At 41.4% G+C, this 205,397-nt stretch overlaps 1 protein-coding gene, 2 long non-coding RNA genes and 4 pseudogenes across 12 annotated transcripts; 5 read left to right on the top strand and 2 right to left on the bottom strand.

Moving 5' to 3' along the window:
* Positions 1-720: 720 nt before the first annotated feature.
* On the bottom strand, positions 721-155,941 carry ASXL2 (ASXL transcriptional regulator 2). 9 transcript variants are annotated; one of them, XM_077959999.1, is made up of 13 exons: positions 155,644-155,941; positions 113,970-114,052; positions 73,245-73,353; positions 66,419-66,569; positions 39,116-39,216; positions 36,065-36,191; positions 34,912-35,055; positions 27,240-27,403; positions 23,749-23,845; positions 21,184-21,289; positions 16,764-17,481; positions 9,412-11,386; positions 721-845 (listed from the first exon to the last, which is right to left on the bottom strand). In XM_077959999.1, the coding sequence occupies exons 1-13, from the start codon at positions 155,698-155,700 to the stop codon at positions 739-741; spliced, it is 3,939 nt and encodes a 1,312-aa protein (XP_077816125.1). In that variant the 5' UTR covers positions 155,701-155,941; the 3' UTR covers positions 721-738. The 9 variants fall into 9 exon arrangements, with proteins under 9 accessions (XP_077816125.1, XP_077816126.1, XP_014967347.2 ...); XM_015111861.3 differs by lacking the exon at positions 721-845 and adding an exon at positions 112,897-112,899 and having other exon boundaries at positions 4,627-11,386; XM_077959992.1 differs by lacking the exon at positions 721-845 and adding an exon at positions 13,781-13,864 and having other exon boundaries at positions 7,453-11,386.
* On the top strand, positions 36,348-36,474 carry LOC114672062 (U2 spliceosomal RNA; annotated as a pseudogene).
* On the top strand, positions 51,680-53,400 carry LOC144333887 (uncharacterized). Its single transcript, XR_013403019.1, has 2 exons — positions 51,680-52,044; positions 53,271-53,400. It is a non-coding gene; the product is annotated as an uncharacterized LOC144333887 (long non-coding RNA).
* LOC144333885 (uncharacterized) lies at positions 74,644-99,227 on the top strand. Its single transcript, XR_013403017.1, has 2 exons — positions 74,644-76,561; positions 98,869-99,227. It is a non-coding gene; the product is annotated as an uncharacterized LOC144333885 (long non-coding RNA).
* On the bottom strand, positions 76,809-78,863 carry LOC106992875 (tropomyosin-like; annotated as a pseudogene). The gene has a single exon (XR_013403003.1). The product of XR_013403003.1 is annotated as a tropomyosin-like (transcript).
* Positions 90,575-91,189, top strand: LOC720283 (prostaglandin E synthase 3-like; annotated as a pseudogene).
* Positions 126,511-126,611, top strand: LOC114671974 (U6 spliceosomal RNA; annotated as a pseudogene).
* Positions 155,942-205,397: the final 49,456 nt, after the last annotated feature.

The following is a 205,397-nucleotide window of genomic DNA, read 5'->3' as shown; positions in this document are numbered from 1 at the left end:
ACAAGGTCCTTTGAGCAATTCCAGTCTTTTGTTCATTTTTTGTTTTTGAGTTCTTTATATATTATCAGATAAATGATTTGCAAATATATTCTCCCATTCTGTGGGTTGTTTTTTCACTGTTGATAACGTCCTTTGAAGCACAATTTAAAAACTGTTTATCTATTTTTCTTTTGCTGTACATGCTTTTGTCATAACATTCAAGAAACCATTGTCAAATCCAATTGTGAAACTGTCCATTTTCTTCTAAGACTTTTATAATTTTCCCCGAGTTAATTTTTGTATATTGTGTAAGGGTCCAACTTCATTCTTTTGCATGTGGATATCACATTTTCCCAACACCACTTGTTGAAGACTGTCCCTTCCCCATTGACTGAGCTTGGCACTTACGTTGAAAATCACTTGACCATGTATCTGAGCAGTCATTTCTGGCCTATTGTATTCCATTGGTTTACATGTCTGTCTTTATGCCAGGACCACACCTTTGTGATTACTTCAGCTTTGTAGTATGGGTTTCCTTTTTCATTTCTGAAAGATATACACTTCGTCTAGTTCATGTTGAATTCTTAAACCCCCTTTGTTTTCTGACAAGATTAGCACTCTCTGTAGTACCAACTTTAGTTAGGACCCAGGGACAGCTGTGCACAGAGGACTAGATAACAAGCAGGTAAGCCATTCCACATGGTGTCTGCTTTCTTTGGAAAAGAAAAGGCCCAGTCGCTAGAGTAAAACTGTATGCCTTTATTCAACATAGAATGAGTCAGTAAAATACGGTTTGTCCATGTGCAGAAACATTATACATTCAACTTTGAAGAAGGTATTTTTTATACGACCAAGGAAAGAACAGCCTAAAAGTGAGAGGAAAAAAAGACGATAGTGAGACGCTAAAAGGCAGAGTTTATTTGTCAAAGTGCTAAGGCCTATGCGCACAAAGATTTAAAGTGAGTAAGAATTACATAGGGTCATTTCTTCCATTCCGACATCTCTTGGTGCTGGTGAAGGGTGCGATGCAGTCATAGAATTAAGACAGGTTTAAAAAAAAAAAAAAAAAAGGTCAAAGCACTTACAGCTAAGTTTTTTTCCCCCCAAATTTCTAGAGTTTCATTTGATATGTTCTCTAGATCTTTCACAAATTCTAGAAATTTTGTGAATTCTCTGAGAACTTGCTCTTTAATCAGTACATTCTTAGAGAACAAATTAAGATGTTTGCCCCAACCTGGAATTTGTCTCCTTATCTAACAAAAAGGTAATCAATCCAAGACTCTGGAAGCATCTGATTAACTTAAAATGTGTGCAAAGTGATTATAGGTAGGTGAAGCTGGAGTCACTACTGAAGAAGTCTCCATACTGAAACATGCCTGAAAATCTAAAATGAAAAGAACTACTGACTTAGGGTCAAAGCCCAGCTCTATTAAATTTCCAAGCTCTAGGTATCTGAAGACATTAGATTCTGTTTTTTAAAAGAATGTAAAATTTTACGTATGATACTTTCCATAGGAAAGACATAAGCTGTGTGTAAAATAGTTCTAAAGTATCTTCAGATATTTTGGTAACAATGCATTGCTTTCTAATTGGGCTAATTTGAATCTTAAATATTTAAATATTTTGAGAATCCCTGATTAAACTTAATAAAAGTATTGACTCAAGTTGGTCTAATATAGTGTTTAGGAAGCCAAGTTCCATTTCACTTAACAGACAGAGGTGCACTAATCCTGATTAGTGGCAAAAGCCACCACAGTTCAACAGAAAACTATTGCTTATCCCACAGAATGTCTCAAATCAAACTACAGGTTACACTCATGGCAATTCAACATTACATTAAGTGAATCTAAAATCTTAAAAGGAAATCTCTCAAAAATGGAATAAGCTACTTAATTCAAAGTTTACTTAAATCCATTTAAAACCAAACTCCAGGTTATCTTTCTTCTCCCTAAGGCATCCTCTAGGTTTTACAATTAAGAAGAAAATCAGGATTTAAAAAAATTCCCTTTAGGCTCTTTTGGGTTGGAAGCAGCACGAAAAGCGAGGTGGAAGTTACTCTTCAGGAAAACCCACTATTTAGCCACAGCCCAGTTCCAAGTTGATCATTTCTGGCTCTTTTCCTGGTTTCGCTTTTCCTTCCTGTTACAAGATCTCCTTTCAGGGAATCCCTTTTTAGGTTAAGGCAGAAAGTTACATGGAAGTAAAGTCTATATGGTCTCTATGAAAAACAACAAAAACAACCCAATCTATTGTTAAAGGTTACCAAGTATTAGGAAAATGGAGGACGCTCATCCTCCTGGTTCCTGGACAGAGTTGAAACTACATTACATAGTGGAATACACCAAATTCTTCTTTGAAAAGTGCTAGAGTCCTGCTGAAGCCCTTTTTAATTCAAGTTGTGACTTAAGACAAAAAAGGAAAAGCCACTTCTACAACATTAGAAAAGGACATGAAAGTAATTTTATCCATTATGGAGAAAAACTGGGATGCAACAATTCCGAATGAAGAGATAGCTACTTATCATCTATAAGATGAAAATCGTGTTTTACGAAAAAGTCCCTTCAGCTTCTTTTAGGTTTGAATAGTGACAGGAAAGCTGCGTTATTTACCCAACTGTATTTGAAAGGGTTTAACAAAACACTAACTTACTGACCTAAATTAACTACTGACAGAGACTGCTGTTGGCCTGCTTCTAATTTAGATGTTAGAGATTTCTTAAAATTTCTATAGACAACTTTAGCTATTCCAACAATAGTTCTCAAAAAAAGTGCATTTTATTAAGATGGCTCATTTCCACACTTTTTTCATCTAGGGACCTTCTTTCTTCATGTATGTGCCACTGCTGTGTCCAGTGTCTCAAACACTTCCATTTCATAACTCATTTACATTTTCAACGTATCTTGGGAAAAAGGTAGCATTATTACTCCTTGAGCCTAGAACTAGAAACATGCTGTATAGTCACTACTTTAGGAAAACCTTTCTGCAATTTACATGACTTTTTGCTTACCTTTGCATAACCAGCACTTTAGTAGTGCTTAGCACACAGTAGGTGCTCTATAAATATTTGAATTAGTAAATAACATGACTTGTACATAAAAAGTTAGACTTCTAAAGACCAGTTGAGGTCAAGCAATCTCAGAAGCTATGAACACAGGTTTCTGACTCTGTGAAGTAAATAAAGGGTAGCTGGGGATCCAAGTTGAAGGTGTCTTGTCTTCTGGTATGTTGCTCTTTCTCCCTCAGGGGCAGACCAACTCTACTTGCAGGCACCCATGTCATCACCTGAATATAAATTTATCTTCCCATGAGATAGGAGACCCATCTAAATAATGATAAATATGTACCAGAAATGGGGAGTCAATCTTTGTAAATGGTCATTATGGATTAGTTTGTACACATTTAAATATTTTACCTTCATTCTTATTATATATGGAAATTATGAAGATGCTGATGTTCCCTGAGACTTAAGAAGTTTCCTTTAGAAATAGCACATTTTCAGCTAAGATCTAGACTGCTTTTCTCTTGGAAGGCTGAATTATCTATCTCCAACATCTTGGGACAACCCAGATATTTGACATTCCAGTATTTGAAAAATAAAAACTGTCTTTTAAAAAGCCAATGTAAAGAAAAAAGCCAATGTATCCTTACATTAACTTCCAAAATGTATTTTTTCTTTACAGTGAAAATAACCACAGCTGGGCAATTATGGGAACCAGCGAACTACAATAAAGTCAGTTTTATGGGTCATCAAGATACATTCTTGAAAATCTGACCTTAACAATTTTTCTTCTAGGTCATCAATGATTTGATATATTATTCACTTGTTTAAAAATAGGTTACTTTTCTTTATGAAGATGATGTAGGCACCATTTTGCTCCTATCATATCCCAAAATCAAGTATTTACTTTGCAGCCACAAAATGAATTCTCATGGATTAGACAGCAGTCTCGGTATGGGCTTACAGACAACCTCTCCTACCAAGTGGCTCAGACCTCATTTCCATAGCTACCCTTCCTGACACAGGGGAGTTCAAAATTCAAGTGTCAAATGCTCAAGGCACAGGTGTTTCTCTTCACACTATTCTCCTAGCTCTTTGACATCTCCAGATTAGACAGGCAGGAAGGACATGACTGGCTATGAAACTCACTTCTGAGAGAACTGGGAAACGGAAAAAAATTTTTTTCTATCATCTTCAAGAGACTATTTCTTCACACACCCCTAAGGCCTGGAAAGTGGTGGTGGCAGTAAATGTCTGCTAATGAATTAACCACTGTGGAGAAAGGAAAACTTATTTTTTTCCCCGAGAGATTTCCTTACCATTCTTTGATTTAGAAGCAAACAATGGGCACATTAATAAAGAGGCTGCACTGCATTTCTTCACTTTTCCAGTAATGTTAGGGGGTTAGGAGACAAAACAGATTAAGGGAGAAAACATGGAGACAGATAGATAAGGAAAATTTAATCAGTTTTACTTAAATTCCAAAAGAAATACACTACCCTGATTTATCATCAAGTTCCTCATTTTACTCTCTTCCATACAATCTGTGGGAACCATCCCATAGTAGTATAAGGTAGTAACAGAGGACCCTTACCCATGCCACTCTCAGATGTACGTCAAACCTCAAGATGCACCAAAAAACTCCAAGGTTTTTATTTTCGCTTTTAATGATCTTTTACTTAATAATAAAATGAAAAATAAGAATATAGGAATACATACAATCTATATACATATATTTATTGCAAATACTTAAAATTCTTATGTAAAATGATTTTCTATATTTGTGAAAAAATATGACTTTTTAAATGGTGTTGACACCAACTTCTCTGTACATACCCTCAATTCCAATGTTAACAATTCCTTTAAAAAGGCAAAAGACACAAAAGTTTAGCATTTACCAAACCAGTCTGTACAAACCTTATAGCCAGAAGGGAAAAAAATAGCTTGTGGTAAATAAGTCAATTTTCTTTTAAAATAAAAAATAAACCCCAAAACTATTCCCCTTATTGCATTTTTCTGAAATAATCTGAGTGTCTTTAGAGTAACTTCCTTTGAAATAATTTGTGCCTTAACAGAGAGGTCCTACATCAAACATACCATATATGAGAAATTCAAAGTCTTCCACTGTCACTTTTTACAGATATTAAAATATATATTACTTAAAATATATTACTGGAAAGCTATTTTTAAAATTGATCTTCAATAGTTGTATCAAATGTAAAGCATTAAAAAAAATAAAGTAACCAAGAATCTACGAAGCTATTGCTTCAACTTTAGGAAATGTTTTACCTACTGTTCTCTTTCAATAGGTGTGTAGGTATCGAAACATGGTAGGAAAGGCCCCTGCCTATCACCATGTTTCTCAAAGTCTCTTTGGACTATTCTATAAATTTAGCTGAAAACTACCCTTGGCCAAGTTACTTACGTAGCACACTGTTGTAATGAGATGGGGACACTTTTCCCTCCTCGCTATGATGTGAAACCTCTAGGTCAAAGAGAAAACACTCTGGCACTGCTCACTGATAGTGAGTTCTAGAAATAAAAAGCAGTGTAATGACCAGAGAAGCCCCCCCCAACTCCTCACCCCCATTACAGCAAATCACTTCACCAGAGAGTTATTTACGGCTCTCTAAGGTGGAGAAAGGCAATAATAAGCAACAGAATGTTAACTGTCAGGTCATTAATATGTATGACTTTGCACCTTCACCTGGAAGGCAATGAGGTCTTCCTTTGGCTATTTAAATCTGAGATAAGCTCTAAAACATGTACATCTGTATGCCTTCACAGCCCAGTAAGTATGCTCTCTCCACCCCAAGAAAAGTTTCCCATTTGCCAGCTCTTATTCTTAGAAATGTTACAAGAAATACCACAGAGAGCTTCAGTATCTTGAGCATAGGGGTTATGGAACAGAAGTAGGACAAACAACTCCAGGCTATTTGGCTTTACTTTCTGTTTAATAGGATGGAGAATTCTAATTCTTCAAAATTATTTAAGATTCAGGGAGACTTCTTTACTAAACAACTTAGAATCTTTATAAACAAGACTGAGGCTATATTATTAATGCTATCTCCTGGAGTGACCTGCAGTGGAGGACATCTGAAGGCTGGAGAGGGGTGCACGGGAGGCGTATGCATCAGGCATAATGCCTGACTAGTCACTGGAAATAATGCCAGGTCATACCCTAAGAATAAGCTCAGCATTTATTAAAACTTTTCAGATCGGGTTGAAAGGTAAAACGACTCAAAAACTAAGGTAAAGATTGCTTCAAAGGTGCTGCTGGAGTACCATACTAATAATTTAAAGGTTTTGTTTCTACTGGTTCATTTTCTAAAAGGCCAGATTGTAATGTGTGTTTTTTTTTTTTTTAATTTTTCTGTTCAGCTTTTAAGATGAATGGCTTTCCACTTGAAACTTCTGTGTTGAAACAAACTGATAAATAGATTGATATTCAAGTTACTACCCAACTAAGAGAATTTAACTGTTCTCTTGTCTGGTCAAGATTGAGGCAGTGTATCTAGTTGGCAATATCTGTTTTAGGAGTATTCCTAAATGCAAATATTTAGTTGAGTATTATTTGTTAAGATAATCTGGTGAACAGCAATGTTTAGGACCTATGTAGAAGAGCCGGGGTCAAGATGAAGAGGCACAATATGGTTTGCTCTCTAAACGGACTTAAAAATCCCTGATACCTTTCCTCCTTTCCTAGTTATAGTCTGTTCATCCTTAAGTTAAGGGAAGCACAGAGGAAAACCTTTCTGACAGGAAAGGGGTAAAGCAGAAAAATCACTTTCATCAATCCAAATTGGTAATTGACATTTAGCATGGAGTCAATTCCAAAACTCTCAACCTCTTCCAGCACGCTGACCAGCCCTCAGCCCTGGCACTAAGGAGGAGTGATGGGGTAGGGCAGGGAGAGTTATACTCAGCAACAGATCTCTTTAAACCCTTATTGGATTGCCCAAGGTACTGAACGTTTGGGAGAACCATTATTTCTGTTTTCTACCGGTTCTTGGCTTGAAGATATACTCCTTATCCCCAATCCTTGCAGCCTTCTTATCTCTTAGCTGTGTGTGTGTGCTGGAAGAAAGGGGGAAAGATGGACAGACATATTGTACTGACTGAAGCTGGAACACAGATATTAATCCTATACTGGCCTTGGGCCACAAAAAAGCCAGAAGTGAAAAGTGAAAAACAGTGAAGTGAGTTTCTTATGGGACGGAGCAGGGGCTGTGGGAAAGCATTAAAGAGTGTGTGATGTGGGGGTGGGGTGGGCAGGGGTAGGTAGTAGAATGGGGGCAAAACAGAGATTATTATTGCCTATTTTCTCCTAATCTGGAACGTGACTTAACAAGTTTAATCTGTTCTGCATTTCATAAATATCACATCCTAAATATGAAAGACAAATACAACTGTACTATGTTGCATTAACATTTGTACTTCATACATTCCCAATCAGGAGACTTGAAATCAATATGCAAATGGTGCAAACTGACACACCCCCATTTAATACAAAATTCTGTTAAACTGCAGGTTTAATGTTTCTTAACCATGACCTAAATATTATGTACTCACAAATTCTTCAGTCACTAGAGAAGGATTTAAAAAAAAAAAGGAAACAAGAAAGAAAAAGAAACTAAAACAACCAAAAAACCTTTAGGGCTCATTTTCCTTCTTTTCCAGTTGTTCCCTTAGCCATTCACTGAGGCCCCTTTGCATTAGAAATTTCTAGTGCTCAGACAGCAGTAATCCAAACAAGGCCTATATTTTCTAAAACAGGAAAAGTGTCATGTATTGTGTATGTGCGTAAAGTAAGATATAAGATGATTTCATCCTGTTCAGATGCCTGGGAGATCAAAGCAGGTTGAACAGAATGAACAAATGTGGCATTGGTGAGCTTTTCTACCTGCAACAACAGCTGACTATCAAGCACTAGGTTAATAGGTTGGGAGAGAAGAGGAAAAGAGAGGTGACCTTGTTCTACTGTCAAAATTGTTTTCCAAAGTTCTTCACGTTCAATTTAACAGTTTCTATGGTTTCACTCCCCTTGCTCAACAAGATGTAGCTCAAATCACCCAATCACTAACACTTTTCTGTTCATTTTATATTAGTAGTTCAAAATTGTTAGTTACCACGAATGACTAAGTGCGGGGATAGGGTATTTTTGCTGGAACTGTTGCACTGCACAGCCTGTTAACAACACACGGGGTCCCAGAGAGGCACTCCCTTCACGGACTACATTCACTGTCTCAGGGCAGGGGGTGGGATCAGGGAACAGCAGGGATCCACAAATTCCAAGCAGACTGCTTGGCAACAGTACTAGACCATGGAAGCCAAGAACCAAGTCAGGGCTTTCTGAGTCTGAAACACTACCTGTGAAATGAATTCCTTACCAAAAATTTCAATTTAAGATTCCACCTAAGGTAAAGGGACTGAGTAAAACCCTGAATCCAAGTCCTGCAAAGGCTGAATAATCTATGAACAAGCTGCGGCCAGACTGTCCAGACAAAATCAGTGTGAATGGCCATTTCTTTAGACCATTCCTTCACTTTCCTTTTCCTAGCTTCCTAGGAAATGTCAGAGGGAGACAGCTTCCTTTTACCATGCTGGCATTAAACTTTTCTCAGTCACAAGTAGTAGAACATAAATCTGAATTCAAAGTAACACATTATTACCTAAACACTTGGAAAAATGTTAAACAAAATGTGACATATTTACATGATTTTGTAAGTGCAAACTTGTCACAAATTCACAAAGTCTTGCTTGACTTAGACTTACTATACAAGGTGCTCTTCCTCTAAAATGTAAAAGATCTGTACTTTGTATTCCTGATTAAGTAACATTTGTCTCTGAAGACAACTGAAACCTACTTGTTTATTTCTGTGATTCCAAAAGGATGCAAAAAACCCAACTGGTCAACCCTTCCCTTCCCCCTCCTTTACAGTGTATCTCTTTCTAGTCTCATTACCGAACAACAAGGCAGGAGACGCACAGTTTGGAGGGGCCAATGCAATCATCATGGCAGAAAGCGCCACAGCCTTTGCACATGATCATGGCTTTCAAGCGGCAGTAACATTTCGAAGGCGTGCCCTCTATGCTGTTCTCCTCAGGGAAGGCCTGAACAGGAATGGTCTGGCCATGGTTGCTGGGATTCATAGCTTGGCTAGCAGGGATGGTAGTGACAGTCACTGAAAATGACATGACATCACCTACATTGCTAGATACCTGGCTACCTGGTATAGCAGAGTTATGGTCCATGTCAGATGAGGTGGAGACATTGATCATGCCTCTGTAGCTTGGCCCTATCTGGGTGGGGCTTCCATACAACTTCGGGGTTTGCAGGGGTGGAAGGAGTAGGGGCTGGTGGGTGGGGCTGTCTGCAGGCAGAGGAAGAACAGTAGAATTGAAAAGCTCGGGGCTGCTACGGATTGTCTTACCTCTCACTGCATGAGCCATCTGCTTCTGTGCTGCCTGAATTAAATCTCTGGCTAAGGTCTTTTCATCAAATGTCTGGCCTCTAGGGAACAGGTAATTCTCCTTACTTAAAGTGGTTTGCTCATTCACTGGTATCTCAGGCTTCACATTCTTGCTAGCTAAGCAATCACTGGTAGATACAGTTTCCCTGCTGTGGGGTGCTGAACTTGTGTCACCCTTGCCAGCACTCTGGGAAACCTGGGGCTCCTCTTTCACCATGACAGATTCCTGCTCATCACCAGTACTTTCCTCATCAGTGTCATCTTCTTTGCTGCTGCTACTCTCTCCTGTTGCATTTTTACAGTCTGTATATCCCATTTTCAAGGCTTCAGTGGGGCTGCTTAGACAAAAACGGTCTTCAGGGTTTACAGAATGGGTCCTCCTAAAGCTCTCTGAGCCCCGGCCGTAGGTAGAAATATTCAGTAAGTAGTGCCCTGCCATTGCAGGTTTGGATGTCCTTCTGCCAGCAAAACCCAGCATGAACCTCTGGCTTGTGGAGATGTCTTCCAGCTGGAAACCTGAGTGAGCGAAGTTGAACTGCGAGGGCGGCACAACTGAGAGAAGATTCTGCCTCCGAACCCTCTGAATGAGAGTCTGAAGGATCTGATCTTGGGTTGCTTTACTTAGTCCTTCTTGGTATTGGTGTGTGTCAGCGCTGGAGTCCCTCAGCTCCTTAGCTGAAAAGAGCTGAAGGGGCCTTGGAACCTGGGGGAGCTGCTTACTTTGCAAGGTTTTGCCCAGCTGCTGCTGTGTAGCTGGATGGGACTGTCTCTCATTAACTTCCTCTCTGGTGCTATTTTCTGTTGTGTTGGTACCTATGAGCACTCCCATCCCCCTTTCCTCTTGAGTAGTCAGTGGAACCATTTTCATTTCAACTTTGGTGAGAGGTTTAGGCAGAATTTGCTCCATGGGAACATCTTTGCCTTGAAGCAGCTGAGTCACTAAAGGATTATTAGCAGGAATACTAGAGGTTGGTCTTAAAGTGGGTCCATTCATGTTTAAAGAAGTTCCTGGGGTTTTAAGGCTAGAAGCTGCTGGCAAAGTGCTCGAGGGTGGAGCTGATCCAGCAGGTGCTGTAGTTGCACTGACCTGCGGTACAGGAAGCTTTTCTAAAGTGGCTGTGGTCAATAAAGATGTTAAAGGGGAGGGAGTTACAGCCACTGGCACACCAGCATCTGTCTTTGATGAGGCTGAAGGGTTAGGTATATTCTTACTAGGACCTGCTTTGAGCTCAACTGTGCCATCAGCTGCAAAATGAACAGGTGAGGCACCTGAGATTAGAGCAGGACCTGTTGGAGAAGGTGCTTTATCCTGTCTGCAACTACTGGGCCCTTGTGGATGGCTGAGAGAGGCCACTGTGGCTGTTGCCCTGGTGGGGTTCAGTTTTTCATTATTCAATTTCTCTATGTGGGCTGGTGATGGGACACTTGTGCATGCTCCACTGATGGCAGGTGTTGGAGGCACTGGGGGGGTTTGCTGTAGTTGTGCTCCAGAGACACTATGAGGCTGTGCCTGGCCTGGGGTGGTCTTGGTCTCAGACTGGGGCTGAGTCTCTGGACCACAGGGTAAAAGCTCTCTCGTACCTCCCCTGCTTCCAGTTCCTGCCAGTTCCAGTGTGCGGCCCTTTCCAGTTTCACTGACTCTGTCTGAGCCTGGACTGCCTCCTCTAGCAGTCTGCCCTTCACCACCCTCTCCTGGACCCTGTCCACCCCCTGGGCCAGGTCCTGGAATGGTCCCTCCAACTGAGGCGGCTGCAGCAGCTGCGGCGGCAGCGGCAGCTGCTGCCCTCTGTGCTTTGACCAGTTGAGCTTTTGCTTTGATGTCTGCAAGAGTTCTGGCTCCTGTTCTGTTAGGACTAGTGATGGAGACTGGAAAACGAGCCCTGGGAGAGACCTGCGATGGATGAAACGGCATGGGGGAGATTCTGGAGACCGGGATCTGAAAGAAGTAGAGGGGAAAAAACAACAGAGCTTAGTTTTCATTTCTAAGAATAACAAAACTTCATTAGCCCTCACATTTTAAAAACAGATGAACACTACAGTACCTGTGACAAACATGGGTGGTCTATGGCCGAGAGGCCAAACCTTGGAGAAAGTAACACTAGTTTGTCTCTAGAGTCCTTACATCTGCTTTTTCTATTGGTGCCAAAGACAACTGCTTCCACTCTCACCCCAAATCCCCACACCTCTTTTCCTATCTCAACTCCCTCCTAATGTCACTATCACAAGTGCTTATCATGATGCAAAGCTTTCTAGGGCATTTGCATTTTTAAAAAGTGTATTTATGTTTGAGAAAGGAGAGAAAAGCAAGTAAGCCAGCCACCCATACCACTACTGTCTTTTAGTTCTTAGCTTTACCACCAAGGTCCAGGGGGAAAATACTTGCTCTTTTCTGTTCTACATACACACACACACACACACACACACACACACACACACACACACACACGGGCTGGATTATCTCAAATTACACAGGCTTCTAGATAGCACTGGAAGGAAGACAATGTGTGATCCATAGGAGCCTCCACCATGCCCACACACATAAAGGAGTATGTACATAATGTTTACCAGCCATTCTCATCTCTGACTGGTATTATATTTACTTGTGCAACCTTTTAAAAATATATATGCTCTGGGTCCTATCCCAAAAATTACAAATTAGAGTCCCAGGACCTAGGAATTTTTTTTTTTTAATTAAAAGAATTTTTTTTTTTTTAGACAAGATCTTGCTCTGTCACCCAGGCTGGAGTGCAGTGGTGCGATCTCAGCTCACTGCAACCTCAGTCTCCTAGATTCAAGTGACTCTTGTGCCTCTGCCACCCGAGTAGCTGGGATTACAGGTGTGGGCCACACGCCTGGCTAACTTTTGTATTTTCAGTAGAGATGGGGTTTCACCATGTTGGTCAGGCTACCCTTGAATTCCTGACCTCATGTGATACACCTGCCTTGGCCTCCTAAAGTGCTCGGATTACAGGCATGAGCCACTGCACCTAGCCTGAAAAAGTCTGGCCTGTGGTAACTCCTGAGGGAGACTCCAGCTCAAACAAACAAACAAAAAAACGTGTTTCTAAAAAGCTACTTGTGAGATTCTGATGTCTATCAGGTTTGAAACCATTGATTTTCTTCTTCTTTTTTTTTTTGAGACAGAGTCTCACTCTGTCCCCCAGGCTGGAGTGCAGTGGCACAATCTCAGCTCACTGTAACCTCTGCCTCCCGGGTTCAAGTGATTCTTGTGGCTCACCCTCCCAAGTAGCTGGGATTACAGGTGCCCGCCACCATGTCCAGCTAATTTTTTTGTATTTTTAGTAGAGATGGGGTTTCACCATGTTGGCCAGGATGGTCTCGAACTCCTGACTTCAAATGATCCACGCACCTCGGCCTCCCAAAGTGCTGGGATTACAGGCATGAGCCACCATGCCTGGCAAAACCAATGATTTTCATACAATAAAATCATCATGTCTGAAACAAATCTGCCTTCTGTCCTGAATAATACTTTGAAAGCTATTAGAGTTACTAATAATGCATCAAGATGTGCACCGTTCTAGTAACTGGTTGAGTTTAAAGGAGCAAATAACTGTTAAGATGTTCTAAAGCATTTAATTAAAAAAAATTAACCCACTAAACCCTAAGAAAATGCATGCCATTTTTCTTAATGTTCTTAAATTAAGAACAATAAAGTCACTAAACATTTTTCACTATTAGCAATACTAATTTCTCAAAAGGTCAGTAATCCTCAAAAATTGATTCTCTATAATTCCTAAGTTAGAGCCATGGGACTTCATAACAGGTGTCACAGAGTATATGTCTTACATCAGGAAATCTACTTAACCTCTCTAAGAGCTAAATCTATTTCACATCCAATTCGAACAAGCCTAGATAGCATATTTACTCAGCATATAGTATTTTAGAGGCTGCCTACGGTAAGAAAGCAGCAGTTATTGTCCTTTATTTATATCATATGAAAGAAACTGCAGGGAAAAAATGAAAAAAAAAAAAAAGATAAAACTAAAAAAGTAAATACAAGAAAGGTGTTTAGGGGAACTTATATAGGGACAAACAACTTTACATAAGAACACTCTTGAGAGTAACACTATACCTAGCATAATACATGGTATCATAATAACACAATCATTAATAACATGTTGAAATCAAATAAGAACCATTAAAAGTGGTTAAAATGAAAGGTTTCAGTATCTAAAAATAAGTTTCAGTTACTTATGTAAATAGCCCTAATACCTGATTATGCAGAATAAATAATATCTTCTTTTTAAGTGCAAAACCACTCAAAGTTGTCCAGGCACTGATAACAATTTAATTTACTGAGAAGTCCTACCTTGGGAGAGCAGAGAGATTCAATCCTTTTCTTTTTAAGTGTACAGTCATCCCTTGGTATCCATGGGGGATTGGTTCTAGGACCCTGGAGGATATCAAAATCTGAGGATGCTCAAGTCCTTTATATAAAATGGCATAGTATTTGCAGATAACCTCCACATATCCTCCCATATATTTTAAGTCACCTCTAGATTACTTATAACACCTAACATAATGTAAATGTTATATAAATTGTTATACTGTATTTTTACATTTGTATTCTTTTCCAAATATTTTTGCTAGGTGGTTGGTTGATAATATAGAATTAACCTTGAGGATGTGGAACTTGCTGATACAGAGGGCTGACTGTATATGGAATGTAAAACATATAATGTGCATTGTGTGTATATAATTTTTATATACATATGTATGTATATAAAAGTTGTAACTAAGTTGTAACATTTACACTACATTGCAAATTTTGTTTTCTACTACTACCTTGTGAATTTTGTTTTCTACTTAAATTTCGTTTAAAAGGTTTTGTTCTGTTATAAATTACATTAAGCTTTGTCTAAGAAAGCAGTATTTGAGATACGGTCTAAGGGAAGAGAGTTACTAAAGACACTTCTGGAAAAGTCTTTTTTGAGGGAGATGAAGAGGGAGAAGAAAGGAAAAGAATGGAAAAAAGTAAAATTATATTAACTTGGTCACAGTGGATTAAAGTTTCTGTGTAATCCCTCTGCACTAGCAGAAAGCAGACAGAATATGATGTAACCCAGCCTGTCTACAGGTGAGGAAATAGAAATGATGGGTCTTAGCAACATTTATAGCAAAACCTAAACAGTTACTCAGCTCTCAGGTCTGGAGATAAGCTGTGAATGACATTAAAAAAAAGTTTCTAATATTTTTATAAAAAAGAATAGTAAAAGTGATTAAAACAAAAATCAGAATCTCTGGCAATGCATGTTAATGGAAGGAAAAAAAAAAAAAAAAGAAAAGAAAAAACCCCCATAGATTCTTAAATGCTAAAATCACCAATCTTAAAGAGCAATGAACTGGCCGGGCACGGTGGCTCACACCTACAACACTAGCACTTTGGAAGGCTGAGGCTGGTGGATCTTGAGGTCAGGAGTTCAAGACCAGCCTGGCCAACATGGTGAAACCCCTCTACAAATAATTATTTTAATTATTTGTAAACATACAAAAATTAGTTGGGGGTCGTGGCTTACGCCTATAATCCCAGCTACTTGGGAGGCTGAGAAAGGAGAATTCCTTGAATCCGGTAGGCGGAGGCTGCAGTGAGCCGAGCCTGCATCACTGCACTCCAGCCTGGGTGACAGAGCAAGACTTCATCTTGAGGGGGGGAAAAAAACAAGCAATGAATAAAAAAGTAATAAGAAGTACAGACGGTGGCCCATGCCTGTAATCCCAGCACTTTGGGAGGCAGAGGAGGACAGATGACTTGAGGTCAGGAGTTTTTGAGATAGGGTCTAAGGGACCACTGGTCAACATGGTGAAAACCCATCTCTACTAAAAAATAAAATTACAAAAATTAGCCAGGTGCATGCTTGTAATCCCAGCTACTCAGGAGGCTGCTGAGGCAGGAGAATCCCTTGAACCTGGGAGGCGGAGACTGCAGTGAGCCAAGATTGTGCCACTGCACTCCAGCCTGGACCACAGAACAAGACTCCATTTAAAAAGAAATAAAAAATAAAAATAAAAAAAAATACAATGAGAATGGGTCAAGTTCTAGTAAGTGAATCTTTCCAAGGAATACTTCCTGACAGGACTAATTTTGGTTCACCTAAGTTAAACTAAAAGGGGGGAAAAAGTACCTTTACTAGGCTTATTTTTCCTTTTACATCCTAATGAGTAATATCCAGTGCCTTGGCTCTTAAATTCCTTGGCAAGAAAAATAAACTATTTATTAAATGAATGAACTGCAAGCTGATATTAAGCAAAAGCCAAAGTATTAATAAACCTTTAAGATCAGAAGTAAAAATGTGTTTGGGTTTTAAAGGGCATTATATATTAAGATAGTCAAAGATACTGCCTAGAAGAATTTGGAAGATTTGACAGGCAGCAATATACGGCTAACTGGAAGTTAATCACATGCTAAGCAGTAGAGCTTATCAAGACTATTCCATCTTACTAGTGTCCCTCAAGTAACCAGTAGTGACAGAGGATAGCCACACATATTTCCTTTAATAGGAGGGAGCTAAACGTAGTTCCTGATTCACAGAACATAAAGTCAGTTATGGTAGCAAGAAAAGGGCCAAAGTAAACTAAAAAATCTTTGTACTCTTGGTACAGAGATAGGATCCTTTGATTACACCAATAGTCTCCTCATGCTTAGTCTCACATTTCTTATTTTGTCATATCAGACAATAATTTCTATGACGGTTATAAGATTTCCATAACTGTCTTAAACTCAATAATGGTGGTTATTGTTAATACTTCTGCTTATAAAGGGGCCACATTGTCTGGAGGCATGCATCACAGACTCCCTGTAAAGGAACTGAAGGAAGCCCAAGATTCTTCCACCCTGGGATTGTGATCAACTCTTCTCTGCAATATCTGTGCAAATCCTGGCCCAAAAAATCTAAGAGGTCCTGAGGAGACAGTAGGATAGCTGGCTGTCAATGTTCTACAGAGGCTGAGAATTATAACTAACTTTTTGGAAGTCCATTTAAATTCTATTTGGTCTAACTCTAAGATTCTGAGATCAGTTGCCTCTGAGCTCGAGTAGTGAGAATGGGGCTGGTTTACATTAGATGCCCAGGTACCTTCCTTATGCAAACACCAGTAAAGACCTGTATGTAGGACTGCAGTTCTAAATGCCCATCTGTCATTTTATTTGTGTAAGGCCATAGTTACATACTTACCAAATATATCCAACTGCTTCTGCATTAAGAACTACCACAAATTACTTGAAATTTAGTAGGTATGACCAAAAACATAGGGTTCACACCATCTCTCCTTTTCAATTCTCTCCATTCTCTTACCTTGAGAGGTGGTACTTTTCGCACCTGGACTCTGTCCCCTCTACTGAGAAAGGGCTGTGGTGAGACCTGAAATGGCTGCTGGTGCTGGCGATTCTCAGTGACACGTGGCCTCTTCTCCCAGCTCACAGGGGCCTCTTCTTGGGTAAGGGAAGACTTCCTCTTGAGGCTTTCTGGGTTCTGATCAACAAGAGTTGTTAGAGGTTCTTTCACAGTGGTCTCTTGTGGACCTGCTTCTGCTGTGGGCTTCGTTATTGGTTTTTCAACCCCAGGACTCTTGGGTTTGCTTGGCGATGTAACTAAAGATTCTTGGCTTTCACTTTTGTTATAATTACAAGCTGTGGTGAGATGATTCTTCCCAGATTCCTGTTCAGCAAAGGCGACTGGCTTCTGCTCCAAGACATCCTCATCCTGTGGGCACTTGATGGGAAGAATGCTGCTAAACTCATGTGTATTGAGAGCTGAGGAAAGCAGGGGCTCTGTAGATGTGGAGAAGCTCGGCTGCACTTCACCTTGGCTTTCACACTCTTCTCTTCTGCCTGGTGATGACATTTGCAACGCTTCTTCTTCACACTCTGACTGGGGGACTACTGGAACTATTCTGATAAGAGAGGCTTCTGACACAGGCATTGATTTTGGTTGTTCAGCTGGGGTTTTCTTTACTTTGGGATCGCTGGGAGAAGCTGTCAATTTCTTAGAATCTTCAAGGCTCAGGCCAGAACTAAAAAGGGGGGAAAAGAAATATTCTAGTTGAGAAATAGCCCATATTGTTGAAAGCATTCATTAATAGAGATAATGGGGCCGGGCGTGGTGGCTCACGCCTGTAATCCCAGCACTTTGGGAGGCCGAGGCAAGTGGATCACGAGGTCAGGAGATTGAGTCCCTCCTGGCTAATACGATGAAACCCCGTCTCTACTAAAAATTCAAAAAATCAGCCAGGCATGGTGGTGGGCACCTGTAGTCCCAGCTACTTGGGAGGCTGAGGCAGGAAAATGGCGTGAACCCGGGAGGCGGAGGTTGCAGTGAGCTGAGATCGTGCCACTGCACTCCAGCCTGGGCGACAGAGAGAGACTCTGTCTCCAAAAAAAAAAAAAAAAAAAAAAAAAAACGCTAGAGATAATGGAAGATGACAATGCCTAGGAAAACCCCGGAGACAGCAGGTATTCTTCATGTATTATCTTCACTATCATTAGTAGTGAAAGCTCTGGAGTCAGAGTGCCTGGATTCAAATTCTGGCTCTGATACCTACCATCCCTGTGATATTAAGTAGATGACCAGCCTTCTTTACTTCAGTTTCTTCAACTGTTCACTAGGTTTAATTACTTCATAGTGTTGCTATGATAATTAAGTTAATCCATATAAAGTACTTACCTAACACATAATGAAAGCTCAGTAATGGCAGTTATTATTATTACTTCTGCTTATAAAGGGGCCACATTGTCTGGAGGCATGCATCACAGACTACCTGTAAGGGAACTGAAGGAAGCCCAAGACTCTTCCACCCTGGGATTGTGATCAACTCTTCTCTGCAATATCTGTGCAAACCCTGGCCCAAAAAATCTAAGAGGACCCGAGGAGACAGCTGGCTGTCAATGTTCTATAGAGGCTGAGAATTATAGCTGAGTTTTTGGAAAGCCCATTTAAATCTCACTTGGTTTAGCTCTAAAATTCTGAGATCGAGTGTCTCTAAGATATTCTGAGGGTACAGTTCCAATGAGCTTCCCATAATGTGGCTTGGCTAAGAGCTGGGCTAATCTGTAAAGGTCATTAGTGACTCTTCTTAATGTTTTAGAATATTGTACAACATGTAAAATCAATGAGCCTTCTTTGGTGACTTTGAAGAGTGCTTCTGAGATGGGATGACTAGGGACAAAACTGGGCAATAATAAAAAACAGTCTTTCTATAAATGCTGACAGAAAGTAACAGTTGACAATAGAAAGACCCATGAACTGTTGTAATGCTCTATCTGCTTAAGGAGAGATGGGCCAGGCACAGTGACTCATGCCTATAATCCCAGCACTTTGGGAGGTGGGCAGATCGCTTGAACACCGGAGTTTCAGACCAGCCTGTGCAACAGGGCAAAACTCCACCTCTACAAAAAATACAGTAATTAGCTGGGTGTGGTGGCATGCACCTGTAGTCCCAGCTATCGGGAGGCTGAGGTGGAAGGACTGCCTAAGCCCAGGAGGTTAAGGCTACAGTAAACCATGATTGTACCACCGCACTCCAGCCTGGGGGACAGAGTGAAACCCTGTCTTTAAAAAAAAAAAAGAAAGAAAAAAAGAAAAAAAAAGGAGGGAATGAACAAATATTTGTAGAATTACTGCTACCTGCAATAACAGTCTAAATGTACAAAACATCACTTCTATAACTCAATGCTCATACCAAAAATGTAGAAAAATCAGCTTATAGAACTCTTTTTTGAGACAGGGTCTCGCTTCGTCACCCAGGCTGGAGTGCAGTGGTGTAATCTTGGCCACTGCAACCTCCGCCTCCCAGGTTTAAGCGATTCTTCCACCTGAGCCTGGGTCTACAGGAGCGCACCACTACACCCAGCTAATTTTTTGGTATTTTTTGTAGAGATGCATTTTGCCATGTTGCCCAAGTTGGTCTCGAATTCCTGGGCTCAAGTGATCCACCCACCTCGGCCTCCCAAAGCACTGGGATAGAGGTGTGAGCCACTGCACCCGGCCATAGTTTATGGAACTCTTAATCTCAATAGGAATATTTCCTAAATGACTGTGAAGGAGATGGATAACTACTACTTGGAGACAAGGAAAAGGAGCACTTAGTTTTCAAGCTGTGGTTACAGGTCTCCTTAAGAGCTGCCACTGGTGTGCAGAAGGAAGGGAGACTAACAAGTAGGAGTCCAGGTGTTCAATCTTATTTCAAACAAAACATCTCCCTTACCATCTATTTAAATGTCCTATTACAGTTTCATTGTTGGACCTTTTGTTGAGGGGAAAAAACTGATTTAGGCTACAGTCTCTTTTAAACATAATTTATATCTTTATTCAGCTATGTACATCTCCCAGAGTGCCTTTTACAGAGGACAGGTTGTTTAATTACAGGTTGATTCTAATAGTCCACATTAAAGAATTCCTAAGATTCCTTAGTGATTCTGGATAGCTACATTTTGGGATAATTAACTACTATAAAAAGTGGACAGAACCTCAGCATTCTGACCGGGAGTGGTGGCTCACACCTGTAATCCCAGCACTTTGGGAGGCTGAGGAGGGCAGATCACCTGAGGTCAGGAGTTCTAGACCGGCCTGGCCAACATGGTAAAACCCCAACTCCACTAAAAATACAAAATTTGCCAGGTGTGGTGGTACATGTCTGTAATCCCAGAGACTGGGGAGGCTGAGGCAGGAGAATTGCATGAACCCAGGAGGTGGAGGTTCCAGTGAGTCTGAGATTGCGCCACTGTACTCCAGCCTGGGTGACAAGAATGAAACTCTGTCTCAAAAAAAAAAACAAAAAACGAACTTCAGTATTCTTCTATCTTATAAAGTAACCAGAAGAAAAGCCAATCTTTTCAAAGAAAGGGACTCTTAATTCAAGGTTTTTTTGTTTTTAAATGTATTTTATTGTTTTTTTGAGACAGAATTTTGCTCTTTTTGCCCACCAGGCTGGAGTGCAATGGCGCAATCCTGGCTCATGGCAACCTCCGCCTCCCAGGTTCAAGTAATTCTCCAAGCCCAACTAATTTTGTATTTTTTTAGTAGAGACAGGGTTTCACCATGTTGGTCAGGCTGGTCTCAAACTCCAGCCCTCAGGTGATCAGCCCGCCTCGGCCTCCCAAAGTGCTGGGATTATAGGCGTGAGCCACTGTGCCCGGCTAAAAAAATTATTTTTAAAGAAGCCATTTCACCTACAATGACAGTTTTAAGGGTAAAGGATTATGAGTAATCTAATTCTGTGAATCTGTGATTCATAATAAGAAAAAACTTCTTCAGGCCAGGCGCGGTGGCTCAAGCCTGTAATCCCAGCACTTTGGGAGGCCGAGATGGGCGGATCATGAGCTCAAGAGATCGAGACCATCCTGGCTAACACAGTGAAACCCCGCCTCTACTAAAAAATACAAAAAACTAGCCGGGCGAGGTGGCGGGCGCCTGTAGTCCCAGCTACTCGGGAGGCTGAGGCAGGAGAATGGCGTAAACCCGGGAGGCGGAGCTTGCAGTGAGCTGAGATCCGGCCACTGCACTCCAGCCTGGGCGACAGAGCCAGACTCCGTCTCAAAAAAAAAAAAAAAAAAAAAGAAAAAACTTCTTCCTAAAGAAGAATCAGTGACACACAAAAAAAAAAAAAAAGGAGGAGGAAACTGGGGCCTAGAATTTCTGTGCGGGTAATGAGATAAAGCACTACATGACATATATACAGGAATTAACATTTGGTTTATAGAACCTGTCTTAATATTACCTCTGCCCATAGTAGCTTTCAAAGAATTGTTCTTTCCATGGCTCCACCTTTTTCTCCTTCTCAATCTCTTGTCGAATTCTCACCTGCATCTCAGGTGTAAACTCACCTGCAATGTACCCAAAAAAGGATATTCAATAGAAAAATGCTATTTGCAACATGTAACTATTTATAAATCATGAAAGACTCATGCAGGAATCAGAATACTATCACGTGAAAGTAACAGCAACTCCCCAAACCTCCTCACTGTAAAGGAGGACCTAAATGCCATTAGGTGAAATAAAAATATGTTTGCACACCACTCCATGTAGCTTTCAGTACTCAGTTGAGGCTGACAGAGCCTTTTCTCTGGGCTTCCCTGTGGTACCTTCCTCACGCTCCAAACATCACATTCCATACAGATTTATTTTATCTCTTACATAGAACTTCCAATTTATTTTCCACTAAAAGAAAAAGTGATGTGCTTTTAATAAACTATGCCACTGGGCATTTTTACTATTTTAAAGTTCAGTTTCTCCAAGGCAACTTAATTTTAGGCTTTTTATGTCTAACTGCATAAAGAAAAGCTATGGCCCTACTTAAAAGCATTCGAGATTCCAGTAAAAAGGTAGGGAGTTATTCTGGAGTTGTCGGTTTTCTAATTGTTCCAGAAATTGTACCAGGCTAATGCTCTAGCAAGAAGATACTCAACATGCCAAAGACCCAACTGCTCTGAATATGCCATTTATTTGCATATACTACCAACCACCTCAATCCTTCCCACTCCATCAGCAGAGAACAGTGAATGTGCTTGGTAGGCCATCTTCAAACTTGTGGCTCAGATAGGCTGCTCCCTTTTATACTCTAATACCCAGGACATCAAGGAATAAGAGGTAGAAATGGCAGAATTTGAAGTTTAAGACCTCCTGGGGGTGAGAAGAAGGAGAGGAAAAGTGTTAGAGGACCGTGGACATCACAGTCATGGGCAAAGGATTGGGAAAAGAGGGAATTTGGCTGTCAGAATCCAACCCAGAACTCCTGCTGTTGAGTCTACTGTGTATCTGAAAATGAGGAATAAAATGTACTGAACCCTGTTCACATATATACAGTGTTCCAAGTTGCTGTTCATAAAATATGATCACATGACTATAGGTACAGCAGTCACTTGTTTGCATGTTTAAAAAAAAAAAGTTAACACTGATAATAATAATCGCTGTATCACTGCTGACAGTGCCTACTTGCAAAAAAGTGGGGGCTGAGGAAGTAAATCCTTTACCAATTTATTGTTAGTTAAAGAAACGTACTGGTAGAAATGGTATGTTTTAATCTTTCCAAAAAAAAGGGGGGTCTCTGCCCAAAAAAAATCTGTAGGAAAGAGAAAGGTCCACAGTAATCAGAGCAAGAGATCCCTTCTACATAGAATTTCTTCTAAAAGAAGAGGATGGGAAAAGTCAACAATTTCAAAAAACAATCTAGATTATATATTAGCTCTTCATTTAACTTAATTGTTAGGGATCTGACAGAAAATAAACAATGAATAGCATTCCTAATGCGCTCCTTACAAATGTATATATTTTAAAGTCTCTCACACTTGTTTAAGGCTATTCTTTGGCATATGACTTTTCAAGTTCTATTATTTATTCCATGTATACTGAAAAACAGATATAATAAAAATAATTCAGCCAGTGGTTTTACTTATGTCTGCATATTAGAATCGTTTGGGAAAACTTTGAAACAAACCAACAAACAAAACCAATAAAGCTCTGACACTAACCCAGAGCAATAAAAACAAAATCATTGACAGTGGCGTCTGCACATCAGTATTTTAAAAAATACCACAGGTGTTTTTCAGCTGCAGAGGTGAAGAACTGCTAGTACTGAGAGATACTACATGCAGTGCCCACACACAATCAGTCATTAGAAGCATGGCACACATGGCAGACCAGTGATCACAGTCAGTAATTTTTGGTCATGATCCATACTTACTACAATGTTCTGACTGCCAATTAACTGTCCATTTCAAAAGGCTGAATTTTATATTATATGAAATATAAAATATGATATATATGAAATATGATATATATGATTATATGAAATATACAAAATATACCTTAATGAAGTGATCTTTTAAAAAACTCTCACTGATTGATTTTACTTTTAGTTTTATTGAAGCTAGGCAGTAATAAACAGGTTATCTCACTGCTTACCAAACTGGGATGCAGAGCACCATAAAGTGACTAATTCTACACTCTTATTAGGGAGCCTAATAAAATTTCAATTCCTAGGCATTAATGTAGAATTGCTGAATCAGAATCTTTAGGAGCAGGGCACAAAAATCTGTATTTTTTAATTTCTTGGAAGCTTTATATCATTAAATAAACGTGTTGCTGGACTCCATCTGGTGTTAACCCGATAACATAAGCACTAGATAAAAGTCTAACAACATGTTTCACACAGGATAGTTGATTCTATCCTATCGTAACATCTTGTTGTCCTTTACTTTCCAAAACTGCTTACATTACCTGATGAGGAAGAGAGGTGTTCTGGGTGCACACACCACCTGGGAGACACATTAGGTAGAGCACTTACCTTCTGAGAGTCTTTCCTTCCAGCCTTGGGCTGCTGAAGTGAAGAATTCATTGTTAAGGGCTGAGCCATTTAACTTCATTAAACCATCTGGACCAACCTGGGTCAAAGAATAAGCCAAAGAAAGCTTACAAAGAAAGTGAAAGGTATCATGGGGTATTTGACTTTCCTTTCATTTTAGAAAAGAATGTATATATATTTAATTTTATAGAAATATGAGTATCTCATACTATGTGCTTATTCAGGACAACTCTGTTATTTAATGTAATATCACTTTGTTCTAAAACATTGCTTTCCTATTTAGCTCTCCTCACTCCTCTCTCCATTCACACCCATTCCCTAATAATTAAAAATCTACTCACAGAACCACACATAAAGTGATGGAACAACTGGCTATCCAACCAGTAGAAAATAAAGCTGAATCCCAGATTCAAATAATGTAAAAAAAAAAAAAAAGGATGGACTAAAAATCTAAATGTAAATTTTAAGTCAAAAACAGTTTTTTGAAGAAAATTAAGAAAACGATTTGGACATCCTTGAGACTGAGGAACTCTTCTTAACCCAACTTTACTTTCCAAACCTATGTGGGTCGACATCATTTCCCCCGGCTCTACAGCAGAAATTGGTAAACTTTCTGTAAAGGGCTAGACAACAAATACTTCAACTGTGCAGGCCATATGGCTTGATTTCAGCTCCTCAACTCTGCCACTGTAGCACAAAAGTAGTTATGGACAATATGAAAACTAATAGGAGTGGCTTTAAGCCAATAAAACTTCATTAATCAGGCAGTCAGCTGGAAATTGCTTAGTGGGCTGTAGTTTGCTGACTGCTGATTCATACTCCAGAGAACTGGTACAAGGGTAATGGTGTTCCTATAAAAGCAGTTTATCCAGTCTCTACTTGAGTATTACAGTGATAAGCAAGTTACTCCACTACAAGATAATATATTCTGCAGTTTAATCCTCCAACTGTGAAAAAGTTATTTTAACCCCAAATCTGCTTTCTGTATAACAAAAGTTTACCTCTTCCATACCATGGGCCTTCAAATATATTGAAAGAGAAGTGTTTTGATCCAAACCTATGTTTTTCTCTGGTCTAAATATTTTTCTACTGCTCATTGCTGGATACTCCACACAGTGAAGTACAGCTTCAAACTTTTCATTCTTTAAACACTGTAAATTGCATCTGACAGTAGTTTGTATTTCACTTAATCGAAATTCCATATTCTCTACACATAGGGACAATGTTACTCAGATTACTGTGGGCTCCAACCGTGTTAACAAATGAAAAACTAGCCAAGTAACCTCCTATTAAGAATACCTGGGCTGGGCGCGGTGGCTCACGTCTGTAATCCCAGCACTCTGGGAGGCTGAGGCAGGCGGATCACAAGGTCAGGAGATCGAGACCATCCTGGCTAACACGGTGAAACCCCATCTCTACTAAAAATACAAAAAAAAAAACAAAAAACAAAAAAAAAACTAGCCAGGTGTGGCGGCACACGCCTGTAATCTCAGCCACTCGGGAGGCCAAGGCAGGAGAACTGCATGAACCCAGGAGGCAGAGGTTGCAGTGAGCCGAGATCGAGCCAATGCACTCCAGCCTGGGCGACAGAGTGAGACTCTGTCTCAAAAAAAAAAAAAAAAAAAAAAAAGAAAAAGAAAAAGATGAGAGCAATCTCCAAGAGGTTCTCTTAAAACTGCTGAAACTTCAGTCTCCTAACTTGTTCTAACCAAGAACTGGCATCCTCAAGCTATAATTTCTACAAGAGTTATGGTAGGGAGAGCAGTCACCAAGAAGAACCAGGTTCACTTCTTTGCCCCCACCTCTATAAGAATACCTCATTTATTTGGGCTCTCTGGACAACGGACTCTGAACTCCTTTGACATGTTCTGATTCATAACACTATGAAATTGTTATCAATGAAGTCTAGTAGGAAGATGATTTTCAGAATTAGAAAGATTTAGTTTTAACTCAATAAATAAGTCAATCAGCTAATAATGAATTCTGTCGTTTACTTATTCTGTTATCCTCTTACTATGAACAAGAGTATAACTAGTTCTTTTACTGTGTAAACTAAGGAAAACATCTCTCTCTCATCATTTTAATAAACATTCTTAAAAGTTGGAGGTTAGGGAGACCTATCACATTACTTAGAATACAGCTGAGATTTTTAAAAATCTCACAAGTGAAGAAAGCTTAAAAAATCGTAATTCTTCTATCTTCCTTTTCCAGAGGGAGGAAACAGAAGATCAGAAGAGGGAGTGACTTGGTACACTGTTTTCCCTGATGAAAGCCAAAGTCTCAGACCTTTACTTCATTCCTGACCAAGGTAAATCACTAAAGTTCTCTGGTCCCTGCCTTGACGCTTGCCAGACGTTTGGTATTTCTTTTTGCTACTTTTTTTTTTTTTTTTTTTTTTTTTTTTTTTTGAGACGGAGTCTCACGCTGTTGCCCAGGCTGGAGTGCAGTGGCGCGATCTCAGCTCACTGCAAGCTCCGCCTCCTGGGTTCACGCCATTCCCTGCCTCAGCCTCCTGAGTAGCTAGGACTACAGGCGCCCGCCACCGCGCCCAGCTAATTTTTTGTATTTTTAGTAGAGACGGGGTTTCACTGTGGTCTCGATCTCCTGACCTTGTGATCCGCCCGCCTCGGCCTCCCAAAGTGCTGGGATTACAGGCTTGAGCCACCGCGCCCGGCCTATTTTTTTTAAGTATAACTTGTATTGGGTTTTAAGTTCTCTATTATGGAAGTAATAAATGTTTCTCTTAGAAAAATGTAACAAAGGAATGCAAACTGTGAACATTCTCAAGTCCACCACTGTTCATACCATGTTGCATTGTCTTTCCAGCTGTATTTATTTATCCGGACCTATGTTTTTGGCTTATTCCTCACATTTCCCACTCCACTGAGGCACTGGCCCACGTCCTGTTGATACTGGACCAAGACAACTCTTCCTCCTGAAGTTTACGTTTGTTTTTTTTTTTCTTGAGATGGAGTTTCACTCTGTCACTCAGGCTGGTGTCCAGTGGCACCGTCTTGGCTCACTGCAATCTCCGCCTCCCAGGTTCAAGTGATTCCCCTGCCTCCACCTCCCAAGTAGCTGGGATTACAGGCACCTGCCACCACACCCGGCTAATTTTTGTATTTTTAGTAGAGACAGGGTTTTGCCATGTTGGCCAGGCTGGTCCTGAACTCCGGACCTCAGGTGATCCGCCCTCCTGGGCTGCCCAAAGTGCTGGGACTACAGGTGTGAGCCACCATGACCGGCCTCCTCCTGAACTTCATTCTATGGATGCCTAAATCCTAATACAGTCAAAATAATTCTGTAATCTTGAAATTCTGGCAGGAGAATTTTTCTTTTTTTCCTAAGCCTTAAAAAGCTCGCCTATTAAGAAACTTATGTAAAAATATTCTTACTTCTCAGTACCATTAATACCACTTTACAAGTATACATAAACAGCTATTTTTAAAATCTTAAGGAGTTCAATGACGCACCTGTCGATCTACCTCTGGGAGTAGTAGAAGCAGTCGCTGTTGGCAATCTCCAGGAAGGACTGAAAATGTGTGCTTGTTGATCAGTGCTCGCAGATTTGTATTAACCAGAATGGAGTCCGGTGTCTCAACGTCAATGTCGGCACATTTAGTTCTTTTCATTTGTCCTACAAAAACGGAAAAGGATTGTTTGGGCCTCCTTCACAAGTCCTGTTTCTATATAAACTGTAGCTTTCTGTGCAGTATAAAAAATCCACAATTGTAAGCATTTAAATATCACACTGTGAAGAAGGTAACGCTTAAGATCTTAGGATTTTCTTCTAAGACTAACAAAACAAGTTTTGTTCATTTATAGAGGATAAAAGAATACAGTGTATCTATCTTCTGTGCATAAATAGAACAAAGTCTGTAAAAATGAGTCTTCTACCATACTAAAACTGCATTTTATGTTTGACACTAGATTATTTCCCCCAAAAAACTGAGAAAGTTTATGATAAATGATAGGAAGAATGTCTAAGAAAGAAAATCCAAATCTACAAATCATACTGATATCCTTTGCCTCTTTTCATGACTTTTTTTTTCACTGATTTTAATTTGCATTGGCTAAAAATGTTATGATTTAATAGCTTAGCAGTTTTAGGAAATCTGTCCACAACCAGAAGGTTACAATCTTTCAAAAAACTGAGTACACAAAGGATTAAAATGTAAATAAAAATTTATATATATACACAAAAGACCAACTTGGAAAAAATATTTAGAAGCCATGACAAAAGGCTGCTATTCTTCATATGAAAATAGCAATTACAAATCAATAAGAAAAAGACAAATACCACCAAGAGAAAAATGAGCAAAGGAAATTAAAAGGTAATTCAGTCCACTAACCTTAAGTAGATGCTATTATTTTTTTAAAATGCAAATTAAACCAATGAACATAAAATATTATTTGTCTATGAAATGGCAAAATATTGCAATATGGTAATGGGAATATGCAGGCGAAAAAAGCAAAAAGCACTTTCAAATACTGCTGATGGGGCTGAATCAGCATAATCTTATAAAATAAAATCTAACAATATCTAGGAAAATGTTAATCTACATAATACTCTGGGACCTATACAATCATACACCCTCTGCCTCCTGGGGGAAGCACAAACAAAAGAAAGGATTTCCCTCAAATTAATCCCACTGGATTCCTACAAATAAAAATCTAGCATTACTACTTCAGAAGGATTACCCAAAAAATGAGAAGTTACGACACTACAAGGGAGAATCATTAGAAACTAGAAATAACAGATGGAGACCTAGAAGTACTGAAGCTATCAGATATATAGAATACAGAATTGCTATGTACAAAATGTTTAAGGAAATAAATAATGTAATTACAAAAATAAGGACAAAACAATTAGGAATACACAGACTTTAAAAAATGGGACATCTAGAAATGTAGAATAAAAATTGATGAAATTGATTAAACAGTAGTTTCACAATATTAAAGAGGGTCTACACTATATAGCCAAACAATTTACTCTCAATTTACCCAATTTATACCCTCAGAATATAAGAGAAGATAAAATATTTTTAGAGATTTAGCAAAAACATAAATGACAGAATGAGAAGGTCTAACAAATACCTGACTGAAGATCAAGAATGAGAAAATGAAGAGAATGGAAAAAAGGCAATATTCCAAGAACTGACAGTTGTACATTTACAGCAACTGACGAAAACCACAAACCTAAAGCTCTAGAAGTGGAACATATTCCAAAGAGGACAGAAAGAAATCCATGCAGAGACCCAGCATAGTAAAAGTGTTTATCAAAGACAAAGAGAATAGCTTGAAAGCATCCACGAGGATGGGAACAATCACATAAAAAGGAATGAAAGAGCAGTAGTAAACTTCTTAACACAATGGAATTTAGAATAAGGTAAATAATATCTGTAAAATGCTGAGAGAAAATAATCACTAACCTACAAATGCATGTCCACCAAACTACCCTTCGAAAATGAACATGAAAGAAGGATATTTATAAACCAAAACTGAAGGCATTCACTACTCAGAAACCTGATACAAATACAGTTCTTATTGTACTTCAGCAAAGAAAATCATTGCAGAATGGGTTGAAATACAATAGAGAAAGGTAAACATGTAGATAAATATATGTACACATTGTTTATATAAAATAATAGTATTCTAGTGTCTGATTTGTGAGGTTAAAAACAAAATACAAAAAAAAGACAATTAATATTTATTTAAGTCCAGATATAAAAGATAAGCGCTGAACTGTTGTATTTCCCCTGTTCTGGAGGAAAATCAAGATGGTTACTTTTAAGAATTAAAGACATATCACATTTAACTAAATATATTTAGAACTATGATATACCAATTTTTTAAAATGTGTGGTACCATTTAAGGAATCACTAACCACTAAGAGAAATCGAGTGCATACCAAACTCAGTAGAGAGAAAAAAAAGGCTACAAGAGAATCAATATGAATATACCAAAAAAAAAAAAAAATTAGTAAAGCCAAAAATCCTTTTCAGAAATTTAAAAGAAGAGTAAGAAAGAGACTGCGAGTGGTGGCCCATGCCTGTAATCCTAGCATTTTGGGAGGCCAAGGCAGGCGAATCACTTGAGGGCAGGAGCTCAAGACCAGCCTGGCCAACATGGTGAAACCCCATTTCTACTAAAAGTAAAAAATTAGCTGTGTGTGGGGGTGGGTGCCTGTAATCCCAGCTACTCAGGAGGCTGAGACAGGAGAATCACTTGAACCTGGGAGGCAGAGGTTGCAGTGACCTGAGATCGCGCCACTGCACTCCAGCCTCGGTGACAGAGCGCGACTCTTTCTCGAAAAAAAAAAAAAAAGAATAAGAAAGGAAACAAGAAACACAGCAATAGGATAAAAAACTAAGACTGTAGAAACAAGTCCAAATATTAACAAATACAGTAAATGTAAATAAATAAAACTCATCAAATGAGAGCTTGTCACTGGGTTGAAACCAAAACAAAGAAATTTCAGCCAGTTATAAGCTATTTAGAGAGAGATTATGTAAAGCACAAGGACACAGAAATGAAGTCACACACGAGGCAAAAACTAACCATGCATTTATTAACATCAAATGAAAGATTCTTTTAGTAAAAACACTTATTGATGATAAGGTAAATAAACATTCAATCCATCAGAAAGATTTTAAACATGAAAACATCCAACATAAAGTAATTTCAAAACATGTGAAATAAAAACTGAAAGAACAGGGAGAACTGGACAAACCCACCATTTGGATAGGAAATTTTAACACATCTCTCTCAATTATTAATAAATCAAGCAAACCAAAAGCAGCTATCACTCACTTAAAAAGCTGATTTCAGGCCAGGCGCAGTGGCTCATGCCTGTAATCCCAGCCCAGCACTTTGGGGGGCCGAGGTGGGTGGTATCATGAGGTCTGGAGTTCAAGACCAGCCTGATCAACACAGTGAAACCCTGTCTCTATTAAAAATACAAAAATTAGCCAGGACTGGTGACATGCGCCTATAATCCCAGCTACTCAGGAGGCTGAGGCAGGAGAATTGCTTGAACCTGGGAGGTGGAGGTTGCAGTGAGCCAAGATCATGCCAGCCTGGGTGACTGAGCAAGACTCCGTGTCAAAAAAAAAAAAAAAAAAAGCTGATTTCAGATTAACAAGCTTCCTCTAACAAACACAGAATTATGTGTTGAACGACTAGAGTATACCTACAAAATTCAGATTAGCTCAAAAAAAGGAGGTCTCAGTAAATTTTGAGTAACAGTAGTGCAGTAACAGCAACAACAGCAGCAGCAAACTTATATAGGGATTCCTAAGTGCCAGACACTGTTCTAAGCATTTACATATATTCACTCATTTATTTGTCATACAACCCTATGAAGTAGGTAACTATTACCACCCCATTTCACAGATGAAGAAAGTGAGACCCAGATATAACTTGCCCAAATCACATTATTAAGTTAGTGTAGGAATTTAAACCCAGGCAATTTGATTTTAAAGTCTTTTGTTCATCAGTATACCACATAGGCATAAGCATCACACAGTTCATGCATGATATCTGACCAGAGGCTTCATAACAAAAAGATAAACAAAAATCCCTATATATTTGGAAATTAACAACAACAAACCAAAAAAACTTCAAAATAACTCCTGGGCCAAAGAACAAATTACAATAAAATTTTAAATCTTTTCAAAGTGAATAATAAAAACAGTGTCTAAGAGGTAAATGTTATCCATAAATTCAAATAGTACCTAAAGATACAAAATAAAAACAAAGGTTTCTACATTTAAATCCAACCTTCCTGCCAGAAATGACATTTTAAATTGGATGACATGAAATCACAATGTACATGTTAATCATATTTGGTTTTTAATTTCACTAAATATCTTGAACATTTTTCAAATTATCACCTACAAATTAATCTTCTTTCTTTTAAAAAAGCTGCATCATATTCCAACATACACACCAGGGGTGTCCAATTTTCTGGCTTCCCTGGGCCACACTGGAAGAAGAATTGTCGTGGGCCACACATAAAATACGCTAACACTAACTAATGTGCTGTAACAAAAAGGTAAATAAATAAAAATCACCAAAAAAAAAAAAATATCATAATGTTTTAAGAAAGTTTATGAATTTGTGTTGAGCAGCATTCAAAGCCACCCTGGGCCACATGCAGCCTGTGGCAGGTTGGGCAAACTTGCTATACACCATGATTAATTTAAATGGAATACCACTGATGATAAAGGTAGGTGGCTATCAGTTTTTTGTTTAATATAAACAATGCTGCAATGCCTCTATAAACTTTTGAAAAGCAACAGCTTTGTTTGCTTTTCCCATATAATTAATAGAACTGGACTGTCAACCTTTCTTGAATAATTTTTACTATTTATGCATTCATTGTACCTGCACATCACAGTCAAACTTCAGTTAAAATGTTGACTTCTTAAAAGACTGGCAAGTAGTTGTGAATTATTTTCTACTACTGATTGAACTGTGTACCCTGAAGATACTTTTTTGTTTCAAAGTGGTCAGTTTAAGTTCTCTAATTTTAGTAAAGATGACTTACTCAAGTTTTTCCAATTAGGTTGCCGTAATCTATTATATTATACTTGAAATCTGAGGTATGTTTATTCTTCTGACTGAATCTGGGATGTAAAAATATATATTACCAATTTTACTGAAGTTAATAAAAATGATACCAATGTCAGCTAGAAAGTATTTTATATAAATTAGCTAATTTAGTTTTATCATTTATGTTTTACACAACTTCTTCCACGTGTTTTGAAAATAGTCATTGTGTGGCCAGGCGCGGCGGCTCACGCCTGAAATCCCAGCACTTTGGGAGGCCAAGGCTGGCAGATCACGAGGTCAGGAGATCGAGAGCATCCTGGCTAACACAGTGAAACTCCGTCTGTACTGAAAATACAAAAAAATTAGCCGAGCGTCGTGGCGGGTGCTACTTGGGAGACTGAGGCAGGAGAATGGCATGAACACAGGAGGCGGAGCTTGCAGTGAGCCAAGATTGCGCCACTGCGCTCTAGCCTGGGCAACAGAGTGAGACTCCATCTCAGAAAAAAGAAAATGGTCATTGTGGCTATGTTACAAAAATTTCCACACTATTTCCCTTAATGCTCATTTGCTTGAAAGAAGATGGACTTTTGCTTACTTCTCAGCCATCAGGTCAAACTTAAATAAACACAAATGGTGCTTTCTTTTTTTATGGTTAATTTTTCCTAGTTTTCCATGAAAGTTAAAAATTCCTGGTCCATAATTTCTCAATTTTATACCTCTACATTTCTTTTGCAATTTACTAAAATTTCAATTTTAACTGATTTTAAGTAGAATATGGGCTCCATGAGGAAGAAATACTGTTCTGTTCATCATCATAGCCCTAGGACTCTAAATCTGTGTTTGGCTTATTAGCATTCCTTCTATAGATATTTGTTTAATAAATATTTTTATTCTTAGCAGTGAAACTAAGGATCAAAGAGCACATTTGGTTTAAATATGTCATATACTAAATTAAGAAAATGTACAATCGCCTCTAGAATCAAACTAACGTTTTTTGATTTTTTTTTTTTTTTTTTTACAAAGCATTTGTCTGAAATATTGTTACTTCTGTTCTCACACTTAATACTTTAGATCAGTCTGGAATATGTAAATGAATACAGAATAAATTTCCCTCAGAATGTGTCAGCACTGCTATACTTTTAGCTTCCATGTTGCTGCTAAGGATGTCTGTACTCCCAATTCTTGAATCTTTCTATGTGAAGTATTTTTCTTCTTTCTGGAGGCTTTTTGTTACCTTTTCATGACCCTATATGTTTCAAGGATTTTTTTAAAAACGTGCCTTGGCATAGGTTTCTTTTCACTCATGTTTCTTAATCCCTATTACACACTTTTAATCTGGAATTCTGTGGCTTTTTACTCTAAATAATGTTCTTATATTATTTTTATCACATTCTGTTCTTCCTTTCTGATAGTCCTACTATGTGAGACATTGTACAAACTAGATTGTTGTTCCAAGTTTCTTACTTTTTCTCTCCTACTGAACCTCTTTTTCACTTTGACAGATTTTTCTAAGAAATTTCTTCAACTTAATGAAACATTATCAAGATGATCTCTGCTTAGCTGGGAATCTATATATTTGCCTGCAGGTTTTTTTCTAAGACTATTCAATGTCTTTAGGTACCAATCCACCAATCTCAAGCTGGACCATGATGAGAGGAAGAAGGAAGTAGTGGTGTTAGAAATATGTCTTGTTAGCATTTTGAAAGCGAAGGAGGAGAATCCCTATTCAATATTTACATTTTACTTGATTTTCCAGATTTCAGTACAGTGCCTCCTCATCTGCCCCCAGCTATGTTTGATATCCCTGAATTTGGAGTTTTTCTGGTTCAAATTTCACCTCAAAATAAACCTCCTGTCTCCTGCTGGGGTAAGACATCAAACTGCTTCTTACTAACTTTCAAACAAAATTTCCCCCTTCTCTTCTGTAATACGTCATATCCCCAATTCTTGAGCCTTCCTGGTGTTCTGCAGCCTTATGTGGCTGGTTTATCCCTGGCAACTGCTCTTCAGCTCAGTGAAAAATTCTATCCAGTTTTCATCTCTCAAAATTTGCTGACGTCTCTTGCCCAGCTGTGGTCTCCTTGTTTTCTTTGTCTGTATGGATTTGATCTTTTGTATTTCCATATTACCATTTCAATGGGATTTCAAAAGGAATAGAGAGAAGAAATCAGTCTGTCATATATATTTAGTTATAAGCCCTTCTTTCTTTCTTTACACAGAAATAAAAAATGAATAATGCTGGACAAAGCAAACTATTGGCAGAAAGGGAAATAAACCACAAAATGACTGATAATAGATCTTTCTCTCAAATACAGCTTGTTAAGAGGAAGACAGGAACAACATGAATACAGTCAAGAGCTCAAAGGTAAACAGGGGATAACAGAAGAAAGACATACGAAACCAATTCTGTTCCTGTTACTTTTCATTTCGTAACAGTAATTATGTTAGCAACAACAAAAGTTATGTCTAATCTTTGTTATGTAACTCAAATCTAAGTTGTAAGTACCTAAGTCAGGTAGCTGATGAATTTTAAACACGCAGCTGATAAATCATGGTAATGAAAACTGAAGTCTTTGTAAGCAAACTTACTGGTATGGAGTCTCTCAGATCTCTGGAATGACTTCTTCCCCAAGCCTAGCAAAGTATTTTCCACTTTAACTGAAGAAGAAAAGCTGGAGTTTGAGTTCTGAGGGCTGTTTGACTGTCCATCAGATTGCTTTCCCTCCCATGTTGCTAGGAGAAAAAAATACGTAAAGACTGGTAGCACTGAGATTATAGACAGAATCAATTAATCAATCATTCAACATTCACTAAATGAAGTTACGTATGAGGCAATGTGACCCTCCCTAATGTGTTTTGTTGAGAATTAAAGTCAAAGAGTAAAATAAAACTGTTTTTCCTCCCAGCATACTATTTGCTTCTAGTGGTAAATTTCCTTTCTCATAAAAATGCAGTTCTGTAAGATTCAGATTGAGTCTGGCAGGCCCATAGAATCAGCTTATGGTATCAAACTGAATTATGTAATACAATACAGAGTCTGTATGTAGAAAGTTTAGAGTAGAAACAAACACGCAACCACAACAAAAGATCCAAAGGCCTTACAGACATGTCCAAAATAAACTCAAAGGTTGTATGTATTCTTAGGAAAACCTGTTATTCTTACAGAAAACTGGCTAAGAGTTTAGTTTGCACCTCTTGGAAACATCAGATTTTAAGGTTGTTGATTAGAGGTTTCCAAACATTTATTAGATTAGACCATCTTGAAAGTCAGTCATTTATTTCCTTCTTACATGCAAATCCCAGTGCTAACGTTTTTTTGGAAACAGGGTCTTGCTCTGTCATCCAGGCTGCAGTGCAGTGGTGAGATCAGGGCTAATGGCAGTCTTGACCTCCCAGGCTCAACCAATCCTCCCACCTTAGCTTCCTGAGTAGCTGGGGCTACAGGTGTGCACCACTACATCCGGCTAATTTTGTTTGTTGTTGTTGAGACAGGGTCTCACTATTTTGCCCAGGCTGGTCTTGAACTCCTGGGCTCTGAGTTATTTTTTAATAACTGCATGATTATTTTGCATACAACTTCTCCCATTTATCCTTGAAAGATTTATATTGATGTTCTGGCAGTACAAGGATTGTGTAAGTAAATGTAATTTAAAAATAAATGATGTCATAAACAAATTAGGAAAACCAACACAAAAATACTGGGAAAAGAAACTTCCATTGAAAAACTGCCCAAACTGCTTACCAGGTTTGGCAGGTACAGAGTCACTGGCTGCTTTGACAGTCTTGAGAGAGAGATGCTGGTTGGAGGAGATGGATATGCTTGGCTTGCACTGCTGCTGCTGCTTCTTCTGCTGTTGCTGCTTTAGAGCCTATAAAGATAAAACAGACTATAAGAAACAAAACAAATCAGTTTTTTAGTAATAATATAAAGTAAATTACTTCTTTTTCAAATGGCAAGAAGCATGCTGATTGTTCCATTTCTTTGAAATCTATCAAAGCAAACAAAATCCTAAATTAAGCCAACTTTCGCTTCTTCGCCTTTTGGCTAAGATCAAATGTAGTATCTGTTCTTATCAGTTTAAATTAAGACAACTAAACACAAAGCCTAAATGATTCTTAGAGTTTGGATAGTTTTTGCCAGTATCATTCCTTTATATAAATGTGAAAAATAGTCATTAGCATTTTTTGGAACTTAAAAATCATTAGGTAAGCCAAAAACTTCCCAGTCTTGTAAGCAGAGACTGTATGTTTTCCATCATTTCTAGAAATGAAATTCTAAGCCTTATAAAAGAGCCCTGTCTGCATCAAACCTATGTAGAAATGTAAATATTTAGTTTATGCAGGCTTCAGAGGTACTATATATTTACAAAAGTTTGTAAATAACTACATCAGTTGTCTTGGGTGACAACAATGAGATCTGTCCCAATTATCAAATTTCAGCAATTTACAGCAATGCAATAAACAGAGGGGGAAGACTAGACAATACTGGTTCTAACAACAGTGTGGTTCCTTCTGTCTACTTCAGAATATTTTGATTTCTATGAGGTTCTTAATTTATAGAATATACTTGATAATACTATTTAAAATCAACAGAAAAAAACAAGAAATGCCTAAATTTTAATCACAAAAACATTATGAAGGCAACTTTTAACTTAAGGTTTTTTTAAAAAAAAAAAAAGATAAAGAAACCAAGAAAAGTAATTTCAGGGAAAAAACCTGAAGTTTGACTTTGCTAGGTTGCCAGTTTCAAGATCTTAACACCATCATGTGGAAAAGTCTGGAACAACTGGCTACTTCTGGATTCCTATTCTCTTTTCCCAATATAGTTTCCTCCTGCTTAACATTTCACACTTATCTCTGGCTATGCTATAGGCACAATGGCAACAAATCATCTCCTCACTCTAAGTTGTCAACGCAGAAAAACAACTGAGAGAGCTCTATGTCTCGCTTAGGCTCACCTACATTTATAATAGGTTAGGCAGAAGCACAAAGTACATAAAATGGCTGTATTGACTGACCATTGATATGGCTTATTCTCTCACTCTTTGCAATTAGATCAGAAGATGTTCACAGACTTGCTGCAGATGCAGTCACCAGTATTCATTCCTTGCTCCTCACAGGACCCATGTAATTTCAGATTAATGTAAAATTTAATAGAACCACTTGATTGCAACTATTTCTGTTGTGATCGTGCACATTTATTTATTTATTTATTTGTTTGTTTTTTGAGAACTATTTCTGCTGTGATCGTGTACATTTATTTATTTATTTATTTATTTATTTATTGAGACGGAGTCTCGCTCTGTCACCCAGGTTGGAGTGCAGTGGCCGGATCTCAGCTCACTGCGAGCTCTGCCTCCTGGGTTTACGTCATTCTCCTGCCTCAGCCTCCCGAGTAGCTGGGACTACAGGCACCCAACACCACGCCCAGCTAGTTTTTTGTATTTTTTAGTAGAGATGGGGTTTCACCGTGGTAGCCAGGATGGTCTTGATCTCCTGACCTCATGATCCACCCGTCTCGGCCTCCCAAAGTGCTGGGATTACAGGCTTGAGCCACCATGCCCGGCCCATTTTTTTTTTTTAATTATTTATTATTTAATTTTTTTTTTGAGATGGGGTCTTGCTCTATTGCCCAAGCTGGAGTGCAGTGGCACGATCTTGGCTCATTGTAACCTCCACACCCTGGGTTCAAATGATTCTCTCATCTCATCCTCCAAAGTAGCTGGGATTACAGGAGGTCTCTGAACCCCTGACCTCAGGTGATCCGCCTGCCTTGGCCTCCCAAAGTGCTAGGATTACAGGCATGAGTCACTGTACCCAACAAAGTTAAGTATAGTATAATGTTAAAAAATCCAGGCCAGGTGTGGTGGCTTACACCTGTAATCCCAGCACTTTGGGAGGTTGAGGCAGGTGAATCATTTGAGGTCAGGAGTTCAAGATCAGCCTGACCAACATGGTGAAACCCCGTCTCTACTAAAAACACAAAAATTAGCCAGGCAGTGTGATCAGCACCTGTAAGTAATCCCAGCTACTCGGGAGGCTGAGGTGGAGGCTGCAGTGGGCAACAAGAGAAACTCCGCCTCAAAAAAAGAAAAGAGAAAAAAAGAAAGTCTAGCTGTGCAATTCTGTGTTAGTAGATTAAAAGAGAAAAATCTATGTGATCATCTCAATAAATCCCAAAGAAAACAAACCTGAAAAATTCAACACCTATTCATGATTTAAAAACACAGGTACAAACAAACGAAAGATTCTGAGCAAACTATGAACAAATTAGACACTTCAAAAATGTGATAAAAAGAGTATCTACCGGCCAGGTGCGGTGGCACACGCCTGTAATCCCAGGACCTTGGGAGGCCAAGGTTGGTAGATCACAAGGTCAAGAGATCGAGACCATCCTGGCCAACATGGTGAAACCTTGTCTCTACTAAAAACACAAAAACTAGCTGGGCGTGGTGGCAGGCGCCTGCAGTCCCAGCTACTTGGGAGGCTGAGGCAGGAGAATTGCTTGAACCCGGGAAGCAGAGGTTGCAGTGAGCCGAGATCGTGCCACTGTACTCCAGCCTAGCAACAGAGCAAGACTCCATTTCAAAAAAAAAAGAGTATCTACCAAAAACTTGTAACATGTGTTACAAAGAGGTGCATAAATTACTAAAACCACATTGGGCTACTGCATGAAAGTTCCACTGACAAGGGCCCAATGTAAAAAATTTTCAAAAAATATCCAAAGACTGCCGAGGTGTGCGTTTTTAATATAGGAAATTCTACTTGATAAACACAGACTAGCAATGCTTACCTGCTTTAGTGCCTTCTTGCTGTGCTTCTGTGATGGAGAAATGACTTTACCTGCTGGAATGGTGGGTGATGGGCAGCCTGACTGTGGGGAGGACGATGATACTAGGAAAAAAAAAAGTGACAATAAAAGATTTTTGTTAACAGAGATATCAAGCACCATTCCTTCCCCAATCATATGCTGCTACCTGGAGTAAGAACTATGACCAAACACTTTTGGGAACGATGTACTTTTTGGAGTTTTACTGCAAACAGCCTCTCTTTTCAGTTTTTTTCCTCAGAAAGTTCTAGTGAAGGATGATAGGATTGGGAAGGTATGAGTGTTAGTATTCCTTACTTTCCATTTATTAATTTTTCAATAGAATTGACTGAAGAATGACTCATCAAATCAGATAAAACTTAGAAAAGATTCTAGGGCCTTTTAGACAGTATCTATGGTCTCACAGTAAATCTAATGACAACATGATATAGTGGAAGGGCCTTGGGCTGGCAGTTTAAAATAAAGACATTAAGGCCATTCGACCTCAAAACTCTACCCTAGTTTTAATCCTTACATTCCTTCATCCTTTAAATCAATAGTTACAGGTTTACCAATGTGAGAGGGCATGTTAAGATTTCTCTAATGGAAGCAATTTGAATTTGCATAGGATGTAACACTCTCTACTTCATCACTAGCTGTTTTATATAGTCTGGCAGAGCTCAGCCAGACCTGAGTGGGTCTTATGTGAATGAGAGTTCTTTCTTTAAGAATCTGTACCTCTTAAACAGCAAGTAGATATTTATGTTCTATAAAATTAAACAATATGTGAGTAGTGTTTATGATACAGAAATTGCTGATTTAGTACGCTTATTAAAAAAAAACACGCAACAAGAAATTATAATCACTACTGCTAGTGATGACTCTTGAAGAATGCATGTTTACTAAAGTCTTCCTCTATTCATAGTAGTTGGACTGAAAAGGCCCAAATAGCAAAATGATATCCCATAGTAAGGGCAATAAGCTTTAAGATGTCATAAAAGTACATACAAGGCGGTGCGCGGTGGCTCACGCCTGCAATCCCAGCACTTTGGGAGGCCAAAGCGGGCAGATGACCTGAGGTCAGAGTTTAAGAACAGCCTGACCAACATGGAGAAACCCCATCTCTACTAAAAATACAAAATTAGCCAGGTGTGGTGGCATATGCCTGTAATCCCAGCTACTCAGGAGGCTGAGGGAGAAGAATCGCTTGAACCTGGGAGGTGGAAGTTGTGGTGAGGAGATCGTGCCATTGCACTGCAGCCTGGGCAACAAGAGCAAAACTCCGTCTCAAAAAAAAAAAAAAAAAATTACATACATACTGATAGGTAGGCTAGCTACCAGTCATAAAAATGTAGAAGCATATTTCATTTGTGTATCCAAGTTTTGGACTATGGTATTTCAATTTACTTAGGCGTCCTAAGAAAGGAATGCACAGTAGATGCATTTAAAGAAGACAGCAGCAAACAATTAAGATTATGACTTGGCCGGGCGTGGTGGCTAACGCCTGTAATTCCAGTACTTTGGGAGGCTGAGGCAGGCGGATCAACTGAGGTCAGGAGTTCAAGACCAGCCCGACCAATATGGTAAAACTCCGTCTCTACTAAAAATACAAAAATTAGCCGAGTGTGGTGGCAACATGCCTGTAATCCCAGGCACTCGAAAGGCTGAGGCAGGAAAATCCCTTGAACCCTGGAGGCGGAGGTGGCAGTGAGCCGAGACCACACCATTGCACTCCAGCCTGGGTCACAGAGCGAGAGCCCATCTCAAAAAAAAAAAAAAAAAAAAAAAAAAAGATGCTGATTTATCGTCATACTTAGTTTAGTTCTGTATCCCAACCTTTATGAAAAAGTATATAATTTATATATGGAAAAGAGCTGATGTACAAAAAGCTTGATGTTTAAAAATGGAGTTGAATAATTCAAGACAGTTCAGCTGCAAAAAGAAATCATAGCCTCGGCCGGGCGCGGTGGCTCACACCTGTAATCCCAACACTTTGGGAGGATGAGGCTGGCGGATCACGAGGTCAGGAGATCGAGAGCATCCTGGCTAACATGGTGAAACCCTGTCTCTACTAAAAATACAAAAAAATTAGCCGGGCATGGTGGCAGGTGCTTGTAGTCCCAGCTACTCTGGCATGAACCTGGGAGGCAGAGCTTGCAGTGAGCCGAGATCGCGCCACTGCACTCCAGCCCAGGTGACAGAGCGAGACTCTGTCTTTAAAAAAAAAAAATCATAGCCTTAGTATACTTTGATACTGACCAATTTTTTAAAAATAGCTTTATTAAGCTAAAATTTATATACCAAGCAGCTGGGCATGGTGGCTCACACCTGTAATCCTAGAACTTTGGGAGGCTGAGGCAGGTGGAACACTTGAGGTCAGGAGTTTAAGACCAGCCTGGCCAACATGGTGAAACCCCTACTCTACTAAAATACAAAAATTAGCTGGGTGTGGTGGCACACACCTGTAGTCCCAGCTACTCAGGAGGCTGAGGCAGGAGAATCACTTGAACCCGGGAGGCGGAGATTGCAGTGAGCTGAGATCACGCCACTGTACTCTAGCCTGGGCAACAGGGTGAGACTCCATCACAAAAGGAAAATATATATATATATATATATAAAATTCATATACTATACATCTTGCCTAAAGTATAAAATTTGAAGCCTACTTGAGGGTGGAGGTGGGAGGAGGGTGAGGATCAAAAAATTACCTATCAGGTACTATGCTTATTTCCTGGGTGACAAAGTATTCTGTACACCAAGCCCCCATGACATATAATTTACCTGTATAAAAAACCTGCACATGTACCCCGAACCTAAAATAAAAGTAAAAAAATAAAATAAAATATTTAAACATATGCACACAGATCACAAGTGGGTAGCACAATGAGGTTTTTTTTATATTTAAATTTTTTTAAAAAGGATATTTTAAGCCCACAGCTATCTTTTTGTGATCCCAGCCGGTCACTATCCTCAAGGATGAGCACTACACTGACATCTAACAGCAGAGGTTACTTTTACCTCTTTTACACTTCATATAAATATTGTGCAGCAGAAACTCTTTTGTACATGTCTTTTTACATTCTGTGGGCTGTTTTGAATTTATATGTAGTTTTCCATGTTGCGAATCATTTATTAGCATTGAATTCTGTTGTGAAAATATCACACAATTATTCCACTGCTTATGTACATGCAAGTGTTTTTCATCTGGGAATATTAGGAATAGTACTAGTATATAAATTCTAGAAAATGCATTGGTGACATAAAAATTTTGGGGTATATAGGTAGTAGTGGACTTGTGTTTTATGTTTTACATCTCTTCAGTTTTAGGTCACACTGACAGTTTTTCAAAATGCTTGTACAAAATTTTGAAGCCACCAGCAGTGTATGACTTTTCTACATCCTTGCCAACACTTGGTATTTTCTGTCATTTTCATTTCAATCTCCTGGTTGCTGTGTTTATATCAGGCTTTTCTCAGATAGCTAAGAAAGTTGAACACGTGTTAACACTTTTTTAGTCACTGAATAACCTCTATTTTGAAGACTGTTATTTTGTTTATCTTCCCGTGGTTTTATTAATAGCTGTCTTTTTCTTGTTGACTTATGGTAGTTCTTTATATATGCTAGATAGACGTCCTTTTTTAGTCTTCTGATATGGTTTGGCTCTGTGTCCCCACCCAAATCTCATCTTTTTTTTTTTGCTTTTTGAGACGGAGTTTTGCTCTTGTCACCCAGACTGGAGTGCAATGGCACGATCTCAGCTCACTGCAACCTCTGCTTGCCAGGTTCAAGCGATTCTCCTGCCTCAGCCTCCCAAGTAGCTGGGATTACAGGTGCCTGCCACCATGCCCAGCTAATTTTTGTATTTTCAGTAGAGACGAGGTTTCACCATGTTGGCCAGGCTGGTCTCAAACTCTTGACTTCAGGTGATCCACCCACCTCAGCCTCCCAAAGTGCTGGGATTACAGGCACGAGCCACTTCGCTGGGCCCCAAATCTCATCTTGAATTGTAATCCCCACGTGTCAGCAGAGGGACCTGTAATCCCCCACGTGTTGAAGTAGGAAGCTGATTGGATCATGGGGGCAGCTTCCCGCAGGTTGTTCTCATGAGATCTGATGGTTTTTTAAAGGCAATTTTCCCTGCTCTTTCTCACTTCTCTCTCCTGCCACCGTGTGAAGTTCGCTGCTTCCCCTTCGCCTTCTGCCATGATTGTTAAGTTTCCTTAGGCCTCCCCGGCCATGTGGAACTGTGAGTCAGTTAAACCTTTTTCCTTTATAAATTACCCAGTCTCAGGTATTTATAGCAGTGTGAAAACAAACTAATACATGCTCTCTCGGTCTCTTTCTCCTCTTTCTGAGAAATACTTAAAATATATTTAAATAATCTCATTTGTTATTTCCCCAGTATATTAAATATCTTGTTTTATTTAAGGAATCATTCTCTATCTTAAGACCACAAAGATGTTATTTTCTGTTTTCTTTTAAAAGCATCAGGATTTAGGTTTAAACTTTGGTTTTGCAATCCATTCAGAATCAATTTGTTGTGTGACTAGTGATTGTATTTTCCCTGGTAAGCTAACAAAATTAAATTTATTCTGAAAATGTTGGGGGAAAAAACATAAAATTCAATGGCTTTCAGTATATTCACCAAGTTGTACAATCATCACCCCTCAAAAAACACCATACATGTTAACTGTTACTCATCTTTTACCCCATCTATGTTCGTGGTCCTAGGTAACCAGTAATCTACTTTCTGTCTTTATAAATTTGCCTCTTAGGGATATTTCATATAATGAAATCATATATTAGTGCTCGTTTATAAATGACTTTTTCAACGACGTGCTTACTTTTGAAGGCGCATCCATGTTTCAATGTGTATGGATACTTTATTCTTTATCGTAGAATAATATTCCATTGCATGCCTATGTCACGTTTTGTCTATTCATCAGCTGATGAACATCTGGATTGTTTCTACTTTTTGGCTATTATGAACAATGTTATGAAGAACATTTGTGTGCAGATGTTTTAAATATGTGCTTTTAGTCTCTCGGGTTCATTCCTAGGAGTGGAATTGCTGGGTCTTACAATAACTCTCTGTTTAACTTGAGGAACTGCCAAGCTGTTTTTCAAAATGGATGCACTATTTTTACAATTCCACCAGGAATTGTCTGTCTTTTTTACTTGGCCAATGTTTTTAAAGAAACAAAAGTAAAAGTTAAAACTATTAATTTTTTTTTTTTTTTTTGAGACGGAGTCTCGCTCTGTCGCCCAGGCTGAAGTGCAGTGGCCGGATCTCAGCTCACTGCAAGCTCCGCCTCCTGGGTTCACGCCATTCTCCTGCCTCAGCCTCCCGAGTAGCTGGGACTACAGGCGCCCGCCACCTCGCCCGGCTAGTTTTTTTTTGTATTTTTAGTAGAGACGGGGTTTCACCGTGTTAGCCAGGATGGTCTCGATCTCCTGACCTCGTGATCCACCCGTCTCGGCCTCCCAAAGTGCTGGGATTACAGGCTTGAGCCACCGCGCCCAGCCTATTAATATTTTCTTAATAACGTCTTGCAGAAATCTCAAGACTATATATTTCCTCGCCTACCCCAAATACTGCCTGATTACAAACAGAAAATAAAAAGCCAAAATAACTCCACTAGAAAATATAAGAATTCTACTTTGCAGCCCAGAAAAGTGACAATAAAGCTATCTGCAATTACCAGGACAAACTGCTTAGGATGTTTACCCTTAAGCCAAACACCTTTTTTTAACAAATTAAACCACAGCATTTAACTAAGCCAACCAAAATAAATCATGAAAATTACAGGACCCACCAGTATAAACATTTCCCAGAGTTGACTTAATGCTAAGTACTGGTCTATGAAACTTAAACAGTACTCTAACTTTTTTTATTATTTTATGTTATTTTTGAGACAGGGTCTCACTCTTGCCCAGGCTGGAGTGCAGGGACATGATCGCAGCCCACTGCAGCCTTGACCTTGCAGGCTCGAGTAATCTCCTACCTTCACCTCCTGAGTAGCTGGGACCACAGGTATATGTTATCACATCCAGGTAATTTTTTTTGAAGTTTTTTTTTTTAAGAGATGGGGTCTTGCTATGTTGTCCAAGCTTGTTCTAACTTTTAAAATATTAAAGATTCAGTATTACAATCAGCAAATAAGACTTAAATACAGGCCTGGCACAGTGGCTCACACCTATAATCCCAGCATTTTGCATGGCGGAGGTGGGAGGATCACTTGAGGCCAGGAGTTCAACATCAGCCTAGGCAACATAGTGAGACCCTGTCACTAGAAAAAAAAATTTTTTAATTAGCTGGGCATGGTGGCATAAACTTGTATTCCCAGCTACTTGGGACGCTGCAATCCAGCCTAGAGGGTGACAGTATGAGACCCTATCGTTTTTAAAAATAAAAAAACAAAAAAATAAAAACACTTAAAGATTTAAACTTATCTCTGTTGAGAAACTTATCTCTTACAATTCCTTTTAGTGACTATGCTATCTTCGAAGACATATAATTTTATTATTAGTAACAGCAGACAAGTATCTCCTATATGCTTAACACTGTACTAGGTTCATTTTAACAGGAGTTCATTGAACTCTCATAATTACTCTCTCTCTTAGGGTAGTTTTCTTTCTACCCCTACCTAAACTCCTCAAATTATACTTCTAGAAATAACTAAGAAAGACAGTTTGATTGGCATCCTTATGATATTTTTCTATGCAAATAAAAATACAAAAAGTTTCAAGGCTATATATTTATATACAAAAATAAATTTCAAAGATACATATTCATCTGCATATTACGATGGTATTATCTAAGTTTTACATATCAAGAAATTCAATTAGTTTGCCAAAAGATATATAGCCAGTAAGGAGCAGAGCCAAGATTTGAACTTCATTTTCAGAGTAATGAATAGGTAACCTATAGCTGGCTGATAATGGTGGCCACCAAAAAGATATGTCTACATTCTAAGCTCCAGAATCTGTGAATGTTACTTTATTTGGGAAAAGAGCCCTGGCAGGTGTAACTGAGTTAAGGATCTTCAGACAAGAAGATCATCCTGGATTATCCACCAAATGGATCCTAAAGCCAATGACAAGCCTCTTCATAAGAGATGCATAAGGGAAGACACAGGCAGAGACTGGAGTAATGTGTTCATAAGGCAAGGAAGTCAACAAGAAAAAGCCTAGAGAAAGCAAGGAGCAGATTCTCCCGCAAAGCCTCTGTAGGGAATGCAGACATGCCAACACCTTGCTTTCAGACTTCTGGCATTCAGAACTGAGAGAATAAATTTGTTTGCTTAAGCTGCCCACTTTGTGATAACCTGCAACTTCAGAAAACTCATACAACACCTAAAATCAACAAGTTCTCATAGATGTTTACATATGTGAAATATTTAAATCAAATGCAATTATCAAAGATAGGATACTATACACCAAACTACATGTAATGTTTTAAAAATATATATTTAGCACCCAAATTGAAACATTTTGACCTAGTGGGACCTCCTTCAAGTTGTAAACTGTCTTGGGGATATGGCTCCACCCATATTTGACAGCTTTTTTAATACCTGTCACAGAAAGTTGTCCCAGGCAAATCTTGCATAACTTTTGGCCCAGACCTGGATCAACTACTTCTTCAACAAACTCTGACATCTTTAAATTGGAAATGGCATTAAAAGACTATGGTGTGCACACCACACTAGGAGTGCTCACTGTCAACAGGTTACCACTAGTTCTAAACTTTTCAGTGGCTAGAACAAGAAGTCATCATTTAGAAAGAGAAAATGAAATTCATGCTTGGATACCAAATTTGAACTGAAGATTACAGAGCTTTAACTTAACTTTTCTGATTTGGTTTTTTTTTTTTTTTTTTTTTTTTTTTTTTTGAGATGGAGTCTCCTTCTGCTGCTCAGGCTGGAGTGCAGTGGTGCAATCTCGGCTCACTGCAACCTCTGCCTCCTGGGTTCAAGCGATTCTCCTGTCTCAGCCTCCCAAGTAGCTGGAATTACAGGCACCTGCCACCATACCCAGCTAATTTTTTTGTATTTTTAGTAGAGACACGGTTTCGCCATGTTGACCCGGCTGGTCTTGAACTCCAGACCTCAAGTAATCCACCCACTTCAGCCTCCCAAAGTGCTGAGATTACAGGCATGAGCCACCATGCCCAGGCTGATTTTGTATTTTTATCCTGTTTCTTCCCACCTAACAATCCTGGTTCCTAATACTACTACAATTATTAATTTGCTTAGTATTATAGATATAGTTTCAAAGAAACCATACAATATAATTATTGAAATTAAGACTACTGAATGAAGTTTAAGATTTGTCTCCTTCAACACCTGTGAAGAGGGGGAAAAAAAGGTTTATGTCTTGTCTCCCATACCTAAGCTACATCCCACAATAACTTATCTATCATTACACCACAAATTTGACATACTTGTTTGCTTTATTTCTTATTTCTAGGAAGTACATTAAAAATTTTAAATTACGTAACGTTACAAATCATATTACTTTCATACAAGTCTAGCTCTCTTCCTTAACTATACTACTCTACAGAAAATCATTTTAATAGGTCTTTGTTCGTCCTTTCATTTTTATTCATATTTTTCATTTTGTTAAAATACAGTATACATGTTTTAATACTTTTGTTTTTTTTCCTTTTTAAGACAGTTTCGTTCTTGTTGCCCAGGCTGGAGTGCAATGGCACAATCTTAGCTCGCTGCAATCTCTGCCTCCCAAGTTCAAGCAATTCTCATGCCTCAGCCTCCTAAGTAGCTGGGATTACAGGTGCCCACCACCACGCCCAGCTAATTTTTGTATTTTTAGTAGAGACAGGGTTTCACCATGTTGGCCAGGCTGGTCTGGAACTCCTGATCTCAGGTGATCCGCGCGAATCGGCCTCCCAAACTGCTGGGATTACAGGTGTAAGCCAAAATGCCTGGCCCGTTTTAATGATTTTACTTATTTCTTTAAACAAAAGATCATATACCACTGTCCAGTGTTTCAATTTTTTTTTTTTTTTTAAAGACAGGGTCTTACTCTGTTGCCCAGGCTGGAGCCACTTTGATTTGAGTGAAAAAACTCAGTGTATCCTGGAGGATATCCTAGAACAGAACACGGAACTCTTGTGCATTCCTTTTAATAGTTGCATAGAATTCCATTGAGTATAACAACCGTGATTTCTTCCACCAGATTTTGTTGATGGGTATTTTTTGGGTTGTTTCTGGTCTTTTGTTTTCATGACTACGTCTTAACCAGTGGTTCTAAAATATGGTACCCAGAACAACATCATTACTACCTAAAAATGTACTAGAAATGAAAATTATTGGTGCAAGCCCAGATTACTGAATCAGATACTCTGAAGTGAGGCCCAGGAATCTGCACCATACTTTCTCTAGGTGATTCTGATACAAGCTCGAGTTTGAGAATCATTGATCTTAATATCTGCCATTTTGTATTTCTGACAGTTTATCTCTAAGGTTGATTCTTAGAAGTGAGTTTGCTAGACTAAAAGATAAACACATACGCTTCAAGAAGCATCAGAGAAAAAAATTTCTTCATTCTCAGGTTCTAAAAGAAATTCACCCATGTTTGGCCGGGCATGGTGGCTCATGCCTGTAATCCCAGCACCTTGGGAGGCTGAGGCGGGTGGATCACGAAGTCAGGAGATCTAGATCATCCTGGCTAACACAGTGAAACCCCGTCCCCACCAAAAATACAAAACAGCCAGGCGAGGTGGTGGGCGCCTGTAGTCCCAGCTACTCGGGAGGCTGAGGCAGGAGAATGGCGTGAACCCGGGAGGAGGAGCTTGCAGTGAGCCGAGATTGTGCCACTACACTCCATTTCAAAAAAAAAAAAAAAAAAACAAATTCACCCATGCTTTCCTGTAGTACTTGGTTTCATATTTTACATTTATTATAACTTTAATTTCTTTGGAATTTATCCTGGAGAGTGAGAAATGAATGCAATTTCATCTTTTTGGGTATTGAGTTGTTTCAACATCTTTTTGCACATGTCTTAAAAAAGTAATGCTTGGCCAGGCACGGTGGCTCACGCCTGTAATCCCAACACTTTGGGAGGCCGAGGCAGGTGGAACACCTGAGGTCAGGAGTTTAAGACCAGCCTAGCCAACATGGTGAAACCCCTTCTCTACTAAAAACACAAAATTAACTGGGTGTGGTGGTGCATGCCTGTAATCCCAGCTACTTGGGAAGCTGAAGGAGGAGAATCGCTTGAACCCAGGAGGCAGAGGTTGCAGTAAGCCGTGATGGTGCCACTGCACTCCAGCCTGGGCAACAAGAGCAAAACTCTGTCTCAAAAAGAAAAAAAAAAAAAAAGAGATGCTCGGATTTTTTTTGTTGTTGACGTTGTTAGCGCAAATATATTCTTTCTTCATTATTATTTACGCACATAGTGGCTGATTGCTACATATTAATTTTATTTACTTCTATTTATTTACAATCCCAAATTCTCTTTTTTTAAGACAGACTCACTCTGTCACCCAGCCTTGAATTCCTGGGCTCAAGGTATCCCCGTCTCCTAAGTAGTACTACAGGTACACGCCTGTTTTTTTTTTTTTTGAGACAGAGTCATTGCTATGTCGCCTAGGCTGGAGTGCAGTGGCACTCACGCAGCCTCTGCCTCTTAGGTTCAAGCGATTCTTCTGCTTCAGCCTCCCAAACAGCTGGGACCACAGGCACGTGCCACCACGCCCAGCTAATTTTTTTATTTTTGGTAGAGATGGGGTTTCACCATATTGGCCAGGCTGTTCTTGAACTCCTGACTTCATGATCTGCCCTCCTCGGCCTCCCAAAGTGCTGGGATAACAGGTGTGAGCCACCGCGCCCAGTCTTTTTTTTTTTTTTAATTTTTTTTCATTTTTTGTAGAGACAGGGTCTTGCTGTTTGTCCAGGTTGGTCTCAAACTCCTGGCCTCAAGTGATCCTCCTGCCCCACCCTCCCAAAGTGCTGGAACTACAAGCATGGGCCACCAGTTCTCTTTTTAATCAGTATTTATCTCCACTGATTCTTTTGTGTTTGTCAGACACAAAATTATATCATCTGAAAAAAAGAAGTAGTTTTACCTAATCCTTTCTGATTCTTGTCGTCGGTTACTCAAACTGCTTTCTCTTGCTTACCTTTGTTGACATAAACAACTCTAGGCCAGGCGTGGTGGCTCAAGCCTGCAATCCCAGCACTTTAGGAGGCGGAGACGGGTGGATCATCTGAGGTCAGGAGTTCGAGACCAGCCTGGCCAACATGGTGAAGCCCTGTCTCTACTAAAAATACAAAAAATTAGCTGGTCGTGGTGGCATACACCTGTAATTTCAACTACTCAGGAGGCTGAGGCAGAAGAATTGCTTAAACCTGGGAGGTGGAGGTTGCAGCGAGCCGAGACTGCACCACTGCTCTTTAGCCTGGGCAACAGAGGAAGACTCCATCTCGGAAAAAACAAAAAACAAAAAACACCTCTACATAATGTTAAGTAAGAATGGAGATAGTGGACATCTTGTTCTTGACTCGTTCTGGCTAAAACAGAAGCCACTAGTGTTTCCCCCTTAAGACACTGGTTTCTTAACTAAGTTAAAACGTTAAAGAGGAATTCACTAATTCTCAATTTTATTGAGCATAAAATTTATTCAAAGACCTTTTCAGCAAGCATAGAAATAACTTATTTTTCACATTAGCTTTGTTAATGTAATTAATAATAATAGAATTCATAGTAGTGATCATACTCACAATCCAAAAACCTATTTATGATATTATCATTTAAATGTATAGTTGGATACTATACAGTAAACTTTTATTATGATTCTGCCTCAATATTCATAAGATAATGCTCAGTATTCATAAAATAACATAATCTTTGGAAAATTTGTTTTAAATAATAATCTAGATGTTTTTTATTCTAGCTCTGGAACAGTGTTTAAAATATTAAGATTATTATCTTTAAACATATGGTTGAATTATAACTGGGCATGGTGGTACACACCTGTAATCCCAGCCACTCGGGAGGCTGAGGCAGGAGAATCGCTTGAACCCAGGAGGCGGAGACTGCAGTGAGCCAAGATCACACCACTGCACTCCAGCCTGTGGGACAGAATGAGACTCCATCTCAAAATAAATAAATAAAAATTTAAAAATAAGCATATGACTGAATTCCCCTGAAGAACATGTGGGTATAGTGTTCTTTTGAAGGGGAGTTCTAATACAGGTCTACTTCTACAGAAATGTATTTACACTTTCTATCTCTACTGGGTTCAATTTTTGTGCAGTGTATTTTCCTAGAAAAGTATACCATTTCATCTACATTTTGAAGTACTGTGAAAAAGTCTGATGGTTTTTTAATTTTGTTTTGAAATTTCAACCTGAATTTATATACTCATGGTTTTTTCCTTTAAAAAAAAAGTACGTTAACAAAGCTTGTCTATTATATTGATTCATTTTAAAACCAACCTTTTCTACCATTTTTCTCTTCTAATTTAGTAATTTTCATTATTTATTTTTATTATACATTATTTTCTTCAGCTACCTATTGGTTTACTTTATTATTCTTTTTTTTCTAATTTTTAGAGTAGTTTGCTTATTTTAGTTTCTCCTTACTGACAGGAGGTATTCAGTATTATAAACTGCCTTCCAGACTGGACACAGTGGCTCATGCCTGTAATCCCAGCGCTTTGGGAGGTCAAGGTGGGCAGGATCACTTCAGTTCAAGACCAGCCTGGGCAATGTGGCAAAATCTTGCCTATATAAAAAAATAAACATGGCCGGGCGCGGTGGCTCACAACTGTAATCCCAGAACTTTGTGGGGCTGAGGCAGGCAGATCACGAGGTCAGGAGTTCAAGACCAGCCTGGCCAAAATGGTGAAACCCTGACTCTACTAAAAATACAAAAATTAGCCGGGCATGGTGGCTCATGCCTGTAATCCCAGCTACTCGGGAGGCTGAGGCAGGAAAATCGCTTGATACCAGAAGGTGGAGGTAGGAGTGAGCTGAGATTGCGCAACTGCACTCCAGCCTAGGTGAAAGAGCGAAACTCCACCTCTAAATAAATAAATAAAAAGTTAGCCAGGTGTGGTGGTGTGCTGTAGTCCCAGCTACTTGGGGGGCTGAGACAGGAGGATCACCTGAGCCTAGGAAGTTGAGGCTGCACTTGAGTTGTGATCACGCCACTACCTCCAGCCTGGGTGACAGAGTAAGACCGTGTCTCCCAACTTAAAAAAAAAAATCAAGAAAGTAGGTGGCACCAAACCCTTGTATATATAAGCCTCCTTCAGCTCTGGCTGCAAGTCTCACTTCAGGAAGATGATTAAAATGCTAACAGAAAGATTATGGCAGCAGAGATGATAACTATACAATATTTTAAAAGATTTCATGGGAATATAACGTATTGAATGCATAGTATAATGAAGAATGAACTTTACTCCCTATATTAATTCCCCAGACCTGTCATTTTAAAAAGTACATAACCTAGGTGACATAAAACAAGACACTTATTCTTTCACAGTTCTGGAGGCTGAAAATCCAAAACTGATGTGTCAGCAAGGATGGTTCCTTCTGTGAGAGAAGCTATTCCATCCCTTTCTCTTAGTTTCTGGTAACATCCAGCAATTTTTGGCATTCCTTGGCTTATAGTAGCATCATTTCAACCTCGTCTCCATCGTCACACGGCACTCTCTTCATGTCTCCATGTCTTCATATGACCCATCTTATAAAGACACCAGTCTTAGAGCACTAACGACCCACCCTACTACAGTATGACTTCATCTTAACTTACTAACTCTACAACAACTCTGTTTCCCAATAAGGACACATTCTGGGGTACCAGAGGTTATGATTTCAATATATCTTTTTGAAGGGGACACAATTTGAAGCATAACACTTGCTTTTATTTAGCCTATTTTCCAGAGCTATACAGATGGTGTGAACTTAACACTGTCATTCATTGAATATAAGCTATTATTATTATTGGTTAAAAATAAAACGATGGGGCCGGGCGCGGTGGCTCAAGCCTGTAATCCCAGCACTTTGGGAGGCCGAGACGGGCGGATCACGAGGTCAGGAGATTGAGACCATCCTGGCTAACACGGTGAAACCCCGTCCCCACCAAAAATACAAAAAACTAGCCGGGCGAGGTGGTGGGCGCCTGTAGTCCCAGCTACTCGGGAGGCTGAGGCAGGAGAATGGCGTAAACCCAGGAGGCGGAGCTTGCAGTGAGCTGAGATCCGGCCACTGCACTCCAGCCTGGGCGACAGAGCGAGACTCCGTCTTAAATAAATAAATAAATAAATAAATAAATAAATAAACAAATAAAACTATGTATAAACTAATAGATTTTTAAAATTAATTTTGCGGAGGCTGAGACGGGCAGATCCCGAGGTCAGGAGATCGAGACCATCCTGGCTAACAAGGCGAAACCCCGTCTCTACTAAAAAATACAAAAAAACTAGCTGGGCGAGGTGGCGGGCGCCTGTAATCGCAGCTACTCGGGAGGCTGAGGAAGGAGAATGGCCTGAACCCGGGAGGCGGAGCTTGCAGTGAGCTGAGATCCGGCCACTGCACTCCAGCCTGGGCCACAGAGCAAGACTCCATCTCAAAAAAAAAAAAAAAAAAATTTAATTTTGCAATGTTGTTACATCCCGTGTCAATGTTCAGAGAGGCAATCCACCACAGGCCCCGAGTGCAGTCATGTGTACATGCGAGCAATGCCAGCAGTGTTTTAAGTCCCAGAAACACTGTTTACCTGAGCCATCTTTCAGGGTTATGTTTGCAGCTGCAGAGCAACCATGAGATGAAGCAATGTCTTTTCCCAGGCAAAATATGCTTGCTTCTGCTAAAAGCAGTGAATCCCTCAAAGTAATGTTTCTTGGCTGAGATGTAAACCCACTGCACGAATAGGATACATCTGGGCCTGTATCTCATCACCTGAGTCTTGGGGTAAGGGAAAGGTGACACAAAAAGTATGCTGATAGTCATATTGCTTACTCTATCATAGGTAATATAGTACTTTTTCTATGACCCAGGATTCTTGTTTCTTCTGTTAAATCCTTGAGAGGCTAATTTGTTCACTTACAAATCAGGTAAAATCCTAGACACTTCAAAGACAGAGTCAATTTATAAAAACTGTATTTCTATATATCAGAAACACACAATTATAAAGTAAAAAAAGATAAAGCTATTCACAACAGAATAAAAAATGTCAAGGAATAAATCTATTAAGAAGTGTGCAAAGACCTGTAAGACAGAAAAATCCATAGCATTAACGAACAAAATTGAACTGCAAAAAATGCAGTAATATATTTTTTAAAAAGTCAATAGAACTAAAATTGATCTATAGATTCAATGCAATCCTAACCAAAATCATAGCAGGTTGATGAGAGGGGACATGTGGAAACTGACGAGCTGCTTCTAAAATTTACACGAGGATGAGATCAGTCAAAAAAGCCAAGAAAATATTAAAGAACAAAATGGAAAGAATTAAACTATTAGATATCAGGATTAATCATAAAGCTAAAGTAATTAAAACAGGGTGGTACTGTTACAAGGAAAGACAAAACACAACAGAGCAAAGCGAAGTCCAGAAACCAAACCATAACTATATGGTCAATTGACTTATGACATAGAGAACACTAAAATAAACTAAAGAAGTCTTCAAAAATGGGTGCTAGGTAATTAAAATATCCCTACAGGGTGAAAGGAACAAAATGATGATCCTCATCTCACATAATACAAAAAAATTCCACATGGTTTATAGATCTAAATGTAAAAGATAAAAGAATAAAGCTTTCATTAAAATGTGCACATGCACGTGCATATACATGAAGACAGTTTCCTCTCTGTGTGTACATAGTATTTTCATTGCATAAACATCCACCAGTACCCAAATTCATTTATCCTACCACTGATGAACATTTAGGTTATTTTTATTATTACAGTTAATTCTACTTTTAAAAAAAATTTCTTTTTGTACTCCTTTCTGTTGGGTATGTACTCCAGAGTAGAATTAGCTATACTATGGAGAGCCGAGCAGTTTTCCAAAGTAGCTGTACTAGTTGTACTAGTTTAAATTCTCACCACCAGTTTATAGGAATCCCTATACACTGACATGTTTCCCTATACATGATTTCACATGATCACTAACGGCTGGTACCATCAGTCTTTTTAATTTTGGACTTTGGTGGGTGTGTAATAGTATCGCATGTGGTTATAAGTTGACTTTCTGTGGTCGCTAATGGAATTTGACTCCTTTTCATTATTAACCATTTTGATATCATCTTTGTGCAGTGCTTGCTCTAGTCTTTGCCCATTTTTCTATGAATTTCTCTTTTTCTTAGTAACTTGTAGGAGTTCTTCATATATTCCTTTGTTGCATATATTTATTGCAAATAACTTCTCTGTGGCTTGCCTTTTCACTCTCTTAAAGTTATGTTTTGATGAATGCAACTTCTTAATGTACCCAGTATGTTTTTTTTTCTTTAGAAAATTGCCTAGCTCTATGATTAATCCTGATATCTAATAGTTTTAACTCTTTCCATTTTGTTCTTTAATATTTTCTTGGCTTTTCTGACTGATCTCATCTTCATGCAAATTTTAGAAGCAGCTTGTCAGTTTCCACATGTCCCCTCTCCCATCAATCTGCTATGATTTTGGTTAGGATTGCATTGAATCTATAGATCAATTTTAGTTCTACTGACTTTTTTTTTTTTAAATATATTACTGCATTTTGTGCAGTTCAATTTTGTTCATTAATGCTATGGATTTTTCTGAGCTTCCTTCTGGTCACACCCATTGCCCCAAAATAACCACTCTATATAGTTTTAAGAATCTGATGTATTTCTATGCACCAGAAGGTGAATGATTCTTACACACATGCAAATAATGTAATAGCAAAAAATTATTTAAGTACGACTTGATTATATAAGTTTAAAAATTTATCTGGACATTATTCTGTTCCAGACATGTCTTGCTTATGCTATTGGAAGTTGTCAGAGTGGTTATTTTGGGGTAATGGGTGTGACCAGAAGGGAGAGACACTAGGGCAATATTTTGCTTTTTTTTTGAAATGGAGTCTCACTCTGTCGCCCAGGCTGGAGTGCAGCGGCACGATCTCGGCTCACTGCAAGCTCCACCTGCCGGGTTCACACCATTCTCCTGCCTCAGCCTCTGGAGTAGCTGGGACTACAAGCATCCGCCACCACACCCAGCTAATTTTTTCTATTTTTAGTAGAGATGGGGTTTCACCATGTTAGCCAGGATGGTCTTGATCTCCTGATCTCGTGATTTGCCCGCCTTGGCCTCCCAAAGTACTGGGATTATAGGCATGAGCCACCGCACCCAGCAATATTTTGCTCCTTAATCTGGTTGATAGTTCATAGTACTGTTCTGTTTGTGAAAATCCAACAAGCTGTATACTTATGTGTACTTTAATGAATACAGGCTGATCATTCCAAATCAGAAAACATGAAATGCCCAAAATCAGAAAATTTTTGAGTGCCAACATGATGCTCAAAGGAAATGTTCATTGGAACATTCTGGATTTTGAACTTTCTTAATTTGGGATGCTCAACCCAAATAATGCAAATATTTCAAAATCTGAAAAAATCCAAACTCTAAAACACTTCTGGTTCCAAGCATTTCAGAGAAAAAGTACTTACTCCATATGTACTATAATCTAATTTAAAATTTTAAAAATAGGCAAAGTGACCCAAATTGACAGAAATCAGGACGGTGGTTACTTTTGAGAAAGGACCAGTAGTGATTTGGAGATGACAGCATGTTTTTGCAATGCTGATGAAGCATCGTAATAGTTAATTATTTACTAGGAAGATGGAGTTATTTTCTGTTCTGAATTTTTTTTAAAAAGGGACAAGATCATCTCATATAGTTTCTCCTTTAAAGATAAAATTTGGCATGCTCTCACCCTTTTTTCAAGTAAAGCTGAAAAATCATCTAAACTATTGCTGTTCAAATGTCCACAGACTGGTCTGTGATAAGCATGAAAGCAAGAACATTTAGGTACTTTCATAGAAATCTGACATTGCTGGGTCATTTTGAGTCCACAATGGACTAGAGGAAAAAAATTGGTCCTTGATGATGAATAATTTGAGAATAAACTAGTTAACTTATGACGTGGTGGTGATATGAGTAGGAGGGGTGTGAGAAACACATAAGCAAGATTTCCTAGGACTACATCTTAAAAAAACAACAAACAAACAAACCAAAAAAAGAACTATTAAAAATAAGACCTTGTTTAAAAAAACATAAAAAAAGAAAACAATTAAAGCTGCATTTTAACTATATCAAGACCCTGTTTATAATCTTTTCTCACAAAGTGGCACTTATAAAAAAAAAATCCCTCATACTTCTCTATTACCAGTTTCACTTCGAATGAAACTAATAAATGTCACCAATTAATGTCATCCCACACCAAGGAAGTATACTACCTACAACAAATGATTTTCCAAAGCAAAACAGAAATAAATTTTAGCTTATATACCAGTGATGAGAAATTGAGCTAACTTAAACACTAATGAGTAGAACAACATAAGAAGCTAGTTTATTAACTCAGAAACTTAATGAACAAAAGTGTGAAACCAACAACAAAAAAAAGGGTCAATAAACAGTCTTTTGTCATTTATTTATTTATGTATGTATTTATTTATTTATTTATTTTTGAGACACGGTCTCTGTCACTCAGACTGGAATGCACTGGCATCATCATAGCTCACTGTGGTCTCAAACTTCTGGACTTAAGTGATCCCCCGACCCTGGCCTCCCAAAGTGCTGGGACTACAGGTGTGCACCACCAAAACCGGCTGTTTTTTATTTAGAGCCAAGGTCTCACCATGTTGCCCAAGATGGTCTTGAACTCCCGGGCTCAAGTGATACTCCTGCCTTGGCCTCCCAAAGGAATGGGATTACAGGTGTGAGCCGCCTCCAGCCTATAAACAATCTTGATCTTCCTGGTGTCTGGCTATGAAAATGTGGAAGAGTCGTCAGTGTCTCCATTCTCTCTCTTCTCTGATCTATACCTTAATTTTCCTAAGAAACTTTGTGAGGCTGGGCGCGGTGGCCCACGTCTGTAATCCCAGCACTTTGGGAGGCTGAGGCAAGCAGATCACAAGGTCAGGAGTTCGAGATTAGCTTGGCCAACACGGCAAAACTTCGTCTCTACTAAAAATATAAAAATTAGCCAGGCATGGTGGCGGGCGCCTATAATCCCAGCACTCAGGAGGCTGAGGCAGGAAAATTGCTCGAACCCATGATGGCGAGGTTGCAGTGAGCTGAGATCGTGCCACTGCACTCCAGCCTGGGCAACAAGAGCAAGACTCCGTCTCAAAAAAAAAAAGAAAAAGAAAAAGAAAAAGAAACTTTGCGCATACCAATATCCGGTAAATAATAAGACTATCACTAAAGGTTAACCGTATGATCCAAATTTCTTTCCCTCCACAAATCCCCTCTCCCAGCCAAACGTATCTTCTTATGGCTTCCTGAGAACACTATACACATTCCCACCTTCTTGCCTTTATGTATGTTTTCTTTCAATAATACATCCTGCCTTCCCTAGTGCTTAAACTCTCTAGAGAAGAATAGTATCTTAGGACTTTTATAGCTAATACTTAGTAACCCAGGCAAAGTTAACTTAGTATCCCTTCTCTAATGCTGTCATAACATGATAAATATAAACACATGCGATTTATGAAGTTATATGCTAAGTATCTACTTATTTTTCTATCCCTCTAGATATGCTGAGACAACTTTAAGGGTGGGGTCGACACCTCATTCAAATTTGTTTCCCAAATACCTGGCAAATAATACAGACTGGAGAAGGCATGAGTGTAACAAGTAGTTTCTTTGCTTGTTTATTCATTCATTTTTTGAAAGAGGGTCTTGCTTTGTCACCTAGGCTGGAATGCAGTGGTCCCATTATAGCACACTGTAGCCTTGAACTCCTGGAATCAAGCAATCCTCCTGCCTCAGTCTACCAAGTAGCTGGGACTACAGGCACACACCACCACACTCAGGTAATTTTACTTTTTATTTTTCGTAGAGACAGGAGTCTCACTATGTTGCCCAGGCTGGTCTCAAACTCCTGGGCTCAAGTGATCCTCCCATCTTGGCCTCCCAAAGTGCTGGGATTATAGGTGTGAGCCACCATAGCCTGCCTAACAAGTAGTTTAAACAGAGATATTACTTTGGTTGTTACAAATAAACTAATGCCTTAAACAACACTTTTTAGGATTATAACTTTATCCTCCAATGTGGACTGCTAAACAGATTAAAACAATTCTTAACAACACATTTTTTTGTCTAATTAGAAACAAAAATGCTTGCTTCTATATAAACATATAGAAATAAAAGATTAACAAATTCTGATCAAAAGATCAAGTTACTATTATTTGATTTAAAAACAAAAATCATTACATAAAAGAAACCCAAAGAGTAATCTAGTAGATAATTTTTTTTTTCCTTGAGACAGCATCTCACTTTGTCACCAGGCTAGAGTGCAGTGGCATGATCTTGGCTCACTGCAGCCTCCAAGGCCTCCTGGGTTCAAGTGATTCTCTTGCCTCAGCCTCCCGAGTAGCTGGGAATACAGGCGTGCGCCACCATATCCGGCTAATTTTTGTATTTTTAGTAGAGATGGGGTTTCACCATGTTGACCAGGCTGGTCTTGAACTCAGGTGATCCGCCCTCCTCAGCCTCCCAAAGTACTGGGATTACAGGAGTGAGCCACTGCACCCAGCTGATAAATTTTTTTTTTAAAGCTTAATATCAAGTGTTTTCAGAAAAATATTTAAAACAAATTTTAGGCCGGGTGTGGTGGCTCACACCTGTAATCCCAGCACTTTGGGAAGCTGAGGTGGGTAGATTACTTGAGGCCAGGAGTTTGAGACCAGCCTGCCCAATATGGTGAAATCCCGGCTCAACTGGTGTGGTGGTGCGCGCCTGTAGTCCAAGCTACTGGGGAGGTTGTGGCAGGAGAATCGCTTAAACCTGGGAGGCGAGGTTGCAGTGATCAGAGATCATGCCACTGCACTCCAGTCTGGGCAACAGAGCAAGTTTCTGTCTCAAAAAATAAATAAAATAAATAAAATAAATACAACAAAACAAATTTTAGAACTTGAGGCTTATCAGTCAGTTTTACATAGTTCACTGCAGGCTTATCAGTCAGTTTTACATAGTTTACTGCAGTAGTTTCAGGTTGCTGGATATTTACATATTGCTCATTGAGTTTAAGTCAAAAGGTACTACTTTTCACACACATTATTACAGCATTGATAACTTTCCATTTCAACGGATGATTACAATGTCGAACAAGGTCAAAATGATACAGACTATTAATATTAGATGCATTTGAGTTAAAAGCTTTAGTAAATAATCTCTGACTTAAATTTTTATATTCTCCCAAAGACATTTAATGGGCCCCTATGAAGTATTAGGGAGGTATCAGAAACTGAAGGATTGATAACAAAATTGAAACTTAAGAACTATACATAGTTGAAGACTTGATTGCTGAAGGACTGATAACAATCGAAGTTTCCAAAATGATTTTGTCCTTTAGAAACAGTTATGTTTCTCTTGAGGGAGTTTTTATTCTAACAGGTTTTTCTTTAGAGGTAATAGATCCTTTTTAGTTCTAAGTCCTTTCCTCCAACACCAAGTGCATTCTACTCCATACTAGGCAGGCAGTGTTTCCTGATTATATTGAGTCCCCTGGCCTAAATGGGAAAGGCCACACCTGAACACTTTCCTTGCTTCTAACTATCCAAAGCCCTAACAGTGTAGCCATCTTTAACACAACACAGAGCTAAAACCTCCAAGTCAGCCACCACTAATACCCCCAGAGGAAAAGAGAACATCTCCTAAAGGTCTCTCTCCATCTAAGTCAACTTGCCAAAAAAAGTTTTGCCTCCAGTACACTTTTAAAAGGAGACATAATCATACCCATTCAGTAACTTAACACACATATAAATGTTAGAAGGTAGGTAGGTTTATGGTATTTTAAATAACTCCAGACACGATATATATCAAATTCCTGATTTAAAGTAGTTCTGAACAAGCAGTAAAATTAACATTAGTTCACACTAGAGGAAACAGTGATTCCTTACAGAGAAAAGGTATTCATGTAATTAATTTCATTAAGACATTTTTAAAAGCAGACCAAAGTCTAACAAAACTTTTTCTATCAGAAGATAAAAATAATAGTCCTACAGTTGCTTCATAATGCAATGTTTTGTTTTGGGGAAAAAGCAGAGACTTCACTTAGCTATGATCATAAAAAAGCAATATAAGTAGTTGATTCTAGTTATTCATTTTTCTGAAGTTATTATTCCACCTTACCTTGATTTGGAATTCCATAAAACTCTTCTCTGAACATAGTGTTTCCTGTCTGAAAACTAGGAACCAAAACTACTAACGTTTAAGTTCTCCCACTTTACATAGAAATCAATAAACTAGTTTTAATATTGGACTGAATTTCAAAGTTCTATTCTCTGTTCCTATTTGGCTGAAAGGTATACATATATCAAGAAAGTTTCTATCGATTTTCAACTAGAAGTATCAGTTTTGCTGTCAGAGCTCTTTATTTTTGTACATAAAAGGAAGTGGGTTTTGATACTATCTCAGTGTTCTTCCTGTCTTACAATGCATTTGAAATGAAGTGATGTCAGATTGAGAGTAAAGAGTAAGGCCCTAAATAAGAAAAAGTAATAGGCACAATTCGTTTGCTTTACCTTTATTGATAACTAAGATTTAGAACTGCTTTGCTGCATGCTCACTGCTGGCTACATGTCTGTCACTTTAATTTGCACTGGACTATAAGAACATCCATAAATACATAATATATACCTACAAATTATACGGTATCTACAACACATGTATGACCCATGAATGACAGATATATAGTCTATGAGAGACTAAATCATTTTTCATTATTGGTAGCTTGGCATTCATTTGTTGAGAATATCAGAGCTGCTTAAACATTAATCACATGTGACATCATGCGCACCTCTCACCCCACCTTCCAGATACCACATAACGCCCATTTTCCTCTAGGCTTTATTATAGACTACCTGCAACCAGAAAAGAGCTTTATAGAGCATCTCATCTTATTGTAAACTGAGGACAAAAAAACCAATATTATGATAATTTCTAGAAAAGGAATAAAAGAAAAGCAGCTCAAAAACAATTGGACCCAACATTCAATTTGGTATTACCTTACTGTTCATGTCTTCTATTATTATGCAGAGTGTGGAGCAAGGTTATGCTCTTCATATCTACCTATTCGGCTACTGACAATAGGGTTCTATGGTTATTTCTCGGATCTTCCTACATCTTAATACATTCACCTCAAACTCTGAGAGACAGTCATTAATAACTGTTAGTTCTGAGCAAAAGAAACAGAGATACAACAGCCACTATTCAAAGAGCAGCATATGTGGCTCTTGAAAAGCAAGCGCCCCAAGTATATTCCCATTTTATAAGACTTTCTTTAATATTGACTTCCCTGTCCCAATCCCATCCAGAAAACATGAATCTTGCTAATTGCTTCCCTTACCTGATGACCTGGCTCGGTTCCTAATCTTAGATCTACAATTCCAAACTTAAAAGGAAAAGCTTAAAATGGGGAGTATCAACACTTGTGAAAAGAAGAGAAAAAATTAAAATTAAAAAAAAATAAAATGAGGGGAATCAGGGGATAGACAGAGACAGCCCTTTCTACTTTCGGCTACACTTTTTCAAAAATAGGTGCTTAGTGGACCCCAAGGAAAGGAGGGCCCTAGGCTACACCTCCTTTCACTACTGACAGGGATTACTTTAAAACCACACATCAACACTACTAGTCAGAAGCACCCTCTTTGTCTTGCTTTCATTCCATTTATTCCTAACAATTGAGGTCTGGGTAGCTCTCTAAGTGGTTATCAACTTAAAGGTAAGATTCTCTGATTACAAAGTTCTCTAAAATTATGTACGTAGTAGCTACAGCAGAGAGAACAGATGAGGCCATCAATTATCTCAATTCTCTCCAGAAGTAGAAAAAACATTACCAGACGGATGGCAGTGAATCAGAACTATTTTTCTCATATAGGCATAGTAACCATTCTGAAGGGACTTAAATGAATGAGTCTAGTATTCCAACATAACCTGAGCTTCTAGTTCCAAAGACAACTCACCTATCATCACTCAAATCTAAAAGGATATTCAAGCTAGAAAAAATCTCGAATGCCTGTTTTGTTCTGGAACATAACTATGTCAGTCCTTGTAAAGGAATCATCATGAGTTGGTTTAAAATTTGCCTTGCCATTTACAGCCAATACAAATATTGGGATAAAAAAGGTTTGCCCTCTTTAAATAGACTCTGACAAGACGCTACAGAATAATTAGCAGTATTAGGTAATAGTTCATATCCTTGACTGGAAAATCCATTCCAGGGAAGCTGCAGCAACAGACATTATTCCTTAAAAAAAGATTTTTGGGTGAGCTACGAAGTAGACACCAAATGGAGTAAGAGCAAAGACCAGCAGACTAAATTCAGTGTTTGTTAGTAGAAATGAAAAGCATTCTTTTCCTAAGGAAGGTTGTTAGAGCATTAAGTGCTCAAAGTTTAGGCAAGTAAAATAAAAGCATCCTAAAAAGGCTATGAATGACTTAAGACCTTAAGAACAAATCCAGGTAAAACCTAGAATGTTGTCTGGTGTGGTAGCCACTATCCTCATGTGGCTATTTAAAGTTAAAATAAAATCAAAATTAAATTCCTAACAAGAATTCCACATGTAAACAAGAAAGGAAATCCAGATACAGGTCTCATACCCTTCACAAAAAATTAACTCAAAATGGATCCCAGTCCTAAATAAAAATGAAAATTTCTAAAACTCCTAGAACATAACATAACAGAAGAAAATCTAGGGGTTTTATGACTTTCAGATACAAGACCAAAGACACAGCTCACAAAAGAAAGAAATTGATACACTAGACTTCATTAAAAATTTCTGATCTGTCAAAGAAAATGCCAAGAAAATAAAAAGACAAGACGGGCCAGGGGCGGTGGGCTGGCCGGGCGTGGTGGCTCACACCTGTAATCCCAGCACTTTGGGAGGCCAAGGTGGGTGGATCACGAGGTCAGGAGTTCAAGACCAGCCTAGCCAAAATGGTGAAACCCCGTCTATACTAAAAATACAAAAATGAGCTGATGTGGTGGCAGGTGCCTGTAATCCCAGCTATTCGGGAGGCTGAGGCAGGAGAATCCTTTGAACCTGGGAGACGGAGGTTGCAGTGAGCCGAGATCGCGCCACTGCACTCCAGCCTGGGCGACAGTGTGAGACTATGTCTCCAAAAAAAAAAAAAAAAAGACAAGACACAGAAAATATTTGCAAAAGACATATGATAAAGGATTGTTACTCAAAATATACAAAGAACTCTTAAAGCTCAACAGTAACAAAACACACAACCTGATTTTAAAATAAGCCAAAGCCCTGATGAGACATCTCATCGAGGAAGATATGTAGATGGCAAACAAGCAAATGAAAAGGTGCTCCACAACACGTCATCAGGGAAATGCAAATTTAAACAACGAGATACTATTACACACCTATCAGAAAGGCCAAAATCCACAACAATAACCACACTAAACGCTGATGAGGACATGAAGCAACAGGAACTCTCATCCACTGCTGGTGCAAATGCAAAATGGTACAGTCACTTTGGTAGATGGTTTGGAAGTTTCTATAAAACTAAACATACTCTTAAACATATGATCCAGCAATCACACTCCTTGGTATTTACCCAAAGGTGCTAAAAACTTACGCACATACAAAATCTGCACATAGATGTTTAAAGCAGCTTTATTCATAATTGCCAAAACTTGGAAGCAACCAAGATATCCTTCAGTAGATGAATGGATAAACAAACTGTGGCACACCCAGACAATGGAAAGTGGAAAGAAATGACCCATTGCAAATGAATACCAGAACAGAAAACCAAATACTGCATGTTCTCACTTATAAGTGGGAGCTAAATGATGAGAATACATGACACACAGAAGGGAACAACACACACTGGGGCCTTTCAGAGGATGGTGTGGGAGAGGATGGAGAGGAAGAAGAGAATCAAGAAAAATAATTAGTGGGTACGAGGCTTAATTCTTGGGTGATGAAATCGTCTGCACAACAAACACCCATGGTACAAGTTTACCTAGGTTACAAACCTGCACTTGTACCCCTGAACTTAAAAGTTCAAACAAAAAAGAAATAAATAACTTATCAAGCCATGAAGACAAAGGAACCTTAAATGCATATTACTAAAGGAAAGCCAATCTGAAAAGGTTCCAACTATATGACATTTTGGGAAAGGTGAAACTATGGAAACAGTAAAAAGTCACTGGTTATCAGGCCAGGCACAGTAGCTCAAGCCTGTAATCCCAGCATTATGGGAAGCTGAGGAGGGTAGATCACCTGAGGTCAGGAGTACGAGACCAGCCTGACCAACATGGTGAAACCCCATCTCTACTAAAAATACAAAATTAGCTGGGCATGGTGGCAGGCTCCTGTAATCCCAGCTACTTAGGAGGCTGAGACAGGATAATCGCTTGAACCCAAGAGGCAGAGGCTGCAATGAGTTGAGATCATGCCATTGTACTCCAGCCAGGGCCACAAAAGTAGAATTCTGTCTCAAAAAAAAAGTCAGTGGTTGTCAGGGGTTAGGAGGCAGAGATGAAGAGCTAGAGCACAGATTTTAGGGCAATGAAACTATTCTGTTTGATACTATAATGGTGAATACCATTATCGTTATACATTTGTTCAAAGCCATAGGACGTACTCTCCCAAGAGTAAATTCTAATGTAAACTATGGACTCTGGGTGATGATATGCCAATGTAGGTTCATCAACTGTAACAAATATAGCACTCTGGTGGAGAATGTGGCTAGTGGGGAAGGCTGTGCATGTGGTGGGGGAGGGGTACATGGGAAATCACTGTACCTTCCTCTCAATTTTGTTGTGAACCTCAAACAGCTCTAAAAAAGAAAGCATTTTTATTAAACTCCTTGGTCATAATAACCATATTTCAAGTGTTCAATAGGCCCATGTAGCTAGTGGCTACTGTGTTGTGCTGGACAGTAAAGATATAAACATCTCCATCATTGCAGAAAACTCTCCTTGACAGGACTGTTATAGAGGGTAAGGGAAAGTAACGGACTGACCTGGGGTCTGGGAAAAGAGGAACTACTAACAAGGGCATTTGTCCTACAGCATTTAGTACTTTATTGAAGGATCAGGTGGATTTACCTTTCCTTTTCCACCTGCTTTTTTTTCCCTCCTTGTTGCTGCCACCATCACTGCTGCTGCTGCTGTTCTCAGAACTCTGGGAATCTGACTGACCATCACTGCTTTCTTCTGAACCTTCTGATAGCTCTTTGACCCCATCCGGCACATCTTTCTGAAAATGTAGGCATCCAATTAGGATTAATCATTACCATTTCAGCAAATAGATATTAAACTTCTGATATGCAATGTTGCAACTCAATTGCATTAATTTTTGTTACTATAGGATTCAGTAGCAGAACCAACAATATTTTCTGAATTCCTGTCATCTCTTTGAGGCAAATAAGCTAATGTTTCCAACTACATCCAAAGATAAAAATCATATAAAACATTCATATGCAGGCACAACACAGGCTTAAATCAGACAAAAATTGGGTAGATATGAGTTCAGGTAAATGATTAAATACGCTAGATTTTAAAAACTACATAATAATTTTATTGGCTGGACGTGGTGGTTCACGCCTGTAATGCTAACATTTTGGGTGGCTAAGGCAGGAAGGATGTTTGAGACCAGGAGTTCAAGACCAGCCTGGGCAACATGGTGAAACCCGTCTCTACAAAAAAAACGCAAAAAAAAAAAAAAAAAAAAAATTAGCTGGGCATGGTGGCACACTCCTGTAGTCCCAGCTACTTGGGAGGACTAAGCCCAGGAATTCGAGACCAACCTGGGCAACATGGTGAAACCCCATCTCTACAAAAAAAAATACAAAAATTAGGCAGGTATAGTGGCATGCACCTGTGGTCCCAGCTACTTGGGAGGCTGAGTTGGGAGGATCACCTAAACCCAGGGAGTTTGAGGCTGCAGTGAGCTGTGATCCCACTACTGCACTCCAACATGGGTGACACAGTGAGATCCTGTCTCAAAAAACTAAATAAAATAACTTCATTAAATATATGTATGTCCATGTGTATATGTAAGTACCATTAAGTACTCTGAATTCAATTACAGAATAAGAGTCTAGACATAAGGGACAGTGCATTATTTGAATCTAGTTGGTTCCTGAATACTGGTTAGTAAGTAGCAAGAATTAAATAAAAAAGAAATCTTTCTTTTTTTTTTTTAATGAAGTCCTTCCTGACAGAAAAAAAGAAATCATTTAACAAATCATATGAAACTCTTTGGTTTCTGCACCTAGAAAGAATGCTAATCAGAAAGGATAACTATGTCAGCTTAGTATGTGAGAGATATAACAAGATAGTTCCAAGACCAAAGACTAGAAAACAAGATTACCTGGCTTTACCCTCTCCTAATTGTACAGCCTCGGTTAAAATCTTAACTTTTCATGCTTCAGTTTCCCCATCTACAAGGTGGGGATAATAATACCTGCCTTAAAAGTTCATTCTTCAATTAGCTCAAGTTAAATGAGCTAATAAATGTAAAATGCTTAGAATCGTGCCCAACATAAGAGGTCAAAAAATATTAGGTCCTATGTGTTTACATAATATATAAAAATACACATGTATGGCTAAACACACTAGTGAGTGAGTGTGGTTTTTTGTTTTTTATTTTGGGAGATAGGGTCTCACCCTGTCACCCAGGCTGTAGTGCAGTAGTGCGATCACAGTTCACTGTAGCCTCGACCTCCTAGGCTCAAGCAATCTTCCCACCTCAGCCTCTGGAGTAGCTGGGACTACAGGTGTGTGCCACCATACCCAGCTAATTTTTTAAATTATTTATAAATCCGGGGTCCTACTATGTTCCCCAGGCTGGTCCTGGGCTTGAACTCCTGAGCTTAAGCAATCCTCTTGCCTTAGCCTCCCAAAGTGCTGGGATTATGGGCATGCGCCACTGCACCTAGCCTGTGAATGTTATTTCTAAGCTATAAAACTATCAGTGGTTCTTTTTTCCTCCAATAATTTATTTTCCCACATTGTTTTAATAATCAGATAAAAAATAATTCTGACAGACAAAAAATGTGACCCTCCTACACAAAACTGACACCCATATGACATTATAGCCAAGACTATAGATTTTGATCTAGTTAAGTTAGCTATTTTTCATTTATGTTCTAGTGCCATTTCTCTCTGAGCTGTCTCTTATGTTATACACACTTTCTTAATATACACACCCCATATTTTTCTATTCTTTCCTTCAAAATGCAGGACAGCTTTTATAGAGTTAGTTGTCAGCCAGACATCTTGACTTGTAGGTTCAACAAGTATCTGAAATATAAATATAATTATCTTCTTTTCTTAAAATTTGTGATCCGTACAGGATCAATTGCTCATGCCCCAAATTCTAGAATCATTTCAGCCCCTTTTACCCACTCCAAATGCTACATGTTTTATTTATTCCTCTAATGTCCCTTATCTCCATCTCTTTTACTAGTCTCTTAATTCAGGCTCTGAGTATTTCTTCCAAACAACCATAATCACTTTCTGACAAATCTTCCTGCTTCACTTTTAAATCTACCCTACTAGTTATCCTCTTAAACTTGGATTTGATTGTGCTTTTCTCCTGAAAAACTTGTGACATCTACCACCCCATAACCCATACACAAACTGCTCAGTCAGGTTTTCAAAGGCCTCCAGTGTTTGATCTCTACATAACGTTTACCACACTGGAATCTTTACCACTTAAGCCCACGCAGAGATTATGGTCTAATCACTCCAATTTACTCTACTTTCAAGTCCACTCTGAATCTTTCCAACTGTGCCCTTGCTTAAGCTATTCCCATGTCCTGGAAGGCCCTTATTACTTATCTGACAAAGTCCAGCTCAAATCTGAAAAGTTAACAACAACAAAAAACTTCCACTCCTTTATTCAAAATTAATTCTTATTTCTATATTATCACATTATTTTTAAAAACACAGAACATTTTGAGAGTATGCAATTATTTTAGGAACTATAATGTGAACTTCAAGAGATCAGGGGCCACAGCTTACCCCTCTTTACAGCCTCTATAGTGTCCAGCACAGAGGTAATATTGTGATATAGTCTGAAATATATATTTGGTTCCTGACTACACTTCCTGGCCTATATATTTGGTTCCTGACTACAGTTCCTGGCCTAGAGCTCTTTTTAGCTGTTACAATTTCCTAAGCAATAGTGCTACTAGTAGAATCTTCTGCTCTTATATTTGGTCTTGACCCCAGCTTCTGACACAGAGCTCCTAAGACCTCTGCAATTTCCTGAGTAAAAGGAGCATCTGACACAGCTCCTATGTCCCTTGGAATTTCCTGGGTGATAGAAGCATCTTTTCTTCCTCTTGGTGAGCTACTGCATAGTCTCAGGATGGGGGCTGGTTTCCAGGGTAACCAACTGTGTGACTAGAGGGTTGGAACTTTCACTCACTCCCCAATCTCAGGGAGGGAGGAGGCTGAAGGTGGAGCTGATCACCAATGGCCAATAATTTAATCAGTCATGTGTACTGAAGCTTTCATAAAAACCCAAAGGATTGGGTTCTAAGAGTTTTGAGATTTAGCTGATCACGGCCGGGTATGGTGGCTCATGCCTGCAATCCCAGCACTTTGGGAGGCCAAGACAGGCAGATCACCTGAGGTCAGGAGTTCGAGATCAGCCGGGCCAGCATGGCAAAACCCTGTCTCTACTAAAAATACAAAAAATTAGCTAGGCGAGGTAGCAGGCACCTATAATCCCAGCTACTCTGGAGGCTGAGGCAGGAGAATTGCTTGAACCCAGGAGACATAGCTTGCAGCGGGCTGAGACTGCACCACTGCAATCTAGCCTGGGCAACAGAGTGAGACTCCATCTCAAAATGAATGAATGAATGAATGATTTAGCTGATCACATGGAGGTTCCCGGAGGGTGGTAAGCCCGGGGAGGGCACACAAGCTCTGTGTACCTTCCTACAAACCTCACTAAGTATCTTATCCATCTGGCCATTCATCTGTATCTTTTGTAATATCCTTATAATAAATGGGTAAATGTAAGTAAAGCACTTTCCTGAGTTCAGTGGGTAATTCTAGCAAACTAATCAAACCCAAGGAGAGAACCTCAATTATATAACCAAACAGTCAGAAGTACTGGTCACAACCTGGGATTTGCAACAGTTGGCATTTGAAGGGGATGGGAGGGTACCGAGCCCTCAACCTGTGGAATCTGACACTGTCTCCAGACAGATAGATAGATAGCATTAGAATGGAGTTGAATTAGAGCAGTGGTCCCCAACCTTTCTGCATCAGGGACTGGAGTTGTGGAAGACAATTTTTTTTCACAGAAGGGTTAGGGAGTGGGGGTGAGGGATGGTTTCAGATGAAACTGTTCCACCTCAGATCATCAGGCATTAGATTCTCATACAGAGCGCACAACCTAGCTCCCTCACACGTGCAGTTCACAATAGGGTTTGCACTCCTATGAGAATCTAATGCCGCCACTGATCCGACAGGAGACAGAACTCAGGCAGTCATGCTTGCTTGCCCACCAATCACCGCCAGCTGTGCAGCTGGGTTTCTAATGGGCCACAGACTGGAACTCTAATTGTTAAAGGACATTCAGCTGATGTCTGCTGGAGAATTGCTTGGTATGTGAGGAGAAACATCCACACATCTGGTGTTAGAAGTATTGTACTTAATGGTGTATGAGAATAGGGAAAACACTTTAGTATTTTTTTCCCCAATCTCTACAATAGAATAGGAATTTAATAAATTTTTTAAACAGTATGGAAGGTCTAGAACAGCTAAAACCAAAAAGAAATACAGAAAGTTCCATGTGAGAATAAAGCCCTGTAACCCTACAAAGTTCAAAAGAGTATATAAAAAGGAGGCATGTAGGTAGGTAGGTATAAAGTTAGAGCTTTCTAATGTTAGGCTCCACACAACCATTGGACATAGTGATGACTACAGCTCAAAGCTAAAAAGGTAACACATATATACATGGACGCAGTCTCTGTCTACCAAACATTCATTCCCCTTCAGCTGATAAATTTCCTTTGGGGAAAACTCACTCTCCTCAATTCATCCGGCTTGAGCAAGCTTAATCTCAACCACATCTACAACTGGCCAATCACAAGACTACATACTTTTGACAAGCATGATAATTCAGCTATACTCATGTGGGCGAAGCCAAACCAATTAAGCCAAATCAGAATAAAGTCAGAGGCTCCTGCTTTAGTTCTTATCTCTTTTCAGATTTACAGCTTGCAGAGTGCAGGTTGGGGGTGAAGTTATATATGATGAGGAGAGACTGACTGAGAATGAAGCCAAAAGAAAGTGGAGACACCAAACCCTGATGATGTCAACTGAGCTTCTGGATCCAGCCTGGGTTTCCTTAGAATTTTCAGTTACATAAACTAATAAATTGTCTTACTCAAACTCATTTGAGTTCATTTTACAGTTTGTAAGTGAAAAGTTATTGATAAGTAAAGGTCCCTTCTCAGTGCAGGAATTTGAAATTAGCAAGCCTGAAGGCTGGGCACAGTGGCTCACAGCTGTAATCCCAGCACTTTGGGAGGCTGAGGCGGGTGGATCACCTGAGGTCAGGAGTTTGAGACCAACCTGACCAATATGGTGAAACCCCATCTCTACTGAAAATACAAAAATTAGCTGGGCGTGGTGGTGGGCACCTGTAATCCCAGCTTCTGGAGAGGCTGAGACAGGAGAATCACTTGAACCCAGGAGGCAGAGGTTGTAGTGAACTGAGACTGCGCCACTGCACTCCAGCATGGGCAACAGAGCGAGACTGTCAAAAAAAAAAGAAAGAAATTAGCAAGCTTGTTATGTTAGAAAGAATATGTGCTTGGGAATTCAGTCAGATCTGGGTTCCTATACTGGTTCTGATACAATATGGGCAACACTGGGCAAGAAAATCCAAAGTCTGAACTTTGACTTTCCCCATTATAAAAAAAGGAATAATAACCACAACTGTGAATTGTGGTAGAGAATGAACTGAGAATGTAATGTGAAGCATCTAGGCAGAATGCTCCAAAGAAACAATTATTATACAAATGTTGTGGGGGCTCTCCATTATACAAAAGGAATATTTATCATCTTTACTAGAATTTCAGGTATATAATAATCTATAGAAAAATATACATGTATTATTTTCCTAATTGTAATCATATTTCTTTTTCCTGTCTTTTTGTACTTATCTAACAAAACAAACAGCAATAAAAAATTATTAAATGGTATTCACCCCAACTGTGAATTGTGGTAGAGAATGAACTGAGAATGTAATGTGAAGCATCTAGGCAGAATGCTCCAAAGAAACAATTATTATACAAATGTTGTGGGGCCCCTTAAAAGGTCACTAGAAGTCATTTTATTTATTTATTTATTTATTTAATTTTATTTAATTTTATTCTTTGAGACAAAGTCTCACTCTATTGCCCAGGCTGGAGTGCAGTGGCGTGATCTTGGCTCACTGCAACCTCCGCCTCCTGGGTTCAAACAATTCTCTTGCCTCAGCCTCCCGAGTAGCTGGGACTACAGGCACACGCCGCTACGCCCTGGCTAATTTTTTATATTTTAGTAGAGATGGGGTTCACTGTGTTGCCCAGGCTGGTCACAAACTCCTGAGCTCAGGCAATCTGCCCACCTCGGCCTCCCAAAGTGTTGGGATTACAGGCATGAGCCACCACGCCTGGCCGGAAATCATTTTAATTTCATTCTTTCAAGATAAGATTATCATCAATAATAAAAAATAAAGTTACTTCTCTGATCTACCTATAGTTATAGTTTTTAAAAAATGTACTGGGTGCAGGTTTCAAAATATTACCTCTTTCTGAAAATAAGCTCTTCAATAACAGAATTCTGTCCCTATGAGTCAAATATTTATATGTGGTCACTTCCTGTTTTTTCTTTTTAAATGACTCCCCAACAAAATATTTACCTTCAAAGTATATACTCCCATTCTACCTGGAACCTTATAGAAGATGCCCTCTTCACCTCTGGAGTTTGTGTGAAGCATTGCATTCAGGCATGCAAGAGGAGAAGTCCCACTGCAAAACAAAGAGGAGATGTGATGAGGGACGCAACAATTAACTTCTGTCTCTGAATATCCTATGTAACACTTACTCAAGATAAAATTAATTAGTCAATACTCCTTTGACTTAAACATGTCTTATAAACTATAAAAAGTTTACCAATATAGAAAGGGGCTGCCATGGAGAAAATGGATGTAAAAATCATTCCCATGTATCTACAAAATAGTAACTCCTTAATGCTGATCCAGTATCTAACATTTAAGTCAAGAAAAATACAGAAGTATTACAAACATATTTTGTAAACATTCTATTTAGCACAAGCTTTACAAATGTCCAGTGGTAAAATGAGAAAAAAGAACACACACAAACACACACAGATTCAAACAAACAGTATTAATTCCCTTGCATACTGCTGCACCAGATTGAATCTTAGTTGTGAAACTAACACATTGCCATTGTCTCTTGTATTAAAACCTATCATGAGATCACTCAAAAAGGTATTAAGTACGCTTCTGAATATTTATTTTATATGTAGCAACTTAGTTAAATGTTTATTAATTCTATGTATCATCTTTACTAGAATTTCAGGTATATAATAATCTATAGAAAAATATACATGTATTATTTTCTTAATTGTAATCATATTTCATTTTCCTTTTTGTACTTATCTAACAAAACAAACAGCAATAAAAAATTATTAAATGGGTATTCATTTGTCCCTCTGCCTTTTTTTTTTTTTTTTTTTTTTTTTTTTGAGACAGGGTCTCACTCTGTTACCCAGGATGGAGGACAGTGGCATGAACGTGGCTCACTGCAGCCTCAACCTCTTGGGCACAAGCATCCTCCCACTTTGGCTTCCCAAAGTAAGTGGATTACAGGCGTGAGGCACCATGCCTGGCCTGTGCCTTTCTTAAGAGAACAGCACCCATATTTCACCACTGAGCCCAATGTTGGGTTTTTGTTTAAAATAATTAGTCACATATTAAGAAAGAGGAAAGAGAACTATAAATTAGATGCATGCTTTTTGACATACACCAAATGGAATCATATGCATTAAAGAGTTAGTATAGGCCAGGCGCAATGGCTCACGCCTGTAATCCCAACACTTTGGGAGGCTGAGGCGGGCGGACCACCTGAGGCCAGGAGTTCGAGACCAGCGTGGCCAACATGGCGAAACCCCATCTCTACTAAAAATACAAAAATTAGCCAGGGGTGGTGGTGCGTGTCTATAATCCCAACTATTTAGGAGGCTGAGGCAGGAGAATCACTTAAACCTGGGAGGCAGAGGTTGCAGTGAGGCAAGATCGCAACACCGCACTCCAGCTTGGGTGACAGGAGACTTGGGTCTCAAAAAAAAAAAAAAAGAGTTCAGTATAAAATATCAAATTATAAATTGACTAGCATAAAATTAAATAAAATGTTTATCTCTGATAATCAACCTTTAGTTTTTATATAACAGGAATTACAAAAAGACCAAGAAGTTGGCCCAGACAGCCTGGAGGACAGAGTGAGACTCCATCTAAAAAAAAAAAAACCAAAACAGTTGGATAATATTTAAATAAGAGTTTCGGAATAAGAGCAGTATTAAAATATAGAACACAAAAGTACAGTAATAGGAAAAATATTGTTAAAAATCAAGTATTAGCATAAGACTAAGAGCTGTAGTATTAGGTTGGTGCAAAACCACAATTAATTTTGCACCAATCAAATATTTTAAAATAGTGCTATAATACTAAAAGATAATGTTTCTACATCTAAGGAAAATAACAAAATCATTAGACAAAATATTATACTTCACATAAGAAAAAAATTAGGTAGCAAGCAAACACAGAGAAAGTTCATGTGGAAGCAATGAAATGGAAACAGTGGTCTAGAGTCTCTGGAGATGTGTGGCATCCTTAAATGGTTTTTAAAAATTTCTCATAATACCTGAAGTTTAAGGCAGTTTACCTTCCATTTCCAGCTCTTTTCCCTCTCAGTTATCTGTTGATGCTACTCAATAACCAAAAATAAGCCTACTAGAAGAGGCTGTTGGATTCTTAGTCTATCTAAAGAGTTTGCTGGGGAGAGCTGGGACATGAGTCCACTGTCTTTTGGTACTGTGAAAGTGTCCAGGATCGAAAACTACAGAGAAGGTTTTCATCCCCCCAAAACATTGGTGAACAATAACAAAGGAAAGAAAAGCCTTTTGTAGAAGAAACTGTTGAGCATTTCCAAGCTGATTTCCATAGTCAACGTTTATCTAACTTGGATTTCCATGTTAAAAATATATATAATGTAATTCCAATCAGGATCCCAAAGTTTGTATCAAATAAATATATAAAAATTGCCAAGAAATTTATAGGAAAAAAAAATGATGGGAGACTTACTTAAAATATATTAACATGTACTCTTAGCAACTATTATTGAAGCAGTATGTTTCTGAGAAAAAAATCATCAAATGAATACCCTCATAGACTGTTGGTGGAAGAAAAGAGAAAATGCAGAAACAGATCATAATTTAAAAGGTACCATTTATGTTTAGTAGAAAAAACATGGGGTCATGCCATAGTCCCCTGTAGTTTGACTACCTAGCATCTGTTCCCTCTTCTTTGGAGATGGTACCTAAAAATTTCCTGTGAAACAAAACTTTTCTCACTTTCAGTCATGTGGTTGAGAGGGACTTAATCCCATGCCCATCCCAAGGGTAAATCCAAATTGGTTTAAATTAATCAGCTTTTACACACACACACACACACACACACACACACACACACACACACACACACCCACTCTCCACCCCAAAGAACAGATATGATACATGACTTAGGGCCAAAAATCTACGGAGCTATTTACTTGGGTATGTGGGGGGAAAAAAACCAAACTTGTTCTCCAGGGAATCTTCAGAAAGGGATCCTTTCTCTTCCCTTGTGTGGTATCAGGAAGCAAGGCCTAAAACATTCACAGTCATTGCGTGAGCACAAAGGAAAAATCTGGAATTAGAATGGAACAACACACAAGACAGACTGAGGAGTGACACAGTACGAATCATAAGGAGAAATCCAACACCAAAAAGGGCAGAACTGAGAAAAGTCAGGAAGCAAATTTGTTTTTGTTTTTGAGACAGAGTCTCGCTCTATCCCCCAGGCTGGAGTGCAATGGTACAATCTCGGCTCACTGCAACCTTCGTTTCCGGGGTTCAAGAGATTCTCACGCTCAGCCTCCCATGTAGCTGGGATTACAGGTGCCTGCCACCACACGCTGGTAATTTTTGTATTTTTAGTAGACATGGGGTTTCACCATGTTGGCCAGGCTGGTCTCGAACTCCTGACCTCAGGTGATCTGCCCACCTCAGGTGATCTGCCTACCTCAGCCTCCCAGAGTGTTGGAATTACAGGTGTGAGCCACCACGCCTGGACAAAATTTTTAAAGTAGTATTACTTTTGCCTGTATCAAGCCTTTTTTGTTTTGTTTTTTGGAGGGACCGGTTATTTATTTCAAAAAGACACTTGTGCCAATATCTGGTATCAAAAGAGTTGCACTATTGATTTGTTTTTCTCCCAACTGGCCCCAAAGAGACCACATCAAAGGAGTGTATATTTTAAGCCAAAAAGCTGCAGGATGTACACCTAACAGACCTCATTGAAACCTTACCAGAAAATGGGGATTGGGTAGGGAAAGAAACTTTAAAAGATCAGCAAACTGCCAGCCCACACACTGTACAGGCTGTCACAGCCAGACAGGGTGGCCACGGTGCCACAAACACAAAGAAGCAAAGCTTCAAAATAATAAAAAACTTTAAAAGTTTTGTACATAACCTATTCAAGTTTTCTCCGATACAAACCACATCGAGACAGAACTTTTAGAGAGAGCAGCTTCAAACCCAGAAAAGGATAATGAGATGAGTTTCATAAGGCTAAATCCGTGGCAAAACATCATCTTTCAAGAAGGGAGGATAGCAATTAAGTGGTCACCTCAACATAAGGGGCACGTGATCCATTCTGCAGTCAGTTGAGAGTGGGTAGAGATGGGACAAAAATTTAGTTTCAGAGGCCTTACCAATTTAATTTTCACTTCTAATGAAAAAAAAAAAAAAAAACAAGGTTGTCCAAAGATATCTTAAAGCTGAAAACCTGAAACGCACATTTTTGTTTTGTTTTTGTTGTTGTTTGGCTAACTCCTCCTGGAATCACCTTTCTGGTTTGGCTGGTACTTTTTATAGAGCAATGAGGTTTCCCATAGTGGATTCTTTCTCTGGGCTCTGCTTGGCTCTCAGTAAGGCAGGACTATACCTTTTCCTTTTCTCTATGGAAAGAGCAATATGCATCAAGCTGAAAAATCAGTTTCCAAAAGTGAGAAAGGAATAGATTGCTGCTTCGGAGCTGTGGAATTATTTGGAATGTTTTACAAATGGTTGCCACAAAACAACAAAAAAGGTATTACAAAATGTGAACATCACAACATGCTTTTAAAGGCATTATGCATTGTGCTCACATTCCCTTAAATGTTGTTCCCAAAGGTGTGCAGTCTCTAGCCCAGCTGGAATCTCTGGGAAGAGGCAGAGACAGTTTAGCGAAAAAGACACAGGGGAGGTGGGGGCAGCAAAAGGAGAAAGCAGCCTTCCAGTTAAAGATCAGCCCTCAGTTAAAGGTCAGCTTCAGGCAGGCTGGCCTCAGGTGGAATCAGGGTCAGAGGGAGGAGCAGCAGCAGGGTGGGACTGGGGTGCTCTACATCTCATTCAGGTCAAGCAGAGTCTGGTCCAGCATCCTTTGTGTACAGAGTGCTCCTCTTTGGTGCCTTTTCAGTTTACCTTCCAAGTCATCAGTTGTCTTTTCCAGCTTGGCTACCGAACTCTCAGCAAACTCAGCACAGGTCTCTGCCTCCTTGAGTTTATCAGTAAGAATCTTGATCTCTTTCACATATTTGTCTTTTTGAGAGTACTCTTCTTCAGCAGCACTCAGACACTTGAGGTTCTGGTCCATCAGTCTGATCTGCTCATCCATCTCTCCGCAATGGGACTCTACCAACTCAGCTCGTTCCTCTGTGCATTCCAAGTCTCCTTCAATGATCACCAACTTACGAGCCACCTCTTCATACTTCCTACCTGCCTATTCTGCAATATGCTTAGCTTCTTTGAGTTGGATTTCCTGGAGTTCCATCTTTTAAGGTTCAGTTTTCAATAACCTTCATATCTCTCTCACTCTCATCAGTAGCTTTTTCTGCTTCTTCCAGCTTTTGCAGGGCAGTGGCCACGCGCTCCTAAGCACAGTCCAGCTCCTCTTCAACCAGCTGGATCCTATGGTTCAAGGAGGCCTCAGTCTGTTCCCGGGCCCACCTTTCTCCCTCAATTTCTCGCTGGAAGCGCTCAGCTCTCTCCTCTGCATCATCTGCCTGCTGCTGCAGAACCTGGATCTTGTGCTTCACCGCCTCAATAGTGGTGATCCCAGCCATGGTGCCCACCCAGCTACTGCTCACACTCTGGATCCTGCCTCCTCTGCTCAGCGTTGCACCTGTTTCTCACCATTGTATCAAGTCTTGCCTTGAGCCAGTACTACCTTTGGAATTTTGTTGAGATTTAAGTCACAAAAAGCTGAAAAAGTCCTAAATAAAACAGTTTAATAAAGTGCTAGAATATCTCATACATCTGGGGGGGTGAGGAGTGCACACAGTATATACAACAAAAACATATTCCAAATGAATTAAAAGCCAAAGGCAAAATATAAAAGATTAAAAGAAAACAGTATAATCCTCTAGGCACGGAGGCTCATGCCTATAATCCAAGCACTTTGGGAGGCTGAGGCAGGTGGATCACTTGAGCCCAGGAATTCAAGACCAGCCTGAGCAACCCGTCTCTACAAAAAAAAAAAAAAAAAATCAGCTGTGCATTGTGGCACACGCCTATAGTACCAGCTACTTTGGAGGCTGAGGCGGGAAGATCACCTGAGCCCAGGAAGTTGAGGCTGCAGTGAGCCATGATCACACCATTGTACTCTAGCCTGGGCAACAGAGTGAGACCATGGCTTTAAACACACGCACGCACGCACGCACGCACGCACACACACACACACACACACCCCCCAAAACAGTGTAACTTTGAAGACAGAGAAACCTTTCCACCAAAGAGAAAAACCCAAAAACCACAAAACAAAGAAATATATTGACTGTATAAAATAAAAATTTCTACTCAGGAAAAAAATAAAAGCGACAAAACTACAGAACATATATGAAGCTAGAATAATTAACTGCAAAACATATGGCGGACAAAAGATTAATAGTCCTAAGAAGATATTCTTTTAGGAAAACAAACAGCTCATTAGAAAAAAATGGAAAAAGGATGTGAAAAAATGATTCATAAACCATAAATGTAAATTACCAATAAAATGTATAATAAGAAGCTCAAACTTAATAGTGGTTATAAAAAGGCAAATTAAATCAAGATCCCATTGGTCAGATGGAAAGAAATAAAATGATTCAAGCCATAGTTAACAGTTTTATACCAATTGTCAATTTCCTGGTTTGATATAATATGTATTTATATTTATTTTATATTTATTTATATATTTTTTGAGATAGAGTCTCACTCTGTCGCCAAGGCTGGAGTACAGTGGTGCGATCTTGGCTCACTGTAACCTCCACCTCCCAGGTTCAAGCGATTCTCCTGCCTCAGCCTCTTGAGTAGCTGGGATTAGAGGCACACACCACTACATCCAGCTAATTTTTGAATTTTTAGTAGATGGGGTTTCACCATGTTGGCTAGGCTAGTCTTGAACTCCTCCTGACCTCAGATGATCCAGCCACCTCAGCCTCCCAAAGTGCTAGGATTACAGGTGTCAGCCACCGTGCCCGGCCTGGTATTGTACTATATTTACATAAGGTATTACCATTAAAGGAAACTGGGTGAAGTGTACATGGGACCCTATGTACTATTTTTGCAATTTTCTTGAGTCTATAATTATCTCAAAAAAAAAAAAAAAAAGAAAAAAAAAAGGCTGGGCGCAGTGGCTGACACCTGTAATCCCATAACTTTGGGAGGTCGAGGCAGGTGGATCACCTGAAGGTCAGGAGTTCAAGACGAGCCTGGCCAACATGGTGAAACCCCATTTCTACTACAAATATAAAAAATTAGTTGGGTATGGTGGCGGGCGCCTGTAATCCCAGCTACTCGGGAGGCTGAGGCAGAAGAATTATTTGAAACTGGGAGGTGGAAGTTGCAGTGAGCCGAGACCGCATCATTGCACTCCAGCCTGGGCAACAAGAGTGAAAGTCTGCAAACAACAACAACAGTAACAAAAAATGGACTGATAAAATCCATTGCTGACAAGGTTATGGGCACATAAGCACTCTTATAGACTGTTGGGAGGACAGAAAACTGCCGCCTTTTCCCACATTACTCAATTCTGCCTTAGGAAAGTAATATGGAAACATCCATTAAAACTAAAAATATTTGGGACCACTGATACCACAATCCCACTTGAATCTGTCCTACGAAACCAAGGCCAAAAGACTTAGGGACAAATGAGAAAGGATTTACTCCATCACTGAAAGCATCAAAGCACTGAAAAATGACCTCAAACTCCATTAAGAGAACGTTGACCATGATAATAAAGTAACCAACAGGATAGAAATCAACAACAGCCATGTTGGCAGCTAAAGGAGTGCTATGTTCCAGGAAGCATTTTGGTTAGTCCTCACAACAATCTATGAGGTGAGTAAAATTATTACACCATTTTTACAAATGAAGAAACTATAGGTTTTCAATAAGCTGTTCAAGATCATATTATCAGTAAATGGTGAAGCCAAGATTCCAGTAACAAGAAGGAAAAGAGAAACAGAACTAGAAAGAGATTACTTTATTTTTTTTTTTTATTTTTACTTTTTTGAGACAGAGTCTTGCCCTGTCGCCCAGGCTGGAGTGCTGTGGCGGGATCTCAGCTCACTGCAACCTCCGCCTCCCGGGTTCACACCATTCTCCTGCCTCAGCCTCCCGAGTAGCTGGGACTACAGGCGCCTGCCACCTCGCCCGGCTAGTTTTTTTTTTGTATTTTTTTAGTAGAGACGGGGTTTCACTGTGTTAGCCAGGATGGTCTCAATCTCCTGACCTCGTGATCCGCCCGTCTCGGCCTCCCAAAGTGCTGGGATTACAGGCTTGAGCCACTGCGCCCGGCAAGAGATTACTTTAAAAAGGAACATGTAACCAAGAAAAAAAAATTTTCAATAACCTACCTGGTAAATTAATGGTATTCTGTTCCAATATTAAGTATCTACTCTGTTTAGGGCAGTAAACTAGGATCGGTGGATCTACAGAGGGAAGCTTTCTTAGCTCAGAATCTAATAGAGAAGATAGGCAAGGGAGCAAACAGCCACACCACACTGTGACCAGTGCTATTAATATAAACACAGGTCCACAGTCCCTGATCTAAAACACTAAGGCCAAATGTTTCAGACATAAGAATTTTTTGGATTTTAAAAAGGTAACATGATATGTCATAAATGATATGACACTGCCATGGAGATTAGGGACAGCATCCCATAACCAAACACAATGAAACATATGAATACTCACACTAAGTGGGATAAACAAAGATTATATACTGTCTCATGTCAGTTCAAGAGAACTGTTGTTGTCAAGTGAGTCTGGTGCTAAATGTATGAGGAAACTTAGTTTTTCAACCATTGCGGATACTGTAATTATGGATAAGAGACTGCAAAAGTGTGTACATAAAGTGCTTTAAGTCAGAGAGAAAAAAAATCAATCTAGTCTAGGCTTAGTACTTAGAAAAATAACAACAACAAATAACAACAAAACAGTCATTAAAGTGAAACCTATAAAATGAAAGTAAATGTCACACACATCTGGTGAAAAGATGTGGTAAGAATAAGTACAAACTGTCATAATATTTTCCTTGGCAAATCTGGATATAATTTTCTTTGAAGGAAACAAAGTTTTGAAAAACCTACAAGACATATAGGACACAGTACCATTTAAAACAAAATTTAGACATGATCTCAGGAAAACACAAAAAGTCAAAGAATCCTGGCAGTTTATTTTTACGAATAATAAAGCAATTAGCAGAGAAGCAAAATAGGACACACTATCCATGATGGCTGGAATATATTTTCATGGGGAGGTAGAGCTCCAGAATTCTATAATTAAATAAATATGACTGAATGACCTGAAGAAATAAGACATAGTACTGAGCTCAATAGCAACTTAAAAGTTCAAGTAAATTCAACAGGGTAAGTACTAACACCTGAAGCAGTTATAGTAAGACCCACCTTAAAGATTATGTAACTATCACACAACAAGTCCGCTTCTAATTTTTCCTCTCCATGCTCAAGAAATCGGGGTTGAAAACGTAGGGGTTCTTTCAAGGAAAAGAACTGTGCTATAATTTTATGCAGTAAGCACTTAAGCAAATATACTAATATGTTTTGTACATAAGGCCCAAAGAACTAAAGTGACTTTGATCATAATGCCAATGGCCCTTTTTAGTTCTCTCTGTAATAAAAGCTAGCAGTAGCTAGTAGGGCTAAGAGAACAGAAGTCAATAATTACACTGCTTAGATGAAGCAAATATAGCAATTAATGAAAGCAGTCATCACTGCATGGTAAAAGAGCCAGATTTAATGATTCATACCAATCTGAATACAGACCTGACCGTAGCCTGCGCAAGTCATTTTAAACACCTTTAATTTACTCATCTGCAAAATAGAAGTAATACTGCCTACTGTGTAACTCGATTGTGCAGATCACAGATCATGTACATGTATATGTATGTGTCACAGAGTCAAGATTCAGTAAGTACAGCAGTTACTTTACAAACTTACTATCCTATCCTAGTTAGGCAGTGTTCCACTGTTCTCTATCTCAAGTGATAGTAATCTCACCCTTTCACACAACTGTTCTCCACTCTGAAGCCAGAGTAACCTTTTAAAAATAAATATGATCATACTACCTCCTGTCCAGCTTAAAATTCATCCATGATACCATTATGTTCTTAGGATAAAGTTCAAAATTATCAAAATAATCTGACCTTGACCATTCTGGTACACACCCTCTTTGTCAGCCTACTCTACCTTTCTTTTCATTTGGTAATTTAAAATTCTTCTGACTACTTGGCCCGACACTCTGCTTGCAATGATAACCCTCACCTCCTTTTCTCCTAACAACCTCCAATTCAACTTTTCGATTTTAGCCTTAATGTCTCTTGCTAAAAGAAGTCACTTCTATGTTCTATAGAATCCTATACTTCCCTGAAACACATACTTATAACTGCATATACTGCAAGGAAAAAAATCTGACTCAATTGTAAGCCAGCCAGACTCAGTGATGAGTGATTTTAATGTCTCTGAAAAGCAGAATCTTCTCTTCTACAATTGAACCCAGAATATCCAGCTCTAAGGCCTGTGAGCAGTCATCTTGCAATTATGATGGATGAGCCTACTGAGAATGGAACAAAATTGAAGGAAGCAGAGCTGAGATACTGATGAAACTGACTGGAGCGCTTGGATAAAGTTTTGCCTGTTTTTTTCACTTGCATTAAATGATGAGTTTCCTTCATTGTTTAAGCCAGTTTACACTGTGTTTCCTGTCATTTACAACCAGAAGTATCTTAACAGATACAAAGCACCTACATAAAAGCAATCAAATTTACAGAGATATGAAAGAGAAACAGAAGAACAATACAGGAGAATATTCACAGGTAAACCACTCTCTTCCGTAAATGAGAAAAGATTACCCTTATGAATCAATAATGTATATCACATGATAATGTAAGAGGCAAGATGCTATCCAAATCTGTACAGACTAACCCCAAGTACTCAGATACTCAGAAATATCTAAATTTTTCCTAAACCTTGGCTGGGTGCAGTGGCTCACACCTGTAATCCCAGCACTTTGAAAGACCAAGGTGGGCGGATCACAACCCAACAGGCAGAGGTTACAGTGAGCCACTGCACTCCAGCCTGTGCGACAAAGCGAGCCTCCATCTCAAAAAAAAAAAAAAAAAAAAGTTAGTATTTTCCTAAATCTTAAGCGTCGAGGATAAAGAAAGAATCAAACCAAGTTCCACGCATTAAAAGCCAAAGTAGCAGCTTGAATTAGTGTTTCTATTTCATCATTCACACGACCGTGTGACCTTGCAGTACATTAGAGTAAGTGAAATATATTTCCCTGCCACAATGATGTTGGTCTTCGCCACAAGGCTTGATTTGATCAATGAAATAAGAGACGTGACAGAAGCAGAGCTAAAATATGCTTGTTTGGCTGACTCCTGTGATTGCCATGACAGCAAGATTCCAGCAGAAGAAGAGAACAATCCACAGCCTACAACAAAGTCTAGCCAACAATAACTAAGTCCCAGTTAACCTAAAGACATGAGGAAGAAAAAAAGTTCTTGTTATAAGTCACTGAAATTTTAAGATTATACAGCAAAATATTGACCGATAAAGCAAGCACAGTATAATGAAGGAAACATTTGCTTTCTTAGCAATACTCACTGCCAAAGACAGTAAACAAAATTCGTGAAAGTATGAATGAAAAATTTTATATCTGGCCTAGATGGCATTCAAACAAAGAAGCAATAGAAAACATTCTTGGCTGGGTGTGGTGGCTCACACCTGTAACCCCAACACTTTGGGAGGCCGAGGTTGGCAGATCACCTGAGGTCAGATGTTTGAGGCCAGCCTGGCCAACATGGTAAAACCCAGTCTCTACTAAAAACACAAAAATTAGCCAAGCATGATGGTAGGTGCCTGTAATCCCAGCTACTCGGGAGGCTAAGGCAGGAGAATCGCTTGAACCCAGGAGACGGAGGTTACAGTGAGCCAAGATTGCGCCAGGGCACTCCAGCCTGGGTGACAGAGCAAGACTCTGTGTCAAGCAAAACAAAACAAAACAAAACAAAACAAAACAAAACAAAACAAAACATTCTTAAGCCCGCAAGAACTGAGGGAAAAAGATCATCCGTAAATGTAAAAATTCTGATGATGAAATCCAGCCAAAAAGAAATGTACCAAAGTAAACAAGAATTGGACAAAATATTTTCTGAAAAAAAAAGTGGAATACATTTGCAATTAGGTAATACATAAGAAATGTAAATGTTTTGTACTTTTTTCAACTTTCATTTTTAAAATGACAATACACTTTCAGAATTTTTCTATTTTTTTTTCCCTCAACTTCAGAGATCATTTAGGAATTAATACTACCTCACAGTGAGGAAACTAAAGCCTAGCAACTTTCTTGGTTTATTCAATTAAATGCAATAAACAATGGTTATTCCTACTTAAGAGTTTTTCAAGATATTTCTTCAGTGTACATTTTTTTCACTGATTAATTTAATTTGGGTAGGGGGTTATCAGGCATCATTTCTACAGGAAATATTGAAATAAATAGTCCAGAAATATACAAATAAACTATTAAAACAAGGAAACTTCTGAAAGACAATAGAGCTCTTTTTCAAAATCACTTTGTCACAGGGCATGCTATTAAAAACAAAACAAAAACTAGAATAGCAGGTAAGAGGGGAAACTACATACAGATGGAAATGAAAGACTTCCACTTAAAAAGACACACTGAATAGCAAGGTACTTGTTCACCAAGTACAAGATGATATACTGACGAAGAATGAGAACCCCAGATGCCCACAAATACAAAGGGGATGAAATACATAACATTCAAAGATCAAGAGACAAGCCAAAGATGAAGCTGAGAAAACCAGTGGTTTTAGAAAGAGTGTTTTTAGATCATATCACCACAACTTTTAATCATTTAAATTACATGGTAATGATTTTTAGGGGAAAAATTAGCTCTTCACTTAAAAAACATTAATATAAAAGCATTTTTAGCATTTTGATGGTAACTTGAAAGTTTGCTACATCAGAGTATATTTTCAAATAGAATTTCAAAGGCTTTGCAAACCTGTGATAGAATGGCTCACCTGTTAAAATGTATCTTTCATCTAGAGTATATTTGACAAATGACTTATTATACCTCAAATCCTGTTTAGAAGTCCATGCTGGGCCACATGGTGGCTCACGCCTGTAATCCCAGCACTTTGGGAGGCCGAGATAGGTGGATCACTTGACGTCAGGAGTTCGAGATCAGCCTGACCAACATGGCAAAACCCCGTCGCTACTAAAAACACAAAAAACTTAGTTGGGCATGGTGGCGGGCACCTGTAATCCCAGCTACTCTGGAGTCTGAGGCAGGAGAATTGCTTGAACCTGGGAGGCAGAGGTTGCAGTGAGCCGAGATCATGCCACTGCACTCCAGCCTGGGAGACAGAGTGAGAGCTCATCTCAAAAAAAGAGAAACCCATGCTAAAGACTTCTCTAAATGCTGTTCTTAGAAGGATTAAACTGTTACTTATCCTAAAGCAATAAATGACTATAGTAGAAATAACCCAAAGAATAAGAATCCATGAGTTCATGCTGATAAGATTAAATGAACAAATCAATGAGTGGGGGAGAATTACTTGCAGTAAAATTTCAACAAAAAAAAATATATACCAAGAATGATAGAATTAGAAAATCACCATATGCGGCAACAGCGACAGTAAGTTTCAAGTAAGATTAGTGGATGCTGTGGTAGACAGACCTAAAACGGCTTCCAGTAATCCCTGCTTCCTGGTAGTCATGGCCCTACATAATCCCTTCTCCTGTAGTGTGGGTAGGGCCTGTAATCTGCTTCTAATAATCAAAAAAGAACAAAGGTGATAGGGTCTCACATAAGTGACTATTTCACATATCACTGCAGTGTTCTCGCTTGGTGACTCTTCCTTGCTAGCTTTGAGGAAGCACGTGGCCATGCTGGGAAAGGCCACAGAACTCAGGACAGTCTCTAGCCAACTGCCAGCTAGGAATCTAGACCCTCAATCTGATAACCCACAAGGACTGAATCTTTCCAACAACCACATGAGCTTGGAAGCTGATCATTCCCCAATGAAGTCTTCAGGTAAAAACTCAGCCCTGACCAACACTCTGTTGCATTGCCGAGGATCAGGTAAAGCCATGCTCAGACTCCTGACACGTAGAAACTGAGATAATAAACGCATTGTTTTAAGCTGCTAAATCTGTGATAATATTGTTAAGCAGCAATAGATTAATAACAACATGCTAAAATTAATTGGCAAAGGTACAATAAGAAACAAGATGTTTACAGAGTCTCAGAGTATCTTTACCCCCAAAATACTTATTAATTACAACGGGCAAAAATGGTATCTTTACAGTGAGGAAACTGGGTAGACATTGCATAAACCAAGTAATCACAGTTACCATCACCAATACTGTGGTACACTGAAATCATGGGCCTCCAGATATATTGTGGTAAAAATGTCCTTTCAATCCTGTGACATTCCTGCCAAAACTGCACAACTTAAATCTAATCATGATTAAACACCAGAAATAAAAATTGAGAAACAATCTGCAAAATAGCTGGCCTGCACTAAAAAAATGTCTAGTCATGAAAGATAAAGACTGAAGTACAATTCCAGATTAAAGAAGAGTAAAGATACATGAAAACTAAATGCAAATACAACATGTGATCCTGGATTAGGACATCAGTGGGAGAATAACCAAATTTGGATAAAGTCTGATTAAATAATAATATTTTGACAATGCAGATTTCCTGTTAACTATTTTACCCTGTAGTTACATAAAAGAATGTACTTGCCTTTAGAAAATATATTCTGAAGTTTGCTTGCTTGACTTATTAATTAATTAATTTATTTATTTATTTAGAGACAGGATCTTGCTCTGTCCCCCAGGCCGGAGTACAGTGGTGCAATCATAGCTCACTGCAGGCTTGAATTCCTGGGCTCAAATTTAATTCTCCTGCCTCTGCCTCCAGAGTAAGTGGGATTACAAGTGTGCGCCACCACACCTGGCTAATTATTTTATTTTATTATTTATAGAGATGGGCTCGCTTTGTTGCCCAGGCTGGTCTTGAACTCCTGCACTCAAGCAATCCTCCCACCTCAGCTCCCGAAGTGCTGAGCTTACAGGTGTGAACCACTGCATCCAGCCTACTCTGAAGTATTTAAAAGTGAATGGGGCATTGTGTCTACAATTTATTTTCAGACATCTCAGAAACACAAATTAGATAGATGTTAACATTTGGAGAATCTAGGTAAAGTTTATACAAAAATTCTTTGGACTACTTTTGTAACTTTTCTAAAAGTCTGCAATATATCATATAAATAAAATTAAAAGTTAAATAAATGCATATGATTTTTAAAAAAGTATATATATGAGAAAAGTCTATACAACAATATGGACCAATGAAAAGAAAGAAGTACTGATCAATGCTACAAACATGAACTAACCTTAAAATACCACATATTATATGATTCCAGTTATATGAACTTCCAGATATGGCCAAACTATAGAGACAGAAAGTAGACTACAGGCTGTCAGGAGGAACCAGCATTACCTGTATCCAGTATGAGAGATCTCACTGGGGTGACGAAAATATTCTAAAACTGGATTATGATGATAGTAGCACAACTCAGTAAATTTACTAAAAACCATTGAATTGTGCACTGAAAATGGGTGGAATTTCTGGCCTGGTGTGGTAACTCATGCCCAAAATCCTAACATTTTGGGAGGCTGAGGTGGGAGGATCACTTGAGCCCAGGAATTTTAGACCAGCCTGGGAAACATATGGAGAACCCGTCTCTACAAAAAATGTAAAAATTAAGAAATCAGGCCGGGCATGGTGACTCACACCTCTAATCCTAGCACATTGGGAGGCCTGGGTGGGCGGATCATCTGAGGTCGGGAGTTCAAGACCAGCCTGACCATGGAGAAACCCCATGGAGAAACTCCGTCTCTACTAAAAGTACAAAATTAGCCAGGCATGGAGGCGCATGCCTGTAATCCCAGCTACTCGGGAGGCTGAGGCAGGAGAACAGCTTGAACTTGGGAGGCAGAGGTTGCAATGAGTCAAGATCGTGGCATTGCACTCCAGCCTGGGCAATAAGATCAAGACTCCGTCTCAAAAAGAAAAAATTTAAAAAATAAATAGAAAATTAGCTAGGTGTGGTGGTGTGTGCCCATACTCCCAACTACTCCAGAAACGGAGGTGAGAGGATCGCTTGTGCCAGGAGTTCAAGGGTACAGTGAGCTATGATTGTACCACTGCACTACAGCCTGGGTGACAGAGCAAGACCCTTTCAGGAAAGAAAGAAAAAGGGAAAGGGAAAGGAAAGGAAGGAAAAAAAAAGAAAATGAAGTGGAGTTTGGAGTTTATGGCATGTAAACTATATCTCAATAAAGTTGTTTTAAAAAGAAATAGAGGGGCCAGGCGCGGTGGCTCACACCTGTAATCCTAGCACTTTCGGAGGCCAAGGCGAGCAGGTCACTTGAGGTCAGGGGTTCGAGACCAGCCTGACCAACATGGTGAAACCCTGTTGAAACGTGAGCCACTGCGCCCCGCCTGTTCCCATATTTTCTATGGACACGTATATATTCTCCCAGGGTCAAATGAAACAAAATGTATCCAGAAAACAAAGCACTTGATCACCTGACCAACCAAAGGAAAAGAAAACCATTCCAAAACAAGTACCATAAATATCCACTTATCAAATAAGCAGCAGCAAGAAAATGAAAACACTGGAACAACTTAAGTCTTTCTGCTTTATTTAGAGTGTTCATCTTCCTGCTGTTTCTGGACCTGCACTAAGATGGACGCACACTAATGAATGGATTCAATATGGCACAAACTGATCTACCATCTAAAGAGTACAATAATGCCACTGCCACTCCTAGAACATCTCCTGCTTATCATGCAATGAGTTGCAAGTAATTCAGGTTATCTGGCGAACCAAAGATTTGACGGACTGAATCTCACTGGCAAGAAGCCTATCAACATTAATACTAAAAACGGAGTTGGGGAGAATTCATCTTCCGCCTTCACACAGAAATTTTGAAAGCCCAAAAATGATTATAAAAGGTAAAAGAAACTTGTAGTTAACTCTTTACTCTGCAAGATTTTCTCTATATAAAAATACAACAATAAGTCCTCGGGCCCCTTTTCCTACACTTTCCTCTTCTCCCCGACTGGAGGGGCCGCTCTTTCTGCGCAGTGCATTTTGGGGACCGAGGTCAAGCCCGCCGCTGCCGCCATCACCCGAGGGGAGCAAGGAGAGGGCGCGACTGGGAAGACGACCCAGTCATCACCTGAGAGAAGTCACTCCCTAGCAGCAGCCGACGCCAGAGGCCCGCCCACCTGTTCGCCTGTCCCCCTGCCCTGTTCACAATGCAGCCTGCTTCTGCAAAGTGGTACAAAGGGACTATGTCTTCATTGAATTTTGTGTTGAAGAGAGTAAGGATGTTAATCTAAATTTTGAAAAATCCAAACCTACATTGTTTTCTCAGAGGAAGTGACACTTTTAAGTATTTAAATGAAGTTGATCTTTTTCACAGTATTGATCCAAATGATTCCAAGCATAAAAAACGGACAGATCAATTGTGTGTTGTCTACGAAAAGGAGAATCTGGTCAGTCATGGCCAAGGTTAACAAAAGGAAGGGCAAAGCTCAATTGGCTTAGTGTGGACTTCAATAATTGGAAAGACTGGGAAGATAGTTCAGATTAAGACAGGTCTAATTTTGATCGTTTCTCTGAGATGATGAACAACATGGGTGGTGATGAGGCTGTAGATTCACCAGAAGTAGATGGAGCAGGTGATGATTCACAAGACAGTGATGATGAAAAAATGCCAGATCTGGAGTAAGGAATATTGTCATCACCTGGATTTTGAGAAAGAAAAATAACTTCTCCGCAAGATTTCACAATTGAGAGAATTCCTGAGTTGACAGCTCTAAAGGCAGATGCTGTATTTGCCTACTTTCACCCATTTTCCAACCTGTTTGTTTTTTTAAAAGGCTTCACTAAGGGTTGATATGTACCACTGTATGGGGCAATTTTAAGTCAGCTAAGACAATAAACCTTATGCATGAACATTTCCTAGACTTTAATGAAGCTGTTGAGTGAGGTCCTAGGCAATTGATGCAGCAGTTGTGATAAAAACATCTCACCTAAGTCTCCTTTTCTTCATAACATAGACATTGACATGATAGGAAGCTCTCAGCTTAGGGAAAGAGAACTAAATTTTAGATTATAGAACACAGATTCAAAAGTGGCTGGAACAAATTGGCTGACACCTTACTGGTAACCTGCTATTCCTCTGGTGTTATACTTCGGGATTGTTCCAAGTTTATTTTTCAAAAAACTTACTTCACATTATTCATATAAGAGATTACTTGCCAGTGATCCACATGTATCTTAGCTAAAACTAGAGAATGCCCTAACTTAGATGGTTTTTGAAGCCTATATATTTGGTATTGTTTGACCCTTAAGTGTTTTTACATCTCTCAGCATGGAAGACGAAGAAAGTTGTACATTGTTGTTTGAGAGTCTGTACATTTAGACCAGATTTGTATTTGCACTGTCAGTATGGCAAAAGAGTGAAAAACGTTTAATACAGTATTGGATTTTTTATTTCTTTTTTTGATTAAGCTTATACCAGGGCTTACAACCTCAATTTATGTTCATGACAGTGGGGATTTTTTTTAATGTCCACATTCTTTCTAATAAACTGCTGGAAGACTTCTTGGCTGTCCTTTTAAGTGTCTGGCTTACTGTAATTTTTATGTATTTACCACTTCCTGAAATGGAGTTTTGATTTCTAATTGAGGAAAAATTTGAGATTATTCCTCTGTTTGAAAAAAGAGGCTTGCTGTAATGTCACAGGAAACCTTTTTAAAGTGGATCTGTAATAGAATATTGTAGATGCACTTTGCAGCAATTGGAAAAGAAAGTGTTGTGATTTGATTGAAATAAAATTAAATGTGTTGCCCTCCTCTAAAATATATATATATAATATAGCAATAATTAGTAGTTATGATGCTGAAATTATTAATTTGAAACTATGATTATGTACTGAAACATTTATAATGCTGTTTTGAACCAAGGGTTTCAATGTAAAAGAAAAAAGATACAAATATAAAATCAAATAATATTAAAACTCCACAAAGTTAACTCAGGAAAAAAAATATGGAAAAGAAGCTGTCTTGGTTTCTCATTCATTTAATATTTACAAGGACCTATCATATAGCAACGCAGTGGTATGCGCAGGTGATATAAAAGAGGAAGTGGAAGTTTCCATAAGAAAGAAGTACTCATTCTTAAATTTTAATGTAAAAATAACTGAACTAGAGCTGAGCTGAGCCAAATGACACAGTCTCTTTGCTAGTGTGCACGTACATGTACACACACACACACACTTGCCCCCAGAAAAATACAGCACATAGATAGAAGTTTAAAATGTATACTATCTAAAAACTGTTAGCCATCTTTGCAATTTTGCTATCAATTCAAGAATCGAACAAAATCAGAAACTCAGGTTTAGAGCTTATATTTTTTAATGTGTCAGTCTCCACCCCCCTGGTTTACAAGTAAGAGCATATTCAACTGTAAATGTAGCAGCACTTGCAGCAAAATTATGATTCTTAATGTTTCCTAATTATGTACTTTTTAAAAAAGAGATCTCTTCCCAAAATTAACTGATAACTTTTCCCATAACTAATGATGTCTAATTTCCCCACTGAAAATCACGACATTTTCACTATTCTTTCTTTCATTCTTAGTTTCTTTCTGGGGCTCAAAGACACATGTAAATGAAGTCCAGAATAAAGTTCAAGTATTCATAGCCCATCAACTTTCAAAGTTAAAAGTCTCAGCTTTAACTTGCTTTGTCTTGTCTATAACCCTCCTCATTCTAAAGGCTCTTGCCAAAACTCTAAAACTTACTTGTTTTACCAATTCTGAATCATCACATTGTGAGCAGAAGCTAATAAAAATCACATTCTTATCTTTCGCTTTCTTAACCACCCATCACTGTCGATTTTAAATTTAACAAGGTAAAATGAACATTAACCTTCTTGAAAAAGTTAAAGGCATACCTCTGCTCATTCTCCTTACCTTAGACAAATGCTATTTCCTACTAATATAACATGACGGCTGTTTCTCCTACATTAGATTAAATTGTGCCCCATTCAAATAAATGCAAAATCCTACAACACTTTTATTGTGGTAAAATATACATAAAATTTACCATCTTACCTTTCTAAGTATACAGGTTCAGTAGTGTTAAGTACAGTCACCCTGTTGAGCAACCTTTTCATCTTACAAAACGGAAACTATACCCACTAAACAACAACCATCTTCCCCTGCCCACCAGCTCCTGGCAACCACCATTCTTTTTGTCTCCATGAATTTGACTACTCTAGGTATCTTATATAAGTGGAATCGTACAGTATTTGTTATTTTTTGTCTGGCTTATTTCACTTAGTACAATGTCTTCAAGATTCACTCATGCTGCAGCAGGTGTTGATTTCCTTTCTTTTTAAAGCTGAATATTCCATTGAATATATATGCTACATTTTGTTCATCCATCCATCCACCCATCAATGAGTATTTGGGTTGTTTCTTCCCTTTGGCTACTGTGAATCATGCTGCTATGAACACTAGTGTTAAAACTATCTGTTAAGTCTCTGCTTTCAATTCTTTTGTGTATATAGGCGGAAGAGGAATTGCTGGGTAAAATAAAATCCTACAACTTTTGATCATTCTTTACTTAATCCTCAGTTTACACAACTTTCTGTTTTCAACACCTACTAAGAAGAATCAGATAAGATACAGGTTGACAAGGGAGCTCCATAGGTGACCTAGTCCATTTACCTACAGGTACTTGTACCCCCTCTAAAGTATCTAAACAGGTAATCATCCAATGTCTTATGTAATCATACAATGTGGTGAATGGGTACTACGTCCTCAAGCATTTCCAATTATTCACAAATTCCTTCTTAAGCTAAGCTAAATACTCTTCCTACAAGTCTATTTACAAATCTGCCTTTATGATGGAAATCAGTAGTATAATGCTGGGGAAATCTGGGGGGCTCTTTGTTTCCTCTGCAATGTTTGAATTTTGAAACTGATTTTGCAACAAATTATCTTTGAAAGTGTGTGTGGGGGGGGGAAGTTTGACATTATTTCTTACCATTCCAATGACAGTCATTCAAGTATTTTAAGACTTCATGAAATCCTGAAATCTACTCCTTTCCAGATTATTTTTGGTCTCCTCACTGGCATTCCCTGTTGCACCCAATCCAAAGAATCTTTAATACAATAAGCTTGTACCATCCATCCTCAAAATTCATCAGTGTCTGCCAATATTTGTTATCCCCATTTCAAACCTTTGATAAACAGGTTTAAGGGACATCATTAATCCAAGTTATCTGATAGTAGAGATAATCTCCCTTGCAATAACAAGTTACTGCCTAATTCCTACTTTCATCTCCAATCTCTTGTCCATTTTTTCCGTACTCCTTCCTATAAAATACAATTGTCAAAACTTGGTAAGGCCACAATGATTAATCATCTTCCCTATTCCTGGCTGAACTATACACAATCTATATTTATCCTTCAAAGCTCAATCCCTTGAACTTCAATAGGATTAAATCATACACTCACACTTTCAAGGTTAAAAATAAATAAAGAAGAAGAAGTAGTAATCTAGACCAGAAGCTTAAATGCCCTCACTTCAAGTCGATTTTATTTATTCATTTATTTACAGACAGGGTCTCGCTCTGTAACCCGGGCTGGCTCAATCACACTGTAGCCTTAAACTCCTAAGCTCAAATGATCCTCCCACCTCAGCCTCTTGAGTAGCTGAACCACATGTCTGTACCACTACATGTGTGTACTCGGTAATTTAGAAATTACCGAATTAATAAATAGTCTTGGTAGATTTTAGATTTAAATTTAAATTTTTGTATTCCTATACACTTTCAGTAAAACATTTTTCCTTCCCTTGATCGTGTTACCTACAATTCCACCAATGATTGATTCATTCAGATTAACAACTAATCTGCTTTTTAAAAAGAAATAATATAAATGTAGCTTTTAACTTTGATTTAAAAAGTAACATTTGACTCATCCATACTTTAATGAATTTGTTTCTTCATACTGTTTTCCTCCCCCAAACACACCATCAAACAAATGGGAATAAAAGCACTAAAGACATCAGGGAAAGGGTGTGTAGGAAAACTTTTAAATAAGCATTTTGGGGTAAGTAGATCTAGTTGGGGCCCCAAAATGAGAGGTTCTAGGTCAACAGAGCAGCAGATGGGCATAGAACAAATAAGGAGAGTGGTAGAGGAATCGCCTAGAGAGGGAGGTCACAGCAATAAAAGATTCCTTGGAAATTTTTTGTTGTTGTTTGCTTTACCTTACACTTAACATCTAACTATAAACCTTCACTCTATCATCCCATTGTTGTCTTCCACTAACATCTTCTAAAAAGCATGGCTTTGTCCATTAGCAGTAACAAGGTTCAATATTATAAATATTATTTAGATTAGATAACTACAAACTCTTGGTATAGAAGGGCTTAGAGAACAATCTAACTTTTTACCTAAAGAGAAATACAAAACAGTTCATTAAGATCCTTGTCCAGGCCAGCTGGGCGCGATGGCTCATGCCTGAAATCCCAGCACTTTGGGAGGCTGAGGCAGGCAAATCACCTGAGTCGGGAATTCAAGACCAGCCTGACCAACATGGAGAAACCCTGTCTCCACTAAAAATACAAAAAATTAGCCAGGCATCGTGGCGCATGCCTGTAATCCCAGTTACTCGGGAGGCTGAGGCAAGAGAATCATTTGAACCCTCTGGAGGTTGTGGTGAGCTGAGATCACACCATTGCACTCCAGCCTGGGCAACAAAGAGCGAAACTCTGTCTCAAAAAAAAAAAAAAAAAAAAAAAAAAAAATCCTTGTCCAGGCCGGGCACAGCAGCTGACGCCTGTAATCCCAGCACTTTGGGAGGCAAAGGTGGGGAGATCACAAGGTCAGGAGTTCGAGACCAGCCTGGCTAACATAGGTGAAACCCCATCTCTACCAAAAATACAAAAAATTAGCCGGGAGTGGTGGCGGGCACCTGTAATCCCAGCGACTGGGGAGGCTGAGGCAGGAGAATTGCTTGAACCCTGGAGGCGGAGGTTCCAGTGAGCTGAGATCGCGCCATTGCACTCCAGCCTGGGCGAAAGTGTTAGACTGTGTCTCAAAAAAAAAAAAAGAAAAAGAAAAAGAAAAAAAATCCTTGTCCGATCTCCTGAGTCCTACTCAAAAGTGAGGCAGAAATAGTACTTATATTTTAGACTCACAGATGGGGATTCAAGTTCTATCACTAATTGGATATGTAATTTTTCACTGATTTGACGTGTTTATCTATGAGATAATGATTTCACAAGGCTTATTTAAGATTAAATAGACCATGTGAATGGACTCCCATCTTAGTCAAGGCCATTTCACTACAGCATCAGGCTTTTCAATCTTATGAGGAATAGGTAATAAAAAGTAGGCCAGATGTGGCAGTGTACACCTGTAGTACCACCTACTACAGAAGCTACGGTGGGAGAATCACCTAAGCCCAGAAGGTCGAGGCTGCAGTGAGCTATGATCACACCACTGCACTCCTGCCTGAGACAAACGGAGAGACAGAGACAGAAACACAGAAAGGGAGACACATACACACACCCCCCCCATACACACACACACACACACACACACAGAGAGAGAGAGAGAGAGAGAGAGAGGAGGGTATATTATCTGAGGTAAAAGGAGTATTAGTGAGGAAAACAAAATACTTATGAATGAATATAAACTAAGGGCATGGTTCTGAAAGAACTCAGCTGGAGAGAGAGAATAAAAATCAACAGATTCAATTAAGTAAACCAAAAGACAGAAATTTTGCAATTTTATACCTTTGTCCTACTTGGTATTCTTGTTGATTTAGCAAGTAGAGCTTGGATATCTAAACAGCTAACACTACTTATTACAATTATTTTCTGCTTTGAACCAGAGCTATCAGTCCAGATGTAGCCATTTATATTGAGATTCAAGAGTTTTGAAGTAGTTGGTTGACCCATTAATTTGACCAATTCCTGGCATTTCCCAACTAAGAGAAGTAACTTAGTTATGGTAGATCTTAGGAGATTATTAAACGACTTACGTTGCAAGTTTACGTTCCCTCAAGTCTCAAAAATAAAGACTAGAATAGGGGAGGCCAAATGGCACCAGCAAGTGGGAGAAGATCACAAAAAACAGTCCAGCCCAGGAAGCCTCTTTGTCCTTCTGGGCCTGAGACTACAACACCTCCCCCTCTCACAAGATGTTGAGCAGTCAAGTAGCTCAAGCAAACGGGAACCTGCCAGGAAGCCTGTCTGTCCCCACAGGCTGAAGACTCCCTTTTGTCCACATCTACAGGCATCAGGCAGCCCAGCCTGTGAAAATTTCCACCCCCTCAGACAGAAGCAACAGAGATCAATAAGAAGCAGCAGAAGTCAATGGGAGCCTCTGTGGCACCAAAGAAAACAAGCAGACCCAAATACCATTGTGAAGGATCTGAAAACTAAACTTGTTATTGGAACCACAATCCACTAAAACAGTACAGGACCTGCATGGTAAACGTAAGTAAACACAGTGAATGCCAGCTTAAATAAGACTGGACATCCCCTAACATGATAGCCAAAATATCCAGGGTTCAATGGAAAATCACTATCTGAATCAAAGAAGACAATTAAAGGACGCCAACACTGAGACAGATGTTAAAATTGTAAGAAAAATTTTGGAGTAGGCCGAATGCAGTGGCTCACGCCTGTAATCCCAGCACTTTGGGAGGCCAAGGCGGGTGTATCACCTGAGGTCAGGGGTTCAAGGCCAGCCTGACCAGTATGGTGAAACCCCGTCTCTACTAAAAGTACAAAAATTAGCTGGGCATGGTGGCGCATGCCTGTAGTTTCAGATACTTGGGAGGCTGAGGCAGGATAATTGCTTGAACCAGAAGGTGGAAGATGCAGTGAGTTGAGATCGCGTCACTGCTCTCCAGCCTGGGCGACGGAGCAAGACTCTGCCTCCAAAAAAAGTAATAAATAAACAAATAAAAATTGGAATAGCTCTCATAAAAATGCTTCAAGAACTACTTAAAATTCTCCTGAAACAAACATATAGAAAATATCAGCAAAGACAGAACTTATAAAAAGAAATCAAATAGAAATTATAAAAACAAAAAATACATTAAGAAATTTAAAAACTCATCAGTAAGAGAGTGGAGATGACAGAGGATAGAATCAGTGAGCTTAATAACAGGTCAATACAATTTACTCAATGTGAACAGACAGAAAAAATAACACCAAAAAAAAAATCAACAGAATCTCAAGGCACTGTGGGATAATAACAGAAGATCCAACATTCATATCATCAGCATTCCAGAAAGAAAAGAGAAAAAGAGTAGGGTGGAAAGAGTATTCAAAGAACTGACCAGGCACAGTAGCTCACGTTTGTAATCCCAGCACTTTGGAAGGCCAAGGTGGATGAATCACTTGAGGTCAGGAGTTTGAGACCAGCCTGGCCAATGTAGTGAAACCCTGTCCCTACTAAATTAGCTGGCTTGGCGGCGCACACCTGTAATCCCAGCTACTCGGGAGGCTAAGGCAGGAGAACTGCCGGATCCTGGGAGGCAGAGGTTGCAGTGAGCAGAGATCACACCACCGCACTCCAGCCTGGGTGACAGAGTGAGACTCTGTCTCCAAAAAAAAAGAAAAAAAAGAGTATTCAAAGAATTAACAGCTGAAAACTTCTCTTATTTGGTTAAAGAAATAAACACAGGACAGGCACAATGACATAGGCCTGTAATCCCAGCACTTTGGGAGGGCAAGGCAGGCAAACTGCTTGAGCTTAGGCATTGCACTGGGCAACATGGTGAAACCCTGCCTCTACGAAAAATGCAAAAATCAGACAGGCATGGTGGTGCACACCTGTAGCCCCAGCTACTCAGGAGGCTAAGGTGGGAGGATTGCTTGAGCCCAGGAGGCTAGGGCTGCAGTGAGCTGAGATCACACCACTGCACGCCAGCCTGGGCAACAGAATGAGACCCTGTCTCAAAAAACAAAAAACCTGAAGATGTAACAGGATTTAAAAAGAAACAGAAAAAGTAATAAAGAAAAATGAAGAAATAAACGAACAGATTCAAGAAACTCAGTGAATCTAAATAGGATAAATCTAAGTAAGTCCACCAAGATACATCATAATTAAACTCCTGAAAACTAAATCCAAAGAAAAAGTCCTGAAAGCAATCAGAGAGAAACAATACATTACTATAGGGAAACACCAATTCAAATGACAATAGATTTGTCACCTAAAACCACATAGGCCAGAAGGAAATGGCATGACATTTCACTAGTGCTGAATGAAAAGAACCGTCAATTGTGAATTCTATATCTGATGAACCAACTTCAGACTAAGTAAAATTAAAAGAAGTAGTTGACTAAGAGGAGTAGAACTATTCTTAAAGAATGACTAAAGGAAGTCATTCAATGGAATGGAAATGATAAAAGAAGCAATCCTGTAGCACCAGGAAGAAAAAACAGAAAGAGCAGGAATAGGTATATACCACAGACTATGCTTCTCATAAATTTTATAAATCACATTTGATGACTGGAACACAAATTTTAATACCATCTCATACTCAAGAATCTAAATGGAAGTACGGTTTCCACACTTCACTTACAGTGGTAAAATGGTATCAGCAGACTGTGATAAATCACATGTATATATTGTAATACCCAGTTGAAACAGTTTAGAAAACTATGTAAAGATAAAGAAATACAATACTATAAATATAAATCAAGACAGAATCCTAAAATATGATCCATGAGGAAGTCAAGAAAAGAGAAACAGAGGAATGAGAAATAGAGGAAACAAACAGAAAACAAAACAAAACAAAATGGCAGACAAACTCACCTATCAATAATTACTTTAAATATAAATGGTGTAAACACACAAATTAAAAGGCAAGGATTGGCAACATGGACCAAAAAAAAAAAAAAAAATCTAAAGCAGTTTACAAGAAATTCATTTAGTTTCAAGGTGTCTTTAAAATTAAACATGCACTTACCACACAACCCAGCAACAGCACTTTCTGTACATTTAACCCAGAGAATGGAAAATGTATGCTCATATAAAAACATTTACACAGATGTTCATAGAAGTTTTATTTTTAATAGCCAAAGCCTGGAAACAATTCAGATATGCAATGGATAGTTAGAAACTGTCATACATCCATGTCAAAGAATACTACTCGGCAATAAAAAAGAATGAACTATGAACACAGTAACTTGGAGGACTCCCCAGAGACATACAATGAATGGGGGTTGCAGGGGAGCCAATCCCAGATGGTTACACACTCTATGATTCCATTAAACACTTGAAATGACAAAATTATAGAAATGTAGGACAAACTAGAATAAGGGGGGCAAGAGGAGGTACTAGGGAAGTACATGTGGTTTTAAAAGAGGAACACAAGGGATATTCGTTGAAAGCATTCTGTATCTTGATTGTGGTGGTAGGTACATGAATCTATACACATAATAAAACCACATAGCACCCCATACACATACACATACCTGGGTACCAATAAAACCAGGTGGATTATATCAGACACAGTATTCTGGCTGTGACACTGCACTATGGTTTTGCACAATGTTACCATTAGGAGAATCTGCATAAAAGGTTACTTCCTACAACTGCTTATGGCTTACATTTTTCTGTTGTACTTTAATTTTCTATAGGGAGCAATGGACAGCTGTTGTTTCTTCCTGGCCAATATCCATTCCCTCTTCTTCTGTAAAGAATGCTCAACTTTGGCTGGGCATGATAGCTCACATCTGTAATCCCAGCACTTTGGAAGGTTGAGGTGGGCGGATCACTTGAGGCCAGGAGTTTGAGACTGGCCTGACCAACATAGTGAAACCCCATCTCTACTACAAATACAAAAAAGTAGCTGGGCGTGGTGGTGTGCGCCTGTAATCTCAGTTACTCGGGTGGCTGAGACAGGAAAATTGCTTGAACTCAGGTGGCAGAGGTTGCAGTGAGCCGAGATTGCACCACCGCACTCCAGCCTGGGCAACAGAGCAAGACTCTGTCTCCAAAAAAAAAAAAAAAGAATGCTTAATTTTGCTTTGGGGAACTATGCTCTACCCTACTGGAAACAGTCTCGGTAAGACTGTCCATTAAGATATCTCACCATCCCTGGGCACTAGGCCAATCAAGTTCACTCCTCCTTGAAGTTTAACCTTGAGCAGAGTAGACAATGACTAATTTAGCCCAACTGGAGTGTCTTGATGAGACTATGCATTAGAAGAAGTTGCCTTCCTTCTCCTAATTTCAGAGCCTGTTTCTTGCTTTTGAGTCTGAGTCTTGCCTCTGCCCCCATATTCTTCAAATAAATCTCATTTTGCTTAAGTTATTCACATTTGGTTCCTATCATTTGCACTTAAAGAATCCAATCAATGACCAAGCGCGATGGCTCACGCTTGTTATCCCAGCACTTTGGGAGGCCGAGGAGGGCAGATCACTTGAGGTCAGGAGGTCAAGACCAGCCTGGCCAACATGGTAAAACCCCGTCTCTACTAAAAATACAAAAATAAGCCGGGGGTGGTGGCAGGTGCCTGTAATTCCAGCTACAAGGGAGGCTGAGGCAGAAGAATCACTTGAACCTGCAAGGCAGAGGTTGCAGTGAGCCGAGACCATGCCGCTCCACTCCAGCTTGGGTGACAGAATGAGACTCTGCCTCCAGATAAATAAATAAATAAGAACCAATCAAATATATGCTCCCTTCAAACAAACATAACACAAAACAAAATTTACCTAGTTTTTTATTTTTTAATTACAATTTTAACTTTGTAAAACCTTAATTAAGCTTTCATCCACAAACTCTTGCTTACAATAAATAGGTTCTTACAAATGAACTTAATGGACTACAAATATAACTAGAGTTAAAAAGACGAATTAAGCTCTAATTATAACCCAAGCATGCCATGTCCAAGTAACATGAAAATACATGGACATGACTGTTGCCCTCAGGTCTCACAGGCATGTAACACAGTAACTGCTATAGTGGAGGTGAATCTAAAAGGCCATGCCCACACACAAAAAGCCAATTCAGTAAAGGATCCAGACTAAGATTTTTAACCCATTCTGCCCTGTTTTTAAGTATCATGCCCCTAAAGGATTTACCAATTTTTTTTAGACGGAGTCTTGCTGTGTTGCCCAGGCTGGAGTGCAGTGGCATGATCTTGGCTCACTGCAACCTCCACCTCACAGGTTCAAGCAATTCTCCTGTCTCAGCCTCCCGAGTAGCTGGGATTACAGGTGCCCACCACCACACCCGGCTAATTTTTGTATTTTTAGTAGAGATGGGGTTTCACCATACTGGTCAGGCTAGTCTCAAACTCCTGACCTCAAGTGATCCACCCACCTCAGCCTCCCAAAGTGCTGGGATTACAGGCGTGAGCCACCGAGGCCAGCCGATTTACCAATATTTTATCTAAATTAAGAACATAAACATAAATTTTCAATCTTACAGCCATAAAGCAAATGTTAATATACATGTTTCCAGTCTACTAAATATTTTCATTATTAATCTGCCGAATACTTGGCATCCCAATGCTTTTATAAGTCAAATGTTGATTTTAATTAACCTTAATGTAGATCGGATTTCTAAACTTATGATCAAACAATAAATACAAACTGCAAGAACCAAAAAAAGCACACTTACCAAACATTAACATAATAATATCAATATTACTTAGTTTCTGGACTAATTATTTAATTTTATAAAGTAAAACTCAAGCATTCAAAGGTAAGTTAAATTTATAAGAGTGTGCTTTATAATTGCATAATACTTCTTTAGAATAAAGTAACACTTCTTACCTTCTGGAGTTGGAATGCAGCGCAGGAAAATGAAAGAAGAAAAAAAAAAGCTTTTAATTTTTCTTACAAAGCAACAATAAAACCAAAAATTAAACTGTCCCTTCCCTTCCCAGCAATATCCACAATTCCCCAAATTAGCAACCCCCTCATTAACTTCTTCATTAAAATTTACAAGTTAGCCAAAAATATTATCAAAATATGTCTAAAGATATACAAATTTAGCTAAACAGTCTAAACTACTTCAGAAAACAGTTGCAGTAATTTGATTGTGTAACAGAGTAAAACTTAGGGCAGTTTCGAGTTAAATGTGGATACAATGAATACTACCTATTCTTTAATATTCTTCCCATGCATTTCAATTTCAAGGAGCCATCATAAAGTCATCAGCTTAAAGTTTACTAGCTTCCCTGTGATCCATAATGGAGCTCTTACGGATCTGAATTACAATGGATAAGAATACTCTTTTCTGTCAATACCCAAACATTTTGTTGTCATTTTTTTCATTACTAATCCTTCTTGACATCCCTACCAGGTTTGTGGGCTTGAAAGCAGATTGCAACTAACAGATAGGGAAGATGGCTGGGCACAGTAGCTCATGCCAAGGCCAAAGCAGGAGGATTGCTTGAGCCCAAGAGTTCAAGATGAGCCTGAGCAACATAGTGAGTCCTCATCTCTACAAAAACTATTTTTTAAATGTTTAAAAAGAAGAAGAGGAGGAAGATGCTGGCTTAACCACAAAGGTATCATCCAACCTTAGATATATCATCAATATAATAAATAATGTTCTTCATTCTAAAACTAAGCTATTTCTAATGAAATCACTTCAAGCCAATTCAGCTTAGCAAATAATTAGATGATCTACTCTGCAGGGGTAAGGATTTCTGCTGAAAAGTAGTAGAGAATATTGACTTTATTTCCCTTGCTATATACTTTTGCATGGGAGAGATACGGGAAAACATAGGTGCTCTGATTGGTTTTTAGTATAATGTAAGCTAAAACATATAACCTTCAATACAGTATGAAAGAGATTATTTTCTTCATAAACAAATTGGTACTAATCAGATGTTATTAGGACTCCCCCAGACAAAGAGGTAAAATCTCAATCTCTAAAATGTTTATTGAGCATAATCTTTGCTGGGTGGTTCCCAGAGTTCTTTACAATCTAGGCAGTTGGCCACACCCATTCATTAGCTATGTAACTTACTCAGCTATATTAATGTTACAGTGTGAAAGATTCAAATTCGCCAAAATTACTAATTATATATCACGAACCCTTGGGATCACTCATGAATGGTCTAATTCAGAAAATGCCCAATTTGTGGACGATAAATTCATGAACAAATAATCTTCCTATTTCCCCTCTTCTATTCATGAATGGAAAGACAAGAAAAACTAGTCAGAGAATAGGGTCTCAAGAACTGAATACTTTACTATTTTTCTCTTCTTTCCTAAAAACTCTATTTCTCTATTAGCTGATGTAAGAGTCAAGATAATACAGTTAATAAGATGAGCAAAGCAGGTTAAGGAAACTCCAAAGGGGGGGGCTTGGGAAGCACTAAAGGCAATAGCTACTTCAGAAGGAAGGCATTAAGTCCGACACTTAATGCTATAAAAGCACATCTGTAAACACTAATGGCAGCCACAGCTGATGGAGGGGGAAAACCTACTGCATATCTAGCCTAAGCGTAGAAGTAGTAATGAGTAATAACAGTAAAGAATTAACAGGCATGGTTTCAAAGAATATTCAGGGTGTGTATTCTGTCAACAGTGTGTAGGCTTACTGTGTAGATTTAATTGTTCTATTTTTTGTAAGCCAGAATACCCAAATTGCACACAACCAGTCTCAAGTTCTTATCTGTTTGATATATACTGACATATTTATGCAATAAAATTACTGCAATTTATTTCAGAACAACCCAGGGTGTAAATACTATTTACAGTTTATGATGGAGGACGTATACTTTTGTTTTTAGAATTTTCCAAAAGTAAAAATTTATGTTTCAAAAAAGTGTCTTCAGGCCAGGTACTGTGGCTCACATCTGTAATCCCAGCAGTTTGGGAGGCCAAGGTGGGAGGACCCCTTAAGCCCAGGAGTTTGAGACTAGCCTGGGCAACATAGAGACCTTGTCTCTATAAAAAAATTTAAAAATTAGCCAGGTATGGTGGTGTGTGCCCGCGGTCCCAGCTACTCGGAAGCCTGAGATGGGAGAATCACTTGAGGCTGGGAGGTTGAGGCTGTAGTGAGCCGTGATTAAAAAACAAAACAAAACAAAACCAAGAGGCGGCCAGGTGCAGTGGCTCACGCCTGTAAACCCAGCACTTTGGGAGGCCGAAGCAGGGGGACCACTTGAGTCCAGGAGTTCAAGACCAGCCTGGGCAACGCGGCAAAACCCCGTCTCTACAAAAAAAAAAATTAGCCAAGCGTGGTGGCGCACGCCTGTGGTCCCAACTACGTAGGAAGTCAAGGCTGCGGTGAGCCATGATCGTGCTACTGCACTCCAGTCTGGGTGACAGTGAGACTGTCTCAAAAAGAAAGAAAGAAAACGAAAGAAGTTACATTCACTCATGTGTTTAGCTGTACCTGTATATTTTTACATATTACATAAATATGTAGTAGCTAATATTTATTCCCCAAAAGGTGGGACAGGTTCCCCAGCAGGCGGCTTTTCAGCAAAGCTCTTCTAGTACCTAGTAGGCAGTTTCCTGCGGCCACCTCAGGCTACAGCACCAATGAACTTTGTCATCCGCTGAACTAGAGCCCTGCTTTCTCTTTACCTTTGAATAGTTAATCCCTGGTTAATCTATTAATAACTTCCAGTTAATAACTTTCCTGTTCAAATTATTGTGTACTTTCTGGTCTTCTGATCAGACCCTAAGAACTATAGAACTGTATAGCTCAGAGACTTACACAGAACATTTAAATAAACTCTTATCAATGCCCAAAATCCCAGAAACAGTTCCATGAAGCCGTGTGGGAGTAGCCATGTGAGTATATTTGGGAGGCTGGAGTTGGAATCACCTCTGACACTTCCTGAAAAATGGCATAGTTTGTAATGACAAGAAGAAATATAGGCTCAAGTCAGGAGAAACTTAAAAACAAACTGGAGCACCAGGTGCTCTTTGTTTCTCTGCAAACTGTAAAATCAGCATCAGACAAAAAGGAAAGCGCTTTTTTAAAAAGGCTATTTTATATACTGATGGCTAATGACAACCATTTTACTTTCATTCAAGGTAAAATAAAATTCTGAATTCTTTCCTTTAGTAACTGAAGTATATCGTCAAAATGTACACAAAAATGGACACAACTCTCTGAATCTTTGGTTTTATTTCTAGTGTCTCAGGAAGGAAACAAAATACCTAACCTTCCTTCAATATTTAGATTCATACAAACGCACAGTATAATCCAGAATCAACACGAGCTATAATAATGAGAATAGGGGCTCTTTAAACAAACAGACCCAGTAAACAAAATCTCTACCCAATGAATAATACAGATTTTTAAAAAGCAAACTGTCCACAGAAAAACAAATGAGTAAAAGCTTACAAAATTGTTTTAAAGGTTCTAACAGTACTTCAAATTTGGAACAAGCAATTCTGTGTTGAAGAGCTCAACCCTAGGAAACAATTGCCACATTATCATTGGTATTTATGTAACAAACAAATTAGGTTATATTTTAGCCACAGAAAATTGAACAAGGAGGTTAGACATCTCAACAAAATTCTTTTTACTATTTTTGATTTTATGAAATAACTGTTTTTTGGTAAACAGTATGGGAATTAGCTTTTCTCTATTTACAAATGATCAGATATCACAGCTACAGCATTTATCTATATTATCAATAACTTTTCATGTCTTCTTGTTTTAACTGTTACAAAAAGAACTAAGCTAATTTAAAGAACTCCACAATGCCTTTGCTATCAACTCTGACTATTAAGCATAACAGAAACAGTTCTTGACCTCTCCTGGCCTAAGTCATGTCCTCCCATTTCACCTGAAACATTAAAACTTTTTCTTCCCTATTACTCCTATGGGAAATTCTATCTTTTTTTTCTTTTTTTTTAAGAGGTAGGGTCTTGTTTTGTTGCCCAGGGTTGGAGTGCAGTGGCCCAACCATGGTTCACTGCAGCCTTGACCTCCTGGGCTCAAGTGATCCTTCTGCCTCAGCCTCCCAGCATATTTGGGAGGCTAAAGTTTGAATCACGTCTGACACTTCCTGAAGTGATTATTATTAATATACGAGATACTAATAATACCTCATATATTCATAGGACATATATTCATGGGACTATAGGCCTGCACTGTCATGTTTTCTTTTTTTTTTTTTAATAACGACAAGGTCTCGCTATCTTGTTCAGGCTGGTCTCAAACCCCAGGCCTCAAGTGATCCTCCCGTCTCAGCTTCCCAAAGTGTTGCAGCTACAGGCATGAGCCACCATGCCCAGCCTAAACTATCTTTAAAATTAGTGCTTTAATGCATAAAAACAACATAATAGAATATAAAAAGTCACAGATCATGGTGAGGGGAAAAATTTAAGGACCTTTCTCTTCCTATATTTTCTAAAATGCTGCCATGCTTTATAGTTATAAACAGGCATTTAATTTAAACATTGTACTGCTTTTGTAAAAAAAAAAAAAAAAAAAAAGGAATTCATGTTTCTAATTAATTTCCAGAATTCCATACTTTGGATAAATGATTTCCAATCTTACTTACCACCCAACTTCTTAAAGGGGCTAGAACTTGAATCTTTCGCAGCTAGGAGCCAACCACTTCGTTTGTATTTTTTTTTTTTTGAGATGGAGTTTCACTCTTGTTGCCCAGGCTGGAGTGCAATGGCACAGTCTCAGCTCACTGCAACCTCCGCCTCCCGGGTTCAAGCAGTTCTCCTGTCTCAGCCTCCCGAGTAGCTGGGATTACAAGCATGCGCCACCACACCGAGCTAATTTTGTATTTTTAGTGGAGATGGGGTTTCTCCTTGTTGGTCAGGCTGCTCTTGAACTCCCAACCTCAGGTGATCTGCCCATTTCGGCCTCCCAAAGTGCTGGGATTACAGGCATGAGCCACTGCGCCTGGCCCACTTCTTTTCAAATATCTTATTGGTTGGTTGCGGTAAAACCCACAGAACATAAAAGTTACCATTTTAACCATTTTTACTCAGTGGCATTAAGTACATTCACAATGCTGTGCAACTGTTACCATCATCCATCTTCAGAACGTTTTCAACATCTCTAACAGAAATTCTGTACTCATTTAATAGTAACTCACTATTCCCCACTACTGCAGTCTGTGGTAACCTCTATTCTACTTTGTCTCTATGAACTTACCTATTTTAGGTATCTCATGTAACTGGAGTCATACATTTGTCTTTTTGGGTCTGGTTTACTTCACTTAGCGTAATGTTTTCAAGGTTCATCCATACTGTAGCATGTACCAGAATTTTATATCTTCTTAAGACTAAATAATACTCCATTGTATGCATATACCTTATTTTGTTTATTCATTAATCTGTTCATATTTGTTTTTAATAAAAAAATAAAATTTAATAAATTTTAAAACCAAACAAAAATGGTATTGAATAATCTAGGCAAAATTCTTCAAAACGTGGGAGCCAAAGGAAAAATATAAAGGGAGAAGAGCTCAAAGTCATGTATTGAGGTCCAAGGAATGAAAATAAAACAGTAAGTAGTCACACACTTTTGAGAAGCATAATGCGTGTTTCATTCTGTAATCTTTCTAAAAAACTTTTAAGAGTATAAGACAGGCCGGGCGCGGTGGCTCAAGCCTGTAATCCCAGCACTTTGGGAGGCCGAGATGGGCGGATCACGAGGTCAGGAGATCGAGACCATCCTGGCTAACATAGTGAAACCCCGTCTCTACTAAAAAATACAAAAAAAAATAGCCGGGCGAGGTGGTGGGTGCCTGTAGTCCCAGCTACTCGGGAGGCTGAGGCAGGAGAATGGCATAAACCCAGGAGGCGGAGCTTGCAGTGAGCTGAGATCCGGCCACTGCACTCCAGCCTGGGTGACAGAGCGAGACTCCGTCTCAAAAAAAAAAAAAAAAAGAGTATAAGACTACCGGCCGGGCATGGTAACTCACGCCTGTAATCCCAGCACTGTGGGAGGCCAAGGCAGGAGGATCACCTGTGTCCAAGAGTTCGAGACGGGCCTGGGCAACATGGTGAAACCCTTGCCTCTATAAAAAATACAAAAATTAGCTGGGCATGGTGGCACATGCACCTCTCGTCCCAGCTACTCAGGAGGCTAAGGTTGTGGGACTTCTTAATCCCAAAACGACGAGGCTGCAGTGAGATGAGATTGCACCACTGCACTCAGGTCTGGGTAACAGAGCGAGACCCTGTCTCAGAAAAAAAGACTACCATTTGACACATCACTGCAGCAAGAGAATAATCTATAACTATATATGAATATGATCTTCCAACCAGTAATACCTCATATATTCATTAACAAGTAGGTTTTAAATACTTGTTATGCACCATATGCTGAGGGGTGGGGAAAGATAATGTCACTGCCTCTGGAGCTACCTTAAAAATGTAAGGTACAGAGAAATTGTATGATTTTTTTATAACCACAAACATATAATTTCAAACCTTAATGCTATGAAGAACACAGAACATGACAGGCACGGTGGTTCATGCCTATAATCCTTCCACTTTGGAAGGCCGAGGAAGGCAGATCATTTGAGTTCAGGAGTTCGAGACCGGCCTGGTCAACATGGTGAAACCCTGTCTCTACTAAAAATATAAAATTAGCCAGGCATGGTGGCACGGGCCTGTAGTCCCAGTTACTCGGGAGGCTGAGGGAGGAGAATCACTTGAACCTGGGAGAAAGAGGTTGCAATGAGCTGAGATCACACCACTGCACTCCAGCCTGGGAAACAAGAATGAAACTGTCTCAAAAAAAAAAAGAAAAGAAAAGAAAAAAAGAAAAGAAAGGAACACAGAACACTACAACCAACTCAAATAGGAAGATATGATCAAGACCAGAAAGTCAGCCAAAATTATCTCTGAAAAAGAGGTATACAAATGGAGACCTAAAAGACTTAACTGTCCAATAGCTGAGTGAAAGCACATTCCCTGCTAAGGGTGGTCAGCATGTACTGCTTTGTTGTCCTGTAACTGCATTACCACAACATAGTTTAACCAGGAAAAGCTACTTTCAACTGTCACTATGTGAACCAGAAGCTATCCGATGATTCACATACTTTACTACCTTTTTAAAAAAACTCTTCCATTTTTTCCTGCTGTTTTTTTGTTTGTTTTTACTAATCTTTACTATTCCTGCTTGCTCCCTGGAAACGATCATGGTAAGTTTAAAGTCCCAGAGCCTTACTATGTTAGAGCTGGATGATACTGACATTAAGACCTCCTGGCCTCAAGTGATCTGCCTGCCTCAGCCTCCCAAAGTGCTGGGATTACAGGCATGAGCCACTGCACCCGCCCACAAAAGATACTTTTAAAAGTTAATTCTTCAAATGTGTATATATATATATACACACACACACAAGACTGTATATATATGTATATATGTGTATGTGCATATATGTGTATATATGTGCATTAATGTGTGTGTGTATATATATATATACACACACAAGACTTGACACAGCGAGACTCTGTCTCAAAAAAAAAAAAAAAAAGAGACAGGGTTTTACCATGTTGGCCAGGCTGGTCTCAAACTCCCGACCTCAGGTGATGCGCCCATCTCAGCCTCCCAAAGTGCTGGGATTACAGGCATGAGCCACTGCACCCGGCCTTCAAATGCATTTTTAATTAATTTTAATTAAAATGTTTAATTTTAAAATGTTTACACTCAATTTTTGAGGGATGTGTTATAAAGTATATAAATATATATATAGATAGATTTTTTTTTTTTTTTTGAGACAGAGACTCGCTCTGTTGCCCAGGCTGGAGTGCACTGGTGCAATCTCAGCTCACTGCAACCTCCACCTCCTGGGTTCCAGCTATTCTCCTGCATCAGCCATCCAAGTAACCGGGATTACACACACGTGTCACCATGCCTGGCTAATTTTTTTTTTTAATAGAGATGGGGTTTTGGCTGGGCACGGTGGCTCACCCCTGTAATCCCAGCACTTTGGGAGGCCAAGGCAGGCAGATCACGAGGTCAGGAGATTGAGACCATCCTGGCTAACTCGGTGAAACCACGTCTCTAATAAAAATACAAAAAACATTAGCCAGACGTGGTGGCGGGTGCCTGTAGTCCCAGCTACTCGAGAGGCTGAGGCAGGAGAATGGCGTGAACATGGGAGGTGGAGCCTGCAGTGAGCCAAGATCGCGCCACTGCACTCCAGCCTGGGTGACAGAGTGAGGCTCCATCTCAAAAAAAAAAAAAAAAATAGAGACGGGGTTTTACCATGTTGGCCAGGCTGGTCTCAAACTTCTGACCTCAGGTGATCCGCCTAACTCGGCCTCCCAAAGTGCTGGGATTACAGGCATGAGTCACTGCGCCCGGCCTTCAAATGCATTTTAATGTTTTAATTTTAAAATGTTTACATTCAATTTTTCAGGGATGTGTTATATAAACTAAGGCAGACTAATTTATATTTTACTTTTTCATGTCAATGAAGCAAACCTAATTTATTTCAGCCTACTGAAATCTGACTATAAATCAAAAAAGAATTCAAACTGCTTTAGAAAGGGAGAGCCAATAAAAAAACCTCAACTAGAATTTCATGTCAAAGAAAAGAAAACGAGTGCCCATAGTCCCAGCTTCAGGAGGCAGAGATGGGAGAATCACTTAAGGCCAGAAGTTGAAGGCTGCAGTACGCCATGATCATGGCTGTGACAGCCACTGTACTCGAGGCTGGGCAACATAATGAGACTCCATCTCTTAAAAAAAAAAAGAAAGAAAGAAAGAAAAAATGAGAAATAAAATTTAGAACATGTAATGGCTACTCATCAAGAAATACAATGTCCATTTACAAATATTTGGGCATAGTTTACTGTTTCTCAATGGGAACACAACTGGCACCTGAGATGAAAAACTATTCAACGTGAAGCAATGTCCAGCACAATGCAAGACATTTAGCATTCCTGTTACCTGCCTGCTAAATGCCATTGTGTTCCCCTACCCCAATCACTGTGACAATCAAAAACAGCCCCCCAAAATTCTAAACTCCTTCTCTAAGAGTGTTACACAATGCTACCCATAGTTGAAAACCAGCAGTAGTTTGAAAGCTCTGCAAACTTTTCCTATCTTAATGAAAATCTAACATAGACTCCCAAATTTCTGTCTTAATATACAGAGCATACCTAATATAATTTTAACATTTCTTGATGATAGAGAGTCTTAAGAACACTGACTATTGGCCACGCATGGTGGCTCACACCTGTGATCCTAGCACTTTGGGAGGACAAAGCAGGCGGACTGTCTGAGCTCAGGAGTCCGAGAAGAGCCTGGGCAAAATGGTGAAACCCTGTCTCTACTAAAAGTACAAAAATTAGTCAGGCATGGTGGTGCGTGCCTGTAATCCCAGCTACTCAGGAGGCTGAGGCAAGAAAATTGCTTGAACCCGGGAGGCAGCGTTGCAGTAAGCCAAGATCATGCCACTGCACTCTAGCCTGGGTGACAGAATCAGACTCTGTCTCAAAAAAGAAAAAAAAAAAAAAAAAAGACTATTAAGTATTATTGTAATTTTTTTTTTTTTTTTTTTTTTTTTTTTTTTTACAAGACAGCATCTTGCTCTGTCACCAAGGCTGGGGTACAGTAGCACCTTCTTAGCACTCTACAGCCTCAAACTCCTGGACTCAAGCAATCCTCCCACCTCAGCCTCCCAAATAACTAGGACTATAGGAGCATACCACCACATCTAGTTCATATAATTTTTTGTAGAGATGTTTCACTATGTTGGCCAGGCTGGTCTCAAACTCCTGGCCTTGAGCAATCCTCCCACCTCAGCCTCCCAAAGAGTTGCGATCACAAGCATGAGTCACCATGCCTGGCCTGCTATTGTAATATAATAAGATTCTTGGAAATTAAAGTCTGTGTTATCTTCGATCCTGTATTAATGACCCAAGTCTATTAAATTTGAATATGATAAGACTATTATTTGACATATATACTGATTTACAGTTCTTTTTCATTTTATCCTTTTGAGCCAGCATTATTTCTTCTGGGATCTGTCTACCTCTAGGATTCTCCCTGTATGAGAGTAATTTTTATCACTAATGACCAAGTTTATTAAATCAAAAAGTCTGAAGTGACAGATGAAGTCTTAAAGATGGCTCCAGGTCTTCCTAAAAATTAAAGTGCATGGGCTTAAAGATAGCTACCCTCTAAGAATTTAACTTACTTTTGGTTTTAAAACTATGTCATAACTTAAAAAATTCCAAAGATCTGACAGTTGAATAAATCAGAACAAAGCATTTATTATTAAATAATTAATCTTCAGGACTAACGTACACTATTATATACTACCAAATACTCTGATCGAGTATTATAATTTTTTTTTTTTTTTTTTTTTTGAGACGGAGTCTTGCTCTGTAGCCCGGGCTGGAGTGCAGTGGCCGGATCTCAGCTCATTGCAAGCTCCGCCTCCCGGGTTTACGCCATTCTCCTGCCTCAGCCTCCGGAGTAGCTGGGACTACAGGCGCCCGCCACCTCGCCCGGCTAGTTTTTTGTATTTTTAGTAGAGACGGGGTTTCACGGTGTTAGCCAGGATGGTCTCGATCTCCTGACCTCGTGATCCGCCCGTCTCGGCCTCCCAAAGTGCTGGGATTACAGGCTTGAGCCACCGCGCCCGGCCTGAGTATTATAATTATTACTAATAATATTTAAATAACTCACCTGATTTCTTTTAGTCCTTCTCTCTGGATAACTTGAAGAATTTCTTTATGACTCATGGGTGTATTAGGGTATTTTTCTAAGACCTGAAAAACAAGCATATAATAATAAATTATTTCTTATCTCAAGTTCTTATAATTCTATATATAATTATATTTCTTATGTCTTAATAATTATATCCAGAGCATACATAGCCAGAGACTTTTCATCCCTTATATTTCAGAATAAATGAAAAATTAACAATATATATCAGATCTTCTTTCCCTCAGTCATAAATAGTAAGTCAATTCCTGAAGCAGAAATTGACCAAAAAAGCTAAAATTAACAACCCAATTATTCACTACTAATAATATGTAACTGTTTACTTTCTACCTCCATCCCCACATCCCTTCACTACCTGTGACCTACTGCAAGCACATTAAGATTATCCATTTCCTGGTAAATGTATAGCAAAGCCTAGTAAATCACAGGAGCACAATAAATTCTTAACCAAAACAAGTAAACAATATGATTATAATAAAATTAAAGTAATATCTGTGTTCTGGTTCTGGTAAAGATAGAGTAGGCATAGTCCATTCTGTCTCTACCACTGAATGCAACTAAAAACCTGGACAGAATGCATGAAGCAGCTATTTGAGGACTCCAAAAATGGTAGCAGGTCGCCTAGGGAGAAAAGCATAACTAGGAGTACCACACTAGTCCAGTAGTGAGTTTCCTGATTTTGTTTCCCTCTGGTTCCCCTGAGCCTGGACTTAAAGGCAGCCCAAAACCCGGAACTGCAGGCTAAGTGCAGGCAGAAAGTGCTCCAAGAGAAAAATCTTCTTTGGTCTGAGGCACAGTAAAGAGGGCATTCTAAATGTTGGATAGCGGGAGAAAAAATTCTCTGGGTTTCCCCCCCTTTTCTTTTTCTCTGCCGTTGCCCCAGGCAATCGCATGGGAGCAGCTGTGGTAATACTAGCAGTAGCTAGACAGGGACCTAAAACTCCAAGAAAGCAGAACCTTGCAAGTGGTCCTACAAGCATGGGAGGAATTCCCATGATTTATCTCGGCCAGGCACAGTGTTTCGTGCCTGTAATCTCAGCACTTTGGGAAGCTGAAGCGGGCAGATGACTTGAGATCAGGAGTTCAAAACCAGCCTGGCCAACATGGTGAAACGCCATCTCTACTAAAAATACAAAAATTAGTCAGGCATGGTGGTGAGTGCCTGTAATCCCAGCTACTCAGGAGGCTGAGGCAGGAGAATCACTCGAACATGGGAGACAGAGGTTGCAGTCAGCTGAGATTATGCCACTGCACTCCAGCCTGGGCAACAGAGCGACACTCCATCTCAAAAAAAAAAAAAAAAAAAAAAAAAATTAGCGGGGCATGGTGGTGAACCTGGGAGGCAGAGGTTGCAATAATCCGAGATTGTGCCCCTGCACTACAGCCTGGGTGACAGAGCCTTTCTCAAAAAAAGAAATAATGTCTAATAAACAATTCAAACTTACTCAACATAGGAATAGTAAGGAAATCAGCAACTCACAAGAGAAAAGATAAGCTATATATAATAAACCTAAAGTAACAGAGATGTTGGAATTATCAGACAAAAGTAGCTATTACAACTATGCTTCAAGATGTCTGGTGAATATTCTTGAAACAAATAGCCAAGAGTCTCAACAGATATATATGTATATTTCGTATACGTTTTATTTTGTTGTTTATACTTACATTTATATATGAAACAAAAATACAATAACCAGTAATATGTCCAAACATAATACAGCAAGATAAATGGCAGCCAAAATTCAAATCCAAGTCTTGCACCACTATAGCACACTGTGTCCTGTGTTTGTAACTATTTTCTCATTTGGTCAGTCATAAAATCCAACACATATTTCTGTGTATCATGTTCCTTGATCTCTCTGCTACATCTGACATTAACTGTTCCCTTCACAGACTTCACCCTCCCAGACTTTTCTTTTTCCCCAAAATATTTTTCTCAGTTTTCTTTGTAGATGTCTTTTTCTGTGCCCATCCCTCAAATATTTTATAAACATCCATTTACCCCTTTTACTTTTCACTCCACCAAAATTTCCCAGAATAACATTAACCACACCAAGCTTTCACCAATCACTCACATTTTGATGAATGAAGCAGCAGTCTGTTAAAAACTATTAAAAACCTGTAAAAGTTGGATATCCCATAAGCATTTCAAACTTCAGATGTCCAAAGTTAAACTTACTGTTTTCATCCAAGTTAAGGCCAATACAGAAAACTGAACCTTTATTTATTTATTGTCTATATACTAAAAATGTATTAAAGTACTGAAAATAAACAAAAATACACCATGGACCTGGACAAATAATAGTTCACAAAAGGGTTAATATAACTGGATAATAACCATATGAAAAAGAATTTGCACACTGAAGTATTTATGGATGAAATCATATGATGTCTGGGACTTCAAAAAATACACAAGAAGTTATGGGTTTAAATATAGCAAGATTGGCCATAAATTGATAATTATAGAAGCTAAATGATGAACACAAAGATACTCACTATATTATTGTCCACTTTTACATACAAATTCAATATCCTATAAAAATTTATGAAGCAAACGAAATACAATATTTGACTTTACTAGCAATCAAATATAATACATTTCAATGTGGGTTTTTTCCTGCCAATTTAAATGGCAAAAATGGCTACGTTTGCACGTATACATCTGTCCAAGGAGCCAGAAAACTGAAGTAAGTATTTCTAGAGTGTCATTTCTCTGGCATATCAAATCTTAATTGAAAGGTGACTATTAAATCATTATCAGAATGAGCCACACACAGAACTGAAAATATTTGTATTATTCACGGTAATGGTAAAAATTAATATTTTCTAATATATTCTGCAGAACAAGGAATTATTTTAATATTCTAATGTGTTTGAAACATCATAAGACATTAAGCTGTTAGAAGTGGAGACCGGTTGGGTGCGGTGGCTCACACCTGTAATCCCAGCACTTTGGGAGGCTGAGATGGGCAGATCACAAGGTCAGGAGATCAAGACCATCCTGGTTAACACGGTGAAACCCCATCTCTACTAAAAATACAGAAAAATTAGCCGGGCATGGTGGTGGGCGCCTGTAGTCCCAGCTACTCAGGAGGCTGAGGCAGGGGAACGGCATAAACCCTGAAGGCGGAACTTGCAGTGAGCGGAGATTGTGCCACCACACTCCAGCCTGGGCGACAGAGTGAGATTCCATCTCAAAAATAAACAAATAAATAAATAAATAGAAGTGGAGACCGAAAACTGTGTCTTTTTAGTAAGGATTTCACTGATTTCCAAGATGTTCTGTACTTTAATCAAACAGAGTAAACCAGTTGGTTAAAACTACTGAAGGAGGCCAGACACGGTGACTCAGGCATGTAATCCCAGTACTTTGGGAGGCCAAGGCAGGTGGATCACCTGAAGTCAAGAGTTCAAGACCAGCCTGGCCAACGTGGTGAAACCCTATCTCTACTAAAAATACAAAAATTAACTGGGCGTGGTGGCGGGTGCCTACTGTAGTCCCAGCTACTAGGGAGGCTGAGGCAGGAAAATTGCCTGGACCGGGAGGCGGAGGTTGCAGTGAGCCAAGATCGCGCCATTGCGCTCCAGCCTGGATGACAAGAGCGAAACTCCATCTCAAAAAAATATATATATATATTATATAATATATTAAAAATATAATATATAATTTATATATTATAAAATATAATATATAACATATTATATATTATGTATAATATAAAATAACATATATAATATACATGTTATATAAATATATAAATTATATTTATATTATATATAACATACGTTATATATAATATATATATGGAGTATTTATTTTCTTTTAAAAAAAAAAAGTTTATCACAGGTTCCTTTAAATGCTAGGCATTTAGAATTAGTTTTTTTAAGGCCAGGTACAGTGGCTCACACCTGTAATCCCAGCACTTTGGGAGGCCGAGGGCAGATCACCTGAGGCCAGAAGTTCAAGACCAGCCTGGCCAACATGGAGAAACCCTCTCTCTGCTAAAAACACACGCAAAAAATTAGCCAGGTGTAGTGGTGGGCGCCTATAATCCCAGTTACTCAGGAGGCTGGTTCAAGAATTCAAGAATCACTTGAACCCAGGAAGCAGAGGCTGCAGTGAGCCGAGACAGCGCCACTGTACTCCAGCCTAGGTGAAAGAGCGAGACTCCATCTCCAGAAAAAAAACAAAAAGTTTTTTATTGTTGTCTTTTTTGAGACAGGGTCTCACTGTATTGCCCAGGCTGGAGTGCAGTGGTGCAATCACAGCTCACTGCAACCTCCGCTTCCCAGGCTCAAGCAATGCTCCCACCTCAGTCTCCAGAGTAGCTAGGACTACGGGCATGTGCCACCACACCTGGCTAATTTTTGTATTTTTTTGTACAGACAGGGTTTTGCCATGTTGCCCAGGCTGGTCTTGAACTCCTGGGTTTTTGTACTTTTTGTAGAGAGGGGGTTTAGCCATGTTGTCCAGGCTGGTCTCAAATTCCTGGGCTCAATGTTCCACCTGCCTCGGCCTCCCAGGGTGCTAGGATTACAGGTGTGAGCTACGATAACTGGCCTAGAATTAGTTTTAATATAGAAAAGTATTATACTAAATTTTCTCAGACTGCTTAAAGCTATAGTTTGGGGGAGAAAGAAAAATGTTTTTCAATTAAAGATTTAAATACTACACTTTTAAAACTTTTTATTATGGAAATCTAAAAACATTCACCAAATTAGAGAGAACATTACAATGAACCACCACATACCCATCACCCATTTTCAACAATTATCAACACATGGCCTATCTTGTTTCATCCATACCTTCAGCCACCCTCCGTCCACAAACTGGGTTATTCTGAAGCAAGCCACTGACATTTCATTCATTATTATTGTGATATATATCTCTGCCAACAAGGACTTAAAAAAATATTTTACACCTCAGAAAATGACTATAATTCCTTAATATAAAATTATTTAGTCAATGTCCCAAATTTACAGGAAAAAACCACTGCTTTTAAATACTTGATTTGTTCAAATCTATAGACTTACATATACTGGATTTGGCTAACACATGTCTTGAAGTATCTTTTAATCTACGGATTTCTCTCATTCTTTTTTCTTCCAATTTACTTACAGAAAAAAACTAGTAAGCTGTACTGTAGTTACACATATCCTGTATCGTGCTAATCGTATAGTCCTCTGTCCCTTGCATTTCCTGAAAATTAGAATCGAAACCTAGAGGCTTGCTCAGATTCAGATTTTATTTTAGCAAGAAAACTTCATAGGCTTACGGTATACTTCCTACCACGCCACATCAGAACACACAAAATATCTATGATCTCCTTTTTGAGATGCTAAGATGTATCAGTGGGATAGATGTGGTCTACCTGATCCACTTATTATAAAGCTTCCTATCAGCATTTCAATCTAATTGTTTTAGCAGCCACCGATGATCACTATCTCCATCATTTTATTTAGGGGTTGGAAAGTGCTGATGGTCCATCGTTCCTTTTTCATTTATAAGCGAGAGCCCTTCTAAAAAGAAATGCTTTCCACTATCTATTTGGTTACCCCAGGTACAATCCATATTGAAAAAGCAGGATAAGGCTGCACGCAGTGGCTCACGCTTGTAATCCCAGCAGGCCAAGGCGGGTAGATCACCTGAGGTCAGGAGTTCAAGACCAGCCTGGCCAACATGGTGAAACTCCGTCTCTACTAAAAACACAAAAATTAGCCGGGTGTGGTGGCACACGCCTGTAATCCCAGCTACTCAGGAGGCTGAGGCAAGAGAATCGCTTGAACCCGGGAGGCAAAATTTGCAGTGAGCGAGACTGCGCCACCGCACTCCAAACTAGGCGACAAGAGCAAAACTCCTTCTCCAAAAAAAAAAAAAGGCAGGATAAGCAACTTATTTTTGTATTTACTGTTTTCAGAATAATTAGCTGGTTTTCTGGCATGCTGCAAAGGTGATGTTGGTTTTTGTTTGAAATACCACTATTATGAGTATCATTTTATAAAGTACCATTATGCATTTAAATATATTTTTGTGCTTTCATTACTGTATTTCCTCACTTGTGAATTGGCTATTCATTGGCTATTGTCCACTTATATACCATTTGTGAGAGCTCTCTAATTTACATTAAATATACTGAAACATTTACTGTCGCATTTACTACAAACCCTTTCTTCCAGTTTATTCTTCATCTTTTTATCACTATTGATTTTCCATGAAAGTTTTTATTAATTTCATGTATTGTAACTGACTGGTCTTTTCTATTTCTTTAAGCATGTTTACACTTAAATGTAGTTTCCCTCCCTTTGATAACTTAATACTTTTTCTGTATTCATTTACATTTAACTCTTATAATTCATATAAGAAAAAGTGCATGGGCCGGGCTCAGTGGCTCATGTCTGTAATCCCAGCACTGTGGGAGGCCAAGGCGGGCAGATCACTTGAGGCCAGGAGTAAGAGACCAGCCTGGCCAACATGACCAAACCCTGGTTCTACTAAAAATACAAAAATTAGCTGGGTGTGGTGGCACATGCCTGTTATCCCAGCTACTCGGGAGGCTGAGGGACAAGAATCTGAGGCATGAGAATCCTGAGAGCCAATCCCTGGGAGGCGGGGGTTGCCATGAGCCGAGATAGTGCCACTGGACTCCAACCTCGGCGACAGAGTGAGACTCTGTCTCCCCCACCAAAAAAAGAAAGAAAATGTGCATAGACAGAAATGAGAAAAATGTGCAGACACACTAGAAAAAAACCAAGAGGGAGAGAATGAGGAGAAAAAAAACCCTGTCTTGGCCACATATATTACTGAGCAAACATGCTGTATGAACCATTACATTATCTTACCACAAGTGGAAAAGACTACAGTAGTTTTGCAAAACTGTTAGCTTACATTAACCACAGGAGGGCAGTGTTTATCAAACAAAACCTCATTCCACTGCTGCTCATGGAACTTCAAAGTACAATTTTTAGAAACTACTTTATGACTCAGAATAATTAAAATCAACACTACATAGAATTTAAAGCTAGATTTTTAAAGGGTGCTTAATATATTCACTTCTTAGCTTGTAGATTCCCAATTCAGTTAATAAAAACTATTTAAAAATTTTATTTTCTGAACACTCAAGAATAATTGAGTTACCTCCAAGATTCAAGTTTGATTCTAGCCTAAATAACAGGAATATTTCAATTATTGTTGCATTATGAGTTCATTCCAGATATACAGATGTGCAGAGTCTGAATTCTGTACAATCTATATGACTGTTACATTTTAAATGTCCAAATAAGTAATACAGTGATCTTTATATAGAGTTCTATCAGTGTTAGAAGGCTCATTTACTGCCCAAAAGCTTTAATTAGGGTAACTTGTGCCATACCAGTAAATCAAATCAGCCAACAATAAAGAGTGAGAAGAGACAAGAGCTTATGTTATAGAACAATATATCAACATTTAAGAGCCAGAGAAGAACAACTAGGAAATAAACTAAGTGACCAGAGGTATAAGAAGAAAACCAGAAAACACTAGTGTTTCAGAAAAGACAAAAGTATTCTAAGGTTTAGCTGGTCAACAATGTCAAATGCTGCCTAGAAGCTGAGATAACAACAGAAATTTATCCCCTGTATTTGGCAACAAAGGAATCTTTAATTAGCTTTGTAAATTCAGATTCCACTTAATGTGGAGGGAAGAAATCAGATGTGAGGGGATTTAGCACTGACTGGGAGTAGTAACAGGGAATTAAAACAACTCTTTCTAGGACAATAAAGAAAACAAAATGTGGAATTGAGGAATAATTGTTTCGTCAAATGAAATTTCACTGAACCAGGATAAAGGGAGACCCAAACATCCCTAGATATCCCATATTCCCCCTTTCCACCATGAGAGGCAAGTAATTTCAGATACATTTTTTGACAAATCCCTCATTATCTGAGCTTGAGGTACTAGTTCCGATTTGACACTCAAGAACAAAATGAATTCAGAGGATCTGGTTTCCCTCAGTTACCAAACTCATGATACACTCACTCACACCTGAGTTCAGGAGCTCAACACTGATGAGAGTAACAAGGAACACATGGTATTTAGACAGAACTGTTATCTAAAAGAGCCTTCGGAGGAAAGAGGGAAAAGGTCCTTACCTGGCTGTTTAGCAGTATCTGTTGATCACTACCTGTGTCCTGAGATGCACTTTCTGTTCAGCTTCTGTCACACTAGACTCTCGTGGTTCACTCTACTCTACCTCTCTACTAGTAACTTCCTCGTTGCCCACAGTCTTTTAATGTTGGTCTCCTTCAGGATTCTTTTCTCCTCAGTGTTTTACTCTCTTGGACATTTTCATCCTCCCATGGCTTCAAAAATAGCTATGCTCCTATAGCAGCACCCTAATACATCCCCAGTACTGCTTATCACAGTGCACCAGTTTTTTGTTTTTGAGACAGGGACTCACTCTGTCGCCCAAGGTCGCCTGCAGTTCCATACCTGGAGTACATGATCATAGCTCACTGCAGCCTCAAACTCCTGGGCTCAAGCAATCCTCCTGCCTCAACCTCCCAAGTAGCTAGGACTACAAGTGTGAGCCACCATGCCCAGCCTCATTCATCTAGTATTACTAGTGCCTATTATATGACAGATCTAAAACACTTAATCGTTGGCTGATGGAATTAGGAACATGGGTGGCCAGACTAGCTTTAGACACTAGTAAAAATGCCTCTTTTAAAAAAAGCATAAAAGGTGAGGGAAGGCCGGGCGCGGTGGCTCACGCCTGTAATCCCAGCACTTTGGGAGGCCGAGGTGGGTGGATCACCTGAGGTCGGGAGTTCAAGACCAGCCTGACCAACATGGAGAAACCCCGTCTCTACTAAAAATACAAAATTAGCCAGGCATGGTGGCATATGCCTGTAATCCCAGCTACTCGGGAGGCTGAGGCAGGAGAATCACTTGAACCCAGGAGGCGGAGGTTGCAGTGAGCTGAGATCTATACAGAGAGGCACCTACAGATATACAGAGAAGATTACAGAAGCTGACTTTGTAAGCTCATGGGCATAGTTCACCTAGGGGTCCCTCAATTCTGAACAGCTCTATCAAGTCACTTTGGTTTAGTCTTTCCCAGCTTGGATTCTTTTAATTATCCAAAAAGTCTGGAGGTTATACACACTCCCTAGTTCAAGAAAAAAAGCTCTCAATCAAACTCTCTTCAAACTCTGAAGAATTAATAACACTAACAGTTAATACTTATCTAGCATTTAATTGCCAAGCACTATTCTAAGTGATTTAGATATGTTAGCTTATTTAACCTTTACAATAAACCTATGCGGTAGATACTATCAGCCCATTTTTTTCAGATGTGAAAACTGAGGTGCAGAGAAATTAAATAACCTGTCTAAGGTTTCATCAGCTAATTAATGAAAAGAGCCACTGTTGCTGCTGAGTTGCCCAACTTGTCATCAGCAGAATCCAACTCTCAGCACCCTGTGTTACAATTCCTCAAAAACAAGAGCCAACCATTTCAGTGGCTCTGAAGGTGACAACAATTTGTAGACCTAGTAGGTGCTCCTTGGTGCTTCCACATCTAATGATAAAACGCAAGTACAGCATATGACAAAGGCACGATAAGGAAAAGAGAAATAGGGGCTTAGACTCCTCAGGAATGATGGCCTCAGGCAAGCAACCTTGATCAGCTGCAGTCTGGCCATGAGTGAGGGAAATCTAGACTAGGCAGTGGCAGAGGGAGATGATGAATATCAATATGGCCTCGGAACCAGCTGCTGCAGCAGAGACTATGACCTATTCCACTAATCCTCTATAGTAAGCCATTTTAAGAGACCGCTGCCAGCGTCTGTCTTGAGGAGCTAGTGTCAAGAACAGGCTTACTGTGGAGCACAAGCCATTAAGAAACACATCCAAATAGAACCTTTCAGTGTACTGCAACACACACGTCCCTCAAGAACCTCCTCAGCTCTGGCAGACAGCGCCTCTCACACACTGTCAGCATGCCACCTTCGCTCATGCTGCTCTGTATCTGACATACCTTCCCTACTCCTTTTGACAGATACCTCAAAGTTTATCTATCACTTAACAAAAATAGCAAAGATTTTTAAACTGGTAATATTAAATTCTTCAAGAGTTGAATAAGACAGGCACATACACACTAAAGCAGTGGAGAGGGTAAAATGATACACCTTTATAGACAGTAATTTGGTAACAGGCCAGGCGCGGTGGCTCACATTTGTAATCCCAGCACTACTTGGGAGGCCGAGGTGGGTGGATTGCTTTGAGCCCAGGAGTTAAGAGACCAGCCTGGGAAACATGGTGAAATCCTATCTCTACTAAAAATATAAAAATTAAGCTCACAACTGTAATCTCAGCACTTTGGAAAGCCAAGGTGGGCGGATTCCCTGAGGTCAGGAGATTGAGACTAGCCTGGCCAACATGGCAAAACCCCGTCTCTACTAAAAACACAAAAATTAGCCGGGCGTGGTGGTGTATGCCTATAATCCCAACTCGGGAAGCTGAGGCAGGAGAATCGCTTGAACCCAGGAGGTGGAGGTTGCAGTGAGCTGAGATCATGCCATTGCACTCCAGCCTGGGCGACAGAGTAAGACTCTGTCTCAAATAAATAAATAAAAATATAAAAATTATCTGGGCATGGTGGCACACACCTGTGGTCCCAGCTACTCAAGAGGCTGAGTGGGTGGACTGCTTGGTCCCAGGAGGCAGAGGTTGCAGTGAGCCGAGATCGTGTCACTACACGCTAGCCTGGGTGACAGAGTGAGACCCTGTCGCAAAAAAAAAAAAAATCGGTATTAACTTCTACAGCCTTTCAAAGAGTGACACCCTCTTACCCAGTAACCCTTCTTCTAGCAAATCTGTCAAAGCAAAGTAACAGAAATACATGAGGCCTAGGCACAAAAGTGTTACTGCAGTATTATTTGTAACAAAGTTATAAAAATAAATAATCTAAATAAACACCCAATACTAAGATAATCAAGTAATTTAACTCCCCTTCCAAAGAGATCGATCCTTAGTACATGAGCAAAGAGAGAGCACAGGCCTCTTTATCTTTGTGCTCCTCAAATTAGACAATACCCAAAACATAAGAGAAATCCAATAAATTATTCCTAAATTGAAAATATATTGTTATTAAAAATGCTTTTGAGTTTCCAAAGATAAGGAAATGCTTATGAATGTAAAATTGAATACACAATAAGATTTCGATTAAATTTTAAAAACAGACAGGATTAGGAATAAATATACAAATATTAATAATATGACATTAGATCAGAGTGTTAATTTATAATTCAGGCCCACAGTATAAACAGGCTTCAGGATTCCATGAATCCCTTTGGAATCAGATATAGTATTTAGTGTTTATATCTTTTTCTGGGGAGTAGATCCATAGCTTTCATCAAGTCCCAAAGGGACAGTGGGCGCCTGTAGTCCCAGCTACTTGGGAGGCTGAGGCAGGAGAATCGCTTGAACCCAGGAGGCGGAGGTTGCAGTGAACCAAGATCCCGCCATTCCACTCCAGCCTGGGCAACAAGAGTGAAACTTCGTCTCAAAAAAAAAAAAGAAAACCTCAAAAAACAAAGTGCTCCAACTTACTTTCTGATTAAAATGCAAGAAAACCGGCGGGTGCAGTGGCTCACTGCTGTAATCCCAGTACTTTGGGAGAGAGAGGTGGGTGGATCATCTGAGGTCAGGAGTTAAGAGACCAGCCTGGCCAACATGGTGAAACATAGTCTCTACTAAAAGCACAAAAATTACCCAGGCGTGGTGGCACGCGCTTGTAGTCCCAGCTACTCGGGAGGCTGAGGCACAAGAATCGCTTGAACCTGGGAGAAGGAGGTTGCGGTGAGCTAAAATTGCGCCACTGCACCCCAGCCTGGGTGACAGTGTGAGACTCTGTCTCCAAAAACAAAACAAACAAACAAAAGGCAAGAAAACCATAAGTTAGCAAAAAAAAAAAAAATCCTTACAATCATTTTTCATCTCTACCCCCAGAAAGTCTTGGAACAAGAAAAAAATCACGATTATGATATCTACGTAAGAGAAGAAGTAAAAGAAAGGTATAATTATGGAAAAGGAAACAATTTATTATTTGTAGATGTCTTTCTGATACTCTTAAAATAATTGATCTTTTTACTATTGTTGATTTGAACAAATATCTAAGCACCTACTACAGCTGCATTTCCTTTTTTTTTTTAACTTTTTTTTTATTTTTTATTATTATTATACTTTAAGTTCTAGGGTACATGTGCATAACGTGCAGGTTCATTACATATGTATACTTGTGCCATGCTGGTGTGCTGCACCCATCAACTAGTCAGCATACAGCTGCATTTCCTAACAAGTCATCCAAAATACAGCTATACTATGACTACTCAAACTTATACTCTACTATCCTCAATATATTAGCTCCACAAGATTAAGTTAGTCCAATTCCAAGGTCCCTCAAAAATAAGTCTCACATATGCCTTTGGTAATGAAGCTATCCTCTGTTAAAATGCCATTTTTGTGCTCCCTTCTGCAGCACACATACTAAGAACATGCAGAGAAGATCAGCATGGCCCCTGCACAAGGATGACATGCAAATTCATGAAGCATTTTGTATTTTTAAAATATAATAAAAATTTAAAAAATAAAATGCCGTTTTCTCCCCAAACCCATTATCAATGCATAATCTTTTTTAAGGGTCCAGAATGACAGCTATAAAGACTGTTATAAGAGAAAGGCATAATTTTTACTGTTAGTTGCTGTGGGTCCATGAACTCCACAAAGCTTAAGGTAGATTTGTTTCTAGGAGTTTACCTACCATTCAACATTCTTCTGCTAAGAAAGCCCTGATTTTCTTTTGGAGATCCATCCCCTACTCCACTCTAAATCCACACAGTGGAAACCAACACTAGCAGTAACACATGAAACCCAATTAGCACTTCCCATCCTCTTGACCACAGTGAATGGTTTACTAATGGGAAGAAGTCTCAAGCCAAGGGTAAAGGGCAGAATAAGAGAAAAATTAAATCTTTGTTAACTCCAGCAACCACTGGAGTTAAATCTGCATGATGTGAGGCTAAAGCTAACAGCTTTCTTGCTCCACAGAGTTTGAGTATCAAATTAACACCCCAAACACAGAGACAGAAACACAGCCGGGTGCAGTGGCTCACGCCTGTAAACCCAACATTTTGGTAGCCCGAGGTGGGCAGATCCCGAGGTCAGGAGATCGAGACCATCCTGGCTAACACGGTGACACCCCGTCTCTACTAAAAATACAAAAAATTAGCTGGGCATGGTGGGCGGGCACCTGCAGTCCCAGCTACTTGCAAGGCTGAGGCAGGAGAATGGTGTGAACCTGGGAGGAAGAGGTTGCAGTGAGCCGAGATAGCGCCACTGCATTCCAGACTGGGCGACGGAGCAAGACTCTGTCAAAAAAAAAAAAAAAAAAAAAAGGCCGGGCGCAGTGGCTCACACCTGTAATCCCAGTACTTTGGGAGGCTGAGGCGGGCGGATCACAAGGTCGAGATCGAGACCATCCTGGCTAACATGGTGAAACCCCATCTCTACTAAAAATACAAAAAAATTAGCCATGTGTGGTGGCAGGCGCCTGTAGTCCCAGCTACTCGGGAGGCTGAGGCAGGAGAATGGCGTGAACCCAGGTGGCGGCAGTGAGCTGAGATCGCGCCACTGCACTCCAGCCTGGGCGACAGAGCGAGACTCCGCCTCAAAAAAAAAAAAAAGGGAGACAGACAGAAACACAATCTTGATAATGCATGTATTTATTTATTGAGAGACAGAGTCTTGCTCTATCGGCCAGGCTGGAGTGCAGTGGCGTGATCTCAGCTCACTGCAGCCTCCATCGCCCAGATTCAAGCAATTCTCCCACCTCAGCCTCCCGAGTAGCTGGGATTAGAGGCACACGCCACCACATCTAATTTTTGTTTTTTTGTTTTTTGAGATGGACCATGCCCATCTAATTTTTATATTTTTATTACAGATGGGGTTTCACCATAGTGGCCAGGTTAGTCTCAAACTCCTAACCTCAGGTGATCTGCCCACCTCAGCCTCCCAAAGTGCTGGGATTACAGGTGTGAGCCACTGCGCACCTGGCCTATACCTCTTTTTGTTTTTTGGTTTGTTTTTTTTTTGGGTTGACACCAGTGTTTATTTCAGGAAGCAGGACTTCCAGACCTGGGTCTGTCCAGTGGAGTCCTGGAGCCTCCAGCTTCTCACTTGGCCTTTGGGTTATGGAACTTGTATCCAGCAAAAACAGCCTTGTCCCCAAGAGCCTCCTCAATCCTCAATGAATTGGTTGTATTTGGCCAGGCGCGCCAAGGGGTAGGGGGCGCCAGTCTTGATCTGTCCTGTGCAGAGCCCCACCACAAGGTCAGCAATGAAAATGTCCTCAGTCTCCCCAGAGCAGTGGCTCACCATCACCCCTCAGCCGTTAGAGTGAGCCAGTTTGCACACCTGGATCGATTCGGTCACTGAGCCAATCTAGTTGACCTTCAGCAGCAGACAGCTGCAGGCCTTCTTCTCAAAGGACTGGGCAATCCTCTTGGGGTTGGTGACTGTCAGGTCATCCCCCACAATCTGGATGTCCACCACTGAGAGGAACGAGGTCCAAGTGGCCAGTCAATCTGGTTAAAGGGGTCCTCGATGGAGACAAGTCTAGGTGGCAGCTGGGATAGTGTCCCATACCTCATTTTTAATACTACATAGGCTACAAGTTCTAGAATAATGCCAAATAGTAGTAATGATAGAAATTTCTTCATCACATGTCTAATTTTTTCAAATACTTGTTTCTAGCAATTTGCCATCATTGTGTTATTGGCTGTTAGTTTGATTTTTTCTTTTTTTTTTTTTTTTTTTGGCAGGGGGGAGATGGGCAGCTTTTCTCAATAAAGCAATTCAAAAAACAAGGCTCTTTCCAATGTGGTAAGCCATGTGGTGAGCCATGTGGTGAGCCATGGAGTTCTTCTGTATCCAACCCGAAAAGAGAACACATAGAAAAAGCACACCCTATTCTTGAGTACCTTGGCTAGGAAGTGACACGTATTACTTCTGCTCACATTCTACCGCAAAAATAGTCACTTGGCACTATCTAGACACAAGAGAGTCTAGGAAATAAAATCCTTGTCTGGGTAGCTGGGACAAGGATTGTACCTATATGTTCCCATCTCTACATACAGTTTTCATCATTGACCTAGTAATTTAATGAATCAATAATTTTCTAATAACAAAGTAGCTTTGCATTCGTGGAATGAACTTCCAATTAATCATGGAGCTACACTGGCCACCTCATCATCCTAGACTAAGGCAGGCACTCTCCTGCTTCAGAATCTTTGCACTGTCTGCTCCATCCATGTAGAATGCTCTTTTACTGGATGTATGCAAAGCTTCACTGCCTTCATATGTTTGGTCAAATGTCAACTTCTCAGTGAAGTCTTCCCTGAATATCCTATTTAAATTACGAACTGCTTCAAAACCAGCCCAGCATTCCCCAGTCATCCAGCTTTCCTTTTCCACACAGCATTTACCACTAACATACTATATACTGTAATTTATTTATTTACCATGTTGTCCATCTTTCATCCCTACCTACAAATCTGTTAAATTCCATGCAGGCAGGAATTTATTTTATTTTATTTATTATTATTATTATTTTTTTTTTTTTGAGACAGAGTCTCTGTCACCCAGGCTGGAGGGCAATGGCGCGGTCTCAACTCACTGTAATCTCTACCTCCTGGGTTCAAACAATTCTGCAGGCAGGGATTTTATTTTTCCTCATTTGTTCACTGCTATATCCACAGATCCTACAGCAGTGCCTGGCATATAGTAAGTGCCCAATAAATATTTAACTACATTCAATGTTGAATACAATGAATCTCCACATCTATGACACTGAGATTTAGCGTTTGCAAATTGATCCTACTCTAAGCCAACCTAAGACAATTACTAAAGAACTGCTCCCTCCATTAGCTTACAGATGTAAACAATTGATTCTTTTAAATTGACAATATTTATAACATTTCCCCTGGTCTCTGCCTAAATCTCTTATTCTATATAGTGAAAGCCAGAAAAGGTTTCAGAACAAAATGACAAAATGGCCTCTCCAACACAACCCAGGGTATATTAGTTCGGTGTCTTCCTTTACTACATAGCAGCCACGTCCTCCTCATCTCCATTGTGTCTACATTCCAAAAAAAAAAAAAAAAAAAAATTTTTTTTGGCCAGGCGCGATGGCTCACGCCTATAATCCCAGCACTTTGGGAGGCTAAGGCAGGCGGATCATGAGGTCAGGAGTGTAATCCCAGCACTTTGGGAGGCTGAGGCAGGCGGATCACGAGGTCAAGAGATGGAGACCACACTGGCCAACATGGTGAAATAGCATCTCTACTAAAAATACAAAAATTAGCCGGGTGTGGTAGCGCACGCCTGTACTCCCCAGCTACTCAGGAGACTGAGGCAGAAGAATCGCTTGAACCCCGGAGGCAGAGGTTGCAGTGAGCCGAGATCATACCACTGCACTCCAGCCTGGCGACAGAGCGAGATGCCGCCTCAAAAAAAAAAAATTAAAGCCTAATATACAGAGGGAAATTGATAAAGGGAAGAAATGGTGACAAAGTGAACATAAGTAGATACCTAATTTTTTTTTGTTTTTTTGAGATGGAGTTTCACTCTTTGTTGCCCAGGCTGGAGTGCAATGGTGTGATCTCGGCTCACTAGAACCTCCATCTCCTGGGTTCAAGTGATTCTCCTGTCTCAGCCTCCTGAGTAGCTGGGATTACAGGCACCTGCCACCACACCCGGCTAATTTTTGTACTTTTAGTAGAGACGGGGTTTCGCCATGTTGGCCAGGCTGGTCTCGAACTCGTGACCTCAGGTGATCTGCCTGCCTCGGCCTCCTGAAGTGGTGGGATTACAGACGTGAGCCACCACACCTGGCCTCTTCTTTTTGAGATAGGGTTTTGCTGTGTTGCCCAGACTGGTCTTGAATTGCTAGGCTCAAGTGATTCTCCCACCCCAGCCTTCCAAGTAGCTAGGACTGCAGGCACACACCACCATACCCAGCTAAGAAACCTGAATTTTATGTGAAAAACTTCAGACTGAAATATATATTTAATTACTTACATTTTATACTTTTCTAACCATTTAAGGAAATATTATTTAATTATAGCTGAACTTCCAAGCTGTCTTATAACTTTTAAGCAGAAAGCGTTACCCTTAAAATATATCCCTTATGTGGCAAAACTAGTGATTTCATACATTGCTGGTGGCATTACAAATAGGTATATACCTTAAATAAAGCAACATAACAAAGAAGCAAATTACAAGTAACCATATTTCTTATCTCTCCAAAAGAAATACCACAAAATACAGGGATGAGTTCCAATTCTTAAGATGGACTAAGCATATTCCACTCTGTCACTCCCACTGAATGTAGCTATACAACCTGGACGAAACACAGAGAGGAGCTGAAGACTCTGCAAAGTAAACAGACTTTTCTTAAGCTCACGTGGAATATCCAACAAGATAGACTACATCCTGAGCTATAAAATACACCTTAACAAATTAAAAAAAAAAATCATACAATGTCTGTTCTCAGAGCACAGTGGAATTCAACTAGAAATCATTAAGATAGTTGGAAAATCCTTAAATATTTGGAAACTAAACAGCACACTTCTAAATAACACATTGGTCAAATAAGAAATCTCAAAATAACTTTAAAATATTTTGCCGGGCATGGTGGCTCACCTGTAATCCTAGCACTATGGAAGGCCAAGGTGTGCAGATCGCTTGAGCTCAGGAGTTCGAGACCAGCCTGAGCAACATAGCAAAACACTGTCTCTTAAAACAAAACAAAACAAAACAAAACAAAACAAAATGCCGGGCACAGTGGCTCACACCTGTAATCCCAGCACTTTGGGAGGCCGAGGCTGCCGGATCACCTGAGGTTGGGAGTACTGACCAACATGGAGAAACCCCATCTCTACTAAAAATACAAAATTAGTCAGGCATGGTGGTGCATGCCTGTAATCCCAGCTACTCCGGAGGCTGAGGCAGGAGAATCACTTGAACCCGGGAGGCAGAGGTTGCAGTGGACTGAGGTCACGCCATTGCACTCCAGCCTGGGCAACAAGAGCAAAACTCTACCTCAAGGAAAAAAAAGAAAAAAAATTGAAATAAATAAAAATATATATAACATCAAAGCTTGTGGGATACAGCAAAAGCAGTGCTTAGAGGGAAATTTAAAGACTGAATGCATGTATTAGAAAAAGGGATCTGGATGGGTGCGGTGGCTCACACCTGTAATCCCAGCACTTTGGGAAGCCGAGGCAGGCGGATCATGAGGTCAGGAGTTCCAGACCAGCCTGGCCAACATGGTGAAACCCTGTTCCTACTAAAAATACAAAAATGCCAGGTGTGGTGGCACATGCCTGTGATCATAGCTACTCAAGAGGCTGAGGCAAGAGAATTGCTTGAACCCGGGTGGCGGAGGTTGTAGTGAACCGAGATCAAGCCACTGCACTCCAGCCTGGGCGACAGAGAGAGACTCCATCTCAGAGGGAAAAAAAAGATCTATACTGAGTGTCGTGGCTCATGCCTGTAATCCCAGAACTTTGGGAGACCAAGGCTGGTGATCACTTGAGCTCAGGAGTTCAAGACCACCCTGGGCAACATGGTAAAACTCCGTCCCTACAAAAAATACAAAAATTACCCGGGCATGGTGGTGCATGCCTGTAGTCCCAGTTACTTGAGAGGCTGAGGTGGGAGGATTGCCTGAGCCCAGGAGGCAAAGGTTGCAGTGAGCTGAGATCACACCACTGCACTCCAGCCTGGGTGACAGAGAGCTAGACCCTTCCTCCAACAAAAACAAAACACAAAAAGAACTAAAATCAAAACTTAAGCTTCCATTTTTAAAAACTAGAAAAGCAAATTAAATCCAAAGTAACAGAAGAATAGAATAAAAATTATAACAGAAAACAATGAAATTGAAAACAAGAAATCAATACGAAAAAACTAACAAAACCAAATGCTGCTTCCTAGAAAGACCAATAAATTCAATAAGCCTCTAGCCAGGCTAAGTAAAAAAGAGAGAAGACACAAATTACTGGTATCACAAATGAAAGGAGAAACATCACTACAGTTCCCATGAACACTGAAAAGATAATAAATTTTGAACAATTCTATGCCCACCTACTTGATAACATAGAAGAAAAGGTCCATTCCTTGAAAAACACAATCTGACAAAACTCACATAAGAAAAAACAGATAATCTGAATAGGCCTATCATATATTAAAGACACTGAATTAATCATTACTAACCTTTCAAAACAGAAAGTCTCAGGCCCAGATAGGTTTATTAGTGAACTCTACAAAACACTTAAAGGAACTATACCAGTTCTCTACAATATCTTCCAGAAAACGGAAGCAAAAGGAATACAAAAAGTCCCCAATTACAGTGATTTGATTTTTCAAGTTTATGTTGCTGCAAAAGCCATACACATTCAGTAGAAACCATACTTGTGATGCTGGACAGCAGCAGCGAACCCAAGCTCCCAGTCAGCCATGTATTTTCAACTTAGGATATCTTCAATTTACAACAGGCCTCTTGGGACATAACCCTATTGTAAATCAAGAAGCATCTGTACTTACTAACTCATTCTATCAGGCCAGCATTAAAAGAGTAAAAACTACAGACCCACATCTCTCATGAACATAGATGCAAAAATCCTCAACAAAACCCAACATATCAAACTGAACAAAGTAAATGATAGCAGGCAGACTGGGGAAGATCAGACTCCAAAGTACTGTACTGTGTCAGATGGTAGAATGATGAGGGATTTTTTTTCCTCTATTTTCCAGTTAAAGTCATATTATTCCTATATTTAAAAAATTCATTTAACTTTTGTGAAATGGAGGAAACCTATGTTACACATTCTCCTAACTAAATTTTAAATATCAGTATTAATAGAGTGAAAAAATAATGCATTAATCCTAACTTAGAACCAAGTTTCACAAACACTGAAGTGAAGTAAATCTATGTATGTCTATGACATTAATAAGGAGGGCTAACAAAATGTTTGATTGGATATAATTAAGAAAATACCTAAAACTGATACAAAACAAAACAAAGAAATTTAGAAATTACAGTGTTTTAAGGCACTGAAAAACTAAGGAGCTTCACTTATATTACAATGGCATGTATCAGGATATAAACAATTACAAAAGTATGATGGTACATATGATTACTGATTCCATTCTCCAACCACTTAATCAATCTTCAATACATTAGACCTCCAAGATCTAAATATCCAGTTCCACAAGGGGAAAAATTAGTCAAAAAATACATTTCAAATTAATTTGACAAGTATTTATTAAATGCCTATTATGTGCATACTACACAACAAGTGTTAAGGATAAAGAATAATTTGTGGGGTTTTTTGTTTGTTTGTTTTTTGAGACAGAATCCCACTCCGTCAGCCAGGCTGGAGTGTAGTAGCATGATCTCAGCTCACAGCAACCTCTGCCTCCCAGGTTCAAGTGATTCTCCTGCCTCAGCCTCCCAAGTAGCTGGGATTACAGGTACACACCACCATGCCCAGCTAATTTTTTTTGTACTTTTAGTAGAGATGGGGTTTTACCATGTTGGCCAGGCTTGTCTCGAACGCCTGGCCTCAGGTGATCCGCCTGCCTCGGCCTCCCAAAGTGCTGGGATTACAAGTGCGAGCCATCACACCCAGCCAAAACATAAGATTTTTAGAAGACATTAATTCTTGCCCTCAAAAAAGCTCTTATTGGCCGGGCGCGGTGGCTCACGCCTGTAATCCCAGCACTTTGGGAGGCCGAGACGGGCAGATCACGAGGTCAGGAGATCGAGACCATCCTGGCTAACACGGTGAAACCCCGTCTCTACTAAAAAATACAAAAAACTAGCCGGGCGAGGTGGCGGGGCGCCTATAGTCCCAGCTACTCGGGAGGCTGAGGCAGGAGAATGGCGTGAACCCGGGAGGCGGAGCTTGCAGTGAGCTGAGATCCGGCCACTGCACTCCAGCCTGGGTGACAGAGCGAGACTCCGTCTCAAAAAAAAAAAAAAAAAAAAAAAAAAAAAAAAAAAAAAAGCTCTTATTTTGGTAGGAAAGACAGATGGACAAATTCATTACAATACAATATTTTTAAATACAACCAAATTTTAAAATGCAAACTAAAGAGGCTCACGGCTGGGCATGGTGGCTCATGCCTTTAATCCCAGCACTTTGGAAGGCCGAAGCACGCAGATCACAAGGTCAGGAGATTGAGACCATCCTGACTAACACGGTGAAACCCCATCTCTACTAAAAAATACAAAAAATTAGCCAGGCGTGGTGGTACGCCCCTGCAGTCCCATCTACTCAGGAGGCTGAGGCAGGAGAATCGCTTGAACCCAGGAGGCAGAGGTTGTAGTGAGCCAAGATCGTGCCACTGCACTCCAGCCTGGCGACAGAGCGAGACTCTATCTTTAAAAAAAAAAAAAAAAAAAAAAAAAAACCTCACAGCAGGAAGCAATTAACAATTAACTTATCTGGACATGAGTTCTCTGGAACTTAAAATAAAAACAGGGACCAGGTGCAGTGGCTCACGCCTATAATCCCAGCACTTTGGGAGGCCAAGGCGGGTGGATCACGAGGTCAGAAGATCGAGACCGTCCTGGTTAACACGGTGAAACCCCATCTCTACTAAAATATACAAAAAATTAGCCGGGCATGGTAGTAGGCGCCTGTAGTCCCAGCTACTCAGGAGGCTGAGTCAGGAGAATGGCCTGAATCCAGAAGGCGGAGCTTGCAGTGAGCCGAGATCATGTCATTGCACACTCCAGCCTGGGGGACAGAGTGAGACTCCATCTTAAAAAAAAAAAAAAAAAAAAGAAACAAAAACAGGTCAGGTGCGGTGGCTCACACTGTAATCTCAACACTTTGAGAGGCCGAAGCGAGCAGATCACTTGGGTTCGGGAGTTCGAGACTAGCCTGGCCAACATGGTGAAACTCCATCTCCACTAAACGTACAAAAATTAGGTGGGTATGGTGGCGGGCCACTGTAATCCCAGCTACTCGGAAGGCTGAAGCAGGATAATTGCTTGAACCTGGGAGGTGGGGGTTGCAGTGAGCCGAGGTCACGCCACTGTATTCCAGCCTGGGTGACAGAGCAAGACCCCATCTCAAAAAAATTAAAATTAAAATTAAAATTAAATAAAATAAAACAGAAGTGAACTCAATCAAGTGAAGAAAGGTGTGAGAATTTCAGAAAAAGTAAACAACAAAACAGGTATGTCCAGAAGAAATGGCATGTTTCATGAAACACTCGTTAATGGTGGAGCACTGGGCACAAAAGCAGCAACAGTAAAAGAAAACTGAACAGAGAGGCAAGGGTAAGATCATAATAAAACACTCTTAATGCCAGGTAATGAGCCTTCAACTTACCTTACTGGCAAGTGAGTTAGCAAAAAACTAAGAAAGAAACATTACAATAAGACTCACATTTTAAAATTATTCTAACAAAAATAGGGAGGTCAGATGGATTGCAGAGAGCTTTAATAGACAGGTAATGAAATCCAGTTTCGCAAACTACAGCAACTGAGGCACTGGAATTGGAAATGGAAATGAGAAAAGAGATTTCAAAAATCCATAAGACTTTTAGTGGCAGGTGACCTTAAAAACACAGATGATGATTCTAGGTTTTTAAAATCTTGATAAAAGAAAGGAAAATGATATATAAAAGGAAGAACATGTTTTGAAAAGTTAGATTTAGTTTTGGGCACAGGGTAATCTTTTACTTAATCACAGAAAACATCAAGTTAAAGTAGTATATCTCAAACTTTAGTAGTATTTAAAAGAAAAAAAATCTCAGGGCTCACACCATACCAGGTTAAGTTACAACATTTTATATGAACATACACACAAATGATACTAAATTATACTAGGTATAAATCTCTTAGGCGTATTGCTCTCACACAATTACAAAAATAAAACATATTTACAATTTACAATTTTTTTTTTTTTTTGAGAAGGAGTTTCGCTTTCATTGCCCAGGCTGGAGTACGACAGCACGATCTCAGTTCACTGCAACATTCACCTGCTGGATTCGAGCAATTCTCCTGTCTCAGCCTACCAAGTAGCTGGGATAACAGGCGCCTGCCACCGCGCCCAGCTAATTTTTCGTATTTTGATTAGAGAAGGGGTTTTGCCATGTTGGCCAGGTTGGTCTTGAACTCCTGACCTCAGGTGATCCACCCACCTCAGCCTCCCAAAGTGCTGAGATTACAGGCGTGAGCCACCACACTGGGCTAAAATTTACAATTTAAATCCAATATAGGCCAGGCATGGTGGCTCACGCTTGTAATCTCAGCACTTTGGGAGGCTGAAGGGGGTGGATCACTTGAGGCCAGGAGTGACCAGCCTGGCCAACATGGCAAAACCCCATCTCCACTAAAATACAAAAAATTGTCCTGGTGTGGTGGCACGTGCCTGTAAGTCCCAGCTACTTGGGAGGTGGAAGCACAAAAATTACTTGAACCTGGTAGGCAGAGATGATAGTGAGCTGAGATCATGCCGCTGCACTCCAGCCTGGATGACAGAGCGAGACTCTGTCTCAAAAACAAAATAAAAATAAAAATGATATAAAAAATTTTAAAAATCCAAATATAAAACAATGAGCTTCCATTTCAAGTAAAAATTAAACTAACGCTGGACTGTTAACTACATCACAATGGTCTTAACTCCAACTGCACTAGACCTGAGACGTGCTCTGTGAACACATGTAACCACATTTTCTTATTCAAACTATGGTGAAACCTTCATTCCATTAATGCACCATGATGACAGCTGTGATCTTTGCTTGGTACAAATGCATCATTTCCCTATTGTCTGCCTACTCCATCAAATATGGATACCAAAATCACACAGCAAGTTAAAAATATACAATTTTTAAGTCTGTCATTAAAGCTTAAGACTTCAATTTCTTGTCTTTTTTTTTTTTTTTTTTTTTTTTTTTTTTTTTTTTTTTTTTTGAGGCAGAGTCTCGCTCTGTCGCAAGGCTGGAGTGCAGTGGCACCATCTTGGCTCACTGCAACCTCTGTCTCCCGGGTTCAAGCAATTCTCCTGCCTCAGCCTCCCAAGTAGCTGGGACTACATGTGCGTGCCACCACGCCTGGCTAAGTTTTGTATTTTTAGTAGAGATGGGGTTTCACCATGTTGCCTAGGATGGTCTCAATCTCTTGACCTCGTGATCCGCCCGCCTTGGCATCCCAAAGTGCTGGGATTACAGGCGTGAGCCACTGCGCCTGACAAAACTTCCATTTTCATAGACAACTTTCAGAATCAGCAAATTCCCTACGGGAGGTCTAATAAGAAATCTAGTTTGAAAAATCATTTTCATTAAAACTTTGTCATTTACTACCTTTTATCTGCTAGAAAACAGAGCTGAAAAACACATACAAAGCAATCCAATACTAAGACTGGGAAACGGTTGCCCCTTTTGCCCCCCACATCTGTTCTCAAAGTATGACTTTTATATTTCAAACCAGTAACAGCTTTTCACCTGGCAAAAGTATCCTTAATTTTTGTCAGAAATAAATATATCAATATTTACTTTTTAAAAAAAATTTGAGACAGTCTTGCTCTGTTGCCCAGGCTGGAGTGTACAGGCGTGATCTCGGCTCACTGCAGCCTCCACCTCCTGTGTTCAAGTGATTCTCCTGCCTCAGCCTCCTGAGTAGCTGGGATTACAGGCATGCGCCCCCACACCCAGCTAATTTATTTATTTATTTATTTTTGAGACAGAGTTTCGCTTTTGTTGCCCAGACTAGAGTGCAATGGCGCAATCTCAGCTCACCACAACCTCTGCCTCCCAGGTTCAAGTGATTCTCCTGCCTCAGCCTCCCAAATAGCTGGGATTACAGGTATGCACCACCATGCCTGGCTAATTTTGTATTTTTAGTAGAGACGAGGTTTCTCCATATTGGTCAGGCTGGTCTCGAACTCCCAATCTCAAGTGATCCACCTGCCTCGGCCTCTCAAAGTGCTGCGATTACAGGCGTGAGCCACCACTCCTGGCCCTTATTTTTGTACTTTTAGTTGAGACAGTGTCTATCTCAAAACAAACAAACAAAAAAGAATGAGAATTGTATTGTGATGTGGACTATTCCAAGACCTCTTTTACGTGTGGAAACTTCAGGAGGCTGGCAGAAAAGTACAAGGCCAGGCGCAGTGGCTCGCACTTGTAATCTCAGTGTTTTGGGAGGCCAAGGAACAAAGATAGAATGAGGTCTGGAGTTTGAGACCAGCCTGGGCAACATAGTGAGACCCTGACTTTACAAAAAAACAAAACAAAAAAATCTTGGGTGTTGAAAAGCTGCAAGTGGCATAAGTATAGGTAAAAAAAGATATGAAATGAGAAAAATGTGAAAGACAACAAAAGAAAGTTATCTCTCCTCCCACCAGTCTTTCCTGCCCTCTACAATAATTCCCACAAATGTCCCAATCTGCTTAAAACATATACATTATTATCTCCTGCCTAAAAATTCTCTATTACTCCTAAAAAATACTTGTCAGCCCAACTTCTACAACCCTTCACATTTTGGCCCCAACTGACCTTTTCTGATTTTGTCTTCCATTATGCTACATAACACTCACAGGTTAATTAGCCATGCATTGAACAACCTGCATTTTTCAGTCTTTTCTCTTTTCAGCTCTTCCCTCTGCCTGGAATGCCCTTGCCTATCATTCACTTGTAAATACTTTATCCATCATCCTAGAATACCCAAGTCAAACCTTCTTTGAGACAACCCTGCTCCAACATACTCCCAAATTTTAGTATTACTATTAGATTGCTATTATGCAGCTTCAACAACACAGATTCATTTTATTTATAAGTTTTATTATCAAACAGAATAAAACAACACAAATTAATCTCACAGTCTCAAGTGTATCAGGATTCTAGCTACAGGTTAGCTGGGTCCTCTACTTAGGATCTCACTAGTCTGAAATTGCAGCATCAACTAAGGCTGTGAATTCACCTGAGTCTTGGGATGCTCTTCCAAGCTCACCAGTTGTTAGTTGTTGGCAGCTTTCAGTCCCTTTTGGATGAAAGGACTGAGGTTCTATTTTCTTCTAGCTCTTAGACAGGAGTCACTCAGCTCCTAGAGGCTGCCTGCCATTCCTTGCCACATGGTCTTCTCCACAGACAATTCACAACACGGCTTGTTTGCTTCAAGACCAGAAGGAAAATCTCTTTTGCTTCACAATTCTCTTCTCTCTGACCTCTAAATTGTGTTTTAATGGGCTTGCCTGATTAGGTCAGGTTCACCCTTTTGATTAAAGTCAGAGTATAGTCACTCTTCGATGCCCATGGAGGATGTGTTCCAGGACCATCTGCAGGTATCAAAAAACTCAAGTCCCAAAGTTGGCCCTATGTAACTTGTAAATACGACAAGTACCAAAAGGCAGCCCTCCATATAAACAGTTTTCACATCCCTGGAATACTGTATTTTCAATACGCATTTGGTTGCAGATGCGGAATCCACTGATATGGAGGGCTGTCCATATTTAATGAAAAGAAATCCACCCGTAAGTGGACCCATGCAGTTCAAACCAGTGTTTCTCAAGGATCAACTGTAATTATCTCTGCAAAACACCTTCATCTTTGCTGTAAAACAACCAAATCACAGGAGCTGTTATATCCCACTGTATTCATAGGTCCTGCTCATGCTCGAAGGATGGGTATTATACAAATGAGAATATTCTGGCCATCTTAGAATACTACCTACTAAAACTAAATTCCCATGAGATTTACATATATATGCGTGTGTGTGTGTGTGCGCGCGTGTGTGTGTGTGTGTGTGTGTTTAATTGAGACAGGTTCTCGCTCTGTAGCCCAGGCTGGAGTGCAGTGGCACAATCTCAGCTCACTGCAGCCTCAACCACTTGCGCTGAAGCTATCCTCCCACCTCAGCCTCCTGACTATCTGGGACCACAGGCATGTGCCACCATGCCAAGCTAATTTTTTTATTATTTGTAGAGATGAGGTCTCACTACATTGCCCAGGCTGGTCTCAAACTCCTGGGCTCAAGTGATTCTGCTGCCTAGGCCTCCCAAAGTGCTGGGATTACAGGTGTGAGCCACTGTTGCCAGCCTATACATTTTTTAAAGACAAGAGTCTCGCTACATTGCCCAGGCTGGTCTTAAACTCCTGAGCTCAAGAGATCCTCTTCCCTCAGTCTCCCAAGTAGCTGAGATTACAGGAGGGCACCACTGCACTCAGCAATATTTTTTTAAAAATACATTTTCATAAATATCAGTAATAACCCATTAAAAGTATAATGGAGGCTGGGCACAGTGGCTCATACCTATAAACCCAGTACTTTGGGTGGCCGAGGCAGGCGGATCACGAGGTCAGGAGTTCGAGACCAGCTTGACCAATATGGAAAAACCCCTTCTCTACTAAAAATACAAAAAAAAAAAAAAAAAAAATTAGCTGGGCGTGTTGGTGCACGTCTATAATCCCAACTACTCAAGAGGCTGAGGAAGGAGAACTGCTTGAACCCGGGAGGTGGGGGTTGCAGTGAGGTGAGATCACACCACTGCACTCCAGCCTGGGCAACACAGACAGACTCCCTCCCCATCCCCCCCCAAAAAAAGTATAATGGAAAACAGTATTTTTAGTAACTAAAAACATAAAACTTGTATAAATCATCACCTCTTCTGGAAATCATTATTCTGCCTTCTATTACATTGTGAACTCCAAGATGGCAAAGACAGTGTTCTTCATGTCTCCCATAAGCACCGACATATAGCACAGAATTAGTGAAGTATTCAATCAACATAAATGGATGGGAATAAAATGAAGTGCAGCTGACCCAACAGAAGACACTCTTTTAAGTTCAAAAGTAGAAGATGAAAACAGTATTTTATTACTTACTCATGACCAAAATAAAATAATTTTAAACAAATAAGAAAATGCAGTTAGATTCAGCCGGGTGCAGTGGCTCACGCCTCTAATCTCAGCACTTTGAGAGGCTGAGGCAGGTGGATCACGTGAGGTCAGGAGTTCGAGACCAGCCTTATGTGGAGAAAACCCGTCTCTACCAAAAATACAAAATTAGCTGGGCATGGTGGCGGATGCCTGTAATCCCAGCTACTTGGGAGGCCAAGGCAGGACAATCGCTTGAACCCGGGAGGTGGAGGTTGCCATGAACCAAGATCACGCCATTGCACTCCAGCCTGGGCAACAAGAGCAAAACTCCATCTCAAAAAAAATAAATAAAATGAAAAAAGAAAATGCAGTTAGATTCACACTCAAACATCACTGCTAAAATGGTGGCAGGAGGTAGAGAAGAAAAGAGGAGCTGAAGATACTTGTGCAAATAAGGGGAAGATCTAGGGTAGAGATGTCTGCAATTGAGATGTAAGGCAGGAGAGTGGGATTGTGTACAGAATCTCCTAAAGGCAGCTGGGTTAAGTCTCTATGTGATTCCACATTGACTCTTAGTAACAAGCAGCAAATGAGGCTTTCTTGAAATATAACAGGTTTTCATCAGAACTGTCTCAAACCTCTGCACTTATTTGCTGCTAAGAAATAACAGTGCTCTCTCTCATTTTTTTTAAAATACAGACAGTGTCGGCAGGCTCAGCGGCTCATGTCTGTAATCCCAGCACTTTGGGAGGTCAAGGCAGGTGGATCACAAGGTCAGGAGATCAAGACCATCCTGGTTAATATGGTGAAACCCTGTCTCTACTAAAAATACAAAAAATGAGCCGGGCGTGGTGGCATGCGCCTGTAGTCCCAGCAACCCGGGAGGCTGAGGCAGGAGAATTGCTTGAACCCGGGAGGCGGAGGTTACAGTGAGTCGAGATGGTACCACTGCACTCCAGCCTGGGAGACAGAGCAAGACTCCGTCTTAAAAAACAACAACAACAACAAAAAAGACTTTATCTCAAAAAAAATAGAGATGGGGTCTTGCTTTATTGCCCAGACTAGTGTCCAGCTCCTGGCCTCAAGTGATCCTTCTGTCTTGGCCTCCCAAAGTGCTGGGATTACAGGTGTGAGCCCCGGCCCAGAAATAATATCTTTATATATTTAGTTTTTCTACTCAAAAACACGAAATAAGTCTTTTTTTTTTTTTTTTAAACGGAGTCTCGCTTTATCAGCAAGCTGGAGTGCAGTGGCGCAATCTCAGCTCACTATAACCTCTGTCTACTGGATTCAAGCGATTCTCCTGCCTCAGCCTCCCGAGTAGCTGGGACTATAGGCGCACACCACCACACTCAGCTAATTTTTTTTTTGTATTTTTAGTAGAGATGGGGTTTCACCATGTTGGCCAGGCTGGTCTTGATCTCTTGACCTGTGATCTGCCCGCCTCAGCCTCCCAAAGTGCTGGGATTACAGGCGTGAGCCACCGTGTCCAGCCCCCATTTATTAATTTTTCAGTAATATTAAAAAACAGAGCTTACAATATGCCAGGCATTGTACAAAGAACTTTTTATACATTTTCACCTCATCACTTAACACCTCAAATGGAAGGTTTTATTACTGTCCCATTTTAAAGTTAGGGAAATTGAGACAGCGTAGAAAATGTAGTCTTACAACTCCAAATATGTTCCTTGGACCACAGCACCAGCATCACCTGGGAATCTGTTAAAAATGAAGACTCGGCTGGGCGTGGTGGCTCAAGCCTGTAATCCCAGCACTTTGGGAGGCCGAGATGGATAGATCACGAGGTCAGGAGATCAAGACCATCCTGGCTAACCCGGTGAAACCCCGTCTCTACTAAAAAAATACAAAAAACTAGCCGGGCGAGGTGGCGGGCACCTATAGTCCCAGCTACTCGGGAGGCTGAGGCAGGAGAATGGCGTGAACCCGGGAGGCGGAGCTTCCAGTGAGCTGAGATCCGGCCACTGCACTCCAGCCTGGGCGACAGAGCGAGACTCCGTCTCAAAAAAAAAAAAAAACATGAAGACTCTCTGGCCACACCACAGACCTACTGAATCAAAATCTGCATTACAACAAGATCCCCAGATGATTCTTATGCACATTAATGTCTGAGCCTGGTTTAAATAACTAGCCCAAGCTAACACAATAAACAGTAAAGCCAAGATCAAATCCAGATCTGTGTGATTCAAAGTCCACGTCCTTAATCACCAGCTAATAATTCATTTTCTCAAATAGGGTCCACATATTTAAAGACTATTCCCAGCCAGGCATGGTGGCTCATGCCTGTAATCCCAGCATTTTCGGAGGCCAAGGCAGGAAGGTCACTTGAGCCCAGGAGTTCTAGACAGCCTGGGCAACTTAGTGATAGGGCAACACAGTGATACCCTATCTCAACAACAACAAACAATTTTTTAATTTTAAAATTAGCCAGGCTTGGTGGCACGAGCCTGAGGTCTCAGTTACTTTGGAGGCTTAGGCAGGAGGATCTCTTGAACCCACAGTGAGCCATGACCATGCCACTGCACTCCAGCCTGGGCAACAGAGCAAGACACTGCCTCATTAAAAGAAAAAAACACTTCACAAGTTGCTATTAAAAACAGTCCTTTTTCCATTATGTCCTTCACACCTTTTAGTATAAAAACTATTTTTCTATTATCTTTGTCTTGTAATCCATTCCTTTTTACATTTTTACACAAGCACAAAATACACACAAAAAAAGAAAACCTTTCATAACACTAATGTATTTCATGGTTACATCTGTTTCTTACAATATTTGTCAGAATCTCTCAAATCAGACAGGAAACTAGTCACTATAAATCAATAGCAAAACATTTAAAATGTCGTATACCATTTAGAAATAAGTAACTAACACCACTGAACACTTATTCGAAATTGAATATGGCTAAGCCAACTACTGAATAATTCAAACATCAGTGAGTTAAAGATTAAAGATGACATGGGCCATCCCAGGCTGTGAACTCCAATGAAAGGCCATTCTAGTATCAATTGCTAATTAACGTCAGTAGCCAAGAAATTTTCAAATGAAAAGTCTCTCACAACATAATTTTTGCCAAAAGATGGATCAACTTACTCAGAGGATACTATAATTAGCAAGTTTTACAATGCACTCTGATGTCCAAGATGAACTAACTACATGCGTATTTACCGTTAACCGATTTTAGTTCTGTCAAGCAAGGTCAGACGTAAGAATTGTTACAGACATTTCCCAATGTCCAAATGTAACTCAAAAGAGTCTCTGGATGCAAATATCTTGGTGTGTCTTAGCATAATTTTTTTTCACAAAGGGAGATACTCAACCAGCTTTCATGGCAAACAATATTTAATATATTTGACTAGCTTTATTCAAATTATCCTCTCTTAAAAGTAAGAACAGGCTGGTAGCAATGGCTCACACCTGCAATCCCCACATTTTAGGAGGCCAAGGCGAGAAGACTGCTTCAGCCCAGGAATTCAAGACCAGCATGAGCAACATGTTGAAACCCTATCTCTACAAAAAATACAAAACATTGGCCAGGTGCAGTGGCTCATGCCTGTAATCACAGCACTTTAGGAGGGCGAGGAGGGCAGATCACCTGAGGTCAGGGGTTCGAGACCAGCCTGGCCAACATGGTGAAACCCCGTCTCTACTAAAAATACAAAAATTAGCTGAGCGTGGTGGCAGACGCCTGTAATCCCAACTACTCGGGAGGCTGAGGCAGGAGAATCGCTTGAACCTGGGAGGTGGAGGTTGCAGAGAGCCGAGATCGCGCCATTGCACTCTAGCCTGGGGGACAAGAATGAGACTTCGTCTCGGGAAAAAAAAAAAAATTAGCCAGGCATGGTGGCAGTGCCTGTAGTCCCAGCTTCTCGAGAAGCTGAGGTGAGAGGATCACCTGACCTTGGGAGGTCAAGGCTGCAGTAAGCTGAGCTCCACCACTGTACTCCAGCCTGGGCAACAAGAGTAAAAAGCTGTCTCCAAAAAACAAAAAAAAGATTTAGCATTCCTATGTTAAGAAACTCAGTTAAGGTCTGCAAGTAAAAACACTTTAAAAGAAAGTCTGTCTTAAAGGAGCACAAAGTCTTACTGGCATAGACAGAATTTCCTCCTTCTTATCCACAATAAAAAAAAGTATTTCACAGCCGAGCACAGTGGCTCACGTCTGTAATCTCACCACTTTGGGAGGCCAAGGGGGGCGGACCACGAGGTGAAGAGATTGAAAACATCCTGGCCAACATGATGAAACCCCGTCTCTACTAAAAATACAAAAATCAGCTGGGCATGGTGGTGCACGCCTGTAGTCCCAGTTACTCGGGAGGCTGAGGCAGGAGAATCGCTTGAACCCAGGAGGCAGATGTTGCAGTGAGCCAAGACTGCGCCACTGCAGTCTTGCTCTGTTGCCAGGCTCCGTTTAAAAAAAAAAAAAAAAAATTGCCGGGCGCGGTGGCTCACACCTGTAATCCCAGCACTTTGGGAGGCCAAGGCAGGTGGATCACAAGGTCAGGAGATTGAGACCATCCTGGCTAACACCATGAAACCCCGTCTCTACTAAAAAGTACAAAAAAATTAACCAGGCGTGGTGGTGGGCGCCTGTAGTCCCAGCTACTCTGGAGGTTGAGGCAGGAGAATGGCGTGAACCCAGGAGGCAGAGCTTGCAGTGAGCTGAGATTGCACCACTGCACTCCAGCCTGAGCAACAGAGCGAGACTCCGTCTCAAAAAAAAAAAAAAAAAAAATTACCCTGGTCTAGTGGCACACCCCTGTCGTCCTGGCTACTCAGGAAGCTGAGGTGGGAGGACCGTTTGAGCTCAGGAGGTCAAGGCTTCAGTGAGCTGTGACTGAATGCCACTGCACTCCAGCCTGGGTGACAAAGCAAGACTCCACCTCAAAAAAGAAAAAAACAAAAAGAATAAGGCAGATATTAAATATACAAGTAATGACATGAAAAGATATCCATGACATTCATAAAATAAAGTTATAGAATTTCACGTAAAATAAAGGTATACCTGTTTGTATACATGAGGTTAAAAAAAAAAAAATCCAGAAAGCCATATTTAACTATCAACCAGAGTTAATTTCAGTATAGTAAGTAAATATTTTCAATATTTCAGTATGCAGACTTTCACTTAATTCCCGTTTTCAGTATACTGACTCATCTAGAATTAACTCTTTACATACTTGTTTTTTTAAAAAATAATGAGCCTATATAACTTGAATAGGAAATAAATTTAAAGCAAATAACAGGTTTTTTTTTTTGTTTTTTTTGATACGGAGTCTCGCTCTGTCTGCCAGGCTGGAGTGCAGTGGCCGGATCTCAGCTCACTGCAAGCTCCACCTCCCGGGTTTACGCCATTCTCCTGCCTCAGCCTCCTGAGTAGCTGGGACTACAGGCGCCCGCCACCCCGCCCGGCTAGTATTTTTTGTATTTTTTAGTAGAGACTGGGTTTCACCGTGTTAGCCAGGATGGTCTCAATCTCCTGAACTCGTGATCGACCCGTCTCGGCCTCCCAAAGTGCTGGGATTACAGGCTTGAGCCACCGCGCCCGGCCAGCAAATAACAGTTTTTAAATCATATTGAGAGTTCTAAAATTTAGTTCATTCAACAACCTTTTAACAACAGTAAAAACATAATAATCCACACTGGGCCGGGCGCGGTGGCTCAAGCCTGTAATCCCAGCACTTTGGGAGGCCGAGACGGGCGGATCACGAGGTCAGCAGATCGAGACCATCCTGGCTAACACGGTGAAACCCCGTCTCTACTAAAAAATACAAAAAACTAGCCGGGCGAGGTGGCGGGCGCCTGTAGTCCCAGCTACTCGGGAGGCTGAGGCAGGAGAATGGCGTAAACCTGGGAGGCGGAGCTTGCAGTGAGCTGAGATCCCGCCACTGCATCCAGCCTGGGCGACAGAGCGAGACTCTGTCTCAAAAAAAAAAAAAAAAAAAAATAATCCACACTGTACTAAAAATACTAAATTATAAAATACCATAAACTATGAGGATGGCCTCTATGAGATGTAAAAAGAAAGAATACAGAAGTAGAGGGGTATTCAGAGTTTTTTTGTAAACAGGACAAAGATAGCAAGTTTAGTTATATCTTCACACACTGGCCTCCTTCCAGACAGCTTTTGTAGAGGGGGGGGAAAAAGTCCCACAGCAAAATTGTCCAGCCTCTCAAGAGCAGATAGAATCTGTGGATGGGGAAGCAGAAAGGACTTTTGCAAACCTGAGGTTATTTTCTCAACGCCTTTCAGAATTCTACAAGAGATGCAGGAGTAGCAGCAGCAGCACCACCTTTCATAGAAATTTTTAATTTAAGTGTTCAAAAAAGACTCTGTTTTTCCCTCCCCTTCAACAAACTAGGAGGCTTGTGGGCTTTCAGGATAGAGGAATAAAAACAGGACAGAAGAAATTATGAAGTTAACACAAAATTTTATTTATTTTGGTTTTTGAGATGGAGTTTCATTCTTGTTGCCCAGCCTGGAGTGCAATGGCACGATCTCAGCTCACAGCAACCTCCACCTCCCGGGTTCAAGTGATTCTCCTGCCTCAGCCTCCTGAGTAGCTGAGATTACAGGCATGCGCCACCCACACCCAGCTAATTTTAAATTAACACAAAATTATGCAGGAGAACTTTAAATAATATGGCAAGAAGAAAGATCAATCAAGCAAGAAGTGTTACATCAAGTCACCTACTACTAATAATAGACTTGCAGAAAGTAATTTCATGAATGTAAACACACGGTTGTTTTGAAAATTACGCATTCTGAAATAAATTACAGAATTTCAGAAAAACAATGAGTGAAAATTTTGCATAACAAATCTATGGGATAAATGTAAAGCAGAGATCAGAGGAAAATTCACAAGACCAAAGAGCTACATAAATTAAAAATTAGCAGGGCACAGTGGCTCACGCCTGTAATCCCAACATTTTGGGTCCATTGTGAGAGCCCAAGAATTGGAGACTAGGCTGGGCAGCATGGCAAAACCCCATCTCTACAAAAATCACAAAAATTAGCCAGGTATGGTAGCACGTGCTTGTGGTCCCAGCTACTTGGGAGGCTGAGGCAAGAGGATCCCTTGAGCCTGGGAGGCGGAAGCTGCAGTGAGCTGAGATCACACCACTGCACTCCAGTCTGGGCAACAGAGCAAGACCCTGTCTCAAGGGGGAAAAAAAAAAAATTAAAACTTAAATAAATTCCCAACTCAAACAGCAAGAAAGATAACAAAGGACACCAAAACAAAGCCTAAGAGTAAAATTGTAAAGGTATAAGTGAAAACTAATAAGGTCAGAGAACAGAAAAACAATTCATAAACAAAATCCATTTATTTGGGGGAAAACAAAAGCACCCACAAAATAGATAAATCACTAGCAAAATTAATAAAGAAGAAAAGATAGTAATAGAAATATACAAAGTAAGCACTGATAAGGGAGAAATAACTATAAACAACAATTTTAAATTATAAGAGATTATTTTCCACATCTTTAGGCAATTAAATTTGAGAATCTCTGTTATATGGATAACTGTTAATGAAAATACAGTTTACTAAAATTGACCCTAGTAGAGAGGATGCTTAAGCAAACTAAGTTCCACAGAATAAACAGACAAAATTATTAAGGAATTAGCTCACCAAAAAGCACTGAGCCCAGACAGTTTCTCAGGAGAATTTTTTTTTCCCAGAAGTCTCTTTATTGACTCTTGGAGGGTTGTAAGTTCTTTTTTTGTTTTTTTCCCCAATGGTTTTTGGGGAACAGGTAGTGTTTGGCTACATGGATAAGTTCTTTAGTGGTGATTTCTGAGATCTCGGTGCACCTATCACCCGAGAGGTGTACACTGTACCCAATGTGTAGTCTTTTATCCCTCATCACCCTCCCACCCTTTCCCCGCCCAGAGTCCCCAAAGTCCATTCCATTATTCTTATTCCTTTGCATCCTCATAGCTTAACTGTCGCAGTTTCTCTATTTTTAGCCCATGCCAATGCTTTCTCACTAATGTTTATGTAATCAATGAGCCAAGATTCTGCCCGGTTTTACTTTCTATAATTCGTATTATAAAAATTGGCCAGGCACAGTAATCTCAACTACTAGGAAGGCTGAGGTGGGAGAATCGCTTGAACCCAGGAAGGGGAGCTTGCAGTCAGCCGAGATTGCATCACTGCGCTCCAGACTGGCAACAGAGTGAGACTCTGTCTCAAAAAATAATATTTCCATTTTCTACGCTTCCTACATCAAAGTAATTAGCCTATATTTAACAGAAATTTTCTATCTTCCACCTTATTTTCTAAAGTTAAATAAAGATGAATCATCTAAATATCTGATGACACTCTGAGGATTTTAGCAGTGACAAAAGTTGTAAGTGACAAAAACCAAAATCTTGTGTACATTCAAAATAATAATTAACCAATGAATGAAGTCTATATATTTAAAACAAAAAATACTATGCAGCCATAAAAAGGGATGAGTTCCTGTCCTTTGTAAGGACATGGATGCAGTTGTAAACCATCATTCTCAGCAAACTATCACAAGAACAGAAAACCAAATACCGCATGTTCTCACTCATAGGTGGGAACTGAACGAGATCACTTGGACACAGGAAGGGGATCATCACACACCGGGTCCTATTGTGGGGAGTAGGGGGGTAGGGATAGCATTAGGAGATATACCTAATGTAAATGACAAGTTAATGGGTGCAGCACACCAACATGGCACATGTATACATATGTAACAAACCTGCATGTTGTGCACATGTACCCTAGAACTTAAAAGTATAAAAAAAAAAATTAAAGCAAAAAAAAAAACAAAAACTTTTTCTTCAGTCTACAAATTACATCCCAAAGATCTACACTACAGGTTATGTTCCTCATCTCTAACACCCACACCTTGGTTCTCATATTTTTTTTATCATTTTCCTCCCCAAAAAAACCACCCAATGTCCCTTAAGTGTATAATCCCTAAAGTCTGCCTCTCTATCCCTTCCACCTACAATCACACACACATTTGTCCTTTTGGGACTCTTTCGCCTTTTAATGCTTCTCTACCCACGGGTAACGAGGGAAAAGTCAAAAAGCAAACAAGGTCAGCAAATAAGACTGCTATTTTCAAAGTTCTGCTTTGCAAAAACTGCTAAAACCCTCAGGATGTCATCAAATATTTAGATGATTCATCTTTCTTTTTAATGAGCCTAATTTTGAACATAGTTCTAAAGTCAATGCAGGCAGGGTGCAGTGGCCCACATCTGTAATCCTAACACTTTGGGAGGCCGAGGCAGGCAGATCACTTGAGTCCAGGAGTTCAAGACCAGCCTGGGAAACTTGGCGAGACCCCGTCTCCACAAAAAAAATTTTTAAACTTAGCTGTGGTCCCGGCGCAGTGGCTCACACCTGTAACCCCATCACACTGGGAGGCCGAGGTGGGCAGATCACTTGAGTACAGATGCTTGAGACCAGCCTGGGCAACACGGCGAAACCCTATCTCTACAAAAAGTAAAATCAGCCAGGCATGGCAGCACATGCCTGTAGTCCCAGCTACTTGGGAAGCTGAGCCAGGAGGACTGCTTGAGCCCAGCAGTCAGAAGTTGCAGGGAGCCAAGATCACGCCACTGCATTCCAGCCTAGGCAACCAAGTGAGACCCCATCTCACACACACACAAAAAATTAGCTGGGCATGGTGGCACACGTGTGTGGTACTTAGCTACTTCACAGGCTAAGGAGGGAGGAGCCCTTGAGCCCAGGACATGGAAGTTGCAGTGAGCCCTGATCACAAGACTGCACTTTAGCCTTGGTGACAAAGTGAGACCCTGGCTCAAAAAATAAAATAAAGTCAATGTAATGGTTCTCAATATCCCTGGTTAGCTACAAGTTTTTCAATTTAAATTGTACTAAACACTACACTATTTATCTCTCACTTAAATAATTCATTACCACCATCACTACTGCCCTTAAAATTAAAAACATGCAGCTGAGTATGGGGGACCACACCTATAATATCAGCACTTTGGCAGGCTGAGGCAGGAGGATCACTTGAGCCCAGGAGTTTGACATCAGCCTGAGCAACATAGGGAGACTCTGTCTCTAAAAAAAAAAAAAAAAAAAAAAAAAAAAAAAAAAAAAAATTTAATTAGCTGGGAGTGGTGGCGCATGCCTGCAGTCCCAGCCACTAAGGAGGCTGAGGCAGGAGGATTGCTTGAGGGGTTGGTTGAGGTTGCCATGAGCCGCCATCATGGCAGTGCACTCCAGCTTGGGCGACAGAGCAAGATCCTGTCTCAAAAACAAAATAAAAAAGAGTAAAACATGTGAAACTGCTAACTAAATACTAGAATGCTTTTTATAACTAGCATATTTAAGTAAGACAAATTTAAGATCAACAGGGAGGCAGTCCAGTGTAGTGAACACGCATTCAAGATCAGCTGAATCGCAGCTCCATCACCTTTCCCTGGTATCCTTAGTTACTGGAGCCAGTGTATACATTCAAGTTTATTTTATCAGCCTTTTGGCATAATCTACTATTATATAATAATTATGAAGCCAGGCACAGTGGCACATGCCTGTAGTCCCAGCTACTTGGGAAGCTAGGGCAGGATGATCACTTGAGCCCAGAAGTTCAAGGCTTTAGCGCACCACAATCACACCTGTGAAGCCATTGCACTCCAGCCTGGGCAATACAGCAAAACCCATTCTAAATAAAGAAATAAAATTATAATAATAATTATTATTATGAATCTTACTATTTTGTTTAGTTTATACTAACCTTACATCAAACCATGCAGCACTTCCACATATATACACACACCCCATATCATCCCAGTATCACATACTGACATTTTGTGTTGAATATATCTATTGCTATATTATTGGTCAGGAAAACAACCCTATTTTAATAGTACTCTCTAAAACATGATAGCTCTACAATGGAGGTACCAAAAACACATGAAATAAGAGACCCTTGCTTCCTTGATGAAACTGTTCCTCAAACACTTGACATCCTAATGCGTAAGAAATAAGTTTAAGCCTTAAAACCTCTTTTCCTATTCCTTTGTATCTAAATACTAGCATTCTTATTTAGGTCAAAGTTACTTTCGTTTGTCAACTCACTAATTTTCTGATTTCATTATTCTGCAGTCTGAAATATTACAAATGTACCTTTGCCTAGTCCTTCTTTTATTTTCATCTATTTATCCTAAAAACATAAATATTTTGAACACCGAGATTTAGTTTAATTCCCTCACTTATAGGTAATAAAATAACCCTCCAAAACTAAGAACGTTTTCTAGATTTTGGCTATTAGAAAAAGAAAAACTTTAGTGTCATCATTCTCTTTCTAAAACACATTTTCACTGAGACTGGGGCTTTATGTATTTGCCAGAATCAAAGAAAAATACCAAGCTACTAATATACTGGTCCCCTCAGGAACTCTACTAATCAAAGTAGTCTTTCCATCTTTTAAATACTATTTTTCACATAGCTAGCTAGAGCATGAAATGAGCAAATATACTAACATAGGAAAAGGTAAGTAGTTGCAGACTAATTTTTCCTATTTGTCACAATCTCCCAATGACTATTTTATCAAAGGAATCATAATGCAAAAAACACTCTAAAGAGTCTAGAAACTTCTCTAATATTAGTGCTCTGAGAGGCCAAGGCAGGAGGACTGCTTGAGCCCAGGAGTTCAAGACTAGCCTAGCCTGGGCAACAGAGCAAGACCATGTCTCTACAAAATATATATATATATATATATATATTTTTTTTTTTTTTGAGACGGAGTCTTGCTCTGTCACCCAGGCTGCAGTGCAGTGGTGCGATCTCGGCTCACTGCAAGCTCCGCCTCCCGGGTTCACGCCATTCTCCTGCCTCAGCCTCCCGAGTAGCTGGGACTACAGGCACCCGCCACCTCGCCCGGCTAGTTTTTTTTTGTAATTTTTAGTAGAGACGGGGTTTCACCGTGTTAGCCAGGATGGTCTCGATCTCCTGACCTCGTGATCCGCCCATCTCGGCCTCCCAAAGTGCTGGGATTACAGGCTTGAGCCACCGCGCCCGGCCTACAAAATATTTTTAATAAAAAAAAAAAATTTAAAGATCCTAGGAACTTAAAATTAATTAGCATAAATTAGGGTCCAGGTCTGCTTACCTATAATTAAAATTCATCATGCTTCTTTTATTAACAGAAAGAGGTCTTCAGGTATCCACCAAGTAGAGAGTAAAATAGTCCTCTGTGGGGAAGCAACCTCTACACCATCAAAAAAAAGTATAGGAGTCTTATCTTTTAGAGAGAAACTTCTAGCACAGGAAGATATACCAAGATATATTGTAAGTGAAAACACCCAGAAAAGTAAAATGTGCTATTATTTCTTAACTTTTTTACATTTCCAACTAAGAGAAATAAAAATTGAAGACTCATCAACCTCCTAATGCATAAAGTTTACAAAACAAATGCGCAAAGTTTACAAACAAATGCACAAGACTGAATAAACAGTATGACCTAGATTTGAGGAAATAAATAAAAGAGACTAGATGGTAATATACCAAATGTTAGCAGATACAGACGAGGGGTGAAATAAATGTGATTTTTTTTTAATTTTCTTTTTTATAATTTTCCAAATTTCCCCACAGTAACATTACTTTCATATTTAAAAAACCTCATTAAAAAATAAACCATATGACATAAGGGTTCACTAAGAAGGGCTATGTTGTCGAAGTATTACTGGCATGATTCACCATTAAAGGGGTGAACACCTCTCACTTTCCACTATTAAAATGCTGTTTAATGCCCTATTACTTTTCTGCTGCATCCTCAACGATGGAATGAACTTCACTATCTCCTACCATTTCATTTCTGCATACAACATGCTTTTAAATTTTTCTTCTTAAAATATGGTAAAAGTTCTCACTAATCCTCAATAGTCCACTTTTTAAAACCTACCTCTACATTTCGTCATAACAGAATTAGGGGGAAAAATTGTTTTGCCCACTAATTACAACTTCATTAGGCCACCATCACTTTGGCTAGGGAAAAGTGAAGGCCGGGTAAACTACACGTCCCACCATGCATTGCTGCCTTGTTCGGAGTAGGTCTCTACGGAAACAGGAAAAAAAAAAAAAATTCTACAAGTCCCACCTGTTACTTCGTTTCTAAACACCTCCTGCACTTTCGGCTCCAACACCAAACAAAAACAAAAGCCTCGTGATCTCACGTCTGCTCCGGGAGCCAGACAAGCAGGGGGCCCGGGGTCATAGGCATGTCCGCTGTAACGGGTAAATTCTATCCAGCTCCAGCGCTCCCCTCTCCTTTCCGGGGCTGGATGCACGCACAAGCCTTCTATCTGCATCCAATGGGGGCTCTCCAGCCGCACAAGGGAGAAGAACCGGTTACCGTGCAAGCACCACAGACTTCCCCGTGACGGGGCGGGGGCTACCACAGAGCAGAGGTGATAGCGACGTGACCCCAAGAGACAGCCTCAAAACACTGAGGACTCGCCGCAGACGCCGAGAGAAGCCACGGCCCCGCAGCTATCGCGTTCCGCCGGGCGCCTCCATTCCCACAGGGATCGCAACCCCGACACTAACCGCCGCCCTCTCCGCGCGGTTTTGTGCCCCCTCAGCCGGGTCTCTGGGCCAGTGACCTCCCTTCCCCTGCGACTGGCGGACGACAAGGGAACGAAATCCTCCCGGCCTTCCCCTTCGTTCCCTCCCCCTTACCGTCTTGGCGGCCTCCGCCCAGGTCCTGCCCTTCTTCCTACGTCCCTTTTCCCTCATGTCGGGTCTTGAACTGACTGGGAGGTTCCCGTGTCCGGGCTCCGGCCGCCCTCCCTGCCTGCTCTGCCCTGCGCTGCTTTTCCCGCGGTGCCGGGAAAGGTGGGAGAAAAGGGAAGTCAGGCCGGGGGGGCACCCAAGCAGAGGAAGCGGCGGGGTGGTGCGCGGGGGGGTCTATGGGGCGGCCGGTCCTCCTGCTGCCGTTGCCACTGCTACCGCCGCTGCCATATTGGGTTCTTACTGTACAGGCTGCCGCTACGGTCATGTGACCGCTCCCGCGCGGCCGTCACTACTGTACGCAGCCGGCCGCGCGAACGAGCGCGGGCGCGCCCCCGCCTCCCAAGCCGGGCCGCTGAGCGAGCGAGCCGGCAGTCTGCGATACCTCGTCACGCCCCCACCCTTCCGGTCTCCGCCTCTCCGCAGGAGCATGCGCGCGAGGGAGGCCCCGGCAGTAGCTGGCGTCTGACGGCCGACGCTCACACCTACAGCGAGTATCTGCCTGCGGAAGCGGAACTTGTTCCATCCGGGAAAGCTTATTGAACTGATCCCGCCTCGTGCGAGGCGCTGCATGGGCTGTGTAGACCTGGGGAACTGACCTCTTACCTCAGTGGGTGACTCTGCCAACTATCACTTTAGATAAGCTCTGCGTTTGTGTTTTCTCATTTATTTGCATTTTTACAAAGGTTATCTTTTTGAAGATAGGCAACAATTCTCATCTACCTATTAACCCCATTCGATAGGCGAAGCAACTGAGATTGAGTGACTTGCCAAACTCACAAGTCTGGGATGTAGAGACACCAAATATCAAATTGCCAGCTCAGAGCCCTTTCCATCTCCCCAGAAAGCCTCAAACTTAGGTGACTGTTTTTAAGGCCCCTGGTAACTGCATCCACGCTTTTACATGTGAAGCTACTCATCAGTGACAGAAATGGTGTCGTCTTTATTTCGATGAGCTCAGTCCCTAGCATAGTGCCTGTACCTATCAGGCGCCCAGTAAATATTTGCTGAATGATTCAGACATTTCTGTGGTCAGAGACCATTATTTGTAGTATCCATAACAGCCTTCTGAAAGATCCAGAATGTGGCATCTTCTCTTACATCATCTACGCCTTGATACTTTGCAAAGTAAGAAGCATGTGGTAACACCTGCTGATCTCACCAATCCACCTGCTTCCAGAAGCTGCTTCCAAACAATCTAGTAAATTTACTATAGTGTGAAATAGGACTGAGGATTGGATTGCCTCTTGGGAGGAAAGACAGATGAGAGCACTGCTTAAAGTTTATGGATGCATTTCAGAAGTTCATGGACTCCCTAAAACTATGAACTATATTTTGTGTGTTATATGTGAATTTTTTGAGAAGAGGATTCATAACTTTTCCTCTATTTTTCAAAAAGGATCTGTTGGCCGGGCGCGGTGGCTCAAGCCTGTAATCCCAGCACTTTGGGAGGCCGAGACGGGCGGATCACAAGGTCAGGACATCGAGACCATCCTGGCTAATACGGTGAAACCCCGTCTCTACTAAAAATACAAAAAACTAGCCGGGCGAGGTGGCGGGCGCCTGTAGTCCCAGCTACTCGGGAGGCTGAGACAGGAGAATGGCGTAAACCCAGGAGGCGGAGCTTGCAGTGAGCTGAGATCTGGCCACTGCACTCCAGCCTGGGTGACACAGCGAGACTCCATCTCAAAAAAAAAAAAAAAGGATATGTTGTGCCAAAAAAAAAAAAGAAAAAGATAGGGAGTTTGAGAGGCCATCTAGAAGTATCTAGATGCTTCCTTATATTTCCCTTCAGTCATGGATCAAACAGCCAATTTCAGCAATTGATATGGATATATTTTCTGAAATGTCTTTGATAATTCATAGCCCTATCCATTACACAGGTAGCATGTACCACCTCCCTCCAAAGCTTATCTCTGTAGTCTAAGAAGGCCTTCTCGCCAAGTGTAGTGGCTCACGCCTGTAATCCCAGCATTTTGGGAGGCCAAGGCAGTCAGATCACTTGAGGCCAGGAGTTCAAGACCAGCCTGGCCAACATGGAGAAACCTCATCTCTACTAAAAATACAAAAATTAGCTGGGCACAGTGGCATGCGCCTGTAATCCCAGCTACTCGGGAGGCTGAGGCAGGAGAATCACTTGAACCTGGGGGACAGAGGTTGCAGTGATTGTGCCATTACACTGCAGCCTGAGCAATAGAGCAAGGCTCAGTCGCAAAAAAAAAAAAAGAAAGAAAGAAAAGAGAAAAGAAGGTCTTCTCCATCCCTGACTGTTGAGTTGAGTACAGCTTACCACCCAGTCCTGTTGTTTGGTCCTGGAGCCCCAACTGGTTTTCAGACCCTCCTAGGCCAGATAATCCAACTGTCCTTACTTTGGATTTCAGGAGCTCTATCCCCAGGTTTTAATTTCAAAGGTAGGGATTGTAATGTTGTGGTTCCTACTTCTTAATCTTCCACAGATACAGATAGTTTATTATTATTATACAAGTATAATTCCCCAGAAAGTATTTTGTCCCCATGTCTATTGATTGAATTTGTTATGTGTATTTGCATCTCTCTCATCATCCCCACCCTCCTTCTGGATTTCCTTAGATATTCTGTTTCTATTCTCACCCTACTCAAGCCCATCCTACAGGGAATGCCAAATCTATCTTCTTAAAACTCCACCCACTACCCTACTAAGATATCCTCCCTAGTTCTTGATTGAGTCACAGTTTCTTAGCTTTACAGATATAGTTTCTATAATCAACTTAGTTATCCTTTGATTTATCTCTGGTTACTTCCATCAGCATTTGCCACTCCCCTGAATACCCCTACCTCTACTTTTGCCTCTTCATTTAACTAATAACATTGCTTCATGTATCATGTAAAAATTATTGGCCACCAGTTGCATTCTCACCTTGCCTTCAATCCCTAAATTTACCCATAAGTTCGCGCATTCTAACCGCCGCCTCCTCCTTACCATAGCCTAATCCCTCCTTTAATGTACTGTATACAGGACACTATCCCTTCTCATCTTTCTTGGAATGTTGTTCCATTTTTTTCATTATTTTCTAGTTCTGATACCCCTCCACCTCCTTCTACAAGCATATTCGAGACACTTCCAGCTTAAAGAAGTCTCTTTACCCTACCACCCTACCTTACCAAATTACTTTTCCTGTCTTTCTTGCCCATAAATATCTTGAACGTGTGGCCAACACTCACCATCTCTACTTTCACAGCTTCCACCCACTCCTCTGCCCTACTAAGTGTAACAATGCTTTACATCTACGAATAAAGGTCTGACTCTTTTGTGGTAAAGTGAATGACCTGCTTTGACAACTTTAGCTTAGTGTACTGCAGAAAATGAAATCAAGAATTTTTAGGCTACAGATATTCAGCCCCAACCCCTTCGAATGCTTTATGTTGGAATCCACATGAGATTTTTATTTTCACAATAAAATTCACCTTTTTTCATCTTTACCAAACTGCTCATTGTAAAAATTTTACAGATATTTGTTTTGTCTGTGGAAGCAGAGACTGACCTTTGACTTCTTGTGCAAGTTATATATGGGAGTGCTCTCAGAAGAAACCTGTAATGTTGTGAGGGAAGCATCATAAAGAAGGGAAGAAGCTGGCCAGGCACAGTGTCTCATGCCTGTAATCTCAGCACTTTGGGAGGTCAAGGTGGGCAGATCACTTGAGGTCAGGAGTTCTATACCAGCCTGGCCAACACGGTGAAAGACGGTCTCTACCAAAAAATACAAAAATTAGCCGGGCGTGGTGGCTCACAGCAGTAGTCCCAGATACTTAGGAGGCTGAGGTGGGAAAATCACTTGAACCTGGGAGGTAGAGGTTGCAGTGAGCCGAGATTGTGCCATCGCATTCCAGCCTGGGCAATAGAGTGAGACTCTGTCAAAAAAAAAAAAAAAAAAGAAAAGAAAAAGAAAAAAGAGAAAGGAAGAAGCTAAGAAAAGCCTACCCTACCCTCAGCCTCACAACTTGGTTGAGCATGAATGGCCCCTCGTTAAGTATGTCTCCTCTGTAGAATCAAAATTTTCACTCAGATGAGATAGCATCAGGTCTAGACTTGGCAAAGTTTGGGACAGGAAGCGCTAGCAAGCCCATTTGGCCCTCACACAGAAGCTGTTTTATCTTCAACAGTTTTATTATGAATGTGATATTTTTATCTCCATCTGCTTGTCTCCTCTAGATATCTTTCCATTTTTTGTGAAACTTGGGCAAGTTGACACCCTCAAACTCCAACATATAGCATAATTTTAAATAGTTACATAGCATTCCATTGTTTGGATTATGTACAATAATTTTATCTAGTCTCCTGTAGTTAACATTTCAGTGCTATTATAAATAATCCTTGTATACAGGGGTTGCCACTCAGATGTGGAAAGAGATCTAAGGAATATTAATTAAAGTGAAAAAGGCAAGGTATAGAATCAAATGCATAATAGGGTTCCTTTTGATGAAAAAAATGGAGGCGTAAGATAGACTTTTTTTTTTTGGTTACAAGTATCCAAGCCCCCTTCTCATATTTGGAAATTTCCCACCCACTACAGAAATTGAAAATACCTACCCTCCCTTTTGGGTAGGGCATAGGAACATGCCCTAGGCTCCACCAATCATTTACTTCTGCCCTAGACATTGAATCGGACATTAGTAATATTCAGGATCAGTGATGTCAGTGATACAAGTTGCAGAGTCTTCAAAAGGCCTGCTCTGCAGTGGTATTTTGGCCACTATTTCTGTTAGTGGTAATTTCCAAGCTAGGATCACTAGATCTCCTACAGATTCTGTAAGCCATCTAGTTTTTTTGTTGTTGTTGTTGTTGTTGTTTTTGTTTGTTTGTCTTTTTCAGGCAGAATTTTGCTGTTGTTGCCCAGACTAGAGTGCAGTCGTGCGATTTCAGCTCACTGCAACCTCTGCCTCCCAGGTCCAAGTGGTTCTCCTCCTCAGCCTCCTGAGTAGCTGGGATTACAGGCACTTGCCACCACACCTGGCTAGTTTTTTTGTATTTTTAGTAAAGATGGAGTTTCACCATGTTGACCAGGCAGATGTCCAACTCCTGACCTCAGGTAATCCACCTGCCTTGGCCTCCCAAAGTGCTGGGATTACAAGTGTAAGCCACTGCACATGGCCTAAACCATCTAGTATTTTTTTAAAAAGGCCAGGCACAGTGGCTCATACCTGTAATCCCAGCACTTTGGGAGGCTGAGGTGGGCAGATCATGAGGTCGGGAGATCGAGACCATCCTGGCTAACATGGTGAAACCCCGTCTCTACTAAAAATACAAAAAATTAGCCTAGCATGGTGGTGGCGGGCGCCTGTAGCCCCAGCTACTCTGGAGGCTGAGGCAGGAGAATGGCGTGAACCCGGGAGGCAGAGCTTGCAGTGAGCCGAGATCACACCACTGCTCTCTCTGGGCGACAGAGCGAGACTCTGTCTTAAAAAAAAAAAAAAAAAAAAAAAAAAAAAAAAAAAAAGTGTGTAGCACCAGGGGTTGGGGGGCTAAGGGAGGAATACCATTAGGAGAAATACCTAATGTAGATGACAGGTTGATGGGTGCAGCAAACCACCATGGCATGTGTATACCTATGTAACAAACCTGCACAATCTGCACATGTATCCCCGAACTTAAAGTATAATAAAATAAATTAATTTTTTTGAAGTGTACAGCACCTTCCCCTTCACTCTCTTTTCCTCCTGCTCCAGCCATGCTTCCCCTTCACTTTCCACCTTGATTGTAAGTTTTCTGAGGCCTCCCCAGCCATACTTTCTGTACAGCCTGTGGAACTGCAAGGCAATTAAACCAATTTTCTTTATAAATGAATTTCTTTACAGCACTGTGAGAATTCAGAATTTCTTTATAGCACTGTGAGAACAGATTAATACAAGGTACAAGATGAAAATGGACTTCATCTGCCTTACAGTCCCATTCACGAATAGCTTTGAACGACAGGAGTGAAGGGACACCCTTCCAGTGTGCAGAGGTTCAGGCAGTGTACTGGATTATCTGCTTTGTGTGGAAAGAGAAATGGCCCAAGGTCAGAATATAAACAGATTCATGGTAGATGGAGAATAGCTCAGCCAAGTGGTCAGGGTCATGCAACAAAAAAAACTATAAGATCAGAGGTAATGAGGTTGGGATAGAGATATGTGGATGAACCTATGAACACAAAATATAAAGATCTCATGTTTAATGCTCATATTAATACTCACCAGAAAGCATAGAAGAACATTGGCTGAGTATGGTGGCTCACACCTGTAATACCAGCACTTTGAAAGGCTGAGATGGGAGGATCGCTTGATGCCAGTAGTTCAAGTCAAGCCTGGGCAACATAGCAAGACCCTATGTCTGCAGAAAATAATGTGTGTGTTTGCCTTTTTTTTTTTTTTTTTTTTTGAAATGGAGTCTTGCTCTGTCACCCAGGCTGGAGTGCAATGGCGTGATTTTGGCTCACTGCAACTTCTGCCTCCTGGGTTCAAGCGATTCTCCTGCCTCAACCTCCTGAGTAGCTAGGATTATAGGCACATGCCACCAAGCCTGGCTAATTTTTGTATTTTTTGTAGAGACGGGGTTTCACTGTGTTGGTCAGGCTGTTCTCAAACTCCTGACCTCGTGATCCGCCCACCTCAACCTCCCAAAGTGCTGGGATTACAGGTGTGAGCCACTGTACCCAGCCGAAAATAAAGTTTTAAAAATTAGCTGGGCATGGTGGCATGCGCTTGTGGTCCCCACTACTCAGGAAGCTGAGGCAGGAGGATCACCTGAGCCCAGGAGAGTGAGGCTGCAGTGAGCCATGATCACACCACTGCATTCCAGCCTGGCCGACAGAGCAAGACCCTGTCTCAAAAAAAAAAAAAGCATAGAAGAAGCATGAAGCTCTAAGCAAACAAACAGGCAGAATGACTCAGCCAGTTGACATCAGGCAGCCTCTGTCATTGACCACTCCAGTGGTACATAATTCATCTATGAACATAGTAGACGTGGTGGCAGGGATGGAGGCTATGAATGGACCCAACATCATGGGTTCCCACTCACCACTGAACTTTTACCTTCTACTGCTACTGAATGTCCAACCTGCCAGCAAGAAGGATGAAAACCAACCCTCTGATGTGACACCATCCTTCAAGTACAGCAATCAGCCACTTGGAGGTAAGTTGCCTACAGTAGACCCCTTCACCTTACAAGGGGCAGCAATTCATTTTAACTGGAATATGCATATATTTCAGGTATGAGTTTGCCTTTCCTACTAATAGAGCCTCAAAGTGGTGCTCAGCCAGCACCACTTTCAAGAGCTTACAAAATATCTGATCCATTGATATGGGATCTCATATAACAGTGCATCAAAACAAAGAGCCTTTTTTTTTTTGAGACGGAGTTTTGCTCTTGTTGCCCAGGCTGGAATGCAATGGCACGATCTCGGCTCACTAGACCTCTGCCTCCCAGGTTCAAGCGATTCTCCTGCCTCAGCCTCCCTAATAACTGGGATTACAGGTGCATGCCATCACGCCCAGCTACTCTTTTGTATTTTTAGTAGAGACAGGGTTTCACTACGTTGGTCAGGCTGGTCTCGAACTCGTGACCTCAGGTGATCTGCCTGCCTTGGCCTCTCAAAGTGCTGGGATTACAGGTGTGAGCCACCGCTCCTGGCCATAAAGAGCCCATTTTATTCATTCATTCATTCATTCATTCATTCATGATTAATAGACTATTTAGGCAGGAATTCATATAGTCATCATTGCCAGACTTAATATGAAAGTTTAAATGTTCCATCCAATTTTCCTTCCCGGATAAGTTTTTCTTTCCTATATGTCAGTTTTGAAAACATAGTACCAGAAGAAGAGGGGCCTAAATCCACACAGAGTTCCCAAGAGTGAGTTTTTAGATGTGGGTCTGAAATTAGAATAGACATTTGCTGATCTTGGATAGGTCCAACAAATCAAGGCAGGATCTTCGATGACCCCTCAGTGGTTGGGTTTGTTGTACTGAAGCAGGTACTCTCATTTCAGCCGAGAAAGAACCCATTTTATAACAAAGAAGAGATGGCAGTATACACATGACTTTGGGATCTTCTGGTCTCCGGGCCTTTATTTTTCAAAAAGCATGTAATTCTTCAAGTCATACAGCTATCGAAGATACTAATTGAATTTACAGTAGTCTACTGTCATCCTAACTACACAGAAACTTTTGGCCTGATTAAGCAATGCCATGGCCCACTCATGGCACACTGAGAAACCAGGGCAGAGATGTATCCTGTGAGGATAGACACCACCCTCAAAAACACATATAGCTGCTCTAAATCAATGACCAACATACGGTGCTTTGTCCCTAATAGGTAGAATACATGGGTCTGGAAACAAAGGGGTGGAAAAAGAAATGGCTCAGCTTCATGCATCCCATTCCCTCAGCTCTGGGCTCTGTGAGTTTAGAAATTCTGATTTCCAAGGGGACTGTTTCCACCAAGAGGCACAGCAAGAGTCCCACTGAACTTTACGGTTACTGCCTGAGCACTTCAGACTCCTGTGTCAAGGGACCAGACAACATAAAGAGAAGTCACCACATTGTCGGGGTAATTGATCCTGATCTTCAGGAGGAAGTAGGGGCCACACATGGTGGCTCATCCCTGTAATTCCAGAACTTTGGGAGGCCAAGGTGGGCAGATCACTTCAAGTCAGGAGTTCAAGACCTCATGGCCAACATAGTGAAACCCCATCTCTACTAAAAACACAAAAATTAGCCAGGCGTGGTGATACATGCCTGTGGTCCTAGCTACTCAGGAGGCTGAGGTGGGAGGATCACTTCAGCCAAGGAGGCAGAGGTTGCAGAGAGCTGAGATTTTACCACTGCCCTCCCGCCTGGGCAACAGAGCAAGACCCTGTCTCAATACAGAACAAAACAAAACAAAACAAAAAACAACAAAAGAGGAAGTTCAGATTCTGTTACATAACGGAAGCTGAAAGGACCCTGTTAGCTGTCCTGAAGGGATCCCCTGAAAGGATCCACTTAGCTGTCCCTTAGTACTCTCTTACCCAATTTTGTTAGTAAATGGTACATCAGCCACAGCTTTAAAAAGGATTGTTGACTTGGCGCGGTGGCTCACACCTGTAATCCCAGCACTTTGGGAGGCTGAAGTGGGTGGATTGCTTGAGGTCAGGAGTTTGAGACCAGCCTGGCCAACCTGGTGAAACCCCATTTCTACTAAAAATACAAAAATTAGCTGGGTGTGATGGCAGGCACCTGTAATCCCAGCTAGTCGGGAGACTGAGGCATGAGAATTGCTTGAGCCCAGGAGGCAGACGTTGCAGTGAGCCAAGATTGCGCCACTGCACTCCATGATTGTTAGCAGGTGCTTAGACCCTTTGGTCATGAAAGTCTGGGCTGCATCACCAGGCAGGCCGCCTAGACCAGCAGAGGCACTAACTGAGGGGAAGAGGAATCTGCATTTGGATAGTAGAGGAGGGAGACAATGAGTAGAGTTGCAACCTTGAGATCAACTGCAGTGGTGGAGGCTGTCTTTGCCCCACTGTCCTCTCCTTATAAACTTCCCTCAGGGGAAGAGGCCCACCAGAATCCAGGAAGAGCTGCTCCTAGAACCCACACAATAAGTAGTTCCAAGTGGACTGTATGTAAAACTCGAATTCACTTCCCATCCTCCCCTTCAGGACTGAAATACTTACGCCCCCAGCTGTTGGGAATTTTCTCTGAGACTTGCCTTAGCTGAAGAGAGTCATTCTGCTTCAAATCACTTCTCAGGGCAGCTTGTATCCAATATGTTGGAGTATAAAGGCCTGGCCACCTCACCTTGTCTTAGGATGACCCTGAGGTGCTAGCCTGGCTTCAGAGCTCCCCATAGAGTTGGCTGAAACATTTGCTGAAAGCGTAGCAGAGCCCAGCTTCTCCATCTGCCCAATCCTGCTTCCTTCACTTCCTCCACAGGTGTTGATCCTGAAGGCACCCCTAATGAACTTCCCACACGCTAGCCTACTCTGCAACCATGCTGGTGGGTGTAAATAAAATTTCTGGAAGGATACACAAAATAATATTAAAAGTAAGTATCTAAGGGTAGTGGGGAGTTTGGAATTATGAAAAGAAGACTTTTTCGGCCGGGCGAGGTGGCTCAAGCCTGTAATCCCAGCACTTTGGGGGCCGAGATGGGCGGATCACGAGGTCAGAAGATCAAGACCATCCTGGCTAACACGGTGAAACCCCGTCTCTACTAAAAAATACAAAAAACTAGCTGGGCGAGGTGGCGGGCGCCTGTAGTCCCAGCTACTCGAGAGGCTGAGGCAGGAGAATGGCGTAAACCCAGGAGGCGGAGCTTGCAGTGAGCTGAGATCGCGCCACTGCACTCCAGCCTGGGCAACAGAGCGAGACTCCGTCTCAAAAAAAAGAAAAGTCTTTTAAAGACTTTTTCTTTTCTTTTCTTTTCTTTTTTTTGAGACGGAGTCTCGCTCTGTCCCCTAGGCTGGAGTGCAGTGGCGCGATCTCAGCTCACTGAAATCTCCATCTCCTGGGTTCAAGTGATTCTTCTGCCTCAGCCTCCTGAGTAGCTGGGACTACAGGCACATGCCACCAGGCCCAGCTAATTTTTTTTGTATTTTTAGTAGAGACGGGGTTTCAGCATCTTGGCCAGGTTGGCCTTGAACTCTTGACCTCATGATCCACCTGCCTTGGCCTCCCAAAGTGCTGGGATTACGGGCGTGAGCCACCACACTCGACCGTGATGGTCAATTTTGTTATATACTTTTTACCACAATTAAAAGTTTAAAAAAAAAAAAAACTTTTTAAAGGCTGGGTGCAGTGGCTCATACCTGTAATCCCAGCACTTTGGAAGGCCGAGGTGGGCGGATCACCTGAGGTCAGGAGCTTGAGACCAGCCTGACCAACATGGAGAAACCCCATTTCTACTAAAAATACAAGAAATTAGCTGAGCGTGGTGGCACATGCCTGTAATACCAGCTACTTGGGAGGCTGAGGTAGGAGAATCGCTTGAACCGGGAGGCAGAGGTTGTGGTGAGCTGAGATTATGACATTGTACTCTAGACTAGACAACAAGAGTGAAACTCCATCTCATACACACACAAAAAAAACCACCACCACCAACAAAAACCATTTTAAACCATTTTAAAGTATACAGTTCAATAGCGTGAAGTATATTCACATTGTTGTACAATAGATCTCCGGAAGTTTTTCATTTTGCAAAACTGAAACTCTGATCCATTAAAGAACAACTTTCCATCTTCCCCTATCCCCAGCCCCTGGTAACTTATATCATTCTATTTTCCACTCCACGAGCAATTTTTCGATCAATGATTAGTAATGCTTACTTAAGACCTCTACAGTCTTAGAGCCTATTTTGTGAGGGCAACATAGCTCCCATAGAAGTCCATTTTCTCACATTCACAATCAAGATGAAGCACAGTACCTATTTTGTAGTCTGGTTCCCGTTTGGAGTCAAGGCTGGTATCCATTGCCAACATTCAAGAGTAGGATGCTATATTACTCACCATTGTCTTTTTAGCTCAGTGAAGAATACCTGGCACAGTGGTCCACAAACTTTTGGATGTCATGAACAAATTCATTCTTTTTTTTTTTTTCTTTTTTTTTTTGTCAGTAGTAGTGATGTGTGCCTGGAGGCCCAGCTACTCAGGAGGCTGAGGTGGGAGGATCTCTTGGGGCTAGGAGTTTGAGGCTGTAGTGCATTATAATCATGGTTGTGAATAGCCGCTGCACTCTAGCCTGGGCAACATAGCAAGACTCTGGCCTAAAAAAAAAATACGCACAAACACAATTTTTTTAAATAGACAGATGACTGACATAAGATGTTCAACTCTTTATTCATATAAGTAAGCATATTTTTTGTTTGGTTTGTTTCATTTTGAGACAGGGTCTTGCTCTGTCACCCAGACTGGAATGCAGTGACAAGATCAGAGCTCACTGAAGCCTCGAACTTCTGGCCTCAAGTCATCCTCCCACCTCAGCCTCCCAAGTAGCTGGGACTACAGGTGCATGCCACCACACCCAGCTAATTTTCCATTTTTTTGTAGAGATGGGGTCTCACCATGTTGCCCAGGCTGATCTCGAAATGCTGGCCTCCGAGATCGCGCCACTGCACTCCAGCCTGGGCAACAGTGCAAGACTCCATCTCAAAAATAAATAAATACATAAATAAATAAATAAAATAAAAAAGAAATCCTGGCCTCAAGTGATCCTCCTGCCTCAACCTCCCAAAGTCCCAAAGTGCTGGGATTATAGGTGTGAACTACAGCACCTAGCCAGTAAACACATTTTAAATAATTGACTCCTATCTATGATCTTCATAATTTTTAGGAAAGGAAAGACATTTAACAGCAACCAGCTAGAATAAAAGTTAGAAGAACATAAGCTCAGACCAAAAGACAATATGTTGTTTTTTCTCCCCTTCTCTCTCCAATTCTGTCTGATGGCATTGCAAAGACAATTTCTTTTTTAAGGAAAATTTTATACCCTCACAGATAGTAGAACCAGTACCAATTCCAGGGGGACATTGATTGTTTTAAAAATGCGATATTGGATGGGCGCGGTGGCTCATGCCAGTAATCTCAGCACTTTGGGAGGCCGAGGTGGGCAGATCGCCTGAAGTCGGGAGTTTGAGACCAGCCTGGCCAACATGGCAAAACCCTGTCTCTACTAAAAATACAAAAATTAGCCAGGCATGGTAGTAGGTACCTGTAATCCCAGCTACTTGGGAAGCCGAGGCAAGAGAATCGCTTGAACCAGGGAGGCAGAGGTTGCAGTGAGCCGAGATCGCGCCACTGCACTCTAGCCTGGGCAACAGAGTGAGACTCCATCTCAAAAAACAAAAAACAAAACAAAACAAAACAAAAATGCAATATTGGATGGGTGCGATGGCTCACGCCAGTGATCTTAGCACTTTGGGAGGGTAAGGCAGACGAATTGCTTGAGCTCAGGAGTTCGAGATCAGCCTCCTATTTAATAATAAATAAATAAATAAGCAATATTAAGCGACATAGTATGAATATGCCAGAGCACAGGGCTGCTGAGGCCCTCATTAACTCTGCCCTGGCCACAGACTTTAGCTTTGACCAGTTTACCATCTCACTCCTGCCTTAAGTTATGTCATGACCAGGAGACAGACTGTAGGTGGGCCCCATCCAAAGTCCTTGTGTCTGATCCCCTATGGTTCAACAGCAGTGACCACACAGAGAAAGAGGTGCTAGAATCTGACTGCCTGGGCTGGAATTCCTTCTCGTGAGTATATTCTACTTATGAAAACTTGGGCAAGCCACTTCTTTCTTCCTTTCTTTTATTTTATTGTATTTGAGACAGGGTCTCACTCTGTTGCCCATGCTGGAGTGCAGTGGTGTGATCACAGCTTACTGCAGCCTCGACCTCCTGGGCTCAAGTAATTCTCCCACTTCAGTCTCCCAAGTAGCTGTGACCACAGGTGCATGCTACCACACCTAGCTAATTTTTTAATTTTTTGTAGAGACAGGGTCTCATCATGTTGCCCAGGGTGGTCTCCAACTCCTGGGCTCAAGTGATCCTCCCATTTTGGCCTCCCAAAGTACTGAGGTTACAGGCATGAGCCACCACACGTCGCCTTACTTAACTTCTTTAAATCTCAGTTTCCTCTGCTAAGTTTGTTGTGGCGTCTGAATGAGGTAATACATGTAAAGTGCTTGGAATAGCGCCTGGTATATTGTAAGCCATTGGTAAATGTTTACTATTGTATTTTTGTTGTGGTTGTTGTTGTTTGTTTGTTTTTTGAGACAGAGTCTCATTCTGTCACCCAGACTAGAGTGCAGTAGCATGGTCTCGGCTCACTGCAACCTCTGCCTCCTGGGTTCAAGCAATTCTCATGACTCAGCCTCCCAAGTAGCTGGGATTACAGGCAAGTGCCACCGCACCCAGCTAATTTTTGTATTTTTAGTAGAGATGGAGTTTTGCCATAATGACCAGGCTGGTCTCGAACTCTTGACCTCAGATGATCTGGCTGCCTCGGCCTCCCAAAGTGCTGGGATTACAGATGTGAGCTACTGTGTCCAGCCTGCTATTGTATTTTATATATTACACATGGACAGAAAAGAAGGCAAAAGTAGACCTTCTCTTCTTCCTTCCTGCAGAATGTCTGAATACCTGGCTGTCACCATTTCTCTACTGAACTGTTATCATTCCTCTACTTTTTAATTTTGTATTAATTCTTTTCTTTTTTAGAGATGGGGTCTTGCTATGTTGCCCAGACTGGTCTGAAACTCCTGGGCCCAAGCACACTCCTGCTTCAGCCTCTTGAATACCTGAGATTACAGGCACGTGCCACCAAACCTGGCCATTTTTCTACTAAATGCAACAAGATTTAGCTTACTTGGTGACCTGGCCAGCAGAAGCCTGGAGGAAAAGAGAAGAAAGCAATTAACTACTGAATGCCTGGCATATACTGGACAATTTATATGAGGACATGAAAATTGAGGAACTTCTCAAGAAACATTTCCTTTAGGGACAATTTCCCAACTAGTACGATGACCTTGAAATAATCAAATCAAGTCAATTAAACAGATTAATTTAGTATCTTTCAACCTTGATCCAAATACCAAAGACCAGAAAGGAGTATAAGACTACAAAGCGGTGGCCAGATACAGTGGCTCACACCTGTAATCCCAGCACTTTGGGAGGCCAAGGCGAGTGGATCACGAGGTTAGGAGTTCAAGACCAGCCTGACCAACATGGTGAAACCCCGTCTCTACTAAGAATACAAAAATTAGCCGGGCATGGTGGCACGCACCTAATCCTACCTACTCAGGAGGCTGAGGCAGGAGAATGGCTTGAACCCGGGAAGTGCAGGTTGCAGTGAGCCAAGATCATGCCACTGCACTCCAGCCTGGGCAACAGAGTGAGACTCCGTCTTAAAAAAAAAAAAGAAAAAGAAAAAAAGACTGCAAAGCAGTAGGTGCAGGGACAGTGTCTGCTACGTTCATTATTGTATTTGCGGTGCATCTTGTGATACTTGCTTTTTTTTTTTTTTTTTTTTTTTTTTGAGATCTGTCTCTCCAGCCTGGGCAACAGAGCAGACAAAACCTCTTCTCTACCAAAAATACAAAAATTATCTAAGCATGGTGGCGCATGCCTGTAATCCCAGCTACTCGGGTGGCTGAGGCTGGAGAATCGCTTGTCCCCGGGAATTGGAGGTCAAGTGAGCTGAGATCATGCCACTGTACTCCAGTCTAGGTGACAAGAGTGAGACTCCATCTCAAAAAAAAAAAAAAAAAAAAAGACAAGGTCTCCCTCTGTTGCCCAGGCTGCAGTGCAGTGGTGCAATCAGGTTCAAGCAGCCCTTCCACCTCAGCCTCCCAAGTAGCTTGGAACTACAGGTGTGTACCACCATGCTGGGCTAATTATTCTAATTTTTATAGAAATCTTGTCTCCTTATGTTGCCCAGGCCGATCTCAAACTCCTAGGCTCAAGCAGTTGGCCTGCCTCGGCCTCCCAAACAAAGCTCAGGGATCACAGGCGTGAGCCACCACGCCTGGCCTCCTGCATTCTTATTGAATACTATTGGCAGATATGAACCAGTCCGCCTCATGGGCATGAAGGGAAAATCAGAGGCTGTCTGAAACTGTACTCTAGTGCAGGTGGCCAAAGGTTCAGAGACTGCAGGAAACAGGAGGGAAGGCTGAGGAGTTGGAGGCCAGCCAGGAGCAAGCTGGGAACAGCCGGGCTGTGCTGCTCCTTAGTTACCACCGGCTTTGTCCCGCCAGATGTCCTCAGCATCTCCTTGGTTTTTGGCCTGAGGAATTTGACTATTCATCCCGAAGTTGTCTTACATGCTCTTCACATTCACACATACTCCTCAGAGGCCAAATCCATTTTTACATAAATGGGGATATAGCCTGGACCCAAATATAGACTTAGGTTTATCCTGACTTTGTTATTTACTAGCTGAGCGAACTTAAGAAATTTATTTGGATTCTCTGATCTTCAGTTTGGGAATAATTTACTTAATAAATCTTTTTTTTTTTTTTTAAGTGGAGTTGTGCTCGGCAACCTCTGCCTCCCAGGGTCATGCAATTCTCGTGCTTCAGCTTCCAAAGTAGCTGGGACTATGAGCGCATGCCACCATGCCTGGCTAATTTTTGTATTTTTAGTGGAGACGGGGGTTTCACCATGTTGGCCAGGCTGGTTTCCAACTCCTGACCTCAGGTGATCTGCCCTCCTCGGCTTCCCAGAGCGCTAGGATTACAGGCATGAGCCACCATGCTTGGCCAATAAATCTTTATTCTTGTATGCCTATTATGTGACAGACTCAGACTTGGGTGTTGAGAATACAGAATTAAATCAGGTAAGGGAGGCCCTGCTGTCATGGAGCTTGCTTTTTTTTTTTTCAGACAGGGTATTGCCCTGTTGCCCAGGCTAGTCTCAAACTCCCAGGCTCAAGTGATCCTCCCCACCTTGGCCTCCCAAAGTGCTAGGATTATAGGCATGAGCCACAGTGCCCAGCCTGTCATGAGGCTTTATTCAAGTAGAGATGAGAGAGAAATAAATAGAAAAGACAATATGGGATATTTATAAATGCTTGGAAGATAGTAAAACAAGCTGATGTGAAAGACAATGACTGGGTGGAGGCATCTTTAGATGACAAGAAAAGCCTCTCTGAGAATCTGATATTTGAGCTGAGACAGAAGTAAGGAAGACAAAAAGCAATTAGCCCTGTGAGGATCAGGATGTGGAGCATTCCAAGGAGAGGGAAGGGGAGTTTCAAAAGCCTTAAGGCATAGGAGAGAGTCTGGAATGTCAACGGAATCTAACGAAGATGTAGAATGGAGTGAGGTGGAGAGGGATCTGGGAAGATGTGGGAGAGGTAGGCAGGACTGAGGAAGTGGAGGAGGAGGTGGGAGATTTGCAGAGAGAGATAATGTGTGAAAAAGTTGCTTTGGAGAATGGAGGAAAGAATGTATTGGGGAAGTGTAGTGGGACTGCTTGGCAGCGTTGACAGTCCTTTTGAGCTGTGTGGTCCTGAATTTAAACTAGAACTAATTGGCATAGTAGATGTTCTGAGGATTAGGTAAAATGAACAGGAGGTTTGGATTCATAGTTGATGCTCAAAAATGTTAACTATCATAAGATATAGAAAATATTAGAATGAAGGAGAAGAAACCAACCCATTTGCAACTCAGGAAAGGTAGATAACACGCTGTGTGTTCTGATCTTAGATTTAAGACTAAGATTTTCTTCTAAAGTGAGATTTTTGCTTCTGAATTTTTATATTTATTATTATTATTTATTTTTTTTACAGAATCTTGCTCTGTCACCCAGGCTGGAGTGCAGTGGTGCAATCTCGGCTCACTGCAACCTCCGACTCCCAGGTTCAAGCAATTCTCATGCCTCAGCCTCCCTAGTAGTTGGGACCACAGGCACGCACTGCCACACCCAGCTTATTTATTTATTTACTTATTTATTTTATTTTATTTTATTTTAATTTTTTTTGAGACAGAGTTTTTCTCTGTTACCCAGGCTGGAGCACTGGAGTGCAATGGCGCAATCTCAGCTCACTGCAACCTCCACTTACTTGAACCTCCCAGGTTCAAGCAATTTTCCTGCCTCAGCCTCCTGAGTAGCTGGGATTACAGGTGTCCGCCACCACGCCTGGGTAATTTTTGTATTTTTAGTAGAGATGGGGTTTCATCATGTTAGCCAGTCTTGTCTCGAACTCCTGACCTTGCGATCTGCCCGCCTTGGCCTCCCAAACTGATGGGATTACAGGCATGAGCCACTGCGTCTGTTGTTGTTTGTTTCTGAAGACGGAGTCTTGCTCTGTCTCCCAGGCTGGAGTCCAGTGATGTGATCTCGGCTCACTGCAACCTCCACCTCCCAGGTTCAAGCGATTCTCCTGCCTCGGCCTCCTGAGTAGCTGGGATTACAGGTGCACATCACCATGCCCGGCTAATTTTTGTATTTTTAGTAGAGACGGGGTGTCACCATGTTGATCATGCTGGTCTCGAACTCCTGACCTCGTGATCCACCTACCTCGGCCTCCCAAAGTGCTGGGATTACAGGTGTGAGCCACTGCGCCTGGCCTTAATTTTTGTATTTTTAGTAGAGGCAGGTTTTTGCCATGTTGGCCAGGCTGGTCTTGAACTTCTGGCCTCAAGCAATCCACCCACTTCAGCCTCCCAAAGTGCTGGGACTGCAGGAGTGAGCCACCTCACCTTGCCTGCTTCTGGATATTTTTAACGTGAGTGTTTTTACATACCTAATGCAAAATGCTGTGATTTTTTTTCTTGTGGTCTTAATAAACTGGAAGTGAATATCTTTTTTTTCTTTTTTTTTGAAATAGGGTCTCTCTATGTCACCCAGGCTGGAGTGCAGTGTTGTAACCTTGACTCACGACAGCCTCAAAGTCCTAAGCTCAAGAGATCCTCCCACTTCAGCCTCCTGAGTAGTTGGGACTACAGTCATGCACTACCATGCCTGCTAATTTTTTATAATTTTTTTTTTTTTGAGATGGAATCTCGCTCTGTCTCCCAAGCTAGAGTGCAGTGGCACGATCTCAGCTCACTGCAACCTCCGCCTCCCGTTTTCAAGCAATTCTCCTGCCTCAGCATCCCGAGTATCTGGGACTACTGGCGACTGCCACCATGCCCAGCTAAATTTTGTATTTTTAGTAGAGACAGGGTTTCACCATATTGGCCAGACTGGTCTCAAACTCCTGACCTTGTGATCCACCCGCCTCAGCCTTCCAAAATGGTGGGATTACAGGCGTGAGCCACCGTGCCTGGCCTTAATTTTTTATAATTTTTGTAGAGACAAGGCATTACTTTGTTGCCCAGGCTGGTCTTGAATTCCCGAGCTCAAGGGATCCTCCCACCTCAGCCTCCCAAAGTGCTGGGATTACAGGCATGAGCCACTGCACCCAGCTTGGAAGTGAATTTCTTTGATCAGTCCTTTGTCGAACTAGTTCCTTGTATTCCAAATACAGGAACTCGTTTCATTTTAGTAGATACACAAAATATGCTTCTCTTTAGCTTTTTCAGTGCTCAGACAAAATAAAGATGTCTGCTGGTAAACTTCTAAGATGTTTTGAAATGTTAATTCACAACATTTGGTACCTGGGAACAACTCTGCAGCCTAGGATATCACATCCATTGCAACTTTAACTATAATCTCCCTCACAATGCAGTAATGAAAAAATCACACCTGAGATTTCCTGTAATTTCATCTCACTGATGAGATCTTTTTAGACAAATCCCTTTTTGAGCCTCCTTAAGGTTTAATAGTTGTGATATCAGAAAAGCACTTCTTTTGGAGCAGAAAAGCAGAATGAACGAGAGTTGAACAGAACAGGACCTGGAGAAAGGCTTAAGGATAGGATGTTTTATCACTGGGGATCTGGGGAAGAGGGGCTGGGAGACAGGTAGGTGCTGAGAGGCGATAATGACAACTGGTTGGCAGGAGCCTAGTGAGGAGTTCAGCAAGGGATAAGTGGGTACACCAACCAGAGGGCAACAGGCAATGGCGAGAAACCTGAGAGCAAGCAATGTGTGGAATTCTAGGCACAGAGTCTGACGGCAGTGCTTAGATGGTTCCAGAGGTTGAAATGAATAAGGAAGGTCCCCACTGGGCACGGTGGCTCACGCTTGTAATTCCCAGCACTTTGGGAGGCCAGGCGGGTAGATCACCCGAGGCCAGGAGTTCGAAACCAGCCTGATCAACACGGCGAAACCCTGTGTCTACTAAAAATACAAAAATTAGCCACACGTGGTGGTGCACACCAGTAATCCTGGCTACTCAGGAGGCTGAGGCACAAGAATTGCTTGAACCCAGGAGGCAGAGGTTACAGTGAGCCGAGATTGTGCCACTGCACTCCAGCCTGGGTGACAAAGGGAGACTCAGTTTCTTTTTTTTTTTTTTTTTTTGTGAGACGGAGTCTCGCTCTGTCGCCCAGGCTGGAGTGCAGTGGCGCGATCTCGGCTCACTGCAAGCTCCGCCTCCCGGGTTCACGCCATTCTCCTGCCTCAGCCTCCCGAGTAGCTGGGACTACAGGCACCCACAACCGCGCCCGGCTAATTTTTTGTATTTTTAGTAGAGACGGGGTTTCACCGTGGTCTCGATCTCCTGACCTTGTGATCCGCCCGCCTCGGCCTCCCAAAGTGCTGGGATTACAGGCGTGAGCCACCGCGCCCGGCCAAGCCCCACCTCTGTGTTGTGCAAACTCTTCCCCTAGGTGGTATTGTCTCTCAGAGGCACCATCCACTCCAAAATTCTTGCTTCCTCACAAAAACCTCCTCTCCATCTCCCCCACCTCCATCCCACATAATATTTATAAATCAGAGAAAAAGAGGTTCTGACGTAGCAAATGCTGCTGTCCCCTGTCGTATCCGCCCAGCACTCGCTGTTTCTATATATGCTGGCAGCTTCTTCCTGCAAGCGTCTGGGACTCTCTGCCTGGGAGTTTTCCCTGATCGCTGGAGCAGGCTTGACTCATGAGCAGGGCGGACCAGAAAAGCCAGGGTGTTCACGTCCCCAGGAGCAACTGCCAAACAATGATTGACTGGAGTTGGTGTATATTATTAATATATGCATTTCAGTTGCCTATTGCTGGTAACAAACCACTCTAAAATCCTGTGGCTTAAGACAGCAACGATTTGTTATTTCTCATGATTCTGTGGGTGGGCTGGGTGGTTCCCCTTTGGTCTTGTCTGGGTCACTCATGGAGCTGCTGCATTCAACTGCAGAGTGGCCAGGCTGAAAGGGCCAAGCTGGTATTGCTCGCATGTCTTACAGTTGATGCTGGCTGTTGGCCGGGGACTCTTTTTTTTTTTCTTTAGACGGAGTCTCACTGTGTTGCCCAGGCTGGAGTGCAGTGGCACAATCTTGGCTCACAGCAACCTCTAACTCCAGGGTTCAAATGATTCCCCTGCCTCAGCCTCCCAAGTAGCTGGGATTACAGGCAGATGCCATCACGCCCAGTTAATTTTTGTATTTTAGTAGAGATGGGGTTTTACCATGTTGGCCAGGCTGATCTCGAACTCCTGGACTCAAGTGATCCTCCCACCTTGGCCTCCCAAAGTACTGGGATTACAGGCATGAGCCACCACACCCGGCCCACTTTGGTATTCCTCCCCATTGCCTTTTATCCTTTATGAGGCTAGTCCTGCTTCCTTACGTGGAGATCTGCACATTATCCTTATGTGGAGGTGGCAAAGCATCTCAAGGCCCAGGCTCTGAAGCTGTTACAATATCACTTCTGCCATTTTTACTGGTCAGAGCAAGTCACAAGATCATCACAGAGACTACTTCCATTAACTCACCTCTATGAATTTTGTTTAGATATTGTCGCTGACTCCCACCTTGAAGAGTCAGTAACATAATGGACTTAATATGGGATACAAGCAGATGAGAGTGGAACAAGGTATATTGTACCCTGCATACCTTCCCTTGGCATAGGACTCCTCACTCTCATGCCTTTTTCCTGCCAGCACCTGTAATCCATTGCCTGGTGGCTTTCTGTGGCCATAGGTACTTTTTTTTTTTTTTTGAGATAGAGTTTTACTCTTGTTGCCCAGGCTGGATTGCAGTGGCGCAATCTCAGTTCACCACAACTTCCGCCTCCTGTGATTCTCCTGCCTCAGTCTACCAAGTAGCTAGGATTACAGGCAAGTGCCATCATGGCCGGCTGATCTTGCATTTTTAGTAGAGATGGCGCTTCTCCATGTTGGTCAGGCTGGTCTCCAACTCCCAACCTCAGGTGATCCGCCCGCCTCGGCCTCCTAAAGTGTTGGGATTACAGGCATGAGCCACCGCGCCCAGCCGGCCATAGGTACATATTCAGCCCACACTTGAGGCAGACTGCAATCACCATGAAGTTAATGTACTCAGAAGGAACTTTCCACCAATAACTAAAAGGAGTTGGTGTATAGTAAATACCCCAACTTATTTATTTATTTTTTGAGACAATGTCTCACTCTGTCTCCAGAGTAGAGCGCAGTGGCATAATATCAGTTCACTGCAACCTCCGCCTCCTGGGTTCAAGTGATTCTCCTGCCTCAGCCTCCTGAGTTCAAGTGATTCTCCTGCCTCAGCCTCCTGAGTAGCTGGGATTACAGGTGTGTACCACCACGCCTGTAATCTTTTTTTTTTTTTTTTGAGACGGAGTCTTGCTTTGTCACCCAGGCTAGAGTGCAGTGGCCGGATCTCAGCTCACTGCAAGCTCCGCCTCCCAGGTTCACGCCATTCTCCTGGCTCAGCCTCCCGCGTAGCTGGGACTACAGGCGCCTGCCACCTCACCCGGCTAGTTTTTTTTTGTATGTTTTAGTAGAGACGGCGTTTCACCATGTTAGCCAGGATGGTCTCGATCTCCTGACCTCGTGATCCGCCCGTCTCGGCCTCCCAAAGTGCTGGGATTACAGGCTTGAGCCACCGCGCCCGGCCGCCTGTAATCTTTAATAGACATGGGGTATCTTTAATAGACGTGGGGTTTTGCTATGTTAGCCAGGCTGGTCTCGAACTCTTGGCCTCAGGTGATCCGCCCGCCTCGGCTTCCCAAAGTGCTGGGATTACAGGCATGAACCACTGTGCCTAGCCTATATATTTTTTACAGTTTTAAAAAATCCTGTTCTATTTCTTTAGTGATGTAGATTATTAAAAATGGCTGCTAATAATTTGAACAATAAAATAAATAACCCAAAGTATAAAATAAATATCCATGAGTCCATAGTGATATAAATGACTGAAAAATAAACAAATGGGAGAAGAGACAAATTTCCTGTGAAAAATAATTCCAGATAATCTATTAGATGATCCTTCACCCTTACGGAGGTGGAGCATAGCTCCCACTGCTTATGTGGGCTCCTCATAGTGGCTTCCTTCTAAAGAGCACAGTAAAGAAAGTATTTTTAAAAAGAATAAATTTCGGCTGGGCACGGTGGCTCACGCCTATAATCCCAGGACTTTGGGAGGCCGAGGCAGGTGAATCACGAGGTCAGGAGTTCGAGACCAGCCTGACCAACATGGTGAAACCCCGTTTCTATTAAAAATTAGCCGGGCATGGTGGCAGGCACCTGTAATCCCAGCTACTTGGAAGGCTGAGGCAGGGGAATCGCTTGAATCTGGGAGGCAGAGGTTGCAGTGAGCTGAGATTGCACCACTGCACTCCAGCCTGGGTGACAGAGTGACATTTCGTCTCAAAAAAGAAAAAAAGAAAAACTTTACAGTGGAGAAATCTAACAATCACTACCTCAGCCAGGTGCTCAACATCAGCAGTGATAAGTCATGTTGACAGTATGTATATGATGTGATGAAAATGACCACAGAGGTCTTCTTCCCAAAACCTATAATGTAATCATGCAAAAAAATCAGCTAAAGCCCAAAAGGAAGAACTTTTTTTTTTTTTTTTTCTGGAGTCTCACTCTCTCGGGCTAGAGGGCAGTTGTGGGGTCTCAGCTCACTGCACCCTCCACCTCCCAGGTTCAAGCAATTCTCCTGCCTCACCCTCCCAAGTAGTTGTGATTACAGACGCACGCCACCATACCTGGCTAATTTTTTGTATTTTTAGTAGAGATGGTGTTTCATCATGTTGGCCAGGTTGGTCTTGAACTCCTGACCTCAGATAATCCACCCACCTTGGCCTCCCAAAGTGCTGGGATTATAGGCATGAGCCACCACACCCGGCCAGAAAGATATCTGGTCAGTACCCCTAAAAACTGTGAAACAAAGAACATCTGAGAAACTGTGATAGTCAAAAAGAGCCCAAGGAGACGTGCCAACTATGTGGAAAGCAATATTCTGAATGGGATCCTGGAACACAAAAAAGACATTAGGTAAAATCTAAGGAAATTTGAATAAAGTATGGCCTTTAGTTAATCATAATGTAATTCATTCATTGTGACAGATACACCATACTAATATAAGATGTTAATATGGGGGAACTGAATGTGGTATATGGGAACTCTCTGAACTATCTGCACAATTGTTCTGTATATCTAAAACTGTTTTATACATGTATATTATATATACACATATACATATACATACATTTATTATATATATTTATATTTATATATTTATATATTTATATAAAGGATATATATCTATCCTTTTTTTTTTTTCAAGAGATGGATCTCACTATGTTGCTCAGGTTAGACTCAAACTCCTGGGCTTAAGTGATCCTCACACCTCAACCTCCCAAGTAGCTCAGCCGCATCACCACACCCAGCCTTAAAGTTTTTTTAAAAGAAAGAACAATGGCTCCCTGTGTTCATACTTCTTTATATCTTGCCACTCCTCTCATCAAAAGAGAATCTGTTTTTCTAGCTCCTTAAAATATAAGCTGGCCTTGTGAATTGGTTTAACCAATAGAATGTGGTGGAATTGATGGTCTGAGACTCCTAAGTATAGGTCTTAAAAGGCTCTATAGCTTCCAGTTTCATTCTTGGAAGCCTGCTGCTATGTAAGAAGTCCAGCTAACCTAAGATCACCACGCTGTGAGGAAGTCCAAGCAAGCCAGAAGCAGAGGCCATGGGGAAGAGAGGCACCCCAGCATGCAGCTGAATGCAGTTGTCTGAGTGACTCCAGACAAAACAAGAACCACCTAGGCAACCTACAGAACCTTGAGAACTAATAAAGTTTTGGGGGTAGCCTGTCATCCAGCAATAGTTCACTGAAACATTTAGGGAGGAACTTTATTCTGGGAGTTGAAAAGCCTAAATTCAAGCCCCAGAGTAGCTATTAGACCTTGGTGGGTCAGTAGGGGAGGAATGAAAAAAATACTAATCACTAATGTAGAGGCTTGTCATGAGGACTGAATGAGATAAAGCAAATGAAAATGTTTTGTAAACTTCCAAATGTCACACAAATTTAAGAGACATTATGGCTGGGCGTGGTGGCTCACGCCTGTAATCCCAGCACTTTGGGAGGCCGAGAGGGTGGATCACCTGAGATCAGGAGTTTGAGACCAACCCGGCCAACATGGTGAAAATCCATCTCTATTAAAAATACAAAACTTTGGACGGGCGCGGTGGCTCAAGCCTGTAATCCCAGCACTTTGGGAGGCCGAGACGGGCGGATCACGAGGTCAGGAGATCGAGACCATCCTGGCTAATATGGTGAAACCCCGTCTCTACTAAAAATACAAAAAACTAGCCGGGTGAGGTGGTGGGCGCCTGTAGTCCCAGCTACTCGGGAGGCTGAGGCAGGAGAATGGCGTAAACCCGGGAGGCGGAGCTTGCAGTGAGCTGAGATCCGGCCACTGCACTCCAGCCTGGGCGACAAAGCGAGACTCCGTCTCAAAAAAAAAAAAAAAAAAAAAAAAAAAAAATATTAGCCTGGTATGGTGGTGCACACCTGTAGTCCCAGCTACTCGGGAAGCTGGAGCACAAGAATAGCTTGAACCTGGGAGGCAGAGGTTTTAGTCAGCCAAGATTGCGCCACTGCACTCCAGCCTGTGCGACAAAGCAAGACTCGGTCTCAAAAAAAAAAAAAAGAGAGAGACATTAGTAGCAGAAAAGCATTAATAGTAATTGACCAAGCGTGGTGGCTCATGCCTGTAATCCCAGCACTTTGGGAGGCCAAGGCAGGTGGATCACTTCAGGCCAGGAGTTCGAGACCAGCCTGGCCAACACGACAAAACAGCATCTCTACTAAAAAAAAAAATACAAAAATTAGCCGGGCATGGTGGCTTGCGCCTGTAATCCCAGCTACTCAGGAGGCTCAAGAGGAGAATAGCTTGAACCAGGGAGGCAGAGGTTGCAGTGAGACCAGATTGCGCCACTGCACTCCAACCTGGGAGACAGAGCAAACCTCTGTCTCAAAAACAAACAAAAAAAGTAATTGAGTCTGGGTGCAGTGGCTCACGCCTGTAATCCCAGCACTTTGAGAGGCTGAGGGAGGCAGATCGCTGGAGGTCAGGAGTTTGAGACCAGCCTGGCCAACATGGTGAAACCCCGTCTCTACTAAAAATACAAAAATTAGCTGGGTGAGGCAGGAGGATCGCTTGAACCTGGGAGGCGGAGGTTGCAGTGAGCCAAGATTGCACTACTGGGCCAGGCGCGGTGGCTCACGCCTGTAATCCCAGCACTTTGGGAGGCCGAGGCAGGTGGATCACGAGGTCAGGAGATCGAGACCATCCTGGCTAACACAGTGAAACCCCATCTCTACTGAAAATACAAAAAATTAGCCAGGCGTGCCGGCGGGCGCCTGTAGTCCCAGCTACTCAGGAGGCTGAGGCAGGAGAATGGTGTGAACCCGGGAGGCGGAGCTTGCAGTGAGCGGAGATGGAGCCACTGCACTCCAGGGAGACAGTGAGACTCCGCCTCAAAAAAAAAGATTGCACTACTGCACTCCAGCCTGGGCAACAGTGTGAGACTCTGTCTCAAAGGAAAATAAAGGTAATTGATAAGAGAACATTATATTTCACCTCTTGTGACTTTTTTTTTTTTTTGATATGGAGTCTCGCTCTGTCACCAGGCTGGAGTGCAGTGGCGCAATCTCGGCTCACTGCAACCTCCACCTCCCAGGTTTAAGCAATTCTTCTGCCTCAGCCTCTCGAGTAGCTGGGACTACAGGTGCGTGGCACCACTACTGGCTAATTTTTTTTTTTTTTGAAACAGAGTCTCACTCTGTCGCCCAGGCTGGAGTGCAGTGGCACGATCTTAGCTCACTGCAAGCACCGCCTCCCAGGTTCACGCCATTCTCCTGCCTCAGCCTCCCAAGTAGCTGGGACTGCAGGCGCCCACCACCACGTCTGGCTAATTTTTTTGTATTTTTAATAGAGTTGGGATTTCACCACGTTAACCAGGATGGTCTTGATCTCCTGCCTCGTGATCCACCCACCTTGGCCTCCCAAAGTGCTGGGATGATAGGTGTGAGCCACTGTACCAGGCCACTCCCAGCTAATTTTTTTTTTTTTTTTTTTTTTTTTTGAGACGGAGTCTGGCTCTGTCGCCCAAGCTGGAGTGCAGTGGCGCGATCCTGGCTCACTGCAAGCTCCGCCTCCTGGGTTCACGCCATTCTCCTGCCCCAGCCTCCCGAGTAGCTGGGACTACAGGTGCCCGCCACTGCGCCCGGCTCATTTTTTGTATTTTTAGTAGAGACGGGGTTTCACCGTGGTCTCGATCTCCTGACCTTGTGATCCGCCCGCCTCGGCCTCCCAAAGTGCTGGGATTACAGGCGTGAGCCACCGCGCCCGGCCTACTAATTTTTTTGTATTTTTAATAGAGACAGGGTTTCACCATGTTGACCAGGATGGTCTCAATCTCATGATCTCATGATCCTCCTGAGGCAGCCTCCCAAAGTGCTGGGAGTACAGGCGTGAGCCACCGCACCCAGCCCCCTCTTATGACTTTTAACACCAAAGAGACACTCTCTAATGGTGATATTTCCAGTCTCTATAGTGTTAAAGGAAGTTATTTTGGTAGAGAGGGTCTATTCAGAGGCCCCTCAAATTAGCCAAGAGAGGATCATCTATTCTATCTCTAAAGAGCTATCTAATCTATTAGAACTATCTAATAGAACTATCTAACATTCAGCCTTGCTTAGGTATTACAGTTTTCCATTGAGGCTTCTTTTGGAGAGAAGCAATGATTATAGTCTATACTCACCTCCTTCCATAGTCCTCTCTTGTTTTGCCTAAATGGTACATCCTAGGCCTAAGAATCAGGAATAAGGAGTTTCCCCTCCTCTATGCTCCACTAGAATTTCCCTGAGGATCCTTCTGTCACTTAAGGCCTATGTCCTAACTATATCTATGTGTGGAAGACCCCCTAGAGATGCTGCTTGCTGGCCTTCCTGAGTTCAGTCCTTGTATAGGAATGCCTTGGCTTTTTGTATGTGATCCTCCAACATTCATCCATTGGGCCAGGTGGGATCACACCTGTAATCCCAGCACTTTGAGAGGCCCGGGTGGGCATATCACTTGAGGACAGGAGTTCAAGACCAGGCTAGCCAACATGGTGAAACCCTGTCTCTACTAAAAATACAAAAATTAGCCAGGCATGGTGGCACATGCCTGTAGTCCCAGCTACTCAGGAGGCTGAGGCAGGAGAATCGCTTGAACCCAGGAAGTGGAGGTCTCAGTGAGTCAAGATTGTGCCCCTGCACTTTAGCCTGGGCAACTGAGTGAGACTCTGTTCCCCTCAACACACACATGCAAAATTCATATGTTGGAACTTAAACTTAAACCAGTCTGTACTCATTACCCAGTTCCAAAGCTACTCCACTTTTTTAGGTATTTGTTATACCAATGCCCCACTTCTGGAACTGATTTCTGTCTTAGTTCATTTGTGCAGCTAAAACAAAATACTTTAGATTGGGTAATTTATAAAGAACAGAAATGTATTTCTTGCAGTTCTGGAGGCTGGGAACAGTCCAATGTCAAGGTGTGGCAGGTTCAGTGTCAGGTGAAATATTCTCTCTCTGCTTTCGATATGGCACCTTGTTGCTGTATCCTCATACGGTAGAAGGTGAAAGGCCAAAAGGGCCTAGGTAGTTCCCTTCAGCCCCTTCATAAGGGTGCTAATGGGATCACCTTAATCACTTCCTATAGGCCTCACCTTTTAATACTATCACGTTGACATTTAAGGAACTTTTGCACTTCTGCATTTCACCATGCAAGGAGAAAGCAACAAGGTACTATCTTAGGGGCAGAGATTGGGCTCTCACCAGACACTGAACCAGCTGGTGCCTTCATCTTAGACTTCCCAGCCTCCAGAACTGTGAGCAATACATTTTTTTTTTTTTTTTTTTTGAGACGGAGTCTCACGCTGTTGCCCAGGCTGGAGTGCAGTGGCGCGATCTCGGCTCACTGCAAGCTCCGCCTCCCGGGTTCACGCCATTCTCCTGCCTCAGCCTCCTGAGTAGCTAGGACTACAGGCGCCCGCCACCGCGCCCGGCTAATTTTTTGTATTTTTAGTAGAGACGGGGTTTCACTGTGGTCTCGATCTCCTGACCTTGTGATCCGCCCGCCTCAGCCTCCCAAAGTGCTGGGATTACAGGCTTGAGCCACCGCGCCCGGCTTTTTTTTTTTTTTGAAATGGAGTTTCGCTCTTGTTGCCCAAGCTGGAGTGCAATGGCGGGATCTCTGCTCACTGCAACCTCCACCTCCCAGGTTCAAGTGATTCTCCTGCCTCAGCCTCCCAAGTAGCTGGGATTACAGGCATGTGTCACCATGCCTGGCTAATTCTGTATTTCAGTAGAGATGGGGTTTCTCCACGTTGGTCAGGCTGGTCTCGAACTCCTGACCTCAGGTGATCCACCAGCCTCTGCCTTCTGAAGTGCTGGGATTACAGGCATGATCCACCGTGCCCAGCCTACATTTCTATTATTATTATTATCATCATCATCATCATCATCATTATTTGAGACAGAGTCTCTCTTACCCAGACTGGAGTGCAGTGGTGCTATCTCGGCTTACTGCAACCTCTGCTTCCCGGGCTCAAGCCATTCTCTGGAGTACCTGGACTACAGACACATGGCACCAGGCCCAGCTAATCTTCTGTATTTTTTTGTAGAGATGGGGTTTTTCCATGTTACCTGAAATTAATGGAAATAGTAATTTCTATTATTTGTAAATCACCCAGTGGATGGTATTTTATTACAGCAGCAGGAACAGTCTAAAACAGAGCAAGGTCAACCCTGAGGAGGCTGAATTTTATGCCCTCTGTGAATCTAGGGGTTGGAGCTGCAGCTCAGCCCTTATCAAGTATATCTCATCTCTCAGGCTGGCCTTCAGGATTCCTGGGAGATAAACCGGTGCACATATTGAGGGCCAAGAGCCCCTCCCGTGCAAATCCATAGTGAAAGACTTCTCTTGTGTCTTTGCCTCAAACTGTGGGTAACACAGTACCGACCAGCAGGGCTCAGCCTAGGAAAAGCATCAGGTGGTTCACTCAGCTTTTCCCTCCAACTTGTGTCTGTGAGTGGTGTGGTGATCAAATCTAATGACACATCAAAGAAAGCCAGAAAAAAAAAAAATGTTTATTGAATGCTTGTTATAATGGTAGCTACCGTTCTAGGCAGTGTTTCTCTTCCTCTTTCTTTCTCAACTTTTTCTTGTTAAAAGTTCCAAATATAGGCCAGGCACGGTGGCTCATACCTGTAATCCCAGAACTTTGGGAGGCCAAGGCAGATGGATCACGAGGTCAGCTGTTCGAGACCAGCCTGACCAACATGATGAAATCCCGTCTCTACTAAAAATAACAAAAATTAGCCGGATATGGTGATGCATGCCTGTAATCCCAGCTACACAGGAGGCTGAGGCAGGAGAATTGCTTGAACCCAGGAGGCGGAGGTTGTAGTGGGTCAAGATCATGCCACTGCACTCCAGCCTGGACAACAGAGCGAGACTCCGTCTCAAAAAAAAAAAAATTCCCAACTATATACAGAAGTATAGAAAGTAGTATAATGGGCCGGGCATCGTGGCTCACGTCTGTAATCCACCACTTTGGGAGGTTGAGGCAGGTGGATCACCTGAGGTCAGAAGTTTCAGACCAGCCTGGCCAACTTATCACTACTAAAAATACAAAAATTAACCGGGTGTGGTGGCATGTGCCTGTAGTCCCAGCTACTCGGGAGACTGAGGCAGGAGAATCACTTGAACCTGGGAGGTGGAGGTTGCAGTGAGCTGAGATTGCACCACCATACTCCAGCCTGGGCAACAGGGCGAGACTCCATCTCAAAAAAAAAAATGATAATAATAATAATAGTAGTATAATGACTTCCCATATATCATTACCCAGTTTCTTTTTTTATTATTTATTTATTTATTTTTTATTAAAAAGTAATGTCGAAAATACAAACTTGGGGAAGGCAGAAAGATCATACACAAGGCTGTCACTTCACACTTGGAGGGCATTATCCAGTTTCAACAATTATTCATATATTCATGACCACCCTGATTTTATTTTTATCTCTGCTGTCTCCTGCTCCCTCCATATTATATATGTATGTATGTGTGTATGTGTGTGTGTGTGTGTGTGTGTGTATATATATATATATTTTTTTTTTTTAGATGGAGTCTCACTCTGTTGCCCAGGGTGGAGTAAGGTAGTTCAATCTCAGCTCACTGCAGCCTCCACCTCCTGGGCTCAGGTGATTCTCTGCCTCAGCCTCTCAAGTAGTTGGGATTACAGGCACATGCCTGGCTAATTTTGTATTTTTAGTAGAGACGGGGGTTCACCATGTTGGCCAGGCTGGTCTCACACTCCTGACCTCGGTGATCTGCCCATCTCAGCCTCCCAAAGTGCTGGGATTACAGGAGTGAGCCACCATCCCCGGCCCCCCTCCATATTATATTGAAGCAAATTCCAGATAATCATTTTACCCAGAAATAATATTTCAGTACATATCTCCAAAAGATAAGGACTCTTTTACAACATAACCACAATGTCATTAACATATCTTTTTAAACTAATAATAATTCCTTAATCTCATCAAATAGCCAGTCACTATTCAAATTTTCCTAATGCATATATAGAGATATATATACTATATATATGTGTGTGTGTGTGTATGTGTGTATATAAATTCTTCACTTCTCTTAACCATTTTTTCAACCCATCCTTACCCTTTTTCATCTCTGTGCTTCTCAATTTGTCATCCCTTCTGCCTAGATTGTCCTTCCTTTCATGCCTAACCGACAAGACACCGCCTTCCAGATCTGTTCAAGTATCACCTCCTCCAGGAATCTTTCCCTGGCAAAACTCAGGAGTTAGTCATTCCTACAGCACTAACCTCTGCACTCTGCGCTGGTGTTTATCTGTTCTGCAGATTTGAGCTCCTTGGAGACTTGAACCATATTCTTGTGGCCTTTGAGAACCCCAAGTACCTAGCATGGTGCCTGGCCCGCACTATTTGCTTCAAGCCAGCATATTATTTCTAAGGAGGGGCTCCCAAGGCCTCTTCCATTGTCCTTGGTGTTGATTTATCCTTTTTTGAAATTCAATGTCTTTTGCAAAGATAATGTTCTCTCCACTTTTCCCATTGGAGCGGGGAGTTGACCAAATGTTTTCAATTTGAAAGCTTTTAGAAGCCACTGGAGGCAGAATTAATTGGTTTAGAGGTGGTGTTTTTGTTGTTGTTGTTTTCCTTTTTGAGATCTCAGGATTGATATAAAGCAGAAAGACTGAGAAAGAGAAAGCCACTTTGTCAATCAGCAGTCACTCTGGGATTAATGTAGTAAGAGCTGTACAGAATTTAAAAGAAAAAAACATTGTCCTCATCCTCTAATTGAACACAATCCACAAACCTTCTGGTTCTCTGAGGAGGACTTTGGAATGTGCTTGCAGTTTCCAAACTGTAATTAATAACAGTTTAAATCATAGTTTTCAAGTGTTTCTTTTACCTCAGAACCCCTTCCTCAGTTTTATCTGCCTGGAAAATCTGCTACACAGTTAAAAGCTCTGGTGGGGCCAGGTGCAGTGGCACATGTCTGTGGTCTCTGCTTTTTTTTGAGGCAGAGTCTTGCTCTGTCATCCAGGCTGGAGTACGGTGGCCCCATCTCGGCTCACTGCAACCTCCACCTCCTGGGTTCAAGTGATTCTTCTGCCTTAACCTCCCAAGTAGCTGGGATTACAGGCATGAGCCTCCACACCTGACAAATTTTTGTATATTTAGTAGAGATGGGGTTTCACCATGTTGGCCAGGCTGGTCTCGAAGTCCTGACCTCAGGTAATTCATCCACCTTGGCCTCCCAAAGTGCTGGGATTACAGGTCTGAGCCACCAGGCCTGGCCTAGTCTCTGCTATTTCACAGGATAAGGTGGGAGGATTGCTTGAGCCCAGGAGTTCAAGTTTGAGGCTATAGTGCACTCTGATTGTGCCTGTCAATACCATTGTACTCCATCCTGGGCAACATAGCCAGACTGTGGTGGAAAGGTGGTAGACAGGTCCCTGGGACTCAGTTTTATTGGACCGTCTGACATAGATCCCAGAGCAGTTGCTCAATCATTCATCAGTCTCTCAATTTTCCACCGTACAATGGTTTTTATTTTTTTTGATTTTTATTTTTTTTATTTTTTTTTTTTGAGACGGAGTCTTGCTCTGTCGCCCAGGCTGGAGTGCAGTGGCCAGATCTCAGCTCGCTGCAAGCTCCACCTCCCGGGTTCACTCCATTCTCCTGCCTCAGCCTCCCGAGTAGCTGGGACCACAGGCGCCGCCACCTCACCCGGCTAATTTTTTTTTTGTGTTTTTAGTAGAGACGGGGTTTCGCCGTGTTAGCCAGGATGGTCTCGATCTCCTGACCTTGTGATCCGCCCGTCTCGGCCTCCCAAAGTGCTGGGATTACAGGCTTGAGCCACCGCGCCCGGCCACAATGGTTTTTAGAGTGCCTGTTGTGTGTGGTGTTGGAGGGACTGTACTGAACAAGACAGATGACTTCCATTTTCTTGGAGTTTACATTCTAAGGCAGTCATGAGAGAGAGAAGAAATAATCACTAAACCAGTGCCATGGTTTGAATATGTCCTCCAAAAGTTCATGTGTTGAAAACTTAATTATTATTGTAACAATATTAAGAGGTAGGGCCTTTCAGAGGTGATTATCAGGCCATGAGTGCTGTCCTCTCAGGTATGAATTAACGCTGTTATTGAGGAAGTGGGTTACTTATGGGAGTGGACTCTTGATGAAAAGGAAAAGTTTGGCCCAATTTCTGCACTGTCTGTTTCACATGTTCACTTGCCCTTCTGCCTTCTGCCATGAGGTGACCCTCTTCAAATGCCAGTGCCATGCTTTTGGACTTCCCAGTCTCTAGAACTGTGAGCCACGTAAACATCTATTGTTTATAAATTACCCAGTCTGTGGTATTCTGATGTCACAGCAGAAAATGGACTAAGAGTGGCTCATGGCTGTAATCCCAGCACTTGGGGAGGCTGAGGCAGGCAGATCACAAGGTCAGGAGATTGAGACCAGCCATGGCCAATATGGTGAAACCCCATCTCTACTAAAAATACAAAAATTAGGCTGGGCACAGTGGCTCACACCTGTAATCCTAGCACTTTGGGAAGCTGAGGCAGGCGGATCATGAGGTCAGGAGATTGAGACCATCTGGCTAACACGGTGAAACCTCGTCTCTACTAAAAATACAAAAAAATTAGCTGGGCGTGGTGGCAGGCGCCTGTAGTTCCAGCTACTTGGGAGGCTGAGGCAGGAGAATGGTGTGAACTTGGGAGGTGGAGCTTACAGTGAGCTGAGACTGTGCCACTGCACTCCAGCCTGGGTGACAGAGCGAGACTCCATCTCAAGAAAAAAAAAAAATTAGCTGGGCATGGTGGTGTGTGCCTGTAATCCCAGCTACTTGGGAGGCTGAGGCAGGAGAATAGCTTGAACCCAGGAGGCAGAGGTTGCAAGGAGAGAGATCGCGCCACTGCACTCCAGCCTGGGTGACAGAGCGAGACTCCGTCTCAAAAAAAAAAAAAAAAAAAAGAAAAAAAGAAATTGGACTAAGAGTGCCAGTGGTTGCCAAACTTTAATTTTCATCAACGTCATGTGGAGGGTTTGTTACATACAGATTTTTGGATCCCATGCTCACAATTTCTGATTCAATAGGTCTAGAGTAGGGCCTGAGAATATGCAGTTAGAACAAGTTCCCAGGTGATGCTAATACTGCTGGTCCTAGGCCCACACATTGAGAGCTACTAAGGTAAACAATCAAGTAAGTAAAATATCTTCAGACACTGGTAAGTGCTATGCTTTTAGAAAATCAAATAGAGTGACAGAATAGGAAGTGATCTGGTGGTGGGTAGCTACTTTAGGTTGGGTAGCCAGGGAAAGACTCTCTGAGAAGGTGAGATTTGATCTGAGCAGGACACCTAAAATCTGGGGGAAGGGCATTCTATGAAAAGGACATAGCATATGGCCAGGTGCGGTGGCTTACGCCTGTAATCTCAACACTTTGGGAGGCTGAGGCAGGCAGATCACCTGAGGCCAGGAGTTTGAGACTAGCTTGGCTAACATGGCAAAACCCCATCTCTACTAAAAATACAAAAATTAGCTGGGCGTGGTGGTGCACGCCTGTAATCCCAGCTACTCAGGAGGCTGAGGCAGGAGAATCGCTTGAACCCAGGAGGTGGAGGTTGCAGTGAGCTGAGATCACACCACTGCACCCCAGCCTGAGTGACAGAGCGAGACTCTGTCTCAGAAAAAAATAAATAAATAAATAAATAAATAAAAGGCCAGGTGCAGTGGCTCACACCTGTAATCCCAGCACTTCAGGAGGCCAAGGTGGGCGGATCACAAGGTCGGGAGTTCCAGACCAGCCTGGCCAACATAGTGAAACCCCATCTCTACTAAAAACACAAAAAATTACCCGGGCGTGGTGGCAGGTGCCTATAATCCCAGCTACTCGGGAGGCTGAGGCAGGAGAATCGCTTGAACCCAGGAGGCGGAGGTTGCAGTGAGCTGAGATCACATCACTGCACTTCAGCCTGGGCAACAGTGCAAGACTCCGTCTAAAAAAAAAAAAAAAGGAAAGGACATAGCAAGTGCAAAGGCCCTAAGCAGAAAACAAGCACAGCATATTTCAAAAACAAAATAAGACGTTCAAAGTGCCAGGACAGCTGCAGAGACTTTGTTTTGTTTTGTCTTGTTTTGTTTTTGAGACGGAATTTCGCTCTTGTTGCCCAGGCTGAAGTTCAGTGGTGCAATCTCGGCTCACTGCAACCTCCACCTCCCAGGTTCAAGCTATTCTCCTGCCTCAGCCTCCTCAGTAGCTGGGATTACAGGCGTGTGCACCACACCCAGCTAATTTTGTATTTTTAGTAGAGATGGGGTTTCACCATGTTGGTCAGGCTGTTCTCGAACTTCTGACCTCAGGTGATCCATCCGCCCTGGCCTCTCAAAATGCTGGGATTACAGGCGCGAGCCACTGCGCCCAACCAGGTATTCTGAAGAGCAAAGGGTAACACGAGATTGTCATAGAAAAAGAAAAGGGCCAAGTACGGTGGCTGACCCCTGTAATCCCAGCAATTTGGGAGGCCAAGAGAGGAGGGTTGCTTGAAACCGGGGGTTTGAAACCAGCCTGGGCAACATAGCAAGACCCCATCTCTACAAAAAATACAAAAATTAATTGGGCATGGTGGCATGCACCTCAGTCCCAGCTACTTGGGAGGCTGAGGTAGGAGGATTGCTTGAGCCCAGGAGTTGGAGGTTATAGCTATGATCGCTCCAGTGCACTCCAGCCTGGGTGACAGAGTCAGACCCTGTCTAAAAAGAAAAAAAAATGTAGAAAGAAAACTGATCATGGAAAATCTTGTAGGCCACTGTAAAAACTGAGCTTTTAAGGTACAATGTAAGACCACTGGAGGGTTTTAAGCAGGGCACACATATGACCTTATTTTACATTTTAATTATTTATTATTAATTAATTTATTTTTGAGGCAAGGTCTTTCTCTGTTGCCCAGGCTGGAGTAGGGTGGCGTAATCACAGCTCATTGCAGCCTTTACCTCCTGGGCTCAAGTGATCCTCCCACCACAGCCTCCTGAGTATCTGGGACTAGAGGCACATGCCACCATGCCTGGCTAATTTTTTGTATTATTTGTAGAGACAGGGTCTCGCCATGTTGCCCAGGCTGGTCTTGAACTCCTGGGCTCAAGCGATCCTCCTGCCTTGGCCTCCCAAAATGCTCAGATTACAGGCATGAACCATTGTGTTCCTATTTTACTTTTTTTTTTTTTTTGAGACAGAATCTTGCTCTGTTGACCAGGCTGGAGTGCAGTGGCCGAATCTCAGCTCACTGCCACCACTACCTTCCGGGTTCAAGTAATTCTCCTGCCTCAGCCTCCTGTGTAGCTGGGATTACAGGGTCCCCCCCAACCCCACCTGGCTAAGTTTTGTATTTTTTGCAGAGACGGGGTTTCGCCATGTTGGCCAGGCTGGTTTCCAACTCCTGACCTCAAGTGATCCGCCCGCCTCGGCCTTCCAAAGTGCTGGGATTACAGGCATGAGCCACCACACCTGGCTTTATTTTACATTTTAAATATGAATTCTTTGCTATAAAATATATTTTTGGCTATTGTGTGGAGAGTGTACCATGGAGGATGGTGGTGCTGAGGGTGGCAGGGTGTATGTGAAAGCAACCAGAGAAACTGAGAGACCAGTTAGGAGGCTCTTGCAGTATCCTGGGCAAGATTTGATGAGGGGAGGGGAAGTAGCAATGGACACGGTGAGAAATGGTCAGTTATGCAACAGTGAGGACTTACTAACGAGAGCAACATTTAGCATAATGTCTTACACATTGCAGGTATTCAGCTAACAGTCATTGAATGAATGAATGAATGAATGAAGCCCCCTTCCTTTCTGAAATGCATGATTATAATCCTTCACTTTACTGATAAAGTGAAGAATATTGTAAATTATTCTCCCAACTGGATTCCACTGTCGCGTTGGTAACAGTGGTTTTGTATAGGTGTGGGTGGGTGGGTGTGCCTGTGTTACTTGAATTTTTTGGGATATAATATTCCCCTCTACCCTCTAGCTCACTTATTAAATATTTCACTCCTACCCCTTCCCTTTTTTTCAGATACAATGCAGGTTTCCAGCAGCTTGCTAAGTTATTTTCCCTTTGTAAAGCAAATTGAGTGGGGGTGGCTCCAGAGCTCGGCAATTCTCTTGGGAGGTGGAAGCGGTTGGTTGGTCTCCAGGGGCTCTGGTTGCTGGAGAGGTGAATTGTGAGTGCTGGGAGTGACGAGCAGCTCTTCCTAGCGCACTGAGGGCTATAAGCAAGTTATTCCTTTAAGACTATCTAAGGGAAGTGTTTTTACTGTTTCCACGGTATTTCATCCCTACTGCAACCAAAGGCAATCAACATATGGGTTTAATTTGACAAGGGGAAAGGGTCACAAACAACTGTAAATTGTCAAAACTGTGGCAGATGACAGCCCTGATCTCTGCAGTAACAAAGATGAGCCAAGCAGCCTGCTTTTGCACATCAAAGGAAGCTGTCACACTGCTCCACTGACGACGCTGGTTAGGTGTGGAAGAAAATGTTTCAAACACAAGTCGTCTCATCGAAGGCTAGCAAGACGTTTAGAATTCCCCCGGGGAAATAAACCATTGTTTTAGCACAAGTTTCAAAAATTAAATAATAATAAAAGCAGAAAATCTGTTTTTTTTCTTTGCAGAGATGACATTGAAATCCTTCCACCAGCCAAGAGGATTCCAAGGTCGGTTTTAACTTGCTTTCCTGCCGGGGCCCTGGAGGTCTGTGGAGCACAATGAGCCTCCTGCTGAGCCTCTTCTCAGTCTCTCTCAGCCACTGCCTTCCTCCCTGCATGTTTCCTCTCTGAATACTGTTTTCTTTCTTTCTTCCTTTTTCTTTCACAGGGTCTTGCTCTGTCGCCCAGGCTGGAGTGTGGTGGCGCAATACTGTGGGACCACAAGTGCGTGTGCCACCACGGGCTAATTTACTTTTATGTTTTTATAGAGATGGGGGTCTTACCGTGTTGCCCAGGCTGGCCTCAAACTCCTGGGCTCATGTGATCTGCCTGCCTCAGCCTCTCAAAGTACTGGGACTACAGGAGTGAGCCACCGCTCCCGGCCTCGGAATGCCATTTTCTAGGTGATGTCTCAGGATAGGTTTTTCACTTATGTCTTTCTTTCTTTATCGCTTTCCTGCAAACCCATTTATTCCTTCTCCCCCTTGTATATGTATGCATTATATATCTTAAACAGCACAATGTAAAACTAGCCAAGTTGTGCAACTGAAGTTTTTTTTCTTTTGAGATGGAGTCTTGCTCTTCTGCCCAGGCTGAAGTGCAGTGGTGTCATCTCGGCTCACTGCAACCTCCATCTTCCTGGTTCAAGCGATTCTCCCACCTCAGCCTCCCAAGTAGCTGGAACTATAGGCGCGCACCACCACACCCAGCTAATTTTTGTTGTTGTTTGAGACGGAGTCTTGCTCTGTCGCCCCGGGTGGAGTGCAGTGGCACCATCTCAGCTCACTGCAACCTCTGCCTCCTGGGTTCAAGTGATTCTCCTGCCTCAGCCTCCTGAGTAGCTGGAATTACAGGTGCACACCACCATTCCTGGCTAATTTTTGTATTTTTAGTAGAGGTGGGGGTTTCACCATGTTGGTCAGGCTGGTCTCAAACTCCTGACCTCAGGTGATCCGCCCGCCTTGGCCTCCCTAAGTGCTGGGATTACAGGCGTGAGCCATGTACCTGGCCTAATTTTTTGTATTTTTAGTAGAGATGGGGTTTCACCATGTTGGTCAGGCTGGACTCGAATTTCTGACCTCAAGTGATCTGCCTGCCTCAGCCTCCCAAAGTGCTGGGATTACAGGTGTGAACCACCATGCCCAGTCATTATCCATTATGCTTTTTTTTTTTTTTTTTAAGATGGAATTTCACTTTGTTGTCCAGGCTGGAGTGCAATGGCACGATCTCAGCTCATTGCAACCTCTGCCTCCTGGGTTCAAGTGATTCTCCTGCCTCAGCCTCCCAAGTAGCTGAGATTACAGGCACCTGCCACCAGACCCAGCTAATTTTTGTATTTTAATAGAGATGGGGTTTCACCTTGTTGGCCAGGCTGATCTTGAACTCCTGACCTCAAGTGATCCGCCCACCTCAACCTCCCAAAGTGCTGGGATTACAGGCATGAGGCACCATGCCTGGCCTACCCATTCTTAATAGTCCCAAAAATACATGGATCAAAATATCGAAATTATCTGGGTATTATTTAATTTACTATGTTTTAATATATTTTCTAGTATTTATATGCATATATTTTTTTAATTTCAAAATTTTTGACTTAGCATATCTTACAATTATTATTATTTGAGACAGGGTCTAGCTGTTCCCAGGCTAGAGTGCTGTGGCACAATCATGACTCACTGTAGCCCGACCCCTCAGCCTCAGCCTCCCAATTAGCTGGGACCACACATGCATGCCACCACACCTGGCTAATTTTTGTATTTTTTGTGGAGACAGGGTATTGCCATGTTGCCCAGGCTAGTCTCCAACTCCTAAGCTCAAGCAATTTGCCCACCTCATCTTCTCAAAGTACTGGGATTACAGGCATGAGTCACCATGCCTGGCCTATGCCTCTCTCTCTCTCTCTATATATATATGTATATATATATACACACATATATATACGTGTGTGTGTGTGTGTGTGTGTGTGTGTATATATATATATATTTTTTTTTTTTTTTTCCTAAGAGACAGGTTCTTGGCCAGGTGCAGTGACTCTTGGCTGTAGTCCCAGCACTTTGGGAGGCTGAGGCGGGCAGATCACCTGAGGTCAGGAGTTCGAGACCAGCCTGGCCAACATGGAGAAACCCTGTCTCTACTAAAAATACAAAAATTAGCCGTGCATGGTGGTGAGCACCTGTAATCCCAGCTACTCAGGAGGCTGAGGCAGGAGAATTGCTTGAACCTGGGAAGTGGAGGTTGCAGTGAGCCGACATCATGCCACTGCACTCCAGCCTAGGCAACAGAGCGAGACTCTGTCTCAAAAAAAAAAAAAAAAAAAAAAAAAACCAGTTTCTCGCTCTGTTGCCCAGGCTTGTGTGCAGTGGTTTGATCCTAGCTCACTGAAACCTTGAACTTTTGGTCTCAAGTGATCTTCTCACCTCAGCCTCCTGAGTAGCTGGGACCACAGGAATGTGCCGCCACACCATGTTTCATTATGTTGGTCAGGCTGGTCTCAAACTCCTGGTCTCAAGTGATCTGCCTGCCTCAGCCTCCCAAAGTGCTGAGATTACAGATGTGAGCCACTGTGCCCATCCTGCATATTTTTTACATGTTTTTTCTCAGTTATGTGCCTAATTTTGTTTCATAATTTTTATCCTTTTGCTTAATGAGAGTCCCTCCCTGGTCCTACTTCCCCCAAGTCCCACAAACCTTGGCTCTGCTCCTGGCTGAGATGCTTGGACTTTGCACAGAGACCAGAGCCTAATTATTTCAGGGCATGCACTGCGAATAGGAACAGGGCCAGTGCATACAGCTGTGGCTAGAAGGCACAGGCTAAAGTACAGTGGTGCTCTCACAGCTTGCTGCAGCCTTGGCCTCATGGGCTGAGGCAATCCTCCTACCTCAGCCTCCCGAGTAGGTTGCTGCAGCCTTGGCCTCATGGGCTGAGGCAATCCTCCTACCTCAGCCTCCCGAGTAGCTGGGATATCAGGTCTGTGCCACCACACCCAGCTAATTTTTTTAATTTTTAGTACAGATGGGGTTTCGCCATGTTGGCCAGGCTGGTCTTGAACTCCTGACCTCAGGTGATCCACCAGCCTCAGCCTCCCAAAGTGCTGGGTGCTGGGATTACAGGTATGAGTCAACGCACCCGATAAATATAAATTATTATTATTGCCAGGCACCGTGGCTCATGCCTGTAACTGCAGCACTTAGGGGGGCCGGGGTGGGGGGGGGGTGGATCACCTGAGGTCAGGAGTTCGAGACCAGCCTGACCAACATGGAGAAACCCTGTCTTTACTAAAAATACAAAATTAGCTGGGCATGGTGGCTCATGCCTATAATCCCAGCTACTCGGGAGGCTGAGGCAAGAGAATCGCTTGAACCTTGGAGGCAGAGGTTGCAGTAAGCCAAGATTGTGCCATTGCACTCTAGCCTGGGCAACAAGAGCGAAATATCATCTCAAAAAAATTATTATTATTATTATTATTTTGAGATGGAGTCTTGCTCTATTGCTCAGATTGGAGTGCAGTGGCACGATCTCGGCTCACTGCAACCTCTGCTTCCCGGGTTCAAGTGATTCTCCTGTTTCAGCCTCCCAAGTAGCTGGGTGTGTACCACTACGCGTAATTTTTGTATTTTTAGTAGAGACAGTGTTTTGCCATGTTGGCCAGGCTGGTGTCTAACTCCTGACCTCAGGTGATCCGCCCGCCTTGGGCTCCCAAAGTGCTGGGATTAGAGGCGTGAGCCACCACGCCCGGCCCATAAATTCTTTTTTTTTTTTTTTTTTTTTTTTTTGAGACTGAGTCTGGCTCTGTCGCCCAGGCTGGAGTGCAGTGGCCGGATCTCAGCTCACTGCAAGCTCCGCCTCCCGGGTTTGCGCCATTCTCCTGCCTCAGCCTCCGGAGTAGCTGGGACCACAGGCGCCCGCCACCTCGCCCGGCTAGTTTTTTTGTATTTTTTAGTAGAGACGGGGTTTCACCGTGTTAGCCAGGATGGTCTCGATCTCCTGACCTTGTGATCCGCCCGTCTCAGCCTCCCAAAGTGCTGGGATTACAGGCTTGAGCCACCGTGCCCGGCTCCGGCCCATAAATTCTTTAACAAATAAGAACAGGCCGGGCGCGGTGGCTCAAGCCTGTAATCCCAGCACTTTGGGAGGCCGAGACGGGCGGATCACGAGGTCAGGAGATCGAGACCATCCTGGCTAACACGGTGAAACTCCGTCTCTACTGAAAAATACAAAAAAAACCTAGCCGGGCGAGGTGGCAGGCGCCTGTAGTCCCAGCTACTCGGGAGGCTGAGGCAGGAGAATGGCGTGAACCCGGGAGGCGGAGCTTGCAGTGAGCCGAGATCCGGTCACTGCACTCCAGCCTGGGCCACAGCGCAAGACTCCGTCTCAAAAAAAAAAAAAAAAAAAAAAAAAAAAAAACAAATAAGAAGAGAAAGTTGTTGCCAGGCGCCGTGGCTCATGCTTGTAATCCCAATACTTTGGGAAGCTGAGGTGGGCAGAACACCTGAGGCCAGGAGTTCAAGATCAGCCTGGCCAACATGGCAAAACCTGGTCTGTACTAAAAATACAAAACTTAGCTGGGTGTGGTGGCGGGTGCCTGTAGTCCCAGCCAGTCGGGAGGCTGAGGCAGGAGAATCGCTTGAACCAGGAGGCAGAGGTTTCAGTGAGCAGAGATTATGCTACTGCACTCCAGCCTGGGCAACAGAGGGAGACTGTGTCTCAAAAAGAAAGAAAAGAAAAAGTTGTTTCTCACAAGTTAATGCCAATGAATATGTGTAGAAGAAATAATGGAATTTAAAAGCCACCATTTGGCAATCATCATAGCAGTAATTAATTCATGCAAGAAACATCAATGAATGTTAAAACTAGTGGGTGAAATTCAGAGGATGAGTGGGGATATTTACATAGTTTCATAGTATCTCCTCACAAAATGCTTATTAATTAAAAGAGACAAATAGTAACTGTATAATAGGGAATCCTGGCAGACACCATCTTAATCAAGTGCTGAAAGTTAACATCGCCAGTAATGGTTCAAGGCGATGTCATCACGCACACCTGACATGATACCGTGAAAAGACCGCAGCATTAGTCCCTCGCACCACCTGAATCTAATCATAGGGAACCGTAGACAAAACTGAACTGAAGGATTGTCTACAGGTTAACTAGCCTGTAATACTAAAGACTGTTAAGAGCATTAAGGTCATGACTAGATTGCAGAACTTTATATAGGAGACTAAAGAGATATGACAATTAAGTGCAACCTATGATCCTGGGTTGGATCCTTTTGCTATAAAGGTCATTCTTAGGATAGTTGGCAAAACTTGAATGAGGTCTCTAGATGAAGAGTATACGCAAGTTCTTAGTGCAATATGATTGCAACTGTTCTGTTTTATTTATTTATTTATTTATTTATTTATGAGACGGAGTCTCACTCTGTCGCCCAGGCTGGAGTACAGTGGCACGATCTCGGCTCACTGCAACCTCTGCCTCCCGGGTTCAAGCAGTTCTCCTGCCTCAGTCTCCTGAGTAGCTGGGATTACAGGCATGTGCCACCACGCCCAGCTAATTTTTGTATTCTTAGTAGAGACCGGGTTTCACCATATTGGCCAGGCTGGTCTTGAACTCTTGACCTTGTGATCCGCCCGCCTCAGCCTCCCAAAGTGCTGGGATTACAGGCATGAGCCACCACACCCAGCCCTGTTCTGTGAGTTTTAAATTATTTTTAAAATAAAATAAACACTCTGCTGGGCGTGGTGGCTCACACCTGGAATCCCAGCACTTTGGGAGGCCAAGGAGGATGGAATGCCTGAGGTCGGGAGTTTGAGACAAGCCTGGCCAATATGGTAAAACCTGGTCTCCACTAAAAACACAAAAATTAGCCAGGCGTGGTGGCAGGAGCCTGTTATCTCAGCTACTCCGGAAGCTGAGGCAGGAGAATCGCTTGAACTTGGGAGGTGGAAATTGCAGTGAGCTGAGATTGCGCCATTGCACTCCAGCCTGGGCAATAGAGCAAGACTTCATCTCAAAAAAAATAACAATAAAGTAAAATAAAATACACACACAACAAAAACCATAAACAGTGTGTCTGACTCATCAGTCCTCATGCCTTCCAGGCCCATCTCACCTGCTAACCATTTATGTGACTTTCCAGAATCACTTTCCTTTTCTTGGCCTACTTTTTCTTATTGCAAAATAAAAGCTTTGGGTATTAACAAATAATCACTCTAGGCTGGCATGGTGGCTCATGCCTGTCATCCCAGCATTTTGGGAGGCTGAGATTGGGAGATTGCTTGGGGCCAGGAGTTTGAGACCAGCCTGGGCAACATAGCAAGACCCCATCTCTACAAAAAATACAAAAATTAATTGGGCATGGTGGCATGCACTTCAGTCCTTACTTGGGAGGCTGAGGTAGGAGGATTGCTTGAGCCCAGGAGTTGGAGGTTATAGCTGTGATCGTTCCACTGCACTCCAGCCTGGGTGACAGAGGGAGACCTTGTCTCAAAAATTAATAACAATAATAATCATCATCATCACTTTGGTTTCCTAGCCCAAAGAGGGAAGCACCTCGCCCCTCCCTCCACCCTGTTGTGAAGAAGGGAAAAGTGGCTGAGCACTGGGGTGCCTTAGAGCGGCTTTGTGCCCTCTTTGTGCTCTACTACCCGGGAGCTCAATCCTTGAGTCACACAAACAGCCGGCCCCAGTGCAGGCCCACTGTGAGGATGGCTCAGAATAACAAAGGGCTGGGACTGAGATTCTCACACGTGAGTAAGTGTTCACAGAAATCACCTGGAGGGGCCAGGCGGTGGCTCACGCCTCTAATCCCAGCACTTTGGGAGGCCGAGGCAGACAGTTCACCTGGAGGTCAGGAGTTCAAAACCAGCCTGGCTAACATTGTGAAACCCTGTCTCTACTAAAAAAATACAAAAATTAGCCAGGCGTGGTGGCGCATGCCTGTAATCCCAGCTACTAGGGAGGCTGAGGTAGGAGAATCCTTTGAACCCAGGAAGTGGAGGTTGCAGTGAGTCAAGATCTTGCTGCTGCACTCCAGCCTGTGCAACAAGAGCAAAACTCTATCTCGAAAAAAAAGAAAAAAGAAATCACCGGTCGGGTGTGGTGGCTCATGCCTGTAATCCCAGCACCTTGGGAGGCCGAGGTGGGCAGATCATGAAGTCAGGAGTTCGAGACCAGCCTGGCCAATATGGTGAAACCCCATCTCTACTAAAAATACAAAAATTAGCCAGGCACGTTGACGTGAGCCTGTAGTCCTAGCTACTTGGGAGGCTGAGGCAGGAGAATTGCTTGAACCCAGGAGGTGGAGGTTGGAGTGAGCCAAGATCACACTACTGCACTCCAGCCTGGGTGACAGAGCGAGACTATGTCTCAAAAGAAAGAAAGAAAGAAAAAAGAAAAAAAGAAATCACCTGGAGGTGCTTATTTAAGTTCAAGGTTGCAGTGAGCTATGATTGCACTACTGCATTCCAGCCAGGGTGACAAAGCAAGACTCTGTCACAAAAGAAAAAAAAAAAGCACTTATCATTATCCAACATGTAATATGTTTTCTTGATTAAAGTCTTTCTCCCAACCCTAGAATGTAGGCACCGTGAGGACAGGGACTTTTTTTTTTTTTTTTTTTCGAGACACTCTCACTCTGTCACCCAGGCTAGAATGCAGCAATCTTGGCTCACTGCAACCTCTGCCTCCTGGATTCCAGAGATTCTTCTGCCTCAACCCTCTGAAGCAGCTGGGATTACAGGTGTACACCACCATGCCCAGCTAATTTTTTTGGTATTTTTAGTAGGGATGACGTTTTGTCATGTTGGCTAAGCTGGTCTTGAACTCCTAGCCTCAAGTGATCCACCTGCCTAAGCCTCCCAAAGTGCTGGGATTACAGGCATGAGTCACCACACCCAGCCAGGGATTGTCTTTTCTGTTCATTGCTGTATTCCCAGCACTTAGAACATTACTTGGAACATATAGGTAACAAGTGCTCAATAAATACTTGTGGAATGAATGAATGAATGCGCTTGCAAGAGATGCGTTTGAGTTCCAGGCAGGAAGAAGAAAGCAGAAGAGGAGAAAAGGATGATGTCTATATCAGGAAAGCAAAAACTTTTCCAGAAATCCCTAGCAGATTTCTACTTACATCTTCTTAGCCAAAACCATGTCACATGGCAACCCATTGCTATAAGAGAGTCTGGGAATATGAGTATTTTTACCTGGGCACACTGCCCTCCTTGAACAAAATTATCTTTTAAGGAAGGAGGAAGGGAAGAATGGATATTGGAACGGCAACCTGTAGTGTCTACCAATGGGTTTATCCTGGACCTGATCAAGCAGAATCTGAAGATGGTAATTTCTTTTTTTTGAGATGGAGTTTCACCCTCATTGCCCAGGCCGGAGTGCAGTGGCGCGATCTAGGCTCAATGCAACCTCCGCCTCCTGGATTCAAGCTATTCTCCTGCTTGTAGCTGGGATTACAGGCACCCACCACTACATCCATCTAATTTTTGTATTTTTAATAGAGACCGGGTTTTCACCATGTTGTCCAGGCTGGTCTCGAGCTCCTGACCTCAGGTGATCCACCTGCCTTGGCCTCCCAAAGTGCTGGGATTACAAGTGTGAGCTACCGCGCCCAGCCAAGGATAGTAGTTTTGATCCAGGTAACTCTTGGACCACATCGTAAGAAAAATGGCCAGGGTAGACCAGGCATGGTGGCTCACGCCTGTAATCCCAGCACTTTGAGGGGCCAAGGAAGGTGGATCACCTGAGGTCAGGAGTTTAGGATCAGCCTGGCCAAGATGGTAAAACTCTGTCTCTACTAAAAAAATACAAAAATTAGCTGGGCATGGTGGTGGGCACCTATGATCCTAGCTACTCAGGAGGCTGAGGCAAGAGAATTGCTTGAACCTGGGAGGTGGAGGTTGCAGTGAGCCGAGATTGCTCCACTGCCCTCCAGCCTGGGCGACAGAGCGAGACTCTTGTCTCAAAAAAAAAAAAAGAAAAAAGAAAAAAAAGAAAAGAAAAATGGCTGGGGTAATAAAATGAGCCCAGATTGAATTTTTTTTTTTCTCTCTCTTTTTTGAGATGGTGTCTTGTTATGTTGTCCAGGCTGATCTTGAATTCCCGGGCTCAAGCAATCCTCCTGCCTTTAGCCTCCTGAGTAGCTGGGATTTCAGGCATGTGCCATCATGCCCAGCTCCAGATTAAAATGTTCTAAAGTCATCCTCCTGGGTGATGGACACACTGGTGAAGAACATCTGTTGTGCTGGCTGCCCAGAGCCCATTCAACTCCACTCCTACTCCCATCATCTTTTTTGAGAAATACTTTTATTTCCACCTCATCCCTCCCCCATCTGCATCGTTACAGCCTTGGGACTCTTGGAGGTTTTGTTTGTACATCATATTCCCACCCACCTGACCCAAACTGCTAAATCAGAGTCCCATTCCCATGAATTTGGCATTGGGACCGAGATGCTAAGTCTCTCCGGATGGCTGGATCATGTACCCAGAGAGCTGCTAGCAGACGTATTTCTTACATCACGAACTGGAGCAGCTGAGGACAGAGTGCGAACCCCACACAGAAGGAGGTGTGATGAAACAGAGAGGGTCTTTGTGGTGTTTGAGTCCCTGGTACTAGGTCATTCCTGAGACCTGGGTCTGTCCTTGCCCTTGCATGCGACAGCACGCCTCTGGGTCAGGCCAGCTTCAGTGATTCTTTAGCGGTGGCCAAGAATTCTAACTCACACTCACCCCATCCATCCTAAGCCAAGGGGACAGAGGGTAGTGTTTTCTACACCCCAGCTCTAGGTTCTGAGAACAAAAAGAAGCAACTCTGTGGAGAGCAGGTGTCCAGTTTTGGAGGAAGAAGTGAAACATGGCAGTTTCCTTATCAACGAACTATCAACAAAAAACCAAGAGGCCTGGGTCAAGGGAGAGTTTCTACCCTCTGGCTGTTTCTGTGGGGCTCAAGAAAACCACCTGCTGTACAGGTGATCCCACTCCTAACGGAGGAGTGAATGGTTTTGTGGGGTTTTTTTTTTGTTTTTTTTTTTGAGACAGAGTCTCACTCTGTCACCGAGGCTGGAGTGCAGTGACACCATGTCGGCTCACCGCAACCTCTGTCTCCTGTGTTCAAGCAGTTCTCCTGCCTCAGCCTCCCGAGTAGCTGGGATTACAGGTGCCCACCACCACACCCGGGTAGTTTTAAAAATATTTTTAGTAGACATGGGGTTTCACTATTTTGGCCAGTCTGGTCTTGAACTCCTGACCTCAGATGATCCACCTGCCTTGGCCTCCCAAAGTGCTGGGATTACAGACGTGAGCCACTGCACCCGGCCTGAATGAGTGGTTTTACAATAGGACCTCTAGGCAAGGGTCTGCAGATCTGGTCTAATACCCAACCTTGCCCTTTGAGATAAATCACTCTGTCCTCTGTCCCTGGCTGTCACCACTTGGGAACCATGTATAGTGCCTGTCAGTTTTCCTGAGGCACACATGGGCTAGAGAAGTTAGTGTGGTAAAGAGGGTGAAACATGGGTTCTAGAGTCTGCAAGTCCAGCTTCATCACATACTGGGTTTTTAGCCAGTTAGTTAATTTCGCTTACTTCCGTCTCTTAATCAGTCACCATAACCCTCTCACTAGGAGAATGAAATGAGTGTGAGTGTGTGTCTGTGTGTGTGTGTGTAAAGCATCTTACACAATACCTAGCAAATGCCCCCGAAGTAGCAGAGCCACTCCAGCCCTGTAACCCTGTTAGAGATCGGGGGAGAGCCTGGCAGAGACAGGACATCCCTCCAAGAAAACCGTCAGAATAGTTGGTTTACTGCCCGATTTTTGCAGCAAACTTCAGTGCTCCCCTAGGAGTCAGGGTTCAAAGCTTTTTTTGTTCGTTTTTTTAGCAGTAACTAATTTTCATTTCCTGTAAGACCTCCACATTACAGAGAGCTAGTGGCTAGAACCCAGCAGGAGGGAAAAGAGGTCCTGAGAAGAGAGGATAAGGGAAGCTAGTCTTTCTTTTCTTTTCTTTTCTTTTTTTAAGACAGAGTTTCGCTCTTGTTGGCCAGGCTGGAGTGCAATGGCACAATCTCAGCTCACTGCAACTTCCACCTCTCGTGTTCAAGCGGTTCTCCTGCCTCAGCCTCCCAAGTAGCTGGGACTACAGGCGCCAGCTACCACGCCCGGCTGATTTTTGTATTTTCAGTAGAGACAGAGTTTCACCATGTTGTCCAGGCTGGTCTCGAACTCCTGACCTCAGGGATCCACCTGCCAAAAGTGCTGGGATTACAGGCGTGAGCCACCGTACCTGGCCTAGTCTTTCAAGTTATTGTAATTCAGCACCCACCAGGGGCCAGGCACATCTATGTGGTTTACATGCATTCTTTCCTCCTTTAACCCCTTTGGCGGATCAATGAGGCCACAGGGAGTATGACATCGACAGCTAATCTGGACACCACTGAGGCAGTTCTGAAATCTGCTAGTCGCTCAGAATTAACTGGTTGGGGACGACCAGCCTAGAACACAAACAGCTGCTGCCACAGCGCTGGCACAGACTTCCGTCTAGTGCCTGGGACCTGCTCCTCAGCCCTATT

Source organism: Macaca mulatta, chromosome 13 (assembly GCF_049350105.2).
Source record: "Macaca mulatta isolate MMU2019108-1 chromosome 13, T2T-MMU8v2.0, whole genome shotgun sequence".
Taxonomy (NCBI): domain Eukaryota; kingdom Metazoa; phylum Chordata; class Mammalia; order Primates; family Cercopithecidae; genus Macaca; species Macaca mulatta.
The sequence above is the reverse complement of the archived record's forward strand: the minus strand, read 5'-3'. Positions and strand labels throughout refer to the sequence as shown.

Coding starts and splice junctions, on each gene's coding strand:
- ASXL2 (XM_077959992.1), bottom strand. CDS start 155,700: ATGAGGGAAAAGGGACGTAGGAAGAAGGGCAGGACCTGGGCGGAGGCC. Junction 73,354..113,969: donor GAAGGACTAAAAGAAATCAG/GTGAGTTATTTA, acceptor TTTGTTTTGCAG/TGGGACTTCTCCTCTTGCAT. Junction 66,570..73,244: donor TGGGAGTATATACTTTGAAG/GTAAATATTTTG, acceptor CTACATTTTCAG/AAAGATGTGCCGGATGGGGT.